General features: G+C 37.3%; 4 protein-coding genes and 1 long non-coding RNA gene across 8 annotated transcripts; 4 read left to right on the top strand and 1 right to left on the bottom strand.

Moving 5' to 3' along the window:
- The first annotated feature begins 7596 nt into the window (after nt 1-7596).
- Nucleotides 7597-111006, top strand: Uch-L5 (ubiquitin carboxy-terminal hydrolase L5). 3 transcript variants are annotated; one of them, XM_090370478.1, is made up of 12 exons: nt 7597-7708; nt 27849-27912; nt 31918-32023; nt 37284-37409; nt 39067-39128; nt 52641-52771; nt 59463-59529; nt 80413-80512; nt 89377-89472; nt 94881-94991; nt 100097-100144; nt 110917-111006. In XM_090370478.1, the coding sequence occupies exons 1-11, from the start codon at nt 7624-7626 to the stop codon at nt 100130-100132; spliced, it is 984 nt and encodes a 327-aa protein (XP_090226604.1). In that variant the 5' UTR covers nt 7597-7623; the 3' UTR covers nt 100133-100144; nt 110917-111006. The 3 variants fall into 3 exon arrangements, with proteins under 3 accessions (XP_090226604.1, XP_090226603.1, XP_090226602.1); XM_090370477.1 differs by lacking the exon at nt 100097-100144 and having other exon boundaries at nt 94893-94991; XM_090370476.1 differs by lacking the exon at nt 100097-100144.
- Nucleotides 111007-118802: 7796 nt separating this feature from the next.
- LOC150087865 (SH2 domain-containing protein 3C) lies at nt 118803-200780 on the bottom strand. 2 transcript variants are annotated; one of them, XM_090369240.1, is made up of 9 exons: nt 200626-200780; nt 170775-170902; nt 168107-168218; nt 160447-160525; nt 135194-135314; nt 132757-133014; nt 131538-132676; nt 119581-119749; nt 118803-119368 (listed from the first exon to the last, which is right to left on the bottom strand). In XM_090369240.1, exons 1-9 carry the CDS (start codon nt 200666-200668, stop codon nt 118817-118819), a joined length of 2601 nt encoding a protein of 866 aa, XP_090225366.1. In that variant the 5' UTR covers nt 200669-200780; the 3' UTR covers nt 118803-118816. The 2 variants fall into 2 exon arrangements, with proteins under 2 accessions (XP_090225366.1, XP_090225367.1); XM_090369241.1 differs by lacking the exons at nt 160447-160525; nt 168107-168218; nt 170775-170902; nt 200626-200780 and adding an exon at nt 156785-157040.
- On the top strand, nt 189764-212650 carry LOC150087864 (uncharacterized). The gene is made up of 4 exons (XR_016546729.1): nt 189764-189869; nt 208461-208708; nt 209122-209288; nt 212533-212650. It is a non-coding gene; the product is annotated as an uncharacterized LOC150087864 (long non-coding RNA).
- Nucleotides 212651-213102: 452 nt separating this feature from the next.
- LOC150087863 (general transcription factor II-I repeat domain-containing protein 2-like) lies at nt 213103-213612 on the top strand. The gene has a single exon (XM_090369945.1). It carries the CDS (start codon nt 213103-213105, stop codon nt 213610-213612), a length of 510 nt encoding a protein of 169 aa, XP_090226071.1.
- A 6813-nt stretch (nt 213613-220425) lies between these two features.
- On the top strand, nt 220426-221365 carry LOC150087862 (ciliary microtubule inner protein 2B). Its single transcript, XM_090369944.1, has 3 exons — nt 220426-220511; nt 220606-220853; nt 221172-221365. Exons 1-3 carry the CDS (start codon nt 220426-220428, stop codon nt 221363-221365), a joined length of 528 nt encoding a protein of 175 aa, XP_090226070.1.
- The last annotated feature ends 15657 nt before the right edge of the window (nt 221366-237022 follow it).

Here is a 237022-nt window from a genome sequence, read left to right as displayed (position 1 = left end):
TCATCACAACAACAGGGTACCTGCGCACCCACCGATTAGTAAGTCAGCAAGCTTCCAAACGGTGCCATCTGGGTGGAGGTATCCGCCGAAAATAAGTAACATTAGTCTTCTCCACTGGTGAAGCGTTACTTATTCAAAGCAGTGAAATACCTAGTTGTGAAGGTATTCACAATATGAGATATAATTAAACGATGCATCCATACTACCTGGGTAGGGTAGTAGAAATGATGGAAGTGCGTTACCCATGCATAAACAACCTTTTTCATGATATAAGTAGATTAAAGTCCGTTCAAGAGCGGAAGTAGATAAAACGACTCCTATAGATAAAATTAAAGTCGTTTCAGGTTGCATATATTTTTTTTTCATTCTTCTAGGTGTTAAGTAGCTAAGGCCATGAGGTGTCAGTAAAGTGTGAAGTCTGTTATTGTCATACGGCACCAGAGGGTTTCCTTCATCTGCATGTGCTTCCATTGTGGGTGCACCAGTTCGCTGGGAAATACCAGCGATTTAAAACTGTGCGGGAGTTGTTCATGTGTAGTGTCGTGTACCGTTGTTGATCTGGTCATTTAGCCTCTACACCCCTGCTGAAGCTCGACATTACCCCGTGGAGGTAGGGCAGGAACCCAGTAGACTCAGTTTTACTCTGGAAGGTCCTGCCACTTACTTTCCAGAGATTTCGGCTGCTAGGACCTATAAAGAAAAAAAAACCGTTAGGTTAATGACGATGCACACACACACACATATATATATATATATATATATATATATACACACATATGTACAATTATAAACACACATGTGTTGACGCGGGGTATAACCGCTCCTGACCACGTGGTCAGGAGCGGGGGTACAGTAGCACAGTTTGACTGTTTTTACTGCACTACTTGACTGTTAAATACAGTCGATCTGCACTGGACCAGCGTGGCAGATTATGGTCCATTTCCCTCAGCATGAATTGTTGAGGAGGCTTCCATCCTGCAGTGGGTTGATAATGGCTCCAACTTACCTTTACCTTTTTTTTTTTTTTTTATGATTGCTAAGGTTGTTATGCCGAATTATGGGTGTAAAGGATTTTTGGCACATTAAGTTTTTGTTGTGTGGGGCTTTTGCTAGCATAAAGATAAAGGTGGGGGAGACAGAAGACTTGGAGTGAGAGACAGAAATATGGGGGTCAATAGGGTGGGTAGCCCTGGTTTTCAGTGAGGCATGCCCATGCCCCACCAGAGTAGAAGATTTGGGGTGGGGGGAACGAAGCTCGTCCTCTCCCCCAAGAATGTGAGAACAAAAGGTGAAGAGGGCTAGGGTGCCCTATTCAGATCGCCATCAGTCTGTTGGAAGTTATGCTGCTTTTAGTCTCTTCTCAGTTTTCGGTGGCACTCATGGGGGAAATCCCCGTCCTGGTGTTTCTTCCAGTGATCAGCGTACTGCTTTTAAATACATATATATATATACACAGTTATGCCCAGTTAATTTATTAAAGTACAAATAAAATAAAATATAAGTACAAAATTCAGTAGCTTTCGGAACACGTGTCCCTTTATCAACTGACAAATTTGAATACATTACAAGCAAAGTGTGGCACGTTACTCATGCGTCATTGTTGTAGCACGGACGTGTGCTGCCTTACGCCAGTGATCATCCATCAATAAAACGGTTGTCTCTAGGATGGGATGTATACGCATGCCTTTCTGGCGATTTAATGCCTTAGGGTTGTTTATTATGTTTAGTGACTCTAGCCATAGGCGGTGGCGAAAGTGTCGCGCGTGGTCCACTTTCGCCACCGCCTATGGCTAGAGTCACTAAACATAATAAACAACCCTAAGGCATTAAATCGCCAGAAAGGCATGCGTATACATCCCATCCTAGAGACAACCGTTTTATTGATGGATGATCACTGGCTTAAGGCAGCACACGTCCGTGCTACAACAATGACGCATGAGTAACGTGCCACACTTTGCTTGTAATGTATTCAAATTTGTCAGTTGATAAAGGGACACGTGTTCCGAAAGCTACCGAATTTTGTACTTATATTTTATTTTATTTGTACTTTAATAAATTAACTGGGCATAACTGTGTATATATATATGTATTTGAAACTATGGACCCCAGTACTCCAGGCCCATTTGTCACTGTGCTGCTTTTAGTCTCTTCTCTGTTTTCAGTGTCACTCATGGGGTAATCCCTATCCTAACGTCTCTTCTTGTAGTCAGCGTTCCACTCGGTCAAGTTTGGTGTCCCGTGAATTTCGATTTTCTGTTTCATCTGGTAGCGTTCCTTGTCAGTCTCTATGTTGATTGCTGTAGATTTCAATTAGCATTTTCCTCCTGACAAATAGATCCTGCCCGAAGGGGAGCGCCCTGTATTCTTCCTCTGAATCCAGGAAGTGGGACTCCAATCCCTTCGGAAAGTTTCTGATTCTTGTTTTGAGTATCCCTCTAAAGTCCTCATATTGTAGAGATTTATAAGCTATGTGGCTCCAGCTTTCCCTCTCCCCAAATGTACAGCTGGGATCGTCGGTGAGGCCCAGCCCTTAAAGCTTTTCATTGTAGGGGCCATGTCCTGTTAACAGCGTTGTCATGTGGTACCCTGGAAAGTATAACATCGGTTGATTTGGATATATCTTGCGAATATCCGGTAGGAATTTTTTTTGTCATTTCGCTCTTGGTGAGGTGTCAGTAATGCATATCCACTTTAATTGGTCACCTCACTGGTAAAGTTCCAGGAATATTCCATTTGTGTAGTAGGATGCGTTGCATCATGACGCGAGGTTTAAAATCACGCTCTTATGCTTTACTGTATGCACGTGGTTATACACAAGAAATTATAAATTGAGTATACAATCAAGCAAGAAACAAAGCGTGCTACTATAATAACAGAATTTCCTTAATTTCAAAGAAACGTTATGTAAAAACTTAAGTTATTTTCTGGACCAAGTTGATCGTGGTGTCAGAAGACTGACAATCCGAGATTTTTATATTTATGATAAAAAAAAAAGTAACAATCATGCTTAATTCCAGTATTAAAACAAAAATATAAAAAACTCTTGACGAGATGGGATTTTTTATGAGAAATCTCAAAACAGAATAAATTTTTTAGCGGAATGAAATAACGTCACACGAAATAGACAGAAATATTTACCTGAACTGAGGCGAAATTGTTAAAAACTGGTAAAAAAATAAAAATTCAAAAAAGAGTGGTAAAAATAAAATATTTTTAATATGAATTAAAGCACGTATTTCATAATTCATAACACTTGTAATTATTCAAGTACAGTCACCAGCTTTTGCTGCGAGATAGCTGATTTGGTTATATGGAGGCTGGGAGGGACCATCTTGCACAGTCGGCAGTTATTATGTCTGTAAATTGCATATATTCTGCGTCGATTTTCATGAACGGAAATCCCCAGTTTCCGGAAGTAAATACCACGCAGCGTTCGCCTGAGACCGATTAACTAAGCCATTTTGTGAGAGAAAAAAAAAAAAAAAAAAAAAACCATCGAGAGAGTCGAATCGATTCTTTTCTGTCTATCGGAGAGGGGGGGATAATGGCAATTATATCAACTATGCTGTCGCGAGAGCTTTGTCCTTATAAAATTATTATAAGTTTTACTGTTTATTCCAAAGGCCCAGGAGTGAACCAAAAAAAAAAAAAAAAATATATATATATATATAGCATTAGCATTAGCATTAGTAGAGGCATTTGATCCAAGAAAGCAAGCTTATGCAGCATCAGCCAAAAAAAAAAAAAAAAAAAACCCACTTCCACTTCACCCTTCTGTTCGTTCAAAATACCTGTCCAGCTGAGCCTTAAACTTATTTAGGCTATCAACCTCCACCACAAGGGATGGAAGTCTGTTCCACCAACCAACCACCTGCTGGCTAAAGGGACGTCTATCCTACATCTGTCTTTCCTCAATTTGAATTTATGCCCTCTCAGGTGATTTTTCTGAGCTAGAGGAAGAATCCCATCAGCATTGAGCATGCTTAAACCATTCAAGGCTTTATACACCTATACCAGATCACCTCGCTGGTGCCTAGTCTCCAGACACTGTAATTTGCAAAACTTAAGCCTTTCTTCGTAAGAGCACCCCTTTGTTCCATTTACTAATCATGTTGCCCTTCTCTGTACTCGTTCCAGCAGCTCTACATCCTTCTTGAAATGAGGCCTCCAGACCTGTATACAGTACTCTAGGTGTGGCCTGACCATTGCCTTATACAATGGAATAATCACCTCCTTATCCCTGCTGGAAAAATTCCTGTATATCATTGACAATACTCCATGAGCTACTCTTGCAGCCCGTCTGCACTGTTCAGAGAACTTCATATCTGCCTGCACAATCACCTCCAAGTCCCTTTCATTCTCTACCACTGTCAGTGTAGTACCACAGAGTTGATACGTTGCTCTGGGGTTGCTGTTTCCCATGTGTAGTACTTTACATTTGTCAATGTTAAACTTCATTTGCCACCTCTCAGCCCATCTGTTCAACCTTTCCAGATCCTGTTGCAGCAGCATAGTGTCAGTGGTGTCCTTGACAACCCTGCCAACCTTTGTATCATCTGCAAACTTGGACATTAAGCCCGATATACCATCATCAATATCATTTATAAATACAGAAAACAATAATGGACCCAACACTGAGCCCTGGCCGACCGGGCTAGCCGAGTGGGTAAAGTACCTGCCCGGCAACCCAAAGGTCGCGGGTTCGATTCCCGCCTCGGGCTTGGATCAAAGTACTGCAAAAACCTTGGGAGGTGCAATATGGCCACAGAAGCCGATGCGCCAACAACTACCAAATCAAAAAAAAAAAAAAAAAAAAAAAAACTGAGCCGTGAGGGACTCCACTAATAACATCAGTCCACGATGAGCAGTGTCCATTGATTACCACTCTCTGTCTTCTCCCCCTCAACCACCCCTTTATCCATAGCAGCAATTTGCCTCCAATGTCACACTGCTCCAATTTGTGTAGCAGTCTTCCATGTGCAACAGTATCAAAAGCCTTTCTAAGATCCAAGTATATAATATCAAAGTTATTCCCTGCATCCAGTTCTTTTGTGACTGCATCATAGTATCCAATCAAGTTGGTCAGGCAAGACTTCCCCTTAACAAAACCATGCTGTGTCTGAGCTATAACTGAAGTCTTGTCTAAATGATCCTGCAGTGCTTCTTTAACCAGTGCCTCCATTAATTTTCCTGGAACAGAAGTTAAGCTCACAGGTCTATAATTACTTGTGTCAGCCTTTGATCCTCCTTTGTGAATTGGGGTCACATTTGCACATTTCCAGTCTATGGGTACCTCCCCTGAGTCCAAGGAAGCTCTCATAATTATGGCTAAGGGTTTGCTTACTTCCTTTGCTGCCTCCTTTAATATAACTGGATAGATCCCATCCACCCGGGTGCCTTTCTTGTGTTTATCTTCAACAGTTTCTTCTCCACTTTACTCCCAGTTATTTCAAGATTCTGTAGCTTACTGCTAGAGTTGAATACACCTCTGGCATTCCCCTCGCTGAATAACTCCTCATGTGTGAACGTCGATGCAAAATATTCATTTAGTTTGTTAGCTACCTGAGCAGGATCATCAACAGTTGACCCATCAATATCAAGTGGACCAATCTGATTCATCCCCTTCCTTCTAGAGTTTACATAAGTAAAGAACTCTTTGCTGTTTTTCTTTGCATCCCTTGCCAAGGATTTCTCGTAATCTGCCTTCGCCTGCCTAACCTCCTTTGTAACTTGGTTGCATATCAACTTGTATCTATCATAGGCTTCTGTGTCATGTGTTAATTTGTATGTATCCCATGCATTTCTCTCCTCTGCCATATGCCTCATTAGTTCATCTGACATCCATTTTGGCCTAAACCTTGAACAATATTTCTTAGTTGGTATGTAAAGCCTAGTAGCTTCCAAGATAAGTTCTTTGAATGCTTCCCATTTTGAATTTGCTGTTGGTAACATCATCAGTTGGTCCCACTGTATATATGTAGTTGGTCCCACTATATATATATATATATATATATATAACCTGCTATGTTAAGACCATCTGAGAGTCAACTGATCTGTCCATGCATATTATGTTCATAAATGGCGTGTGTTCTCTGGTCAATTTGCTTGTTATGTTAGACGAAAAACCCGAATTTGCGAAGGGAATCTTTTCTGTCCACGCTAAGACCGATTAACCTAGCTACAGAGTAAAAAAAAAACCTCATAAAAGTTCTTCGCGTAATTGACGGGATTCGAACTGAGCCTTTTCCATCGGTTGTGTGGAGGACGGTGATTTTAACCCTTGCGCTACCGCGCAGATACCCAGCAGTGAGCGGCCTTTTTCACTGGGCTAGTTAAATTAATGAAATTAATTGACATCAGAATGGCTAATCCCCAAATATCTGATAGAAAAGGCTCCGCTTCGAATCCCATAAATGAAGCAAAGAACTTTTGTTGGCTTTTTTTCGCTCTGTGGCTGAGTTAGTCGATCGCAGAGTTGACAGAAAGGAAATTCGAATTTTTCGTCGCGCAGGTCGACCAGAGAACACACACAAATTACGAACATTTTACACATGGGTAGAGAAGTTAGTTTTCGAGTGGCCCTAATATAACGCATTTTTTATTAACTGTACTAATACGAAAGCATACTGTACGACGATTTTCATTTTTAATTTTGTTCGTGTATCTATGCGTAAAGCACCAAAGGCCCTGAGACATCAGTAACCTTGTGTATTCATTCTTAAGTCGGTTTTCTGTCCTTCGTGTGTGATACAACGTACATAGGTGTGAGGACTAATGGTATTTTTAGAAGTGCCCTCGTGTGTTGTACAGTTGATATAATCATGCGTCCTCCCCACACCAGGTGGAAAAGACCGTCAAATTACGTCAATAACACATGGAATTTTAGTTGTCAATGGCACTTGGATTTTAGCTAAGTTAGTCAGTCTTAGGCGAGGGTATTATAGTTTTTTCTCCATGTAGCTAGAGTTTTTTGTCCAACAAAAAGAAAATCAACCACAGAACACACTCAGTTTACAGACATATTATATACAGGCTACAGCGTAATATTGCCAAAGTTTCTGATGCGGCTAAAATTCTACAACAACTAATCAACTTATAGACGTACCAGTGGTCATGAATAGTGGTCACACACTTTGGCTGGTGACTGAAAATCTAATTCAGGCCTTTTCTCCATGGTGTTGAAGAACAACACGCGAAGCCATCCCACTATCCGCACATACAACCCCAAGGGGCTCGCATCTCGTAAGGCTTGGGTATGGCAAGCCACACTCAGGGTCCTGAGCTGGATATCATCATTCTTCTCTTTCTTGGTTTTTCTTTTACTTCTGACCTTTACCCTTCTAACTTCTACCTCTCTCTCTCTCTCTCTCTCTCTCTCTCTCTCTCAGGGTGACTCAATTTTTTTATTTTTATTTTGCTGGTACAGCAGAAGCCTCAGGCTTCCTTGTATCATATGGCTAGTAATACTAATAACATTTTTTATTGCGATGATAGCTGTAAGCAGATTTGGCGAAATTAGATTTCTTTTTTGCTGAATTTCAGATTTGGCTTTGTGGGATTTTCGTTCTGAGGAATGGCAACACTAGGTGGAACACAATTCTTCAACGAAGAAGGTAAGCAAACATGTCTGGTGGTGGTGGTAGTGCCGGTGATTGGTGTTTAATTGAGAGTGATCCTGGTGTATTTACTGAACTGATAAGAGGATTTGGTAAGTATCATAAATTAGGAATTTTTGAATTTATAATCGCACATGTCAGTTATCACGTAACTATACTTATGCAAGTATACACCGGTTACTTCTACCGGTGTTCATGCTGAAATGTGCTAATTAATGTGTATCGATCTCTTGTCTAATTTTTGTTGTAATTTTGTGTCAGAGGCGTAACAGTCTTCCCCTTTGTGGCATAGGAGTTCATAACAGAAAGGGGTTGCTCGAAGCTTTAGGTGACAATAAGTATTTTGTTTGGGAGGATCTTATGTTTACGTAATCCCTCTATGCAGTATAACTGTTGTTATAGCATTTTTATTTGCCCATTCAATTTTTGTGTGAAATTGGATTTGTTCCTCCGTTTTAGCTTTTTTCTAGGCAAGTTTCGTTGAAATCCAGCCAGAAAAAAAAAAAAAAAAGGTTCCAGAAATGTAGTTAATAGTAATATTGGCATGTGATGCAATAAAGCAAGCATATGAGCATTATGTAGCATCACTCAAAAAAAAAAAAAAAAAAGATTCACACAACCATTCCCTCTAAATGTTTGTCCAGTTGCTCCTTGAATTTATTTAACTTATCAACTTCCACAATGATGTGGAAGTTTGTTCCAGAAAATAACCACCCGCTGGCTAAAGACAAATTTCTGCACATCTATTCTACAACTGTCTTTCCTCAATTTGAATTTATGCCCCCTTAGGTTCATAATCTGAGCAAGTGGAAGGATCCCATCAGAATTCAGCGTGCTCAACCCATTCAAGGCCATATACACTTCAATCAGATCACTTCACAGGTGCCTAGTCTCCAGCTGCTGTGTTTTGCAGAACTTGAGCCTCTCTTGGTAAGAGGATCCCTTCATTCCTCACACCAATCTTGTTGCCCTTCTCTGTACATGCTCAAGCAAATCTACATCCTTCCTAAAATGAGGCTTCCAGAACTGTACGCAGTACTGAAGGTGTGGCCTGACCATTGCCTTATACAAAGGGACAATCACCTCGTTTTCCCTGCTAGCAAAATTCCTATATATCATTGACAAAATCCCATGACCTGCTCTTGCAGCCTGTCTGCATTGCTCAGAAAACTTCATATCTCACTGCACAATTACTCCCAGGTCTTTTTCATTTTCTGCCACCCTGAGTGTACTGCACAGTTGGTATGTTTCTCTGGGGTTACTTCTACCCATATGCAGTACTTTGCATTTGTCAGTGTTAAACTTCAGTTGACACACTTCTCAGCCCATCTGCTCAAATTTTCTAGATCCTGTTGCAGTAGCACACTGCCATTACTGTCACTAACAACCCTGCCAACCTTTGTATCATCTTCAAACTTTGACACAAAGCCTGATATACCTTCATCAATATCATTGATAAATATACAAAACAACAGTGGACCCAACAGTGAATCCTGTGGGACTCCACTAATAACATTAATCCCCAAAGAGCTGCGTCCATTGATAACCCCCCTTTTATCCATTGTAGCAACTTACCCCTAATACCTTTTTCCTCCAATTTGTATGGTAGTCTTCCTTGCACAACAATGTCAAAATCCAAGTCTATGACATTAAAATTATTTTTTCACATCCAGTTCCTTTGTAACTACATCATAGTATCCAATCAAATTTGTCAGACAAGACTTTCCCTTAACAAACCCATGCTGCATCTGAATTATTACTGCAGTCTTGTCTAGATGATCCTGCAATACTTCTTTAACCAGTGACTTCATTATTTGCCCCAGAAACAGAAGTTAAACTAACTGGTCTGTAATTACTCCTGTCACCCTTAATTATCCCTTTGTGAATTGGGGATACATTTACACATCTCCAGTCTGTGGGGACCTCCCCCTGAGTCCAAGGATGCTCTCATAATTATGGCTAAGGGTTTGCTGCTTCCTTTAATATAACTGGATAGATCCCATCCCCCCCAGGTGCCTTATGTTTAATTTCAACAATTTCTCCTCCACTTTGCTCTCAGTTATTACAAAATCATTAAGCACCCTGCTTCAATTTGATAATCTGGCATTTTCCTTCCTTAATAACTCCTCGTGTGAATGTAGATGCAAAATACTCATTAAGTTTGGTCCAATTGGTCATTCCCTTCCTTTTAGAGTTTATATAAGTAAAGACATCCTTTTTCTTAGCATCCTTTTCCAAAGATTTCTCGTAATCTGCCTTCACTTGCCTAATCACCTTTGTGACTTGATTACAGACTAGCTTATATCTCCCATAGGCCTCTGTGTTGCCTGATAATTTATATGCATCCCATGCATTTTTTTCTCTGCCACAAGTGTTATTAGTTCATTTGACAACCATTTAGGCTTTAACCTTGAACACAATTTAAGTACAAATCCATGATGTAATTGCAGTATATTGCATTCTAGACGGTCTTGCATTACTTCTTTAGCCAGACTCCATTATTTTTCCTAGAACAGAAGGTAAGCTAACTGGTTTGTAATTACCCATATTACCTTTTGATCCCCCTTAGTTAACCGAGGATACACTCGCACATCTTCAGTCCATAGATACCTTCCATGAATCCAGTGATGCACTCATAATTATGGCTAATAGTTTGCTTACCTCCTTTTCTGCCTCCTTTAATGTAATTGGATAGATCCCATCCACCACAGGTGGCTTTTTTATGTTTTGATTCAATTTCTCTTCACTTTCCCATAGTTATCACAATATCATTTAGCTCTTTCTTAAGAGTTTGATAAATTTCTGGCTTCTCCCTCCCTAAAGAACTCATGTAAATTTAGATGCAAAATCTTATTCAGTTTATACGGTTTATCGACATCATGTGGGCCAATGTGATTCAACCCTTTCTTTCTAAAGAAATCTTTGCTGCTTTTCTTTGCATTCTTTGGCAGAGACCTCGTAATCTGCTTTAGGTTTTCTAACCTCCTTTGTGACTTGATTACATACTAGTTTATATCTACTGTAGAGTTCTGTCTACAGTAGATACTACACTTAATGATTTATATGCATCCCATGCATTTTTATTCTCTGTCACAAGACTCGTCAGACATCCATTTGTGTGTAAGCCACGAACAGTATTTCTTAGTTAGTATGAAAAGCATAGTAGTCTCTACGATTACTTCCCTATATGCTTCCCATTTAAATTTGCTGTTTGTAACATCAATTGGTCTCACTACATAGAATATCAAAACTATGCGAGACCACTGTAGTCACCCTTACGAAAGCAGAAGCCCTTCCCTTTACCCTTGACAGTCGTTATGCCTTTAGTAAATTCTACATCAGTACACTGTGATCACTACTACCCTGTGGGTATTTTACTTGCAGATTCTTAATGCACGATGAATTGCTTCTGATAATCAGATCAAGAATATTGCTTCCTTCAGTTGCTTGTCTAACACACTTCTGTAGAAAAGTTATCTTATAAATCCACAAAAGTCTTCCTGGTGTATAAAGTGTGCATCCAACCCACAAGTTCCAATGAATATTTGGAAAGTTAAATTCCCCCAATTATAAGGCATTCTGATTTACTGGCCTAGTCTGTTTTTCTGTATAGCTGTTTGTTATATTCATTGCAGGCCTATAACAAACTCCTACTCTCATTTTTGTTTTCTTTTTGTTTTGCTTTTGTCACATCAAACTGACTGAATATTGCATTGGCCACTTATGTCAACTGGATGTACTGTCTTTTATTTAATGTTTCTTAACTAAGATCATAACCCTTTTCCCCTCCAGGAAGCATACAAACAGGCCAAAAGAGTGTTCCATACAGCTATCTTCCATGAGAAATGCAAATCATGGGAAAATCTTGTAGAACAAACTGGAAATGAAGGCCCATGGGGTCTGATCTACAAACTTGTAATGGACAAGGTTATTCCAGGAGATATATACTACTCCACCAGGCTCCCAAACCAGACAAACCCAACAACCTGAGCTGAATCAATAGAAGCCATGGCACTATAGTCCACCAAGACACCCCTGCCCAAGAGAACACTTTACAAACTTGATCACCTTGCACATGCAGATATACCACATGAGAAACCAAGCACCAAAGATGAAATCGGGGAGCCCATCCAGTCCATCAAATCCGAAAAATGCCCAGCCTTGACATGCTTGAAGCCAAAGTCATAAAAAGAATATGGGATGTGAGATCAGAGGTCATAGTAAACCTGCTGAATGCTTGCATCAGGAATGGAGTCTTTCCAGTCCAATGGAAAAGGGGAATTCTCGAGATAATTACCAAAGAGCCACCAGACCAACCTGACTCGTATAGGCCGATTGCCCTTTTATCCATTATAGGTCAAATACTGGAAAAGATCATAGCCAGAAGATTCCTTGCACTCTATCATTCAAAGGGCCTCCACTCCGAATAGTGATTTGGTTTTACAAAAGGAAAATGCACTAAATATGCCATTCAGACCCTGATGCTAGCCAGCAACACTTAGAGGAAATATGCCCTTGGCCTCTGTGAATTTCAAAGGTGCCTTTGATGCACTTTGGTGGCAATGTGTTCTGGAGAGATTCCGAGATGCCGGGGTGTCTGCACAAATGTATTGCCGTGTCCAGCATTGGATGACGTGGTCAAAACACCTACTGAGGAAGTTATCAGACTGATTAGAGGTTGCCCACAACAATCCATTCCGCCCCCTCCCCCCCCACATGAAACGTGGTGATCGACATCTGGCTGTCAAAACATCACCCCAATCACGAAGATAGCTTATGCCGATGATCTGGGTATGGTCCTGCATGGAGATTGGGACAACAATTGGAAGAAGCCTCCAACGACATTCTAGATCTCTCAGTGGTGTGAAAACAACAAACTTACAGTCTCAACTGCTAAAACTCGACAGGTGCCCCTCAAAGGATATCTACTCCCAACCAAGCTCCCCCAGATTTAAGTATCGATACAAACAAATAAAGCTTGACCCTGCCTACAAATATCTAAGAGTCCTGCTGGATGAGAAGCTATCCTTCAGAGAACATGGCAACTACATCAAAGAGAAGATCAGAAAATACACCGGCAGGCTCCTGAGGGTCACCAGGAAGAACTGGGGGTCTGAAGGGGTGAACCTTAAAGCTCTACTATGAATGTATCTTTCTCCTAATAGCCACCTATATGGCTGGCACCTGTTTCCAACTCAGCATGACTAAGTCAGATTATGTAATCCCACCCCATCTTGGAGTCAGCTGTCATGATTTGGAGTGTCTTCCAAGTTTGGTAGTCATTGTCAGTGGGTTCCTCTTGTCTGGTATTCTGTAGTGGCCTCAACAATTCTATATGATGTAGGATATCCTTGAACCCTATCCCCCTGGTTTACAGGAGGGATAGGGTTCAAGAAACAGATGTGTTTCTTGGACAGATGTGTCTAGTATCTTTGTTGTGGGCTCTGGGGTTCCCCCCATTTGCCACTGAGTCCTCTGTATTGATGCACCTTTAGATATAAAAGGTCCTGATTAAATGCAGTTCCCTGGTGGTGCCCTGCACTGGGAAACCTCCAGCAAATGGTGCACCAGGCAAGGAAGCATTTTCAAAGATCTAGGTCTAGCCTGCCTCCAGAGGTAAATGCCCAAAGGGAGACTAATCACTCCCTGAGAAATAACTATACCCAACTAATAAGACAAAGGAAAAAAGAAACATGGAAGGGCTCTTGTCGGTACCTTTGATAATGTGGACCCCTGCGGTTTTGCCTACCACGTAGTTACTGACAACCTGCCAAAAGGTGATGCAGTTCACACCACTGATACTATGACATGACAGGACTGCCAACATACACTTGGGGTGGAAAGGTCAATAATATCCTTGAGTCTGTTCCCAGATGATGACCAAGCACTAACTTATGAACAAACCATCTGCAATGAGAACTGGCACACTATGACCATAGTTGCCGATGTGGCTAATAAATCCTTAAACCAACAGCAATGAGAATGAGGCCTGTGTATCTCTGGATATAGAACCCCCTTTCACTATAGTATAACTAACAAATGCTCTTAATAAAATCAAGGAAGAGAAATGCTCTCTGCCCACAATTTAATCAAACCAGAAATTATAAAAAATTCGGCGAAGGTAAAGAAAGCCAATGTGGGAAACTTCGGGAAACTTTTAGTGGTCAAATGCGCTTCCAGGTACCGCAGCTTCTCCCTGCATTCTCAGTAAACAGATGGTGCATGTTATCAGTAATGGCAGTAGAAGTCAATAATGATGAATTGATTAGTTTTTTTCTCATTATTAAAAGCCGATTATTGGAGTTCATGAGTGTTAATGCCTTGGCAGCTGAAATTTACTTACAGGTACACTCTCCAGACTGCCCAGTCTTAGGGTGTTTATCCTCCCTTCCTACGCAACTACTGATAACACGCACCATCTGTAGAAGTCGTTTTTGTATCTGGTTAAAAAGCAGGAGGGGGAGATAAACACCCTAAGACTGAGGCAGTCTAGAGGGTGTATTCATAAGTAAATTTCAGCCCACTCATGAACTACGATAATCTTCTTTTAATAATAAGAAAAAAAACTAATAAATATATCGTTATTGACTTCTACTGCCACTACCGATAACACGCACCATCTGTTGACTGAGAATGCAGGGAGAAGCTGTGGCACCGGGAAACGCTTTTGACTGGTAAAGGCTTCCTGAAGTTTCCCGTGGTTCTCGTGTTGGCTTTCTTTACCTTAGCTAAAAATTCTTGCCAAAAGTCAGTTTCAACATTACTCTAAATATTTAATAACTATCTAAGTAAAGATATATTTCCCACCACATGGAAATTGTGAGATTAGCCTTAAAAAGAATTCAGAAAACCTCCAATTTATCCTAAATCATACAGGCCCTATTGCCTTGTTACCAGTTTTGGGCAAAGTATTGGAAATGCTCGTAGTATACGTTAGCATTAGCAAAGGCACATAGAAAAAAAAAAAAAAACCTTATTTCACCCATCCACTTACTCAATGTTTGTCGAGTTCTGCCTTGATTCTATTTAAGCTATAAACTTCTACAACGATAGATGAAAGTTTGTTCCAGCAATCAACCACCCGCTGGCTAAAGGCAAACTTCTGCACATCTATCCTACAACCGTCTTTCCTCAATTTGAATTTATGCCCTCTCAGGCAATTATTCTGAGCAAGAGTAAGGATCCCATCAGCATTGAGCGTGCTCAAACCATTCAAGGCTTTATATACCTCAATCAGATCACCTCGCAGGTGCCTAGTCTCCCGACACTATAATTTGCAAAACTTAAGCCTTTCTTCATAAGAGCAACCCTTTGTTCCATTCACTAATCTTGTTGCCCTTCTCTGTACTCATTCCAACAGCTCTACATCCTTAAAATGAGGCCTCCAGACCTGTATACAGTACTCAAGGTGGCGCCTCTGTAGCCTGGTGGACAGGATCAACAGTGCGTAGCACATGCTTCTGGGGATTAGACCGGGGTTCGAGCCCGTCACCACCAAATACGGAGAATGCGGAAAGGTCAGGGAATAACCACCGCATATCCCGGAGCAATATGGCCTTAGTTGCTAATGCTCCTAAAAACCAAATAACAACAACAAACAAACAAACAAACAGTACTCAAGGTGTGGCCTGACCATTGCTTTATACAAGGGCATAATCACCTCCTTATCCCTTCTAGAAAAATTCCTGTATATCATTGATAAGACACCATGAGCTACTCTTGCAGACCATCTGCCTGCACATTTTACCCCCAGGTCCTTTTCATTCTCTACCACTGTCAGTGTAATACCACAAAGTTGATACGTTACTCTGGGGTTACTGCTTCCCTTATGTAGTACTATACATTTGTCAATGTTAAACTTCATTTGCCACCTCTCAGCCCATCTGCTCAACTTTTCTAGATCCTGTTGCAGCAGCGTACTGTCATTAGTGTCATTAACAACCCTGCCAACCTTCGTATCGTCTGCAGACTTGGACATTAAGCCTGATATACCATCATCAATATCATTTATAAATACAGAAAACAACAATGGACCCAACACTGAACCCTGAAGGACTCCACTAATAACATTAGTCCATGAAGAGCAGTTTCCATTGACTACCACTCTCTGTCTTCTCCCACTTAACCATCCCTTTATCCATTGCAGCAATTTGCCTCCAATGCCACACTGTTCCGATTTGTGCAGCGGTCTTCCATGTGCAACAGTATCAAAGGTCTTTTTAAGATCCAAATATATGATATCAAAGTTATTCATTGCATCCTGTTCCTTTGTGACTACATCATACTATCCAGTCAGATTGGTCAGACAAGACTTCCCCTTAACAAACCCATGCTGTGTCCAAGCTATAACTGAAATCTTGTCTAGATGATCCTGCAATGCTTCTTTAACCAATGCCTCCATTAATTTCCCTGGAACAGAAGTTAAACTAACAGGTCTGTAATTACCCATCTCCTTTTGATCCTCCTTTGTGGATTGGGGTCACATTTGCACATCTCCAGTCCATGGGTACCTCCCCTGAGTCCAGAGAAGCTCTCATAATTATGGCTAAGGGTTTGCTTACTACCTTTGCCGCCTCCTTTAATATAACTGGATAGATTCCATCCACCCCAAGGTGCCTTATGTTTATCTTCAACAATTTCTCCTCCACTTTACTCTCAGTTATTACAAGATTATCTAGCTTACTGCCAGAGTTTAATACACCTCTGGCATTCCCCTCCCTGAATAACTCGGCATGTGTGTATGTAGATCAAAATATTCATTTAGTTTGTTAGCTACCTGAGCAGGATCATCAACAGTTGAACCATCGATATCAAGTGGACCAATCTGATTCATCCCCTTTCCTTATAGAGTTTACATAAATAAAGAACTCTTTGCTGTTTTTCTTTGCATCGTTTGCCAAAGATTTCTCGTAATCTGCCTTCGTCTGCCTAACCTCCTTTGTGGCTTGGTTACAGACCAGTTTATATCTATCATAGGCTTCTGTGTCACCTGTTATTTTATATGTATCCCATGCATTTTTCTTCTCTTTCACATGTCTAATTAGTTCATCTGACATCCATTTAGGCCCAAACCTTGAACAATATTTCTTAGTTGGTATGAAAAGCCTAGTAGCTTCCAAGATTAATTCTTTGAATGCTTCCCATTTTGAATTTGCTGTTAGTAACATCATCAGTTAGTCCCACCTTATAGAATTTAAATACTGTCTCAGACCACTGTAGTCACCTTTACGAAAGCAAAAACCCTTCCCTTTACCCTTGATGGTAGTTACCTCTTTGAGTAAATCCCACTTCAGCACACCGTGATCACTGCCACTTAGTGGTTCCTTTATCTGCAGATTCTTAATGCAGAATCACTACTGGTAATCAGATCAAGAGTATTACTCCCTCTAGTTGCCTCCCAAACATGCTGATGTAGAAAACAATCATCCAATAAATCCACAAAAGCCTTGCTAGCATGTGAGTGACCAACCCACAAATTCCAGTCGATCTCTGGGAAATTAAAATCCTCCATTATAAGACACTCTGATTTACTGGCCTACTCTATTTCTCTGCACAGTTGCTCATTATAGTTATCAAATTCATTATCCTATAGCTTAAAAACACATTATCTGAATGCAAACCTTTGGTTAGACATACAGTGTGGCTTCAGACCTTTATGTTCAACTGAGGATGTAATGAACAAACTAGGGACTGCAGCTCAAACCACCCAGGAAATCTACGTGCCAGCTGTTTCAATTGATTTTGCAGGTGCCGTTGATACCTTATGGTAGCCCAGCATCCTCAGGAGAATACGCCATGCTGGTATTCCACAGAACCTGTATAATTGTATAGACGATTATCTTAATAACAGGGAAATAGCAGTGCAAACTAGATTTCAATGTATACAGTGAAATGTGTTACCCATGAATGCCCTCAGAGTTCAGTACTGTTTTTGGAACCTGGTGCTGGACAAGTTCCTGGAGGCTGACACAGGCCAAGTGGACAAGGTTGTCTTTGCAGATGATCTTGTTCTCCTTGTAAAGGGTAATATCAGAAGCACTCTAGAAGACCAGGCAAATCATGCCCTGAACATTCTACAGAAATGGGCACAAACCAATAAGCTTGTCATTTGTAGTACAAAAACTAAATCCATCCTACTGAAAGGCAAATTAAGATCACCCCTGATAAAGATTTCAGGAACAATTTTCCTGAAATCTCCTAAAAACAAACTAAAATACCCTGGAGTAATCTTTGACTCCAATCTAACATTTCACCCTCATTGAACAAATGTTGGTAAAATTGTGAGAAGGTTGCTGGAATAAGTAGAGCTGACTTGGGTTTAAAAAGGAAGACTTTAGCCCTCATTTATAAGGCTATCTTCCTCCCAGTAATTACTTATGGGGCTGACATCTGGTTCCCTAGAATGTTACTAGTCAACAATTCAGCTAAACTAGGATCCATCCAGTGTGTCATCCTATTTACAATTACCAGGGCATGCCACATGGTCAGCACCTCTGCCCTGTAGGTTCTGGCTAATGTGCTACCATTAGATTTCTAAATAATTAGAATTTAGAACTAAATAATTGGCCAGTGTGGGATTTCATGCATAACTGCACTGTGTATCCACAGAGCATACTCCCACATAGAGCCCTCTTCCCTACACTCCCATTCCAACTTTTCACCTAGGGATACTACCACCACAAACCTTTTACTTTCCCTTAACAGCCTCCCCTCAACTATAGGCTCAAATGGCAAATCCCTACTGACATCATAGGGATCAACATAGATCTAACAACTGATCCTAAACAGGAAAAGCCGACCGGGCTAACCAGGTGGGTAAAGTGCCTGCCTGGCAACCCAAAGGTCGTGGGTTCGAATCCCGCATCTGGCTTGGATCAAAGTACTGCAAAAACCTTGGGAGGTGCACTATGGCCACAGAAGCCAATGTGCCAACAACTACAAAAAAAATAATAATAAAAAAAAATAAATAAACAGGAAAAGAAAAGGATACTGACCTGTCTATGCCAGCAATAGTAAGATGGATGGGACCAATCAGATAAAGGGAACATCACTAGGATATTCCTGCCACAGATAACCCTAGTCACCCTGAAACCTCCACCCTAGTTTGCACCAGGCATATACATTACATTTTTGCTAACAGGGTATGGCTCCCTGAACACAAAACTATGTTATCTTAGTCCACACACAACCCAAAAGCTACCTGTGGTGCTGATGAGGATTGGGCCCATGTCTTGTATGACTGCCCCAATTATCATCCCCACAGTTGTATACTTGTGACAAAAATAGGACCCATAAGCCGCAGAGATGAACAACTTATCTCTGATGACATACATTACATGGCCTGAATTTTCTCAAAAAGCTTTTTGATTAGGAAAAGCAACCATGTAGCAATAACCTAAACTGACACCTGCCTCTACCTAGAAAGTTCCTCTCCCTGACTGTGAAAACTGTTGATAATGACTGGCCTAGAATATGTTTCCCACCCAATGGAAGTACAAAAGGAAATGTTTTTGATTTTTGATGGAGTGCATGTTAAGTATGAGTGATTGTATTTAATAGTGTAGTAGTGTTGATATGTGAAACTTGCTGGGTGGGAAATGAGTCCACTTAACCTTGGGGGGAAAAATCTATAAAATGCGAGTTTGCTACATCTATTCAGGGTAATGTTATAAAAAGGATCGGTGTGTGTTAATGAGAATGTCCAATACATGTTAATTCATGGTGTGCGTTAATGAGAATGTCCATTACATGTTAATTCATGGTGTGCGTTAATGAGAATGTCCAATACATGTTAATTCATGGTGTGTGTGTGTGTGTGTGTGTAAAAAGTATCTTTCCAGGTTAAGATGTACAGATGTGAGTGCAAGTAAAGTCACCCGTGTAAACTGTGGTGGCCAAGTGAATGTATGTAGTTGTGATGAGTCAAAAAAAAAGTGTGGATGTCTTGGTGGTTGTGTTTATTTAGGTGGTATGTGTCCTGTCTCTCAGTGTATGATGATGTTTGAAAGGAGGCACATGAGTGATTGTTGTCCATTGTTACCTACCAGTCTTCCGCTAAATCAGTAATAATAATAATAAAAAAGGAGTGTGTATACCACCCCTGCTTTGCTGAAGCCATGCACCTTCTCTTTTGAGGCATGGTGTGGGAACTGTTGACACTGGCTGCAACTACTCTGGCCAGTGTGGGATTTCATGCATAGCTGCACTGTGTATCCTCAAGCATACTCCCACCCCCACATAGAGCCCTCTTCCCTACACTCCCATTCCAACTTTTCACCTAGGGATACTACCACCACAAACCTTTTACCTTTCCTTAACAGCCTCCCCCATGGGAGGATGGGCCCTTCCCACGGGTGCCCCTCAATCCATTTAACTTCCTATTTCCAGGTAGACAGTCTTTCTGTTGTCCACCTTAATCTTCATCTGTTTCCTCCATCTTCACTCTGTCACCCCTTTTCATGCTTTCTTCTTCTAACATTTTTTTTTCCCTAGTACCCTCCCTGGCAAGCTCAAGGACAGTTCAGAGTTCACCCCTGCCAGAGAACTTTCTACCTGTACTACACCCAGCTGCTTCCCTGAGGCAAGGACAGACAACGTGGGACCCCTGGCTAAATGGCAGAGGAACAGGCCAACACTACACTATGCAAACTAACACTAAAACTTACACTATCTTTGGCATTTACAGAGTTTGTAGCATCGCAATGTATAATATGGTTTGTAAGGAAAATCCCCAGTGCTGCTTGCCAATATATATCTTGAAAGTAGCGAGAGTTTCAGTTATCCTTAAATGAACAATTTTTTTGCAATTCTTTTTGTGGGGAACCTGTTGTCTCCCCATGACAACTGCAGGCTTATTCCAGCTACATGCGCCTCTTAATTTTACTTCCCCTACCCCCTGCTCTATCCCCCTCTTTTTCACTACTGTAAGGATCCCTTTCCCTATATCTTTGCTCCTTCCCACATGTGGATTCCTAAATCCCACTTTTGCTTAGTGACTACCTCCATCACCTTTTCAACCTGCTGGCCACCTTTGCTACTGCCTGCACAGTTCTCTCCCTCTTTTATCCCCTACTCACATTATCTTCCCAGTCTTCCTTTTTTTTTTTTTTTTTTTTGTTTTTTTCTGTATACTCCCTGGGAAGCTCAGGCAATCCCACAGTTTAACCCACTAGAATATTTCTTCCTACTGACCTGGCCCACCACCCCATGGTGAAGAATGGTAACTAGTGGCTGGTGGTTTCTACAAGCCTCTAGGCTAAGAGGCCAGATGAACAACATACTAACATGACCTACACTAACCCTTCACAAATACACACTAACTCACACTATCTGGCTTTTACAGACTGTATATGTCTAAAGGTGCAAATTGTGGAGTTGGGGGAAACTCCTGGTGCTACTAGTCAAACTACACTGTCCTTTCTGTAACAAAGCAAGAGGGTTCCCAGTGCCACTTAACAGTGAACACTATACAACTACTATGTCCTTTTCTGTACTAACCCAACACTACACTATGCAGATCAACACTAAAGTTCATGCTATCTCTGGACTTTACAGGGTTTGTACTGTGACATAAAATATACAAATGTGGTGTTGGGGGGGGGGGGGACTCTGGTGCCATTTGACAATCAGCACTATATATTACGTCCTTTCTGTACACATTGCACTCCCCATATTCAAATTTTGCATCCATTATGTTTGAGTGGCACCGTGTCTCCAGTATCCCTAGCATCTGCATTTGATTACTTAATTGGTACTTTAAATTTATTTACTGTTCTCCTAGCATTAGTGTACATGCAAGTATATATGTACTTGTTCTTACTCTTAGTTACCTTAACACAGCCCATGTATTTACTTGTTCCATAATGACCCACAGCAGGGCTTGAAATCTCCACACCTTGTTTTTCAGTATGCCAAGAGGAAGGATTCCATTAGCATTGTCTTCTAATGGAAGGTGTGGTTTCCAGATGCTACAATTTTCAGAACTGAAGCCATTCCTGGTGATAGCACCCTTTTTTCCTCTTCACTAATCTAGTTGCTCTTCTCTGTGCCTGTGCCAAGAGATCCATATCTTTCTGCAAATGAGGCTTCCAGACCTGAATACAGCACTGAAGATGAGGCCTAACCCTTGCCTTATACAACAGGGTCAACACCTCCTTATGCCTATTGGCAAACTTCTGCGTATCATTGACAAGACCCTGTGGGCTGTCCTGGCACCCTGTTTGCACTGTTCATAGGGCATATCTGACTGCACAGTTACCACCAGATCTTTTTCTTTCTCCACTACCCTGAGTTGGTATTTTTGTATACAGTCAGTTCTGCTATTACGTGGTACATGTGTTCCTAAAAATCTCTGCGTTATGGCATTTCGTGCATTAAAAACAAAGGAGTTAATGGGAAAAATAGGGATGGGGCAGAGAACTAAAAAAAAAAACATGTTCAGTGTGGTAAGTAAAATACTAAAAAAAATATTAGAAACCCAATAAAATTGCTAACACAGGTTAAGTTTCTAATAAATAAATAAATAAATATTACAGTAAATATAACACTGTAATATATACTATATAATAACAATTTTCGTGCATTAAAAATAGGAAGCTTAAAAAATAGGAATGAGCAGAAGATTCTAAAAATTTGTTTTTTATGCGATTGAAAATTTCATGGAAGGGGAAACGCATTTCACCATAATAAAGTAAAAACCCACAAAATTCCAGCTATTGGTATTATTGCAAATGCAATAAGTTCGAGTTCACTGCCCGTTTTTCATTAGATTGCATTAACAGAAAAGCCCAATAAACTAGGAACTGCAAATTGTTTTATGATAGCGACCTCCATAAATGTACTCCTCTGCTCACACCTCACGAAATTTCTGTTCGAACTGAAAAATGTGAGCTCCTGAAAACAATGTCTTGTGAATACAGCGAATGACAAGTGTCTCCGACCAATAAAATTACAGTAAGTGAGAAATATAGTTCTCACACATTTGACATTTTTAAGCTTCATAACTTGTATATATTGCTGCACAGGTCAGTTCAGCTTGGTGGCGGGTTTTGCTTCACTTTATGTTACTCGCAGACGAAATCGCACGTGAGCCAACACGAAAATTGCATTATACCCACATTGTTACCTAATATATCAGTTGTGTTGGAGCAAATTCACATTGCCAAAATGTGTTATAGCAGAACTGACTGTATATGTGGTGTTCATTTGATTTTTAAACTATTTATTTGGTGTTCGTATCATTATAAAAGCTAGAATTTAATTTCCAAGGTGTTCCAGCCATCCTCTACTCCATTACATATGCTATTAGACTGGTCAGTGAATTAAATGTATGAATGCTTTTGGAGAGCATTTTTATATAAATTTAATAGTCTACTTGTTGTGTACCTTTGTCCATATTCATTTGGTTTGCCCTTTTATATATAAAACTAGTAAAGTATAAATAAATTACTTAAAATTAAACTTCATAACCCATTTATTTTCTAATAGCATTGTGATCTGTTAGATGGTTTGAATTCCTTTCAGCGAAACAGCTGGCTGATTTAATAAATGCAGGGTGAATAGGTAAATATTTTGCCTCCTCATCCCTAGCCTATTAAATAGTGGGAACATTGTTTAATGAGCATTTTTGGATGGGGAGCAGGTAACTGTTCTCTTTTATCACTGGCACTCTGTTGGCAAGTAATTCACAACCACAAGGCAATATGATCTGCTCTTGTGGTGGGACACAAGTTACCACCCACAACAAGGACAGTAACCTGCATCCAGACACAGGTTATATACTGACTTTGTTGTGGTTGTGACTCCTCATTGATTTACTTCATATCTAAATGATTATGCACTATATCAAAAATGATGGGGTTTCCACCCCATCATTTTTGCCATTATAGAAATAATTTTTCTCATTACTTACTGACCTGTAGAAGCCAGTTTACTCTTAGAACCATACTTATCATTTGGAGTAACATTTGTGCATTCAAATCTTTAGAGACTTTGAATATGATACTCTCATTGTTTTAGCTCAATTTCTCTCTCTCAACAGTTCTTTAATATGATTGGATAAATCCCAGTATCAGTTACAGATAAACAAGCAATGAAATTAAGATATAAAGTTAAATTTTGTTGTAATAACAAAAATGAAATATACAGTATAAACATAACTATAAAATCATGTATAAGTTCATGTGTATTTTTCACCTAATATTCTAAACATATACCAGCATTCTATTGTCATGTTGTTAAATTTGTTCTGTCCATAATTGAAAAAATAATATATCTGTATTTTAAAAATAACACAAACTTGACTTTAAATTGTAAGCGAAGTGAACTTTTTGGAAAACCAGATGGCAGCTTGATTATTTCAAAAAATTCTGTCTAAATGGGACAGTTGGAAGGGGTGTGTGTGTGTGTGTGTGTGTGTGTGTGTGTGTGTGTGTGTGTGTGTGTGTGTGTGTGTGTGTGTGTGTGTGTGTGTGTGTGTGTGTGTGTGTGTGTGTGTGTGTGTGTGTGTGTGTGTGTGTGTGTAAAATATTAATATAAAAAAACTTTATACCGAAAAGGTGGGAATCTCTCAAAACTCCCACTAATAGTATTATTATCAATCAAAAAAAATATTCTGAGGTGATTCTGTTTGATATAATACACTTGGCAAAATCAATCACTGATTTGTATAAATGTATTTTGGTAGTAACAAAATATATTAATGATGAAATACAAAATGAATAGAGTTATGCTTTTTATATCATGGGAGCTGGAAACCTAACTTATTTTCCATTAAGTAGAGATCTACTTAGGCTAGGTTCAAGGTTGCTAATATCAAAAACACCCCAAACCTGGCACAAATTTGTTGGCAGATCAGGTCGGGCCGGGCCGGGCCGGACCAGGTCTAGGATGAGATTTAGTACCACATAAGTTTATTTTTTGAACCAAGATAACAGATTATGGTAAATACCTGATTATCTGTGTGCGATTTTTCTTTTAATTTTGTTACCTGACTGAATTTATTGCTGGTTTATGAAACGTGTTATGAAACAGCATGTTGTCTGTAAACTGCACTAAGCTTTTATCTCACTCCATCATACTCTTCAAGTTGTCTTTCCAGTAGGCTGTTTTTGTTCCTTCCAAGTAATGAAGAGCAAGAGGTTTGTGAGTAGATGATTTTTCAATTTATTTTTATGTTATCATTACTCAATCAATTTATTGAAAAATCATAAAACATTGTGACAAATAATAAGCACTATATTTCAAATATACCAGTGCACCAAGACAACAGAATTTCAGCTCTGCAGGCTATATTGTGCATGAGCATAGAACAAATCTCTCCATAAAAACTACATATTCAGTTTTTTTCCCTGCACAGTAATATGTGATGGGTATATTAGATATTTCATGCATGTCGAGATTTAAGATAAAATATGTAAAAATATTTGTAAGCTCTCATTTATTTCGTACAAATATATACATTTGTATATAGAAAATATATAGTATATAAAAGAAAAAGGAAGAAAATGACAAAATAAGAGTGTTTCTTGGATTAGGACCACTGATACACAGAAAGGACCCAATGACCATAATAAATATAAGGAGTAGAGCAGCAGAGAGATACAGAAAAAATAACGAAATATATAGAGAAAGCTAAAGGAATGAAAGCAATCACAGTATACATAAAAAATATATACATGTATATACAAAAATAAAAATAGAAAGGATGCTGCCATGTAATGCACAACCCCATTGTTGTTACATTTATATATATATATATATATATAATTATAATACTTTATACCTTGTAGAATTGGAAAAAGCTGAATAGATTTTTATGAATACATATCAATTACAAGCATAGTGTTGACACTAAGTGTTGTCTGGTGACATTTCAGGATTCCTTCTGAATCCTATCATCAGACCTAAGTGAGGCTGTAAGTTAGGAAAGTGAAACAAAATTTTCTATTTACTGTTGGATCGATTGCAATAATTTACAGTGAATTACATAGCAGTAAAGTAAGCAATCAAGTTTATGACACTAGACAAACAAAACTATGATTTGGAGATCAGGGATGTATAGTTTGGTCACAGAGTAACTTACACATTATAAATTTCTTAAATGTGTTAGTGAATTAATATATTCCCAAAAAGAAGGGAATATTAATTACATAATGAATTAAAGGGAAACTGTTGTTATATATTAGACTTATTTATTTTCTACTTAAGAAGTAGTAAATTGCATGCAAAGCACCTGTGATGTGCAGTGCAACTACCAAATGAAAATAGTTGTGAGAATGAAAGCACCTGCCATGATGCCTGACAGATGCTTTTGAAAAAGTTAAAGCACCTGTCAGGTGTCATGCAACCTTCCTTGCAACTATTTTTGTTTATCATTGTATGCTTTTCATTCTGAAAACTATAAGATTTCATTCTAAAAACTATTGTGTATAGTTAAAGTAGAGAGAGTTTCAGTTATTATTATTAAATGAACAATTTTTGTGAAATTCTTTTTGTGGAGGACCTGTTGTGTCTCTCATGACAACTGCAAGCTTATTAATATAAGCTCAGATAATCAAGGGCCTACTGTATTTATTGTGAAGCAGTAGCCTTGGCTCAGAAAAGCTCCAAGAATGTTAACAACTGGGGGGTTTCTTGTGAGGAAGAGTGCAAAGGGCCATCAAATTTAAGACTTTCATTTCTCACTTTGCTTATGAATTTGCAAATTTGCCTAGAAGGTAAATATTTGAATGGGCTTTTTAAATTTATATATAGGTTGTATTTTATTGTGAAGTAATATAGGCAGCATAATAATAAAAGATTTAACACTGTTGTTATTTCACATAAAAAATATTTTTAAAATAAAATTTAGGAATGATAATTTTGGGTCCTTTTCCTGGTGTGAAGATTCCTTACCGTGGTACTAACTATCACTCTGTCTCTTCTGTTATTTGTGTATGTCATTTATAGTATTGCTCTATGGTTAAGGCTTTGTCAAGACTTTTAAGCACCTTGATGCAAACATAAAAATGCCACACTGGCCAAAAGGTGCGGGTAGTACTACTATATGCATTTTTCTGGCCTTGAGAACTTGCGCCCAAATGCAATTGTTTTTGTGTTAAAAGTGATTGGCTGTGTTCCACTGTATACAATTTTAAAATTTGGAACAAATACGTTGGGCACTTTATTGATACAAAAAGTATTACCTCATTCCTGCCTTAAGACTGCCTTTGTAGTGATATCTGCTACGATACCCATTAAGCTGAATCATGACACTCAGAATAAATCAGAAGAAAAAAAAAAAGAAAAGAAACTTTAAAAAGATATCAGCTATCTACCTGTGATGTTTTGATAGTCACCAGGCCATCAAAAATGGTATAGCAGATAATACCTCCCATAACACACAAGTGGCACCTGCTTTGCATGTTGAGTTAACTTCACTTTTTTTTTAATGATTTTAACTAGGTTATTTTGTCTATTATATCCATTGTACAAATCTATAATATAGCAATAGATTAATTTAAGACCTGCTATAAATTTTTTTCATTACATCCATTGTATTATTTTTAGTAGGGTAGGGGGGTCTGTTATAATCAGAAAATTACAAAGATGAACTTGATAATCATTGTTGATTCATTGGAGGCATTTTGTTGATAGTGGATAAGTCAATAAGATGATATAGGTCAGTTTTGAAAGAGTGAAAAATCCTTTTAACCTCTTTCTGAAACTTACTAATTCAGTGTTTCTAGAAAAAAGTTCCTTCAGGAATCTAATCCTAAATGTTAACAAACACAGCATTATGGGAAGCCTCACAAGGTACATGTTATGCTTAACAAAACTAATAAGGCATTATGTTTTCTTGCCAAAAATTTATGTTTTGTAAAATTTCATTGCTGAAAATCAAAGCATGAATGGCTTTTGTGTTTGGAAGACAAAGAAGAATAGAAAAGAATATACCAAGTGAGTTAAGAAATAAAAATGCAAATACTAATGATTGTTAAGTTTGTGTTCTCTTCATATGTTTCAGTTCAATTTGTACTAATTATGAAGTATCTCAAATCATTTTCTCGGTGCTAAGCTTCTAAGTGATGGAGATTATCAAGGTTAGAATGGAAATATTTCTCAATGTAAATATCTTTTAATCAGTTGTCTTTAATGTTGTTGTCTAAGCACTAAGTGATTTTATTTGATTATCACTGATAGTGGAGTTGGGAACTCAGTTTACTTTCTAGTAATGTGTTTTTTATTATATAGGAGTAAAGGGAGTACAGGTAGAAGAATTATGGAGCCTTGATGCTGAAAGCTTTGAAAAATTAAAGTGAGTTATAATTCATAATCAAATTTGTAAATTTATTTTCATTAGGTTCCATTTAAGTTCCTATCTGTTGCCATTAATTCTAATCATATGGGCTCTTTATTTATTTTTATTTTTTTCATCCTCTCCTTTTTTCCATTATATATAGGGTATCTCAAAAATACACGGCATAACTTCAGGAATGAGTTCCTCGTATATAGACAATAAAAATATTTTATATCAACATAGTTCCAGAAATGCTTGGTTCCCAAGTTATTAACTGGAATGTCTTATCTCCCACAGGTGATATCCTTCATGACAGAATCTGGTGGTTTTCCATTCCGACCATGTACTCAAATCAGGAGCAAGCGGATATGCACTTTGTGTACGGTTTGACAGACGGCAATGCTCTGGAGGTTCGTTGTTTGTATCATGAAAGGTTCACCTGATTTAAATCCATTAGATTTCTTGTGGGGCCATTTAAAGTCATTGGTGTATTCGACTCTGGTAGCTGATGTGGAAACTCTCCGCAATCGAATTGTCAGGTTGTGAGACAATATGAAACATGCCAGGAATTTGGCATCGTCTTTGCAAGTCCGTGAGATGTCGATGTGAGGCTTGTATTCAGGTAGAAGGTGGACATTTTGAACAATTACTAAAAGATGATGTGAGCAGTTAAGTGTCATAGACAGACCTTCAAAACTCAGAAACCAAGCATTTCCGGAACTATGTTGATATAAAATATTTTTATTGTCTACATATGAGGAACTCATTCCTGAAGTTATGCCATGTATTTTTGAGACACCCTGTGTATATATGAAGTCAGCATTTTTACTGTTTTGGCATGAAATTTTTACGGCCGGATGCCCTTCCTGACGCCAACCCTCACCCTTTATCTGGGCTGGGGATATGCGGTGGTCATGGGCTCGAACCCTGATGTGATCAGGAAGTGTGTGCTACGCACTGCTGCTCCTGCCCACCTGGCTACGGAGGTGCCATATGGGCTCTTTATTAAAGTTCTTTTATTTCCTAAAACTTGTGATTCTTAAACTTTTGGTTGCAGTCTCCATGGAAGATGGCAAGCCCTTTCTTGGAGTAGAATTGCATTGATTATCTCAAGGTAGAGTCATGTTCTGAGGTCTTTAGAGAAACATCTCTAAATAGATATTTCTCTCTCCACTGGTGACTCACTGATTTATACATATAAAGGGATTACTGATTCTAGATGGTCATGAATTTGGTCAATGAAATGAATGCTGGTAATTTGGACTGATTGTGCCACTTATTGATGTATGTGGCTCTCAGTGGAAAGAAGCAGAGTGAGGGGGTGGGGTAGGTGGTATCTCATATATTGAAGTGTAATACTTTACGAAAAAAAAAAAGATTTGTAAGAGGAAGTAGGTTTTTTTTTTTTTTTTTTTTTTTAAATTAAAGTACAAATTCTAGTGAGATGCAACACCTAACTCAGATAAGCTAAACAATAACCAGGAGAGGTCAACCTTTTTCTGCAGCATGCCACTTATGTTAAAAGTGTATCGTTATCTGCCAACTAGGGGCATATCCATAGGCTGCTGGAATCAGCCTATTCCGCCTTACTACTGACAGGAAGGAGCAGCAGTGTGTAGCACACGCTTCTTGATTAGACCGGGGTTTGAGCTCGTCACCACCCAAATATGGAGGGTGTGGAAGGTCAGGGAATGACCACCGCATATTCCCGGAGCAATATGGCCTTAGTTGCTAATGCTCCTAAAAACCAAATAACAACAACTTACTACTGACCACGACACCAAATGTTTTTATTGATTTCCTTAATATGGAGTTGTTGTTGTTATTATTTGGTTTTTAGGAGCATTAACAACTAAGGCCATATTGCTCCAGGAATATGCGGTGGTCACAGGCTCGAACCCGGTCTAATCAAGAAGTGTGTGCTATGCACTGTTGCTCCTGCCCACCTGGCCACGGAGGTGCCTTAATATGAAGTATACAACTTCACCCCAGTACAGCAATATATGTTAGCGAGGGTTTTGCCAACTACATAAAGAAATTACTGTATATACTAAGAGCTTGTAATAAAAAAAAAAAAATTTAACAATTTTACATTTATAAAATAAATTTAATATAGATTAATGAATGGATGTTTGTCCTTACACAATTGATATATTATGAGGTGCTCACTAACACTATGTGCTTAAATTTTTGCTAAAAATGGTAAACCACAAGTTCCCATCGGTAGTAAAGTGTAATTTAAATTCTATATTCATTTCTGATCCTCTCCCCCCCCACTACATTGGTAGATGTGCCACTAACAAGGTTGACCACCCTTACAGTGTACAGTCTGATCTAAAAAAAGAAAAAAATTGTCATGCATCTAGTATGTGTTTGGACCATAAGACAAATGAATTTAAGGCAATATTTTTCCAGAAAATAGAAATATGTGTCTTATGGCCTAGCAAATGTGGTAATCAGGTAACAAATATGCTCTAATTATTGTTGAATTTTATATACTATACACCTATAAAATTTTTGGATGTCTCTGCTTGAGAGGAAAATAATAAATAGTAAAGAATAAGGTGCATAATTAATATTAAGAATAAAGTTCATAATACTTTATTTTATTATATAGGAGTTGATTATCAGAGCAGTATGGAAAAATTGAGCTCATTCTTTTCAAAAAAAGAATGAGCTTAATTTTTTATGTATTGTTACAGTATGCTTATCTCAATGTTGCCATAATCCAAAAATTTGTGAACATTCATTCTCTGATATTAAAAATCACTTTGTGTTTTGATATGGCCACTACTGAGAAGTTGAAATTATGTACAGCATGAAATTTGCCAGAGCAGCATGTTCCCCAATGTTAATTAAACTGTCAGATGTGTGCTTTGATTTACATGCATCATTTAACATGGCAGTAAGACTCAGAGATACTTTCTAGAACATTGGACCATCATATAAAAATATATGACGGTCTGGTGTGCAAGATATAATTTCCTTACATAAAAAAAAAAAAAAAAAAAAAACCTAAAAAGTCTGTGGGATATCTGTTGGGTCAGTGACCTAGAGTCACTGACCCAACAGATATCCCACAGACTTTTTAGGGGGTTTTTTAGGACTGTTATTCAAACTTTTTTGTTGTTATTGATACCCCTTTCTATTCAACCTTCTGTTGGCATGTGTATTTGTTTCTGTTTACAATATCAACAATTACTGATGTTGATAAATATCAACATCAGTAATTGTATTGTAAATTAAGTATGATATTGTAAATTAACTTCCAGTGCATGCAAAGTTAATTTTATTTGCTAGTGTACCTTCTGAAAAGATGTATTCCCCTGGGTTTTGCATACCACTTCTTGAATATCATTGCACTAGGTGATACTCCTAGTGCAGTGATATTATGAAAGGATTTCTGAAATGTTATTTGATATCAGAGCAGTATTCTTGTGAGATACCTTAAAAACACATTGCTAGTCTTTCCCATTGCTCTCAGATCTTTCAGAAGCATACTGAGAGTAGATGTTATCTGTGATGGCCATGATGGTGTTATGAAAGTATTTCAACAAATGTGAAATCCAAAACGACTTATTTATGGATCACCATTTATTTTATTAAACTAACAGATTCTCATTAAAACAGATTTCTTATGGATATTTGTCTCAAAATATTATTGAACATTTAATCAAAAGATTAGCCAAAGCACTCTCTTCACATACATTTATTTGCAAACATTCACTCAGTGGTCCATGCACTGTTTGTAAGTACTTACAAATAGTGACAGTTGTATATAATATAATGGAGTATTCTTCAGTTTATAAGAAATACTTTTAACTGTATTCATTCACTTAGACAAAAATAGGAGGCATTACATTTGAACGTTTCTTTGTATTTATGCTATTGATGATGCCAGTTTATTGCTTAACTGCACATATGTTTTATTAGATAATAATAATGTAAAACAACTTTTTAGAAAAAAAATATATGAAAAGGTTTTATTGGAAATTATTTTAATTGCTTTTTAAATATTTTTAGGCCAGTTCATGGATTGATTTTCCTGTTTAAGTGGTTTCCTGAAGAAGAGCCTTCAGGGTCTGTTGTACAAGATAGTCGATTAGACAGAATATTTTTTGCAAAACAGGTGTGTTTTTCTATATGTAGTATATATGTATAGTATAGGAAATTTGAGAAATTTGTGTGTGTGTGTGTGTGTGTGTGTGTGTGTGTGTGTGTGTGTGTGTGTGTGTGTGTGTGTGTGTGTGTGTGAAGAAATTTTGGCAATCATTTGTAATGAATTAGAATTCATGCCCTAACATTTGGTTTCCTTCAAATTCATGCCCTAATTCTTTCATAGAGTTATGAGATCTAATAAGGGAAGGGGAGGGAAGCATACCATCTATAAATTAAACACATGCCTCTGAAAATACTATCCTGAATGAATTTGGTAATTCCAGCACCTCTAAAACTCTTCTTTTAAGATAAAGTTGAGCTGCTGTGTCACAAGGATGTCTCAGTTTGCAAGCTGGCATTTAATGTGTCCATTTTCTAATTTGAATTTAATTATGGCAAGTATAAATTATATTCCTTATCTAGTTTATTTAAATTTTTAGCATCATCTGATTTAGGCTTATGTATTTTTACTTCTGTTGAAAATAACATTGTCCCCATATTATAGAACACAGGTTAAATTATTCACTAGATTTGAAATGATATCATAGTAAGCAACAGAACCACAATTGGCAGTCATCTGATAAGTTCAACTCTTCTCACCCTCAGTTAAATTTTACCCTTTTAAAGAGAAAATAATAATAGTATAAATTTCTTAAATTTTGACCCCTTATAAAAAGGTGCCTGAGTTGTTGGTACACATATATACAGGAAACTGTCTTATTTTGCCAGCACCTACATTTCAGTTCACATCATCCACTGCCGACCGGGCTAACCGGGTGGGTAAAGTGCCTACCTGGCAAACCAAAGGTTGCGGGTTTGAATCCCGCCTCGGGCTTGGATCAGAGTACAAAATGCAAAAACCTTGGGAGGTGCAATATGGCCACAGAAGCCGATGTGCCAACAACTAACAAAAAAAAAAAAAAAAACATCATCCACTAGGAGTAAAAATATCAGTAGTATATACACACAGGTAATCCGTACTAAAATATATTGTTCTTCAAATGCAGATTTTCAACATGAATTACAGTATATAAGATTAGCTTTTCCAGCTAGAGCTTATGCCCCCCCACAATGAAGTTATAACACATTAATAGTACCATAGTTACATGCCACCACCTCTAAAGGTTAACTTGCTTTGAAATTAAATAATAGTATTAGTAAAATAGTATCATATATCGTGAATAATAATAAAACCTTGCTATGTATCGCACTTGCAGATAAAATTAGAGATGTTTTTAAGAACACAGACATTAAACTAATCTTGCTTTATATTCAAAAATTGGTTATCTTTTCAAAAATACCACAGTCACATATCACATAAGCAATTTAAATAACATAATGTACCTAATTTGTGTGTATTACCATTTTAGTACCATAGTGTACTAAAAATGTCAGTAGAATTGTCTGGCCAAATATTTAGGTTCAGCATCGGTTAGATATGGCTGCACCAACATTGCAAATACAGGTGCATTTTATCATGAATATATTTTACAGAATATGTCAGGACAGATGTAAATATCAATCCATTGCAGTAGTTCTTAACATGTTGGAACATGACCTGTCTGCCAAGTCATGTTCCGACGTACTCATTCACTTTGCAGTGAGATAGGTTTCATTACCTTGTGTTTTTGCAGTTTACCAGAAAAATGACAGACAAAAGAATTGAACAGTGAATCAACTTAATTCTTACATTTGGGAAGTTTATTCATTTCAATGTGAGTTGTTACATCAAGTTTATAGGGAAGATACTATGTAAAAAGCTTGTGTATTTGAATGGCATAAAATATTTTTAAAAGGAAGAGAGAATGTGGAAGATGATAAATGACCAGGCCATCCAGTATCCATGAAAACTAATGAAATGTGGACTGGATAAGGACATTGATTAGAAGTGATCATCATTTAAGCATTAGAATGGTTAAATTATGGATCAATATGGATAAAGAAACAGTTAGGCAAATTTTAACTGCAAATTTAGGCATGAGGAAAGTGCATGCCAAGATGGTGCCAAAAGTTTTGAATGAAGATCGAAGAATGGGAAGACTCCAAGTTTGTGAAGGAGATGTTTTGAAAAAAATTGAAGATCTAGACTTTCTGATTACTGTGATTACTTGTGATGAAAGTTGGTCGTTACAGTACGACCCAGAAACTAAACAACAGTCAGTACAGTGGAAGACAAAACTATTCACCAGACCAAAAAAAAAAGCAAGAATATCAAAATCAAAAATGGAATCCATGCTTCTTGTTTTCTTTGATACTAAAGGAATTATTATGCTTGAATACATCCCACCAACTCAACCTGTTAGTCAAACATACTATATTGAAGTTCTGACAAGGCTGCATTTTGTAGGGCAAGACCTGAATTGTGGAAGGATGGTTGAATGCTCCAGCACACAACATGCTCTCTTTTCACCAGTTTCTGGCCAAAAAACATCCATGTGTATGAACATGCACCCTACTTGCCAGACCTAGCCCCTTGTGACTTTTTTTGTCATCCCTAAACTGAAAAGTATACTCAAGGGAACCCATTATCTGTCCATTGAAGATATTCAGGGAAAAAAATAAGAGTTTTAAAAGGGCCTACAAAAGATGACTTCCAGATATGTTCCCGTGCTTGGAAAAAACATATGGAACAGTGTTTGCAAGACCAAGGCAATTATTTTGACGGAGATAATTTGTAAACTGTGAAATATTTCATTATATTTATTTTATTGTAACATTCTCATTATTTAATAGCAAAACCTTGTAAGTCTAAACTAGATGATGCTAAAATTTTAATTAATCTGGATAATGAATATAAATTACATGAAATGGAAGTGCCCACCATAATTAAATTCAAATTAGAAGACAGACATACATTGAATGCCAGCTCCCTATCAAATTCTAGGACATCTAGTGTTTGGATAAGGTAATTCTCCCTTAATCAGTCAGAGACAAGTTTCTCCATTCATGTGCCCCGTCATAATACTTTTAATCTTCACTCTGGGTGAATTATTCTTAATGGCAGTTGAGATTGTTAATACTAAAAGAAGTAGTTCTCTTTTTGCCACTGTGTTTGAGTTTTATATTTTCTCCTTGCATATGCTCTTTTTGTTTTATGCCATATTTCCAGTGTTTTAGAATTTACACACTTTTCTATAATGCATTTCAGGACAGTAATGTATTTTCAATGTTTCCCCAGCTCTTGTCTTTCTACCTTTTTTCATTTTTGATTCTATCATATGAAAATTTAATTAAGCAGACTTCAGAGGTGAGTTACTCAGTTAAAGGAACTGTTTTTTGCTAAATATGTCTTTATATTGTTGCAAGTACAGTAACTAGATGCCTATGGGGCTATAAGCTCAGTATTTCTAGATTGCTATACTAAAAACATTAGCATATTAATCTGTTTGGTGATGAAGAAAATTGTGGGATCCAATGCACACAGACCCAACTTTTGATATTGGAAAAGTTGAGTACTGAAGGGTGCTATCTGCCAAATGGGTAATATCATTGATTACCTTACCTGCTACTGCGATTCCTTGAGCAGTTAAGATCAAACATGGTGGAAAACTCTCTAGAAGGATCCTCTTTGTATATGATGATGACATCATATCTTTGTATATGATGATGACCATGAAGACAGTCTGCAGTTTAGGTTTTTTTGCACCGGGGAGAAAAAACTCCACAAAGCTGAGGTGAATTTCATAAATGTAAGTCAGAAACTTCACATTTGAAAGGTCAGCGCTTTGGGATGAATAATGACGTTATTTACATAGTCAAGTTGTAGTTAGAATACCACGACAGTGGGTTAGGGGAGGATTTTATAAAACCCTTCCTTAAGGAGGTTCAATAAAATGAATGAATGTTAGATCAGGTGTGTAGCTTTTAGAGATTACTGCATTGAATAAAAGGGCACCTCTGTAAGTGCCGCTCCTGCCAGGTGGGCAGGAGCAGCAGTGCGTAGCACACGCTTCTTGATTAGACCAGGGTTCGAGCCCGTGACCACCAAATATGGAGGATGCGGAAATGTCAGGGAATGACCACTGCATATTCTCGGAGCAATGTGGCCTTAATTGCTAATGCTCCCAAAAAAAAAAATAATAATAATAATAATAATAATTGAATAAAAGTTGGTTAATTTCTAGATCACTTCATTCTTTCTACAGTGGGCAAAAATCTTTTCAAATATCCCTTGTACATGAGTTGCCAAAAGCCTGTTTTGTACATCATATTAACCATACTGTGCAAGGAAGCCTGAAGCTTTTGCTAAGAGTAGACTAAACCAGATTTGTGTCAGTTAATTTATGCAGCACATTACATTTCATATGCATTAGCAGATATTAATAATTCATGAATTATAACAAAAAACAAGCAGAAAAGCAGTGATATTTATGTACAAACCACGAACACTTCATTTCTGAATATATACCATATTGCCCATTCATTCCTCCAATTAGCATACAATAACAAACATAATATCTGATGTTTCAACTATGATATATGGATAGCCTACGTGATATATATATATGAAATAAAGGAACATAATAATTTCCAGATTTTTAATTGGTCCAATTTTAATGAAATTTGAAACTTTCAATAAGTCATTTCTAAAAGAGCCAAATGTAATATCTCACAAAAATTCATCTGCTGAGAATTAAGTTATTACATGCAGACAAATAAATAACAATTGCCCGATTTCTGTCCATCCAGTTTTGATGAAATTCAGGGAAGGCTCAACAAATCTTTTTAAAAGAGCCAAATGTAAAATTTTACGAAAATCCATCCACCAAGAGTCAAGTTGTTACATTGCATACAGATGGATGGACAAAAAATGATAGTTGTTGCATTTCTATTAGTTCAGATTTAATGAAATTTGAAATGACTAGACAAATCTTTTTATAAGAGCCAAAGTAAAATTTTATGAAATTGATCTGATAGGAGTTGAGTTATTACATGTGGATGGATGGAGGGACAGACCGATGGACATGGTGAAGATAGTAGGCTTTTTATGTATGTATGTATGTATGTATGTATGTATGTATGATAATATACCTAACAAAAAACATAGCTGAGAGCAAATTTGATTTATTTTAAGATTAATGCATCACTTACAAATTTGTTTACTCTTAGCTATGTACAAAATGGAAGACTGTTCAAAATTTTACGAGGTAAATCAGTAATTTAAAAAAAATTGATTTATTTTTGAACAGTCCTTGTGTAATAAATGGTATGTCTTCTATTTGTTTTAACAGGTCATTAATAATGCATGTGCAACTCAAGCCATCCTTAGTGTGTTGCTCAATTGTAAACATTCTGATGTGCAGCTTGGTGAAACACTTTCATCTTTTAAAGACTTTTGTCAATCGTTTGATGCAACTGTAAGTAATTTATTTTATTAAAATTTGAATATACAAATTAATTATATAATGTGGACAGCTATATCATATACATATAATAATTTAGCAGTCACTGACCAAATGATGAGGGTGTTCTGAAAAATTTTAACGAAATTTTAAACAGATAAAGAAATAACTTTAAAATGTCAGTGAGACTGCAAGTCTCCTTTCATGCTTAAATTTATTGTAACAAAAATTACATAATGACTAGAAGAGAATTTTCAGAAGCAAAAAAACTGGAAAACCAGCAAGATGGTATCTTCTTTACTAGACTTAAAGCTCTCACAAACTGAAATGAATTTTGAAAAGAAATAACCTAATGGAGTGGAAATGGTGGTTCTGCAACCTATATAAAGAAAGGATGGCAAAAATATACCTGAGAAAATATAACTTTCTCTTCAGAGAAAGCTACAAGGCACTCCATTTGGCAGGAAAGGGATGAATGTAATGTTCCAATAACCCCTTAACACCGAAACCTCTTGAGATGAGTGGCTGTAGTCCCTACATTACAACAACCTGTAAATAAACACCTTCCTGACTGGCAAATCTGTAAAAATAAACTAAAAATGCACAAATATATGAATATAAATACACATGTACAGTGCCTCTGGTAAAGATAGAGCATCTAATGATTTTATTTCAAACCTAAAATATGAAAGACTCTCTGTGAAAACAAAAATATAACTGAAATGATAGTATAATTTTGAAAGGAGCTAACAGTAAGAATTTTTATGTAAAGAAAAATAACAGATAAAAAAGGGGCAACATGGTGAAAAGTATGGAAAAAGCAAAGTGTGGAATATGTGTAGATCATGCACCAACATAAGGTATGAGATTGGAATAGACCAGAAAAACCAGTGTTAGACTTAATGAAAATTGAAATTATGCAGATACTAAAGAATAAAACAATATAATGAATGGAGGTGGTAGAGCTGCATGGTTTGAGGAATTGAAATAATAAATATATATATATATATATATATATATATATATATATATATATATATGTGCAGAATATATTTGCCATATATTTTTTAAATATTTATTTTTACCATATTTCATTTGATTTTATCACTTCTGCAAAAGGCCTTTGTGTTAAGTTGATTCCTTTTCTGTCTTCATAGTCCTAGTTCTATTTAAAATGATTTTGAAAATGTTTATTGTACTTTATGGTTCCCAGAACATTAGTGAAATTGATCAAATGCACAATTCGCAGAGGACAGAAAGTATTCTCAATGAGATGAATGATATATGCTTCAGCTGTGATGAAATCATATGTAACAGGAAGCCTGGTAGTAAAAACTTAAACTTCTACTTTTTATTATATTGAATATTTGACTTTAGCTGTACAAGTGCTCATAGAATTTGAGCAAATTTGCAACTGTAGGTTCTAATATCTTTCATCGTGTTTCGGGTTTTAATAATAAAAAAAAATAATAATAAACTGTGGTAGCAAAGTGTAACCCATGGAATCTCAGACTTTATATTTGCTCTGTATACATACTCAAATGTTAATTAGGATGTTAAATTGATGGTAGCTAAAAACTGCATGTTTAAGAATTTTAGAATTATATGATCACTTATTGTAATTAAGACTTTCTTAAATTGGACTTCACAGTAGTACTCTATTCTATTTCAGATGAAAGGACTTACATTGAGCAATTCTGACACAATTCGGGAAGTTCATAATAGTTTTTCAAGGTAAAAATTATTACTCTGTTGGTGATCTATTTGCTCGTTTCTTTAAAGTTGTAGTACAGTGGATTCTGGTTATTTGGCTACCGGTTAATCGGGGCAACCATTTATTTGTGGTGAATCTTAAAGAACAGAACCTAATTGATAGCCAGGGTTTTCTTCAGTTAATTGGGACAACATGCCATTTAATCGGGGCAGGAGACCTCAGCACTCGAGATTACCCTATAAAAGAATAAAAACAATTAACAGTTTCTGGTTTATTGGGCTTTTCTGTTAGTGCGATCTATTATAAATGGATAGTAAACTCGATCTTCTTAAATTTGCGATAATACCAACACCTGGAATTCTGTGGGTTTTTACGTTATTATGGCGAAATGCGTTTCCTCTTCCATGAAATCTTCAATCATAAAAAAAAAACAAATTTTTAGAATCTTCTCCTCATTCCTATTACTGTGTTCTTTGTTATTGATTGCTTATCTTTTTTACTGTCTTAAATTTACCCCTCCCCAAATGTCAGTGAACAGAATTATCAACTAGTTAGTATGTATATATTACGGTGTGTATTAATTAAGCTATGCACGTAAGCATAAATTTATTTTTATTTTGCTAACCTGTTGAAAATATTCTTCCAATTTTCACGTATTTTTTAATTGGTAAGATAATAAAGTGTTAATTTGTGCTTAATATATCTTTACTTTTATAGCCTGTGGATAATATTCCTCCTGTTTTCGCTTATTATAATCATTGTTTAATAGAATTAAAATTCAAATCACAATGACCAGCACTTACTACATATCGTATAGTGAATGTACTTTATTATGGTGAATCCATCGTAATGTGATTTTATCATACAGAGAATCAATTGTAAAGTGGGGGGTCCACTGTATTTTTAACTAACTTCACATAATTGGGCCAAAATGCACTAACCCGATGTGTCCCAAATAACTGGAACCCACCATATTATGTCTTCACAGATATGTATAATTTTTTTACTGCGTGATGGACATGTTAAATTGTTTTGTTGAAAGTATCTGAACAAATGATTTATATAAATTATAAATATTAATAATGATTTGTTTCCAAATATTATCAGTGTATGAATGGTCTTAAAACTGAAGAATACAAACTGTTATTTCAATTTTTATAAATTGTGAGGGAGATTGTATGTGCATGTGCGTGCTTCCCCATCAGAAATACAGTGGCCTAATCTGAAGTTTCAGAGTTTAGAGCAGGTCACATTGTTCTGTAGACAGCAACTTTCACAGCTAGCACAATAATTGTTTTCCTTTCGTATTGTGTGAAAAAGGTGTAGGTTTGATTCCCATTGTGAACAGAGGAACATTTATAAACTTATTTTCCTCTGTGGCATTAGTCTCGGGTGAGGGTTGTTTTTATCGTAAGATAATTTTTAAAATGTTTTTTACAAAATAATTGTATAATTATTATAACTTAAATAATTTAAATGAAATAAATATAATTTACTTAAATGTATATGAAATTACAGGCAAAGCTTATTTGGATTTAAAGTACTACATCAAGTTTGTGACATCATTTTTTTGTGTTGTAATGTGCTAATCTCTACCAGTAGTAGTAAAACAGCAAAAACATTTGCTAATTCCTAGTTAGTCATCCAGTTTTGCATAAGTTTGTTGAAACTTGTATTTAGTATTGCTGGACAAGAATATGCATGTTAAGACTGCAACAGTCACATACGAATTGCATTATGAAAAATGTTATAACAGGCCCTTCATATGTTGAGATATTGAATCATTATAGAATGGTAGTACCACAAATGTTCACATCAGCTGAGTATACTGATATGTATATAATGTGTGTTGTATTCCGAGAAAATGCTACAGCATTTGAATATTGCTGTTACTCTGCGCAATGCCACTGCATGGATCAAATGTGAATCTGTAATGTGTAGGACAGATTTGTTTCAACCTAGAAATAGGCAGACTCAATCGAGGTTTGTGGATCCTGTACCATGATTAGCCATACAGACTTTCTCTTCAGCATACTGTTGACTAACAAGCCAATTTTTACATACCAAGAGATCTTTAACATGCACAGTTTTGCATTTTTGTTCAACAGAAAATCTACATAAGACAAGTCTGCTTCCAAGTGCAGTTCAGTGTTATGTCTGCATCAGTACTGGGAGAGTTTTTGATTGTGCCAGTTGCTTTGCATTTGAATACTGAACTTTATTTAGCCTTATTTGCATTTTAAGCTACAATGCCTTGTTTTGTAGGCAGTGTTGTTTACGTTGTTAAAGGGTGTTTCTCCAACATGAAGGATTAATGTTTTTTCATTTTTGGAGGCAAATCAGAGCATAGTTGAATGAGCACTATCAAAACAAACTTTTCAAGTCCTTAATTTAAGATTGTGAAATCTGATTAATTGCTTCTGGTGCTTTAGCCACTCTTCACAACACACTGGCGCCTCTGTAGCCAGGTGGGCAGGAGCGGCAGTGTGTAGCATTTGCTTCTTGATTAGACTGGGGTTTGAGCCTGTGACCACCAAATACGGAGGATGCGGAAAGGTCAGGGAATAACCACCGCATATCCCCAGAGCAATATGGCCTTAGTTGCTAATGCTCCTAAAAACCAAATAACAACAACACAACACACTATTTACAATCACTGTCCTTTCACATCTTGTGAAAAGGCCTGGATTTAAATCCTGCATTGACAGGAGGAACTATTTATCCACTTTTTTCCACAATGTGGCCAAGTTGGTCAGTCTTGGACAAGAATTGCATGCTTTTTATTTCCTGGAAAGCTGGGTTTGTCTAGTGAACAAGCAAACCAGCCAAAGAATATATACAGATGCAGCTACTGATCTCTCATATCCTTACATGCTTTGGTATTTAATAATATCCAGTGCTTTAATGTAGAGATAAATTCTAGTGTGTCGCGTCATCTGCATACCTTTATGTTAACAATAAAAAATTATGTACAAAAGCCAACTAAAGTAATCTGCAATCTGCAGCACTGGTAGCAAAAGCAAAATGACTGAGAACATCCAAAAGAATTGTGCATGCAATGCAATTTCAGGTAATTTTTTTAAAAGACATTGCCAAAAAGGTTACCACAAAGACAGATGTGATTGTGTTTCATTTTAATTTCAAAGTGAAACCTTCTTACAGTGTGTGCACCCCTTTTTGCAAAATGACAACAGGCTAGCACCAGACTTGTCCCAACCTGAGTGAATCCAGGATCATTCCTATAGTGTTCTCAACCCTTAACCTATACCAGTGTTTTTCAACCTTTTTTTAATTATTGCCCCCTAAAAGGCTTTTTTAGACAACTTTTTTTCCTAATTAATCCCTTGAAATTTTTAAACAAGAAAATACTTTATACTTTCTCGTTTTATTCAATGGGATCCCTGAACCCATTGAAATTTGATCTCAACCTAAGATATAAATTCGTCAACAAATAGTTCAATATCTAAATCTAACAAAATTTCACAGTGATTTTAATTTCAATTTAGCAAGTCAGAAATCCTGATCTCACAACAAGAAAACAGTAAGTCAGATAATAGACTATACCCAAAATATTACAACCAATTTGAGATTTCAGCATTGTGAAGCTGAAAGGCAAAATTTTCTTTCCAAGATCTGTCATCATCTTGTGTGGGAAGTCAGTTCGGCAATTATGTCCAGAGCCTCCCAGAACACAAGAACAACCATTTACAAAAGGCCAACTGCCTGAGCACACAAGGTACTCATTTTAAAATTTTCATAAGTTCAATATATTTTTTACACCAATCTTTAATTGACTCAATCCAGTCTTGTCTATAATTAAGCCAAAATCAAAATTGCTGTAAACGTCAGCAATGAAAGCTTTATCATTAATTTCTAATTAAGAAAGTCTTGATTTTTTTTTTTATACACAATTTTTTCCAAGTCTTTTGAGGAATCAATATACCAAGCACAAGCTCTGTGTTCAGTACAAACATAATGGAGAACATCATGTTGTTCTCAAGGGACACAAGTGTTTTTGCTAAGGATCAGTTCCAATCAGTCTTTTCCTTTGCCTAAAGATCTTATCTGCAAATTCTGCCAAAGCAAGGTAATTTTCTTTACTGTCAAGAAATCGAGGTAAGTCATTCTCCTCGTATATATTTGTCAATATTTTTAAGTCCTAAGTAACAGTTACATTCAAAAATTAAATGCTGCACTGTTTCAGGCTCTCTGCAGTTACACAGTGGAGAAGTAACAAGACCAAAAGTATGCAATTTAAAATTCAGACTTCCATGGCCTGAAATCAAGAACATTAAATTTAAGCCTAGATTAAACAGAGGCATGTTTGACTTACTTAATTCTATCACCCTAGGCATGAATTTATTAGTTATTCTACCCTTAGTATCATTAGACCATTCCTCCTGCCAATCTATAAGGAACTGATTCAGAATTCAAAATCCCGCACCGACAAATGATTGAATCAATAAATATCACCTGCCTTACCTTCATTCACTTTATTTTGAAATTCGTTATAAGTGATTGTCTTATTTAGCCAATCGATTCTTAAATTTCGATAAACTTCTCACCTCTACAAGACTAGTTGGATTTTATTTTCATTTTTTTGGCTGAAGGCAGATTTTTCACTTCTCATTTGAAATTTATGTTCTTACATATGACATCTTGCAGATGTCATATGTAAGAACATAAATTTCATATGACATCATAAATTTCATATGACATCTCATCCATTTAGCTTTCAGCCCTTTTTATATTTTCTTCATTATATATATATATATATATATATATATATATATATATATATAGAGAGAGAGAGAGAGAGAGAGAGAGAGAGAGAGAGAGAGAGAGAATTATGTGAAAGTTCTGAAAAATGCAGTAATGTAAATATAATAAAGCATAATATTTTGAATTGATAAGAAAAAAGAACTTGGATAATAGAGAGAAATTTTTAAAATTTATAAAAATCTTTATACTCTCAACTAAGTACTCATATTATTGTTTTCATATAAACTTTTGCACTGAAAATTTTTAAAATAATAACAATGTTAGCCCATTAAAGTCTTTATAAAAAATCTTTTGATCACATTTTGTCACAGAAGCTTGTTAAACAAAACATTTCAGTTGTTGTTTTGCTAGTTTGCACTCTGAGACTTTGCTTATAGCCCTGACTGCCCATTTTGTCATATAAGTGCTTCAAGTAGTTGTTGTGATCAATATTATCTTACTTGCAATTATGTTGTTTTTCTGCATAAGTAAACAATTATTATTTATATATTACACCATTCAGTTTCACAAATTCATATCAACTGGAAAATTAAATGGCATAAATGTAAAAATTTTTTTCCTGTGAGTGGTTAAGTACACAGGTTAGACACAAAAAAAAAAAAAAAAAAGGTTGCTCCCCATATTAGTTTTTTCCTCTAAAATTATGGCAATTAGCACATTACATACCTTGTTCAGGCCACAGCATACAAATACCTGGTTTCCATACATTAACTTATGATTTGGGCACAAAGAAGTGTCCCCTTGGTTAGAACACTTTTGTTCCCAAATCATGTTACTCTTTTCTGTATCCTTTACATTGGGCCCAGTTCTTCCTAAAATAAAGGTTTGAATGAAACTGTTGCAGTGTTAAAAATGTTGCCTAAACTTTGCTTTATACAATCCAGTCTCCGTGTGTTCCTGAAGAAGAGTGATTGATCATTGTCTCCCTGCTTAATGTGTTTACTATCATTCTTTTCATCAGTCATTTAAAATTTACACAGAATTTTCAAGCCCTAAATATCATTAAAAAATCCTGAACCTTAGGAATATCATAATTAACAGTTAATCATAGAATTCAGTTTTAGTTTGCTAGCTGTGCTAAACCTGTCTGAATGATAAAATAAATCTAAAGTTTCGGACAATAGTGAACTGACCATATTAGTGCATAACCTTATGAAGTGCATCAAACTAATGTTATTGACATGTATATTTTGTAACTCTTGGTGGATCAGTTATATATAAAATTATTTAAAGACTAAATGCACAAGGCGTAATGTGACATGGGTTTAAATTAACTATATAATACTGGTGTAGATACACCATAGTTTACCCTTAAATTTAACTACATATGTAGTGTAAAGGCATCATTTAATTTTAAAATTAAAAAAATATTAAAACTAAAAGGCAACATTTAATTTAATTTTTGATTTTTGTAGTTAAATTTATGGGTAAACTATGGTATATCTACACCGATATTATATAGTTAATTTAAACCCATATCATATTATGTCTTGTGCATTCAGTCTTTAAATACAGTATCATTCTGTTCACCATTTGGCATGTTTTCATTATCAGGATACCTGCCCACCGATGAGTAAGCCAATAAGCTTCAATGTGCGTCTGGGCAGTAGTGCCCACTGAGAATAAATAACAGTAGCCTCCTCTACTAGAGAAGCATTATTTATTCAAAGTAGTGCAATACCTGGTATCTTGTTGTGAAGGTAGCCACAATATGAGATAAAATTAAATGATGTCTTTACACTGCGTATGTAGTTAAGGGAAACAGGGGCTTAGAGGGGAACGAGTATTCTGTGTGTTATCAGATACTCAGTCTAAAACACTGATGGATCCAATATCATTCTATTACAGAAGATTTAGGAGAAGTCCGGTTGGCCTGCTTCCCTAAAATCCACTCATGCACACCTTCTCGATGGTAAGCCTTGTTACGTCACTTAGGTGGCAATGAACGTGTGGAGTGATTCTCTTCAAGACGCCTGGTCAGCGTGAAGAGGAAAAGACCAAACCCTCCAGCACATGACAGCACGACGAAACAAATGGCCCTCAGTCCCCAGTGGCTTTCACTCCCTCTCTTACGGCAGCGAGAGGATTGGAGTGGAAGCAGAGGGTGCTGAGAATCTGGGTACGACCAGGCTGCCATGCACAGAAACTGAACTTGGCCTGTTACAACATAAGATCGCTCATCGGTGAAGACAGGATATTAGAGCTGGAAAGGGAACTAAAAAATCGGTTTGGCTGAAACAAGAAGAAATAAATCACTTAATAAGTTTATCAAGCGGAAATCTCCTGTACACCAATGGAAACAGTGAAAGGAGCGTAGGTGGAGTGGTTTTCTGGTCCATAAGGATATAAAAAACATTTTGGAATTCAAAAATACATCATTAAGGGTGTCAAGACTAATACTCAGGATTTCTAAGAGGTACAAGCTAAAGGTTATAATGATTTATGCACCAACATCAAGCCATGATGATGAAGAGATTGAAGAAATGTACACTGAAATTGAGAGTCTTCTAGATGAGCAGAAAACCCACTACACTTTTGTTATGGGGGACTTCAATGCTAATGTTGAAAAAGACAAAACAGCACAGAAAGGGGGAACTATAGGAAATTTTGGAATTAGTGAAACACTTGTGGAATTTGCAGAATCTCAAGAATTGTCAGTAATGAACACATTTTTGAAGAAAAGGGAGAACAGAAAGTGGACATGGAAGAGTCCAAATGGATTAACAACTAATGAAATCAACTTCATCCTCACTAGCAGAAGATATATCGTGAATGATGTTACCTTCCTGAATAAGGTAAATTTTGGAAGTGATCACAGAATGGTAAGATGCACACTTGATATAGATGTAGGAAAAGAAAGTAAAAAACTGACTCGAGTAAATAATACAAAGGTGTTTGAGATAACAGAAGAGGAGAAAAAGCAGTATGTACTGAAACTTAAGAACAAGTTTGAGCTTCTGCAGACTGCTCTGGACCAAGATATTGACAAGGAATATTACAACTTTCTGAAAGTGATAAAGCCCAAGAAATGTATAGGGAAAAAGAAATCCAAAGAAGAAAAAATTAGTAAAGAAACACTTGTTATGATGGACCAAAGGCGACAAATGGAGCAAGATAAACACTGACAAGGAGAAAATTGAGTATACTGAGTTATGCAAAGCCATTAGAAAGAGACTCAGAGAGGACATAAGAAGATTTAACACAAGAAAAGTAGAACAAGCATTAAGGGAAAACAAAGGACTTAAATCAGCAGCCATGAGCAGTAATACAGAAAGACAAATGGTACTGAAACTGAAGAATAGCAATGGTGTACTTATAAATAGCAGAGAAGGCATAATTCAAATAGCAGAAGACTACTATAGAGAATTATACAAGGAGCAAGGGAATGATGCCAGCAGTGGGAAGATGGATCACAAATTAGTAACACATACAACATGCCCGATATTCTTCCTGATGAGGTAGAACATGCATTGAAGAAAATGAAGAATTAGAAAGCCCTGGGGGAAGACGAAGTTACTGTAGAGTTAAAATTGGGAGGAAGAGACAACACAAAAACTGGCAAGACTCTTCACAAAATGCATTAGAAAAGGTGTGATGCCTAAGGAGTGGACTAATGCAATCATAGTTTTGCTGCATAAGAAAGGAGATAAATCAGAAATTGGAAATTATAGACCAATTAGCTTGTTATCCCACATCTACAAGTTGTTCACAAGGGTCTTTACTAACAAATTAGAAAGAATACTTGATGAGAATCAACCGAAAGAGCAAGCTGGCTTTAGGACAGGATTCTCAACTACGGATCACCTTCAATTAATATCACAGCTAATGGAGAAAGCAAATGAGTATAAAACACCATTATGCCTGGCATTTGTGGATTATGAAAAGGCATTTGACTCCATACAGTATAAGGCAATGTTTCGGGCACTGGAAAGACAAGGCATAGATACCCCATATATTATGATTTTGAAGAAAATATATGAGAATGCTACCTCCTTTATTAGACTAGTTAAATACAGTAGCAAATTTAAAATTGAGAAAGGAGTTCGACAAGGAGACATATCTCTGAAGTTTTTTTACTGCTGCCCTTGAGGAAGCTTTCAGAAGATTAGACTGGTCGCAGAAAGGAGTCAATGTGAATGGAGAGTACCTAAACCATTTACGATTTGCAGATGACATTGTGGTCATAAGCCATGATCCCAAAGAATTAGAGGAAAATCTTAATCAGTTATGCAGCGTTAGTAAGGATTTTGGACTAAAGATGAATATGGCTAAAACAAAAGTAATGATGAACAAGTATGCCACAGAAAGGGACATAATGATTGAAGGAGCAGTAATTGAAAAGGTGGAGTCATATACCTATCTAGGGCAAGTTATTAGCTGTAATATTGATAAATGGCTGGAAGTGGAGAGAAGAATAAATTTTTAATGGATAGCATTCAGGAAATATAGTCACATACTGAGGAGCAATATCCCAGTTTGTCTGAAACGTAAAATAATGAACCAATGTATACTCCCCACCATGACTTTTGGAAGTGAAACTTGGGCACTCACCAAAAGAATGGAAGAAAAGCTGAGAACTACACAGCGAAGAATGGAACGAATTATATTGGGAATCAGACTGTTAGATAAGAAGAGAAACACATGGATTAGGCAGCAAACTCAAATACAGGACATTCTTATCAAAACTAAAGAACTAAAATGGTCTTGGGCAGGACACATAGCTCGAAGACATGATGACAGATGGACTAAGAAAATAACAGAATGGTACCCAAGAGGAGCTAGAAGAAATCCTGGAACACAACGGCAGAGATGGATAGATAGAATTCATGAGTTTGTGGGTAGTAAATGGGTGGCCATTGCACAAAAGAGAAGGAACTGGAAAGTTGCTGGAGAAGCCTTCATCCTGCAGTGGATTGAAAATGGCTGATGATGATGTAGTTAAATTTATGGGTAAACTGTGGTGTATCTACACATATTATATATATAAAATTATATATTTTGATATTTATGAAAGCTGCTTTTACATTAAATCTAAATGTTTATGAAACTGTCTTCTTTATACCTCGTCTTGCCTTCAGAGATGTCAAACAAAGGAACTGAAGTCTGGAGACATTGTATGGTGTTCAGATGCTGCTGCCCCCCACCACACACACACACGGCCTATATTGTTCATAAAATTACCTATGTGGATAGTCACAGGCAGCAGTATAAAGATTAGGAGTTGCACCATCCTGTTAGTAAAATATCACCATTTTATCTGAAAGCATGCTTCTGATATTAAATACTGCATAATTCCTTAACATTTCAAGATACTTCTCCCTGGTAACAGTGCCATTGAATCTGTAAGGTCTGATAATCCAGTGAAAGCAGATACCATTTCACACAATTATTCCTTGAAGGTTAACATCTTTCTACAAGGTGAGGTGAGAATTTTCACTTTTCCAGTAAACACAGTTGTGATGATTCGGTGTTCATTTAGTTTGAACATGGCTTTATCTGACTATACAATTTCGTCTCGGAAACACCAATCCTACCAATTTTATGACAATACCATTCTCAAAATTGTGTTTGTTAATCCGGATCACCTTCTAATATTGCATGTTGTAATTGTCAATTAATTAATTAATATCTTGCAGGCAGTGAACACTCTCTTGTTGGCTTTTGTGAACACTATATTGTTGGCTTTTTGGAGATCCTTCAAATGCCTTCATGACAGGTTCAACGTTTTTGATATTTCTTGAGGTTCTTTTCCTCCCATTGTCATTGTGTAAATTTCATATTCCTCAAATTTATCATGCAGATGGGTTAGATATTTTAAATATTCTAGTACTATTTAAGAATCAGTTAATTGAAAGGATACAGAAGCATAAAAAGCAAAGAAATCTAAACACAAAAGTGAAAAGACAAGCCATCAGTGGCCGAATAGTGTAGTTATCCGCACATTTACAGAACATAATGTAAGTTAAATTATGAATGCAAATTAAAATCAAGAATAGGTTAGCAGAGTGGATGAGCCATGTGAGATGTGAATAGATGGGGTAAGGGAAGAAATTAAATTAAGAATAAGAGTGTTGTAAACTGAATACACATAATTTAGAATACATTAATTAAAAGGTCGGCATGGCCAGTTTGCAAGTCAGTTGGGAATAAACTAGAATAATAAAAAAAAAAAAAAAGGTAAACTGCAGCCATTATCAACCCACCGCAGGATGGAAGCCTCCTCAACAATTCATGTTGAGGGAAATGGATCACAATCTGCCACGCTGGTCCAGTGCAGTTTGCCAGATCGACCGTATTTAGCAGTCAGGGGCTTGAACCCCGGTCTACTCAAAGAGTGTGTGCTACTACACTCGGCTCCAGAAACTAGAATACCTGTGGCAAATATTTTGCAAAACTGTTTCAAAGAAGTAAAGATTAATATCAAAGTAATTATAAAAACCTTTCCCTGGGTTCCCTTCACTCCTAGCTGAGGTGTCATTAGGATGGACTGAGATAAAAATGCAACTTGATAATTTTTTAAATATGACTATGTCGTCCTTAAAAAAATTACAATTATTGCGCAAAAATTATCTGGACCTGAAAACTGCTACAAAAGTTGTCTGTGAGCAAAAATGCCAGTTTTGTTGAAAGAGATTTGTTGATTGCGATGACACAAGCTAAGAAATTGTCTTCTTTTCAAAGTAAACAGAAAGTTAGTTTCACTGGGATTTGCAAATTGGTTGGAAAATCTTTTGGAATTTTTTTCTCTCTAAATTTTACTGCTAAATAAAACCTATGCAAAAGGAATCAGGTCAAAAGTCTCTGAGTTATTCAAGTTCAAAGAGTGTTCTGGATAGAGGGATGAAGGGACATAAGCAAATTATTATATAGATTCAAACTGGCAGCCCATTGATAACACTGAAACTGAAAAATGTGAAATATTGGTAATAATGATTATGAGAAACAGCCATAACAACATTACCAATATAAATTGAAACAAAAGTACAGCTATGTCGTGATTAATGCAAGTTCAAATAAAGCAATATTTGATTTAGTGCGAATTGTATAACTATACCAGGTCGCGTTTAATACGAACCAAAATTCAGTTAATGCGAGACTAGTGCATGTGCAGTTGAAGTTACCATTAGGATTTTAGATGCTGCTACTTCAGTCTGCACTTGTTTATCTCCACATGTGCTGCTGCCTGTTGTAATATATGTTAGTTTTTGTGATTTGTTTTAATCATTTTAAGAAGTGCCCTTAACAAAATGGACAAAAGGAAGAGTCCTTCAGATAAAAACCCTACAAGCGCAAAAAAGAAGACACTCATTATTAGATTAGAGCAAAAATTTGATGTGATTGAACAACATGAACGTGGGCATGGAAACTCTAAAATAGGACTAGATGTCGGAATGCCTGAATCTACAGTACAGACTATTATAAAACACGCAGGGGAAATAAAAGAAAAAGGTAAAGTTGCGTCAGCTTTTTGGTTTGCAGACATGTACAAGGAATAGAAGTGTTACAATGCTAGAAATGGAGCATTTTTTAACGGTATGGATTGAGGGTCACAATCAAAAACACCTTAGCAGAGTAGCCATTCAAACAAAAGCTTTAAATTTGTTTAAGAGAGTGAAATAAAAAAATGATGAAGTAGAAGAAATGTTTAATGCAAGTGTCGGTTGGTTTGATCGATTTAAAAATCAAGTTCAGCTGCATAATGTTAAAATTACCAGTGAGGCGGCCAGTGCAAATGAGGATGTGGCATCTAAATATCCCAATTTTTAAAAAAAAAATAATCAAAGATGGTGGATACACTGATCAACAAATATTTAATGTGGATGAAACCAGTTCTGCAAGGCATTTGGAAAGGGATACCTTCTCTTCCAATAACAAATATTGGAAGAGAACTTGAATTTGATGAACTAGAAAATGATGATGTTCGGGAACTGCTCAGTTCACACTCAGAAGAATTGACCAATGATGGTTTCCTACTTTTAGATCAACAAAAAGCATTTGAAGAAGCCTTTTTTTTTTTTTTTATGTGAACCCCAAACACGAGAGGTATTAGAACCTATAGTACTTGGTACCGTGCTTGGGTTGTGATATGACCATGATACCGAAGAACGAAATAATGTGCAAGTGAAGGAGTTCACTCTCGGGGAATTTGAAGATATCTTTCGAGCTGTAGAAGTCTTGAAGCAAAAAATTATGGATGCTGACCCTAACCTCAATCGAAGCATGCAAATTTACCGAGATGTGGATAAAGAACTCTGCATCTACTAGCATATGTATGAAGATTTAAAGAAAGAGAAAACAGTTCAGTCTGTGCTGCTAAAATATTTCAAAAGACAAAGATGTTTTTGTCAGTGTAGGCTTACCTTTAGGAATGATATTTAGAATTTTTTCGTTTATATTTTGCTTTATATAATTACAGTACTCTGACTTTGTTAACAATAAAAACTTGTTTGAAAAATTTTTCATTGCCTCTTTCTGTCGAGCTGTAACCAATTACCATATTTTACACATAATTATAATTTTGAATAGTACGGATTCGAATAATGTAAACCACTTTATGGGGTTCATTATCTGCACTAATCGCAACCTAGCTGTAAATTAATACAAAACAACCATTGAGTTGAATCCCATCAAGAGGCCACAAGATAGCAGTGGTTTCAGAATATGCTCACACTGGATGATTTATATTTTTAAAGATCAAAATGAAATAAAAATAAAATATATTTATCTATTTTTGTTTTATTTTGTTATAGGCAACAGTTTTTTGAATTTGAGTCCAAACATAGTAACAAAGATGATGATGTGTTCCACTTCATTGGTTATGTTCCTATTGATGGTCGTCTATATGAATTGGATGGTTTGAAAGAAGGTCCAATAGATTTAGGTAGAGTAGTATTTTTAAAATATGAAGAGTAGAATAATATTTAATGTTATTTAGTTTTATAAATTCTCCAAATCCTGAAGAAAAATTGAAAGTTTACAAGGTGTTAGTTTATAATTAACTGCATGCATGTAAATGGGGTTGGGGGGTAAATTGAATGATAATGGAATTTTCACATTGAAATGGGATTTAAAAACTGGACGGGGGCATGAATATAAACTGTTGGAAAAAATTAAGAGACTGGATTTCAGAAAATTTGTTTGATTAGCTCATTGTCAACTGTGGAAATAAACTCTTTTTGGACATTTTTGTCCCATGATCAATAAGCCCATTTTATTAATGGGAAGAAAATGATAAAAGGTACATACACTGTGCTGCCACTTTATTAGGTACACCCCTGCTGTGCACACAAATGGTTTGTCCCACAACATTGCAAGTCACATGACCACAGTTGTGGATATAAATGCAGCAGAACAACCTTTCTTGTACCAAGAAACTAGAAAGGAGTGATCTAACGGACTTCAAATGTTGCATGGTAGTAAGTGCAAGATGTGCTGGAAAAAGTATCTCTGAAACGGCAGTTCTCCTTAACTTTTCATTCACCACAGTTTCAAGGGTGTATCGAGAATGGTGCAACGAACAGAAAACATCTTCTCAACAGCACTCCTGTGGAAGAATTTCGCTTGTTGACGAGAGAGCGGTCAGAGAAGGATGGCTAGAATTGCGCAAGCAAACAGACAGGCCACAGTGTCACACATCACGTCAGAATAATGTTGGGGCACAATGCAGCACATCACATCAGAATTTTGTTCTGAACACCTTGGCGTGCAGAACAAAATTCTGACGTGATGTGCACAGAACAAAATATCACAACAGACCACTAGTTGCACTTTGTTGTGAATGGGCTACAACAGCCACATCACATACCTTTGTTATCAATGAAGAAAAAGAGAGCTCACCTTCTGTGGGCACAGCAACACCATCACTGGACTATCAAGGATTGGAAAACAGTTGCTTAGTCTGACGAGTCGAAGTTCCTGGTGCATCGTGTTGATGGAAGGCTCAGAATTTGGCGAAAACAAGATGAATCCATGGACTCGTCGTGTCTGATGACAACTGTGCAAGGTGGTGGGAGCAGTGTTATGCTGTGGGGAATGTCTTCTTGGCACGTGTTGGGTCCATTGATACCCATAGATTCACATCTGAATGCCACATCGCACCTAAACATCGTTGATGATCAAGTGCATCCGTTCACGTTGACAGTTTATCCTCAGTCAGATGATTACTTCCAGCAGGATAATGCACCGGTGCACAAAGCCCGAATCACTATGGAATGGTTCCAGGAACATAACAATGACTTTCCTTTGCTGCAGTGACCCACTCAGTCTGCAGATCTCAATCCTATTGAACATCTTTGGGATTAGCTGTAAAGGGCTGTTTGTTGCAGGCCTACACCTCCGTTGAATCTCAAGGAACTGCGTGACACACTCATGTCTGCATGGCACTCCATTCCTGCATCTTTTCAGCATCTTGTTCAGTCCATGCCTAGATGAATTCAGGCTGTTTTGAAGGCTAAAGGAGGTTCAACGCACTACTAGGTAGGTGTACCTAATAAAGTGGCAGCACAGTATATATATATAATAAGTTTTTAAGAGGGGGGTTAATGAGTATGAAAGCTAAAAAAGAGTGTGAAAAGTATAAGGGATTATAGTTCTAGATTATTGCATTAATAGTAGAAGAAACTAGCAACTATAAGGAATACAGCAGGCCCTCGTTATAACGTGGCTCTGTCTACACTGATTTGTTATGATGCTGTTCTCATATTATAACCCTTATCTCACTATAACGCTCTTTTAGCAGCCTATAGATTGAATGATTGAATTTTTGGCATGTTTAATGAAATCTTTTCATGTGATGTAGTTGATAGTTTGAAAATGAATAGCAAAGTTTCCCACGCTCAGTGAAAATTTTCTCCCACACTAATTTAATTGCACTATGGTGACTTGTTACATAGTTCCGAGATCAACATTTTAAAAAATGATCCAAGTATATTGCTTCAGATATTTGCGTTATATGCATTTATCTGAAGTCTAGTTATCGCTCGGTACAATGTTAGACATTGTCCATAACAAACAATTTACTCGTACATTGTATCATAATCAATGCAACGCAGTTACAATTTTAATGGTCGATAAGAATTAAAAAGGAACAGGATCTGGATATGGTACAAAGCCTACTAAGGTAAGAAAAATACTGAATTTGGAAATTAAATTATACGTTTTGAGGCCAACCAGGCTAGCCGGGTGGGTAAAGTGCCTGCCTGGCAACCCAAAGGTTGCGGGTTCGATTCCCGCCTCGGGCTTGGATCAGAGTACTGCAAAAACCTTGGGAGGTGCATTATGGCCACAGAAGCCTATGCGCCAACAACTACCAAAAAAAAATATACGTTTTGAAGCAAATCAATTCCGTTCAATGACAAGTGGATGTGTGCAATAATTTAGGATTGGCAGATTCAACTGTAAGAACAATTTAAAAAAATAAAGAATTAATTTTAGCAGCAGGAAAGACAGCTGTTCCACTGCAAGCAACTAGGCCGGCTATTATAATTGAAATGGAGAGACTTCTAAATAATTTTATTGAAGATAATATCCAATGCACAATTCCATTTAGCTAAATATTATTAAAGAAAAAGTGATTAGCTTATATGATGATCTGAAGAAAGCTCATCTTAAAAAAAAAAAAATGTGGAACCATTTAAAGCTAGTAAGGGCTGGTAAGATAGATTTAAAATCCAGGGAGAAGCCACAAGTGCAGATCAAGAAGGAGCCAAAACTTTCAAAAAACTTCTTCAAAATTATTGAAGAGAGGTATTATACTTATCAACAAGTTTTTAACGTAGATGAAACAGGACTTTTTTGGAAAGGAATGCCTAAAAGAAGCAAAAAACATGCCAAGCTTCAAAGAGGCAAAGGATCGATTGACTTTATTGTTGGGTGGTAACGTTGTGGGGATTTTAAAGTAAAACCTCTTTTAGTTTACTAGGAAGACAGCCAAAGTACAACCCAAAATCGACCGAAGTTACGAAAACTCGACAGCCCAGGGCCATCGCATTAATAAATTCGTGATTTTATATGTACAAATTTTTAATATTAAATATTTTGACCGACATTTGTGCATAATTTCGCACAAATTATTCTTGATCGGGAAATATCCTATGGCATAGACTCTACTCACAAATACATAGGTTACATTACGGAAAAATGGCACTCGCTTAGTGCTGATTCACTTAGTGCTCTGTTTTTCAGGAACAAATTATCAGCGTTGTGGGGGTCACCTGTATAGATAAAATATATGGTGCCTATAGGTATAGGGTGCAGAGTAGTCTAAAGAACTATCTGTTGAATCCATAGTAAAATAACAAGAAAGTACCTGTAAAAAACATGCAATTAGTAATGTAAAATAATGTAAAATTACTCATTGTTGCAATTGCAATGATTTTGGCAATTTCTTCTGAGGTCAGTCGCCAAAACCAAGGGAAATGCAACATGAGTAAGGGCCTATGTTACGAACATGAGATATACTCAATGCAGCATAAATTACTGTGATAACTGAGAGAATAAAAGTGGGAAAAGTGTGTAAAGCTGATGTATATCTCATGGCTGACCCTACAGAGGTGGAAGAAATACTAAAAATAACAACTGGCGTAAAAGTGAAAAAACTAAGAAAATACTAGGAAAATAAAATTCGAAGAAAGAAAGAAAGACAATGAGTAGAGAGAATGAGATGGACTTAAAATAAATTTGTATGTCGAGGTGGTACTTACTAACGTGTCATGCATTTTAATAATTACAACTTTCCTTACACTTATTTTATCCCAAAATTTCATAAAAATCTCATCAGTTTCAGATTTATCACATTCTGTAAAAACAGTTATTTTCATAAACCAGGAAAAGCCCTAGAACAGCTCCTTAAAGCTATCTTAAACATTCTTCCAATCAGCCTGTTATAGAAGCCCTGAAAAAGCAGCATATTACTCACATATCTACTATGCTAGTGAACAGCCTGTTCACTAGCATAGATCATTCTAACCTAAAGCTAGTGGTGAAAGAGCTTTACTGTAAGTATAAACATTTTATAAACTGCAAACCAGACTACTGGAATAACTTAACCAACTTATGCATATTAAACAATTACATCTTTGATGGCTCTACTGTCTATCTACAATCAAAAGGTACACCTATGGGCAGCCCAGCTAGCTGTATCCAAGCTAACCTTTTACCTATACTTCTCAGAAACTGCCTTACCTGCAGATTTATGCATGTATAGATACATCGACGACCTGCTGGTTATCAACCAATAATTTCCTGCAAAACTGTGCTCACATCTACCCTCCACAGCTCACTAGAAAAAACTAATAATAATAACCTTGCTGCACATTATCTAGACTCGGATATCAATCTCATAACGCCAAGACTACCATAAACATCTACAATAAATGTAATGCATTCAACTTCAAAATAGTCAATTTCACACATTGGCACCCAACATTAGGCTGTGTAAATATGTACAGTGTATACATACCCCTTAGCCTCTTTGATGTCTCACAATTTGAAAAACTTGTGCACACCAGTTGGCTAATCATAAAGGGATTTACTTATTTTAAATTTGATATATATATTCTCCTAACTTTAATGCATTTTTATTTTATCTTTTAACTCTTTAAATATTTAGATATCTGCTTAATTTTAAAACTTATTACACATTAACAGTTTTAACCCTAAATGGTAAAAATTGGTTTTTCCACCATTTTCAACACATTTGACTTAAACACTTGTAACTTGCTCCCAGAACTTCATTCAGGATCCTACTAGAGGAACGGGAATAGCAACCCCGAACTGCCTGAGCACCACCTTTGTCGCTCTTCCTCATTATACTATACTATTGGTATCCTTAACCCTATTTACTTTCCTTCTTGAGTGCAATTAGGTTTTCGAAAGCAATCAAGATGCTATTTTCTACTATATTCACTGTTTTTGCCTTACAATAAGTTCAGCATCTATATCATGCTACTTTACAGTCAATTCTCTTTACTTTCCTGGGATGCATGCTGCATATATTTAATCCGTTCTCACCCAATCATAATTCTACGTTCTATTATTTCCATTTTCCTACACATGAGATCGCTTCACCTCTACGTATACCTGCCAACTATTAGTGGGAATCTTTCTCTTTTGGAATCTCCTATGCTGTGTTCAGGCATGCACTCCGCGGCCCTCTTCCCAGCTTCAGCATGGCACATTAGTATCACCTCGACCCACAAATTTATTTTAAGTCCATCTCATTCTTTCTTCTCATTGTCTTTCTTTCTTCAAATTTTATTTTCTAGTTTTTTCACTTTTACGCCAGTTATTATTATTATTTTTAGTATTTCTTCTGCCTCTGTAGGGTCAGCCGCAAGATATACGTCAACTTTCACTGTTTTCCTCTCAGTTATCACAGTAATTTACGCTGCATTGAGTAGATTTCATGTTTGAAACATGAAATCTACTTACTCATTTGTTTCATTTCCCTTGGTTTTGGTGGCTGACCCCTAAAGAAATCACCAAACTCATCACAATTGCAACAGTGAGTTATTTTGCATTACTAATTGCATGTTTTTTACTGGTACTTTCTTGTAATTTTACTATGGATTCAACAGAGTTCTTTAGACTACTCTGCACCCTATACCTATAAGCTCTATATTTTATCTATATACAGGGTGTTTCAAAAGTGATGGTTAATAATTTAAAGGTGAACTGTACAGACTACAATATGCAAAAAAAGCCTAGTAAACATGGGTCCTTAAGTAAATCATTTTCGAGATACTGCACATTTCTAGTTGGACTCCACCACTGACTAGTTTATTTAGGTTAGGTTATGTTCATTCTCTCCCTTTCCCCTTTCTCAATGCTCTGACACATAGCAGGCAGGCATACTAGTACTTGTCAAAGGATAGTCAACATGGAAAGAGATTATGTAACAACTCTATAGGTTACAGCAACAAAGAGTATGCTGACATGGACTTCATGTGTGGTAAAGCCAACGGCAATGCACTCGTGGCTGGACGTTTGTACCAAGAAGCATTTCCCCGCTGTAAGCAGCCCAATAGGCACACATTCATCAGGGTACATCAACGCCTTAGAGAACACACGGGTGCTTTGCTCATGGAGTATGAGGAGGTAGACCCAGAAGCATAACACCTGATGTTGAGGAAAGGGTGTTAGAAAGAATATAACAAAATCCAGGAGTTTCAACAAGGAAGGTTGCTCTGCGAGAGTGCATACTGAGTCATAGCAGTGTGTGGCGAATTTTACATCACCAATTACTGTACCTCCACCATATCCAGCGTGTACAAGGTCCCAGCAATACAGACTACTACCCTCCTAGAGTGCTCCCATAGTCAGCGACGGATCTTAACAGAAAATATGCATTATCTCGAAAACGGTGCATTTGCGGACTGATGTTCACTGGGACGTTTTTGCTTATTTTAGTTTGTACTTTTCACCTTTAAATTATTGACCATTTTTGAAACACCCTGTATATATATTTATATATGTATGTTTTATTTTTTATTTACTTCTGGGTAATTGAGACAATGTTAATACAAGTATCTTTCATATAATGAATATAATGATAGCAGTTACTGTTTTAACAGGTCCAATTTCGGGAGGAGCTGACTGGTTAGATGCTGTAAGGCCTGTCATTGAGATGAGGATTAAAACGTATGTCATTTTATACCAACTTGGTTTAGATTATTTCACTTTTAAAACAAAACTGGCTGTAAATTTTCTTTCTATAACTATTAAAATATTCACTTTTCTTAAAACTGAAGAATTTAAAAATAATCCAGTAATATTTATACATCTGTATAAATTTAAATATTTATTAATATAATGCAAAAACAGCCAACATAATGAATATATCTTCGACCTTGATGAATGTTTTCAGAAATTTTTCTGTTCAGAAGGGGATCAATTAAATAATAATTGAATGATAAATTGAAATATTAAAAATGTATATCAGCCTTTCTCTTACCATATGTATACATTGCTGAAAACTTCTACTTATATAATATTGTGACTCATATTGGTCTGCACAAGACCTTTTGATATTTTATTTGAATTTTTTGTTAATCAATTCTACTTCAAAACAAAGCCACTTACAGCTACAAGGCCAATAATGGAGGGAGACATGATTGTATTTGTTTTTCTGATAGATTTTTTCCTAAATATGGCTGGGGACCTCAAAGGCTGAAAGTGGTCAGCCCACTATGGAGCTCCGAGAGAGCTATGTGATGACCAATGTGATTGAATATTTGCCCCAACATTTGTTGCTCATTGTAGTGAAAGAAAGAAAGAAAGAAAGACAGTACACAAAACTGTTTTATATTGAAAACAAAACATTAATAATGGCTGTCCTTCATATCAAGATTGAACATAAACAGTTGATTTTTTCGACTTCCAACAAACCAACCTGGTCCATTTACTGAGGCTTTTATTAATACAGATATTTTGTATCACAGCTCCTATTTTCAATTTCAGTCTTTATGGTGGTAAGAAATGTGAACGATTATCATCTCACATTGCTGAAACTTCTCTTTTTTTTTTTTTTTTTTTTTGTTAGTTGTTGGCACATTGGCTTCTGTGGCCATAATGCACCTCCCAATGTTTTTGAAACTTCTTGTGACTCACTATTAGTTACCAATGCAAAGAAAATTATATTATAAAAGAATATTAAATCTGTTTTAACATTTCCCAGTAAACATTCTAAAATATCTTTAAATACAGTTTACTTTTTTTAAAATATATTGTTACCAAATTAAATATGAGTAATTATTATTTATATAAGAGTAAGTTGTATGTTTATTGGTTTGTCTAAACTGCTAAACCAAATAATCAGTCATCACTACCACACTTGGCAGAATTTAAAAATTGGGGAAATTGGTAGAAGAAGTTCTACCAATTTCCCCACTAAAACAGTTTAAATCTGTTGTCACTCTGAAACACCATTCTATTGTGTTCTATACATAAAAATGTTGATCACAAATATGATCATTTTCTCTGAGCAAAATGATGGCAGGGTGTGTGTCATGAATTCCACCAGGGGCAGTTGTGCAACATGTTGCAAATAATTAAATTTACATAACATCTTCCCCAAAGTACATTTTCACGTAAGTAGACACTGTACATTATTTGAATAAACATCCTAATAACTGAGGATGGAATCACTTATTTGGTAAATAAACTATCACACTCTTTAGAAATGACATTTTGAATTATTACCTCACATCATTTAACTATTTAAGAAATCCAGGGAAAGATTGGATAACTCACTTAGTGATCAAAAGAAATTGACATACACACTTAAGTAAATATAAAAAAAAAATGTATATATACACATACACTCTCCTACCCAAAAGTCATGATGGTTCACTTGTAGATATGAACAAAACATATATTTAATGAAGTTAGCAGCATGTTAGCCTGTCTTTGGCCCTATTGACTGCTTCAATGCTTCTCTGAAAACTGAAAATATCTGATAGAAAGTTGGAAGTATTGTGCTCCATTTGAGTTTAGTATAATCTGTGGACACCGTATAGCAATCGCAATGTGTAATTCCCAAGCAACATATGGCACCTCCATAGCCAGGTGGGCAGGAGCAGCAGTACATAGCACACGCTTCTTGATTAGACCAGGGTTCGAGCCTGTGCCCACCAAATACGGAGGATGCGGAAATATCAGGGAATGACCACTGCATATCCCTGGAGCAACATCAGGTATTGACATTTTTCTCACTTAATTATATTAAATTTTCAATAATTTATTAAAAATAATTAAATCTTCAATACATTTATTTTTAATTAATGTAAAGCAACCTGCATATTATTTAAGTTAAGAAGTTTATCTCATTTAAGTTTTACCAAATTTCTCTGTTGCAAGCTGCTACTGTTATATGCCTCTGCCATGATCTCTATTCAGTTTCCCCAAGCTGATTTGTTTACTTCTAACCACTAACTTAACATATTCTGTATTCTCAATTTAATTTCCCTGAGTTCATTAGCTTTCTGCCTGGGACATTGATGGTCAATGAAAAAAATAAATAAATAAAATCTGTGAATCTGTCAATCCATCAAAAATTTTTAAAAATATATCGATTAAAGTGACATCGATGTGAATTTTACTTTTCCTTTGTTATTAGTTTAACACTTTCGATCTGTATCATTAATTGCTTTGTTATTGAAGCAGTTTGGCCATAAAAAATGTGGTCTTATAGGCTTTAAGCTTCTGCTTGGATATAATTAATCAAATGCTCAAAAACATGAATTTAAGATTATTGGCTTTTTTATTATCCAGTTATTGAATGCATTGGCTCGACATTTCATTGTAACATCTTGCAATGCTGACCCTTTGCTTGCTTCAGGTTTTTTTATTATCGCCATTATCCAACCACTAAAGTGCTTGAGGTTTATTAATTCTTATTTCTTTCAAGTTTTGCTCGCTGACAGTAAAAATAATTCCTATGGGTTGGCATTAATAAAAAAGTTATAAGAACATGTCAGAGAGGGGGGGGTTTATTTTAAAAAATTAATTAAAAAATTTTCGATAAAAATTTTTTCAAACATCTATTTTCAATAGATTTTTTCACAGTTGTGAAAAATTCATTTCATAATAGATTGAAAATAAAATTGGCTTTGAAAAATTAACAATTTTGAATTATTTCATGCCTTTATTACAATCATAATAGTGGAAAAAAGTATACTGGTGTGCCTGCTAATAAAAATATAACATTAGTTAAAAGATTAATTGAAAGGTTAAGTTTTAACATAGCTTTCAATCCAGATCACCATTCCAAAGTCATCTCTAGCAGGGACAGGCTTTGCAACCGTGGACAGCCTGAATTAACACTTTACATATTTTTTAATCTATTATGTAGCACAGAGTGAAATGGAAACTAAAATAAAATAAATGATAGGTTTAATGTTAAATAGTAAAACAGAATATATGTTAAATATATACAGTACAAAAAGCTTTTGGTTATTATGGTAACCTTCATCAGTTGAACTGAAAGTTAAGGAATGTAGAACTTAAGAGCATGTAGTGCCAGTCATGCACAGTAAACTGCATGATGTTGTGAACATTGCCAACATTTGTCAGTCATGAGAATGATTGCCTCAATAATATGGTGGTCATGACATCCACTGCTTCTGTTGACTGAAGTATTAGAGCACGTAATGTGCAATGACTCCAACCAGGTGCGGCATTGGTAACGGCGAGGCCAATCGACAACCATGACATCACCGCGTGGGTTAATGTTGTGTTGGGTTGACCAGAAGTGCTCAGCAATGGCCGTGTGTTGTATGTCCACTAAGCAGATGGCTTGTGAATGTTCCCATTGGCCGCTACGTGGTCACAAGCCTGTACGTCACACCTGTCTAGGATTCTGATGGGATAGCCACATCTCACAAGATCTGTCTTGACCCTAGCAATCTCTGTGTGCTGCTCATCTGTAGAACTAGAGTGGGTCCAGGCACAAATTAACAAGGTCCATGCAGTGCCAAGAAAAAGGCTGCGTATGTGTGCTGACTGGTAGTTGGTAAATTGGCCAGCACACATTGGCTTGCAATAGACTTTCTTCAAGTGCATGCCCTCACGTTTGACAAGGGTGTCTAAGTATGGTAGAGTATTGTCTGACTCTAGTTTGATGGTGAATTTTATGAAAGGCGACAGGGTTGAGGTGGTCTCGGTGGGTCACCCAAATCACTGGGGATAACTACAAAGACATCATCCACATAGCGACACCAAAAGGTAATGGGATTTGGCATACTCGTAAATGGACGACCCTCCAATTCTTCCATCGCGATGTTTGCCGTGACTGAACTAACTGGGAAACCCATGGCCGTTCTCTGCACCTGTTGGTAAATGGAGTTGTTGAACATAATTGCGCCACCAGTTAAGCACAGTCTGAGGGTGGTGGAAATATCATCCGATGTTAGTTTGGTCCTGTTGCTAAGGGTCTGGTCCCTATCCAAGAGTTTCTTGGCATGTGTGCTTCTCATCCGTAGGGACACTACATCAATTGCCATGATTTGATCTTCTGAGATGGATAGGATTCAGATCCATTCTATAAATTCGACACTGTTGGAAACGGTGTTGGCAGTCTTGCCTACTAGGGGAGAAAGGAGCCCAGAGACAAACTTCGCCAGCACCGTTTCCAACAGTGGTGAATTTATAGAACAGATCCGAGCCCTATCCATCTCAGAAGGTAAAATCATAGCATCATTTGATGTAGTGTCCCTTTTTACTTTCATCCCAGTCGAGCTTGCCATCACACGTACCAAGAAACTCTTAGATAGTGACCAGACCCTTAGCAACAGGACCAAACTAACATCGGATGATTTTCTAACGCCCTCAGACTGTGTTTAACTGATGGCACAATTATGTTCAGTGACTCTATTTACCAACAGGTGCACAGCACAGCCATGGGTTTTCCAGTTAGTTTAGTCACGGCAAACATTGCGATGGAAGAATTGGAGGGTCGTGCATTTATGAGTATGCCAGATTCGGGCGACCGACTCTTGGACCACCTCAACTCTGTCGCCTTTCATAAAATTCACCATCGAAGTAGAGTCAGATAATACCCTACCATACTTAGACACCCTTGTCTGACATGAGGGTGTGTGCTGGCCAATTTACCAACTACTGGTCAGCACACATGCACAGCCATCTTCTTGGCACTGCACAGATCTTGTTAACTCGCACCTGGACCCACTCTAGTTCTGCAGATGAGAGGCACATGGAGATTGCTAGGATCAAGACGGATCTTGTGAGGTGTGGCTATCCCACCAGTACCGTAGACAGGTGTGACCTATCACAGCGGGTTTCTAGGGTCCTGAAATCTCATGAGATAAAGTGCGTACAGCTCCCCGGCAGGAAATTGCGATCCCTCATCTCTAGAGTGAAAACACCAGTTCCCACCTTACTACAAAGTGGACTAGTGGACTGATCTACCGCATTTCTTGCTGTGACTGCACCGTTTGCTACATTGGAGAAACTGGTAGAAAGCTCGGTAAACGTATCTCAGAACACAAAAGAGCCATCTGCTTAGCGGACATAGAACACTTGGCCATTGCTGAACACTTCTGGTTAACTCAATATGACTTTAACCCATGCCACGATGTCGTGGTTATTGATCTGTCCCACTATTACCAATGCCGCGCCTGGTTGGAGTCGTTGCACATCATGTGCTCTAATACTTTGGTCAACAGAAGCAATGGATGTCCACCCTGTTATTGAGGCAACTGTTCTCATGACTGACAAACGTTGGCAACATTCACATATGTTACATCACGCAGTTTACTGTGCATGACTGCCACTACACGTTCTTAAGTTTTATGTTCCTAAACTTTCAGTTCAACTGATGAAGGTTGCCATAATAACCACAAGATTTTTGTACTGTATGTATTTAACATATTCTGTTTTACTGTTAACATTAAACCTGTAATTTATTTTATTTTAATTTTTTGTTAGTTCCTATTCGAAATTGCACCCACCCTTCATTTTCTCTCTAACTTGCATTATCACCTAGTCTCTTTTTCAGTTTCTTCACCCACATGACAGTACCCTGTGGCAACGTGCACAGCACTGAAGTGAATTCCTCAGAAACACTATATCCAATAATCCTGATAAAAGATCATCATTGAGGTGTCCTCCTTACTAATTTTAGAGATACTTAAGCAGTTTTTAAATGTTTTTGTAGGATACTACGAAATTTTCAAAATTATATCAATAATAGCCATATTGATAGCAATTATATCAATAATAGCCAATAATAGCACTTCCTAATTCATTTCACAAATATACGTGGTCTCAATTCTAATCTCAACCATGTCCATTTCCACTTGCAGTCTGCCAAACCCCATGTACTTTTTCTGACAGAATCTCAGTTATTGGTTGATTCAACTACTGCTCATCTCAGATGCCCAAATTATTCGCTGTATGATTTCTTTCGCCTCAAAGGTGGTACTTGTGCATATGTCCATTCTGATATTCCCTGTCAGAGACTTGGCAATTTGGAATCTCCTCTCTTTGATCTTCTCTGGCTTAAAATCTCTCTACCGCATTGTGTCAAATTCATCTGTTGTCTCTACCATTCTCCCAACTCCACTAATCACTTGGAACTCTTTGATTTCCTCTCTTTACAACTTGACTTTCTGCAGTCCAACTTTCCTAACAGTGAGGTAATTTTCCGTGGTGATTTTAATGTTCACAACTCCAGCTGGCTTCCGTTTTCTAGTCACACCGACCCAGCAGGTCGAGATGCTGAGGCTTTTGCAATTACTAACGACCTAGCACAGATTGTTCATTTACTTACAAGAATACCGGACAATCCTAATCATACAGCCAATACGCTTGATCTTTTTCTCACAAACAACCCTTCTAAGTACACGGTCGAAGTGAGAGGTCCTTTAGGTACTTCAGTTCACAACTTGGTGATTGTCTCTTCTCCAATGGAACCTTTATCCTATGGCTATTCCCAACCTCGTGTTGTTTGGCATTACAAGAATGCAAAATGGGATGACCTGCGAGACTTCTTTTCTTCTTTTCCTTGGTCGGATTACTGTTTCAAAACTTCTGATGTCAACGTTTGCTCAGATCGTGTCAGTGAAATTATTCTTGGAGGAATGGAATCCTTTATCCCACACTCCACTTTAAAATCTCGTCCTTTATCTAAACCTTGGTTTTCCAATAAATGTGCTAAGTCTGTTCAAGAGAAGAATGTTGCATACAGTAATTGGCTTGTTTCGAATTCTTCAGTTTTATTTTCTGCCTACACCAAAGCTCGCAACAATTGTAAAGCAGTTATTAATCAGTCCAGACTAGAGTTTGAACAGGCTAAGAGTAGAAAACTTGCTTCTTGCCCTAATGGTAGCCGAGCATTCTGGTCTCTTGCCAAAGCTGTTGGCTGCAACTTTTGCCCATCTCTGCTCCCACCTCTGTCCAAACCAGATGGTTCTGTTGTCACTTCAGCCAAGGATAAAGCTGACCTGCTAGCATCCCATTTTTCTTCCAGCTCATGTATTAATGATCTTGGTAAAACACCTCCCACCATTCCCAACATGCTCCATTCAATGCCTCCTGTGGTCTTCCGTCAAAAGGATGTCAGAAGGATTTTGACAAATCTTGATGCTAAGAAAGCTCCAGGTCCTGATGGTATTTCTCCACTTGTTCTCAAAACCTGTGCTCCCTGAACTTACTCCTATTCTTTGCTGCCTTTTTTCACTTTCTTATTCAAAAGTTGTTTTTCCTTCTGCTTGGAAATTTGCTCATATTCAGCCAGTTCCTAAAAAGGGTGACAAATCCCTCCCATCCAACTATCGTCCCATTGCAATTACTTCTACTCTTTCTAAAGTAATGGAGAAATCAATTAACCGTCAACTCTTAAACTACCTAGAAACCTTCCGTCTGATCAACGATCGCCAGTATGGATTCCGTCAGTGTCGATCCACTGGTGATATTCTGGCTTATGTTACCAATTTATGGACTAATTCAATGGAAAGGTTCGGTGAAACACAAGTAGTTGCTCTTGACATCTCAAAGGCTTTTGATTGTGTTTGGCATAAAGGTCTTCTAAACAAGCTTCCATCTTATGGTTTGCCAACTAGGAGACCGGCGGAATTATTTAACAAGTACAGGTCACTGTTGAAAAAAAGCCGTGAATTAGGGTTGAATTTGAAAGTGTCTGCAATTCTGCCCAGACACGATAGGAGGGAGTATATGATGAGAGCCCTGTCGATCAATTCGGCCCTGGAAGGATTGTGCAGGGCTCAAGGGGTAGAATTTTTTTCAGCCTGGTCTGTACTTGTTAACAGGAGAGACTGCTTCTACAGGGATGGGATACACTTAAATAGAAAGGATGCAAGAATGTTTGCTGATGCTATCGAGGCAGTGTTAGGTGGGTCAGAAAACTGCTAGATTGGTGGGATACAAGGACTAATAGATTAACAGTAGCCACTGGCAGAGATGAAAGTGATTCTTGCACTGCTTCTATTGGAATGAGATGCAGCCTGAAAATAAGATGCAGGATAGTTCAGAGACTGCTGGGAATCATTGGGGTACAAATAAACACATAGGTTGTGTTAGGGTAGCTAAGAAAAAGAACAGGTCATGTATACTTGCGTGTACACCAATGCTAGGAGTTTAGTAAATAAATTTGATGAATTTGAGGTATTGCTCAAAACATCAAAGGCAGATATTGTGGGGATTTCAGAGACGTGGTGTCACACAGATATAAGGAATGCAGAACTGGAATTTGGGGAGTACAATGTCTACAGAAAGGATAGACAGGGTAGGAAGGGAGGAGGGGTTATGCTATTAGTTAAGAAATGCATAAAATCCAAGGAAGTGAAGCCAGTCGACATTGCTGGACAGTGCAGTGTCGAGTCAGTTTGGTGTGACATAAGCATTGGGAGATCAAAATTGAGAGTAGGAGTGTGCTATAGGCCTAATGACTCTGATGAGTATAATAAGAAACTGTACAGGGAAATAGAGTGGGCCAGTAAATCAGAGTGTCTTATAATGGGGGATTTTAATTTCCCAGATATTGACTGGAATTTGGGGGCTGGTCACTCACACACTATCAAGGCTTTTGTGGATTTATTGGATGATTGTTTTCTACATCAGCATGTTCGGGAGGCAACTAGAAAGAGTAATACTCTTGATTTGATTATCAGTAGTGATTCTTCATGCATTAAGAATCTGCAGGTAAATGAACCACTAGGTGGCAGTGATCACAGTGTGCTGAAGTGGGATTTACTCAAAGAGATAACTACCATTAGGGGTAAAGGGAAGAGTTATTGCTTTCGTAAAGGCGACTACGATGGACTGAGACTATTTAAATTCTGTACAGTGGGACCAACTGATGATGTTACCAACACCAAATTCAAAATGGGAAGCATTCAAAGAACTTATCTTGGAAGCTACTAGGCTTTACATACCAACTAAGAAATATTGTTCAAAGTTTAGGGCTAAGTGGATGTCAGATGAACTAATGAGACATATGGCAGAGAAGAAAAATGTATGGGATACATACAAATTAACACGTGACACAGAAGCCTATGATAGATACAAGTTGATCTGTAACCAAGTTACAAAGGAGGTTAGGCAGGCGAAGGCAGATTACGAGAAATCTTTGGCAAGGGATGCAAAGAAAAACAGCAAAGAGTTCTTTACTTATGTAAACTCTAGAAGGAAGGGGATGAATCAGATTGGTCCACTTGATATCGATGAGTCAACTGTTGATGATCCTGCTCAGGTAGCTAACAAACTGAATGAATATTTTGCATCGACATTCACACATGAGGAGTTATTCAGCGAGTGGAATGCCAGAGGTGTATTCAACTCTGGCAGTAAGCTAGAGAATCTTGTAATAACTGAGAGTAAAGTGGAGGAGAAATTGTTGATGATAAATACAAGAAAGGCACCTGGGGTGGATGGGATCTATCCAGTTATATTAAGGGAAGCAGCAAAGGAAGTAAGCAAACCCTTAGCCATAATTATGAGAGCTTCCTTGGACTCAGGGGAAGTACCCATGGACTAGAGATGTGCAAATGTAACCCCAATTCACAAAGGGCGACACAAAATTTTAGACCTGTTAGTTTAACTTCTGTTCCTGGTAAATTAATGGAGGCACTGGTTAAAGAAGCACTGCAGGATCATCTAGACAAGACTTCAGTCATAGCTCAGACACAGCATAGTTTTGTTAAGGGGAAGTCTTGCCTGACCAATTTGATTGGATACTATGATGCAGTCACAAAAGAACTGGATGCAGGGAATAACTTTGATATTATATACTTGGATCTTAGAAAGGCTTTTGATACTGTTGCACATGGAAGACTGCTGCACAAATTGGAGCAGTGTAGCATTGGAGGCAAATTGCTGCTGTGGATAAAGGGGTGGTTGAGGGGGAGAAGACAGAGTGGTAATCAATGGACACTGCTCATCGTGGACTAATGTTATTAGTGGAGTCCCTCAGGGTTCAGTATTGGGTCCATTATTGTTTTCTGTATTTATAAATGATATCAATGATGGTATATCAAGCTTAATGTCCAAGTTTGCCGACAATACGAAGGTTGGCAGGGTTGTCAAGGACACTACTGACACTATGCTACTGCAGCAGGATCTGGAAAGGTTGAGCAGATGGGCTTCGAGGTGGCAAATGAAGTTTAACATTGACAAATGTAAAGTACTACATATGGGAAACAGCAACCCCAGAGCAACGTATCAACTCTGTGGTACTACACTGACAGTGGTAGAGAATGAAAGGGACCTGGGGGTGGTTGTGCAGGCAGATATGAAGCTCTCTCTGACAGTGTAGGCGGGCTGCAAGAGTAGCTCATGGTGTATTGTCGATTAAAAATGGGAATTTTTCTAGCAGGGATAAGGAGGTGATTATTCCATTGTATAAGGCAATGGTCAGACCACACCTAGAGTACTGTATACAGGTCTGGAGGCCTCATTTCAAGGATGCAGAGATGCTGGAATGAGTACAGAGAAGGGCAACAAGATTAGTGAATGGAACAAAGGGGTGCTCTTATGAAGAAAGGCTTAAATTTTGCAAATTACAGTGTCTGGAGACTAGGCACCGGTGAGGTGATCTGATAGAGGTGTATAAAGCCTTAAATCCTTTGAGCATCCTCACTGCTAATGAAATTCTTCCTCTTGCTCAGAATAATCACTTGAGAGGGCATAAATTCAAATTGAGAAAAGAAAGATGTAGGATAGACGTGAGGAAATTTGCCTTTAGCCAGCGGGTGGTTGGTTGGTTAGTGGAATAAACTTCCATCCCTTGTCGTGGAAGTTGATAGCCTAAATAAGTTTAAGGCTCTGCTGGACAGGTATTTCGTACGAACAGAGGGGTGAAGTGGAAGTGGTTATTTTTTATTTATTTATTTTTTATTTTTTTTTGGCTGATGCTGCATAAGCTTGCTTTCTTACATCAAATGCCTCTACTAATGCTAATGTTAATGCAACTGTTTTTAGTAATTGGTTATCCAGTTTTCTCTCTGATCGCTCACTGAGGGTGATGGTAGATGGCTCTCTGTCTTCTATCTTCTCCACTAATGCCGGTGTCCCCCAAGGTTCAGTTCTCTTCCCCACTCTTTTCCTCTTGTATATTAATGACCTTCCATTGACTGGAAATCCTATCCATAGTTTTGCCGATGATAGCACATTGCATTCCACTTTCCAATTTGAGAAACCTTGTCCTGCCAATCAGCTTCAACTTCTCGAATATCTGCTACCAATTCCTTAAATGCCAATCTTCAGGTAATTCTCCAGTGGGGCAAAGACAACTTAGTTGATTTCAACCCTTCTAAAACTCAGTCTTGTCTTATATCTCACAAAAAGGATTCTTCTGCTCCTATGCTTATCTTTAGTGACACTCCGATTTCTAGGCAAAATGATATCTCTTTTGGGGATTACCCTGACGTTTAATCTCTCTTGGCACAAGCACATTACAAATATTGCTTCCTCTGCATCTAAAAAAGTTGGTTTTCTCTTTCGCTCTCGGCGTTACTTTTCTTCTAAACAGCTGCTCACTCTGTATAAATTGCAAATCCACCCTGCCATGAAATATTGTTCCCACATTTGGGGTGGTGCCCCTAAAACCTCTCTCAGGCTTCTTGATTCCATTCAGAAGAGGGCAGTTAGGTTAATTAATGATTCATCTCTAACAGAGTCTCTCCACTCGCTTTCTCATAGATGTACTGTTTCTGCTGCATGCCTCTTCTACAGATACTTCCATGGGCACTGTTCTTCTGAATTGGCTTCTATAATTCCTGCTCTATCTTTCAAAACAGTCCGAACATGGGCCGCCACCAGCCAACATCCATTTACTGTCCAACTTCAAACCCACAGAACCAAATTTTCATCTTCCTCATTTATTCATTCAACTGCCGTTTTCTGGAATAACCTTCTTTCATACATATTTCCTGAAAATTACAATCTACGGAAGTTCAAGTCCAATGTCAACAAATATCCTCTTTCGTCTTCTCAACCTCCAACCCAAGCACGGTACTAAGTACTATAGGTTCTAATACCTCTCGTGTTTGGGGTTCACATAAAAAAAAAAAAATATAGTACAAGGAACCCACGGGCTTTTTCTGCACCAGCAAAAGGAAAGGGGAAAAAAAGTAGATAAGAAAATACAAATTATGTGCTTCTCTCCTCACATAGGTAACTGTTCAGTTAACATTTGAATTTCTTCAAACTGTCAGACTCAACTACCTGTGGAGGCACTTGTTCCAGTAAACAGCAACTTGTTGGCTAAAAGAACATTTACTACAATCTGGTCTAAACCTCTCCCCTATTTGAATTTATGACTCCTAGTTTTGGAATTCCTTATAACAGTGAATATCCAGATTAGTATATACTATCAGCTCATTGCTTTCATTTTACTAACCCCCTCTCACAGCCTTATAAACTTCAATCAGGTCTCCTCTAAGGTGCCTGGTTGCAAGCTCTGTAGTCTGCATTATCAGTCTTTCCTCGTACGGTCACCCATTTGCCGATTTCACCATGCGGGTTGCCTTTTTTGGACCCTTTCAAGAAGCTCTTTATCTTTTTTAGATAAGGTCTTCATACTTGCATACAGTAATCCAAATGCAGTTTTTCAATTACGTTGTACAGTGGAATCACTACCTCCCTATCTCTACAGGATATTGTTTGATAAATCATCAATAGAACATCATGAGCTTTTCTGGCTGCCTGTTTACGCTGCTCAGAAAACTTCATATTTGTCCATATCATAACTCCCAGATCCTTTTCTTCGTCTACTGTTTGTAATTTGCCACCAGGTATATAAGTTATTTTGGGGTAACTACAAGTGGAAGACTTAATTTTGCTACATTAAAACTTAACTGCCACTCTTCTCATCATTCTTTAAGCCTGTTCATGTTATCCTGAAGGAGCACTGCTTGGCACTGATCAATTATTGACTCTCTCCTAATCTTTATATCATCTGAAAATTTTGACATCTTGTTCTTTATCCCTTCCTCAATGTTTTTTTATGAAAATCAGAAATACAGTAAACCCCCGCTATTTGCGGGGGTTACGTTCCTGAGAAATGCTGCGAATACTGAGTTATGCCTCCCATAGTAATAAAGGGATTCCGTTCCAAAGTATGAAATATATAAGAGAAACTAGTCTAAAATTAGTCTAAAATTTTGTCTATGTATGTATTATATGTATCTTCATAATATGACTATGTACATAGACAGTACGTAGTGAAATGCAAGCATAAGGAATCGAAATGAAAATAAGAAACAATTTAATATTAAATGTAATATTTATTAGAAATTTCAAACAAATCTTTCAATCCAGCGCCTTTGCTATAGCTAAAAACTTATCCCGCCAGTTCTATCACCAGTTTCGCTAAAGTGTTGATAAAGGTGTTTTGCCTTTTCACGAAAGATGAATGAACTTAAGGGAATTTTATTTTGAGTTCGGTCTTCTATCCACAGATTTAAAGCTTTTTCCATTTTTTCTAATTTAACATCACAAGTTACAGAGCAAATTTTTGAAGCAATTAGCGCGTTTTCACGGACACTACAGCTGATTTTTTCTTCCAATTTCTTGATTGATCGTACCATTGACTTATTGATTTTACAATGTTTTGCCACTGACGAGACACTTTCACCATTAGAAATTTTGTCTAATAACTCAATTTTACTCTCTAATGTCATCACCTTCTTTGATCTTTTCACAATTCCCTTGTTATTCGTAGCCATATTTTTGTAGGGGGTTAGAAAAGAACTTGTCCACAATAAAGTCACTTTCTTCCGTTAACACACTCGAAAAAGTCTGTTTATACTAACACACTGCAAAATGGTAGATTTTTCACTTTTGTAAGCATATCTTTATAAATTGATAAATTTATTCAATTTATAAGCATATAAATTAAAAGCAAACGGCGAAACCTTCCATGACAAGCACATAACACATACTGAACAAGGATTAGCAAGAAACATTCACGCTCGCGATTTTGTCACCCCCCACCCAATGAGCGCTGTTTTGACCGGGAAAGATGATTTTAGCCACGCCCATGTTTTTTTATGGCGGAAAATGTTCACGGCGATTTAAAATTCACATTTTTTTAGGTTTCATTTCATATTAAATCAGCGACCGCGAATACAGATACCGCGAATAGCGGGGGTTTACTGTATAAGTAACTCAAGAACTGATCCGGGGGGGGGCATCACTCTGAAGAATATCCATTAATCACAACCTTCTGCTCTGCAATCCATCTTAGAATCTTTCCAGTAATCCCAACTTGTTTCAGCTTATAGAGTAACGTATTGTGAGGGACTGGTTCAAATGCCTTACTAAAATCTAAATAAATTATCCTGAAATCATTCCTTACATTTATTTCATGAGTAACTGTCAAAATAGCTTTCCAGATTAATTAAAGATGATTTTTCCTTAACAAAGCCATATTGTATGCACTTTAGAATGCTATTTCTATCTAGATGGTCCTGGATTGCATTCTTAATCATTGCCTCTAAGACTGAAGTTGGACTAACTACTGGTCTCTAGTTACCGACTTCACTCTTAGAACTGCCTTTATATAATAATGATATGTTGGCACTTCACCAGTCCAAAGGAATCCCACTCCAGTCCAAAGATACCCTCATGATTAACTTCAATAGTTCAATACATTCTCTGGTAGCCTCCCTCAAAATATATGCTATCAACTCCAGGATCCCTACTTGCCTTTAGTCTCAAAAGTTTTTGTAATAAACAGTTATCTGTAATTTCGAAGTCACTAATTTCATATGGCTCAGCCTGACTCACACAGCCTTCCCTCAGCATAAAGGGCAATCCACCCAATTAATGGGTGCTGTGTAAAAACCAAATGTGAAGTACCTGTTCATTTCATCATTAACATTGGCTGTGTTATGTAAGACTTTCCCACACACAGTGCACAAAGGTCTGATTCATTTTATTCTTCTTTGTATTCACATACATGAAAAACTCCTTGTCCTCATTCTTTGCTGTCTTAGCCAGTGCTTTCTCATACCCAGCCTTGGCTTCCCTCATGTTATCTGTGGTACTATTACAGATCAGTTTGTAGCTGTTGAAGGCTTCAGTACTTTTCGCCACTCAATAATTTTCCCATTTTGTCTTTTTCTGCTCTGACTGGCCAGCTCCATATATTCATTCAACCCAGCATCCTCCTCGGCCTGTATTTTCTTAATTATATGTTTTCATGTCTTCCGTGATGATTGCTTTGAAGGTATTCCACAATCCTGATATTTTTACCCTTCCTCTGCAATCCACCCAATTAATGGGTGCCGTGTGGCATCTAAAACTGTTACAGTCCCTTTTCTGAAATGAAAACCTGTGCCTTTACTTTTAACTACTGCAACATCTTTCTTCAACTTCCAACTAATGACTGCATGATCACTACCTGCCAATGGTACCTGTACTTTCAGCCCTTTGATGGAATCTGATTCGTGAATAAGAATAATGATGAGATCAAGAACATTCTTACCTCTATTTTCTCTTAATGGAAAATGTTTCTCTCCCACTTATTCCAATCAATGTGGTATCACACAGTTGGTACATTGCTCTGGGGTTACTGCTATCCATATGCAGTATTTTGCATTCGTCAGTGTTAAACTTCAACCATTCTCAGTCCTGTTGCAGTAGTATACTGTCATGACCACCCTGCCAACCTTTGTATCACCTGCAGACTTGGACATTAAGCCTGATATGCCTTCATTAGTATCATTGATAAATAGAGAAAACAATAATGGGCACAACACCGAACCTCCACGAATAAATAATATTAGTCCATGAAGAGCGGTGTATATTGATTACCACTTTGTCATCTCCCACTCAACCATCCCGTTATCCATAGCAGCAATGGTCCCAACAACCTAATAAATTGGCTAATGCTACACTGTTCCAATTTGTACAGTGTATTTTATGTGCAACAGTCAAAAGCTTTCCTGAAATCCAAGTACATGATATCAAAATTATTTTTTGCATCATGTTCCTTTGTGACTACATTGCAGTATTCAATCAAATTGGTCAGACAAGATTTCACTTTAACAAACCCATGTTTGTTAAAGAGAAGCTTCACTCTTGCAGTCTTGTCTAGATGGTTCTGCATTGCTTCTTTAACCTGTGACTCAGTTATTTTCCCTGGAACAGAAGTTAAACTAACAGGTCTGTAATTACTCATCACCCTGTGATTCCTCTTTGTGAATGGGGATACATTTGCACATCTCCAGTTCACGAGGACCTTCCCTGAATCCTTTAGCCATAATTCTCATAATTATGGCTAAAGGTTTGCTTAATATAATTGGATAGATCCCATCCACCTCAAATACCTTTCTTATACTTAACTTCAACAATCTCTTCCACTTTCCTCTCAGTGATTAACTCCATTTAGCTCCTTATTAGAATTTGATACACTTCTGGCATCAACTTCCCTTTGTTGATGCCAGATGATGTTGATGAGCAGAATCATCAATGGTGGAACCATGGATATGAAGTGGACCAATTTGATTCCTCCTCTCCCTCCTAGTGTTTACATAGGTAAAGAAGTCTGCTGTTTTTCTTTGCATCCTTTGCCAAAGATTTCTCGAAATTTGCCTTCGCTTGCCTAATCTCCTTTGTGACTTGATTACAGACTAGTTTATATTTACCATTAGGTTTCTGTGTGACCTGATAATTTATATGCATCTTATTTGTTTTTTTCTCTGCCATGAGTCTCATTAATTCATCTGCATCCAATTAGGTCTAAACTCTGAACAGTATTTCTTAGTTGATATGAAAAGCCTGGTATCGTCTATGATTAATTCCTTGAATGCTTCCCATTTAGAATTCGCTGATGGTAACATCATCAGTTGGTCCTACTGTACAGAATTTAAAAACTGTTTGAGACCACTGCAGTCACCTTTTCAAAAACCCTTAATTAAATCCCATGTTACTGTGATCACTGTCACCTAGTGGTTCTTTTAATTGCAGACTCTTAATGCATGAATAATCACTGCTGATAATCAGATCAAGAGTGTTTGCCTTCTTCTTGCCTCTCTAACATGTTGCTTTAAAAAACAATCATCCAGTAAATCCATGACCTTACAGATGTTTTCACCTTCCTTAAAGATATTAATTTATATCATCTCCTTTAAGGAGTAACAGAAATTCAAAGCAAGCACTTCTGAAACACATCATACCTTATGAACTGATGCATTATGACCAATGTAGTCCATGCACCCTTAAACCCTAACACGACCAACCGACTGACCATCCAGTAAATCCACAAAAGTCTTCCTAGTCTGCAAATGATCAACCCACAAGTTGCAGTCAATATCTGGAAAAGTCAAAATCCCCTGTTATAAGACATTCTGATTTACTGGCCCACTGTTACTGTGTACAGTTGTTCATTGTGCTCATCAAAGTCATTAGGCCTATAACACACTCCTACTCTCATTTTTCGTTTCCCATTGTTTATGTCACACCAAACTGACTCAAAATTCCACTGGCCACCCATCTCAATTTGATGCACCACCTTAGATTTTATGTGCTTCTTAACCAAGAGCATAATTCCCATAATATCCTGTATGGCCTTTCTGTAAACATTGTACTCCTCATATTCAAATTCTGCATTCCTTCTGCATTCAAATTTTATATATGAGTGACAACACATCTCTGATATCCCAAAAATGTCTGCGTTTATTGTCTTGAGCAGCAATTCAGATCCAGCAAATTTATTAAGCACCAGCAGTTATGCAACAATTATGCATATTATGTTATGAAGTTTGTTATTAAATATACAGGCATACCTCGAATAACGAATAGGATGCGTTCCACGAAATTACTTCGTTAAGCGAAACTTCGTTTTCAGAGGTAAAAATACTATGGCCAGAATAGGGATACGTTCCTACGTAAAGAAAATGAAAAGCTTTTTTTTTTCGAACAAAGAAAAGTTTTATTAAATAAACAGTCAACTTACATACAAAGTGAAATCACATTTTAAAATATGAGTCTAAAGTTGATTACTTATGCTTTTTTTCTCTTTCATTTAACAATTGCCTATACGGAGTTATTGCATTTAACACTGATCGCTTAACAATAGCACTTCCTAAATCAGGATCATTTTCACTAAAAAAATTTAAAACTTTTTCAATGTCATTTAAGCACCTTTTTAAATCTTTAGTTGTTAACACTTTTTCGGCAGGAACTTCTTTAACTTCGTCTTCATTATCTTTGTCTTCGTTGTTAACAAGGTTTTCTAAATTTTCCACTGAAAAACCATCATCTTCTGCATTCAATAAATTTCTAACATCCTCTTCATCGACATTTTCGAAACCTATTGATTGAGCCATCTGGATAACTTCATTTCTAATTTCTTGGATGTTATTTTCTTCTTCTAGTACAACTTCTGGCCATATTTTGCGCCAAACTCCATTTTAGCATTTCTTAGTGACTTCTTTCCAAGAACTATCAATGTTTTTAATGGTGCAGTTTTTCCAAAAAGTTTTAACTGTCATTTCCTCTTTATCCTCTAGTTCAGTTAAATTGCTTAATGTTCGATGCAGATAATAAGCTTTAAATGATGCTGTTACCCCCTGATCCAATGGTTGAATCAGGGAAGTTGTTTGCTGGAAGAAACACAACTTTGACAGGAATGCATGTGTCCAACGTGTTAAGATCAGTAGGATGTCCCGGAGCATTGTCTAACAACAAAAGAGCTTTTTCTTCAAAGTTGTTTTTTTGACAATACCGTTTTACTTCAGGACAAAAGTGGTTAACAAACCAATCAGTAAATAACTCCTTGGCAACCCACGGTTTTCTATTTGCTTTCCATATTGCAGGTAAATTCATTTTTATGTTACCTTTTAACGCCCTCGGATTTTCTGAATGGTAAACTAATAACAATTTTAATTTATAATCGCCAGAGGCATTTGATCCAAAGAGTAACGTTAAACGGTCTTTGGCTGCTTTGAACCCAGCAGCTGATTTTTCTTCAATACAAATGAAGCTTTTTGTTGGTAGCCGTTTCCAGAACAAACCGCTTTTGTCAACACTGAACACAAAATTTGATGGAAAATTTTCACCTTCAATTATTTCCTTTAGCTTTTCTGGAAACTTATTTGCAGCTTCTCCTGTTAATTTTACACTATGAATCCTGGCCCGTTTTTTAAATTTCTCGAACCAACCACGAGAAGCCCCAAAGGTTTCCGTGATTTCTTCAGTTTGTTTAGATTTCAGGTGATTAAACTGGAAAATTTTTTTAATGTTAAATGGGGCTTGAAATTGCGGACTTCGTTATATCGAAGCTTCGTTATCAGAGGTAACGTTAACCGAGGTATGCCTGTATATATTTTGTGATATCAAGCTTACAGTATATGTATTTTGTATCTGCTATCAATTTTACGTTATATATTATGCTATACCATTACATTTGTAAGTTCTCAGTAATTATAATGGATAATAAATTTATCTAACTGATACCAACCTACATGAATAAAATTTTCAAGCCACCTATTTTGCCACAATTAAAACTCCAGACTTCCCCTATTATGCACTCAATACTATAACAATGACAACAGAATATTCTAATAACGCACCAGGTTTTAATTTGAAATCAGTACACTCCTCAAATCGGATGCAAAGAAAATAATCATCAATTTGTGATCTATATAATATCGGTGTAGATACACCATAGTTAACCCATAAATTTGAACTACGTAAGTAGTGTAAAAATTTAATGTGTATGGTGTATCTACACCGATATTATATAGTTAATTACCAAAACCCATAAGGATTATGCCTTGTGCACTTCGTTTTCAAAATACATTATTACCAACGCCCTTTGGCATCTCTCATATTATGGATATAACTTCGCAACTGCGATGGCATGTTGCATTACCAGGGTACCTGCCCACCCACTAATGATGAAGCCCACTAGCTTTGAAACGATCGTCTGGGTGGTGGTATCCTCTGAAAATAAATAACAGTAGTCTTCTTTACTAGAGAAGCATTATTTATTTGAAGTAGTGCAATACCAGCTATCTCATTGTAAAGGCACCCACAATATGAGATACTAATTAAACGATGCCTCTGACACTACATACATATTTCAAATTTATGGGTTAACTATGGTGTATCTACACCAATATTATATAGTTAATTATCAAAACCCATAAGGATTATGCCTTGTGCATTTCGTTTTCAAAATTAAAAATAAAGTATTTTTAATAAATAAAAATAAAAATTTTAAAAATTATAATAGTTTAGTAAAATAAGTTTGTTTTGTTAATAATAGCTTGGATGGAGGTAGCAATAGCACCTCATATGTATAATTTGATGCAGCAATTTCAACTTGTTCTATATAAGTAGTTATTCAATTATATGTTATTAAAATACGATATTTTCAGAGCAGAATAATTTGTAAATTGTTTGTAATTCATTTCAGCACATTTCATAATTTATTAACAGTGAGAAGTAATTATTTGAATAAAATTTGCATTTATAAATTAAAGTCCTTAATAAGTAAATATTAGTAACAGTAAATGAAAATTTCATTTTTTCTAGATATAATGAAGGAGAAATCCATTTCAATTTGATGGCCCTTATCTCAGATAAAAAAATGCTTTACAAGAGGAGGCTTGAAGAACTTGGTGGCCAATTAAATGTGAGCTTATTTATAAGTGAGAGAAAATTTGAGATGATTGCAGTTTAATGAGAATTCATAAGTTTTTCATGCTTTGAGCAGTAGAACTTAGTTAAAGTTTGCTTGGAAATATTGAAAATTTGGCTATAATGTCATTTCAGAATTGCAGCCTCTTCTAGGTCCTTTTTTGATAGTACAGTGGTTTCATCACTTGTTCGCATAAGTCTGGGTTTGATTCAGGCTTTTCAGCCAACACAACATACTGATCAGCTTGTGAACACACACAATTGTTCATACATAATATACGATGATGCAGTATGGTTTAAGGTGTTAACTACCTTATATAAGCTGAGATTACTCAGTAAACAATGTGCTGTTGCTCACAATAATTTAGATAACTCATTGTCACCAGCAAGTGATGTATGATAGAGTATTCATTAAGAAAAAGTAGTCGTGGACATTTTTATTAGCATTAGCATTAGTTGAGGCATATGATGCAAAAAAGCAAGCTTATAGAGAGCTTCAGACAAAAAAAAAAAAAAACCTTCCCATCTGGTCACTCCAATGTTTGTCTAGTTCAGCTTATTTATTTACGCTATCAACTTCCACAACAACAGATGGAAATCTGTTCCAGCAGTCAACTACCTGCTGGTTAAAAGCAAATTCTGCCCATCTATTCTAAAATATTTCCTCAGTTTGAATCTATGCCCCCTCAGGTTCTTAATCTCGGCAAGTGGAAGTATCCCATCAGCATTGAGCCTTCTCAAACCATTCAAGGCCTTGTACACCTCAATCAGGTCATCTTGCAGGTGCCTAGTTTCCAATGCTGCAACTTGCAGAACTTAAGCCTCTCCTGGTAAGAGGACCCCTTCGTTCCCCTCACCAATCTTGTTGCCCTTCTCTGTACTTGCTCAAGCAACTCTACTTCCTTCCTAAAATGAAGCCTCCACACCTGTACACAGTACTCAATTAATGGCCTGACCATTGCCTTATACGAAGGGATAATCACCTCCTTTTCCCTTGGACATTAAGCCTGATATACCTTCATTGATATCATTAATAAATACACAAAACAACAATTAGCCCAGCAAACCCTGGTGGACTCCACTAATAAAATTAGTCCACATAGAGCAATGTCCATCTATTACCACTCTCTGCCATCTCCCACTCAACCATCCTTTTATCCATTGCAGCAACTTCCCTTAATACCATACCACTCTATTTGTATAGCAGTCTTCCATGTGTAACAGTATCAAAAGCTTTCCTGAAATCCAAGTATACGATATCAAAATTATTTTTTGCATCCAGTTCCTTTGTGACCACATCATAGTATCCAATCAAATTGGTCACACAAGACTTCCCCTTAACAAACTCATGCTGTGTCTGAACTATTACTGCAGTCTTTTCTAGGTGATCCCACATCACTTCTTTAACTAGTAACTCCATTATTTTTCTCCTAACAGAAGTTAAAACTAACAGGTCTATAATTATTTGTGTCACCCTTTGAACCCCCTTTGTGAATTGGGGTTTATATTTGCACATCTCCAGTCCATGGGGACCTTCCCTGAATCTAAGAATTCTCTCATAATTATGGCTAAGGGTTTGCTTACTTCCCTCGCTGTCTCCTTCAATATAACCGGATAGATTTCATCTGCCCCAGGTGCCTTTTTTATGTTTAACTTCCACAATTTCTCCTCCACTTTGCTCTCCGTTATTACAAAATCATTTGGCTCCCTGTTAGAGTTTAGTAAATTTCTGTCCTCCCCTTCCTTACAGAATTCCTCATGTGTGAATGTATCACTAACGTTTGGTGGTATCACTAATTTTGTGATACCTGCAAACGTTACCTTGTTAGCCAATCAGTAATTCCAGTTCATATTTTAACAACTTTGGTGGTGGTGTTAATGATTTACCTTTGCTCTTGAGTTCTTTCAGTCACACTGTGCGATGAAGATCTTTAAACCACTGGTAAATCTGCATGTTAATTGAACAGTTTTTTAAACATGCATTCCATTTTTGGTTCATTTACTAAGTAGCTGCTTTCCTAGCATGTTTTTCTTCATTAAAAATAGAATGTCATTACACTGACTTCTTCTGCAAACTAAAATTAGCCTTATTAATATTAACATTAGCATTAGCATTAGCAGAGGCATATGATGCAAGAAAGCAAGCTTATTCAGCATCAGCCAAAAAAAAAAAACCCTCTCCCATTTCACCCCTCCGTTCGTTCGAAATACCTGTCCAGTTGAGCTTTAAATTTGTTTAGGCTAACAACTTCAACAACAAGTGATGGAAGTCGGTTCCACCAACCAACCACCCGCTGGCCAAAGGCAAATTTCCGCACATCTATCCGACATCCGTCCTTCCTCAATTTGAATTTATGCCCTCTGAGGTGATTATTCTGAGAAAGATGAAGAATCCCATTGGCATTGAGCATGCTCAAACCATTCAAAGCCTTATACACCTCTATCAGATCACCTCGCCCGTGCCTAGTCTCCAGACTCTGTAATTTGCAAAACTTAAGCCTTTCTTCGTAAGAGCAACCCTTTGTTCCATTTACTAATCTTGTTGCCCTTCTCTGTACCCGTTCCAGCAGCTCTACATCCTTCTTGAAATGAGGCCTCCAGACCTGTATACAGTACTCAAGATGTGGCCTAACCATTGCCTTATACAAGGGAATAATCACCTCCTTATCCCTGCTAGAAAAATTCCTCTTTATCATTGACAAGACACCATGAGCTACTCTTGCAGCTCGTCTGCACTGCTCAGAAAACTTCATATCTGCCTGCACAATTACCCCCAGGTCCTTTTCATTCTCCACCACTGTCAGTGTAGTACCGCAGAGTTGATACATTGCTCTGGGGTTACTGTTACCCATATGTAGTACTTTACATTTGTCAATGTTAAACTTCATTTGCCACCTCTCAGCCCATCTGTTCAACCTTTCCAGATCCTGTTGCAGCAGCATAGCGTCAGTAGTGTCCTGAACGACCCTGCCAACCTTTGTATCATCTGCAAACTTAGACATTAAACTTGATATCCCATCATCAATATCATTCATAAACACCGAAAACAACAATGGACCCAACACTGAACCTTGAGGAACTCCACTAATAACATTAGTCCACGTTGAGCAGTGTCCATTGATTACCACTCTCTGTCTTCTGCCACTCAACCATCCCCTTATCCATAGCAGCAATTTGCCTCCAATGCCACACTGCTCCAATTTGTGCAGCAGTCTACCATGTGCAACAGTATCAAAAGCCTTTCTAAGATCCAAATATATAATATCAAAGTTATTCCCTGCATCCAGTTCTTTTGTGACTACATCATAGTATCCAATCAAATTGGTCAGGCAAGACCTGCCCTTAACAAAACCATGCTGCGTCTGAGCTATAACTGAATTCTTGTCTAGATGATCCTGCAGTGCTTCTTTAACCAGTGCCTCCATTAATTTACCTGGAACAGAAGTTAAACTAACAGGTCTATAATTACTTGTGTCAGCCTTTGATCCTCCTTTGTGAATTGGGGTTACATTTGCACATCTCCAGTCTATGGGTACCTCCCCTGAGTCCAAAGAAGCTCTCATAATTATGGCTAGGGGTTTGCATACTTCCTTTGCTGCCTCCTTTAATATAACTGGATAGATCCCATCCACCCCAGGTGCCTTTTTTATGTTTATCCTCAACAATCTCTCCTCCACTTTCCTCTCAGTTATTACAAAATCATCCAGCTCACTGCCAATGTTTACTTTACCTACATCATTCTCCTTCCTGAATAACTCCTCATGCGTGAATGTAGATGCAAAATACTCGTTTAGATTGTTAGCCACCTGAGCAGGATCCTCAACTGTTGAACCATCAATATCCAGTGGACCAATCTGATTCATCCCTTTCCTTCTCGAGTTCAAGTATGTAAAGAACTCCTTTCTGTTTTTCTTTGCATCCTTTGCCAAGGATTTTTCGTAGTCTGCCTTTGCCTGCCTAATCTCCTTTGTGACTTGGTTACAGACCAACTTATATCTATCATAGGCTTCCATGTCACCCATTAATTTGTATGCATCCCATGCATTTTTCTTCTCTGCCACATGTCTCATTAGTCCATCTGACAACCATTTAGGCCTAAACCTTGAACAATATTTCTTAGTTGGTATGTAAAGCCTGGTAGCCACCAAGATTAGTTCCTTGAATGCTTCCCATTTTGAGTTTGCTGTTGGTAACATCATCAGTTGGTCCCACTGTATAGAATTTAAATACTGTCTCAGACCATCATAGTCGCCTTTACGAAAACAAAAACCCTTCCCTTTACCTCTGATGGTAGTTACCTCCTTGAGTAAATCCCACTTCAACACACTGTGATCACTGCCACCTAGTGGTTCATTTATCTGCAGGTTGTTAATGCATGAAGAATCACTACTGATAATCAGATCAAGAGTATTGCTCCCTCTTGTTGCCTCACGAACATGCTGATGTAGAAAACAATCATCCAATAAATCCACAAAAGCCTTGCTAGTGTGCGAGTGACCAACCCACAAATTCCAGTCAATATCTGGGAAATTAAAATCCCCCATTATAAGACTCTCTGATTTACTGGCCCACTCTATTTCCCTGTACAATATATTATTATACTCATCAGAGTCATTAGGCCTATAGCACACTCCTACTCTCAATTTTGATTTCCCTATGCTTATGTCACACCAAACTGACTCGACACTGCCCTGTCCATCGATGTCAACTGGCTTCACTTCCTTTGACTTTATGTGTTTCTTAATTAATAGCATAACCCCTCCTCCCCTCCTGTCCTGTCTATCCTTTCTATATACATTGTATTCCCCAAATTCCAGTTCCGCATTACTTATATCTGTGTGACACCACGTCTCTGATATCCCAACAATATCTGCCTTTGATGTTTTGAGCAATACCTCAAATTCATCAAATTTATTTACCAAACTCCTAGCATTGGTGTACACGCAGGTATACATGCACCTGTTTCTATTCTTAGCTACCCTAACACAACCCATGTGTTTACTTGTAACGCAATGACTACCAGCAGTCTCTGAAATATCCTGCATCTTGTTTTTCAGACTTCTGCTCATTTGAATAGAAGCAGTGCAAGAATCACTTCCACCTCTGCCAGTGGCTACTGTTAATCTATTAGTCCTTGTATCCCCCCCAACTAGCAGTTTTCCGACCCACCTAACACTGCCTCGACAGCATCAGCAAAAATTCTTGCACCCTTTCTATTTAAGTGTATCTCATCCCTGTAGAAGCAATCTCTCCTGTTAACAAGTACAGTCCAGGCTGAAAAAAATTCTACCCCTTGAGCCTTGCACAATCCCTCCAGGGCCGAATTGATCGACAAGGCTCTCATCATATACTCCTTCCTATCGTGTCTGGGCAGAATTGCAGACACTTTCAAGTTCAACCCTAATTCACGGCTTTTTTTCAACAGTGACCTGTACTTGCTAAGTAATTCCGCCGGTCTCCTACTCTTAATATCATTAGTGCCAACGTGTACAACTATATCACCTTTTGTGCCCTTAAAAGATGATATCCGCTCTACAACGTCATCAACCTTTGCCCCTGGCAGACATACCCTGGTCCTATTCCACCTATCCTTTTTACAAAGCATGTTCCCCGTTTCCCTGACAATAGAGTCACCAACAACTACTAGTTCCTGTGGGACCAGCGCATTCTGCCTAGGGGGCTGCCCCTGTGTTGCCTGATGACCAAGTGCAAGCTCTGGCGTTGATGTGGGCAGCTGAGAGCTTGATGGGCCCCTCAATTTATTTCCTTCGAGGGCATCCACCCTGTCCTTCAAGGTCTCATAAAGGCCCATAACAACGCTGAGTTGTCGCCTGATTTCCTTGCACTCCTTACATCGTGCATACACAAAGACATCCCCCTTGGCAGTATCATGTCCCGTACCCGACTGCTCCGCAAACATCAAGCAAACAGTGCATTTTAATAGACTGTGATTCAGAGGGCAACTGCCCCCCTCAGTTCTCCCCTGAACCACAGCACTCCCATTAGCTTGAGCCTTTTGCTTTGCTGCTCTGGTCAGAGTCATGATTCCAATTTAATTCAATAAAATTTAAAACAAAAATTAAATCCTTAAGTTATATCCCAAAACAGTTATGTTATATATATATATATATTTTTTTTTTTTTTTTTTTTGGTATCTAGTGTTCCCTTTATACAACTTCCGTATCACGTGTACCACTATAGTTATGTATTAATTATTTGTTACGATTAAATCGTTATATATATTTATAGAGTTAAAAATACAATTTAATTGACAATAAAGTTTATCAAGATTAATAGATTTACTGATTAATTGACAATATTATATTATGCAGTATACTACACTAAGCTTATGCTATCGTGTAAAAATGGCGGGAATTCACGAACGGTATTTCTACGGACTCGTAAGTATTGATTAGCTTCGAAATCTCGCTATCTCAATTTAGAATAAACTAAGGATCCTGACTAGGTCTATAATCTACTTATAGAAGATAATTTGATATAACAATTGGTTAATAAATCGACTAAATTTGGTTAAAAGACCTCTCGTTCAATTTGTGACACGTGGATTTGATACCGTTTACCGATACTAAGTAATATCTACGAAATCTCTGTCTAAGTTAAACTTTAAACTAAGTATCGTAACTAGGAATATAAAGCTACTCTAGAAAATAAGTTAATATGACAATTTAAACTAATAAAGCAGAAAATAAATCAGGAAAAACTTCTCTGTTTGAAGAGCTTTAAGGAGCAATGTCTGCACAGGCTAACCTCGCACCCAAAAACCATTAACACAGAACATTGGGATTAATGGTTATAATGTCAAGAATATCGTGGTCCCCTCAATGATACTGAACAGAATTTCAAAAACATACTTGTAATAAAAAAGTTATTTTTAATTTGATATATCATTTGTATCATGTGTATGTAGAAATACATATGATCTTTGTCTATTTTTTATGGTGCTTAACAAGTTTTTGTGTGCTTTTCAGGTAAAGTTGTTGCAACTGAGAGATCAAGAGATCAACCATCTGTTGTTTTGCTCTGGAGATGCTATTTAAGCTTTGGGGTCAATTTTAAACCATAGGGAGGACGTAGAATAAGTCTATTAATGTGATTGCTATATAATACCAAATCACAGGAGTAATCAAATGCAAATGTGCTGCTTTTTTTTTTTTTTTTTTTTTTTTTTGAAATTAGAATGAGTTTACTGTAGAATTTGAAGAGATCTTGTAGGCAAATTTCAGGTTCTAAATTTAAGCGAATGAAACACGAAGAAAACTATTATAGGGACAACCTAATCAACAGTTTTTATTAGTATGAGTGGAAATATCCCCTAAAATGAACAACAAATTGAAAAAAATAGTCCCAACAATGGCCAGATAGTGATTATTCTGTTGGATTTCTCATGTCAGTGACATGAGTTATAGAGCAACAGTTCTTAGCCTTCTGGTTACAACCCATTAGGTCACTAACCCATTTTGAATGGATTGTCAGTAAAGTTTGTTGAGAAATAAATTGCAAAAAGGATAAGTAACAGGAATCAAACTGCCATCTCTCTGGATTTACAATGATTGACCCCTTCTCACTTTCAAAGTAGAGTTGTCAGCATCATAAAGTAGGTATCATCATAAGGGAAGGAATGGAGATCAGGTTTTTGAGTGTTTTTTTTTTTATTTTTATTTGAGATAGACCTAGGTCTATCTTATACACACATAAATGATGTTTGATTGATTATCTTTATTTGAATATTAGGAAAGCATGTGAATAATAATATATATTATTTCCAAACATTTGGCAGTGCAACACATGGAGCCTTTTATTTTTCTTTAATTTTGTATTTTTGGTTAAAGGAGGCATAGCCCCCCCCCCCAAATATGCTCCTTTGATACCACATAGTTGCTCTGTTTTGTTTTTGCTTTTTTGAAAAATGCTGTTTTTCTTCATAGAGTCATAGAAATTTATAAATTAAAAGTAATTAAAATGCAGTGCTGTCAGCTTTAGAGAGGCTGTGCACTCTTAACTTGTATTGTTATGTGAGACTCGTGAATATGGTGTCTTGAAGAAACATGTATACAGAGAGAGAAAAGACTTAAAAAGTTTATAGGGGAAGGTTAAGTGTTCTATAAAGTTATAATCATAGAAATTAAGTGATAAGAAGATAACTATACTTACTTTTCATTTTATTAATCACAGAAAAAGAAATAAAAATTCAATTAACCTTAAAAAAAAAAAAAAATTAATCACCTGAAATGTAGCATACATTGTAACCAACTTATTTTTTTATTATTATTATTTTTTTATATTTATATAAAAATGCAATTTATAAAATGCTTATATACAAGCAGAATATGCACAGTAAGCATGCATAATTTTGAAATTTCAAACAATTAACAATTTTGTAAATTTGAAAATGGAAGTGACTAATAGTTCATATTTATATTTTATGTTTATAACATTACAATTCATTAGTAAAAGTTCAAAAATTGGTATATACTCCATGTAGAATTCCAAAAAAAAAAAAAGGTTCCGTGTGACCATTTTTGTTAGTGTTGGGTGGAGATGCTGCCACTGCTGAGTTAACAATAAAGCTGATGTGCAGATTTTTGTCATATGAGTTTTGGTTTCTCTGACAGTGTTTTTTAGATTAATAGAAATTTCAGTAATATATTATTTGATGATCATTTAAAAGAGTTTCTTCAGACAAAGAAATATGTTATAAACACAAACAGAATATAGCCAAACAGTAGTGGGCAGATATCTAATAGCATTTTCATTTAATTTCACAATCAAGAAGAAAGAACAGTTAAATTGCACATTGAGTAGATGAACATTGGGAGATTAATTTTTATTTTATTGCAGATTGGTGATGATGCAGAAGCAGGTGAACTCCATTCTGAAATAAGCAAGCTTCATATGCTAATTGCAGAAGAAGAAGTAAAAATGAAAAGATATAAAGTAAGTTATTAATTAAAATATTAATTATTCTCCTATATATTTTCAGTTGGCAGTTCCCAGCCATGCTTACCGCTGGTGGTATATTCATTATTCCGTAGTGGTAAAGTAGAATTTTCTTCTATTAAAAAAAAAAATAGCAGTAGAAGAAAATTCTATTTTTTATTTTTTTGAAAATAGAGTCAAATAAAAAAGGTCTAGATTATTTGTCCCAGCTGTAAGCTTGAGGAACAGCAATCAGGTGAAAAATAAAATAATTAGTACCAGTTCATTCATCTGGAATGTTAGACATTAAAAATCGACTCTGCAGTGCTAATGTGGTAGTAATTGCATTTGCCTATAAAATCCTCAGACATGGGGAGGGTCCAGGTAGCCTCATGTACCTGAAATGCTAATGGCATCATAGTTTTCTAGTATTTTTTTACTATTTAAATTAATTAAATGCAAATAACTTTAATTAAACCATGATATTTGCAGTTAAGTGAATTTTATTGTGTAAAAAGTATTACATAGATTTCTGGATTCCATATTGCATTCTATCATCAGGTCTAAGGATTGAGATGTTATTTAAACCAAGATTACATTAAATTAGTTTTTAAAATGTGGAAAATGCAGAGAAGTGCATAAAGATTAGTAGAAGAGATGTATGTGTATAAAGATCTGGAGAAGTATGCAGCATTATATATCTCTGAATCCATTCTTTTGAGTTGATCAGCATGCATTTCTACTTGCAAACATTGGGAAAGGAACCCAAAAGATGGCTAAAGAGAGAAATTTAGTACGTGTTCCCTTCCTTCCAAGAGGTAACTTCCTTTTTACAGAAAATTGTACTTGAACTAAATGGAAGTTGCTAATGATAATTTGCAACTGAACTAAAATTAACTGAAATTTAAGTGAAGTATATAGTAACATTATGAATTCTACCAGTAAGCTATGGAAGTTCTTTTTAAATTATCGTTGTATTTTAATTAATTTATATATTTTCAACCATAACCTTAGATTAAAATATTTTTGAATGTTAATCAAAGTTATTCTAAGACTTGCCTAATCAGGAAATTAGTTGATTCTTAATTTTGCAATATAGATGACTATTCAGAACTGAGGAGGAAGCCTATTTATATGAATGCATAGATCTACTTAGCCTAAATCTCAAAAATGACTGGGTTGAATAATCATTGGTGTGAGGGCAGTTTTACTTTAAAGGCAGTGGAAAGGAGATTGAAGAAAGGAATTAAAGGATAATGGGGTTAGAACATAGAACTAAAGTTGCAGTCTTGTGTTCTAACTCCATTACCCCTTCAGTTCTGTAACTAAATTTATAGAGCTAAAGATTCAGTGGCTGTTAAGAGCTATTATGAGGAGAACTACTGCAGTGAAGGTTAATCATCATTTGATAAAATAAAAATAAAACAAATTTAAAGTACTTTTGGAGAAATGAAATATTTTAAATTAAATTTTAAAAAGTAAAATAAAATGAATTAAAAATAAGTACCAGTGATTTAAAGATGACTGGATGAAGTAATCAGAATTGGAATAAATCGAATAATTAACTAATATTGAAGACTAATGTTTCCCATAGATTTGTATATAACCTCATGACTTCTTTTGAAAGATAACAGCCTGATTTCTGAAGGTATATGATCTTTACAGTACAGAGTCCCTGGGATATTGCCATTGTGTGTATTTCTTCTTTCTTCATGCTTTGAAGATTGTGCCTATAGATTGGGGGATCTTGGCCTGTTGGAACTTGCTGAATACTCTTGGAGCAGCTTGGTAGGGAAGGCCTTGTTTTTTGCCTGAATTATTGGGATCTTAACTTCTGCTGCAAAGAGTGGAGGTTTGAGGTCAAGAATTTGGTATTGAAACATGGTGTATGCTTGGTTGGAATCTACATTTTGTTGCTTATTAATTAAGGAGGTATCTGTAGATAGTTGAAATGCAACTTTGAAGTTCCAGATTCCTCTGCAATGCAGTTTCTGCTTTCAGCTCCACCATACTGGACTTCTTTGTTCAGTTGGTTGTTAATTTTCTGTAAGACTTTCCTATATATATATACAGGCTCACACTTCCATTGAATGTGATATATGGAACCTCTTGGATATATAGGAGTTCCTTGTTATTGATTGTTGAAGTTCTACTTTAGTGATCTGTGTCTGCACACATGTCACATGCTTTATGGCTGTTTTTGTGATGGTGCTACTGGTTGCCAGAAAGAATGGTATGACCATTTGGTTGGTGGATTTGATTTTTGTGACTGAGAGGTTCCTCGAAATTCTGTCTTGTTTGAAATGGTCCTCTCTACCAAGTGATTGGGATATTCATTTTTCTTTGCCAGGATCCTGAATTCTGGAAAAGATAAATGAAAACAAAACAAAAATCTCATTTTGAGGGCCTTGAGTATTCCTACTTTCGTTGAGAAAGAATAAGATGAATTGGAATTTAAGATGTCTGAGTTTTCTGTATGTAGACAGTTGAGGCTGAAAGTTCTAAGGGGAATGTAAAAAGTGAAAGTTGCAGGTTTTCTACCATTTCCATTTTAAATTTAATCCCTTGCTGGAAATTGTTGAGGTCTCTGAAAAAGAGGTTTAGGTTGTCCACTCCATGTGATTACCAGTTATTAAGTAGTTTTATTTTGTCAGTTTAATTTACTTTATACAATACTTTTTACCCAATAAAATTCACTTAACAGCAAATCATGTTTTAATTAGTATTCACATGTAATTAATTAATTCATGATGAATAACCACATTATGTCCTTGTCACATTAATTAAATGTAAAACCCCTGGCATTACTGCTGTGAAGGGTCTATTATATATACCACGTTTGTATACAATAAAGATTATATATATATAATTCCAGATATATAAGTCCATGATATTCATCAACTAGAATATTTTTTGAGAATTAAAGAAACTAAGTATGGAGTTAGGTTAAAGTTCCTCGTTAACTGTTCAAAATGAACCTTGCTGGGATTTTCAGGGAATGGTTGGGGGTCATCAAGGAACAAATAAATACCTGGTCTGCGTATTTATTTGTTCTAGAGAGTCAAAATTTGGCATCGCTCACAGGGCATTACCAGAAGCATATGATGCAAGAAAGCAAGCTAAAGCATCAGCCAAAAAAAAAAACATGGTCTGTATAAGATTAAGAATAGCTGCATGTATACTTGCATGTACACCAATGCTAGGAGTATAGTAAATAAATTTGATAAACTTGAAGTGCTGGTCAGGATATCAGAGGTGGACGTTGATAGCTTAAATAAATTCAAGGAAGAACTGGACAAACATTTAGAGGAAATAGCTGTGTGAAATGGTGAGTTTTTTTTTTTTTTTTTTTTTTGGCTGATGCTTTTGGCTTCCTTTCTTGCATCATATGCCTCTGGTAATGCCTTGTGAGCGATGCCAAATTTTGACTCTCTGGGATTGTTTTTTTAAATGTCACAGTCAGATAAAAGTAATTTACAAAAATGTAAAACTGAAATAATTGCATCATACAAAAATAAAAAAAAATATCTACTTAGATTCAGATTACTTGCAGTCTGCCAAGTGATCCAACATATATATTTTGTACTTGTTTTCATAACGCTGAAGATCACTGTTTGCCCTACGATAATACGAATTAACGTTTGTTTTACCTTTCATGACAAAACATATTTATGTTGTTTTTTTTTTTTTTTTTTTGGTAGTTGTTGGCGCATCGGCTTTTGTGGCCATAATGCACCTCCCAAGGTTTTTTTCAGTACTTTGATCCAAGCCCGAGGCGGGAATCGAACCCGCGACCTTTGGGTTGCCAGGCAGGCACTTACCCATCCGGCTAGCCCGGTCGGCTATTTATGTTTATGTTGAATAAATGGAAAACGAAAGTTGTCTTTTATATTTTATTATTGTTTTATCCTAATCCCCTTTTTATATAGGAACTTAATATTGCCAACTGCAGTTTTGCCGAATGTTATCATAATCAAAATAATGTAAAGAAGCAAGCTAAGTATTGGCAAAAAAAAAATTATAATAATAAATTTTTATCAGCTTTTAACATGTCCAATCTTTCTTTAAATTTACTTCTAATTTCAACACTAAGTGGTGGAAGTTTATTCTGATAATCAGTTACAGCAATACCTCGCTTAGCACAGCTTCAAACAGCATGGGTTTCACTATAACACGGTTTTCAATTAAATTTACTGTACATATTAAAACTCATTCAATAGCCTAGATGCGTACTCTACATATATGCTGCTTTGTTGTAGCCTAGGTATGGGTACATATACGCTGCACATATGCCAGTAGTACCCTCAGGCAGTCAGTGGCAGCAGTGTTCAGTATTCTTAATTCCATCCTGACAACAACATGAAAGCTTTTCAAACTTTTCATTTCACAATTTATTTTTTACCCCTTTAAATATGATCGAAAATATATCTGCATTTTGGTTAGAAATCATTGCCAACAACATGCGTTATGTTTGGCAGCATATGTTTTGCCCCATTTAGCAAATAATTTCATTGGTTTTGAATCGCAAGTTCAGACAATTGCCAAAGACATTGTGAAGATCAGAAAATACTTGGAATTCGAAACTTTGGACACTGCCAATGTACATGACTGCATTGACTCACATGCAAATAACTTAGATGATGCAACTTTCCTTGAAATTGACGAGAAAATTGCATATGAAGAAGAGGAAAACAATTCTGACGTGGCACCAAAAGAATTTTCAAAAGAAGAATTGAAGAAAGTTTTTCGGGGCTTGACATGGCCTGCAAGGCAATTATGGATATAGCATCCAGATACAGCAAATTTTATAAGATTGGATTCAATGCTACAAAGACTTGTATACCGAGAAAAAGAAGAGATGACTTCACCAAACTTCATTTTGAAATATTCAAATAAACAGTAAAGCTTTTTTTTTCATCTCTCACGATGTTACCTTTTCATTAATAAAATGTTTGCAATATTTTTTTATTCCAAATCCTTTTAATTTGTTATCAAGTGCAAATTGTTTATAGATTTATTATAATTTGTTTATAGACTGTTTCTCTGGTATGCATTCATTAAAAACCCATTATAATTATACCTCAATCAGCACAGCTTCACATAACACGTAATAGTTTCGGTACCAATGTGGGGTATTGCTGTACTTTATGGTGGCTGAAGGAAACTTTAGCATTGACTTTGTTTTTTTTTTTCAAGCATGCAATTTCATCCATCAGAATTCCAACTTTCTGCATAATTTCCTCATTCTCTTTACATCTAACATATACAGGAAGTCATATGACTTGTGTATGATCAAATCTTTTATTTTCCTCAAATGTTGGAGCCTTGTCTCAATATATTATTATATTTATTATCAATGTAAACAACAATAACTATATATTTATTATTCCATTATTATCAATATAAACAATATTTAACTTATTTAGAATTCCTTTCAGGTTGAAAACATTAGGAGGAAGCATAACTATTTACCCCTTATTATGGAATTATTAAAAATGTTAGCAGAAGAAGGAAAGCTACAGCCTCTAGTACAAAAGGTATTTATATTGATAATTTACAATTGCTTTGTTTTACTAATTGAATAAGAAATATTATAAACAAAATGTAATATCCAGAATCATACTGAAAACATCAAATTTTTGATTATTTACTAATTTGCTTAAAACAGAACTAAACTGGCTGAAACACAAATTTTGACTAACTACTGATTTCTATTACTGCCTAAAACAGAACTAAAATGGATGACTTGATGCTTTAGCTCATTTGTATGTATGAATTTATGCAGTTTAGAATTACTAGTTAGCTGAAGGCTATTGAGCATCACAATCGAGGCCAGTGTAATATTATGTAGGAAAAAAGAAATTGTCCAGAGTCATCTGACTAACATTATTGAAATCAGACAATAAAAATATATCAGTTAACTTTATGGTTGACTTCACTTTAGAAATAACATCATTTGACATTAGCTAGATAGATTTTAAGAAATGTTTTTTTCTTGCATACATAATTGATTGCCTTAAAATTTCTGTGTAAGAACCAAATAGAGCAAAGTTTCCGGCACCCCCCCCCCCCATACTTCTCTTTCAACCCATGCATGGTACTAAGTACTATAGGTTTTTGATACCTTTCGTGTTTGGGGTTTTCATAAAAAAAAAAAATGCCAAACTAAGAAAAGTAGCATGTTCTCACGAAATATTTTGCAAATAATTAAGGTATATTATTAAAATACTTGCCTGAAAGATTCACTTTGTCTTGGATGAAAATGTTTCCTTCATGCAACTCACATTAAGGGTACATATCTAATCTGTTGTGTTTACACTGTAGGGATGGGGTAGGGTACTGATCACTAATAGTACAAAACACTTAGTTTCCCAACCTGTGCGTATTCAACTCACCACATGTACATGCTATCCTTTAAGGAATTCACAACAATTTATGTGAAATCTTTTTTCAATCTCTCACATAGTAACAAAGATCACAGAGTTTTGTTTTTGCCACCATAATAGTTGTGCAGCTTGATGTATTAGTAATGGCCACATGGTGCAAGGAAGCCTATGGCTTATGCTGCACCAGCCAAAAAAAAAAATAATAATAAATAACAATAATAATAAAATAACAAAAAAATAAATAAAATAAAATGATACGGATAAAATAATAATAAGAAAAAAATTAATAATAATTAATAAATAAGAGAAAAGGAAATGGACAACCTAAACGTTTCCCTCCTTCTGTAGGTAATTATCCACCTGACCTTTGAATTTCCCCAAACTGTCAGCCTCTACCACCCATGTAGGCAACTTATTCCAGTAATTTATAACTCTCTGGCTAAAATAAAACTTCCTGCAATCCAGTCTAAACATCTCTCCCCATAACTTGAAATTATGGCCCCTTGTATACAAGCTGTGCATTGAATCATACGTCTGGTGAATATGGGCTTGGCACACCCAGGGTCCTGAGCTGGATATCATCATTCTTCTCTTTCTTGGTGATTCCCTTCTACTTTTGACTCTCTCTCTCTCTCTCTCTCTCTCTCTCTCTCTCTCTCTCTCAGGGTAACTCGGGATTTCCCCCCCCCTGGTGCAGCATAAACCTCAGGCTTCCTTGCACCATATAGCTAATAATAATTTTTTGTCTTTTGTTTGCTGTGGACGTTATTTCTCTTGAGGATGTTCATTTTTCCAGTCAATTTCTTACTTCTATTACCCCATTGGTACTGGGTCAATTGTCCTATCTTGACCAATTATTATTGTTGTTGTTGCTGTAATTTTTATTTGATTGTAAATAAAAAATTTTGTACTGTTTATAGCATTGTTTATTATATATAATTGTAGATAGCTTCTAAAGAGAGAGAAAATCTGTATTTTAGAATATTACTTATTGTTTAATGCTTGTAACTCATACAAAAAAAAATAACGTTTTTCTTCCAGCACCACCACTCATTCAGTAAACTTTGTAACATTGAGCTAAACTATTTCTTGCTAATTACAGCTACATAAGCTGGTCATAGAGAATTTGAATGAACTAATGACCAGTTTGAAATTACTTTAGCACAGCTGAGAAACAGAGAGAGAGAGAATTCCCAATGTGTGTCGACTATACATTTCATTACAATTGTTTCATTACATTACCTTGGTTGTGCAAAATTAAATTTTTTTTTTTTTTTTTTTTTGAGTGCATAAATTAAGTCACCATTTATTGAAGAGATTAATCGTGAACCTGCTTCAGGAGCTTTTCTCTTATTTTCAATATTACTTTGCTGAATCAAGTAAAGGATGAAAGATGTAAAAAGTTTTTTTTTTTTTCATGCATCAGTTGTTTTAGTATATATAATTCCTTTCGAGTAACTTCTTATTGTGTACGTACACTCACACAAAAAATTTAATTCCATAAGTGTAAAATTTTGCAATTGTAATCAAACTTTTTTTTTATGCTGTTTTGAAGTAACATCAGACTGGCTACTTGGCCCATTTAGTGTAATTAGTTATGAAACTTATTGAAAGTGATATGCAAAAGGAAAGGAATATTGCCCTTTTTTGCCTAAATTACAAGTATTAAACAGCAAATAATATCCCAAAATATGAATTCTCTTTCTCGCTCTAGAAAGTATGTACAATTTTACATAAAAAACAAGACTGAGTTGTTTGTTTTAGTGTACAGCTCATATATATCGAGCTGTGTAACTGCTATGGCATCAAAAACGAAACTTGGCAATCTTATCTCGTGCGAGGAATTTACTGAATTCCTCCACAGCACAGCACAGTTATTACCTCTTTTGTATTGACTAAATTAATGCATGAACTGTTCTATTCAAAATTGTCTATCACAACAAAAACAAATGAGGATTACAAAAATTATGTACAGTGTTAATAAAAATATGAATAAAAATTCCCCTTGATTAAATACTTGTAATGCCAGCATACTCTGAACTTGTACAGATACTTTAAAATTCCCCTTGATTAATTACTTGTAATGCCGACATATTCTGAACTTGTACAGATACTTGGAACTCATATCAATTTAAATGGGTTCAAAGTATTTTGGTCCCTTGAACTTCAAATTAACTAAGTTTCACCATATGTTTGTTTTGGTAATAGAGACCTAAAATCCCTAAGGTGATTGCAGAATGAATGGGGATTTAATTTGGTAATAAATGTTTTTCAAAAATCGACTGTATTCAAAGACTTTGAGATTGCAGTTATAAATGTTAATAGCACTGTAATTGCACATTTAGTATAATTCTACAACACATGCAAAGTAGTGGTTTTACTCTACCCAGAGGTATAATCAGAGTACCATATAAACCAATGCATTATAACTAAAGTAGTCAAAGTATGCCAAAATTTCTCAAATGACTAAACTTTTTTAACAGGTGCTGCCCTGTGGCATCATAGATTGGTCATGCAAAACAGCAGGGAAAGTTTCTAACAAAGTCTCCACTTTTTGATGCACTTTAAGTCACAAATGGTACTGAAGGAACAAGTAGTAGTTTTGCATATTGATTCTGGTACTGCTTGGCAAACCTCAGTATCACCCTCTCTTTCTTGGTTTTTGACAGTTTGTTGACCAAGAAGCCTCTTCATGGTGTTACTCATTTCATAGATCTGAACCCATGTCTCATCTGCTGCAACATAAGGATGCATCACTTGTAATAATGGTGGCTCTCTTGTTTTTCTTTCAAGTGGTGGAAAACTCAGTATATCACAATCTTGACATGTGCCAGATGTTTTTCGAAATGTATAAAATTGTGTTCTGATCTGCCCTACTATCCAAATTGAGTTAATGACTTATTGACAGTCTGTCAGCTTCTAGTAAGGGGACATCAAGTTTCATTTCACATTCTTTGCATCTTTGCACTGTCTATGGTCAACACAGATGAAGATATATGACTGTGTTTCCACTGCTTTTCCAAGCTGTCATAGACACACACATACCCCTGTTCTCGTTATAAAACCATATGTACGAGTATATGCTTGGTGGGGGGTTAGACCTTCCATTCATATTACATATTCTTTGATAATTTCTTTTTATCATTTTCTTTTGTCACTTTTTGATGTACTACTTATCCTTTATCTACTTTTACAATCACTTCCAACATTGATTAATCCTCTGTATTTGCATTTTTATTGTCATGTTTATCAACCCTAACTTCACAGTATTATGTTACTGTGTTGCTACATTGCTTCTTGCCATGTAAACACATTGCTTGAAAGCCACAGTTTTGTCTTTGCCAATGTTTCTTTTAGTCAGGGCCCTAACCTTGCCTAAAAGGGGAAGAGTAGATTTTTACAATAAACGGCCTACTTCATGTAGCATGCAGCACTCATATCAACTGGAAAGTAGTTTGTAAACCATTAAAATGGAGTCTTGTGAGATAAAGGGTGTAAAAGAAAGTGAAAACCATTAGTTTTTTTTGTATTAGTATATTTGTCACTTCTATGAAGAAAATTGTTTGAGAATCTGTGTTTAGATCCTTGATTCATCAGGGACTGGAAGAAACCTTTAAAGGTCTTCAGTTTTGGGTGGTTAGCCAATCTCAGGTGGGAAGTGGGTTGGACCTATTAGTTTAAGTTTTTTAGTCCAAAACATGCATATTGGCTCATTAACATATTCTGATACAAACATAATGCACTATCAAAACCACGTGAACTAAAATACAGAACTGGTGCCCTATATCCTTAGTAGCCAATGCTCCAAAAATTCTCAGGAACAAGTATAAGCCAAAAAAAAAAAAAAAAAAAAAAAAAATGCTGTGTTACGTTTGCCCGTTAGATTGAACTATGAATTCTTTTAGTCCAAAATTATTTGCATCATCAAACATCAGAATGCTCTCTTTAGTCAGATTATAATATTAGTAAAACTCTACTGGAAATAATATCTTAATGCAATGATACTTGTAGGAAAAGAATTTTTATCGCCTATTCGTACCATCAAGTTTATTTACTACTGTAAAAATTCCAACAGTTAAATGTTATATTGATTCAATAGTTTAACATCATATTGCTTTTAATATGAGAATTAAAATTAAATATCTCTTAAGGTGTTATAGCTTAAGGTGAATTTTTCTTGTGATTTTTTTTTATGCATAATATAAAACAGATTAGTAGTAAACCTAAATCTGAATTTTCTTCCATGCTTTCTGAAGAGGGAAAAAGAAGTCTCGAAAACTTGCAATAGTTAAAACAAATTAAAGGTCAGTAGTTTTATTTTGTGGAGTTTCTACAGACGAGTACCTATGTGTCTTTAAGAAATATTCAAGTCTCACATCAAGGATTTACAAATTACTTCCTTCAGTTTGAAGAGCATTGCTACTTATATGCAAGATTTGAGCAAAAAGCCATTTCTTTTTCCTAGGAAATTAACAGACTTCCTAATGAAAATCTGCTATCTCATCCATTTTTTAACAAATTTCATGAGTTGATTCCATCATATACACATTTTTGATTAGTGTGCAGTTTTTGCTACTTTTGGGATAAATGTCAAAAAAATATTCATTTAGCTTAAATTAAATAATTTCAATTCAAATTCAAAATTTTTTGGATTTGAATTAGCTCTTTCCTTTATGACAGACTTTCTTTTTGTGTGAGTAATAACTGTAAATCTAAATTATGGGGCAATCCCTAAAGTAATGAGTCAGATTTTTCTAAAGAAATATATTTTATTTTTCCCTCAAATAAAAGCAACAGTACAGAAATAGCTAATTATGGGAAAATATCTGCATTAAAATCCAACACAGTACTGTGCAATGAAAATAGAGATTTTAATCTGCAGCAGTGATAGTAGGAATATAATATAATTAGGAAAAACAGTACTGACAAAGTTTGCTGTAAGATCAAACATAATGGCCAGTAGTAAATTGTGTCTGACTTGATAGCAAGAAAAGTACTATTGCTGGATGGAAACAAAAGGAAAAGCATATTTGGTGACAAAGTGGCATGTTTCTGAATAAAATATTGAATCTGTTGATGCTTCCAAAGGTTGTCTTCCTTTTTTGTCAGTGATGAGTTTTGAATACTTAGACAGAAACAGATACTGACATAAAACAGAAACACATAGCATGGTTGCAATGCCATTATGCTGTTTCAGGTGAAAGTTTTATATTGTTCATGTAGCCAGTGATGAGTTATTGCTTTTGTGTCATGAGCAGTTTTAAAATGTCCTAGTAGAACAGATCTTTTCAAAGGGGATGTCTTTGATGCCCTTAGGTATCATCCCAAAGGGTGTTTCCAATTTTTGGCATCATATCAGCTTTGTTTTACTCTTATTTCCTTTCACTGCACATATTTATATAAATTATTGATTAAAATATGATTATTGAGTAATAAATACATTAAAATTTATATTTATTTCAATATTAAAAGGTTACATTCCTGCTCTGGTTACATTCCTTCTGTTTGAAAGCTAATAACTAACTAAGCTAATTTCGGGGTGGTCTTTGTTTGAGCATATGCTTAGTACCACACATCTTCCCTCTCTCACTCTTGTCTGTGTTTGAAACAAAGGATGTTGCACATACCACCAGCTTAAAGATAAGGAAACAAAAGGGTGGGTTGGCAAATAATTATAAATTTCTGCATAGGATATTGAATTATTTTTCCATATACATAGTGTGTTAGCCTCAAATTATTTTTGCCATGTACATAGTGTGTTGGCCTCGAATTAATTTTACCATGTACATAGTTTTTACATGCCAAAAATATATACAAGAAATACGGGGGGAAAAACGTACATAGAGATGAGGAAGAAAGATCAAAAATTCGATCACAGCCTCTGCTTATGACACAACTCCAGGTATCTGCCATTTTATTACTTTCTAGAAATACCCCTATGGGCAGGGGTTAAAAAATATTTATTTACTATTATTCCAGACAAAAAAAAAAAAAAATGAAATTGAAATTTTTGTTGTTTAAATGTGTCATGCAATGTTTTTAACTTGTAATATTTAGCCGGTAGAAATGTGATTTTTATCACTTTTACTGATTAATATTAGTGTATAGTATTCACTTTCATGATATAAATGAATAAATCTTTATTGTGCAGTAATTGTCCTGTGCAAATGCCCTTCATGCTGAAAGTTACTTCGTGTAAGGATACCATATAAGCTGCTAGTTACAAGTGTTTTAATTTGATGAAAGTTCAAAAGGTGTAAAGAGATCTAGCTTGTGAGAAGGTATTGTCTGAACCACAAAGATTACCTGTTAACTGCCATTCTTAAATAGAAACAAAATGAAGGTACAGGAATACCTCGCATAGCATGATTTCGAACAGCGCGGGTTTTGCTATAGCGCGGCTTACAAATTGAAAAAAATAAATAAATAACTGCATTTGGCACCAATACATTTGATATGTATGTATCTATTATAATGCCAGCACGTAGACCAATGCGTTATGGATTCAAGGTCACGCTGATTGTTTTTGGCTCCTCCGTAGCCAAGTGGGCAGAAGCAGCAGTGCGTAACACACACTTCTTGATTAGACTGGGGTTTGAGCCCGTGACCACCAAATATGGAGGGTGCGGAAAGGTCAGGGAATGACCACTGCATATCTCCGGTGCAATATGGCCTTAGTTGCTAATGCTCCTAAAAACCAAATAACAACAGCTGACTGTTGTCACAACTCCCATTATATACGGACTCTGCTAGCTTTGATAGATTAGTATACACTCTAGATTCTGAGCAGTGAGGTCTTTGATTGTGCGTAAGCTGTACAAATTTTTTGCTGTGTATTTTTATTAAAGATTATTTTTTAAAAACGTTACCTTTATACACAAATATGAGTGGAAAGAAGAAATGTAATGGCGCTGAGTGTTCTTCTAGATCCAAACATCTAACTAGGTATGAAAGTAAGGCAGGCGTTGCAAAATGACATTCGATGTTATAAAGAGATGTATGCAGATAAAAAGAAGAAAAACTGTGCAAACTAAGCTGATCAGTGATTTTTCGAAATAAAAATACAGTACATACTTCATTTATATTCTTTTGGTATGTACATACTGCAATAAAAATCATTTGTACTGTATTTACTAGTATTTTTCATTTTTATCATTTTAGTTTCTTTTTTTTGCAAGGATTTCGTGTGCATCAATTTATAGTAAACCTATATATTTTTGCACCTTGACCCATATAATCAAATTGTCAGAAGGCATTATATTAAAATACATACTAATAATACCTCGATCAGCGTGGTTTCTTATTTTTTTGGCACAGATTAACTGCGCTATGCGAGGTATTCTGTGATTTTTTTCCTGTAGTGCTTTCTTCATGTTCACACTTTATTCAGAAAAAACTACCCATGGTCTTTTGTTTGCTATCCAAGGTCCCATTGATAATCTCTAATGGTAGGTTTAGTAATGATTGCTTGTCTAAATTGTAATTCTCTATAAAAATTATAAATTCAAAATTTAACTATTTCTATAATCCTAGGGTTCTTTAAATGTGAATGGTTTATTGCTTTGGCTACGCAAACTGCTAAATAACCAGAATTATTGAATTGCTTATAAACTTATCAGTTGCAATAAATATCAGTTATAGAATCAATAAAAAAACTCAGCTTGTAACTGCCATAGTGGGTTAAGCCATTGAGCTATAACTTTTGTAGTGACATCAAACAACTGGCCCAGTTTTTCATCCCTTATAATCATCCACAGTATAAAGCAAAAGGTAAAAGCCTGAGATAAATGCACTAACTAGCAGTTTTCAAGATATCAACAGGAGTGCATCATTGTATAACAGCATTATTTTCCTCCTACAAATTATGGCATTCAACTCTTAATATAGATTTAAAGTTCGGTATTAATTTGAGTTTGTTGATAGCTAAACGAGGATCCTTAATATGAAAATTAGGTATTTCTGTGACTGGGGGGGAGAAAAAAGTAATTTGTAAAATCAAGCTGCATCTCTTGTTCCTATTAAGACTGGGATTTACATAGACACATACACTGATTCTCATCATCAAAAGCCTCTTTATCTAATTATTCCTTCATCAAGGAATAATTTTGTTTGTTTTATATAGTTCGTTTTGATAATTTTTATCTGTTTGCTTGCCTTTTTCTTCTATTGTATGTGTCATTTCTTATCTGCAATTATGAAATTCTCTGGTGATCTTAATAATCCTGCTACTTCTAATATATTGATTTCAGTTTATTTATTTGTTTACTGGTTGCATTCTCTGCCAGTGATCGAGAAAAATTGCAGCAGAACATCAAAGAACTGCAGCATGAAGGCAAAAAGTTTGGTTTGACGATGAATATCAAGAAAACACGGGTTAGGTTCAACAAATTTGCCAGATCAAAGAAAATCATGGCTGGTGGACAAGAACTAGAAGAAGTGGAAAGATATGTTTACCTTGTACAAGAAATGTCAACAGATAGAAACATCATGATGGAAATTGAACGACACATAAAATTGGGATGGAATAGTGTTTGGAAAGCTTAATGTAGTCTTCAAGGCAAACTTGCCACTCATTATCTCAAACAAAAAGTTTTTGATCAGTGTATCCTCCCTCTCCTAATATGTGGTTGTGAAACATTGACATCAAATGACAAAGCTTTATAAAGACTGAGGGTCACACAGAGAAGTATGAAGTGCTCAGTTTTGAATATAATTGAAAGAGACCGAAAAACATTTGCGTGGATTCACTAACAACCCAAGGCCATGTGACATCATTGAAAGAACATGGCACTTAAAATGGAAATGGGCAAATCATATATTAAGAACTGATGATAGATTGACATAGATGACCAAATGAATTTTTGAATGGAGTGAAGGTGGAGTTGGGTTTCTGGTCCATAAAGATTTAAAAAACAACATTTTGGAATTCAAAAGTACATCACCAAGGGTGTCAAGACTGATACTCAAGATTTCTAAGAGGTACAAGCTAAAGGTTATAATGATTTATGCACCAACATCGAGCCATGATGATGAAGAGGTTGAAGGAATGTACACCGAAATTGAGTCTTCTAGATGAGCAGAAAACCCACTACACTATTATTATGGAGGACTTCAATGCTAAGGTTGGAAAAAGACAAAACAGCGCAGAAAGGGGAACTATAGGAAATTTTGGAATTGGTGAAAGAAATGAAAGAGGTGAAAGACTTGTGGAATTTGCAGAATCTCAAGGATTGTCAGCAATGAACACTTTTTTTCAAGAAAAGAGTGAACAGAAAGTGGACATGGAAGAGTCCAAATGGATTAACAACTAATGAAATAGACTTCATCCTCACTAACAGAAGATATATTGTGAATGATGTTACCATCCTGAATAAGGTAAATGTTGGAAGTGATCATAGAATGGTAAGATGTACACTTGATATAGATGTAGGAAAGGAAAAATCTGACTCAAGTAAATAATACAAAGGTCTTTGAGATAGCAGAAGAGGGGAAAAAGCAGTATGTACTGGAACTTAAGAACAAGTTTGAGCTTCTGCAGACTGCTCAGGACCAAGATATCGACAAGGAATATTACAACTTTATGAAAATGATAAAGCCCAAGAAATCTATAGGGAAAAAGAAATCCAAAGAAGAAAAAATTAGTCAAAAAACACTTGTTATGATGAACAGAAGGCGAAAAATGAAGAGCAAGATAAACACTGACAAGGAAAAAATTGAGTATACTGAGTTATGCAAAGCCATTAGAAAGAGACTCAGAGAGGACATAAGAAGATTTAACGCAAGAAAAGTAGAACAAGCATTAAGGGAAAACAAAGGACTTAAATCAGCAGCCATGAGCAGTAATAGAGAAAGACAAATGATACTAAAACTGAAGAATAGCGATGGTGTACTTATAAACAACAGAGAAGGCATAATTCAAATAGCAGAAGACTACTATAGAGAATTATACAAGGAGCGAGGGAATGAAGGCAGCAGTGGGGAAGATGGATTGCAGATTAGTAACACATACACACATACGACATACCCGATATTCTTCCTGATGAGGTAGAACATGCATTGAAGAAAATGAAGAATCAGAAAGCCCCGGGGAAGATGAAGTTACTGTAGAGTTGTTAAAATTGGGAGGAAGAGACATAACACAGAAACTGGCAAGACTCTTCACAAAGTGCATTAGAAAAGGTGTGATGCCTAAGCAGTGGAATAATGCAATCATAGTTTTGCTGAATACGAAAGGAGATAAATCAGAAATTGGAAATTATAGACCAATTAGCTTGTTATCCCACATCTACAAGATGTTCACAAGGGTCATTATTAACAGATTAGAAAGAATACTTAATGAGAATCAACCGAAAGAGCAAGCTGGCGATTCTCAACTATGGATCACCTTCAATTAATATCACAGCTAATGGAGAAAGCAAATGAATGTTAAACACCATTATGCCTGGCATTTGTGGATTATGAAAAGGCATTTGACTCCATACAGCATAAGGCAATGTTTCGGGCACTGGAAAGACAAGGCATAGATACCCCACATATTATGATTTCGAAGAAAATATATGAGAATGCTACCTCCTTTATTAGACTAGACAAAGACAGTAGGAAATTTAAAATCGAGAAAGCAGTTCGACAAGGAGACACAATATCTCGGAAAATGTTTACTGCTGCATTTGAGGAAGCTTTCAGAAGATTAGATTGGTCGCAGAAAGGAATCATTGTGAACGGAGAGTACCTAAACCACTTACGATTTGCAGATGACATTGTGGTCGTAAGCCACGATCCCAAAGAATTAGAGGAAAATCTTAATCAGTTATGTAGCGTTAGTAAGGATTTTGGGCTAAAGATGAATATGGCTAAAACAAAAGTAATGAACAAGTATGCCACAGAAAGGGAAATAATGATTGAAAGAACAGTAATTGAAAAGTTGGAGTCATACTTATCTGGGACAAGTAATTAGCTGTAATAATGATAAATGGCTGGAAGTCAAGAGAAGAATAAATTTTGGATGGATAACATTCAGGAAATATAATCACATACTGAAGAGCAATATCCCAGTTTATCTGAAACGTAAAATAATGAACCAATGTATACTCCCCACCATGACTTATGGAAGTGAAACTTGGGCCCTCACCGAAAGAATGGAAGAGAAGCTGAGAACTACACAGCGAAGAATGGAACGAATTATATTGGGAATCAGACTGTTAGATAAGAAGAGAAACACATTGATTAGGCAGCAAACTCAACTAAAGGACATTCTTATCAAAACTAAAGAACTAAAATGGTCTTGGGCAGGACACATAGCTCGAAGACATGATGACAGATGGACTAAGAAAATAACAGAATGGTACCCAAGAGGAGCTAGAAGAAATCCTGGAAGACAAAGTTGGAGATGTATAGATGAAATTCATGAGTTTGTGGGTAGTAAATGGATGGCCAGTGCTCAAAACAGAAGGAACTGGAAAGTTGCTGGAGAGGCCTTCATCCTGCAGTGGATTGAAAATGGCTGATGATGGAGTGGATACCACTTGACTGTAAATGTCCAAGAAAAATACCAAAGATGAGGTGAATCAATGAAAGTGTGAAATTTGCTGGAATACAATGGCAATAGAAAGCACAAGACCACAGTTGCTGGAAATGTGTTGAGGAGGCCTTCATCGTACAGTGGATCAACAATGGCCGATGATGACTGGTTGCATTAATCTGTTCCAGATCAGTAGTCTGTTCCAAAACACTGCCACTACTACTGTTTCAAATTTTTTAAATGTATTTTATCTGTTTACATTCTGATTGTACATTCTTTCTGAAAATCATTTGATGATAATATTTCATGCAAGGCTGCTTGTATGTCATAGTAATTAGTTTATAAAGCAAGTACAGTAAGACCTCTTGCTAATTATCTTCAGTCCGCTATGTTTTTTTTATTGTAATTTTTTTTTATGTAGTTTTCTGATAATATTCCGTTGAATAATTTTGAAAAGAAATTTAAAAAAGTAATGGTTGCTCAGTTATATTTCAATGCAGCTATTGAAATAGCCTGAATATTGTATGCACCACTGCAGCCAGTTTCCACCTTGGGAGCACTTTGGTCCTTACAGTGAAAGAGGCCAACTTTCAGCAGCCATGTCCTCTGTGTATATATGACAGTAGAGATAGTCTCAAATTTACATCAAGGATGTGTTCCTGTGAATAGTGATGTTTATCGAAACAACATAAATCAGTCGCGTTTTTTATATAGGTAAATTTATGTGTTATAAAGGGGAGACGTGTTCCTGCAGTCAAATTTTAATGGAATATGCTGAGTTCAAAGGAACCTATATACTGAAATATATAATTCAAATAGGAAAGCAATAAAATAAATACACATGGATTGTACATTATATGTAAACATTTATTATTTTTATATAAGCATCCCTGCTTGGCACTCTTAATTGGGGACATAAAAACAGAATGCTAAGTGATCGGCATGACTAGCATTTCTGTCCGATTTTGGGCAGCATTTCTCTATGTAATGATATTATATAGATGTATATAAATGTAGCAGAAATATTTAAACCTTTAAATATAAACTTTATATACATAAAGTATTCAGTAAGATGTAAATAAATGTTCTACAGAATGCAAGAAACGTACCTTAAAATTATGAAACTTTATATATTATGTTTGTGTTTTTTATAATAACAGCTTGTAATATTGTTGAGAGCTTGCAGTTGGGCAAGAATATTTTCTCACTGAGATCGTTGCAGCAACATGTTGAAGGCCAATCTCCCTTAGAGCTGAAGATTAATAAATATAGTTATAGTTTGGCTTTGTTCTCCTTCTTGTAGCTTCTTAGGAGGCTCAAGTTCTTCCTTTTCAGTGTTTTCAAAAGTTTTCTCCCATTCAGCAGCCATTTCCTTGTTCTCTGTTCCTTAAGCAATCTTTCCAATTTTTCTAACAACTCATAACATTTTTATATATTTTCATATATTGAGGGCTCTCTCTGTATTCTTATCATTATCTGTGTTAAGTATGAAAGGCATTCATCAAGCTTTTGGAAAGCCTCAGACATGCCTTTAGTTGTCATCTTAGGAGGCTGAAGTTCTTCCTTTCCTGTTTCCTTTTTGGTGTTTGTAAGGGCTTTCTCCCATTCAGTAGCCATTCCCTTGTCATCTATTGCTTAAGCCATCTTTCTGATTTTCAGTGAACTCTTGTATGTCTTCAGATTCTATATTATCCAACCCAATATCCTTGCGAAGCTCTACATGATTTTAACCTTCTTGATATAAAAGTCATGATATCCTTCAGTACAGTCTTCCCAAAGCTTTCTCCACATTCCATTCATCAATTTTTGTTGTACTTCCTGCTAAGTATTAACGGTATTATTAATGGCCTGTTTAATATTGTATGCTTTCCAAGATTCTCTAAGGCATGGTGCATTCTCATCCCCCCCCCCATATTTATAGCCTTAATAGCCTGGAAAAAAAAGTCCCGATGTAATAGGCCTTGAAAGAGTTGCTACTACATCCTGGTCCACTGGTTGGATGAGAGAGATGGTCTCTACAGCATGTGGCTGGATCTATTTAAAAATTTAGCTTCTCTCCCATTCTTCTGTCCTGCACCCATCCCTTGGACCAAAATAGAGTCACTGGAAATGGCTTCTTAAAGAATTCGTACTCCCACCTTGCTGCCCTCAGTGCAAAAAGTGGTAGGTATGTTCTTGATGATGGTTTTGGTGATGCAACTGCTATGCATCAGTCCCTCAACATTACACATTGAACTAGTCCTCTAGCTATCCAGTCTCATGAAATAATTTTCATTTCAGTAAGTAGTTTTGTCCTGTAGAAATGTAGCTCTTTAATTATATCTGTGTGCCCTTTTCTACATTTTATTCTGGAGACCATCACTGAAATTGGTTCACTGCTCAACTGGATATTGTGTATTCTGATCCCTGGGTTTTTATAAATTACATGAACCTAAGTCACAGTTTTTTTGACTTAGGTTGTAATTTGTAAAAAGTTATTCTAATCAACATTAGCCATGATGATAATTATGGCAAGCCTGGAATCAGACCATGACCAGTGTTATGTACTAATTCTTATATTCTCTTCAGTGCCTAATAAAGAGTCATTCATTCATTTATTTGTAATACACGGTGAATTGTATGAGTTATTACACTGAACAAAAACAAATTAATTACTTTTATTAACAAAATAATTTTAGCTCACCAATCTTATTTTTTAATGCATTGGCAGAGTAAAAAGAATTTTAGATGAATATATAGACATAAATGTATTTTTTCTTGTTGATTGTGGTAAGTCCTTATATAGAAATTTATCTCCCATGTGCATGAGTTTTTTTTTTTTTTTACCAATATGTATTTATGATCAAATATCCATGTGCCCATTATTTTCTACTAAACAATCAAGACAGCACAATGCATTCCCCCACAGCTGCTTTCAAAATTTCCAGTGGAATGTAACGACAGAAATTTCAGATACGAAATTGCTGTCATTACACCTTTCTATGAATCATTTTTTTGCGATGTTGGCAGATGACTGCTTCTAGGTAGCCTTCTTCGAAACACCTTACAATATTTGATACAGTTATTTTTGAACAAGGTCTTGAGACGTTTTTCTGTCTTCGAGATGCTTTGAAGGCTGAAATAACACTATTACTATTCTTATATTAAAGTAAAATAAAGAGTGCTTTATCTTTAGGCAACATTTTAAAACAAACTTAACTTGACTTGGTTACTTAAGTTAGGGTGGAGACTACAGCTTCAAGCTTTTTATCTTGGCAATGGAGAATAAGCCCATGATAAGGAAGTGCTCATCCTCTCCTTCCCATTTTCATTCCTTTTTATAACGAACGTAAAACATAATTTGCTTTTGTAGTGAATAAATCACTTAGCCACCTGTAGTCAAATTTCAGAGAATTTTTTTTATTGTTTAAAAAAAATTTTTCAATATGATGACCCATAGTTTAAGTTATTAATTTTTAAAAAGTGGGATAAGGACTTTATAATTATTCTGTATATAGGATAAAATATATTTATATATAAAAAATGTGTGTATATATATATATTTTTTTTTCTTTAAAGGCAAAAGAAAAAGCAGCTGAGAAGCAACCAGTAAAGGGAAAAAGTGTACCAAATTGAAAAAAAAAAAAAAAAAAAAAAAAAGTCAAGAAAGATGTGCATAGTTTTTATATTTATTTCCAATCAAGACCGTCACTCAAGAATTATACAAAAGTGTTCAATTTGTGTATCTTTTATTCATAACAGTTTATATTATGCAATTTTTAAGATTATACAAATGAAATTTTTATCAGTTTAGAATGTCTTAAGTATTTAACACCATTTGACTAGATTATAAATAGAAATATACCAGTAATGCCACAAACTTCAATATATACAAAAAAAATTACACTATTCATATACAAAATGCATTTCACAAATTGCCATGCACATGACTACGTATATAGACAAAGAACTTCTGAGTTAAAACAAATTGTGCTATTGAAAAAAATGAGCATATTCCAAAGATTTCTTATTCAAAATTAATGCTAAAAAAATTATTAAAATTACATTACAGTATTTACATTTAAAATACAGTACCTTAGTTTGTTGAGCAAGAATGCTGATGCATCAATAAGAAAAACAGTAACTGTTTAGTAGTAGCATATTCCATTTATTTTGCTGAAACTTGGAAGTATCAGCAGTGCACCAAACAACCTTTATCTGAAGATAAATACTTTCTCTAAGAATTTTTCTGAAGTTCAGATTTTAAATTTGTTTTACTAATGCACTGAACTTTTTTTTTATTATATAATGCAGTAAAATGTGTACTGGAATCTTATAAATATTGCTATTATACACTTCAGATAAAGCCACTGTTTAGTATTCTTTACCTTTGTAAAGGAAATACATAGTGCTTTCAAATTTTGAATGAAATTTCATCTAGACTTTCTGTAGGAAAAAAAGTTTGTAAACACAAATAAGAATGATGAAAGAAAGTCTCATATTTTAATCACTTAAAATAATGTATATACATTTCCATTATGGTAGCATTTAGATTGCAAATATACGCACAATTACATCATCAGTTTTGTACAGCTTTTGAGATATTAGTGTGTCCAGTAAATACATTGTTTTATATGCTTAGATGAAATGGAGGCAATTTTAAGTGATTTCAAGTAAAATTATTTGTGAACATGAATAGTTTACGTAGGTTGCATAATTCTTTAGCAAGCAGTACCACTACAGAAAGCACTTATTAACTGAAGCCTTTCTGTGATTAGTATACATTTCATAATTAAAATATGGTAAATATGGTGTAAATTATGAAGTCACGTAAAAAAAATCGTAACCATGCCAGTTTCACTCTCTCTGACTTCTTAAAAAATAAGTTAACACATGGACACAAAAAGGAAAAGTTAAATTTTTGTAGAGTGGGAAAGGTTTATGTTAAGAAAAATGCAAAAAAATATTTATGTTCCTTAGAATAATAATTTGATCCTTAAGATTATTTTTTGTGGCACATGGGACATATTAGATAATAAACATGAATATTTCAGAGCCTTGTCGTACTTTAAAGTTGTAAAGTTTCTAAAACTTGAAACAAAAAATGGAATGCAGTAAATAAACCAATGGTTAACTAGTATATTATACTAGTGATGTTAAATTTATTTTCAAACTTTTTTTTTTTTTCTTTAAAAAAAAGGAGTCCTTTTCTGAAATAACCCAAGTCAAAAAATAAATACACTTTCTCCTTATACTCCTGAATGGCCACATAGATTTAGAAGAGTTTAAAGCGAGATTACAAGAGCATTACTGTATATTTTTGGGTACACATGGCATGACTAAGTCTACTTGCCATGCTAACCACTTAGCTATGGTCATGCTGCAGTCCAGCGGCGCCTCCGTAGCCAGGTGGGAAGGAGCAGCAGTGCGTAGCACACGCTTCTTGATTAGACCGGGGTTCGAGCCCGTCACCACCAAATACAGAGGATGTGGAAAGGTCGGGAATGACCACCGCATATCCCCGAGCAATATGGCCTTAGTTGCTAATGCTCCAAATAACAAACAAACAAACAAGCTGCAGTCCAGCAGAAATGAAGTTTTTATATAAAACACAAGTGATCATAATTTAAGAATATACTCTGTTGTGCCAGTTCTTGGTTCTCCCCCTACCTTCCTCCCCAATATTTACCGCCCTAATGATGGGACAGTTGTAATTAGTAAAACTATTACTTAAAGGAAACTAAAATTTTCTTTTACTCCTATTAAATAGTTTTATACATTTAGAATTTCTTTCTGAAACTAATAGGTATTCATTCTTAATATATTAAATTAAAAAAAAAAAAAACACCTGGTATTACAAATTTAAAATTAAAATGACGAGAGAAAAACAGAAGATATGTTTGTTATAGAGCCAGTCAATCTCAAATATTAATTGATGGCGTTAATATTTTTTAATAAGTTGGTCTTTCATTTAACCAGACTAGACAATAAGGGATAGTAATTTGAGTCAGGCAAACCTTTCCCACATCAAAATGTTGGTGGGGGGGAGGATTAGGACAAATTACATTTTTCAACTTGTATTAAAAATTATACTCATATATATATATATATATATATATATATATATATATATATATATATATATATATACACACACACACACACACATACATACATACATACATACATACTAAGGAGTTTTCAGTGTAAAATTTTACCCTTTTTTTTTTTTTTTTTTTTTTATTTGCTATTTGTCATAACCCTTAAAGGCAAAGGTAGAATCAAGTTCAATCCTTGACATTGGTTATTCTAAAATTAACCACTGAACACAGATTTGATTTTTTTTCTCATGTTTCCTAAATTAAATTTTATTTATTTTTTACAATAATATTTTGATATGAGGATGGAACATATTCTTTCATTTGACTTTTTAATAAAAGAAAATTTTGTTCTATAGACATTCCATGTATATAGAACTAGCTTAACTGAATTATTGAAATTCATTTGAAACAACAGGAAACGTGCAGCAGGAAAATTTGTAGAAGTTTCATTGCTATAAGTAATGTAGCATTGTACTTTTCAAAAAGTTTTACTTTCGTATTTGATTCACTTTTTATTTCTGTGAGCCCATTCACTAATTATTTCAAATTTAATGGCAGTAGTAACTGTCACCACAGTACTAAGACAAAGAAGAAAAAGGCACATTATGCATATACAAGTATTTAAAAATACAGTCGATTCCGGTTATTTGGGACTAGTGCATTTTGGCCCAATTAAGCAGCTGCCCCAATTATCCGAAGTTTTGCGTAAAAAATGTTAAAAATACAATGGACACCCATTTTAATATTGGTTCACTGTACAATCAAATCACATTGCGATGGAGTCACCATAGTAAAGTACCGTTCACTATATGATGTGTAGTGCCGACCGGGCTAGCCGGGTGGGTAAAGTGCCTGCCTGGCAACACAAAGGTCGCGGGTTCGAATCCCGCCTCGGGCTTGGATCAAAGTACTGCAAAAACCTTGGGAGGTGCATTATGGCCACAGAAGCCGATGCGCCAACAACTACCAAAAAAATACGATGTGTAGTAAGCGCCAGTCATTGATCATGTTTATGAATTGAATTTTAATTCTATTAAACAGTGATTCTAATTAGCAAAAATAGGAGGAATATTATCCACAGGCTATAAAAGTAAAGATATATTAAGCACAAATTTACCCTTTGTTACCTTACCAATTAAATGATACGTGAAAATTGGAAGAATATACGTGATAATCAGGATAATTAATACATACTGTAATATGTACATACTAACTAGTTGACATTTGTGAGTGCGGGTTAAAATTTAAAACAGTAAAAAGATAAGCAAACAATAACAAAAAACACGGCACAACCGAATTGCAAGTAACATGATACGTACAAGTAAGAATGGAGTGACAAGTTACAAAGCTTTAAAAATAGGAATGAAGAGAAGATTCTGAAAATTAATTTTTTTATATGATTGAAGATTCCATAGAAAAGTATAAACACATTTCACCATAATAACCCACAGAATTCCAGCTGTCGGTATTATCAAACATTCAATAAGATTGAATTTACTATCCGTTTATGATAGATTGCACTAACAGAAAAGCCCAATAAACAGGTGACTGCTAATTGTTTTTGTTTTATGATTGTGACCTCCAGAAATCCGACGGAACCACATGGTATTTGTAGGGTAATCTCCAGTGCTGCGGTCTCCTGCCCCGATTAAATGGCATGTCCCAATTAAGCGAAGTAAACCCTTTCTTGATTGGGTTCTGTTTTTTTTTTTTTTTTTTAAGATTTGTCCCAAATAAACGGCTGCCCCGATTAACCGGTGGCCCAAATAACCGGAAACCACTGTATAAGAAAAAAATTTGATTGCATTTGGCCAGAAGACAGGCAAAGCAAGTTGCAAAATTTGTTTTAATCTGGCTCTGTCATTCAGCACCAACAGAATTTAGCTTAGGAATGATACAACTGACTTCCAATCCCCCCCCCACACACACACACACAACCATGATAACAAATTTTTCCCATATTGTACTTTTCAAAAAGTTATCGATGTTTGCAATCCTGAAGAAAGCCTAAGATTTTCCATGTTTTTTAACCTACTTATAAGCTAGTTTCCTGAATCTATATGGGCTCTGTGGAGTGAGTTTCTTTTATTATATTTTAAAGTTTATGAAAATGAAAACTTTGTACATACATGAAACATTCTTTTAAATATTAATTTCTTAATTTGACTTTTTATTGCCTATTATAAAATAGTCAAAAATGAAATTAGAATTTTAAAAAAATTGTTGCTTTTTTTTTTATATAACAATAATTCAACTTAGTTTTGTCAACTTCTGGATCTGAATTCTGGGGAATTTTGGATTTTGTAAGCCAAAATAAGCATCATGGCTAACAGGTGCAGCATCATTGGCTGATTTTCAAATACAGTAGAACATCGGTGATCTGGAATAATTTGAAAAGGCTGATCTTTCTTCTTTTTTTTTTTTTATTAACAGTACAGTAAGTGCTGGTTATAGTGATAACGTTTGCAAATTGAATTTTGATTATAATAAGCAAAAGTCAAGTTTACTACCTGTTTATAACAGATTGTACAAACAAAAAGCCCAGTAAACCAAAACCTACAGAAATGTGCTTTATAAAAATATCACACAGACTACTGGGTTTTCTTTGATTTCAGATTAGTTTAGCTCCAAATTCAGTAAGAATAATATCAGCCCGAAACCGTGAAATTTATTATTTTTCTCAATTTTTTACAGTAAAATGCGAACAAAAAGAAAACATGTAGTTTTAACACTGCAACAAAGGTGAAGATTTAGAAAATCTCTCTAGAAAGTTTAATGTGGGGACTTCAGCAATTTACAACATCAAGAAAAATTCCAGTGCTATAACAGAATTTGTGTCGAGTATTGATAGTGAAGGAGCATCTAGCAGGAATAAGATTGTCGAAACCTGATAATGTCATTTATTATTTATTTTTTCTTCAAAAGCGAAGTTTAGGTGAGCCAGTGTCTGGCCCAATGTTGTGTGAAAAAGCATTGGATTTTAATCAAAAATTAAGAAGTAATGAAGATTTTAAGGCAAGCACAGGTTGGCTGAAAAATTTTAAACTGAGACATGGTATATGTGAACTAGATATTTAAAGCGAGAAACTCTGCAGGCGAATCGGCAGTGGTGCCCTTTAAAAGTAAGTTCGCTTCAGTTAAGCAAATTACGAGAAAGAAACATTTATAATGTTGATGAGACGAGCTTATTATGGAAAGCATCACCTAAAAAACCCTAGCCACTAAAAGAGAAATGCCTGCACCAAGTTTTAAGATGAGAAAAGAGCGAGTTACAATTGCTGTGTGTGCAAATGCCACTGGGACGCATAGATTGTCCATACTCGTTATCGGTAAGTCAAAAAAAAACCAAGAGAATTTAAAAATCTTTCTAATTTTCCTGTTCTGTTTAAAAATCATAAAAATGCCTGGATGGATGGTTCTGTCTTCTGAGATTAGTTTATAATTTTTTAATCTTAATTATGTTAATTTAATCGTAAGGTAAGATTAAATTTATTTAATCTTTATTAAGATTAAATTTATTTAATCTTTATTAAGATTAAATTTATTTAATCTTACCAGATTTAAGGTAAGATTAAATAAATTTTTTTCTGGTAAGATTAAATAAATTTAATCTTACCAGAAAAATTATCTGGAAAATTTTACGGTTCAATTATCCAGAAAATTTGGCTATCTGGAAGAGGTCTGACATCAGTTATTCTGGATAACTGATGCTCTACTGAATGTTTTCATGCTATCCTCGTATTAAAGTAATATCTGCTATTAGTAGAGAACAGAAATAATAGAAGACAGCACATACTGGCAATTCATTTATAAAAAGACATGTTTTATACTTGAAATGATTTCTCAAAATGTAGATTGATGTATGCACTCAGTCCACACATGAAATTTGTAGATCATGTTCACCCCTGAAAGGGCACACAGATAAAATTTGTTTCTCTGTTACTGAGAAAGTAAGTTTTGACTGAACTTTATAAGATAATCCAGTTACATTAAGGGAAGGGAAGTAGTTTTGTTGGTATGAAGAAAAATTTTAATCCTACATTTGATGGAAGAATGAGTTTAAAATTGAAATAGACCCAACCTGCAGAATTTTGTTTAGGGAAGTCAGCATAATTTTGCACAATCTTAAATGGCACAGCTTATTTGCAGTCAGTTTTTTTTAACGGAAAACACTTAATTTGTACGTAGTATTATAATTTGTTTGACCTTGAATATACATATGCAACTGTAACTGAATCAAACTATAAGAGAAGTACAAGAACATAAATCTTCTTTGAGTTCATTGCTAAATGAAAAAAGGATAAAATTGTTTGTTCCATTGTTAAAAAAATACATATATAGAGAAAATGATGCCCACGAGGCATGACCTATTTTGTGATAGGTTCAGTACAAATTTCATTTATAAAAATATTTATGTGAGTGACTTGAACAAATTAAGTTTTCTTAATACAAGAATTTTGAGAGAAATTGATGTGATTTCACATCATTAAAAAATTTTGTATAGAAAGTTTTAGTCTAGTTTTACAGCATAGAAATGCACCCAAGTGCTTTTCTTTCAGATGTGTACAAAACTTCTAAAAGCTTAAATATGTTTAACTGCCCATGACTAAGATTGGAAATTTTGATAAATGATTATATAAAAATTTTTGGAACTAATTCATTACTCTTAATTTTTATTTTTCTACTGCCAAAACTCACTTCCTCTACTTAAATAAATTTTTATAAATTATGATTTGTTCAGAGATAACCAAACAGAACAATTAAAGATAGAAAAAAAAATAATAATCATTCCTGAAGTACCTCTAGATTTTTTTCCACCATTAATAGTTTATTACCTCATATAAATCTTAAAATTTAATCTTTCCATAATGGTAATCATAAAAACTTTGCAATACTGCTATTGCACAAACTTGCTCTAAATGCATTAAAAAGTTTTAATAAATTTATAGTTCAGAAATGTATACAGACATGCAGCCACATCTTAAGTTAATAAAACAACTTCACAATCAAGTTTGGTCCAAGAAAACCAGGTTTACAAACTGTTTCTGAAATGCCCACATCCACATTATTGATCTCTCCATTTTAACCTGTTGGTAGTCATGTAAAATCATATACACAGTTTCTCTAATGAATTTTCAGTAGAGAAACTGGCAAAAAAGTTACCTTTAAATGTATGAGTTACTACAGATCAAGCAGAATGTTTAATGGTTTAAATGATATCACTTGACTTCTGTTGGATTAGCACTGACCAAATTCAACTGAATTAAAATCCGTGCTCTCTGGGAGGTAGGTTAAGCATTTCAGAACCTAGTCACTTAAACTATCACATAGAATACCAATTAGGATAAAGAACGACTGTTTTTTTTTTTTTTTTAACATTAACTACTTTCACATCTTTCAGACATAACACTTAATACCTGTTCAAACTTTGAATATCTTTCTTTTGATATGACATTAGCACCTTTATTACCCCACAGGAACTTCAAGTGAAATTCTGTTCTAAACATATCTAAGGCTAATTCATCACATTTCACATTTTCCAAAACTATTTCACTGTTTCGTCGATAGGTTGGCCATTGCTGAATAAGTGACCGTCCAACTTCTAAATGTGTCAGTAACATCTGTAGTCCATAATCAGCTGATGTCTGTTCCCATGGTAACCCCAGAGAAACTACTTTGCCTTTTCCTTTGCTGTCTAGGACTGTTTCTGCCTCATCTCCGTTTTGTTCATCTTTGTGTTGAAGTGCTTCTAAATGATGCTGGAGTATTGTAATGAGGGACAGCAGGTAAGGTATGCAAGTATTTGGAGCTTGTGGATTACAGCATTCTTGCATTGCTTTTAATGTCGGGCGTAGTTTGGTTTCATAAGTGAAAGCATTGTCGGTCCATGTCTGCCGTAAAGTTAACCATGTTGATTTTAGCCTTGCTATCTGAAAACAGTAAAACGAAATAATAAAAACTTCACTTTTGAATTATAAAATTGGAATATATATGAATATTTGTTTATACATAACAAAAATATCTTTATATTTAATTAATAAGAATAAATTGAAATGAAAATTTCAGTATTCTAAATAAATACAAACACCTGAAGATAAAAAAAAAATTATAGGGTTATTCAAGTAATATGAAAATGTCCTGCCTGTGATAGAGCAAGTCCCTGCATGATGCCAGCAAACCCATAAAGATTTCCGAGAGCAGTCTTTGTTTCTATGGCAATTTGAATCCACTTATTCAGAACTTCAGCTCTAATGCTTTCCTCTCCACAAGTAAGTATGGTAATTGCCACAAAGAATTTCAGACATTCTGTCCTGAAAGAATACAAAAAATACTGTATATATATATATATATATATACAGGGTGTTTCAGTTAAACGTTTCAGAACTTCTAAGAGGGGTAGGGTACATCCTGACAACTCGAAATCATATAGCAATGTGGGGTCGGAAATGCTTTCCTGAAGCGGTGTTGTACACAGAAGCACCATAAAAAGAAAAGAGACCGTAAGTGAGAAATCGTTTTAATAATACATGAAAAGAAGCAAAAGGTACATGGATTAAAGTAAGTGTTCGAAGTTTCTTCAACCTCGTATTGCTTTCGCACAGTGGAACCTTGGAAAATGTGCTACAAATCCCCTTTTTCCTGCTGAAGTGTTGTTTTCCGATGAGGCATCCTTCACAAGGGAAGGAATTTTCAACACGCATAACGACCATATCTGGGTGGTCGAGAACCCGCATGCAATACGACGTCGTGCAGCACAGATTCGATTTTCGGTCAATGTATGGGCCGGTATTATGGGAGATCACCTCATCGGACCTTACCTGTTACCGTGTCGTCTAACCGGACCTATCTACTCGATCTTTCTGCAGCAAGTATTGCCACAACTTTTGAGAGATGAACAGATTTCTGCATTGACGCAACAGATAATGTGGTTCCAACACGATGGAGCCCCTGCCCATTATAGCGGAGATGTTCGTAACTACCTGGATGTCACATTTGGTCAACAGTGGATCGGACGTGGTGGTCCCGTGCGTTGGCCTGCTCGGTCACCCGACCTATCATGTCTTGATTTTTATTTCTGGGGTCATATGAAATCGCTAGTTTATGACACCCCTGTTGACAATGCAGAGGAGCTGGTTGCAAGAATCGCAGTAGCTGCCGAAGAAATTCGAAATTCGCCTGGAGTATTCCAGAATGTTCGGATGGCCATGCGTCGGAGATGTGAGGCGTGCATTGTAGCCCGTGGAAGAAACTTTGAACACTTACTTTAATCCATGTACCTTTTGCTTCTTTTCATGTATTATTAAAACGATTTCTCACTTACGGTCTCTTTTCTTTATGGTGCTTCTGTGTACAACAACGCTTCAGGAAAGCATTTCCGACCCCACATTGCTATATGATTTCGAGTTGTCAGGATGTACCCTACCCCTCTTAGAAGTTCTGAAACGTTTAACTGAAACACCCTGTATATATGTGTGTGTGTGTGTACACACACGAAATATATAACTTTAGTATTTTAATGGCTAAATGATGCAGGAGAGCAGACTTTTTCTGCATCTGAAAAAGAGGGGAATTCTCAGTCACTCATACTTCCCCATTGTCAAAAGTTTCTTGTCTTTAAGAGACCCATATAACTCTTAATTTTACTGAAGGTCCCTTAAATATTTGCCATTCTGCATGTAAAGAAATGTTGCATCAGGAATGTCATTTAATGTTCAGTACAAAAAGGTGTCTATTGATTGTTGTGAATCAGATCTTTTCAATTTTTTGTTCATTTGACTAACAATTTTAAAGTGCAATGTACAGGTAACCCTTGTATAACACTGTAGTTTGGTTCCTAAAAAATCTTGTGTTATGCGGGACTAAGAACCAGTACAAAAAGGGGGATTATGTTCCAAAAGCTAACAAAAATACACCATCTTTTTAACTTAATATTTTAACTTTATAATAGTAGTTACTTAAATACACTGGTGTGCAAAATTTAAGGATCAGTCAGGTTTCACCTGTAGCTTCTCATAGGAGTGGTCTGGATATGGAAAAAGCATACCAAGGGAACCTCGTGAGGTACAGAAATGAAGGAAACAAAACGGTACAGAGTGACTTTATTCAAAAATGGCTACATAGCACTGGCTGCCATGATACAGATGCATCACTGCCAAAGATGGAACAAAGGGAAGAGGTGGTCCTCAGTAGGACATGGTGCCTCTGTAGCCAGGTGGGCAGGAACAGCAGTGCATAGCACACGCTTCTTGATTAGACCGGGGTTCGAGCCTGTGACCACCAAATATGGAGGATGCGGAAAGGTCAGGGAATGACCACCGCATATCCCCAGAGCAATATGACCTTAGTTGCTAATGCTCCTAAAAACCAAATAAACGAACAAACCTCGGTAGGAGATATGACCACCCCTAATGTCGATGCAGGCTTTGCACTGCCTGTCCATACTTAGAACAATGTTGTTCTAAGTATGGACAGGTTCAAGTTCTTGTAGCATCATCCATTCCTCTGTTAGCACCATCTTCAGATGGTGAACATTTTCTGGCGGGTGTAGACGTGTCACTAGGCATCTTCCCAGAGTGTCCCATATGTGTTTGATGGGATTTAGATCAGTGGAACAGGCAGGCCAATCCATACAAACAAAGTCCTCTCTTTCCAAAAACATATCAACAGCTGCAGTGGATGGGGTGTGGCGTTATCATCCATAAACATCAACTCTGGGCCAATGGCACCTCGGAACAGACTAAAATGGGAAAAGATTACCATACTACAATAGCGTGCACCGGTTACACAATGTGGCCATCAGCTGATGTAGCCCATTTGCGACTAGTGGTCCATTGCAATATTTTATTCTGCGCACCAAGGTTGTATTCTGACGTGATGTGCGACATTGCAGCCCATCTGTTTGCTTGCACAATTCTAGCCATCCTCTGACCTCTCTCATCAACAACCAATTTTCTTCCACAGGAGTGCCATTGAAAGAATGTTTTCTGTTTATTGCACCATTCTTGATACACCCTTGAAACTGTGGTGTGCGAAAAGTTCAGAACTGCCGTTTCGGAGATACTTTGTCGAGCATGTCTTGCACCTACTACCATGCCACGTTCGAAGTCCATTAGATCACTCCTTTTCCCCATTCTTGCTACGGTTTGTATGCTTAACTGATACTAGAAAGGTTCTGCTGCATTTATATCCACAACTGTGGTCATGTGATTTGCCACATTTTGGGACAAACCATTTGTGTGCACAGCAGGGGTGTACCTAATAAAGTGGCAGCACAGTGTATATATACACCTACCTAATATGATGATGGTCCTCCACGTGCAGCCAAAAACAACTCGTACCCGGTGAGGCATGGATGCTACGAGATTTCTAAATGTCTTGTGGTATCTGGTACCAACACTTAACCAGCAGATCCTTTAACTCCTATAAGGTCAGTGGTTGAGATGCCGCAGATCAGTGTTCTTCCTCATGTTCCGCAAACCAGTCTCGAACAGTCCGTGTGGTGTGGCATGGCGCATTATTCTGCTGAAAGATGGCACCGATAGAGGGGAAGACCATTGCCACAAAAGGATGTACCTGGTCAGCAATGATGTTTAGGTAGGTGGTGGACGTCAGACTGCCCGGCACATGGATGACTGGACCCAGGGAACCCCAGCGGACTATCGCTCAAAGCATGACACTGCACCACCAGCTTGTTTATGTCCCATGATACATCCAGATGCCATCACTTTCCCAGGTAAATGGACACATACCCGACCATCCACATGGTGCAACAGGAAATGTGATTTATCGGACAAGATGACCTTCCAATCACTCAGGGTCCAGTTTCGATGCTCGCATGCCCATTGTAGGTGCTGTCGCCAGTGAACTGTGGTTAGCGCGGGCACTCTGAGCAGCCTGCAGCTATGTTGTGCCATTTTCAGCAGGGTTCGATGTACTGTGTGTTGTGACACATTACTCCCGTCACCAGTGAGTTGCACCACAGTCCTTCTGTTGCCACTTACCATCTAGGAGAGCATTTGCTGACCTCAAGCATCGATCAGCCAGTGTCCAACATCCTGCCGGTGGTTTATGGGTTCCCCCTCCTCTGACCACTTTCAGTAGAAATTAACCACAGCTGACCATGAGCATCCCGCCAGCCATGCCATTTTGGATATGCTCGGATATGGCCATTACAATTTGGTCTTTGTCAAACTTGCTTAAGTCCGCTGCCTTTCCCGTCTGAAGAACAAGAGTAACACTGATTAGCGGAGCTCAGTATCAGGTGTTTTTTATACCATGTCTCATCCCATGCATGCACCCTAGTTCACCTGCAGTTGCTTCGATTTGCATAACAACTCGCTAGGGCGCCTCCGTAGCCAGGTGGGAAGGAGCAGCAGTGCGTAGCACACGCTTCTTGATTAGACCGGGGTTCAAGCCCGTCACCACCAAATACGGAAAGGTCAGGGAATAACCACCGCATATTCCCAGAGCAATATGGCCTTAGTTGCTAATGCTCCTAAAACCAAATAACAAACAACGACTCGCTGGTCATAATATTTTGGCTCATCAGTATATAGGGATCTTCAAAGTTTTTTGATTTTTGAAGGGTTACATAGATCTCAGTAATTTGAGAATCATTCACATAGATCTCAGTAGTTTGGGAAACCATTGATATAGATCATGGTCCTGCGCATACAGGTACTGACTTTCCCTGATGTGCTGCCACAAGTATAAGTAATGTATTATTGTCCAGGATGTCTACATAGATGTCAGTATTCATAGTTCTGTCTAAAACAACAACCAATGGTCCCAGTCCAAATCATGAAAAACAGCCACAGAGCACACTGCCTTGCCAAACTTCATTGTAGGGGTGCACACTCTTGACGGTAGCTTTCTCGGCACATCTTCCACACACAGACATGACTGTCAGACTGGTAGACCATGTGCCGTGACTTCACTCCAAAGCATAGCTTTCCATTGATATTCTGTCCCAGAATGGCAAGCCTTACACCAAGGTAGATGGCACGTAGCATTAGTCAGTTAACTAGTAGACGGCTACACAATCTAAATAACCCATATGTAGCATCCTGCACACTACTGATGCTGATGTGTATCAATCGTCTCACTTTAGGCCTGTGCTGCTACATTGACTTGTGTTCTGAGTGGACGATCCTTTGTAGAAGTCTTATGTTCCTCAGCTTCGGAGTTTTTTGGATCGTTTCAGCACTACTCTGCATATATTTTCAGATCATATCGTCAACCTATAGATCTTGAGTGCCATTGAAATGTCACAGATCGATTATCGTTCTGCACTGCAAGTCTAACTGTGACCTCTGCAAATCTGACAATCGCGGCGTCTTGCATTCACAATTGTATTACTGTCTCCTTGAAGATCCACAAGCATATTTATAGTTGTCTGACGTGTGATGCTTGGGTAAGACATGACCATCAATGGAGGGGCGCTCGGATATTTCTTATAATGAATATCACTTCACCTCGATATGACACTGCATTCACTGTACCTGCTGGAAAGTGAAACTGCCTCACTCTTACTAGAACTGCATCCGCATACCATTTTACCATTTAGTTACATGGAGCACTAGCTGTTTCATGAAACAAGATGAACATTGTTAACCTTTCTGCCACGATATGTTGTATACCATCAGAACCATTGGTTAGAATCCTGGAGAAATGGCGCCATTAAACTGCTTATTGTTATTGGGTTTTTAGGAGCATCGGCGACTAAGACCATGTTGCTCCTTATATATTCTCTGAATTGCGTGTATTCTGAAGTCGATTTTCTTGATTAGACCGGGAAATTTCCTCTTTCCTCTTGATTTCCTCTTTATTGAGGAAAAACTGGAATTTCCGCGAGAAAACCATGCTACCCTCGCCTGAGACCGACTAACTCAGCCACGTGTTGTAAAAGAAAGCCCATAAAAATTCCTCCCGTCATCGACAGGATTCGAACTCAGGTCTTTTCCACCCTGTGTAGGTAGGACGGTCATCCTACCAACTGCTACCCGTTAGGGTACGGTACATTATTATTATTATTATTTTTTTATTTTTTTTTGTGCTAGTTACATGGAACAAGTTGGCTACCATACTCTCGTGAAGATATAAATTCCTCGACTGAGAGACCAACAGAAAATACTTTTCTTTGAAAGACATATTAGCAAAGCAGCAGAACACTCAACGAACAGTTCTAGCCCTATAGTTTGCACAGCACTTTTCTCCCAGTCATTTAACAGCAGAGCCAGGTTGAATTTTTCTTTTCAAATAATGATCCTGACCAGGGGCAGATGCGGTCTGTGTGGGTGTTTTCTATTATCAACTTTGCTTGGCACATTTCCCATTCCGCAAAAATTGGTTATTACATGGAAAACGGTAGAATGATGTTCGCGTAAAAAAAAAATTCAAGCATACAAAAGGTATCAAAACATTCATGTGTACACTTCACGATTAAAAATGGTACCCTGAGGATATAAAATAGCAGTTTTGTGACTTCCAGACACATTTTCAAATCAACTTCAATTTGATGCATGATCTGTGCAGTTTCCATTCTGAAACCGATCTTTGATCAAATTCGGTAATTATTAAAATTTTATTGAAAATGCACAAGATATATGACTTTTTCTATGCCTGACACAATGCTCTTCATATTTTAATGCCAGGCTAACAGCAAGATGCATCTGCATCAGATATTGACTATCACTAGAACTTGCCTTCTGGCCGATTGAGGCTCTGTATATTGTTAACAACTACGAAAAAAAAAAAAAAAAAAACTGATTCGGATTATTTCAAATAGTAGGCTACTACATAATCAACTATTTTAAATTTATTTTTGCCCCCAGCTCTTTAAGTTGTTTTATCCAGCAGGTTGACTAGTAATTTTGGTATATATGGTCAAATATACTAATGTGCATTTGCTTTCCATTATTTTTCCAATAAGCTATTTGATAATTAAATATCTTAAACGATCTCAAACAAGCCAACTGTGGTATACATGCGGACAGTTTTGTATTAAGAACAACTGTGACTTCATATACAGCATCTGCCAATACCACCAAGTGTCTATAAAAGTACTATAGCATTCACTGGATCAGTATTATATAGAAAGAATGGGCTAGAGACCGAGTTCTAATGTGGGATGACTGTCAGATCCAGATTAGTGAGGACAAGTATCTCATACATCCACTTTTATTAAGTGTTCCTGAATAGCAGTTCTGATGCATATCAAGTGGAGCAGCTGTGGAAGAACCACCGGCCCTTAGCCTCATACAGGCTAGCCATACATTATTGACCAGAGGCAGGAGAACAATGTCCAACAGTGGAGACTTTCAAAACAAAACGTGGGAATCATAAGACCCATTTCAACACAGAACATGCATGTTGTAGTAGGGTTTTAGGAATATCAGTGATTAAGGCCATATTGCTCCGTATATAGCCTGTAAATAGAGGTGGATTTTCTGTTTGCTGGACAAAAAAACCCGAGTTTCCAGGAAACATACATATGATTATTCAAAATATAAAATTTGATAGTTTTCATTATTTCATTATTTAGCCTTCTGTTAATTTAAACGTATATCCCGGCTTCAGATTTCTCGCATTATACCAAAAATGTAAGAGAGGTGGAGTTTTTGAGTCCTTATACTATATGCGTTGCACCCTCTGTTCATAAATGAGTGTGAGGTAAGTTCTGGGCCATCCATAAGTGTAACAGCCATTCGTTAACAGTTTCCTTGAGCAGTCAATGAATGAGTAACTCAATAATCTTTTAAGGAATACACTGTGGTTAACTTAAAGACAGCTTTATGATTGGAAGTATTGTATATTGTAAATGAGAAACATGTAGGATTTATGACATGATTGTCATCAGGAACTATGAGTTTGATGAAACTTTTGTTTGGAATTACTCTGACTGTGAACGTCGGTTGTATTTTGTGTATCTACTTCAGAATCGGAACTTCCTTGGTCTTCGGTTATTATTTTGCGAGCCCTGTTACATGAAGGCAGAATTTACTGCACGGTATTATTCCTCTCTTGTTGTGGGGAGAGTATGCCACATTATTACATATGAACTAGTACGCTAGAGCAGTAAATCTGGTCCGGCTCTACATGCCAGGGACGAAAACCACATGGTTGCAGCTTCTGTGGCCAGCTGGGCTAACAGGCCAGTCACACAACACGAACAATATAACTCAACATCAGAGTACCATACTCATTCACCACTATAATGATTGGTTTTTATCCGTATGATATCGTCACATAATACACAGTAGGGTTGCCACAGTTTGGCCGGAACCTACACACAATAAATTAAAAAACACAACAACAAAAAAGTTCATTTGAACCAGCTCTACGTGCTGAGCCATCCATAGATGTAACAGCCGTTCGTCTACGGTTTCATTGAGCATTCAGTGAATGAGTAACTCAATGATCTTTTAAGGAGCACAATGTGTTTAACTTAAGAGACTGGACTTTATGATCTGAAGTATTGTATATTGTGAATAAGAAACATGGATTTATGTGATGGGAAGAACCTTAAATTCAAAACAAACAAAATAACAAATAAATAATATAAATTAATTAAAATTTAAAACTATTGAAAAAATAAATTTTTGCCTTCACCATTTGATGATTTTTCATCAAATGGTGAAGGCAATTTATTCTGGAAATTTATTCTGATTTTTTTTTTTTTCGACAATAAATAAAACCTGTTCCTGTAATCAAATTTAATACAGCTGATCAGCATCATTAATACTATTAATATTAAACATAATGTTTTAAATACTTTGAAACGTTAAAAACAAATCACTAAAAATTCTCCGATTCCATAAAAAATATCGATTTGAAAATGAAAGACATCCTTCACAATTGTGCTATTTTGCGATCAATGGAGAAATAGCAGACTTCTACTTGGATAGAAGCAAAATCAAAAGTATTCTGTTTAACCCGTATACCGTGAATCAGTGCTCCAACGACTAAACACAACTGCCATTTCCCTATAGGGAAGTGGGTGCTTATTCAATGGCGGTGCTTTGTCCATGACCCCTTCTACCCTTGTTAGCTCAGTTTCCTCCAGTCCTTTATTTTATTATTGACTGATCGCCTTGTGATGAAAAGTCCCTTGACAGATGACCCACAGAGACACTTCCTGAAGCTGTCAGGATGTACGTGCCCAAACAACTGCGATGCCCAACCGTTAAAATAAACTAAAAGCTACTTGCGCTTTTGATGAGTTTTCCACACCCCGTCCTCATAACCAATTCTTCAGAATGAAAGAGGACTCAATGACTTATCCTTTACACATTTTTCTATTTAAATGTCAGTATTCATTGGGGACATGCAAGAAGCGTTTTTATAAGTAACTGAAAATCAGATATTAAAATAACAGTAGTATAAATATGTACAGTCATTAAATATTAAACGAAAATGATGACATCTAAATAATGCATGTATTTTTCATTTGCTGCCTCTTTCACGCATGCTCAGAAGCAGTCTTTCGGGCAGTTGTCACCGTCTTTTAGGCGTTTTGTTCTTTCAATGACGTCACAGACCTTGGTTTGTTGGCGAATCCACACACATGTTTTTCGGTCTCTTTTGGTTTTGTTCAAAATTCGGCGCTCCATACTTCTTTGTGTGACCCTCAGTCTTTGTAAAGCTTTGGCAACCCATGTTTCACAACCGTATGTTAGGACAGGGAGGATACATTGATCAAAAACTTTTCGTTTGAAAAGAGTGGCAAGCTTGTCTTGATAAGTTTACTTATTTATTATCACATAATAAGATCTAATTATATAATTAATATCATAATATAACTAATTTAATTTATTTAAATGTAAATTAAAGAAATTCAGAATTTCATTTATTCGATAATAATTATTATTACTACAACCCTACTACAATGTGGGGATCAGTGCACAAGAAGAGAAATTCGCTCTCATGAATGTGGTGTAACGTTTTTGCATTACGGTGCCCTCTTCAAAGCTGTCAAAGAGTCATTAGATACGGTCATAAACTTCATTGGTTTGTCTTCAGATTCTGAAATGCTGTCTTACTACCATCATCTAAGGACTTGTGGGGAGAGAGTTTTTCGGAGGCAGCATCGAAACCCCCCCTCCCCCAAGGCTAAAGCTTGCGAGCTTCTTCACGCCCTTTACAAGATTCACATCAGTAGAGAATGACAAGCAGGCAGGATTTTCTGTACCACTGCTCTCCACCAACGTGTCACAGACATCAATAGAATGTCATCGAACCTTCGCAAAGGATGGGATGCTCGATAACTCTTCACACTTTGAATAAGCTTTAGTCAGAGTTAAGTGGCGCTGTTCTTTCTTATCGCTGGCTGCCTTATTTACGTTAATTAGTTTTGCGTTAAGTTCACTGTCTTCTCTGCTGCTCTTTTTCTTCTAAACATCCACATTACTTCATATCATTAAGATCAACTTCTCTTTCTTCTTTAGTCGACACGAGAACATTGTGGTAAATTCGAAGAGACAAGCAAATTAACTTGCGTTATGTTCAGCGTAATGCCTTTCATCAGTTGAACATTTTATAGCCAAAACATATGGAACCTAAAAATAAACCATCCGCTCTTATAGAATTGTCTCTCAATGCACATTTCGACGTAATATGTTTAAATGAAACTTGGCTATCCAACGATAACAACGACTTATTGATGCCTTCTCTTTCTGGCTAAGATTATTTCTTTAATTGCAAGTGGAGTCACTACTTGGCTTAACTTTTAACTCGACTGTTATTAAAAAAAAAAACAGTTCGCTCTGATTCTAACTGAATTGAAGCTAACAAGAAGTGTTTTGCTGCAATCTTAGGGTTGTATAAATGTTTTTAAAAGTATACATTTTCCATTTCCAATACCTTGAAGCTTAAATTATTTCATAACGTGGACTATTTCCTTCTACAACTTAAAACTTCTTACACTTGCCTATGGAGACTTTAATCTTCCCTTTCCTTTTATGTCTGTGTACACTATCTGTAAATCACGTGTGTTCTGTGGTAGATTTTTTCGTTTTCAGGACGGAAAACTCGAGTTTCCGGGAGAAAAAACTATGCTATCCTCTCCTGAGCCCGACTAACTTAGCTACCTTGTGTAAAAGGCCCATAAAAATTCTTCTCGTCATCGACGGATCTCGAACTCAGGTCTTTCCACCAGGCGTGGAGAAGACGGCGATTCTATCAACTGTACTACCCACGAGAGCACGAGAGAAGTAATATAACGTTAAAAGTTTACAATCAGCGACTCCCGTGCAGAATAGATACTCCACGACCAGGACCGGAGATGTCTGGTTCGTTATGTAATAAAAATTGACAAAATGCTAAAGGTTTTCTCGAACTGGAATGGAATAACAGCGTCAGGAATACCTGTGCACTAGACGGGCACAAGTGTTCGATAATGTGCATATCTGGTTGAATCCAGATATGCACATTAGGAGAGATGCTTAGCCTCGGTTTCATTCTCCTCATATCAATATTTGACACATCTAGCTGTATGTATTGGAGCATTACCATCTTGAAAAGTGGTATCCTTTGTGAGAAACAATATTGCACCATGGGATGAACCTAGTAACTCAGATTATCAAAGTAATCAGTGGCTGTAATTCTCCCGTTCAGGAGGATGATAGGACCTAAAGAATACCATAATATTGCTCCCCAAATCATTGTTGATCTTCCTCCTCCATGTTTGGCGGTTTGCACTAGACAATCGAATGATGCACTTCCATTGGTTCACCAGCCATAAACTCTCCCTGATGTTAGAAAAAGTGAGAATGATGATTAGTCTGAATTCACACTACAGTGAAGAAGTACTTTGTCCGACTCCCGACCAAAGTCGAGAAATAAATACTTCCTTTTGAGATGGAAAGAACTTTTACGTTTTTTTCAAGAAATCGGTGCACGTTATTGACTTATAACAACCAGTGATGTAATAGTATAAGCATCAACTGCAGTCGTTATTTCGAATTATTTAATTATTGATTATTCATATTATTTCAAAAATACTGAAATAATGTAAATAAGAAATTATGTGGGTATCAGATAAATAAAATTAAACGCCATGGAAGTTTTTTTTTTATATATAAGTACAGAGATCTAGCTTACCTTTCCAATAAATCTAATCGTAACTGTCGACCTTGCGGAAGAAGGAGGAGTTCAAGGCCGGTGACAACCCCTAATCCAAGGTCATGCTCTCCGCTTGTCTTCAGAACGTCGAGGTCAGTTCTGGTGAGATGACTAGCCAATATTCGAGGACCATAGTCCATTAACATACACCTGGCTTTAGCTAAGGCTGTGGAGTCCAGTGGTTTGTTCTCAGCAGGGAGCAACAGGGTCGAAAAGGTTGTCACATCAAACACTGAAGAGGGGCTGGTTTCTGGGAGGGTCACTGTTTTCTCATTTGCCACAGAACGATTGTCCGACACGATTCTGCTTTCCCTCACTGTTTTGGAAACTTCAGTTTCTTTCAGTTTTTCCTTTTCGGGAATACACGGCTGCACACTGGAGGTGTCCAAATGCACACCTTCGCGAGAGTTTTCAGGGTTTTCGGCCTCTTTTTCTTTGTCGCGATACACAGGCTCTGAATAAACGTGCCCCACTGCATTTTCGTTCGTGTAGGTTCCAGGTGGCGCTTTGGTTGGCATTTGATTTTGAGTGTATCTCTTTGAAGGTACCCTGCTCGGTTTTGGGGGTGGTCTGTCATCTTGTTCACCATCGGTAGTAGCTGCTGGGAGCAGTCTAGGATCCCAAGTTCTCCTCTCTAACGTGGGACTTATCATTGGGTCACTTCCAACTCTGGTCACCATCCGCGGTGTGGAAATCTGGTGATGGGGCCTCAAGGTTGCAAATCCAATGATGCTGGGATGAGCTCTGGAAAGCGATAAAGTCTTTGAAGGTAAGGATTCGGCAGAAAGGCTGCCTTCTGACAGTTTGTGCGGAATTTCTGGCGGCTGTGACAGTCTCCTGGTCACAAGGTCCTCGTGACTCATACCATCTAAGTGAGATGATTCTTTGTCCATACTAACGGCTGCGTAATGCATTTGACACTCAAGTCCATAACGAGAAGCATAGTAAGTAAGAGGCATACTTCTGTTCACCGGATGTGATATGATAGCTCCGGATGCAGCAGAGATAGGTCGCTTATTACCCACGTAATAGGTCACGAGGTCAGGAACAGTGTCGAAACAGTCATCTTCAAACTGGTACTGAATACGTTCATATACAGTAAAAGGTTGGAACACCACCTACGGAAGAAATGGATTATTGTATTAAAGCATCTTAAAAAAAAAAAAAAAAATGCAACGCTTGACTAAAATTGGCTTACCTTATTAATAACGAAGTGAAGAGATGATCCTTTCCAACGACATGTCAGCACGTAATCTCCAGGTCGAGAGATGCAGTCCCGGATAAGAAAATCCCCATCTTCAGACATCAGTTCTTCTGCCCTCTGACGTGGAATGGTGCCATGATACCACGCATGACTCCTCAAATCACTGTTATCGAGGCTAAGCTCCCACTCCAATGCCTTTTTTAACTCCTCGGTGGAAGCCTGAACATCAGCTTGGGTGTCAGCCATCGGTTCCTAAAAGACAAAATCAAAAGTAATTCCCTGTCTCTGAAATTAATGAAAAATTGCATCGATAGTACCTCACACATTAAAGTTGAATCTTTAATCAAAAATAAGTCAATAACAGTTTACACCTTGCCCTCTGCCAGTAGGCAGCCTAAGAATAAACACACCTGTCCAGTACAACGTATAAAAAGCCCATTGGCGTTATCCTCACAGCGTCTATCATCAACTACTGCGTCAATGAAACATCTAGTTACCTCCCTCCTTAGTGTGGGGAAGTTTATAAACACAAATGCTCCGAGATGAAGGTCAATGAGTTGGTTAGCACGCTCATCTGTCATTTGTGTGTATAAGCGTGGGTGGACAAATGCTTTCGTTCCCAAACTCAATGGGCGGAATGGAATTCGTAGCAAAATAGTACACTAACCGGGTGGCTACGTGAAACGAATGATCTTTTTTTTTAAACATCAAAGTGTATTCTTGTAACCAGAATGAAGATTTTTTAAATGATTTCATATCATAAATCCATGTGAACAACTTTAGAGAGTTGTTATTCCTTTTCGTTTTGAGTCTGTTAATTGTGTCTCTATTTTTTCTTTTTTCGATTAATTAAAATAGAAGATGGAGGATTCCGTTGTGGATAAGGAGAGATTTAGAATAAGCGCCAAGGTAATTAAGGCAATGAGACATCCGTATGTAAACTGCGTATTCTATAGCCATTTTATCTCCTTTATGGGGTTAGCATAGAAGATCATATATCTCAACTAGGGATTAATCTGACTTTTAGTCTCTCTTGGAATAAACACTTCACAAATACTGCTTCCCCTGCATCTAAACACTGGGTTTTCTCTCCCGGTCTTGGCGTTACTTTTCTTCTAAACAACTACTCACTCTGTACAAATCTCATATATGCCATACCATGGAATACTGTTCCCACACTTGCGGAAGTGCCCCATAACTCGAGCTTCTAGACTCCATTCAAAAGAAAGCAGTCAGGTTAACTAATGACCCATTTTTTACAAAGTCTCTCCACTCTCTGTCTACAGGTGTTCAGCTTCTGCTGCATGCCTTTTCTATCGATTACTTTCATGGGTACTCTTCTTCTGAATTGTCTTCTATAATTCCTCCTCTCTCTTCCAAACCAGTTTGAACACTTGCCGCAACCAGTCAGCATCCTTTTAATGTTCAACTTCAAAATCACAGAACTATCTGGCAAGGCAAACTTACAACTTACAGACAAAATAACTGAGGTTATGAAGCGTCGACGTATTCTTCATTCGACTAACCTTTTGCTGGATGAAAACCGGAGTTTCCGGCAGATAAAACCATGAAACCCTCTTCTGACACCAATTAACTGAGTCACATTGTGCAAAAGCTTAAAAATTTCTCAAGCCTTTTCCACCGATGCGGGAGGATGGCGATTATATTTCAAGAAAGTTTTTGACCAATGGACCTGATATTTGGAGACTACGTAGATTTATCCACGTGTGACAATTCATTATGGAATTTTTAAAAGAATATGTGGCTTCAGCAACACTTGTGATGACGTTTGAAAAAAAAAAAAAGTAAATAAATCAAAAATCATTGAAGATAAAACCACAGACGCTGAAGATATATATCTTCTTGTCATGAAAATGGTCAATGTCTTGGATTATTTTTCATAAAAAATTCCTAAATGCGAAAACTTTTAAAAACGCTACCTTCCAATTTAATCAACCTTTCGAAGACTTTTCGGAGACACGAAGTTCGTCCCCGTAAAAGTCACTGGGGTCCACATTACTGTATGGGCGACAGGCAGTTATATGATTAATGCCCTATAATATACCGTTAGAGAAGAATGTCGCTTGCCTGAAGAGAAAATTACACGTCAGGAGGAAGCCTGGTGCCCAGACAAAAATCTCATTTCCCGTTCCACGGAGAAATGCGAATAGGAAAAGCCAATAAGCCAGAAAATGAAGGGCGATAAGTTTCCAAACCCGAACCCAGAAAGGAAATTTTGTTAAAATACGCCATACAGCAATTCCTTTAATGCAGTATTTAACAACGGGATTACGGCTCTGAGAATAGATTTGTCATTCAGTTATTGTTAAAGAAGGTCCGGCCTCAAATCGGATCCATGGAAAAGAGAGAGAAAAAGAGAAGGGCACTTATAAATATTTTACAAAAATCAAAGATTAATTCTTCATCTTACCACCATGCTTATTCTGGCACTGTACCGTATACTGGACCTCACACTGCTTCTACCACTAGAAGATCGACTGTTCCTTAAATTTGAGGAGCTTTTGGATCTCGGAGAAGATAGGGGATCCGAACTGGAAAAAATAAAAAATAAATAAACCTTCCAGTGTTCATTCTGTTTGTTAATAATAATGTCTTTATATCTCACAGAGAGGAAGTTAGTCACTGAAAGGGACTAATTTCTTCTCTGTTGATGTTAGCTCTTATTACTGGTGCATTGAAAAGGACTAACGTCAACAAGAGAAGGAAATCTTAAAAGCCCAACATATATAATGGGAGACAGTTCCTCGGTGAACATTCTAGATAAATTCCTTAACATTAGAGGTAGGCATTCTGTGACAATAATCATTTTCGAACTGTTTGTTTTTCAACTACAGATTTTCAGTTAATATTTAGTACATGCCAAGAGTCATCTTGATGTGCGTGTCCATAAATTATTGACGACATTACAAATTATTATATAAAAGGAACCACAAGAGATATCGGCAAACAGTTTCTTTCAATGGAAAGGACAACTCAAAAAGTTAATGTTTCCACGTGGGCACCATTTGTAGCACGTAGGATGTTCATACGGTTTACAATTCAGCGCCAGATGTTTTCTTGCAATTGAGGTGTCACGGAAGCAATTGCATCAGTGATTCGCTCACGAAGTTCCTCCAGAATTATAACGAGCATACGATACACCCGATCCTTCACGTAACCCCATAGAATAAAAGTCTAGTGGGATTATATTATTTAAACAAGGGGGACAGGGAATTGGTCCTCCCCGTTCAATCCATCGGTTTGGAAAATGCTCACTGAGAAATTGCCACACAGTCAAAGCCCAATAGCATTAGCATTAGCATAGGCATATGATGCAAGAAAGCTTATGCAGAATCAGCCAAAAAAAAAAAACAAAAAAAAACACACTTCCACTTCACCCCTCCGTTCGTTCGAAATACCTGTCCAGCTGAGCCTTAAATTTATTTAGGCTATCAACTTCCACAACAAGGGATGGAAGTCTGTTCCACCAACCAACTACCCGCTGACTAAAGGCAAATTTCCGCACATCTATCCTACATCTGTCTTTCCTCAATTTGAATTTATGCCCTCTCAGGTGATTTTTCTGAGCAAGACGAAGAATCCCATCGGCATTGAGCATACTCAAACCATTCAAGGCTTTATACACCTCTATCAGATCACCTCGCCGGTGCCTAGACTCCAGACACTGTAATTTGCAAAACTTAAGCCTTTTCTTAGTAAGAGCAACCCTTTCTTCCATTCACTAATCTTGTTGCCCTTCTCTGTACTCGTTCCAGCAGCTCTACATCCTTCTTGAAATGAGGCCTCCAGACCTGTATACAGTACTCAAGGTGTGGCCTGACCATTGCCTTATACAAGGGAATAATCGCCTCCTTATCGCTGCTAGAAAAATTCCCATATATCATTGACAAGGCACCATGAACTACTCTTGCAGCCCGTCTGCACTGCTCAGAAAACTTCATATCTGCCTGCACAATAACCCCCAAGGTTCTTTTCATTCTTTACCACTGTCAGTGTAGTACCACAGAGTTGATACGTTGCTCTGGGGTTACTGTTTCCCATATGTAGTACTTTACATTTGTCAATGTTAAACTTCATTTGCCACCTCTCAGCCCATCTGCTCAACCTTTTCAATATGAGAACTAATGTCATTTTGCTGAAACATAATGTTCGGTTGATGTTCTGACATCTGTGGTATTGCAAAATGCTTTAACACATACAAGCAATTGTTACTGCTTACTTTAGTTTCAACCAATCAAAAGAAATTTGTTCAACGAATCACCAGGTTATGGGGAAGGGCACACCGCCAATTTTGGGGAATCCCGTTCATGATCACTGAAGACATGAGAGGTTTCGCCACACCCCAGATCCTGCAATTGTGGCAGCTGACCTTACCATACAGATGGAAGGTGGATTCGTCACTAAAGGCAACTTTGTTCAAGAAGTCGTCATCATTTTCAATCCGATTGAGCATATCCACCGCAAACGTTCTCTGATGTACCGGATCTTCCGGTTTCAATGCTTACACAGGCTGGATTTTGTATGCATAGAGTTTCAGGTGGTGGCAGAGAATCTTGTGAATGGTAGATCAGAGCATTTCTAGTTCTCCGCTAGTAAAGAATAGATTTCCTTTGGCTGCTTGTAAAACTTTCATGAACACACACAACATTCTAGAAATATATCGCAGCCCAATCTGCACCCTTTTTATGAAGGACACTGACAGTTAAGACAGGGGTTCACAAAGTATGGCATGCTGGCCATCTGCTGCCCTCCAGCTTTTTGATGAATGTTTATGTCAAATGACATAAACATTATTCATATATCGGCTCTAGTTTGCGCTTACTAATCGTTTGTAATGTGGCCAATAAATTTAAAGAAGTTCCAAATTAAAAGTTGGGCAAAATTTGTATAGAATTGTAAAATTTGTAATAATGAGAATTTTTGTCTGAGTATTAATACTGTATTGACAAAATGAAGTAAACAAACAAGCATAGGTAGCATCGGGCAAAAAAAAAAAAGAAAAAGGAACTTAACCCACTCTATAATAGTTCTACCTAATATTTTCTAGGAAACGCCACAACATTTTAACCCCTTCGATCGCTTGCCATCTGTGGAGAACAGATGTGATGTAATTTGGAATCCCCAGACGTCTAAACCGGGCACCATATAACTCCCACTTTTCTCCCGTTACTCATGGCATGATGACTGTGGGAGAAAAATATATAACATAAGCAGATAGACGCTATGCGACAGGCAGGAACCAGTAAAGGAGAGAGAGAGAGAGAGAGAGAGAGAGAGAGAGAGAGAGAGAGAGCCGTGGGATAAACATTACTTTAGTATTTATTATTCCTGAATTTTTCCAATAAGTTCCGGCTATTTTCGAAGCTTGTTCAAATAAATTCACACATAAACTAGAGGATTACAGGTTTTTGGGTAAAGAATTCAATAGATTATTGATTAATATTTGCTTTTGCTTAATTTCTTTACCATTTTGTAAATTTAAATTTTAGTTTTTACGAAGCTAATAATATATATATATATACTGAATGATCACTGAATTATGAACACCTACCCAAACCGTGTAGACCACTTCAGACTCCACTAGATGTCTGAAGGCGCCCGTTGGGATCTGCAAGGCTTTCCACAGTGCTGGATAAGGTAACGGTTGCGTGTACATATGCCTCGCTTCCACTTCCAAACCATCACACATGTGTTCAATTGGACTGAGGTGAGGCGAATTTGGAGGCCAATCATGATGGGTGATATCTTCACTATGTTCCTTCAATCACTCGTGTACAGTGCGGGCCTGATGACGAGTTGCATTATCGTGTTGGAAGATCCTGATTGTGTTCGAGAAAAAAATGCAAAATGGCAGGGTGCATATGATCTCCTAAGAGCTAACTACACTGGTGTGCAAAACTTAAGGCCCAACACTATTTCTAAAGGTTACAACCACAAAATCTTTACTTACGGTACTCTTTACTGATGAGAGTAGATTCAGTCTCAGCAGCGATTCTGGACGTCAGCTAATCTGGCGAGAGGTTTGCACACGGTATCACACTGCAAACATCACTAAAAGGGATCGATATGGCGGTCGAGGTGTTCTTGTCTAGGGAGGCGTTATCTTGGATGGACGTACACAACTCCAGATACTGGAAGGCGGTACTGTAACCGGTGCACGCTACTGTACTGAGGAAATCCTTCCCCATGTGTGTCTATTCCGAGGTGCCATTGGCCCAGAGTTCGTGTTTATGGATGATAACGCCACACCCCATCGCACTGCAGCTGTTGATATGCTTTTGGAAAGTGAGGACATTATTCGTATGGATTGGCCTGCCCGATTCTCCCGATCGATCTAAATCCCATCGAACACATCTGGGACGCTCTGGGGAGACGCCTAGCGGCACGTCCACACCCATTAGAAAATGTTCACCATCTGAAGCTGACAGAGGAATGGACGATGTTACCGCAAGAAATTATCAACAACATTGTTCTAAGTATGGACAGGTGATGCAAAGCCTGCATCGATATTAGGGGTGGCCATATCTCCTACTGAGAACCACCTCTTCTCTTTGTTCCATCTTTGGCAGTGATGCATCTGTATCATGGCAGCCAGTGCTATGTTTCCATTTTTGAATAAAGTCCCTCTGTACCGTTTTGTTTCCGTTGTTGTGTCGGTGTTTTTCCTTCATCGTTCCTGTACCTACGAGGTTCCTTTTGTATGCGTTTCCCATATCCAGGTCACTCCTATGAGAAGCTACAAGTGAAAACCTGAATAGTCCTTAAATTTTGCACACCAGTGTATATAGAACTATTATATTTAGGCCACCCGAATAATTAAATTCATCTGCCGTGCTGTTTGTCTTATGTCTGTTAATTGCGTGTGTTCTATGGTCGATTTGTCTGTTTTGCTGGACGAAAACCCCAGTCCCTGGGGGGGGGAATCTTGCTATCTACCCCTGAGACCGACTAACTCAGCCATAGAGTGAAAAAAAAGCCCATTAAATCTCCTAAGAGCTGCCAGTAGACCTCAACAGCGAAACGTTATTCCACCAGGGGTATAAGTTATTGCCAGCAAAACATGCCCCACATCATGCAACCACCACCACTTGCCTTTATAGTGGGCATCATGCAGGATAGGTCCATGGACTCGTGTTCCTTGCGTCACACACGAAGGCGTTCCGTGTTGCACCAGCTATTTAGACTCAGGCACACTCGTTTCCAGTCCTCCGTTCTCCAACTAACATGTTGTTAACATCACAGCATTCGCCGTGGACGATGATCAGCGGTAAGGAGAGGGTATCTCTTGGGTCTTCTGCTGTGTAACCCGATACGTCTAAGTGTGCGACGCACAAGCCGTTTTCGGTATGGAAGAACCCGACGCACGAGCTATCACAATCGTGCCCTTTTGACACTCCGTGATATCTTTACTACACCCATAGCCGATCACTTTATCACTTTGACTTGCACGAGCAGATGCAAGTTACCACTGCTCTAGCGTTGGAAGCTGATCGGCTTTTTATACTACAAGTTATGTGACATTGTCCGTTACCAATGGGGTGGTCATAATTCACTGATCGCTGAGTGTACTGTATATATATATCTTATACAACCCCGGGGGCTCACATCTGGTGAGTATGGGCTTGGCACACCCAGGGTCCTGAGCTGGATATCATCATTCTTCTCTTTCTTGGTGATTCCCTTCTACTTTTGACACTCTCACTCTCTCTCTCTCTCAGGGTTACTCGGGAACTTCCTTTTTTTTTTCCTGGTGCAGCATAAGCCTCAGGCTTCCTTGCATCATATGGATATTAATAATAATAATAATAAATAAATAATACCATATAAGGTATGTATATCGAAATAATCGAATAAATAATCGATTATGATCTCTCGATCATGCCCATGTTTTATTGGAATATTAAATTGCAAACATGTAACTGTTTTGCAGAACGGTTAAGTTTATGTAGATTACAAGCAAGGTCAGCTTTAAGGGCAATAAAGTGAGCATTATTCATGTGGGGACTAATGACATTAAAACTAAACACGAATTTGACGATTTGTTGGACAAATATAGAGCTATGCTGAAAAAAATGCGACCAGTTAGATGAGAATGTGTATATGTCTGAAATTCGCCCCATCGTGACAGGAATGACTATATGCCAAAAGCCTTGCTGATTAGCTCAAGACTTGGGGCGCTCTACAAGGTTTATGCGGGAAAGCTTTTATCAGCATGGCGAACAGGTAGAAGGAATCTATTTTGTAAAGACGGTATACATTTGAACAAAGGTGCAAGGGTCTCTGTCAATATCATTGATGAGCCTTTTAGGGTTCAGGGAATTTTTTATAAACTAAGCAGATAGGCGAGGGAAGGTTAATATACTAAAATTATGGAATATATTTACAGCTCTAGTCTCAGAAGCCATCAATGCATACGGTATATACCATTAAGAAAATATAGCATGAGGAGAATGCCGAGATAAATGAATAAAGAGTTAGCTGGTTAATAAAGCAGAAAAAAATGGCATGGAAAATTTACAGAGCGATGAAAAGTATTGAAACTTATAACAGAAGTTGACCTCTAATAGTGTCATAGAAAGGTTAGGCTAACAAAGCTGATTATGAGAAATCGCTGGCTAAAAGAACAAAGAATGTGGAAAAGGTGATTTTCACATATGTTAATATAAAGAAGTAAAAAAACGAATCAGATCAGCCCCTGGTGTAATGTGTGCGAGAAAGTTTTCGATTTAAAATTAATTGAACAAGTACAGTACTTCGCATTAATATTTAGAGCTGAACGTCTCTTCATGGTGAGTAGTAACTGTACAAGTCAAGCTGAGAAGCATGAAATTAGCGATATTGAAATTATAGAATATTGTTATTAGAAAAACTCCATTCCAAAGGCAAGTAGAGTTCCTGGCGTTCATGGCTTGTATCCAGTAATTCTGAAAGTGTCAACAAGAAGGTGCATTGAATCATTGATTAATTATGAAGGACACTGGATTTGGGAGAGATTCCTTTTAGACTGGAGAAATTCCAAAGTATCGCCAATGCATAAAGACAGTTCTAAGAGCGAAAGAAATAACTGCAGAACGGTTAGTCTGACTTCAGTGGTAAGGAAAATCATGGAGGCAATGATTGTTGAATCCATGATTATTAAAACATACTCACCATCATATGTTGCGTGGATGGTGGGTATGTTTAACTTTTCAAAACACTATGGAAATAACATAAGGACGGTCTTTAAACTGTTTCAGCAAGAAAATGCAGCAGTTTATGCCAGAGAATAATGTACAGCCTAGTTTACCTCCTAGCGGTGTGTACGGGCAACGTAGGGTCCCATTAGGGGTCCTGCGGCCAAAAGCCAAACCACAACAACAGAACCCAACTTAATACTCCCCGTATACCACACACACAATACACAAGAACAACAGAACAAGGCACAAACCTCATAAACCACACATATACACATGCTTCTGGCATTTACAGAGAACTGTTTTTCTCATAAGAGTACTAAAGGCGCAATTGTGGGAAACCACCGGTGGCACCAATAGTTTTCCCAATTTTGGTGCTCCCAAAGTTTCACATATGACATCCAAATACATAAGGCATCTATGAATTTATACGAAAAAGGGGCACAAAGTTCCACAGCGTCTTAGAGTCTCGAGTTATCTAAATCTGCTCCTGAATATCCAAGGTTTGCCGACTCAACCTCTGTAATAATTTTTTTTTAGTACGTATTCCAAACAACTTAGATTTTGGTCTGTTTAATGGCAACATCACACTATGATGAGAGATCCCCAATGAGAGATTACTATATAAGCTGGAAAACATCAGAATCAAAATATTAGGATCACGGCTAAGGTTCAAAGATCCATCGCAAGGGGGCTGCAGGGTAGAAAGCAGAGGATTAATGAGTACTCTTCAGGTTGGTTTAACGTTATAAGTGGGGTGTTCCGATGATCAGTTCTAGAAATGCTATTGTTCGGAAATTTATAAATGATAATCAAAATTAGCTGATGATGTGAAGATTGAGAGAGTGATTAATGAGCAGCGCCAAGTAGTGCTCCTTCAGGATGACTTAGACAAGCTTCAATGATGATCAGAAAAGTGGCGGCTGTGTTTTAATACAACAAAATGCAAAGTCTTACACTTAGGGAATAGCAACTCCAAACTAACTTACTTGGTGTGGTTGAATTAAAAATTGTAAAGAAGGAAAGGGATTTGAGAGTACTATAGTCGAACATTAAATTCTTCGAGTGAGTGTAGACAGGCAGCAATGAAGTTCCATGATGTCTTATTGATGATTAATCGAACAATTGTTTGTAGAGATAGGGAGGTCATAATCCCACTATATAAAGCAATTGCAAGACAGCACTTGGAATACTGTTTGCAAATATGGAAATATGTTAGCTACAGAGCTTGACAGCCAGACACATTAGAGAGGACCTGGTTCAGGTTTATAAGACTCTGAGAGGGGACAGTAAAATGAACCAAGGTAAAATTTTCATTGAGGCCATAAATTCGAATTAAGGAGGATTTAGACTAGATTGCAGAAAATTTTATTTCAGCTAGGTCTTAATGACTGGAATACGTTGCCTCTCCGGGTGGTTGAGGCTGACAGCTTGGTGAAATTCAAAGCTCAGCTGAATAGATATCTACACGAAGAGGGAAACGCATACAACGTTTGTTATTTTTATATACTTTTTTAAATTTTTATTAGCAATTTTGATTATATATTTACCTTTTATCTTACTATATATTTACCTTTTATCTTACTATATATTTATTCTTTTATCTTTTTTTACATTCTTATTTAATTATTTATTATTTTCTTTGGAATAACGATGATTTAAAGGAAGAAAGGGAGAGGCTTTAATAAATATATGAATCTCGTGAATAGGGAGAATATAAAATAGCTCCCCACGAGTTTATTAACTTTCAGTACGAAATACGGGTACTGCTTTTATCAACTCAGTTTAAAGTGATAAGTTCCATCTTGGTTTTAAGTTGTTGCACATTCCTACAGCGAACTCATCGTAGACCAAATATGAAAAGTGCCTGTTGACAGCCAGTCTACTGGAAGATAGGATTTCTCAAGCAGAAGAAAAAGACCTTTTTTCTCACTCCGACCGAATCGGTGATGTGTGACATCGCTACACAGTTGATGAATGATATCGGAGGAGCGTTCTCCTTGCCCCTACCATAAACAGATGTGAACGAAAAGATTACGCAAACCGTAAGTATGACGGACGTTGTCAAGTGCAGGTAAGCACGACAATCATTCTCCTCTATTCCCCCTACTTTTCTCCCTTAGCCTCCCCATCGAGATAAACTGGTTTCTGTGATGGGAACCTCTGCGGAAGGAAACAGAGAAGGTAATCTGCGGTGGTATTATGGGATTTTGTGTCACGGGAGACTGCGGGTGGTGATGATCAGACGAATAAATTATTAGCATCTGGGAAAGTAACATTCAAAGAATGGTGTTGTACATTCAGTGTGTATTTTCCCCTTGAATAGTTCTGAACATGTGGTTTTTGTGACTGTTGCTTAATCGATACCTCATTAGCAGTCAATTAAACAGCGCACAATAATTACCCATCCCTCGCGCAGCAAGTATCCAGGATGGGTCAAAGAACTCAGGTAGGCGGTTCGCATAGTAAAGCAGTTTTTCTTTCACAGTGGACTAATGAAGGACTGAACAGCCAACAGCAGTTAGGCTTCATCTCTTAGCAGTCAATTAAAATTTTAGTAGACTTAATCCAGCTTAATAAATGACTCTGTCGTGAACTCTGCATCCCTACATTATCTTTAAGGAACCTATGGTTCATATTTACCGCCTTTTAGCATTAATTTTGCGCGGGTAAGAAGGGGAGTTGGTAAGCTCTTCATAACATTCATTCTGTATAAATGTATCAATCATTAATTTACTTATATTGAAAGAAATTGTTTTATCTTTTTATTTACAAGCGCTTAACATAAAATTCCTTTCGTATCAGAAGGGGACGTGGAGCCTTATTCATTCCGGTAGCTTCTCGATGTGGCACGCGAGGCATTTCTAGTATTACATGTGGCAAGCCGCAGGAAAAGGTTGGTCACCCCTGTTTTTGAACATTCATCAGGAAACTGAGTGGCGTGCCACATGTGGCCCGCAGACAGTTTTAAATTGAGACTGGAGTGTAAAAAAAATAGACATTCCTACAGCAAACTTAGCGCAGACCAAAAATGAAAAGCGCCTGTTGACAGTCAGTCTACTAGAAGATGTCACTGGAATGATATTTAGAATTTTGGTGACCTGGGCATGATTTTTAGAATTTTAAATCTCGCGGGAATAGTATTTACACTTCTGGATGTCACAGGAATAATGTGTAAAATTTTAGACGGGCCAATAATGGTTTTAGAATTTTACGAGGGGATATCAAAAAGTTCGAACCGTGACCTAGATAAAACATCAGCAGGAAGATGCTGCTTTTAATATAAGTTGTCTGCATATTCAATAACTAACCTGTGAAATTTCATTCCCGTAGGTGATCGTACACCAGAGGTGGAACCAGGAATCTGAGGAAGGACGCTAATGTTGACCAAGTGGAGTATCGAGCAGTGATCAAGTTCCTGCATTTTTTGAAGGGCAAGAAAGCTCAAGAAATTGACGAAGAAATGAAAGCTGTGTATGGGCAAAATTGTCCATCCTGTGACACTGTAAAAACGTGGAAACGGGAGTTCCAGTGCAGTTGTATAAGTGTCTTTGACGAGCCAAGAGAAAAAAGGCCATCAACATCTACAGACAGTGAGACGGTTGCAAAAGTTGAGCAGCTGGTGCTGAGTGACATAGTGTGCATAGTATTAGGGTCAGGCGCCGCCTGTGGTTTCCCACATCTGCGCCATATGTACACTGTGAAGAAATACAGAACACTGTAAATGCCAGAAAAGTGTTCTGTGTTGAATACGTAGTATTGTGTTTGGTCCTGTTGGTGTCCTGGAATTTGGCAGCAAGGCCTCTGGTGGGACCTCAGGTTGCCCGCACACACCGCTAGGTGGTAGCCAGGCTAGCCATTATTCTCTGACTGGTCTTTGCCAGGGTCGCCTAAGCTTCCTGACAGAGACCAATGTAAAAAAAAAAAAAAGAAGTTAGAGTGCGTGGGCTTTAGAGTCAATAAAGTGGGAACAGTTAGAAGTATGGGAGATGAAGAAGAAGGCATTCCCGAGGTACAATAGAAGACATCCATCAGGCGAAAATAGGGGATGGGAGTGGGGGAAAAGTTTCCGTGCAAGGGAGCACAAGCGTAATCGCCATTTGGCACAATCTTCTCACTCTTCTCATTCAGGTGCGGTCGTGATGTCAACTTCATTGGTGATGTCATCCGGTGATCTGTGTCTAAGTCAGTAGGGATATAAATAGGAATGCAGCTGTGAGCTGTGGCTGTCCTATACTGGATTTTCTCAGATTTGGGGGTGGTGGTGTAGCCTCATTTGCTGGTAGGCCTCTCCATTGATTCCCAAAATATAGGTGGCTGTCTTCTCTTGGTCTAGATTAGATGATAATCCAGATAGTGACTATATCCATGGTAGGGATTTCCGTCGTGCGAATAAATCCTGTGCATAGTGCGTAAAGACGATATAGTCTTCTTCTCTTTCGAGGATGTGCTGTTCTTGGTTTTTAGGAAGGTGATGTATCCCAGTTAGGAGGAGGCATCTCAAGTCTTCATATATTTCGCCCTCGTATATCAGGTGGTCCCAAGTTTGGAGGGAACCACAGAGGCATTGTGGGTTTTCGGTGATCCCGAGTGCAGTGAGCTTTCCTCTGATAGATCCATGGTCGGTTAACAAAAAGGTGGCGTATAAGCCAGGGGAGAACCATGCGAGAGATTTCAGGTATACTGTTGCTATTGTAGAAATGAATTTTCTGGTGACTTCTCCTTTTGTAGACTGCACCTAGACTTCCAGGCCTGCTGCAAGTATGCAGTGAGGCGCTTCTTCTCGGCCTTGTTGCTATTTGAGGGGTCGGTGGTAAAATCCATACAGGAGATGGCTTTACCTTTGGAAAACATAAAGCAAACCACATTTGACTATTTCTAGATCTAGAGGTAGCACACCGGCCAGCACTTGCAAGGCATGGGTGCTGACCGTGCAGCTAGCCCGGGTGATGGTGAGCAGGATGACTCATTGAATTGAGTCAAGCTTCCTCTTGTTAGCTGCTGTGGTGGCCTTTGAGAACCAGATACCAGATGCATAGGTGATTATGGGATGAACATAGCCTTATAGAAGAGGGTGAGTGCGCGTCGCTTCAGTCCCCACTCCCGACGTACGATTCTTGCCACGAGTGCAGTATATTTTCGAATCTAGGTATGTAGATATTTCAGGTGTGGTGTAAAAGATAGTGTTGAGTGACAGACGTTTTATCCCAAATGCAGTGGGAACTAGTTATGGGTCTGCCCACGGCATTTTACATGACTATCTGCACATGTCTAAGATATCCGCACGATGGGTTCCAAGATTGCTGACGCTTTTCCAGAAGCAATGTTCTCGCCAACTATTAGATTTGTGTAATGCGTATATTGAGAACTTTTTTGATCGGTTGGTGATAAATGACGAATTCTGGGTGTACCAGTATGATCTAAAGACATGTCAAAGCGGTGGAAGCACACCTCCTCCCCACCTCCCAAAAAGGCAAAGACCACTCCATCTGCGAAGAAGGCGATGTTGTCCGTGTTTTGGAACAGAAAAGGGGTGATTCCAGCAGTGGTGGTTCCACACTTACCGGAGAATAAGTGCGGAACTTTTTCAAATCTTTTGAAAAAGTTCCGCGATGCTTTGAAGGTGAAAAGGAGTGGAATGTTAACCAAAGGTGTCAGTCTTTTGTCAGACAATGCACCGGCTCACAAGGCCGTTGCCACCACCAACTTTGTTGCCTAGTACGGCTTCGAACTACTGCAGCACCCACCCTATTCTCCTGACCTAGCACCGTCACCCTTCTTGTTTCGAGAAATGAAGAAACCATTGCGTGGACGCTGCTTTGATTCGTCTCAGGAAGTCATCAATGAAGTATAATCATGGTTTCGGGCAAAAAGTGCGTACTTCTATGATCAAGGCATTAACAACTGATCCATAGATGGGAGAAATGTGTTACTATACATGAAGAGTACATAGAAAAGAATTAAATTTCACCTTCCTAGGGCTATTATTTCTAGGTAAGGGTACAAACTTTTTGATACCCCTCTTAGATATCACAGGAATGATTTTTTGATGGGCCGAGACTGGTAATTAGAATTTTGAATATCACAGGAATGATTTTTTGATGGGCCGAGACTGGTAATTAGAATTTTGAATGCCGCAGCAATGATGATTAGAATTTTAGACGGACTTATTATTTTATTATTATTATTTTTTTTTAATTTTTTGATATTTTAAATGTCACAAATGATTTTTAGATTTTTGACTGGTTAAGATTGGTTGTTAGAATTTGGATGTCACAGGAACGATTGTTTACAATTTTAAATATATAAAAGGAATGATTATTTTTTATTCAGACGGTGCGCCCAGAATATTTTTTAGAATTTTGGATGTCGGTGGAATAATTTTTTAGAATTTTGGGTGGCTCGAGAGTTGTATTTAGTATTTTGGGTAGCTCAGTAATAGTGTCTAGAATTTCGATGGCCACAACTTGTTAAAGTTTCGCCACTCTTGTTGTAGACAATCCGAAAGTGAAATCCCCTTTTGGTACTTTAAAATATCATTTATTCAAAAGAAAAACATACAAATGAATTCCATAATTATACTGCAACGGTCCAACACGAATCGTCCGTGTTATTAGAGTAATTACCATGCACGACACGCTGAGTGAGGAAAGGTTACACTGTAGTAAGGCTGTGTATCCTGCTTTCAGCATATTATTAAGAACTCATACGCAAAGAATATCTGAAAGACAACGCGGGCGAAGAAATGTCATGGTAGGTGAAATCCAAAATGATAGTTACAATACTTCGTATCACACGTTTACAAGAAAATTGATACATTGACTTCTCGATGGGTGGATAATACCAAGTATTAAGAGTTTGTAGTCTTGTGAATTTTACCGTGCTTCATGGTGGCACTCTACTTATAGCTCGGAAGGATATCATTAACAAAACTTGTTTCGGTTGCGTGGGCTCAATCAAACTCATAATGAGCATGCGCATTTCAAATTAATAAAAGCCTGGACTTATTAAATTAATAAGTCCAGGCTTTAATTTTAAAAAACATGAATATGCTTATTGGTAAAAAAAAAAAAAAACAGTTCGGAAAACTCTAGTTCACTGATACGTATAAATATTATTGATAATAATAATAATGACCTTCATGAAGACCACATAGATAAAATGTCTTCCATGCGTTGGAAGCCATTTCGGATCAAGAGAGGGACGCTCTTCCCTGAGCTGAAGGATTCATGCTCGCCATCCAAGACCACGTAATCAACACCAAGAACTATACGAATACATCACCAAAGATCCCGGTATGAGAGATGAAGTCGACGATGTCACCTGGCCCCAAAAACCATCCAACATGCCACCGGAGGATGCAGGGTGATGTCCCAGACGGAGTACATTCACAGACACGAACAGGTGGCCCGGATAATACATCAACAGCTAGCGAAGAAATACCTGTTAATCAAAGAAAGTGTACCATATCACAAGTACGAACTTTATGCCGTACTAGAGACCCCCAACTCACAAGCTGTTCTACAACTTGTGAGTTGGGAATCTCTAGTACGCGCCATAGTAACGGAAAAGACGATCTGCACAGCAGACCGGATATCACCCTCGTCGAAAGTCAAATCCACTGTCCGATCAATATAGCGGTGCACAACACTGGCCAACCTCCAGAAAATCTACCAGGACATATCTAACAGGAGATCAAAGATATGTGGCATATGGAACAAGCAACGACCATCCTAATCAAAGTGTCAACGCCGGCATAGTGCCAAAAAAGATTACGCAAGAATATAGCAGCAATAGACCTCCCAGGGAACATCTAACTCCAAAAAGTCGCAACCTGAACACCTGTAGGATAGTCGGAGAGGTCCTCGATCAATAATAGCAGGGCATAACAATTACACTGTGCACTTGGTACCAGTACCTGTCACTGTAGGGGAAAAACTACCCATCAGAAGAAATAACAATAGGATCTCTTTTTACAATTTAAAAAATGAATAACAGAAAGTGGAACGGGAACCTCCTAATGAGATTAATAAAATTGAAATATTCGTAGATTACACTGTGGTGAATAATATAAAATATATAAAAAATATAATTAGAATAAACTGATTCAGGTAAATCGGTAAAAGAGAAGAGAATTTAAAAAATGTTACTGACTGGTGGAAGGGACTAAGGTGCAAATGTTCAGCGCAAGTCTTCCATGCTGGATGCTGTGTACTTATTTGGAATTATCTGGGAAGCGTGATATTAAAAACAGGAAGAAACAAAGCTGGTAAAAAAATAGAATTTCAATAAGTTACCAGTAACGTGAAGAAATAAATATTTATTGTACAGAATGCTCAATATAACACTTTTATCCATAACCCCTGTAAGGCCTAACAGCTTTTGATGTTGGATCTCTTCCAACTTCGTTGCAATATTTTACCCTACCAAAGATATTTGGAAATCCCTCCCAACGGTGGAACAAGGTGCATGCAATGCTTGAACAGGGTTAAAAGTGTACACACAATAGCGTTGAATGTATTTTAACAACAATAAAAGATTAATTAATGTATTTATATAAGTGGATAAAAACAGTTTTTAATAGCGTGTGAGTCACCTCTGAACTTTAATACAGCAAAGAACCTACGAAGAAAACTTTCCATAAGTGTTTACAAGTTTCAATGGAACCATTTCGCATTCCTTACGCAGAAAATCTCTTAACGCAGCTTGAAAAGTCGGCTTCCATGATCGATTTCGCATAAGCCTCACTAGTTCATGGCGAAGATTGGTTCTTGGAAATTTTTAGTAAATCAACTGCTTAGGCCATGGAGTGCCAGTTCTTGATACATTTAGCCGATACATGTTTTATTACAACGTATGATTATGATTTAGGGTCCCAATACGTTTGATAATATAATGTGAAGATAAAAATTAAAAATTATTATTAGAAAGGATAATAAATGTTTCATTGGACTACTCGAGTGCATAATTTGCAACTTTTCCCATGATATCGGGTAACTTTATGTTTAGCCATTTCTGGCAATCCTAATGGTCAGAGGATTTGAAAACCACGCTGATCTTTCTAATAGTAATTTATTATTTGCCGATTTTTGGTTGAAAAAAAAGTGGTAGAACAAACATTGCACAAACCTGATCTTGCTCCGATATAATTTATTTCATATAAATTTAATTTTGTAAATATATATATATATATAATTTTACACTGTTAATCCTAAACTTTCTGCCGTTTTATACATTCATAATAAACTTCAGATTTAATTTTCTCTTTCGCCCACTTTCCCGACCTTTGTGGAACCCTGTGGATTCGCAAACCCTACTAATGTGAATGATTATTTAATAAGTCATATTAAATACGTATATACGTGTAATAAAGAATACGTATTTCCACTACTACTGTAAAGATAATTCATGTGCTACATGAATTATCTTTACAGTAGTAGTGTAAAATCAACTTAAAACAGGATTCATCTCTCAAAATAATACGGAATCACAACCCAGTCTAGCCAAGTGGCTTTGACCGAGAACCGAACAAACTGGCGAAAGATGTGACCTAGTTATCACAGAGTTCGCATATCTGTCGTTACGTTTTATGAAGGCTTCTTTGATTAGCTATCTGCTGTAGTCACAGCTTACTACCATCTGTCAAAAGATAGGCATTGGCCAAGATTGTTTGGCGACAATTCTCAGAATCAGCTATGGATACCCGGAAGAAAAGAAGACGAACGCAATTAAGTGGACTAAGGGGATAAAATAACGCTCCCTATATAATTAAGTTGTAATCAACCAACCTTGTCATCACGGTGCCAATTTACCAATGTAGGTAGCTCTTGGTGTGTGGTGTCCATCCAAGCGTTTCGTATTCTATCTTTCTCTCTTCCTTCCCCAAACCAAGCCCATCGTTTGAGTAGCTTTCATAGAGAGGTGGGGAAAATTCCAGGCGATTAAGCATCGCATTAGGCTAATGGTACAACGATCCCATGTATACTTTCAAAGACCTGTTTCTTTTCCCATTCAAGGAGGGCAAGCCACCATGTAAATAACACAAAGACCGCCCTTCTCTACGGTGAACTCCCGCGACCGCAGAGTGTCATTAATTACATTTTTAAACAGTACCGGACATGTAAAATAACTGTAGATACTGGGAATGAATGGATTCATCTCATGAAAATGGGAGTCCAATATACTGTATTAGTTCCAGATCTTTCGTTGAAGGGCTGTTTTAAGAAACATCAATATAAGAGCCACTAAAGATAATATCTTTACCTGGAAAATGTTGAGTGTTATCTGAATGGGTAATCCGTTTCTGTAAAAGGAAGTCACTGCAGAATAATAGAGATTTCATGTGTGACTTCTTTATTATCATGGGTGGTTCTGGTCGCTTTTGTTTAGGGACATTTTATTATACAGTTTCTCTAGTTAGGCAGTTGTGCATGTCGTCGGTAAGGGCGTGTCTGTACGAATGCGACATACAGACTCTGGGTTTTCCATAAATCCGCCCTTTAAGTCACCATGGTAATCAAAGGTGAGGTAGTTTCAGCTTTCAACCAACCAGGGACATCTCGCTGGTGCAAATCAATATAAATTGACAGAGGTATACAGCAGCAAAAAACAAGTCTAATAGAGGTCTAAATGTAGATAGGAAGTTTAAAAATCTTAGAAAATATTATTAGGTTCTGTAAGATTGCTAATGTTTTAGTTAGTTAGTTGCTTGAGAAATTGAGTTAAGTATTAGTTCGATTCAGTACTTGCTCAATGCTATTATTGAAGGTAAGGGAAAAAAAAACAAGGACTTTTTTTTTTTAGAGTTGAAAGACTAATGATGACAACTTCAAAAAGAAAACAAAAATAGTACACCAGCAGTAATCGTTCACAGTTCTGATGGGGAGAAAGAAATTTGAGAGGGAAGAGTTTCTTTTTTTTACTTATAGACAGAGGGAAAATGGATAGGAGTCGGGTCATAATGCAAAACATACGAGAAATGTCTGTACGTCTTTTCTCACAGAACCTGTTTTAAATTAAATGCCCATTTTGTAGCTTCAGAACTTATTAAGAATATAGATATACATTTTCCAAATCATACTACAAATAGATAATCGTTTATGTAAAAATATTTTTAATATTTCCTTTTCTAAACAATCTGCGTATTCACTTGGGTCAGTGACACTTGGCATTTTGCCAATAATTATCACGGGCGCTCCAGTTAAAAAAAAAATAATAATAAATAATATAAAAGTGCCATTTGCTAATTAAATGAGTTTAAAAAGATTGCGTAGGATATCTTAAATTTTTGATAGAAACAAACTAATAGATGTTCACTTTTTAGTATTAATTTCCTCTTAAAAATTAAAGATATTACATATAGCATTAATCGATATTTGTTCATTTTGTATAACGGAACTTGTCACAAGCTGTTTTAGCATTATTTGCAAACAGTGATTGGGGTAGTTCCGGAACTATCTTCCACCAGTTCCAAAATCAAGATTTGTGCATTTTGGTAATTAATTTTTTTCTTTTAATGTAATATACTGTAGTTAATATAATTGCTAAGGGACGTTTCATGAGAGCATAAGAAGTTAAGAAAACACTACAGCCACATAATAAGTCAATTTAAAAACTTTATTGATTTTTTTAAAATTGTTTCTTAAGTATTGTAGCAATTCTGGTCTTATTATTTCCACTGGAAATAATAAAACCGGAATTACTACAATATTTAATTCAGGCTTTCCACTAGTTATTTATTTATAATCTGTGTTGTTTACGAAGAGAATGTTGCGCGCATTGACACAAAGTACAGATTTAGGGTTAGAAAGGAAATCTAAAACGAGCACAGAACCAATCTCTTTGCTCTTCCTTCACAACGGTGGGCCTACCTTCCTGCTGGCATTCCATATCAGTGTTCGACCAATTACAGATCCAGCGTGGTACACCTGCACGTTTACCTCCAGGTTAGTAAGGGACAGAGTGGGTGTAGCTAGGTGTTGCGGCTTACTCGGGCTCTACTATTTTGTGAATAACGATCGTTATCGTGAAGCACAGCTTTAGGGCACACGCAAGTCAAGAGAAAGAGATGGTTGGTGGCATGCATGATGGGAGATTTAGATACCTTCCTTGTCATTCCAACCCCCCTCCCCTTGTACACGAAGGTTAGAGTTATTTTCTAAGCTTTGCAGCTTTCTTTCTGAGAGCCAGATTAGGAAAGAGAGATATTGATGTACAGTTTCTCACGTTGTGTTTACGTTGGAACCAGGAGTTGATGTATAACTGGAACTGCTGTCATATTGGTCACTTGTAGGATATTAATTTTTAAGAGAAAGGGATTTTGAGTTGTAAGCTAGAGTGTGGTTTCCTGGTAGACGTTTTTAAAATGGACACAAAATAATAAAATGCTATCATTGTTTTTATAACCGTATCCAGGTAGGGTGAACTGGATGACCATCTGAGATCAAATAACAGGGGATGAAAACAACAATAATAATAATAATAATAATAATAAGGGAACAGAATATAATTTTATAAAAATTGGAAAAAATCGTTTTTTCCCCTTTTTTTATTATGGGATTAATATCAATATTTATAATTACAGGAAAATCTTTAGAGGGTTGAATGGGGTTACTGCATTCCTCTAATTGATCAATCAGGAGTAAATCGCTCTCATATGACATCATGTTTCGTTCCTGGTCTTTCTGATTATCGAGAGGAATAGTGCTTGTAACCAAGTGACTGGCTCAAGTCCCGAAAAATGGTGCTGTTAAGAGAGATAATAATCGCTGTGTAACAGTGTATTTATTAGTAGTTATTCCTTAATGGAAATAACCCGTATAGACTTTGAAATTCAAAATTAGGGAAAGCCGAGTTGTTGTTGTTATTACTATTATTATTTTTATTGATTTATTATTATTTTTTCACTATGCTAATCCAGTGGCAAAGCGAATTCAAAGATTCTAGATATGCTATTGACTCTCTGGATATTGCTTTAAAAACACGCATTTCTTTCTTTCTTTCTTTGACGATTCTTTTATTCATTAATGCCGCCTGGTGACAGATGTCCCGAGAAGTGACTGATAATGCCAAATTTAGTTCATTTTCCATTTGAACTAATTTCCATAGAAGAAAAAAATATTAAAACAACGTGAGTTTTATATCACAAATGTTAAATATAGTACCGTACACGAATTTTGAATATTCTGCTGTTTATCTATTCTCTTATATGGTAGTATTGTATAATGTTCCTCATCTATGCTTTCATTTTATCATTGTTATTATTATTCAATAGAAAAGCTATCCTACATTTTGCTAGATTGGTCTTACTGAGAATTTGGACTTCACAAGTTACTGTACTTAAGCACTAATCGCCTGTGTGTATGTTGAACAGAGACGTGAGATGAAATAAGGACGTCCGCAAGGCGTATCGTTCCTTAGTTTTAAAAATCACAACCACCTACAACAGAAGGCAAAGCTTCTGAGAAAGCGAGAAGAAATATACCCATCTTCATCAGGTATTTATTACTTTGGTTTCCAAACCGATTTTATATCTTATATGTATAATATCTAAAAGGACATAGATACAATGAAAAGATTTTTAATAATAAAAACAATTCTGTATCTAGGAACAAAAAGAATTATTTATTTATTTTGTTTTTTATCTACCTCAAGGTTTTTTTTAGAACTGTACAAATATTTTTCCACTCTACTCACTCCGTGTCTGATAAAGTACAACTCCGATTATAATATACTCTTATCTATGAAGCAAACACTTAACTATGATTTATTGCACCACAAATGTATTGCAAGGGGTGATCACCTAGTTTGTAACTCTTAAAATACGTTGGTTCATTAGTTTTAAATTAATATAAGTTATACAAATATTCCTTCAAGGTGAAAAGAGCAGAAGCTAAATAAATATGCCCAAAAAAAAATTGTACGGATAGAAACTTGAGGATATGAGAGAAGCCGGATGATCAGTGGTACGCTGTCTCTTACGACAAGCTTCGATCGGGCAGCAACCGCACACACTTTTTGGAGAGGTCGACGCTCCTCCTATATCCGAGCTGAACTCCCTCCTCTTAGGTTCTGAAGTATCATTAACATGACAAAAGATTCAGGGATGGGGGAGAGACGGTGAAAGAGCCAATTTCGTCATCTCTATCTGGCACCCCAAGGCCATCAACGATTGTCCCTAAATCCAATCCCCAAACTACGTCCATAAGTTAACCTTTCCCAGTAATAATACATCCCAGTAAGCGCACAGTCATCTGGCACAGTCACAGCTGCCTCTAGAAGCAGAACAACCGGTTGTTATGACAACAGAAAAATACGTTCAACTTTAGCATCCTTCTCTAGAGTTCTGGTAAGTGACGAAGAACAGAAGTCTGGAAAGAGTAATTTTTACGCTTCACAGACGAAGCCATTAGATGAATGAACTGGTACAGCTGGGAATACTTTGTAATAATCACTCTCATGGCCTTGCATGTCTCATTCATTTCAGAATAGGATTTAAAACGGATGCAAACATCTGGAAAGTGCTAAGGCAACGTAGTTCAAGATGGATCACTCCTCCCTCGTTTCAGCCTCCTAAATTTAATAAAAAAAAGCCCAATATGTGATAGTGTGGGGGTGATAGAGGGAGTCATTTACAAAGCCCCATAATAAGGGACTTTGAGGGCAACTCCCATTAGAGTTTCCGGGATAGAGTTCTAATTGATTCATCATAACAAAGGAGAAATTGTTGCATCCATTGTAGTAAGACTGGCCAATTCTTCCACCAATTATTAATTCGAGATTGGCTTCAATCACAGCTAGCGATCTCTGAAAAATGGTAAAAACCTTACCTTGAAAAGTCGAAGGCTTGGTCTTCGATGACGGAGTAATATTTCACTCATAAGCAAAGCACGGGGGAAATGTCGGCTCCTGGCAAAAACAGATGGTTGGTTGGTCAGATGTATCGGGTTAACCTTCTTCCCAAGGACAGAACACAAGCAGGTACATTTCAATCCAGCCAGAGAACATTTTTCCCCCGAACATCTCCCTTAATATATGCAGTTGTCTACATCATCTCTGTTTTCGCTCCCCATAGCCAGCCGACTTACTACGATTCTCCCGGTCGATGGTGCGCGTGCCTATCGCTACCCGGGAAACACGACGCAACAGAGGTGGAATCATCGGAGCAGTCCATTGTACATACATGGGAGAGGAAGGTTACGTCTGAGGCTATGATTTCACTGAAGTTTAACTCCGCGTATTTCACCGTTTTATTAGAAAATTCAAAAGTACACTGACTTCATTTTTCTACTTACTTTTTCTGTGATTAGTTTTAAGCATTTCCTGCTATTCTGTCTATTATAAGTTCGGTGTACGAAAAGCTTCAAAACATGCGCCGTTAGTTCAACAGTTCTGGTACCATAAAAGATATTTCTCAAGCTATAGATATTAGCCATTCATGTATATGGATTTCGTCATTCGGAACTTCAATGGTGCGTCAATTACATTGACCTTAAAGGTATACGAAAATAGTTGGGCTGATTGTTCCCAGTTTGTGGGATATCAAAACCAATTACTTATCATTCAAGGTTCAAGCTATGATTGTTTTATTGGATATTCTGATGATATAATAGAAACAGGTTATATATGGAAACTGTGTAATTAATAAAAGACAGAAGGCTCAATAGGCTCAACGAGGCTTTGTTATATATCAATTTATAGAAGAATGAAAGAAATTTACCTCAATATTGTCTGTAGAACACTTAGATTCAACACTCTCCAAATTTTAAACAAATATAAAACTACATCAAATGAATTCTCAAACCCAAAGAAATTAATGATTCGACGCACCCGGAATCGATGGCCAAGGCGCCCCAACCGGACCCCAAAATACACAGGATAGATAGAATAGGATTTATTCTATCCTGTGATCAAGACTCATTGTCCAAAAGCCCCGTCCATTTCAGGAAGGAAAGTCAAAGTTTAAATTATTTTATACCATCGCCGTAATCTTCGCTTGATTTTATTAATGGACAAATGTCTTCCTTCACTCATAGTTGCTTATCGGTGGTTTCATGTATTTTGGGATAGGGTTGGGGCTCCTTGGCCATCGATTCCCGGTGCGTCGAATCATTAATTTTTCTTCGGGTTTGAGAATTCATTTGATCTAGTTATATATTAATTTAAAAATTTGAGAGTGTTGAATCGAAGTGTTCTATGGACAATATTAAGGTAAATTTCCTTTATTCTTCCATAAATGAAAAATATGGAAATATATCTACCGTACCATTCATGAGTATACACAGCAGAGATTTTATAAAGAATCAAACAGCTTGCAATGCTTCAAGAGTGATGGCTACACAGGGCCCCTTTTGGCGTTCGTAGCCCCTTGGTACATTATATCAAACATATTATATACCCCCTGAGTTAAATCTAATTGTTTTGTTCTTTAGGAAATTTTAAAGCGTTTCTATAAATTTGTTTTTGAATTTTCAAGACATTTATTTTACTTGAATTTTTTCCCCTATTATTTTCCGTAAGCCCTAAGCACAGTGCCTATGAAAAAAGATGGCCCTGGGGCTTCAAACCCGACGTTTACTTTTTAAATTATCTTTGTTCTGTGTAACTCTTTATCTTTTTGGGTTTGAGCATATTTTGAGTGTTTGGAGGATCCGTTATACGGTTTTATGGAAACTAAAAGTAAATTGGAAGTGCGTAAAATGTAAAATGGTTGTGTGTATCGAAATAGGCATGGGACCGTTTCTGGATTTTGGATTAAAGGGAGGATCAAAATTGAAGTTCTGGCTCAGAGCGTATAAGCTATGGTGGATAAACTCATGTTAATTTAAATTGCAGTTCTAATCTAATAAAAGCTTTAGAAAAAACGTTCAAAGAACTAAGGACTGTTGAGAGTTGTTTGACTTCTGAAAAACATACAAAACTTTCTTCTGCTACGCTACATATACGTAGGTAAATAAACTGTTATCATAGTTACAAATTAATGGTTTAAAAGCGTTCGTTATCTTCAAAACGGACTAATGGCATACGTCCACCGATAAACAATTTTAATGGATCTTTGATCCTCGCAACTTTGTTACCAAGAATGGGTAGAAAAATGTGTTATCAGTAACGATAGCCAAACAGTCATCAAACCCGCTATCGCTGCAATCAAAACAACGATAAATTTAAATACGAAGTGAACTATTTCACCAACTTGTTCTCATATCGCTGATCTTTGGGCAACTGTTGCAACACTAAAATTCCGTAGCGCAGGACTCAACTGCCCAAAAAAGGTGCGGGATTTCTGCTCAAATGGGCCAAAAAATGTGTAATTTAAAACACTGTGGGAGATTGCACTTTCAGATATTTGTCAGGGTGGCCAGGGAATAAGTTGAACTGTTGTATGAGTTTCAAACGTGAACCAAAACTAGTATCATTAGTATTTAAGAGATGCTGATGGCATTTATTCATCAAGAGATGCTGATGGCATTTATTCATCAAGAGATGCTGATGGCATTTATTGCAGACATGGGCGCGGGCAGCATGGCGCAAGGTGGTGCAAGGTGGTGCAAGTGTACCACCTTTGGATTTCGAATCGAAGTAATACAATTTTTAATATATTCATTAATTTATTGAAACATTAAACCGATCACGAAACGTTGGCTCGGCTGTACGTGTAAACCAGCCAAACTTGAATTAATTAAGATATTGCATCTATTCCAAAATTTGGCGAACAAAAAATTTATTCTCACATGCACCACCTTGTAAAATATCCCGCAGGCACCCATGCTTGCAGATGTCTTGTTTCCAGGCGCTGCAATTTGCAGAACTGAAGTCTTTCTTGGTAAGAAAGGCCTTTTGTGTCCCTGACTAATCTTTTTGCTCGACTCTCCTCCAGTTCCGACAGATGCACAGCAAGGATTTTTGTTTGGGGGAGGCTAAGAATCAGAGCAGCTGCTTTGACTTTAGATAAAATTACTCATATGTTTATTGATTATTTGTTTGTTTGGGGCTGGCTGAAGCCCAGCAGCACTGGGTGCGCTCCTGGTAAAACTAGCAAAGAATAGTTTACCAATTTTCTAACCAAAACTTGCGAATTCCATAATTTAAATAATTGGAATCGAATAAATTGAATTTTTAAAAAAAAATTATATACCGTCATTTTATATAGGCGTTCTGGTATTTATTTAATAATAATTCATTATTGGTTACGTGATGATGTATAAGTAGCCTGGGATGTTTAGTACGAGTATTTTATTTTATTTTTTGTTTTGGCACAAAAAACAGCAATCTTTAAATAGTTTTGTTATCGGATCGGAAAGATAGTATTTCGGAAGCTAGCAGTAGAATCTGGGCAATGTGTGTAGTAGTGTATTGTAATTTCGATTTATTTTTATACGAAAATACCACCTCCTTCCACATTCCTTTTCCTCAACTCCAAAAATACTTAAAACAGAAACTGGAACACATTAAGTATTTAAATCCTCACAAAAAATATCAAAATGTTCCTCACCTTCGAAGTAAATCCATGGTACTTCTGCTGCACATCGGACTATTCCGAGGAGCTGCCAATTCACGTTTTATACGCATTTCTGCGAAGAGATTTAAACAAAATTGATACTTCCAGCAACACAAAGAACATTCGAAAACTTACACTATAAAACAAACTTGAAAACACAAAAAATCTCTTGGAGAAGTTATATTTTTCTTTGTCTTACTACATTATTAGTGTACCACAAGAATATTCTATCAAATAATGGTACTGATGGTATTTTAATCGTATTTGTTTAATTTGCTCAATATACGGATACGGATATTTTATTATCCAGTATGAGTCATCATGTCGGAAACTTGGAGTTCCAAGTAATTGCTAATACTCCTATTAGAGTTAATGTTTTTTTTTTTTATCTCTTGACGCCAGCTTGGACTAACTCTCCGCCCCTAAGACAATAACAACGGCATTGTCTGTCGTGCTTTATGCTGTAATTATGCCAAGTAGCGGTTGTTAATTCAAGTTTTCGTTTGTGTATGAGTTTCCAGTACCAGCCATTGATCGCACAATTCCCTGTAATTATAAGTCTGATGTTAGTGTAAGTGTTGCATGTTTTAAATTTTATATTTAAACTAAATCAGCACTATAAAGTATTGAGATGGTTTCATTGTGTGGTTTCTACAGATGTGAGACATGTTCTAACATGTTTTATGCTGTTTGAACATGCTAGAAATTAGTCTTCTGCTAATTTCGAATATAAAGTAAGAAGGGGGAACAATTTTCTTACCAAATCCCTGGTCCCTTGACCATGAAATGTCCTTTTTTTTACACCTCATAGTTGTACCCTGAGTCTTTGAAACCAAAAACAGACCCATCTATTTCTTTTAATCAACTGTCGTCTTCTATAATTTAAGGACATGCGCAAAGCAAAAAAAAATCTTACAAATTCTCTAAGCACAATCTGAAAGAGGGGATAATACGAAGTTCATTATCCTTGCACAGATATTGAACTCTGTACTGTCCCCTCACCGTCCCCTAAAAAACACAATGGGGACAGACTCATCCTGAGACTCACGTATTGTCTCGACATGTCCCATTAAACAACGTCAACATGTTCGCAACCAGCGGAGGAAGGCAGATGAGCTCCAGGTTTTCATTCTGTTCCGCTTCACTCCCGACGTGTCGGAAATGATTTCCAGCGTTGCGCATGTAAGGCAGGGTACCCTGCTCTGATATAAGCGTATGCATCGTCACGGTAACTGTCGTATGCTTGGCCGCATTCATGATACCTTTATATTTTCGTTGGACCAAGGAAAAAAGGCGAACATCCTTTATCTACTCAATTCTTTTGTGTATGGAATTTGTTTTTTAAGAAACGTATGAATTCGCTAAGTTTAATTTTCAGTAACGGTACGTGGCCTTTCTAGAACGTTTTGAATCTAACAGCCTCCTTGGCGAAAAAATATGGTTTGTGTTTAGTGCCTAGATCGTTTCACATTTAGAGCTTAGATCGTCTCACATAAACTCTATGCTTGTATCTAAAAATTTCAAATTTGGATTCATCCGTTAACAGTATGTTTTTCTACTCTTCAATTGTCCAATTTTGATGGCTGTTAGCACACAAGCCAATTGTTTCTTTCGATTTTCCGTTTTTAATGAGGCTTTTGTTCGGGCCGTTACACAACCATGAAGTCCTGCTTGTTTAAGACGAAATTTTACAGTGGATGTAGATACGGGAGTTTCTCGGTTCCTATTGAACCCAGCTTGGATTTAAGTTGCAGCAAGTTATCGACGGGTTTAGAAATCATGGTAGAATCGTCGTCCTCTCCACACCAGGTGGAAGAGATCTAAGTTTGAGTCCCGTCGATGACTTAAGGAATTTTTATGGGCCTTTTTCACAAAGTGGCTGAGTTAGTCAGTCTCAGGCGAGGGCAGCATGTTTTTCTCACAGAAACTAGGGTTTTTCGTCCAGCAAAACAGAAACTCGACCACAGAACACATGCAATTTACAAACAGTACACACGAAGCAATATGGCCTTAGTCGCTGATGCTCCTGAAACCCTACTACTACAACATCAGGAGTCTTCTGCACCTTTCTGGTATATTCTCGAATGTTCTAGAAATTTCTTAAATATTATTTAAGTTTATTCATTTTTACACATAAAAGAAAATATTTTAATCAAACTGATTAACAAATTGATCCTATTTTAATAAAAACTTTTAAAATTGAGAAAACTACAACGTGATTCCAAACTAGGCGGGATTGTACCTTGAGATATAAAACAGGTGGGAAGATACGTTAGGGTGCTGTGCACAATTCAGTGCAAGAATAGCCAAAACAAAAGATTTAAGTGATTTTGAACGTGTCATGTTAGTCGGTGCCAGACGCCTAGAATGAGTTTCTCGGGAACTGCAGCCCTGTCAGGATCCTATAGATGGAAACAGCTCGTCGATGCGGGAGGCCAACGGATGCTGACAAAACTTGTGCAGGGCAACAGAAAGGCTACAGTCAAACAACAACACAATATAACAGTGTAAGCAAAGAGTTTCAGGGCGCACAACTTGGTGCATGGCCCCCCTTAAAAATAAATAAAATTTCTGTTTATACTCCGGGACGACCAAACGGTCAGAGGAGTTTACAAGATACACAGAATACAAGAAACAGCACCGTATTCAGCAGTCACGGGCTTGAACCCCGGTCACTCAAGGCACGTGTACTTATGCACCAGCGCGCCTGACCACTAGGCTACGGCGGCCTCTAATAGGACACCAGGTCCCACATGACAAACTGATCCTAGTAATTCAACATTTGGATGCCAGCAGTTATCTGGACTTTTTCTGACCAGGCACATCCATTCATGGCTGCAAAATAATGCTTTCCTTTATGGGTAATACTCATAAACCACAAAAGAAAGAATTATTCTCTAACCCAAAGTTGAAACCAAGCAACTGTAACCCCATCGGTAACTTCTACAACTTTAATTAATTATTTAACATAATTAGATTATTAACAGGATTTTGTAAAACTTTCTAGTAAATTGTACCTCAAACTAAAGTTCTAAACCCAGAGGTCTGAAGATGGGAAACGGGGAGTTCCCAGAAAGTATCCAGAATTATTTAAGTGTTTGGCATTAAGGTGTATCAATCTTTCAAATTGTAGCATTTCAATAATAAATTACATAAATCTACCACGTAATATAATAGTGTAGTCTCATTTAATTAATTATCTCACAATGAATAATCATTCTTCCAATTAATTAGTATTTTTCCTATAAATCCAGAAAACTCCAAATATGGAGAAATAACAATGCTTCTACAAATCATTAGACATTCATAATTAATCATTTTCATGATTATTAAACCATTATTATTAAAAACACCATTATTATTAAAACCATTATTATTATTAAAAGACATAAAGAAAAATCAATTTTTTTTGCAGATAGGATACAATATCATTGAGAAGCAATTTTTGACTCATTGACTTCTTTAATCTTGCTCTCGTGGGTAGCACAGTTTGTAGAATCGTTGTCTTCCCACTACCAGGTGGAAAAGATCTAAGTTCGGGTCCCGTCGATGACGCAAGGAATTTTTATGGGGCTTTTTCACATGTTTTTTGCTAAATTTTTGGTTAAATGTGGGGAAATTTCTCCAATTATTGTTGGATATACAAGTACATCCAGGCACGCAGCGCTTCAACGCCACTTTTTTTCTTTCAAATAAAGGCAACTGTATTTGAAAGAATTTGTATTTGTACATCAAGTTTCATGTTTCAATTAAATAAAATGGATGCACACTTCACTGTTATTGAACTATTCGTATATCAATATTAAAGTTCAGTGTGACGTTGGAATACGTACTCTTCACAGTAAAGATGGATTACTGCTAAAACTAATTGAAAGTTTAAATCTGATCGAGAATCACTGTTCGTCCGACTACACCGACTGCATTATCCTTTTGCAATGACGTCAGAAGCGGTGGAGCTGTCTTCGAAGCACTGTCTGGACTCTTATTGTTTATTTATTTAATCAGGTAAAGAAAAGTTACATCCACCCCTAAACAGCGATCAAACGCTAGAAGGGTAAGCACAACTATAAAAAATTAATACAATATCTATATTGGGTAAAATAAAACATACAGAGATCAAGTCAATAATTAATTACAGAAGTTAAGACAGATTATGTTCAACATAATACTCTAATACATTTTAAATAGATACTCTAAATACATTTAGCGTCTGTCCGGAACAGAAGAAGGAGCGCAAATCATCCTCTAACATAGAAGCCACATAAAGCGATGGTGAAATGAAAGATCTAAAAATGCATGATTGTGTAGGTATCAGCAAAAGCTTTTAATCTGTACGCTTTGTCCACGCAAATCGCCTCAGGGTTGAGGTTGTTGAGGAGTCCAATCGTGTTTGCTGGGAACATATGGCTGGGCGAGCTAATTTGGTTGAGGGCAGGTCTGATCATACATGTTTGCCGGTTAGTTATTCTGCTGTTCTTCGTGGGCAGGATGATGAGGCTATCGATGCTGGGAGCATCCAGTCTACCCGAAATGAGGGGGGGGGAATTATGTTACGAGTGGTGATGATTTGCTTTCCAGGGATCATTCCATGCAGCGAATGTAGTATACTCCTAGAGATAATAAGGGGATGTCCTGAAGTCCTATCGAGGGATCGAAGAAGCCAGTACTCAATCCCCAAAAACTGCCGCAGGTAGGTTGGAGGGGCTGAGTACCAGATTTCCGATGCGTAGAGTGTCACCAGACCACACAAGTTCGGACAAACCTAGTTATCATCTTACTATTGCTGTATGCTCTATTTAGAGATGATGACACTACATGAATTCTTTAAATAACAAACTTATAAAAAAAGCCTTATTTTTATCAAAAATGTATTTTTATTTTTATTTTTTTAGATAAAAGTGAAGCATGGCAGGGTGAAGTTGGTCCGATACGACAGAAGAATATTCATTGAAGGTAACGCGACAATCTAACGGTACGAGCAGACTCAGTGCGTACCAAAAGAACATACTTGTACTCCATGCTATGATATCACCTCCAGCCGCTTGAGTCTGGATGCATGGCTTCATGAGGTTCACACCACAATTTCACCTGGCCTTTGGCGTAAATTGTGTTGGTACTGGGGCACATTTATGATTGCAAATCAAACAGAGCGCGAATAATACTGTAAAGCAAACTTTAATTAATGTTTATCGCTAATAATGCTAAATTTAATCAGATATAGACGAACGCTTCCCAATCATGTTGCCTTTTTTCGGAAATGTTCTGTTGATAAGACCACTATTGTATTCCCATTTCATAACGTGACTCTTCAATTTCTCTTAGAAAGTTTAAATTCAAACAAAGCCTGTTATGTGCTGTATATATACATTCAGTCAGTTTTGCATTAGAAACCTACCTAATACCTCGTGGGGCCACATTTTGCCCGTAATACAACCCGTATACATCTTGGTATGGGCTCAACAAGGAGTTGTAGGATGTCCTGTGGTGATGCTACCCATGCGTCGCACAATGTGTCCAGTAATGACCAATACTCTGACGAGTACAACGATACTGTACAGAGAAATAGAGGTGTACAGTAAATCAGAATGTCTTATATTGGGAATTTAAACTTTACAGATGTTGACTGGAACTCGTGGGTTAGTCACTCACTCACTCACTAGAAGACTTTTGTGGATTTATTGGATAACTGTTTTCTGCAGAAGCATGGTAGAGAGACAAGAAGAAGAAGCGATACTCTTGATTATTAGCACCGATTCTTTATGCATTAAGAATCTGCAGGTAAAAGACTCTGGGTGGCAGTAATCACAGTATGTTGGTGTGGGATTTACTTAAAGACATAACTACTGTCAAGGGTAAAGTGAAGGGATTTTGCATCTGTAAGGATGATTACAGTGGCCGGAGACAGTTTTTTAAATTCTATGCAGTGAGATCGTCTGATGTTACCAATAGCAAATTCTAAATGGGAAGTATTGAGGAAAGTAACCGTAGAAGCTACTAGGCCTGTCATACCAACTAAGAAACACTCTTCAAGTCTTAGATCTAAATGATGTCAGTTCAACTGATGAGACTTGTGCCAGAGAAGATTGCATGGAATGATTATAAATTATAAGGGGACACAAAAACCTACAGTAAATACAAAATAGACTGCAATCAAGTCACAAAGCGGGTTAGGCAAGCTAAGTTAAGAACGGACTATGACTAAGGATGCGAAGAACATCAAAAATGCAATGCAATGTCATTCCTTTGCTTCCCGTGTTCTTATATGAACGCCGGGAAGAAAGGAATGAACCATTTCGGCTTGTCTGATATCAGTTGCAATAGCACTGATGACCCTGAACAGGTTGCTAATAAGCCGAAAAAATATTATACATCTACTGTACATTCAGATGTGAAAAATTTCAGACTATATAATGGATAAGTATCATAGGGAACATTATGGACTCGTATTTCATTGTCTAAAAATGTGAACCGCGTATGGGATCTGTACAGGATTTATTTTTAAAAATTATAATTTCTTTTAAACTAAATTTCTTAATATTTGCGCCCAAGGTTGCGACACCCTCGTCCTGTAGGCTCGAACTTACAACACGCAAAATTTCATAAGTGCCCTTTTTCGTGGGGTCGGCTCGTATACTAGCACGGAGTACTATTTGCATTTCGTGTCCCCCTGTATACGTTTCGTAGCCGCCAGGTGAAATCGTGTCGCATTTTCGAAACATAATTATTAATGTTCCCAAGTGGGAAGGCGAAATAAAAAAGGCATTATTTGTCTGGCTCGATGCGCACGCATGTCTCTAGTTAACAATTAATTGTGTAATACGAAACACTTTTTCCATTAGAGTTATTTGAAATGGCACCTCTTGGGCAATCTGTTCTGTTGTATGCATGTGAAGTCAGAGATGAAGAGAAGCATCTGTTGTATGTATGTATTTTTTTTCCCGTTACTGTTAAAACAGTGTAATGTTTCGCAACCACCTTAAACAAAGGGACATTAAAATTGCAAAGGACACGTGGAGATTCACTGAGCAGTATCAGAGGATGACGCACAGATATGCGATGATCAGAATATTGTCCTTGCCCTTACTTAATCCCATTTAACTTGTTCGAAAATATCTTTAAATTTACATTACAACCCATCTTTATCATCGGTCGTTTTATTATATTATCGGTCGATGGAAAATATGATTGTGTATATCAAAAAACCTTAGTAAATAAGGAATAACAATAATATAAGCCTTGTTGAGCGAAATATTATTAAATCTGAACAAATATTAGCGTTTTTTAATTCGTTGTACGTGTGTACAACGCAATTATGTTACTTTTTTTATATATAGATAGCACAAGTACGAAATTGTATCTTTGGATGCGTTAACAGTTGGTAGGATCGCCGTCCTTACCAAACACCGAGTGGAAAAGACCTGAGTTCGAGTTCCATTGATGACGTGAGGAATTTTTAATGAGCCTTTTTCACAACGTGGCTGGGTTAGTCGGTCTCAGCCGAGGACAGTATTGTTTTTCTCCTGGAAACTCGGGTTTTTCATCCAGCAAACAGAAAATCGACCAAAGAACACACACAACTTACAGACAGTAATATGGCCTTAGTTGCTGATGCTCCTAACACCCTACTACAACAACAATAACAGTTGGTACTTACCTCTTTCATATTTTTCTTTCAGAATTACCAGTGATGACATTATTCTTGCTCGATGAGAACCATTTTTGACGCCTAGTTGCTTAAGTTCACTTTCCGATAAACCAAGGATATCCTGAAAATAAAAGTGGATACTGTAAGATTATAAAACTGCAATTATAGATAAATTAAGATAAAATTAGTTACAGTTAGATAAGTCAATTCTCGGAATAAACCAAATCTGATTCGGTTTATCAGTGACAATGATCGATACTATTCCGCTGTTTTTTTAATAACTGAGCAACAATTTTAATTTAAATTACCGAGCGGAAATTTAAAATACATTATTTAAAAAAAAAAAAATTTTTTTTTTAAATTTCCATATTTTAAATATGGAAATTCTTTCTTGGTCAGTGCTTTTTACGTTAATATTTATGAACCACTTCACTTAATGCCTACTTTTATCTTTAAAATTTATATCCCATCCCGTACACTTGAACTCATAATTTAAAAATGCATTTTCGAACTGAAAGTTGTTAGCGCCATCTTCCGGCTATAAAACGTAACAAAATCACTTGATATAAAATGTAATACTGTAGTGTATTTTGTAACTAAAGTTTCAGGATTTCCTCCAATATAATTAATAAATATGGTTTTTTCCCAATATAATTAATAAATATGGTTTTTTCCCAATATTATTAATATAATTATTTTTATAATATTATTAATGTAATATTATTTCTACAATAGTACTGGCAACATTTTTTTTTCCATTAGTATTAACAAAATAAAGTATATTAAATGTCCATTGTTTAAACCAACTTATCTTGGATACAGTATTATTCAAGACGGTTAAGAAAATAAATAAAGGTGGAGGGGGATGGATTAATTAATAAAAATTTATAAACTTGATTTTTTAATTAATTATTCCCAAAATAATATTCTTGTAATTATATTTAGAAGTATATTTCATTAGTCTATTTTTAAAGAAACAAAGAATGAATTTCACACTATGTGAAGAAAGATCGAATCCAGACAAAAGGAGGAAATTTTTACGTTTTATTTTCAAACATTTTCTTGGCTTTTCAACTCTATGCAATCAATAAATTCTAAAATAATTCCAATAATCTTATTACAAATTCATGGTTTCTTAAAAAAAAAAAAAAAAGCAGGACGGCTACTGCATCACGAGTGATATATATTGTCGTTCATAGATGGCGCCACTAAGTACACTTTTCAAAATTCTGTAAACTTGATCAGATTGGATCCCCCCCTCCCTCTATTCCTGCCTACACAATTTCATATAAACACATTAAAATTTTAAAGACTGCAAATTTATAGAATCTATTTTTACCAGTTAATTTGAAAATTGATGGATCAGAAACGAATCAGGCAAAGGTTTTATGAATATTTATTTTATTGAAATAGTTTTAATACTACACTAATGGAAAAAAAGTTAAAAGTCTAATAATGTACAACAGGCTCTAATGTTGTAAAATAGATATTGCTATCAATGACCATTTTCAGAACCTTGTTTTAAAATAAGTTCCTAAACTGGAAATTAAAAATCTATACCAGTTCCCCTAATAAATAACATGAAGGTATATCAGGCTTAATGTCGAAGTTTGCAGATGACACAAAGGTTGGCAGGGTTGTTAATGACAGTCATGGCAGTGTGCTACTGCAACAGGATCTAGATAATTTGGGCATATGGGCTAAGAAGTGGCAACTGAAGTTTAACCTTGACAAATGCAAAGTACTGCATATGGGTAGAAGTAACCCCAGAGAAACGTACCAACTGTGTGGTACTACACTTAAGGTGGTAGAAAATGAAAAAGACCTGGGAGTAATTGTGCAGTCAGATATGAAGTTTTCTGAGCAATGCAGACAGGCTGCTAGGGCAGGTCATGGGGTTTTGTCAATGATACATAGGAATTTTGCTAGCAGGGAAAAGGAGGTGATTGTCCCTCTGTATAAGGCAATGGTCAGGCCGCGCCTTGAGTACTGCGTACAGGTCTGGAGGCCTCATTTTAGGAAGGATGTAGATTTGCTTGAGCGTGTACAGAGAAGAGCAACACGATTGGTGAGGGGAATGAAGGGATCCTCTTACCAAGAGAGGCTTAAGTTCTGCAAATTGCAGTGGCTGGAGACTAGGCACCTGCGCGGTGATCTGATTGAGGTCTATAAGGCCTTGAATGGGTTGAGCACGCTGAATTCTGATGGGATCCTTCCACTTGTTCAGTTTACGAACCTACGGGGACATAAGTTCAAATTAAGAAAGGACAGATGTAGAATAGATGTGCGGAAATTTGCCTTTAGCCAGCGGGTGGTTAATTGCTGGAACAAACCTCCATCTGTCGTTGTGGAAGTTGATAGGTTAAATAAATTTAAGGAGGAACTGGACAGGCATTTGGAGGGAATGGTGTGATTTTTTTTTTTTTTTTTTTTTTTGGCTGATGCTGCATAAGCTCCTACACTTGCTTTCTTGCATCACGTGCCGCCACTACTACTACTACTACTACTACATCTAAAAAATAAACTTTTTAGTTATAAAATAATCTAAAAAATACATACTATTTAGAACTGAAAATAGTACTGACACTAAAAGACTCTTTAGTTAGGCCTAACGAAAACTCTTACCATTTCTAATCAAGATTAAAGAAAAATCAGACCTTTAATTTCCGTTTCATACCTCCACTCCATTGTATTTCCTGAACAGATGATAGTACTCCTTGAGGTCAAGGTTCAAAAGCCACTGACCAGTAGCCAGGTGGGGTCTCCCGGATGACATGTCGAACTGGGAGTTCACCTCTGCAACCCCTGCAATAATAACAAAAGAATTAATGCAAAAAAAAAAAAAAAAAAAATTACCAAAACTATAACAAAATATTTCAACCTAAAATTTAGTATTGATCCATCTTTTCGTTCTGGAGTAATACACTTTCATTTATATAATTAGATTTCTGTGGTTGGGGGTGGGGGCAGGGGAGGCTATGAATGATCTTAAAAGCTTTCCAGGGACCAACGAACCATACACTGAAAATGCGATATCGATTGAACTTTTTCTTGCTAATAATGTTTAAACATCCGGTAACATACTTCCGTTACAATGTAAGCAGGCGTTACATTTCAGGCGCGTTATTTTTTTCTTAAATTAAATGATTTTTTCCCCTGTGATTAATAGAAGTAAATATAGTTATCTCCTCATCATTTAATTACTAAGATTATAACTTTATAGAACACTCTATAGTTTTATATTCTCGAAACTTAGGCATTCAGTTTAATTACAACTGTACAATATTTATTACTCTTCTCCCATACACTTTTAAGTCTCTTTTCTCTCTGTATGTATGTATCTCTTCACAATCGACATCACGTTCATGAGTTTTACGTAACAATACACGCGAAGCGTGCACGGACTGTCCAAAGCTAATACTATCTCATTAAAACTACATTTAATCTACAAATTTCTTTTTTACATACAATTTTTATAGAAAATAAATAGAAAAGAAATAATAATTTCCGGATTCCAGCTCGACAAATCTTTCTGTATGAATCAAATATAAAATTTCATGAAAAACCGTCAACTGGAGTCGAGTTGTTACATGCCGACAGACAGACGGACGGGTGACATGATAAGGACAATAGGCGCTTATGCATATATGTTAACGCACCTATAGATGTCAGTTTACACTAGTTAAGAAAATAGATGTCACCATTGAAAAAAAAAATCAGCAAAGAACACGTGACAGTTCTCAGACAAAAAACATTGCTAAAGAGATTAACCTTTCTGTTGACCAATCAGAAATGAACTGAATGGACTAGTCCATGTTGTAGCAAAGGGCTCAATGACTGTTATACCGTTCGCAATCCAACCTTAGCCACGAACTGCCTCGATATTGCACTACTTCAAATAACCAGCATTTTGAGATGTTTTAACACTGAACGTCATGCTTTCTCATAACGGGTTGTCCCAATTTTGTACTACTTCATGTACAAAGTGGTGATATAGGGAAGTGTTGTTTGAAGTAAAACAAGACATAGGCACTTCTGTGAAGCTGGCGAGTATATCGTATGGGAAATCTTGCCATTTACAGATATTTTTTATGGTTCCTGAAGGAAATCTTAATTTATTCACTTCAAGTAGTGCAATAGCCATGGTCTGCGCGGGTAGCACAGTGGTATCGTCACCAGGAATTTTAATGGGCTTTTTTCCACTCCGTGGCTGAGTTAGTCGGTCTCAGGCGTAGATAGCAGGGTTCCCCCCCCCCCCAGAAACTGAGGTTTTTCGTCTAGCAAACAGACAAATCGACCATAGAACACACACAATTAACAGACATAAGACACAGCACGGCAGAGGAATTTAATTATCTCTCCAATCCCTGTCTCATAGACGTTTTATTCCTGCTGCATGCCTTTTCTTTAGATACTTCAATGGGCACTGGTCTTCTTCTGAATTGGACTGCTCGAATTTGAATCTTGGTCTACCGAGATTGAAAAAAAATCTACAAACGACAAACTCCTTTTCTCGGTAATCCTGCATCGCTAATTACTGTTCTATTTATAAAGATGTACATGTATAGCCCAAACATCTCTTTTTTGTTTCATTTTCTGTTATTTCTATCTGCCCTTCATCTACACTTGGTCAAGGAAGTCCAGAAAACGAAAAAAAGGGGAAAGCTATGTGCGTGATTCTTTTGTATTCTCCTTATTAAATGGCACGAGCAGCACGTAAACGTGATGAACGTTAAGGATATGTAATCAAAATTCACTTTCTTCTTATTTTATTTATTTTTTACGGCTATACTTGTACGTTGGTTACTTTCCTGAAGACATAAGCAACGCTGTAATGCAAGATAATCATAATATCATGCGTGGTAATATGTGTGTTAAGCGCCAAAGCTATTAAGGCTATGAAGCACCAGTATATTCAGTAAATCACGTGTAGTCTGTGGTCGATTTCCTGGATGGAAAGCCAACGTTTCCGGAAGAAATACCATTCAACCCTCTGCTGTCAACGACTAACTCAAATACGTTGGTAAAAAGACCCGTATAAATCTCTCGCGCCATTGGTGGGTTTCGAACTCAGGCTTTTTTCACCGGGTGTGTAGAGTTCGATGGTTTTATTCGCTATACTCCTGCAAGGGTCATCATATAATATCTAAGCTGTGATTATAAAGTCCTTTATTGCTCCTTATATACTGTCTGAAAATTGCATGTGCTCTGCCATCGATTTTCTGTTTTGCTGGACGAAAACCCGAATTTCTGGGAGAAAAATCATGCTACCCTCGCCTGAGACCGACTAATTCAGCCACGTTGTGAAATTCCACGTCATCGACAGGACTCGACCTCAGATCTTTTCCACCCAATGTAGGGAGGACGGCGATTCTACCAACTGTGCTACCCACGAGGGCCGGATGGTACTAGGCCCCATATTAAAATAGCTTCTACGAGTAAATCCCACGGAAGAGCGAACAGTCAATCGCTATTTTTCACATCCCTGGCCTGCAAGATCACCCGACCTAACTCCCAACAGAATTTTGGTTGTGAGGATATCTCAGACATAATGGTGGACGCCTGGTGATTTGAATGCCACTGAAGATCGGTTAAAAATTCCAGCTTTGTGTAATTTTCATAAATTAATCACTTTGCGCGCCCTCCGGTGGCCAAGTTTCAAACTTTTTAATTTTTAATAAACATTCCACATATACTGAATGCAGAAAATCAGTTTTCGACACAATATCTATTGTTTTCGAGTTATTAATTTTTAAAATTGGGAAAGGATTCCTAAAAACTTCGTAATTTAATAAACCTCATTAAAATTTTTGAATTTAGTATATTTATATTTACAAAAAATCGTTATTTTAAAAAAATTCAAAAAATAGAAATTTTCTCGTAGATATATCAATATTTTTTAGATTATATAAATTGCAAATATATAACAAATATAATATCAAATAATATCTACAATAAAAATTTATATCTATTTTTTTCGCCTTAAATTATAGACTTTTTATTGAATCATGTTTCTTATTCGGAGGGTTTAATGATGTATTTTACATTTATCAAACTTGTAAGAAAAACATCATTTATATTCTATTAATTTAAATTTTAAGTAAAGAAGTAATGCCTACCCACTTTTGATAATCCTTCACTTAATGGGAGAGATTAATTTTCAAAACTATCACATTTGCTTCCTATTTCTACTAATTGTCGAGTTCATTGGAAAAAAACTTGAGAACATCAGTGTTTGTTGGTACTAGAAGCTAAGTAACATGCTTCGACTTCAGGAAGTCGAACAATGCCATATTACGTCACAGTCGTGCACCAGCTCCACCTGGCATGAAACAATAAAAACACCTCATTTATAAATATTTAAAAAAAAAATTATCACAAATGTTGCCTTCGGCTAACACGTCTCAGGATATCACCTGTTCTAAGATTAGTTTTACTTAAAGTTAAAAGGTACGGCTAATGAGTGCATAGGGGAATGATTGTATTGCACAGTAGCGACACCATACAACTGGATGAGAGCCATTTTTTAATTTAATTTTTTTTTTTACAATTGCTATCATCCATACAGCCACATATTGTTTTCCTGTCATTATTATATTAATGGGAGATAAAGTACACTGACGTGCTGCGAGTTTTCATAAATACACTATATTGTCAAGGGTTTATGGGCACCCTTGGGATTTAGGAAGAAAAATGAACCATATCTGCCAGAAATGGATATGCAATTGCATTCATATTAAGTGGTTTGTTAAGCACCAAAGTAACTAAGGTTATGAGGCGTTAGTATATTGTGTCTGTAACTGCGTGTGTTCTTCGGTTTATTTGCTTGTTTGCTGGATGAAAATCCGAGTTTCCGGTACAAAAACCAGGCAACCATCGCCTAACTTAGTCATGTTGTGAAAAGCCCATAAAAGTATATCGTTTTATTGACGGGATTCGAACCCAAGAAATTTCTACCCGATGTGGGAAGGGTTGTGTTTCTATCCGCTGTGTTACCAATGAGGGCGAAAAACAGGTGGCCGTAGGATGAATAATGACATAGGATGAATAAAGATGAATAATGACAAAAAACTTGAAAAAAAACAAAGAAATGTTACGTACAGCAGTATTCGAATGGTGCTTGGAATTGAGCTTCGGGTACAACTAATAAACTTTGCTGCTTCAAAACATTCTGAATTCTAACCACTAGAATTCAACTCTTGGATAAAATCTCGGCTGAGCCATTGACTGTGATTACTTCAGATTGGTTCAGCAATAAATTCCAGACAGAAGATCAGCGCGTTAGATTGAAATCCTCAAGTTGTTGTTGTAGGGTTTTTTGGAGCTTCAGCAACTAAGGCCATATTGCTCCGTATATAATGTCTGTAAATTATGTGTGTTCCGTGGTTAATTTTCTGTTTTTATATTTAAAAATATTAAACAATATATACATTTTGATTACAGAATAGTTACAGAAAAGCGTAGGTCACGTAGGGAGCTAACTAGCATTAGCATTAGCATTAGCATTAGCATTAGCAGAGGCATATGATGCAAGAAAGCAAGCTTATTCAGCATCAGCCAAAAAAAAAAAAAAAACACACCACTCCCATTTCACCCCTCCGTTCGTTCGAAATACCTGTCCAGTTGAGCTTTAAATTTGTTTAGGCTATCAACTTCAACAACAAGTGATGGAAGTCGGTTCCACCAACCAACCACCCGCTGGCCAAAGGCAAATTTCCGCACATCTATCCGACATCCGTCCTTCCTCAATTTGAATTTATGCCCTCTGAGGTGATTATTCTGAGAAAGATGAAGAATCCCATTGGCATTGAGCATGCTCAAACCATTCAAAGCCTTATACACCTCTATCAGATCACCTCGCCGGTGCCTAGTCTCCAGACTCTGTAATTTGCAAAACTTAAGCCTTTCTTCGTAAGAGCAACCCTTTGTTCCATTTACTAATCTTGTTGCCCTTCTCTGTACCCGTTCCAGCAGCTCTACATCCTTCTTGAAATGAGGCCTCCAGACCTGTATACAGTACTCAAGATGTGGCCTTACCATTGCCTTATACAAGGGAATAATCACCTCCTTATCCCTGCTAGAAAAATTCCTGTATATCATTGACAAGACACCATGCGCTACTCTTGCAGCTCGTCTGCACTGCTCAGAGAACTTCATATCTGCCTGCACAATTACCCCCAGGTCCTTTTCATTCTCCACCACTGTCAGTGTAGTACCGCAGAGTTGATACGTTGCTCTGGGGTTACTGTTTCCCATATGCAGCACTTTACATTTGTCGATGTTAAACCTCATTTGCCACCTCTCAGCCCATCTGTTCAACCTTTCCAGATCCTGTTGCAGCAGCATAGCGTCAGTATTGTCCTTAACGACCCTGCCAACCTTTGTATCATCTGCAAACTTGGACATTAAACTTGATATCCCATCATCAATATCATTCATAAACACCGAAAACAACAACGGACCCAACACTGAACCTTGAGGAACTCCACTAATAACATTAGTCCACGTTGAGCAGTGTCCATTGATTACCACTCTCTGTCTTCTGCCACTCAACCATCCCCTTATCCATAGCAGCAATTTGCCTCCAATGCCACACTGCTCCAATTTGTGCAGCAGTCTTCCATGTGCAACAGTATCAAAAGCCTTTCTAAGATCCAATTATATAATATCAAAGTTATTCCCTGCATCCAGTTCTTTTGTGACTACATCATAGTATCCAATCAAATTGGTCAGGCAAGTCCTGCCCTTAACAAAACCATGCTGCGTCTGAGCTATAACTGAATTCTTGTCTAGATGATCCTGCAGTGCTTCTTTAACCAGTGCCTCCATTAATTTACCTGGAACAGAAGTTAAACTAACAGGTCTATAATTACTTGTGTCAGCCTTTGATCCTCCTTTGTGAATTGGGGTTACATTTGCACATCTCCAGTCTATGGGCACCTCCCCTGAGTCCAAAGAAGCTCTCATAATTATGGCTAGGGGTTTGCATACTTCCTTTGCTGCCTCCTTTAATATAACTGGATAGATCCCATCCACCCCAGGTGCCTTTTTTATGTTTATCCTCAACAATCTCTCCTCCACTTTCCTCTCAGTTATTACAAAATCATCCAGCTCACTGCCAATGTTTACTTTACCTACATCATTCTCCTTCCTGAATAACTCCTCATGCGTGAATGTAGATGCAAAATACTCGTTTAGATTGTTAGCCACCTGAGCAGGATCCTCAACTGTTGAACCATCAATATCCAGTGGACCAATCTGATTCATCCCTTTCCTTTTCGAGTTCAAGTATGTAAAAAACTCTTTTCTGTTTTTCTTTGCATCCTTTGCCAAGGATTTTTCATAGTCTGCCTTTGCCTGCCTAATCTCCTTTGTGACTTGGTTACAGACCAACTTATATCTATCATAGGCTTCCATGTCACCCATTAATTTGTATGTATCCCATGCATTTTTCTTCTCTGCCACATGTCTCATTAGTTCATCTGACAACCATTTAGGCCTAAACCTTGAACAATATTTCTTAGTTGGTATGTAAAGCCTGGTAGCCTCCAAGATTAGTTCCTTGAATGCTTCCCATTTTGAGTTTGCTGTTGGTAACATCATCAGTTGGTCCCACTGTATAGAATTTAAATACTGTCTCAGACCATCATAGTCGCCTTTACGAAAACAAAACCCTTCCCTTTACCTCTGATGGTAGTTACCTCCTTGAGTAAATCCCACTTCAACACACTGTGATCACTGCCACCTAGTGGTTCATTTATCTGCAGGTTCTTAATGCATGAAGAATCACTACTGATAATCAGATCAAGAGTATTGCTCCCTCTTGTTGCCTCACGAACATGCTGATGTAGAAAACAATCATCCAATAAATCCACAAAAGCCTTGCTAGTGTGCGAGTGACCAACCCACAAATTCCAGTCAATATCTGGGAAATTAAAGTCCCCCATTATAAGACTCTCAGATTTACTGGCCCACTCTATTTCCCTGTACAATATCTTATTATACTCATCAGAGTCATTAGGCCTATAGCACACTCCTACTCTCAATTTTGATTTCCCTATGCTTATGTCGCACCAAACTGACTCGACACTGCCCTGTCCATCGATGTCGACTGGCTTCACTTCCTTGGACTTTATGTGTTTCTTAATTAATAGCATAACCCCTCCTCCCCTCCTGTCCTGTCTATCCTTTCTATACACATTGTATTCCCCAAATTCCAGTTCCGCATTACTTATATCTGTGTGACACCACGTCTCTGATATCCCAACAATATCTGCCTTTGATGTTTTGAGCAATACCTCAAATTCATCAAATTTATTTACCAAACTCCTAGCATTGGTGTACACGCAGGTATACATGCACCTGTTTCTATTCTTAGCTACCCTAACACAACCCATGTGTTTACTTGTACCGCAATGACTACCAGCAGTCTCTGAAATATCCTGCATCTTGTTTTTCAGACTTCTGCTCATTTCAATAGAAGCAGTGCAAGAATCACTTCCACCTCTGCCAGTGGCTACTGTTAATCTATTAGTCCTTGTATCCCCCCCAACTAGCAGTTTTCCGACCCACCTAACACTGCCTCGACAGCATCAGCAAAAATTCTTGCACCCTTTCTATTTAAGTGTATCCCATCCCTGTAGAAGCAATCTCTCCTGTTAACAAGTACAGTCCAGGCTGAAAAAAATTCTACCCCTTGAGCCTTGCACAATCCCTCCAGGGCCGAATTGATCGACAAGGCTCTCATCATATACTCCCTCCTATCGTGTCTGGGCAGAATTGCAGACACTTTCAAGTTCAACCCTAATTCACGGCTTTTTTTCAACAGTGACCTGTACTTGCTAAGTAATTCCGCCGGTCTCCTACTCTTAATATCATTAGTGCCAACGTGTACAACTATATCACCTTTTGTGCCCTTAAAAGATGATATCCGCTCTACAACGTCATCAACCTTTGCCCCTGGCAGACATACCCTGGTCCTATTCCACCTATCCTTTTTACAAAGTATGTTCCCCGTTTCCCTGACAATAGAGTCACCAACAACTACTAGTTCCTGTGGGACCAGCGCATTCTGCCTAGGGGGCTGCTTCTGTGTTGCCTGATGACCAAGTGCAAGCTCTGGCGTTGATGTGGGCAGCTGAGAGCTTGATGGGCCCCTCAATTTATTTCCTTCGAGGGCATCCACCCTGTCCTTCAAGCTCTCATAAAGGCCCATAACAACGCTGAGTTGTCGCCTGATTTCCTTGCACTCCTTACATCGTGCACACACAAAGACATCCCCCTTGGCAGTATCATGTCCCGTACCCGACTGCTCCGCAAACATCAAGCAAACAGTGCATTTTAATAGACTGTGATTCAGAGGGCAACTGCCCCCCTCAGTTCTCCCCTGAACCACAGCACTCCCATTAGCTTGAGCCTTTTGCTTTGCTGCTCTGGTCAGAGTCATGATTCCGATTTAATTCAATAAAATTCAAAACAAAAATTAAATCCTTAAGTTATATCCCAAAACAGTTATGTTATATATATATTTTTTTCGGTATCTAGTGTTTTCTACGAGTTCCCTTTATACAACTTCCGAATCACGTGTACCACTATAGTTATGTATTAATTATTTGTTACGATTAAGTCGTTATATATATATATATATATATATATATAGAGTTAAAAGTACAATTTAATTGACAATAAAGTTTATCAAGATTAATAGATTTACTGATTAATTGACAATATTATACTAGCGTACAAGTTAGTGCAATTGCATCATTTCTGTACGTTGCCAACTACTATTGGCATCATTAAGTATATCCATACTATGAATACCTTCACAAACAAGTTGCCATGATATTGCACTCGAATAAGTAACGCTTCACCATAGGAGAAGACTATTGTATTCACAATATGAGATGTACTTAATGATGTCAATTCATAACTACTTAGGTAATTGGCTACGTGCAGAAATGATGCAATTGCACTAACTTGTCCGCTATATACATTTTGGTAATGGAACACGTTATGCATAGTATCATTTTAGCCCTTAATAATTCACCGAAGGTGAAATGGCATCGAGGTAGTTTAATATCAGGGCAACTCGTTGTGAAGGCATTCACAATATGAGATATAACAAAAACGATGCCATTTCACCTACTTCGAAGATTTACTACGAATTAAAATGATGGTAAGCACTAACTTTCTCAATTAGTAAATATTCCGTAGTCTGAGGCGTTCAGCCCAAAAAACCTCTTTGGTATAAACATTTTGATATAATGGAATTGCAATTGCATAATTGGATAGCGTCGACCACGCGAAGCACAGGGAAGCATTTTCCGTTAAGTTCTGGTGGTTGTGAACAGTTCTGAAGTACTTAGTGGGTTGTTGCTCTGTCTTATTATAATTGTGACCTTTTAAAGTATGTTGGAACTCCAAAGGAGCTCATCCTTCCAACTTGGTAATGAGTATTTCGTAATGAAGAGAATGTTAAGCAATATATAATCATACTCGGTGTTTTACATAAAAGTTATTGACGCAGATAACTTTTAGTTATTCTTTATTATTATTTTTTTCTTGTAAATATTTTATCGTTTCAAAAAGGAATAGAGAAATCGTGGAAATTCCTTCCCATTCCTTAATTGCATTGTGTTCTCAGCTTGGCGTCTATTGGAGGAAATAAGTCCTGTCACTTCTGTCTGAATCATTTAGGTCATTTTTTTTTTTTCTTAATAGAAATTCGGACCGTAGCTTTTCTGTCGTTTCCGCACATTTCACCACGGCTGCACACGTTTCCGCAGTGCCATCGCATAACAAACCTGTCGTTAACTGTATCAGTCAGTGCCATGATCCGTACCAAGAACTCGTTCTTGGCAGCCAGAGGGAGCAGCTGTTGATTACCATGGTAGCAATATCGTTTGAAAAAATAAAAAAATAAAAATAAATAAAATACTGTAATTCAGTGACGTCTTAATAACATCACAATTGTAAAATTCTTTGTTTTTTCCTTATAATTTCTATTCTATACTCATCTTAACTCTATAATATATCATGCGAAAAATACACGGGAACTCCTTGATCATTTTGAAATATTTTTTTACAATTTATCACAAATTGTACAAACCAAAGTATCAGGGGCATCAATATAAAGGCAGTGAAGAAAATAATGGAAACACCTGCGATAAGGGTTACAGGTATGCATTAATATGGTGTTGGGCCACACTTTGCTTTTAAAACGGCTTGTATTCTACGTGGATAGATTCAAATAGATCTTAAACTGTCTTAAGAGGAATATTGGAAAATTCTTCATGAGGGAACACATCAAGCTCCTTAAGTGATGAAGGTGGTGGGAATCTGCTTCTCACTCTCCAGATATACCGACAGTGGCCCAATTACGTCTGGTAATTGTTCAGGTCATGCTTAGCCTCAGTTTCATGATTCTCATACCCAAATTGGACACATATGGCTGTATGTACTAGAGCATTATCATCTCGAAACTTGGTATCTTTAGTGGAAAACAATGTTTGGACCATGTGATGAACCTGGCCACTCAAAATATTAAGGTAATGAGTGACAGTTATTCCTCCTTCAGAGGGATTATAGAACCTAAAGAACACCAAGATATTGCTGCCCAAACAATTGTTGATTTTCTTCCATGTTCGACGGTTGGCATTAGGCAGTCAGGATGATGCGCTTCCTTTAGCATTTGCCAAACGTAAACTCTTCTTGATGTTGAAAAAAATTCATCTGAAAAAGGACGTTTCCAATCATCAAGTGTCCATTTTTTGAGTTTATTAAACCAATGCATCCTCTTTTTAGCATTACCACCAGTAACGAGTTGCTTGGCAATAGCGAATCTGACATAAATTTCAGCTTTATGAAATTCTCGCGGAACTGTCTTGCTAGAAATTGGATCTGACACTCACATTAAGTTCTGCAGTTATTTCTAAACCAGTAGTTTTATGTTTTCCAGCTACAATCCTTTTAAGTGTCCGGCGGTCTCTTTCAGTCACCTTCGATTTTCTGCCACAATTCATTTTATCACATTTTGGAGTTCCATGCTCGATGAATGCAGACATCACTTCGATACAGTTGCTTTGGGTGCATTAAACATATCAGCAGTTTAAGCACTTTCATATCAGTTGTTTCAATTTTTTTTATCTACCCCTGTACATCTCATATTGTGAAATCCTTTACAATGAGATTCCTGTCTCTTATACTATAAGTCCTCGCTATTTGTCGTGGTTACTTTCATAGAATTGCAACTAACAACGGGCCGATCGACATACACTCACTGGCAAAAAAATTAGAAACCAGAATCTAGCGGAGTCATTCCACCCAGAAGAATTTTTCTAGATTTAAAAAGACAGGGGTAGCTTCCATTGGTAAAAGGATAGCCTTATAAAATGCACTTATGAAGAGACTCGCGAGCTATAGAAGAATCTTATAAACCAGCACAGCAACATTGACAAGACAATCCTTCTCAGCTGGGCGGATCTCATTTTCCAAAGCGCTAATTAAAGACACTAACGTATTTTATACATTTTGTGGCATACAGGAAGTTCTACTAGAAAATCTTTTTGATAACTGGTCAGTTACTCTCTATTGAAAGAATTACTCTCAGATCGGCAAGTTATTGTGAAACAGGAAAGCACTTCCCTGGACCTCACCACAAACAGATGGTTCTCACGAGATGGGGTCCTATCCAAAATTCTCTTCGCAGCAGAGTTAGATTTATTCATGTCACAGCACAGCAAATTTTGTCTTATGCAAATGACCTAAAATATTCATTTACCCACAGGATTCTGACATAGCTTCACGTACGTCTCAGATCGTTTCTCGAGAAATAGCAGAGCTAGCAAACTTCCTAAAAACAACAGGCCTAGAATTGAATCCAGAAAAATTGCCCAAATTACTTTTACCAACGGAAATTAAAAGAATAATTGTCATAATCGATGTGAATGGCATACCCCTGAAAACTGTGGAGAGTCATCATGATTTAGGGATTATCTGGGACGAAAAGCTATCCTTTACACAACATTTATCAATCTCAAGGAAAAAAGGTGTCACTCCGGTTGCCCGATACGTTTCTGCCCTGTACTGGATATTTCATTGGCTTAATAGGGGTTAGTAAGTCATCTAGGATCGACTCCTTTGATGTCTACTCTATACTGACATGCTCACGCAGCAGAAGCGGATTCCTGGAGGAATCTCAGAAGGGTCCTCTTCACTCCAAACTTAAAATTCTGTATTTCTTGTTGCTTTATAATTAGTATCTATCTAGCAAATAATGCTTTTCAGGTGAGGAGTTTAAAATAATTATTAAATTATATGAAATTAAAAGATAAATGCAATGATCTTAATGCTCATCCCAAATGTTGTCTTCGCAGCAAGTTACACTGGTATTGCACTACTTTAAGACAAATTCATCAAAAAGGTTAATTTGCAATATATTTAAAAGACAAGCTTTCATTGCTGAATTCTTGAATTATTCAGCAGTGGGATAAGAGCTGATCCCGGCCAAACTGGGGTGGAATTGCTATGCAAACCTGCGGAGTCTGATATACATCCATTGTGGAACAACTGTGTGACTGATCCCACTCCACATGGGTTAGATTTATTTCCCCACCTAATCAGTGCCTGCTTCTTCAGCTATCTGGGAATACTTTACTGGTAACTGGAAATTTCCAGGAGTTAATTCCAACTGTTGACCCAAGCTGAACTACCTCTCCACTTGGATGGAATATCCACTGCTGACCTCAGGAATTTTTTTAGGATGAGATAAACAACTGATCAATCTGTCTTCTACTCTCCTGATCGCAATTTCTTCTTCTTGAAGATGTCTTCCACTTTCTGCTCCATCTGTTACTGATTTTCCCCCTAAAACACTCCCATTTCCCCCCTTTTGTTTCCTCATATTTTTACCGAGGGCCATCCTCCTGCATCTTCTGACACAAGTGGACATAGTGTTTAGTATTTCTTGTCAAGCGGCTCCGGGGATCTTTGGTCTTTACATCGTATTGCGTTTGTAAAAATTGACGCAATACAATGTAAAGGCCAGAAAGTGTGTGTGTGTTTATTGTGTAGTCTGCGTCAGTAGTGTTCGGTAGTAGTAGGGTTTTAGGAAAATCAGACTAAGGCCATATTGCTCTGTATATACTGTCTGTAAACTGCGTGTGTTCTGTGGTCGATTTTCCGTTTTATTGACAAAAAAACGAGTATTTGGAAGAAAAACCATGCTACCCTCTCCTGAGACCGATTAACTCAGCCACGTTGTGAAAAAGCATCATAAAAATTCGTCATGTCATCGACGAACTCGAACTCGGGTCTTTTCCACCCGGTGTAGGAGGACGGCGATTCTATCAACTATGTTACTCACGAGGGCGTAGGGTTAAGTTGGGTTATATTGGTTTGTTGTTCCTCCTACCATTTGGCCTAGGGGCCCGTGGAACACCACAGTCTAGCACCACGGTGAGGTAGGTTGGGCAGTAGGGAGTGATAGGTCTCTGGCAAGAGTGAACCCTGGACATTGCCTGAGCTTGCCAGGGAGGGCTCTAGTAAAAAAAAAAATAAAATAAATAAAATAAAACTCGAAATTTTTATTGGAAGAGGAACGCGGGGAAATGACAGTTTCAGTTTGGAGAAAGGTAAAGGTAAAGATGGAAGAGGGCGTCCACGGTAAAAGATGGAGAAAGGAGTCCACCAGGAAATAGGAAGTTAAAGTGAGAGAGGGACAGGAGGAGCCCATCCTCCACAGGGTGGGACTGTAGGAAGCCAAAGACCCTTCGTGAACTTCAGGAAGCCATAATTCGTGTTTGGACTCACGAACTATCAGTTGATTATCTTCAGAAATTGATCTTGTCAATGCCTCGACGGTGTGCTGCTGTCATCAGGGGCAGAGGCGGTTCAACTAAATATTAGTTTGCAACTGGTGAACTTTTCATTTTGTTTTCCATTTAAAATGATAAACTGAAGCAAATTGGGGGCTTCTGATAACATTTCAGCCCTAATTGTCGTGTTTACCAAAACCGTTGTATAAAGGTTGCAAATGCTCATTTTGGAATATTTTGAGAGCACCTGTCAAATATTACTTAGCTTTGCCTTAACTATTAATAAATCTCTTTTGTTTATATTTCTTTTTGTGATGTTAATCATTAATGTAACATACCATTGCGAAAAAGGGTTAGAAATGTGAAATTCCTAGGTGTGTGATGTATTTTCTTTGAATACCAGTGTACATACTAACTCTTTTACTTTTTTTTTTATCCTTCAAGTTTTTATTGCCGTGGAAGCGTAGGTTCGGTCTATCAATTTTGCTGATTGAAGGAAAAAATAGTTAAAAAAATCAAGAATAAGAGACAGCAAATTGGACTCAAGTAAATTTAGGACTAAAAGCCCTTATATGACCTGAGTCGTATAAGGGCTTTTCGTCCTATTGGGTCATATAATTCATTTATAAGACCCAAGCAAAGCCTAAACCGCGGCTGTGAGCTCTCATGAATTCAACAAGGCTGAAGGTAATAAATCACACTATCTCATTATCCCAGTGAGTACTGTGATAATAAATCCAACTCCTCTACAAGATCGGATCTTAGCGCATGAAGAATTCTGGACCGTTGTCCATCCGTTGTAGGGTTTTAGACCCGTCAACAACTTAGACCATATTGCAATATATAGATGTATATTGTGTCTGTAACGTGCATGTGTTCTGTGGTCGATTTGCTGTTTGCTGAACGAAAAACCCGAGTTTCCAGCAGTAAAAACCATGTACCCTCGTCTGAGAAACAAAACAAAACAAACAAACCTATGCTACCCTCGCCTGATTAACTCAGCCACGTTGTGAAAAAGACCCACAGCAATTCCTCGCGTTATTGATGGGATTCGAACTCAAGTCTTTTCCACCCGGTTTGGGGAGGATGATGATTATACCAACTGCGCTACCTACGAAAGCACTGGTGAAGGAGTCATAAATCAAATGTTGCATTCAGAACTTGAACTTTTCCATCAGAAAAGTCTAATTATATTACCTCTATTTTTAAATCGATTTTAAATAATTTATGAAAACAGGTTTCTCTCATCTCTTTTCCCACAGATATGATAATCTGATGGCTACAATGACGTATAACTACATGCAATTAATTCGAATGTAAGAGGTTTAATAAACACTAGTAATTAGATATAATTATAATATTTATTTTAAACGACACATAACTTTTAATTTTTAATTTAAGAAATAACTTAATTTAATTAATAATTCTCTACATATATTAAACTTCTTTATTTTCTAAGAGGATAAACTTATTACGAAGTAATTTACAAGCATTGTTAAACAGAACGAATTTGGATTGTTTTACGATAAGAAGGTGTAAGGAACAGATCCGCCCATAGAGGTCGCCCTATAAATATTTGTATCTATATCAAAGTATGTTTTAAAACAAAAAAAATATATATATATAATAGTGACATACACTGGCAATTAGAATGATTTGATAAATATATTTAATTCTAATATATAAATAATACATAAACACATGTATATTTAATATAAATAACATATTAATATATAAATAATATTATTTATATATTACAGAATTAGAATAATATATTATTCTAATTCGATAATGTTAATAATCGAATTAGATTAATTAGAAAAGTAGAAAATTAAAATAAAAAAAAATCAAAGCGAAATTATTTCTATTTTACCTCAGTAAACAAGAACATTCCAGTCTACGAAAAATCCATATCGTAGTGACTAGCTACCCAGTCTCTTTTAACAGAACTGCCAATTATCCTATCAAGATTTATTTAATATCCTCTCACTTAAAACATTCCGAATAATAATCACATGCTTGTCGCCTTCATGTACAGTTTATAAAATATATATATTATCCAAGTAATCTGGCACGTGATCATTTGCTTTGGTGAACCACGAACTAGTAGCAGTTTACACAAGCAACTCTACCTTCAGACGGCATCAATACTGGTTCCAGACTACACATCAATTCAAATACACCTATATAAAAAGAACGTAGAGAAATAAAATGAAACCAGCAATACAAGTACATTTGGCAAACGACACTGTCCTTGTATGTCCCCAGAATTTTTCAAAGTACGCTATAAAACAGCCACATAGCCGTAGGGGGCAACGGGTTGTATACATCCTTCGTTCCCTATAATTGGAGTAGAAAAACAACTTTTTTTTTATAAACTATTGCGTTGCTTTTTTCAGGCTGGCTCTTTTTTCTTTTCTTTATTTCATTTTCTCTCTTTTTTTCAGGGCACTTATGGAACGCGAATGACAACAGCCGTTGTTTCTTTTTCTCTACAGTAAGTGGTCAAGTAACTTGCCACCACTTCATACTCCACAATGATCATTAACGAAACTTTTGAAATACTTATCAAGCTGGATTGTATAAAGCTGAAAGTATAAACGTACAATCCTATAACACTACCATACAGGACTTCAGGATTTAAAATAATTTTCAGGAACTGATTCTCTTTTTTCCGTTATTTAAACGAATGAAAACACATAAACCAAACAATTTTCAAAACCACGACTGTTTAACTACGAATCGGTAGGCAGGCATCCAATCCTGCTATGACCCTAACCAGCTTATCGGCCTTGAGAAGATATACTCTCTATCCCCTTACCCCCATTCCCAAGCCGCTTAAAGGATGGGTACTCCAAGAAGCGACGTGGTGAAGAATTTCAATCAAGATGATAGGGATGCTCATCGTGATCATTAAACGAGAAATGACATTGGGAAAGGTCAAAGGTCAAGAAAATGCTACAAAACAAGGTAATAAGGGAAGATTTTATCCATCGCTTGTCGTACATTGTGGAACTTTTAATCTTAGTTTTTAAAACGCCTGTCGAAAGGATTTGTGCCTGCTCTATCGAAGAAGTATATGATTACAGAACACGCAGGCAATGCGTATGCAAGTATGGGAACTTCTAGGCTTATGGCTCTTTGCAAATTTAACAGTTTTCTAAACTTATAATCTTTATCAGAAGTCTTAAGGGTTTGACAGTTAACAGACAAACTGTAACAGAAACAAGGGTGTGTTTATATCAAAGTTTCTAGGCTGTCACCTAATAGCAAGTAGGCGTTGTATTATTGGCTGTTGTGTGGGTTGTAAATCTAACCTTGAATGAAATGTAAGAAACAGGTGGCCTGGCAGTGATGGCAAACTTCAGAAATACACGTTAAAGGCATGGCATATAAAAGAGAAAATCCTATAAACTTTGTCACCACACCTTTCGTTGAATATTGTGTACTTCCACCCACTGCCCTTTGACATCGCTAACTCCTATCGTCTGATTGCCGTGTTATTGACGATGAATCGAAATTTGGTAGTTTTATTCATAGATTTGTAAAAAATATATTTTTGAAACTTATTTCTATTGGTAAATAAACGAAAATTCGCAATTAATATTTGCCGACAATGCAGACCAAAGTATATTTATAAATTAGTCCTGTATCTTATTTTGTTAGTGATAACGCATTATTACTCATTATCAATTTGCATATATGACGGTTCCCATTTTTCTCACGACTAGGGGCTGTTGAAAATAAGGTACACGTGACCTGATAAACATGTGGGAGTCTCACAATAACGTTTTTATGTTCGTAAAGCCAATTTCTCAGGAGATCATATTCGACAGATCAAATTTCTGGTCACAAAAATGGAATGTTCCTTTGCTGGTGCAACGGTAGAACCTTGGGCGTCAATGCGCTATTTACCATCCCCTTTCCCTCTCTCAGTAGTAGTGAAGCATGAGGTGGGGGCATTTGTAACGGAAGCTGCTCCCACACATTCTGAAGCCTTTTTATAGACCGAAGTGTTACAAACAATATAGGGTTCTCTCTGTTAAGAGCAGTTATTAATTATAGAGTGTGAATGTAACAGACACCCTGTCTCCTATGATGAGCTTTTGTCACTCATTCAGTTGTCGGATTGACACATTTTTCGTGGACTAAAGGGAAAAGAATTTTAATAAGTGATATTAAGTTTACTTCGAGATGGGGAAGGAATAAAAACACTCTCATTGCTGAAAGAAAACACCCAAAAGGTTAGTTTACGGAATGTCAAATTAACTGGAATGTATTTTTGATTAAAAAAATAAAAAAGAAAAAGAAAAGAAGACTTTGTGCTTGCACGCATGCGCGAAATATCAGTCAGAGCAAAATATCGCCATCAGATGGCGTTGAATATTCTGAAAATACAAGGCCTTGAATACAAATACAAAATACAAGATACAAGGCCTTGAAGGGTTCACGCGTAGGTTAGAAACACCTGTTCTGCCTCCAATGGTATAAATAAATGCACGTGATAAGGTTATTATGAAAGCGATTACGGAATAGTGGAGGATGCCAAAAACATTAGAGTTTATTTTTAAGTGTGGTCTCACATATCAACTGGAGACTGGATGAAAAAACAGATCCCTGAAGTATGAAACAAGAACTTGTAAACATGCTTTTGATTTTTAATTTTGCTTTCAACGTTGCATGTTTGTATTAATGTATCTATAAATGGGAGACTGCGTGATTTTCTCTTGATGCAACATCACTTTATACCCGTATGGAAGGCTAGGATGAATTATTTCCTTCCAGAAAGAAATGTAGCGATACCGGATCCTTCACTCCATGATGCTTTTATGTAGTGGTGGAGTGAACTCTTCTTTCATCCACACACACACTCACATACACAAACAAGCTCGCGCAGACGTTAGCGAGGCCTGCCGTAATATATGACTTTATGCAGTCAGACTCTAAAAAGATAAATGGTGAGTTGTTTTATTACTCCGCCCTATTTTCCTCTCCCTATCTATTATGGTAACAATGAAACCACGATAAAAAAAAAAAACGTTTTGCACATAAATGACCCTTACAAAAGGAAACGAGACCCACATTCACTCGTGTATTCTTTCTTATTTTTAGTCTGGTCGGGGAGAGATAATTCATGGAGATTTTCTCTTTCATGCATAACATTCTCAAGATATATGCAGTTTTTTTGGTACGTTAATTGCAATTTCATCTATAAAAAGGGTAATATTTACACCACAAATTTGAGTTACGCGAATAAATTTACATAATTAAAATGTGATTACTGCAAACGGTATATAATTGAAATTAAAAAATGATTGGTCGATAGATGTGTGAAATTTTGTTGGTGTTGTGGAAGCGGGTAGCTTGAATACATTTAACGAAGGATTAGAAAAAAATATTAGAAGGGAGGGATAGACGTGGTGGACAGTTTTGTTAACTAGAAAGAAAGGGATGAACATTGGTCTATTGGATGTAAATGACATAATTATTGATGATGATCCTGTGCAGATAGCTGATAAACTGAATAAATATTTTGTATCTGTGTTCACACATGAAGATATTTTTAGATATTTTCAGGGTTAGTAGAAGGCTGCCTAATAGAGATCGGGTGTTGAATTATTTTACAATAACAGAAAGGAAGATAGAAGAGAAACTTCTGCAGCTAAAAGTGAACAAAACACCTGGGACTGTGGAATTTATCCAATTATATTAAAATAAGTTGCAAAAAGAGATAGTTAAACCTTTGCTCATGATAACGAAAGCATCCTTTGATTCAGGAGAAATTCCTGTAGATTGGAGGCGTGCAGATGTATCTTTTATTCATAAGGGTGGTTCAAAGGGTAAGGACCTGTAAATTTGACCGCTGTACCAGCGAAAATAATGGAGCAAATAGTTAAAGAAGTAATGCAGGATAATCTTGATAGTAGTGGAGCCTTAAAGCAATCACAGCATCGATTTGTTAAAGGTAGATCAGGCCTGACCTATCTGTGGCTCTAAGACGCTGCAAGAGAGGGAGTCAGCATGCTTTGTGGTTTTTGATACTAGGTTAGCTGCTATGAGGTTGCCACAAAGGAACTGGATGCAAAGAATACTTTTCACTTTATATAATTAGATTTCATTAAAGCCTTTGATACTGCAACACATTTAAGATTGTTGTACAAATTGAAGAAATGTTAGGGGTTTTAATGTATTGGTGGGTTAAGTAAATAAATACTGATTGCCTCCCTACTCTTTCTCACATAAAACACACAAGGAAATTTAATTTGGAAAGGGATGGCTGCAAAATAGGTGTACGGAAATTTGCATACAGCCAAAAGGTAATTGATTGTCAGATTAAACTTTCAGTTGGTGTTGTGGAAGTGGGTAGTTTGAATAAATTTATGGAAGGCTTGGACAGATTATTACAAGAAATGGGCGAATGAAGCGGGTATTTTTGTTTTTGGCTGATGCCGTATAAGTTTGCTTCCTTGCAGCAATATTGCCAATACTAATACTAAGAGGGGAGTTTGAAAATGCTAGAGACTAGACACATTGTGGCCATAAGAGGATGCAGTTGGAACTAGCATACCATGTGGCAGAGGTACGGGTACTGACTGAAGTAGCATAAAGGAGGGGGTCGCCATTAAACCTAGTTTTTTGAATTTTCAGTTGCATATAAAAAAAAGTTTATATTCTGTACTGCCGGGGCTAGCACAGTTCATAACTTCATCGTAACTTTTTTATTTCAGTCAATATACCAGTAAAACAACTAGCAATGAGACGTTCAGAATTGCTTTATAAAAATCAGCTCATTTGTGAATTCAAACAAATCAAAATACATGAAATGAGACAAAGCTTCGTCCCATACAATAGCCATTCCAGAGAACAGAACCAAATTTTATGTACCAACACCGCTCGTTTCTTTGAACTATTCAAGTAGTGTTTTGCAACCAGTGAAGGCGAGGAAATCATTTACAACGTGAAGAAATAAACTTAATTTCCTGTAGCAAAAACATGGACCACTTCTCCTCTCCTATGCCGACCGGGCTAGCCGAGTGGGTAAAGTACCTGCCCGGCAACCCAAAGGTCGCGGGTTCGATTCCCGCCTCGGGCTTGGATCAAAGTACTGCAAAAACCTTGGGAGGTGCAATATGGCCCCAGAAGCCGATGCGCCAACAACTACCAAATCAATCAATCAAATCTCCTCTCCTATATCAACTCTTCGAAGAGGTCAAGTCAATTTGAAGAGCTTTTAAACCTGACATTTTTTTTAATGAATAGCAGAATAATATCATTGACCTACCAACGTACTATCTTACCAAAAGTATTGGGACATCCAGGAACACAAGAAATACTTATAAGCAAATATGAAATATTTATACGGGGAATATTGTATGCAAAGAATATCATAAGCAGAACTTATTGTGCAACTAGCACTGGTCATAACTGCTCCTTCCATTCTGCATAGGAAGATATTTTCCCTTTTATAATATAGAGGTTTCACTTTTTTATAAGATGATGTCTCCCTTTACATAAGATGATGATTCCCCTGTCTAAAAGATAGATGTTTTTCCTTTTCATAAGATAGGTGGTTCCCCTTTCTATAATATTGATGTTTTCTCTTTTCTTTAAAACAGATATTTTCCTTTTCTATAAGATAGATGATTTCCCTTTCTCTAAGCTAGATGGAATTCCAAATTTCCCACCAGAGAGGGTGCAGTCAGGATAATAACGAACACGAACAATTGCGCGTTTGTGTTCGTTATTATCCTAACGAACACGAACTTAATTGAAGAATTAATTGAAAGAGTTATTCGTTTTGTCATCCTTCATGGTACATAACATTCTAAAAAAGTTTTCAACACTCACACTGGGCATGCATTTCCTTTGACGTACCGCTCTGCTGGGAAAACGGAAACATGCCTGCTTTGGTTACCACTCTCGCATTTGTGTTTATTATTTTATGGGGCTGAGTACGCAGAAAGTAAAAATACTTAACTATAACTCGTCTATGCACAGACACGACTCTCTCTGTATCTTTCTCTCTTTCTTTCAATCAAAACAGAAGGTTTGTACTACGCACGTTTCCCCTCACTTACACTGCTCTATTTTACTCCATGTTTGAAGCTGTGATAATAATCTCACTCTCGTTTCATTCAAACAGTTCAGAAAAACCTTAAAATAAACTTCAGATAAGCATCCCCCCAATGCACTTTCAGGCTGTATGTAAGAATGAACAAAGAAACATGTTTACAGCCATGCTGAGAAATGTGGTTAGGGCCAAGTTCGACACATAAGCATAAGAATGCGTTTGTAATTAGCTACGTTAACGATCCTTCTGCCGCTAGGTTTTTTTTTAAAACCGTGACGTCACAAGTACCGGTTGAACAAGGATCGGGTTTCATAGGCAGTGTGTGACCAGGTCGGCTTAATTAGCGCTGCCGTATTTTATTAATGCGGGTCGTCAACAAGCTGTGTGTTTAAAGTAAAATGAACCTTCCCGCCTCTAGTAATGTGTCTGTAATGCAATGAACAACACGATAACATTTACAAAGGGGAGCTCTTTTTCATACACTGGTGCGCAAAACTTAAGGACCACCACTATTTCTAAAGGTTACAACCACAAAATCTTTACTTAAGGTACTCTTTACTGATTCAGTCTCGGCAGCGATTCTGGACGTCAGCTAATCTGGCGAGAGGTTGGCACACGGTATCACCCCGCACACATCACTGAAAGGGATCGATATGGCGGACGAGGTGTTCTCGATTGGGGAGGCGTTATCTTGGATAGACGTACACAACTCCAGCCACTGGAAGGCGGTACTATAACCGGTGCGCGCTGCTGTACTGAGGTAATCCTTCCCCATGTGCGTCTGGCCCCGAGTTCGTGTTTATGGATGATAACGCCACACCCCATTGCACTGCAGCTGTTGATATGCTTTTGGAAAGTGAGGACATTGTTCGTAGCGATTGGCCTGCCCGTTCTAGCCGATCTAAATCACATCGAACACTTTTGGGACGCTCTGGGGAGACGCCTAGCAGCACGTCCACACCCAGCAGAAAATGTTCACCGGCTGAAGATGGCGCTGACAGATGATGTTACCGCAAGAACTTATCAACAACATTGTTCTATGTATGGACAGGCGGTGCAAAGCCTGCATCGACATTAGGGGTGGCCATATCTCCTACTGAGGACCACCTCTTCCCTTTGTTCCATCTTTGGCAGTGATGCATCTATATCATGGCAGACAGTGCTATGTTGCCATTTTTAAATAAAGTCCCTCTGTACCGTTTTGTTTCCGTTGTTGTGTCGGTGTTGTTTCCTTCATCATTTCTGTACCTCACGAGGTTCCTTTGGTATGCTTTTCCCATATGTAGGGCGCCTCCGTAGCCAGGTGGGAAGGAGCAGCAGTGCGTAGCACACGCTTCTTGATTAGACCGGGGTTCGAGCCCGTCACCACCAAATACGGAAAGGTCAGGGAATAACCACCGCATATTCCAGGAGCAATATGGCCTTAGTTGCTAATGCTCCTAAAAACTTAACAACATAACATAACCCATATCCAGGCCACTCCTATGAGAAGCTACAGGTGAAAACCTTAAGTTTTGCACACCAGTATAGTTGCCAGTTACATGCCCACTGGTGGATTCTTCGGGAAATGTGAGGCCGAAAGCATGCATCCATGCTTTCGGCCTCACATTTCCCGTTATGAAAATACCTTACAAACACATATTTATGAAAATATTGAGCTTTTAAAGTTGAGCTCTGTAAATGGGTTTGGCCTGCAAATCGCACAATAATAATAATTTAAAAAATCCCTTAAGATTCACCTCAGGAGCTTTCATGCAGTGAAGGATCAGAAGTGTACGCAAGGTGTCTGAGTGCCTTCCAGCAATCTTTTAAAAGAAGTAAGGCCTGATTCAGGTTGGCAATGTGTGGGCATAGGTAATCATTAAACAGGATGGCTCCTTTTGTCAGTTGTCACGGTGGTTTGCGTTTGATGCTGTGGAGCAGGCTGTTCAAATTTTCGGCATACTAGGAATATGATTAGCATTAGCAAGGGTACATGATGCAAGAAAGCAAGCTTATATAGCATCAGCCAAAAAAAAAAAAAAAAAAAAACACACACACAGACTCTTCTCATTTTACCCATCCATTCGCTCCAAATGTTTGTCCAGTTCTGCTTTGAATCTGTTTAAGCTATCAACTTCCACAACGACAGATGGAAGTTTGTTCCCGCAATCGACCACCCGCTGGCTAAAGGCAAACTTCTGCACATCCATCCTACAACTGTCTTTCCTCAATTTGAATTTATGCCCTCTCAGGCGATTATTCTGAGCAAAAGGAAGAATTCCATCAGCATTGAGTATGCTCAAACCATCCAAGGCTTTATACACCTCAATCAGATCACCTCGCAGGTGCCTAGGCTCCAGACACTGTAATTTACAAAACTTAAGCCTTTCTTTGTAAGAGCAACCCTTTGTTCCATTCACTAATCTTGTTGCCCTTCTCTGTACTCGTTCCAGCAGCTCTACATCCTTCTTGAAATGAGGGCTCCAGACCTGTATACAGTACTCAAGATGCGGCCTTACCGTTGCCTTATACAAGGGAATAATCACCTCCTTATCCCTGCTAGAAAAATTACTATTACTATTAAAATTACTAGAAAAAATACTATTCGGATTTAATGCAGGTTTTTTAATGTCTTAGAGCAAAGGACCACAGTGGTAGAATAAAACGGTTAAAATAACTTTTCATGTAGAAATCTAGATCGGCATTCTTTCTCTCTCTTCCGAATACAGAAAGAAATAAGAAACTGATGATCCATTCTGAAGTTTCTATAATTCTGAATAGAAACTGTATAATTCTCAATGCTTCCTGGAATTCCAGGAAGCATTGAGAATTATACAGTTTTCAATTATATTGAGAACTGTATAAGTGAATGGCGAGATCACATTTGGAATATTTTTTTTCCGGTTGGAAGGTGCATTTAAAGAAACATTTTCAGGTTCCTTGAAAGAGTCCAAAGACTGGAGGCTCATTTAGTAAGATAAGCAAAGGGACTTCTATATGCGAAGAGATTACAAAGGTGTGGGTTAGAAACAAAATATCTCGGATACTCGGGGGATCTGATTGTCGTGTATAAGGTAGTGAGGAGCGGGGGGAGGGAGGAGGTTGAATGATGGTCAAATTTTCACATTCAAGTGGGACACAAACACCAGGGGCAGGGCATAAATCCTGGCTTCTCTTATTGTAGTGATGGACATGCTGTATCTTTTCGTTTGTTACATAGAGGCTATGGTATATACAGTAAAGATTTATTTATTTATTTAAATATAAAGAATTGGGTAAAACTAATATATTGGACCACAGGAAGTTTACCTTTGGTCATCGTGTTTTCGAACAAATGGAATAAACTGTCTTCTTGGGTAGCTGAGATCGACACTCTGGTGAAGTTTAAGAGGAAATTTGGATGGCTTCTCGTGGTGGTGAACAGAGTATTATAGAGGGATACGGGTTGTATAGACCAAGTTGGCAAAGAGTAGCTTTCCTGCTTCTTTAACACACATAACAGTAACAAAGAGCAAACAAAACGAAGTAGGTCGCTTTGTTCGTGGAGATAAAACTTGTCGATGTATTGATTTATGCATACGCTTCTCCGTTTCTCCCTACACCCTATTTAGATTAGTCGAGCGCCTAACGTGTTTTAAATTAACAACTTTCGTATTTTAAATAAAGGCTATACTTCATATTTATACGGTATAGAAGATCACATGGAAATTGTTAGTATGGCAACGATGATGATGTTCGAAATCTTTTCAAGCTTCGTAACCGGTTTATAATCAGGAGTTCCTTTCTACGAAACACGAAGAATGTCTGTAAATTCTTTGAACTCCACAATTCCTGTGAGTATCATTGATTCGCGGGAAAATATAGACGAAGAACAAGACCGCGACTCCTCGGCAATATTTCATAATGATTTACTTCTTGCAGTTAACGTGACCACGAAACCTGCTCAGTGGGAGAAGTTTGCACCTCCTGTTCAATAGGTATGTATAATTTTTAAATACATTGGGCCTTTAAAGTCCTATTTATTCGAATAGTCGACTGAGCAGTTGAAGGGGGATAAATAAACTTAGACAGTTCTTATCACATCCAGTGATGTGTAGCTATGACCTTTAGGTTATTCTCTAGTTGGAACATTGATTGAGAAAAATTATGAGTTGATAAACTTCAACAGTTAAACTTGTTTCTTGATTGCCTAAGAGTTAAGATGGATTTATAAACGTCTGTTATATAAGAGCAAAAATTAACGTCCTGTGGCCCGAATTAATGAAGTATCGATCAGATAGCCGGGTGAAGGCGAACAAGTTCCAGTCTACAACCAATATTTCATTAGCTAAGTCAACTGATAATCCCTTATTATAAGCTTCAGATAAATTTAAATCTCCCACTTAGAAAATAAAATATCTGGAATTGATTTCGTATTTCATAGCTAACGCTTCTTTTTTATTTGAGTTAAGGAGATTGCAATCTGTAACCCTTAGAAGCAAGCCGAAACTAATTCTAAAACTAGACTAAATACTTTTGTCTTCTACTTCATAAACAAATATTGCATCTATTATAATAGGGCTACTAATTATAAATTTATCAAGCGTTGTTACTTGGACCTTAACAGATTTCCCTATTGAATCGCTATCAATGTTCAAAATGTATTTTTTTTGTTGAAGCCTATTTTTATTTTTAAAATACACTTCCTATCAAAATATTAGAAAATGCCGTTAATAACGAATTGGTGCTCTTTTAGTTGAAATAATATGTTCGATTTCCTAATATTTTGGTAGAGCAGTATTCATTCTTAAACTATATTTGAACAGTTTATTGGCTAATAGGTTTCATATATAAGTGGGTGCTTTAGTTCAGAATCATCCTTAATGTGCCTTCTGATTCTTTTATTCAGTCACATGTAGAGCGTTCTCAGTTGATTGATTGTTTCTGCTCATCAAAGCGTAATCTCACCTCCACCAAGAAGGGCGTATCGTGATGGAACGTTCTACATTCTTTTGCTCTATCTGGGTGGGATGTTGCTGGACCACCGGTTGATTCTGCCGTGAAACTAGTTCCGAGAGTAACCCACACATCTGATCAATCATTCTCTAGGTCATAGGAAACAAATATATTATTATTTTTTCTTAGGTTATCTTATCGTGAGAAGGGCGGAAATAACATTTGTTTAGGCATAGTTTCATCTCTCTTCTACATTAAATTCCCTTATGATAATAGCCGACGCACTTCTTACGAAAATTCCACACCACTGCGCAAGTGACGTCATTAAACTACTCAATGGAGGCCAAGGTTAATGTTTTTTTTTATCAGTTATTCTTATGCAAGCAAGTTTTTGGCGTTTCGAATGGCTTGTGATTTTATCGAAGGTAAAAACAAAGAATGACACTGAATATGCTATGAAAAAAAATCACGTATGTACCCTGTACGCACGATGTTTAAAACTGTTTAAAATCGAACATCTATGAAGAATGCAACGTTTTATACTCACGCCCTCTACTTACTCGACCGAATCAACGTTAGTGACTGAGTTAGCATCGTTAAGGAAGTGACGTAGTTTCCGTTACCAATTTCCGTTACAGTTCGAAAAATTTAGTAGGTGCAGTCAAAGATGGCTTCACATCAAAATATTTAAAATTCGAGCTATAAAAAGGAATTTTATGAAATATCATGATATTCTTGGAATCTATCTTTTTATGCTCCTCTGTCCATCACAACATTAATAAAATTTATTTATTTATAAATAATAATAGTGAACGGATGCCAGTATGTCGTGATGTCTCAAAAAACGTTTTTATGTTAGCTGAAAAACTTAATTCTTAAAATATGCTGTAAATCATGCATCTTGAATGTGACTATAAAAACACGTTAAACCAGTATAATAACTATCTTAAAATATGGGAATTTCCCCTTGTCAAATGAGTATTAATAGAGATCCTGTCTCGAAAGCCTGAACGTAAAAGAATCCATTGCAAGGGCAAAGAGCTAATAATGAAAATAAATAAATCATCTTTATGAAAAATTTATGCAAAACAAGGTTGTACATAAGAATATTTTAATTATTAAATATGATGTCGTCGTATGTCATCTTATAATTAAACTGTCCAATAAAAAACACCTTGATTTTAGTACTAAATAATAGACGGAAGGACAAAGTTCTCGACTCGTTATTTCATATTAGTCATTAGATAACGTGTCGAGTACTTAGCGAATTTTGCAATCAGGAAACCACACCCATTATTCTCCAGACATTCATGAATATTTTTCGCAACTGAATTTTAACTTTTTTTTAGGATCTTTCTTTTGTCGTTTCAGTAATGGGACAGTATTTCCTTGCTAAAATGTCTTTAATCGGGCCACAAATATATATATATATATATATATATATATATATATATATATATATATATCTCGGTAATTTTATTTAAAAATGACTGGTTTCATTTTACATTTGTTATTTTATTTTATAAATGATTTCAGAGGGCTACACAACTTTCTTGTTGATATTTGAGAGAGGCACGCATGCGCACCACCATAGTTTAGCGTGAATTGAGATAGAGGGCGCATCAGTAGCGACTTGCTCATGCAGCAGATATGTATATTAGCAGATATGTATATTTATGGTTCTGCATGAAACTAATATTTTTATTGCTTCTATTTTCTTAAATTGTATAATATAATATTATTAAATTGTAATTCTATTTCTTTTTTCCCGTTTTGTGAAACTAAATTTAAACTTTTTAAATAATAAATCTTTTATAAATAAAGAGATATATTATTATCCTTTTAACTTAAAATAAGTCAAATCCTCTAGTCTAAACAATCTCCCCCACCATTAAACATAAGTTGAATTCTGAAACTATAGCGAGTTTTATTACCATTATCTCGTGACCAGCACACTGATTATTCATCCACCAATAAAGAGATTCTTCCACTTAATAAACGAAGATTCTACCGAACAGGAATAGATAGACATTTAGTTAATTTTTCTGTAACTTTTTCCATACTTATGTTCAATTTATTTAAGGGTTAAGATTAATGAAAGTCTTATTATTTGTATTATTTATCAGACAAATTGATGCCATGAGTTGAATCGCAAGGCTACTATGGAATGCATAGCCAGTGGAGAAAAAGAAAAGAAAAGAAAAAAGAAGGCAAAAAACGAAACAGTAGCAACATTCACTGGCAATGTCGAGCTCATCTCAGTAATATATCTTCCTCTTGAGAGAACAGAGGTATTACTGTTTCATTTTACATCCGGGTGTTGAAAGCTGTTGTCAGATAACTGATGTCCACTTCAAGGATATCATCAGTCCTGTTTGTTACGGTAAAAGCAAAAAAAAAAAAAAAAAAAAATAGAGATTTTTAAAATATCATTACTACTTAGTTAACAATAAGAAAACAACAATATTCACCAATAAATATAATATATTTTGAATATAGCTTTTATTTTAAATAATAAAATTGTTTCGAATAATATCACTTAATCTTTGACGTCCATGCATGACCTGTTCGCTAAGCTAAGGAGCTCTACGTGACCAAAACTCCCGCTTAACTTTCTAACGGACCAGCAGAAAGGGCGGATGACCCCTGCTAGTCGATCTGTTTACCTTCGCTGGTCCTTTGACGCTCATTATCAGCTAAATGGGGCAAACAGGAAAAAGACTTACCCTTAACAGGGGGACTCCAGCAGCGGCTGTACAACTTTCCCATTCTTGCGTCTACCTTTCCTTCATCTTACTACCCTTGAGATTTTATCCTTTCGTTATCATTAACCACAACGCCTTCTGCAGCCACGCGCGTTTCGTACGCACCACTTGTAACGAAAAGCACAAACACACACACACGTACAACGGCAGCGTTTTGGGACTCACATGGTACTATTGTGCAACTGGTGTTCCGCTACTCTAAGACCAGGCGCCGTTAGCCTAGAACCCAAGGTTGACACAGAGTTTGCCATTCATCACGCGCTAAGGTTGTACATTGTCTCCGGACAAGCGGGCCATGCGGAGTTTTTATCTGATGGTGAACATTATTCAGAGATGAGGCGGTCAATTAAAGGATTGGGATGCACGAGCGTTTCAGGAATGCGATTGCGGTGTAAGCGAGGACTGGAGGGAGGTACAGGTGCACGTGACTAGCTTCAGTAACTTTTTAGAGAGAGGATAAACAGATACAGAGAACTTTCAGCAAGGCGAAGTGATAATCTTTAAAAGTAATTAGCTGTCCTGAAATGCAAATCGACCTTACTGACACGTTTAGATGTGATATATTATATTCTAAAACTAGGTAGCGATTTTCTGGGGATTATTTTCATTTTTCAGTATTCGTAAGGCGGTGTGAGTGAATTCTAAATTCGAAAGGCAGTTTTGTGGAAATTTTGAAACTATTTTCTCCATACTGTTAGTTTTTATTTATTTTATTATTATTTTCTGAATATTAACAAGTATTAAAAATAAGTCCTCTCTCTCTCTCTGCGCATCATTTTTTTGTATATTATTGCATTTTCCGGTTGAAATCCCGTTTTTGGAGAACAAAACAGAAATTTTTATTTTACAGTAATCCCAGTAATTAATAGCAATTCATTTCAAATCTACTAATAATTTAACATCGAAAAGCAATGAGTTAAGGAAGATGAACAACATATTAGAGAAGGTTGCGTTGCCATTATTGAGGTAGATTTGAAGTGTAATCCAGTCTGCTGACTTCATCTCTGGAGTTTATCTCCAAAAGTTTCAGCTGCTTAAAAATTTTCTTCAGATATCTGATCCCTCATTTTCAGTTTCCATTTCTCTGAAATTCATTTATTATGCATTAAACTGGAACAGATGATCAACAGTCACTTATTACCTGGTCCCCATATGAAACTTTCTCTCTCTGTTTTTCAGTACTTGTGTATCTATGGCATCTGTCAATCATTCACTATTTCCACTTTTCCCTCAGAAGTGATTTAAGTAATTTATTAACGACAATATCCAAAGGCTGAAATTTCTTAGTGAGACGACCAGGTATGAGTTGTAAGATGTGAATCTTACAAATATAGAGAGTTAAGAGTTTACGGGAAATTTTTGTGATTTGGGAATAAATTATTCTCTGATATGGTAAATATTTTAATATGGAAAAGGAAATTTTGAGATTTAAGAGAAGCATATATGGAAAGAATACTAGATTTAGAAATAACCGATTATAAATGTGTAAATGTAATAGCACTCAAATGGAAGAGAAAGAGTTACTAGAAGCAGCACAATGGGTAGGTGAAATGCAGGTGGTTAAGAAACGTTTGATCTGTGCGGCATCTGAACATAAGTCCCGATGGGCTAGCGTTTGGGTCGGAAAAGACCAGATCACTGTGGCGAATTTTTGGTAAGTTGACAACATTTTGCAAATGTGAAAACACGAAAATGACTATCCTGGGAGACGACGGCAGATATGAAAGGATTGTGCTACCCTGAGAACTAGACAAGGAAATTACGGGAACAAGGCTTGGTTTGCACACGGGACAAAATAGTTATGGTAAATTCTTTAACGAATAGGAAAGGGGGACGATTAGGTCAATTCTTGGGATTGGTTGAGAGTCCTATGAGAGGAGGTTCAAAGGACGGAGAAAACGTTGGGGGTGAGTGTGAAGAGAAGACAGAAGTGGCTAAAACAGTGATCGTGGAGACAGAGTGAAAAAAGTAAGTCGGGCAGTGCAGAAATGTAGGAGTGCAAAAAGGGACCTACACAGTAAGGGGAAAATAGTTAAGAGTAGCACAAAAAGGGAAGTTCAAGGATGATAAGCAAAAAGTTATTAAAGACGGTTAAGTGAAGCAGGAAAGGTAACGACCTCTTGGAGAAGGATACATCTGAGTGATCCATAGTAAAGGAGGAATTGTGTATTCAAAGCAGGAGATCAAGGATGCCAGACCAAGCAGACAAGAGTTCCGGAAAATCATCTGAAGCAGATGAAGGAAAGCCTTAGAAGATAGCCTGGAGAGCCTAAGACGGAAGCCTGAAACCTCCCTGGAGAAGAAGAGAAAAGGATAGAAGTAGGTTTTTTTTTGTTTTTTTTAGGAGCATTAGCAACTAAGGCCATAAAAGTAGGTGAGCAATATATTAAGTACACTAAGTTAACAAGGACTGTTAGTGAAATAGTAGGGTAATTAACGAAAAGGGGGTAGCCCTAGAAAGTGAAGTGAAAGATAAATGACGTAGCCGAGTGGTCAGGGGCGAGGTGCATAGCACGCATTCCTTGAGTGGACCGGGGTTCAAGCCCGTGACTACTAAATACGATAAATATTTGTATTTGACGATTTATTGTAAACTCTACTGACTTGGTTGTCGCGCCAGAGTATAAACAGAAATTAAATTATCTCTGAGGTAGATATACTAACAGAGTTTATTATGTTAAAAGGGTTAGTGTATAATGCAAGAGAAACGAAGGCATGAGTAATAGATGAAATTGATACAAATAGCTATAATGTGTTAGAAGGGTAGTAAAGTGTATAAAGAAGGATTCTGAATATGTTTTAAAATGATAGATAATTAAGTTATAAGGGCAACTCTGAATATAGTGTTTTAATTGATGAAGATTTGTTGGTTTATCTGAATGATTAGTAATAAGTAGGGACTTTAGAATACTGAAGATTGGTCTACAAGTGTATTGTAACAGTGTGGTGAGAACAAAGAGCTGAATAATGAATGTAGCATATTTGATTACTACTGTAGGAAACAGTATTTTATCCAGGAGTAAATGAAATAGGTATAGTTAATGTACAAGCGTTAGAAGTTAGTTAGGGAATAAGGCAAGAAGAATGAATCAGGTGTTTTTATTTAATTGTCAAATCAGAATAACTAGTGAAGGGAAACTATAATAAGAATAATATATGCAAGGTATCTCTGAGTCAACTTTGTATATTATGATCATATGCTATTTAGTTCAATTGTATATTATGTTGTACATATGTATGCAATAAATTTCATGTTTTATTTTCACTTTGAGTCCTGTTATTCTAAATAACACACGCCTTGCTTGCCTAGTTAAGAGTTTGCTCTCCCACAAATTGGGCGTGAGAATCCGCCCTCTTTAGGAAACAAAGGAAATTACCCTCATGATCCTGAGAATCTTCTGTGATATATACAGTGTATAGCAGTCAGGTGGCCTTGATAAAAATAAATAAAGGTATATATCTAAATAAGAGATATACAAGGAAAGGTAGCAATTTTGTGTAAATTGCAAGAATAACATTATATTATCCCACTCCCCATAGAGTCGTCTCACTAAGAAAAAAAAAAAAAAAAAGCTCACAAATGTTCCTCCCGTTAGGATGGGATTCGAACCAAGGCGTTATATATTATAAACCGTCTTCGCAGGTAGGTTGGTGTAACTAATCATCATCCTCCACACACCGGATGGAAAAAGGCCCAGTTCGAATTCCGTTAATGACTTGAGGAAATTTTATGGGTTTTTTTTTTTTTCATTCTGTGTCTGAGTTAGTCGGTCTCAGGCAAAGATAGCAAGGTTTCTATCTCCGGACGCTCGGGTTTTCGTCCGGCAAAAGAGATAAACCGATCAGAGATACACGTGTAGATCTGATAATTATAAACAATTATAACCATTATTCTAGTAGCGAGGATTAGTAGCATGTGATGCAACCTATGAGAGTGATGTACAATTTGCAGATTTTGTTTAATAGTAATGATTAAAATGGGCTGCATTCATGATTTTAAAAACGCATATGAAACAGAATGAAATGATAATAAGAATGTAGATGTATTTGGTCCTTGTTTACGATGTAAGTGAATGCTTAACTTATTATATTTTATACAGAATCTTACTGTGTTACTTTATTTACTTATTATGAGCTAGCACAGTATAAGATTAACTATAAAATTAAGCTAATTATGCTTATATGAAACACATTGTTATTTTTTAAATTATTTTTTAAAATAATTTAAAAATAACTCAAAATAAAAAAATACATTTTATTTTTATGTTTAGCTATTAATTAATAAAAATTAAAAATAAAAAATATATATATATTTTATTGGTTTAATAGAGATTAACATTTTTTAAATAGAAATTAATTATCAGGATTAGTGCAGGATGTATAAATTTTGTTTAAAACACGTAAATATATTTAGGTTCTTCTAGAACATAAAATACTGCATGATTCTTCTAGAACGTGTGTGAAGAAAACAGAAGGGAAGAAGAAAATTTGTAGAACTTATAAAGAATCGTGCAGACTTTAAGAAAACAGAAGCCCCTATTCAGTAATGGAACTACATTATAACAGATTAGCTTCAAGGGGTGGGAAACACACCACAACTCTCTGGCCACATTATTATTCGGGTAATAAATAGGAGGTGGAAGCTTACTTTTCTTGAGAGAATGAAATTCTCATACTATTCAACTGCTTGCCACTTCCTACCACAAAATGTAACCACACGAACCCGGATGCTTGTTCTACAGCGGTTTAACACAAACAGCGGTTACAGAACATTAGCTTCCATCTTTTGATGAAAACACCATGTGGCTGCCAGATGGATACCACATTATGTCTCAAGTGGTGATAGTGGGGAATGTTTCAAGAACTTGCCACTCTTTTAAACAATATACAATGTATATACATTGTGTGTGTGATGTAGGTATTGACATACCTATACGTAACACAGATGATTTCGTTTAAAAACAGAAGTAAACGGCTTTGTTCAGATACTTGAAAGAAGTTACTTCCTGTTGCTAGTCTCTGAGCCTTAAAGGAAAAAGTGTATCTCGATTGTCAGTTGATAAGACGTGGACCGACTTCACTGTCAGTTTTGTGATATCTACTATGAATGACAGCTGTCCTTAAGAAGAGAAAAAGTCGGTTCTTTAAGGACATTCGGGCCAAGTGTCGGAATGGTGCCGCTATCAACTACCATTAATGTTTGCGCTATCTAGTGCTGAAAACTAAACAAAGCAAAGTACCGGCTTGTTTCCTGTTTGGAACAGGTTTCGGAATAATAGCTTTCGTTTCTTAGGAGACAAATGATTGCTACAAGGTTGTCAGTGTAATTTTACGATTAGGATATCTTTAAAGTGCAGTTAATGAAATGAATTATTAGGAAAGGGGACTGGCATGTCATAAGGAAATAAATCAAGGTGTGGGGATGTTCTAATATTTAGTATCAAATGGTCAACCTTGAATTCGTGTTATACCTCAGCACCATCTACTGTTAAAACACAACGTTTTAGCTGAGTACGTTTGTAAACAGTATTCTGTTTCAATTTAAATTGATACCACTGAGAAAAATACAATCTCTTCACAACACAAATGACATGTCTTAATACGCTTTGCTCCTTTCCATAGCCATAATGTAATAGGGCGTTTTTTTTTTCTGCCATTATAAATTTAAGAATATGGGTTAATATATATTTTAAATAATAAATATTAATTTTAAATTATCACTAGTAATTTTTGATCAGTAATAAAAAAAAAATGGCCGGCAATTTATTCACCACGGGATTGATAACATTTTTTGAATAAAAACCAAAATAAAATATAATTAATAATAAAAAAATGTCTCATGTTTATTGTGCTATTTCTTCCATAATTTTTATATAATATTATATAAAAATTCAAATTGCCAACCTTGAAATCTATACATGAGCGCCATCTACTGTTAAAACACATAACGTTTTGCTGATGACTATAAACGTATTTGAAAATTAAAATGCGAAATAATAATACTATTTTAGCCTTTTTAGCCTTAAATATTAATTTTAAGTTATCATTTGTAATTTTTAATCACTAATAAAAATCGCCACAGGATTCATAACACTTTTTGAATAAAAACCGATATAAAATAAAATTAATAGGAAAAAAAAAATGTCTGGTTTATTGTATAACTTCTGCAATAATGTTAAATAAAAATTCACAGATCCAAATTTCAACCTTGAAATCGAGTTGTACGCAAGCGCCATCTACTGTTAAAATTCATAACCTTTTGATGATAAGAATAATATGTTTGAACTTCGAAATAATAATATTATTTTAGTCTTTTCAGAATTGTGAAGATGAAGAAAATAAGTGGTACTTTCAAAATGTTTTAAAATTGTACATTTTAAATGAGAATCCATGAATATACGAATCACTTCTAGTAAAAGAGTGCTTAGACATAAAAATTATAAGTAGCAATTCTCTGATGTTACTTAATTTGTCAAAAAAATTGAAAATGATTACAACAGTGATCAGTGATCACAACATAGCTGAGCATGACGTAGCATATTGGGAAGCAATGCCTGCAGCACGTTGGGAATGAATTTGAGAATAATGTTGAATATATTACTTTTAATATCTTCCAGAAGTATGTAGATTATTATAATAGACTGTCTATGGCATAGCCTCACAAAAAGAAATCTAATGGCGTCAAATCTGGCTACTGTGGTGACCATATTCCTGATGACATTGTGTGACCTCAAGAGGAACACTTGGCTATAAACGCACTGCAGTGTAAGTTGTTGCACTATCTTGTTGCAATCACGCTTGAAGAAGTTCCTCCTCATTGAGGTGTCCAGGAATTCATGGACTATGTCAATGTACGGTTGAAGGTTTATAGTTTCTGTGGGAAAAATGGGCCCAACTGTCCTGCAGAAAGCTATTGCATACCACTCTTCACAAGATGTAGGGCTGCATGTGGTTTTTCGCACACCAAAGACGAATATTCTGTGAGTGTACATATACAGTCAGAAGAAACTAGTCCTCATCGACGGACAAAGTCTGATCTAATATTAGGGTCTTTTATATTATAAGAACTCAGGCCTTTTCCATCCATTGTGGAAAAGGTCTGAGTTTCAACCCCTTCAATGACGTGAGGAATTTTTTATGAGCTTTTTTCACGATGTAGTTGAGTTAATGTCTCAGGCAATGGTTGCAAGGTTTTTTCTCACAGACACTCGGGTTTTTCGTCCAGTAAAACAACGAACCATTATCTTGCATTATCAAGCGCATTGTTCTGGTCTGCATCTCCTTTGGTAGTTTACGTAACAATATATCATAAAGTGTTATTGCAAGTTTTTCTGAACACCAACAATAGAAAATTACACCAAAGTCTGAAACACAGCAGTATCTCACAGCTTGTTAGGACTAGAGAGGGATTAGGCCAATTCCAGTCCACTGGCTTCATTTTCTTCTTTCGGCCTCACCATCCTCTAAAATAGAATTATTATTTCGGTCTAAATTAGTGCTTCCAACCAAGGGGACATAGAAAATATTTAATCACTTCGAAATCTCGCTAAATCCCTCTAATATCAACCTTGGCTGTTTGGATCATCTTACGAAGCAATGGCAAATAATAAGGATGAGGAAAAAAAGACTCCTAAAGAAGATAAACCGGATCCTTTTGTCATTCCCCAACCTTATTTTATTCCTGGGTAACTTATATAATTCCATTTAACGAAGAAGTCATTTATTTATAAATAAATAAATATTTTATTTATTTTTTGTTTTTATTTATTAACTTGATGCTTTATATACTATGGCAGGTATGCCGGACACTGCCCTGATCTTATTAACCATTGTGGCAAGAGCTACGGGTGGACGACTCATGCTATACTTAAAGAAAAACCTAAAATTGCAGGAAGATTAGCTCCAATCAGTCCAGAGAGTGGTTCTCCAGAAGCGAGGCATGCGAAGTCTATGTTAGCAGAAGAGAGTGACGTTAAGTTGATACAGAGTCGTCCCACAGAAGGTGCACAAGTACTAACAGAATATATGTTGCCAGGATATTCGGGTACTAAAATATTTATTATATTATTCAGAAATTATAGAAATATGTTGGTTTCGACAATAGCATCAGTTCTCGCGAGTTGTCGCCATCTTTTGAAAACTCGCGAGAACTCATTAAATTAATTTTGATTGGCTATTGTATCGTGGATTTAGGCAGATTTCCATGGAGCAAGTTGCTCCATGGTGAAATGAGTGAATATTTATCTTGTTCCATGGAATTTTCCCAAATTCAAACATTTCCTAAGGAGGATATTTCTTAGGAAGTGGCTGGGTTTGGAGTTTATTTCTATGGAGCAAGATAAACAATGGATTTGGAGCACAGATTTTAAGAACAACTGGGAAAAATGCATTTAAATCTATAAACAATAAACCAAAATACTGCAGTAATTCAGAGTTATTAATCTTTTATTTTTTTAGGGCACGTTCCGAATGTCCAAACAACCTGTGGCAAGAGCTTTAACAAATGCTGCATTGAGGCAATTGCAGAATTTTCTAGGATGCAAAGAGAACAACGCAGGGCAACCGCCAAAGCTCAAAAATCGAAATCAAAGTCAGCAACCTCAAAGGATTCAGACTAGAATGTGGTAAGATAATTAATTAACACTGTTTGGATTATGTAGGATAAGAACCATCCCTAAGACCAAAGCACTGGTCAATTATTGAGATGTGTTAAAGTTTAACGAAGATGGTTTAATAGAGAAATAACTATCGGCCGATAGTTATACGCCTGAGATTTCGATCTTGGTTCGAACGTTGTCTAGAACAAAATGCCAACAGTATATACACTCATGAACCAGAATATTATGACAGCCTACAGGGACGGATAAAATAATGGAAACACCTGATATGGAAGTAGTTTATAACTATATGACGTATTTTGTTGAACGTGCAGTGATGAATTTTTTTTTTGTTTCTTGCAAATTGTACTGTAAAGGAACGACGATAAAAGCTGATGTTTATTCAGAGGTGTTATAAAAATGTACATGAGTAAAATGGTCGACCTGTTTAATGCATTCAGAGCAACAGTATCGAAAGTGATGTCTGCATTCACCAGGTATGGAAAAATGTCATGATATGTCATGTTTCAAGATGACACTGCTCCAATACACATAGCCAGATGTTTCCAATCTTGGTTTGAGGAGAATGGAACTGAGGCTAAGCATCTGCCATTGCCTGCATGATCACCAGTTGTAAATGTTATGTAGCCATTGTGGGCATATTTGGAGAGGAGAGTGAGAAGCAGATTTCCTTCACCTGCATCGCTCAAAGAGCTTTAGACGTTCCTCCATGAAGAATGGTCCAATATTCCTCTTAAGACAGTCCATGATTTATTTGAATCTATTCCACGTTGAATACAAACTGATTTAAAAGCAAAGGGTTGCCCATATTAGTGCATATCTGTAGCTCTTATCGCAGGTATTTCTATTGTGTTATATACCCCTGTACCTAATACAGTAATATGTTGGGCTACCTTCGAGTGCAACATACTACTGTATTAGGTACTACTGTACCTAATACAGTAGTATGTTGCACTCGAAGTGGCGTAGACCCCACTAGACTGCAGAAGGTATTCTTAGGTGTCCTGGACCAGCTGGACAGAAAGACATACCGGAGTTCGGCAACGAGCGAGGCATTAGCGTGGACTGGCGAAGGTTGTATTTTACCTCATCCTACCCTGGTGTGCAAAACTTAAGGACCAGCACTATTTCTAAAGGTTACAACCACAAAATCTTTACTTAAGGTACTCTTTACTGAAAGGCCTCCGTAGCCGAGTGGGTAGGAGCGGGAGTGCAGTAGCACACGCTCTTTGAGTAGACCGGGGTTCAAGCCCCTGACTGCTGAATACGGTCGATCTGCCAACCCGCACTGGGCCAGCGTGGCAGATTATGGTCCATTTCCCTCAGCATGAATTGTTGAGGAGGCTTCCACCCTGCAGTGGGTTGATAATGGCTGCACTTTACTTTACTTTTACTGATGAGAGTAGATTCAGTCTAGGCAGCGATTCTGGACATCAGCTAATCTGGCGAGAGTTTGGCACACGGTATCACCCCGCAAACATCACTGAAAGGGATCGATATGGTGGTCGAGGTGTTCTCGTCTGGGGAGGTGTTATCATGGATGGGAGTACAAAAAAATCAGATATTTGAAGGCGGTACTGTAACCGCTGCACGCTACTGTACTGAGGTAATCCTTCCCCATGTGTCTGTTCCGAGGTGCCATTGGCCCCGAGTTTGTCTTTATGGATGATAACGGCACATCCCATCACACTGCAGCTGTTGATATGCTTTTGGAAAGTGAGGATATTGTTCGTATGGATTGGCCTGCTCGTTCCGCGCCGATCTAAATCCCATCGAACACATGTGGGACGCTCTGGGGAGACGCCTAGCGGCATGTACACCCCCACCAGAAAATGTTCACCAGCTGAAGATGGCGCTAACAGAGGAATGGACGATGTTACCGCAAGAACTTATCAACAACATTGTTCTAAGTATGGACAGGCGGTGCAAAGCCTGCATCGACATTAGGGGTGGCCATATCTCCTACTGAGGACCACCTCTTCCCTTTGTTCCATCTTTGGTAGTGATGCATCTGTATCATGGCAGCCAGTGCTATGTTGCCATTTTTGAATAAAGTCCTCTGTACCGTTTTGTTTCGGTTGTTGTTTCCTTCATCATTTCTGTACCTCACGAGGTTCCTTTGGTATGCTTTTCCATATCCAGACCACTCCTGTGAGAAGCTACAGGTGAAAACCTGACTGATCCTTAAATTTTGCACACAAGTGTACAAACTTTCGTTGGGATTAATGTCAGGAGGAATTTGGAGGCCAGCAGAGAACACGAAATGCTTGGATATGATCCTCGAACCATTCCTACACAACGCAGGCCTTACGACAAGACGCGTTGTCATGCTGAAAGAGTCCCGTGCCATTTGGATACACGGTTGCCTTGTACGCCAAAACTTGGTTTGAATCCGAAAAAATGGCGAGGTGGAATCTGACGGTGATGGTGTGTTCAATAGGGATGAGCGACCCAATGATGTCCATGAAAACATTCTCCTAACCACGATACTGCCGCTGCTGCCCTTTTTTCGTCCAACCGTGCAGTCTGGTTGCAGCTGTTTACCTTTTCGCCGTCGAATACGTTCCCCTTCTTCTATTGGAATGATAGAGCAGGAAACCTGCTTCATCAGATTAGGCGACTCTTTTCCAGTCGTCCAATGTTCAGGAACAGTGTTCCTGTGTCCACTGTTGATGGAGGTGTCGATGAGTATGTCAACATGGGCATGTGAACAAGTCACCTACTCCGTATGCCTATCAGCAAAAGCATCCGCTGAAGAAGGCGCCCTCGGAAACGTTTCTCTTTGCGCTCTGGTTGTAGTCTGACGTTAATTTGGTGATTCTAAGCTGTCTGTTGTTCCGGATAGCACGTGCCAATCTCCTTTCACCTCGACTTTCAACTAGTAGTGATCTTCCTGTCCCGGCACGTTGGGTGGTTGTGTCCTCCTCTTCGAACCATTCCCATCATTGGTGACTTCACCCCTTGGTCCTGTGGGATGCCTCCACTTGTGAAGGCAGGGGTAGTTTTTCAGTAATATACGAATAAGTAACACCACCAATGGAGAAGTACCATGGCAATTCGTTGTGAAGGCATTCACAATATGAGATATTGTTTTAAAACAGGTGTGGTGGTATCATTACATCTTGAATTATACTGGTGTGATAATTTTCTGTTGCTTTTAAAATTTATTTTATTTCACATAACAAATTCCAATTTTTTTTTTTTTTTCGAATTCTAAGGCCTGACTAACAATTTAAATATTTTCTTTTAGCATCAAGATGAATGCTGAAAAAATAAAATAAAGTAAAGGAATGTGCCCAGCTGTACGATATCATCCATCTTCATTTGCCGAACTTATTGAAATCGTGATTAAAGAGACAACGATCCCAACTGCAAAAAAAAAAAAAAAATGAGAATGAAGCCAGAGCACGACAAGCTGTATTCTAAATTGAGGAGTTAAAGTTTTTTCATTCAGTATATTGTGTCTGTGTAATTAAAATCAATTTATACATTTCAAAGACACAAAACAGAAACCCAATTTCTTTCAGAAAATTCTTTCATTGAGAAACCCTTTATTCCTCACTGTGAACTTCTCTTTATTCCTCATTTAGAGATTGAGAATTTCTCTTTATTCCTCATTTAGAGATTGAGAATTTCTCTTTATTCCTCATTTAGAGATTGAGAATTTCTCTTTATTCCTCATTTAGAGATTGGAAAATTCTCTCAAAGAGGAATAAAGGTTGAAATCCTTTTTTCTCATTCAGTATTTTTCGATTTTTTGAAGTCCGATGGTGATAGATCAGGGATGTAAAACTGATGAGGGGAGACAATTCCAAGAAAGATGGGAATTGAGTTACTTTTGCACAGAGGTAAAATTGTGTGTATTATTTGCAATGAATCGATTAGTGTCGTCAAAGAGTACAATATTAAACGACACTACGATACAATTCACAAAGAAAACTTTTCGGCCTTCGAGGATAAATTAAGAGAAGAAAAACTAAAGAACATGCAGAACTCACTTCAAAGGCAGCAAAATGTAATTACAAAAATTGGATACCAGTGCAAGTTTTATCATGCATTCCTCCCCGTGGTTAAGGAATGCATGATAAAAGTGAGTGGAAACGTCTGTCCCGGAAATATGAAAGTGTTCCAAGAAATTTCGTTGTCAAGAAACACAGTGGCAGAAAGGATAACCGAGATAGCAGACAACTTGCGTGAACAACTGCAGGAAGCATCAAAAACGTTTCAATGCTTTTCAATTGCTCTTGACGAAAGTAACGATATTCAAGACGTGGCGCAAGTTGTACTGTTTCTTGGAGCCTATGATGTCAATTTGAAAGTAACTGAATAGTTTTTGGAAACGATTCCCATCCATGGAACTACTTCCCATCCGGGGAAGACGTTTGTGACGCCGTATGGAGCATTCTGCAGAAAAGAAGCTTCCTCTCAAGAGACTCGTAGCTGTGGCTACCGATGGCGCTCCAGCAATGACAGGAAAAGTCAAAGGATTTGTATCCATACTAGAAGCAAAACTGAAGGACGAGTATCCGAACAAATAAAAATTGCAATCTTTCCACTGCATTATTCATCAGCAGGTTCTGTGTTCGAAAATACTGAAAATGGACTATGTGCTCACGACTTCATCCGGTCCAGAGGACTGAATCACTGCCAGTTTGCTCTCCTTAGGAGTTTAGAAAGTGAATTTTAAGGGCCGCCATACTACACAGTGGTTCGTTGAAGCACCAAGAAGATTTTTCTCTTTTCACGGGTCCTTTTTCTTTTAATGTCGCGAGAGCTCCCATTTCCAAACAAATGGAAATAATTGATCTGCAGAATGACTCCATTTTAAAAGAAAGATACCGGGAAGTTGGGATCCCAAAAATCTACTCGTATTTAGAGCAAAAATACCCAGAGATAAGAAAGTTTGCCGCACAAATTCTATGTTACTGTAAGCTAACAAAACAGCCCACAGATCAAGGCTAACCGATTCCAATCTTTCATCCACAATGAAGGTTGTGTCTTCTCAATCTTTGACTCTCCAAATCTCGCGAAGCTAGTTGCAAGCCAACGGAGTCAAGTGTCTGGAAAAATGCCTAGATTACCTAATTTCATGTATATTCCTCGTTGAACTATTGTATTATCTGGAACAAACTTGCTTTTTCATTATTCGTTCTGTTGTTTATTCAGACTTTTATTTCCTTTCGATTAGTTATTACTGCATTCTCAGCTGCGAGTATCAATCAACAACAAGCAACAACTGGGCAATTGAAAATCGTCTTTAGGCTTAGCAATGGAAAGGTTTGTAGCTCATGTGCTGCCCGTTTGAGGTACACTAATACGGGAAATGGCCCGCGGTCCAAATGAGTTTGACCTTCCTGTGCTAGATGTAGTGAATATGGGGAATGGTCCAAGATTTCAAATAAAGGATGGAACCAACACTTGTCAAAGATACTGCAATGCGTTGATTCCAGCTGCGAAGAAAGTGTTCTCTTGGGCCTCCAGGAATGCATCCACTGCAGCAATGATGTCACTGTCTCACATGGTCTGCGTAATATATTACTGTGATTGTCTGGCCTTTCTGTAGGTAATCCATTAGTAACACTCCATCAGTATCCGAAAAAGGCGATGTCATCACCTTGCCAGTAGAAAGAATCGACTTGGCTTTCTTTGGTGGTGAGAAGAGCTGTGTTTCCACCAGTTAGACTGCCCCTTTGTCTTTGGCTGAAGTGATGAACCTACGTCTCATCCATGGTCGCAAACCTTGCAAGGAAATTTGCTGAATCTTCTTCAAAACGATGCAAATGTTGACTTGACAACTCTTGTGCGTATTTGATCTTCTATCAACAGCTCTGGGATCCATCGTGCTGACACCTTTTTCATAGCGAGAACCTCTGTTATTATGTGGCACACACGTTCAAGTGAGATTCCCAAGACTCTGGCAATTTACCGAACTGTCAGTGGTCGATTACTCATCACCAGATAATGCATACTCTCAACAATTTCATTTCACGACGTTTGTGGACGTTCCAGGTCTTCCACAGCATGGGTCATCGTTCAGACTCTCCCTCCCTCATTTACATTCTGCTGCCCCTTTCTTAACCATGGAAGAGGAAGGGGCATCCTCCCAATGTTGTAACCATGCCCTCATGAATTGTCATTTGCATTATTCCCTTTTTTTCCAAAATATTGGATGACTGCACGATGACTTACTTTATTATATGGGATATAGTGTATGTCTCTGTGAATGAAACCCAATAAAAAGACTCCACCGGATGTACGTAATTGCCATAAATATTTTTCCAAAGATTAAAAGGGTAATTAATGGAAATATGAGAAATCATGCAAATGGCAATCATGACAACCAAAACATACATTTTATTGCATTTACGTGTACAAACTGAAATGACAAAGTTAACGTAATAGTATTATGTACTGTAAATCATCAAAATAAGTCCTCAATATTTTGTTGTTCCTCCTCGAGCAACAATTACAGACTTGCAACAATCTGGCATAGAGTTAATCGACTTCTGAATACACGGTTGCCCAATTTCGTGGTATCACACCCTTACAATGCTCTCCTGCAGCTGTCTTACTTGTTGGCTTCTTCTGAGCAATTTTAGACGACATTATGTACCAGAAATTTTCGATAGGGTTCAAATCTGGACCAACACACTAATGCCACCAAAGTCCAACACTGTAATGCCAGCATTTCTGAGGTATGACTGCACCTTAAGGGAGAAAAACGAGGGAAAACATTTGTGCAAGTATGTTTTAAGCCTTGTGAGACAAGAAGACAAACTCATCATTAAATCTAAATAGCATAAAACTTACCAATTTTGCTGTGTGGCAAGGTGCTGAGTCCTGTTGAAAAATGCAGTTTTGGAAGTCTGTGTGGTGATCCCTAATAACGGGTTTCAGGCACTCCTCGAAGATAGCAGTGTAGGTTTCTGCATTCATCGTTCCGTTAATAAACTTAATTCGTCCTACCCCTTTGCTTGTTATGCATCCACAGACCATCTGACTGGCGGGTGTGGAACTTTACAATCGGTGTTATGCAGTCAGAATGGTATGCCTCCGATTTTCGTCTTCTGACATATCGCTTCCCATCCGAGCCATGCAGGTTGAATTTCGATTCGTCAGAAAAGATGACGGTGTCCCATTGTTCTTTTGTCCATGAAACAAGCAAGTCGCTTCTTCCTCATTTGTCGGATCAACAAAGGCTTCTCCTTGAGCCAACAGGCATGCAGACCACCCACATTCCGAAAGCCGTCTTTGGATAGTTCGTGCACTTGTTTCAACACCAGAGGCCATCTTAAAGTCCTGTTTTAGATCAAGAGCACTAGCATAGCCGTTTCAAATATCGATCTTGAGAAGGCGTAGTCGCTCTCTTAGGCCCGATCCAGGTCTTCTCTTCACATCACCGGTTTCACGCTTTAATTTCAGCACCCGGGATAATGTTGACTGATGGCAGCCTATTTTATCAGCGATAGCATGCGTAGAAAGCCCTTCCTGGGATAGAGCAAAAGCTACATTTTTTTTTCTTGGTGTCAACTGAACAATTGGAGCCATGCTTACACCTCCGCAAAACAGGATGCCAATGAGCGTGTATATCCTTCCAACGCCGTATTTATAGAAACGGCTGATGCAATACCTTGCAATTACTGTCTGAGCAACAGAAGCGTTATATGATGCAATACCTTTGCTTTGCGACAAACGAAATGACTGTAATCAAACAATATCTTATACTTTTCACTACAAATGTTACTTTTTTTAAGGTGATGCAGTTTTTTGTCCACCACTGTAGATTCCATCACTCTCCCTACACGGGTGATATACCGACCTCTGAAAAAATTCGATGGCAAAGTTTAGTGAAACTCATACAGTTGATCTTGACATTTCTAAGTCTTTTGATCATGTTTAGCAAGGTCTTCTTAGCAAGCTTCCATCTTATGGATTTCCAACTGTTTTTTGCAATTGGGTATCCAGCTTTCTCTCTGACCTCTCTCCGCAGGTGATGGTAGATGGCTCTCTGTCCTTTAACTTTTCAACTAATTCTGTGTTCCCCAAGGTTCACTTCTCCCACTCTTTTCCTTTTGTTCATTAACGATCTTCTTTTATGTACACTGACTGGAAATTATATTCGTAGTTTTGCTGATGATAGCAGACTACATTAGACCTTCCAGTTTGAAGAGGTTTCCTGTGAATCTTGAAACTTGGTTTTCTTTTTCGGCTTCCGCGTTGATTTTCACTCTGTACAAATCTCAAATCAACCCTGGAGTGGAATTTTGTTCCCACAGCTGAGGCGGTGCCCCCCCACATAACCTCTCTCAAGCTTCTTGACTTCATTCAAAAGAGGGCAGCCAGCTTAATTAATGACCCATCTCTAACAAAGTCTCTTCACTTCTCTGTGTCATAGGCGTTGAACATATTTCACCTGTTAGCAGCAGCCCCTGGTGACAGGCAGTGAAACAAAAAATAAAGAATATTTGTTTTTTGTTAGACCATTGTTATTCTCAATATTCAAATGAGGTAGAGGCCTGTCTAGTGGCTTAATTTCAAGTTTATCATTGTATTACGGCGAAAAAGAATTTTTTAAATAAATTATTTATGTAATTCATTGTATATAAACACTAACAAAAGTACTCGAGACTATAAACTGAAGCCAATTTTGTGTGGCTCTACTTTGCTATCCTTCTCTCGATAAAGAAGAGTTACAAAGAGTTGGGAAAAGTTTAAAGAATAGCGCAAAGTGGCGCTGTGCGCATGCGTGGGCTATCTGCAACACATACATAATGAGAGCCGGTTTTAAAGTGCGATGTCGCTTCATTCTTGATTTACGAATATGATTATATAAAATTTTGCCTTTTATAGCATAGGTTGTAAATGAAAATAAATAAATAAACCAAATAAATATATATACATAATAAATAAAATAAATATATCCTTGTAATAAAGAGAAATAAACAAAAACTGATAGTCCCACTGCAATTCTCTGTGCGCAACTCTCTCTGTACTTAGGATGGTAGTTTAAATGTTTAATTGCAGAAATAATTTATAAAAAAATTATATAAAATTGAGTTGCGATCTGGTGATTGTTACATTAAGATTATTAGGTAGTTGTAATTAATCAAAATTTCGTTTACAGACATTCAAATGTTTGAAGCATGCGCTAGCAATTGGGAGGCCGAAGATAACCACATATTTGGTCCACAGTTTTGTCCACATATTTGTTTGATATGTGGACTAACATTAGAATATTCCTACCTGCAAATTCCTATGAATGCTCTTTGACCTGTCCCAAAACTGGGAAAAGGATTGCTTGCGTGTCTTCTTACGTTAGTCTTGAACTAACTACAACACTGAAGCCGAAGAGGAGTTTGTGTAGATAAATGGAGCTAATTCCGGCTATCTAAATAAGGAGGTGTCTGCGCATCTCTGCTGCTGTAAACACTCTTCAAGTATTCCGCGAAGTGAGTGGACATGTACACGCGCTTACATTCCGAGATAAGAAGTCATTGTTAAAGGAAGAACAGCGTCCGAACAAAAGGATGTGTTGTCTGAGAAAGATGTATTAATACTAAGACAAAGGGAAGCTAATTTTACACAGAAACAGCCAGAGACAGAGAGAGATTAATTTATTTAATTACTAACTAATCTGTCACACACACACACAAATAGAGTAGCCAATTTATTAGGTACACCGACCTAACAGCGAATAGCACAATGCAGCCTCAAATCGTGTTCCACAGGAAACACATTTTGTGGAATCCATGCTCCATGTACAGTCGACCGCATCTATCAGTTGCTGCAGGTTAAATGGTGAATGGAATGGATCCCTGTTCCGCAAACAACTCGTTCCATCTCATTCCTCTCATTCCATAGATACTCAATCAGGTGATTGACTAGACCAACGAAGAATTGTGAAAATCAATTCCTGCTCCTGGAACTGTACGTTACGATCACAATTTGAATCCTGAGAAACATCTTTGCAACGTGTTGATATGCCGAACTAGAGCAGGCTGGCATGTCCCTCTTCGACAGCCAAAGTAACGCATTCCGCTTGTTTACACAATTACCAAAATCGCTGTCCATTTTTTGCATATTAAAAGATCGTGGCTTGCAGGCCTCTTTCTTTAGGTAGTCTGAATCCAAGCGCGCATATTTTTAGAAGCCCTTAAGATAAGATTCCAGCGATCTTATTTTAACTATATTCTTTCGGATCCTCCGAAGCTTTAGGCCCCTGGAACAGCTGCGCTATTGTGCATGGGTGAATCAGGCATGTTATATGGCTCAAAGTCTTATTAAGAGCATGGAGCTGTTAAGGAAAAAAAAGCATCATGTGTGGAAAATAATAAATAATTGTATTCAGTTTCCAATACTACTTATATGACAGCTGTAATTCGCATTTGATTTTCGGGCTTAAGTCCTGTGATTTTGGTTGTTCAAGTCAGGTCGGGACTCTGAACACAGAGAGCTCAGAGTACAAACTTTGAATTCCCAGTGGACCGAAACAAAAGATAAATGCACCCAACGAGCTTGTAGCTCTCTTAAAGGAGACTTTTGCCGAAAGGCTGGCCAACGTTCCATTAGAAATTAGAGTGCTGGATTGGTCCCCAATGTCTTGAACAATATAGAATTTAAAATTATCCTGAGCCTTTTTTAAAAGGCTCAATAATTTTAAATGGTCAAAAATGGCAATTATGCTACCACTTATATTATTCAGTAAAGTATAGTGTTTATTTATTGTCGGTCTAAATATTTCTGCGTATGTTCATAAAAGTTTCACCCTAGAAAAATTTCCAAACCTCCATTTCTAAGCCAATTGTTACGATTAGCCTTCCTATTGGTAGTTAACCAAACAACAATATCCGAAAATTGCCAGATATACAGTAGACCATCAACAATGGAAAATAAAATCAAAACTTGAAACAATTCACCATCCTACAATCTTGTAGGACCATCGAGAGACTGGGTTAATATCTGCCCACTGGCTTCATTTTCCACCTTTTGGCCCCATCATCTTTCAAAACAGAAATATTTTTCGTCTAAATTCGTGTCATCAACCAAGAGGACAACTTTTATTCAGAAATATTTCGTCATCACTTCGAAATCCTACTGAAATCCTCTGATATCAACCTTGGTTGTGCCAACATCTTTCAACACAATGTCAGAACCCAGCGACCAGAAACATCTTACTAGAGGTGACAATCCCAATCCTTTTATCATACCTCAGCCTCATTTTATTCCTGGGTAAGTTATCTAAAACAATAATATTTTTATTAGTTAACGAGATTTTCATTGAAATTTTTTAAAATAATTTGTGGTGTTATTTATGCTGTTATAGGTATGCCGGTCACTGCCCTGATCTTATTAACCATTGTGGTCAGAGCTATGGATGGTTGACTCATGCTATACTTACAGAAAAGCCTGATGTTGCAGCTCGATTAGCTCCACCCAGTCCAGATAAAGCTAGACCAAGCGCAGCTCAAGTCAGGCGTGCAGATGAAGAGGAAGCGGCCATCAAGCTGATTAAGAGTCGGGAAACTGAGGGTCGACCTCTTCTAACAGAATATATGTTGCCTGGATACTCAGGTATTGAAACTTGACAGTTTTATTATGACTTTATTATTACCTTTTTCTTCTCCTTATGGTTTATTATTCTTCTTCTTATTGTTGTTGTTGTTATTTTATTTATCCCTGATGGGGGTTCCACCCCGCGACGGGTACTGGTACCAAGTGCCTAGGATTGTCTCAGGGTCGCGACTTTCTGGAACATTCTTTATTTTAATTAAGCAAATAACATAGTTTTTTTAGTGAATTAATTTTCAAATTGACACGCAATATTTATGAGAACTCAGTTGACGTTGCAAATTGATTGTAGAACATTACTTTTCTTTTCTTTCTGTGTAGGACATGTTCCCAGAGCACAAACAGTATGTGGCAAGAGCTTTAATAAGTGCTGCATTGAAGCTATCGCAGATTTCACCAAAATGCAAAAGGAACAACGGGATTGGGTGAAAATGAAAAAGGCAAAGTCAAAAACAGCTCAAGAATCTGGTGGCAGTTCAGATGAAGAGGATCAGAATGATGAGCAGATGCACTAAAAGGTAAAGTAATTGGTTATATAGTGCATCTTTAGAGATCAATGAAAATTAAGAACTGTCACTAACTTATTGGATTCGTATACGCAGAATTTAGTGCATGAAAGGTTATTGTAATATTTTATTTATTTTCTTATTTCTTTTAATTAGTTACCAGTAACTGTAGGTATTATGGTATTTTATATCTGTTCAGATTTACAACGTAAAATACAACTTAAATTATTTAAGGTAAATATTAGAAATATTCGAAAGACAATTATTTAAATTTCTCTACAAATGTTTAAATACGCACTAAATTCAAACTTTATTCTAGGATCAAGTTACCATCGAAGTCTAGAACCACATTGTCGGTTCATACTTCAAGATCTCATCCGTATTTAAGTTTCTCAATGCGAAATGGAACCCTGGTTAAAATGGATTAGTCTCGATTAGTCCATCGTTTGGATTAGTCCATCGTCAGATGGACCAGTCTCGAGGAAAATACAAGAAAAAGAAGCCATAGTATGATCAGTTGTATTCCATACTACGCATTTGAATAAAATCTTGATATTCTTATGTCTGTTGATTTAAATTCTGTCTACACATTTGAAATACAATTATGTAACACAGGAAACTATGCTTGAGCCAATTGCAATGTCTAAAACCTATTTCAATACATATTAATTTTTTAATTAATTTTGACATCATATACTTAGATTTCAGAAAGCCTTTGATACTGTTGCACATAAATGACTGTTGTACAAACTGGAGCAGCCTGGCATAAAGGGAAAGTTACTACAATCAATGGACAAAGAGATGGTTGAGTGGGAGAAGACAATCCCAGGATAATGTATCAGCTGTGCGGTACCACACTTAGGTAGTGGAGGATGAAGAGGGCTGAGTAATTGTGGAGTTAGACATGAAGTTCTCTGAGCAGTGCACACGGCTGCAAGAATTTTGCCAGCAGGGATTAGGAGGTGATTATCTTGTTGTACAAAGTAATGGTTAGGACACATCTTGAGTATTGCATACAGGGTTCGAAGCCCCATATTAGGAAGGATGTGGATCTGTTGGAACGGGCACAGAGAAGAGCAACGAAATTAATGAGAGGAACGAAAGAGGGCATTCTTGCCAAGAAAGGTTTCAGTTTTGCAAATTGCAGAGCCTGTAGATTATCTGATCCAGGTAATTCTCCAGTGGGTGAAGAAGCCTACCTACTCACCTCGCCCACTGCAGAATTTCCTGGAGATCAGTATTTAAGGAATCGGTGGTGGATATTTGAGAAGTTGAAGTTGTTTGTGTAGAGCAGAGTTTCTCCATCTAGTGGGCTATCATTAGCAATACTATGAATAGGATTTCGACTCACCTAAAAAACAACCTTTAATATACAAGAAGAAATGATTGGAAGAAAGATTGAACCTTAGGAAACATTAGGATTATTTCATTTTGGAAGGACATAAATCTCTTCTAAAGAATGCAGAGAAGGGCAAACAAGAATGACGAGGGCACAAAAAGTTATTCTTACCGAGAAAGACGGGAAGGGGGGTTGTAAATTGCAGCCTATAGACACTAGCCATCAGCGCGTTGACCTGATCGAAATGTGTAAGCTTTAAAGGGATTAAGTAAACTAATTGTCACACCCGAAGGGATTTAAATTTAAATTGAGAAAGGATGATTACAGGATAGATGTACGGAAATATGCTTCCAGCCAGAGAATAATTCATTATAGCAATAGGCTTCCGGTGAGCGTTTTGGAAGCGGATAGTTTGAATAACTTACAAAAAGGGTTGGACAAATGAAGCATGATTTTTTTTTGTCTGATTCTTTAATAAGCTTTGCTTCCTTGCATCATGTTTCCAATATTAATGCCCTGTTCTGAATGGAATATGGAAGCCTTAGACAGGTTTTGGGGGCACCACTCCAGATGTGGGAACAATGTTCCATGGTAGGGCGGATTGGCGATTTGTACAGAGTGAACAGCTGTTTGGAAGAAAAGTAACGCTGAGAACAAAAGAGAAAATCCAGGCTTTTGGATGCAGAGGAAGAAATATTTGCCAAGAAAGATTAGAAGTCAGGGTAAAGCCCAATAGAAATATATAATCTTGCCTTGAAATCAGAGTGTCATCGATGATAAGTATAGGAGCAGAAGAATTCTTTTTGCGAGATATGACAGAACTGAGTTTTATAAGGATTGCAATCAACTACGTTATCTTTGTCCCACTGGAGAGTTACCGGTCAATGGAAGAAGGACATTAATATTTAAGAATGTCTGTGACAGCCTGAAGGACCAAATTAATGAAACTGGTGCCTATTTTAGGTTGTGTGCTAATATTAGTAACTTGCCGTAACGATAAGCTGTAAATACAATCTTTACCCTTCGTACCATTATGACCGCACAGCGGGGTTACGTAGCTAACTGAGTTAAAATAAAGTAAAATAAATAAGTAGTCCTTGGGGCTGTCACAGATATTCTCTCAGACATGCCAAGCTGTGCTTACTACCTGGGAGTTTGAAACGCTGATGGAACTAGTATTCGGGCGACACTGAAAATTCCGGCAAAGTCCAGTCGGTCTCTGCAGCTAAATCATCTGCTTGCAACTTCATGATGATGGGACTGTTAGTAACCCTGGATATAATTCCCACGTGCAAGTCCTTAAATAGGGCACCTAGTATACTGGAAGTGGCCACCCAGGTGAAAATAAAAGTATGCAGGGGTAGAGGTGTGGCGCCCATACCACACTGAGGAATGCCGCCTCCGTGTGTTACCAGGCAATACTAGGCGGTAGATGACTCTAATAAACCGATGCGATACTACCACTTTGCTTATTGGAGGCTTGAAGTGGTTGAATCCATGATGTGACGTTAAGAGCAAAGCACCGGCAACCCTCACCAGCATCTCTTCCATCATGTAGTATGATTTATGGCTTTTGAGGTTATGATGGACATCATGGTGAGATCCAGTCTTCCTTATATTTATAGGGTACAGCTCTAAAATGGTGTTTGCAGACCGGCCGCAAGATAGTTCACTGGACCGAACCTATTGGTAACCCTCTGGGAGCTTTTTATGGATAAGCTAATGTATAATCTCATTGCCTCTACTCTGTCAGATAGTGACTGAATGGAGGCCGAGTAGTGTGCATGGGGGGGGCATTGTCGAGGCCACGTTATGTCAAGGAGTGGGGTTTATTCTTACCATGTATACGCCATATCCAAAAATTTCATTACTTTATACAGCATGCCCTCCTCCACTTTTTCTTACTATCGAATACACCATGAATTGTCAAACTAATAGAGTAAACTTTTCTGCGAAAAGATCTAAACCTCCCAAACATTTGCTCATTTCAAAAATATACGTGGTCCCAATTCTAATCTCAATAATGTCCATTTCCACTTACAGCCTACCAGGTTGAGGTGGCGCTGCTGATTGATGCTTCAGAAATTGATGCTTATGCTCTAGTTGTTATTTTAAGGTAATGTTTGCATTATAAACTGAAAGAAGGCTTTTCCTATAGCGAGGTGGACGCTATCTAACTTCCTGTGCAACTTTTGTCTATTTTATCAGGTATTTCCTTTACATATTATAAAGTTTGTCTCATTAGGCTTAGCATTCTGCTGACCGTATGCTAACACGTTATGTCACGGGTTGTTACATCGTAAACACAGAGATTAGGCTTAGCGTGTTCGCTACTTGCTACGGCTTAAACTCTGATAGCAAATGCTCATTACAATAAGTTATTGAATCCGCTGATGTTAGTGAATCACTACGTGACCAGAAGGCTACAGCCCAATGCACGGTTCCTGTTTATCATAGAGACTTGTTTCAACCATCATTTTGCTACTTTTTAGGAGAATACTAACGGCGACCCGATTATCTGGAAACCCCTGTTTTCCGTTTTTCGAAAATCATCCACTGCAGACTATAATATCATCGATGAATGCCAGGACTTTACTCCTGAAACTATCCAAACTCTAGGCCTACGGGGTGATATCGAGGCCTCCAGGCCTACTCCAGCCTCCAAGAAGCGCAATAAAAAATCATTTCCGAAATCAGAAATGGAAACCAGATCCCAAAGTGAACGAAAGGAACTCCAAGACCGATCCTCCCAGCAAGGAGAAAATGATGATGAAGAGACACCACTGGATCCCACTCTGCCTGAGGGTCCCGTTTTAGAGCAGGTTCTCTACCTGAGAACTGCACTAGAAACTTTAATGAAGACAACCAACAGCAGAGTCAGTACAGCTCTGCGTGCAGACATGGTTTCCCTATGGACGAAGTTGGAAACCATTTTACTTACAACGCACCTCGAACGCGAGAAAGCAGTGGCTAAACTCGAGGCATATCTTGACGGTAGGGATAATCAAATGCAACAGCGCGCCCCTACCTATGCAGACGCGCTGAGGATTCCCAGAAATGCTGAACAAACAACTGAAACAGGAAACTCAACCAAAAGGAAAACTCTCCTACAAAAACCACATCTGGTAATTGTTAGACCTACTTCCACAGAAGATCATCACACAAGTGAAGAAGTAAAAAATATAGTGGTCGCAAATTTAGCAGAAGACCTGAAAATGGCAAAAATTAAATCTGTGCGTAAGACACGTAATATTGGTGTCATGATTGAAACTGAAACGAAAGAAGAAGCTAACAAAATCATTAGTAACCCCAAAATACAAACACTTGGCCTACAGGCTGCACCCCCGAAAAGAAAGGGGCCCAGCATAATAATTTATGATACCGAAAAGGATCTAACCCCAGCAACACTCCAGGATGAACTATACAGAAGAAACCTCCAGCAGGACTACCCCGATGTTGAACCAAATGATCTCGTTTTCCCGAAATTCCAAAAAAATGCCAGAGTGGGAAATTCTACCAGCTGGGTCGTGGAGCTTTCCCCCGCAGCCTGGAGAACAATAAGTCAACAAAATAGTGTTCATAAATTGGGGCAGTCACCGCTTCAAGGAGCATGTGGCTGTCCCCAAATGCTACAAGTGTTGTCGTTTTGGACACACGACACACACGTGCACCCAAGCTCAACCCACATGTGGACACTGTGCTGAGAGAGGCCACGACTTTAACTCGTGCACTAAAAAAGAAGACCCACCCAATTGCGCAAACTGCAAATCAATGAAAATGCAGGCAGATCATTCCATCCAGGACAATAAATGCCCTGTCTACACAAAAGCTAAGAGCACATGCCAACTAAGGCTCGATTATGGGGACTTACCTTAAACCATTTAATACTACCACTGTAAAATTTGCACAAATTAATGCCCAGCAAGCTAAAGCAGTTGCAGCGCAGTTGAGGAAAAAGGCAGATGAGGAGAACCTCGATATCCTCTTTCTTCAAGAGCCATATTCGCATAGTAAGGCAGTCAGAGGGTATCCGTTGACTTATAAGATCGTTCAAGTGGATGGGGAGACCCCATGGGCGGCTATTCTGGTCAGAAACTCTGATCTCACTGTTACCAAAATACCACATTACTGCCTTCCCTGGGCAGCCTGTGCCCATATCATCACCCCTTTGGGGGAATTTTACGCAGTTTCTCTCTACTCTCGGCCGGGGGAGGATATTCTCCTGATTATTAGATACTTACAAAGCATCTCTCTGGAATTCCCAAATGCGAAAATCATCGTTGCCGCCGACGTAAACTGCAGGTCGCCAGCGTGGTTCAGTGAAACTCAAGATAGACGAGGCACAAACAACGGACAAAGACTGGAAGAATATCTCTCAAACAGTTCTTTCTCAATTCTGAACCAACCAAATAACCTACCGACCTTCTCTAGTACAATGTGGGAAGCCACAATTGATATCACCTTGGCCACAAGATCCGTTGCACGACACCTTTCATCCTGGACAGTTAGAGAAAACTGGACCACTTCGGACCACCGTGTAATAACTTTCCAACTGCACCGATCAGTAAGCCGACAACCAATTATAAGGCAAACTCTACATAGATTTCCAATTGACAAGGCAAACTGGCAGGAATTTAAGGATTCACTGATCATGGCTGCCCACTCTCTTAGCACAGTTGGACTGAACGCAGACCAGCACCAAAAGGCAATTGTAAGCCTAGTCACTGAAAGCTCAATTAACTCTATTAAAAGGAAGAAACCTTCTCTTGGAGCCGTACCTTGGTGGTGCCCAGAGCTCCAACAACTGCGACGGGAGGTTTACACCCGGCGGAAAAATTTTCAACGCGCAAGACGGACATGGCCGGAAGCGGAAGTAGAGTATCTCAAGCAGCAGTACGGAACAGCAAGAAATGAATACACAGCCCTGATTAAACAAAGGAAGAACCGCTCCTGGGAGCACCTAGTCTCCACAGTTGGAAATTCTGCTCCCTGGGGAGTGATCTACAGAGTAATCACAAACAAACTCCCCAAGGGAGAAGTCATCCCAGCCACCAAGACGCCACAAGGCACGTATACAAAGACATGGTCCGAATCTATAAATAACATCCTTGACGCCATGTTCCATCAACACATGCCACCAAGCACCCCAGAGCAAATACTACTATGTGAGGAAAACAGCACATACACCACGGCCCAAGTGGAAGACAGATTCACCAAGGAAGAACTGGACACCGCTGCAGCAAAAATAAAAAACAAGAAATCTCCAGGAGAAGATATGCTGGAGCCCGAGATCGTAAAGAAGGCTGTTGAAACCATCCCAAATGAGATCCTAAACCTCTTCAACCATTGCCTTGAAGCAGGCCATTTCCCAGCAGTATGGAGATCTGCAAAATTAAGGCTTATTCTCAAGAATCCGACAAAACCACAAGACCTTCCGGAGTCATACCGGCCCATCGCTCTTCTATCCATACTAAGCAAACTCCTAGAACATCTTCTAAGAAATAGAATACAAATTCATTACTCCAAGGCTGGCCTTCACTCTGACAACCAATACGGCTTTAGAAGGGGTTGCTCCACGGTGGACGCCTTAGAGAATATCGTCAAAGCAGCTACCACTACCAGTCATAAATACTTCCTTGTCATTTCAGTGGATTTTGCCGGGGCGTTTGACTCCCTCTAGTGGCCAAGCGTCCTCGGCAGACTCCGGAGAGCAAAACTACCAGCTAATTTGTACAATTGTATAAAAACCTATCTTGCAAACAGAACAGTAACCGTCAGTGCTCCGTACTGTTCAGTCACCCGACCAATCTATAGAGGATGCCCACAAGGCTCAGTACTTGGTCCACTTCTCTGGAACGTGGTGCTCGACAGCTTTCTAAACCTCGACCTTGGTAATGTGAGATCACAGGCCTATGCGGATGACCTGATCCTGATGCTGGCGGCAGACTCAAGAACTCAACTAGAGATCTCTGCAAACCATGCTATAAATATCCTACAAGACTGGGCCACCCAAAATCACTTAAAGATATCTCCAACAAAAACCTGCTCCATCCTACTTAAAGGTTCTCTCAATATCAGAAGGCCTCCCCAGATAAAGATTCAGGAAACAACAATTAAACTTTCCACCGAACTTAAATATCTTGGTATTCTGCTGGATAAAAATCTGTCATTCACACCCCATCTTACTTACCTCCGAAGCAAAATCAAAAAATACTCCGCACTAATAGCTAGAGTCACTCGTCGCGACTGGGGGCTTAAGAAGAGGACTCTAGCCCTCTTCTATAAGGCAGTCTTCTTACCAGCAATAACATACGCATCAGGAATCTGGTTCCACAAGGCGGTAACAGCAGTAAATAAAAGGAAGCTAGAGACAATTCAACGTTCAGTCCTACTGACAATCTCGAGAGCCTGCTGTACTGTAAGCACCCACGCCCTCCAGGTCCTCTTGGGCGCTCTCCCCCTGGACCTGGAGATCGTCCACTGTGGGTTGCTTTATCAACTATCCAAAGGCAAAGCAATCACCTGCCTAGACTACACAACTGATCCGGCAAACGATCTTAAACTCGAGAAAAAACGCCTTCTCACCCACCTACAGCAGGCCTGGCAAACCCGCTGGACGACTTCGACAAAAGGGGAAGTCACCCGAAGATTCATACCGGATAATCAACTAGTGTTTCCCAAAAGCCCTAACTGATTTTCACCGGGACTGCTGACATCTTACCTGCTCACGGAACACGGCGCAATAAGAGCAAAACTCTCCAGTTTCGGATTGAGTGACACTCCTCTCTGCCACTGTGGACAGCCAGAGACGTGAGAGCACCTCATGCACCACTGCCAACTATACGAAGACCTCCGCTGCCTCTTAATAACTAGAATACGTTTCTCGCCAATAAACCAAGAACAATATCTCCTGGACAGTGAGGACAACTATAAAGCCTTAACTCAGTTTGCGCAGGATCTTTTTACTAGAAGAAGAACATACCCACAACCTTAGCTGGAATTTTCCCAACAAATTAACCACTCGTCATCCATAATAAAGATTCTTAGATGTGTCAACCAAACAAAAACCTAACAGCTACAATCTGAAAAACTAATCATTAACTTAACCTGGATCTGACCATTGGCTTAAACTGGAGTCATTATCTGGACTTGACCACTCACACGGACGGGACAACATGTCCCAGGAATGGCATACGAAGACCTGACAAAGACATTATGCAGTTTGCTGCCGAAACATCATTAGGCGATCTGAACCGGGTACCCTCACTTGGTTCACTTTCTTTCCCTTCCCTTGGCAGGGAATGGTTACTCTGTAGCCCCCCCTGCCATCCCCCATCTTCACCTGGTGAGGCATGGGCCTGCCCCGCCGACTTTTGGGGTTATCTTCACTATTGACCCCATATTTCTGTCTTTCACCCCCCAGTCTTCAGTCTCCCTTCCCTCTCTAGCTATCTTGCGACTAGCGTTTGACCCTTGCCAAAACTACACAAGCCCTACACTAAAATTTAAAAAAAAAAAAAAAAAGAGGTTCTTATATCTCGGCCTGACCCAATTTCTAGCGTTTCTCCCCCCCTTCCATTTTTTTTTTTTTTTTTAGGTCCTAGCCACTGAAATCTCAGGAAATTAGGTGGTAGGACCTGCCAGAGTAAATAGTAAATTTCTAAAATACTGGTGTACCTGGTCTGCCTCCACGAGGTATAGTGTGGGCAACGGTGGGCCTCATTTGAGACCCAACGGCTAAAAGACCAGATGAACAACGGTACAAAACATTACACGCCACAATATCCACACACTTTTAAACCTCTGGCCTCTACAGTGTTCTGTATAACACCACAATGTATATTACGCGGAGATGGATGAAACCCCTGGTGCCGTTAGACCCTAAACACACTATACACTATTACAGCCTACCAAACTCCATGTACCTTTTTTGACAGAATCCCAGTTTTCGGCTAATTCAACCACTGCTCATCTCAGTTGTCTGAATTTATCGTTGTATGATTCCTTTCGCTTCAAAGGTGGTTCTTGTTCATGAGTCCGTTCTGACATTCCCTGTCAGAGACTTAGTAATTTGGAATCTCTTTCTTTAAGCTGGACAAGATCGTCCAGCTTAAAGTCTTTCGACCACTTTCTGTCAAATTCATCAGTTGCTTCTATCCTTCTCTCATCACTTGTAATCGCTTGGAACTCTTTGACTTCCTCTCTTTAAAATTGACTTTCTCCAGTCCAACTTTCCTAACAGTGAGGTAATTTTCCTTGGTGATTTTAATGTTCGCAACTCCAGCTGGCTTCCGTTTTCTAGTCACACGGACCCAGCAGGTCGAGATGCTGACGTTTTTGAAATTACTAATGACCTTGCACAGATTGTTCATTTACACCAGAATACCAGACAATGCTAACTACATAGCCAACATGCTCGATCTTTTTCTCACAAACAACCCTTCTAAGTACACAGTCAAGGTGAGTGGTCCTCTAGTCACCTCAGATCACAACTTGGTGATGGTCTCTTCTCTAATGGAACCTTTTTATCGTGGCCATTCTCAACCTCGTGTTGTTTGGCATTACAAGGATGCAAAATGGGATGACCTGCAAGATTTCTTTCTTCTTTTCCTTGGTCGGATTACTGTTTTAAAACATCTGATGTCAATGTTTGCTCAGATCATGCCAGTGAAATTATTCTTGTAGGGATCTGCGAGGGTAGAACAGTGGTATCGTCACGGTCCTTCCCACACCGGGTGGAAGAAGCCCGGTTCGAATCCCGTCGATGACGAGAGGAACTTTAATGGGATTTTTTCACTCCGTGGATGAGTTAGTCAGTCTCAGGCGTAGATAGCAAGGTTCCCTCCCCCCAGAAACTGGGGTTTTTTCGTCCAGCAAAACAGGCAGATCGACCAGAGAACACACGCATTTTACCGACACAAACACGGATTTATGTATGAAATTACGGGTAATCCTAATTAATAATAAAAAAAATATTCTTGTAGCGATGAAATCGTTTATTCCACACTTCAACTTAAAACCTGGTACTTTATCTAAATCTAGGTTTTCCAATAAATGTGCTAAGGCTGTTCAAGAGAAGAATGTTGAGTGACGTATTGACTTATATCCAAAGCTCCATGTTCATTTTCTGCCTACACCAAGGCCCCCACAATTGTAAAGCCGTTATCAACCAGTCCAAACTAGATTTCGAAGAGACTAAGAGGAAATTTGCTTCTTGTCCAATTGTTAATCCAGCATTCTGCTCTCTTGCCAAAGCCGCAACTTTTGCCCATCTCTGTTCCTGCCTCTGTCAAAAACAAATGGTTCTATTGCCACTTCGGCCAAAGATAAAGCTGAGCTTCTAGCATCTTATTTTTCTTCCAACTCGTGTATTGATGATCTTGGTAAACCGCCTATCACCAATCCCAGTGCACTACATTCAATGCCTCCTGCGGTCTTCAGTCAAGAGGATGTTAGAAGGATTTTGAAGAATTTGATGCTAAGAAAGCTTCAGGTCCTGTTGGTATTTCTCCACTTGTTCTCAAAACCTGTGCTCCTGAACTCATTCGTGTTCTGTATCGCTTTTTTTCACTTTCTTATTCCAAACGTGTTTTCCTTTCTTCTTGAAATTTTATCCATCGAGTTCCTAAAAAGAATGACAAATCCCTCCCATAAAATTATCATCCCATTGCACTTCTACTCTTTCTAAAGTAATGGAGAAATCAATTAACCGCCAACTCTTAAACTATCTAAAAACCTCCCATTTGATCAACGATGGCGAGTATAGATTCCGTCAATGTTGATCCATTGGTGATATTCCGGCTTATGTTACCGATCTGTGGACAAATTCAATGGAAAAGTTTGGTGAGACTCAAGCAATTGCTCTTTACATTTCAAAAACATTTGATCCGGTTTGGCATAAAGGTCTTCAGAATAAGCTTTCATCTTATGGTTTGCCAATTGCGTTTCGTAATTGGATATCCAGTTTTGTCTTTGATCGCTCACTGAGGGTGATGGTAGATGACTCTCTGTCTTCTAACTTCTCCACTAATGCTGGTATCCCCCCAAGGTTCAGTTCTTTCTCCCACTCTTTTCCTCTTGTATATTAATGACCTTCTTTCATTGACCAGAAACCCTATCGATAGTTTTGCCGATGATAGCACATTGCATTCCACTTTCCAGTTTGAGAAACCTTACCCTGCTCAATCAGCTTCAACTTCTCGAATATCCGCTACCAATTCCTTAAATGCCGATCTCCAGTGGGGTGAAGACAACTTAGTTGATTTCAATTCTTCTAAAACTCAGTCTTGTCTTATATCTCGCAAAAAGGATTCTTCTGCTCATATGCTTATCTTTGGTAACGCTCGGCAAGATCATATATCTCTACTGGGGATTATCCTGACTTCTAATCTCTCTTGGCATAAGCACATTGCAAATAATTCTTCCTCTGCATCTAAAAAACTGGATTTTCTCTTTTGCTGTCTCGACGTTACTCGTCTTTCAAATAGCTGTTCACTCTATACAAATCTTAAATCCACCCTACTATGGAACACTGTACCCACATCTGCGGTGGTGCCCCCAAAACCTCTCTCAGGCGTCTAGACCCCATTCAAAAGTGGGCAGTTAGGTTAATTAATTCTGATGACAGAAAATGGTAGTCGCCACACCCAATACGAGATGCTTTCTGCCCCAATTCAGGCGGTCTGCCCTGTAGCGAGCTTATTCTGCTTTTTACAATAAAAAAGCCTTAATCAATCACAATTTGTACATTGCCAAAAATGACTATCCCATTTCGTATTGAACTTCATCAGACTCCTTTCCTCAACTACCTTTGGAAGCAACTTATTCAAATGGTCAACAATATGTTGCCCGAAGGTGAGCGTCAAATACATGTATTCTTCTGTTTGCAAACAAACCTGTATTTGTGTTCCCTTGTTTTAGTTTCATCTGCCAGTGCGAATATACTTCACCCATTCATTCTACTTATTTTTTTGAACGCCGTCAACACCTCTATCAGATCATCTCTGATATGGATGCTTACGTCCCTTGAGACTATGAGCGCATGAGAGTAAACCTCTGAGGTGTGTGGTCATCAGGCTCTGTATTCCACATCTTCTAAGACGTTCCTCATAAGGACAGTCCTTAGTATTCCCAACCAAATTAATCTTCCATATTTGCAACCTCTCTCTAAAAGGGGGCTCCTGAAGCTCCGGACTCGAATACAATATTTCGAATGTGGTTTCACGAACATGCTTCTCCCTGTGAGCAAACGTCCGATAGATCATTGACAGTACACCCAAAGCCTTTTAAATTAAGATAAAACTTCAGTTTCCATCTTTCAGACAATATGCGTAATTCATACAATCATTCTGAACCTGGTCCCGAATATTAACCATCTTACCTATCTTGAAACTCGAAACTACCTTGACTTCGACAGCTTTCCTGTATAGCCTCATCATTGGGGAAAATCAAAAACAAAAGAGGCCTAATGCTAAACCCCGAAGAACTCCAATTGCCCACTCTGAAGAATGCCCATTAATCACCACCATCCTCTAGTTCCTTTTATTCAGCCAGCCACTTGAGGCTGACTGAAATTCACTTCCTAAAATTTCCAGTACAAAAAAGTTCTTCATTAAAGTTGAAAGAAATATTTCAATTGTCTTTTATATATTTCTTTGACAAATTAATATAAATTCACTGATATTAAATGATAATTAATAGGTTCACTCTGATTGGCTATTTTAAATATTGACCAACAATGAGAGACGTCACACAAAACCAACAATAAAGAAATTTTTGACAGTCATGTATTGTTATGAAATTCCAATATATTTTATATTGTTCAATAATTTTATAGATTTCGATTATTAACTCAGATTACATAGCTAAAATTTATACCATCGTAGGCAGGTCTCTCTCCATCTCGCTAAGGGACCCTTTTCCATCTTTTTATTTTTTTGGCCTACTTTCCCAAAATTAAAGATGGGTTCCAGACATGAGCGATATGATCCTAGCTATACGCCTGATCCTTATTTTATCCCTGGGTAATTAAGCACTTTTGTGTTTTTAAAGATTAATTGTTATAAGTTTTAATCTGAGAGATGTATAATCGTGTTTATTTTTATTAATCAGGTACACCGGATTTTGTCCAGATCTTGTTGATCAACTGGGACGAACTTATGGCAAGGCAACTCACAATGTTATGCGAACAAATCAGCAGGTATCTTCTCGACTTTCTCCGATTCTCTGGAAAGACGAAGATGAGGAAGAGGATGAGGAAACAACAAGACTGAAGCGGGCTATGAAGGAAAGAGAGCAGATGGATTTGGACATTGCCCAATATCAGAAACGTTTTCCAGACAAGAAAAGAGGGGAGCGATTCTTAATTCCAGATTTTGACAGAAAACCAATGCCTCCCAAAACCTTTGATTACGTGGTGCCAGGATACACAGGTATTAGCAATTTATCCATCAGTCTAAATTGTAGTATCTGCATGATATCCACAGATTTTTTAATTAATTAATTATATTTCAAGAAGGGTTTAATTGTGTCTCATCCACACCATCAGCAAGGGATACCTGTACATTTTCCAGACACTCTCTTTTAACTACCAATCCGTCATTGCTGAGTAGTTAGATGTTCAATCATCGTGGTGGCATTTTGCATCAGGGACAACAGTCTCATTACAATCATATAATGACAATTTTATTGAAAATCTTTTGCTGATACGCATAATTTCTAATAATAAAAACGACGAAGGAGAGAAAATCCTCTCCTTCGTCGCTGTATCGCAACAGGTTCTCCAGACACATCCAGAGGCGTTTTGCTTTGCCTTCCTCTGACAATTGTTGGGGCACCCAGCGGCAGCACACCTTTCGAAAGCCAAGGACATCGCGAACAGTCGACTTACTCACGTTCAATCAATTTCACGCAGTTTCACTTGCCTGTTTTCAAGAACGATGCCCTTAATGCGCGAAATGTTGTCTTCTGTCTTGCTCGATGAAGACCTGCCCGCCCAATGTCGACCTTCAATGTCAACACGGCCCGCTTTAAATTCATTGCACCAAAAACACACCTACTTCTTTGTCATCACCTTTTTGCCATACACAGCAACCAGTTCACGGTGAATGCCACTTGGTGAAGACCCATTTGCTTGCAAAAAGCGAACAACTTCAAGTTTTACTACTTAATGCAAGTTATATTACTGACAATATTTTATTTGTGAGAAACTTTAAATGTTTTCGAGCAACCTTTCAATTCAGAAATAAATATCAGATGACTAATGAGATCTACAAATTCCAAATTAACTCCCTTTTGCCTGTCTGTCTGAATAAGGTCACATCCCCAAAGTGTTACTAGCAAAGGACAGACCCGAAAAGATCTACAAGAAATGTTGTCTGGAGGCCATCGCTGAATTTGACTTTCTCAAACGCCGTCAAGATCCTGACTTCGAAGTGGCGATTCATCCAGAGGAAATGACCCCAGAGGGGATTGTCGTCCCACCCAGATTCACCAGAGGGGCCGAATATAGAGAATACGGTAGTGAGGTAAGTTGAAAGGGTGTGTGTGTTTGCTTACGTTGATTTAGTTCCGCCTACCTTAACCTCTGGGAATGAGACCTCATTCAGATGAACAAAATTTCTGCAACTTAAATTAAATACGCACTGGCGTTGTTATATGAGAAACTTTGTGGACAGTGAGAATTCTGTTTATTATTATTTTCTCTTTATGGGATTTTTTCCATCCCATGACTTGCACATACATACATTTGGTACTGGTACCAAGTGCATGTATTTTCTGTAATTCCTGGTGTTCATTACCTAGCCTTGGATCTTGAGAATGAATCCTCCGATCTCGGGGAAGAGCTTTCCGTTTGTGAGTCGGAAGCCATATTATCCGTGTAGTCTTGATGGAAGTCATTGTAGTGTCTGCAATGGAGTGCCTTCTTCTCTCATATTTCTGTCTTTATTTCTTCTGAATGGGGTCTCTGTTAATGTTGAGTTTTGTGTGCCGTTTGTCCGTCTTTCTATATCTTGATATATTGGTACTGTGCTTTCCTGGAAGTAATCAGGTAATCTTTGTTCCAGCAATCAACCACCCGCTGGCTAAAGGCAAACTTCTGCACAATCTATCCTACATCTTTGTTCCAGCAATCAACCACCCGCTGGCTAAAGGCAAACTTCCGCGCATCTATCCTACAACTGTCTTGAGGAAAGAGTTGTAGGATAGATTGTGCACAAGTTTGCCTTTAGCCAGCGGGTGGTTGATTACTGGAACAAACTTCCATCTGACGTTGTGGAAGTTGATAGCTTAAATAGATTCAAAGCAGAACTAGATAAACATTTGGA

The sequence above is a fragment of the Mastigoproctus giganteus genome, chromosome 3, assembly GCF_048544385.1.
Source record: "Mastigoproctus giganteus isolate SK-2022 chromosome 3, ASM4854438v1, whole genome shotgun sequence".
Lineage (NCBI taxonomy): Eukaryota > Metazoa > Arthropoda > Arachnida > Uropygi > Thelyphonidae > Mastigoproctus > Mastigoproctus giganteus.
The sequence above is the reverse complement of the archived record's forward strand: the minus strand, read 5'-3'. Positions and strand labels throughout refer to the sequence as shown.

Excerpts from the sequence above, each read along its gene's own strand:
- Uch-L5 (XM_090370476.1), top strand. The coding sequence starts at position 7,624 with ATGTCTGGTGGTGGTGGTAGTGCCGGTGATTGGTGTTTAATTGAGAGT. Across the intron at positions 37,410-39,066 it reads GTCAATCGTTTGATGCAACT|ATGAAAGGACTTACATTGAG; the intron begins GTAAGTAATTTA and ends ATTCTATTTCAG. Across the intron at positions 52,772-59,462 it reads AGAAGGTCCAATAGATTTAG|GTCCAATTTCGGGAGGAGCT; the intron begins GTAGAGTAGTAT and ends CTGTTTTAACAG.
- LOC150087865 (XM_090369240.1), bottom strand. The coding sequence starts at position 200,668 with ATGGGAAAGTTGTACAGCCGCTGCTGGAGTCCCCCTGTTAAGG. Across the intron at positions 170,903-200,625 it reads CTGGAGTCCCCCTGTTAAGG|GGGTTGCAGAGGTGAACTCC; the intron begins GTAAGTCTTTTT and ends TTATTATTGCAG. Across the intron at positions 160,526-168,106 it reads GAAAGAAAAATATGAAAGAG|AAATGCGTATAAAACGTGAA; the intron begins GTAAGTACCAAC and ends ATCTCTTCGCAG.
- LOC150087863 (XM_090369945.1), top strand. The coding sequence starts at position 213,103 with ATGGGAATTGAGTTACTTTTGCACAGAGGTAAAATTGTGTGTATTATT.
- LOC150087862 (XM_090369944.1), top strand. The coding sequence starts at position 220,426 with ATGTCAGAACCCAGCGACCAGAAACATCTTACTAGAGGTGACAATCCC. Across the intron at positions 220,512-220,605 it reads CAGCCTCATTTTATTCCTGG|GTATGCCGGTCACTGCCCTG; the intron begins GTAAGTTATCTA and ends ATGCTGTTATAG. Across the intron at positions 220,854-221,171 it reads TATGTTGCCTGGATACTCAG|GACATGTTCCCAGAGCACAA; the intron begins GTATTGAAACTT and ends CTTTCTGTGTAG.